At 42.8% G+C, this 267744-nt stretch overlaps 18 protein-coding genes, 1 long non-coding RNA gene and 1 pseudogene across 36 annotated transcripts in view; 6 read left to right on the top strand and 14 right to left on the bottom strand.

The window, feature by feature from the left end:
* The window catches only part of LOC118302204, a 196669-nt gene extending 186050 nt beyond the window's left edge, over positions 1 to 10619 (top strand). The window contains exon 7 of the long non-coding RNA XR_004790475.2: positions 10463 to 10619. This is a non-coding gene — a long non-coding RNA (uncharacterized LOC118302204). The remainder of the gene's footprint in view (positions 1 to 10462) is intronic.
* Positions 10620 to 28239: 17620 nt separating this feature from the next.
* On the bottom strand, positions 28240 to 48002 carry LOC118301865 (protein mono-ADP-ribosyltransferase PARP6). 6 transcript variants are annotated; one of them, XM_035627504.2, is made up of 23 exons: positions 47695 to 48002; positions 46285 to 46442; positions 45685 to 45762; positions 42783 to 42877; positions 42489 to 42549; positions 42148 to 42238; positions 41909 to 41975; positions 41405 to 41554; positions 39692 to 39842; positions 39196 to 39327; positions 38672 to 38767; positions 38469 to 38561; positions 37409 to 37534; positions 37062 to 37127; positions 36712 to 36779; positions 36240 to 36288; positions 36007 to 36119; positions 34495 to 34567; positions 32586 to 32655; positions 31495 to 31574; positions 31095 to 31158; positions 30462 to 30546; positions 28240 to 29718 (listed from the first exon to the last, which is right to left on the bottom strand). In XM_035627504.2, the coding sequence occupies exons 2-23, from the start codon at positions 46285 to 46287 to the stop codon at positions 29616 to 29618; spliced, it is 1914 nt and encodes a 637-aa protein (XP_035483397.1). In that variant the 5' UTR covers positions 46288 to 46442; positions 47695 to 48002; the 3' UTR covers positions 28240 to 29615. The 6 variants fall into 6 exon arrangements, 5 of the variants coding, with proteins under 5 accessions (XP_035483397.1, XP_047187346.1, XP_035483398.2 ...); XM_047331390.1 differs by lacking the exons at positions 46285 to 46442; positions 47695 to 48002 and having other exon boundaries at positions 45685 to 45792; XM_035627505.2 differs by lacking the exons at positions 46285 to 46442; positions 47695 to 48002 and having other exon boundaries at positions 37062 to 37124; positions 45685 to 45792.
* Positions 44687 to 66140, top strand: pkma (pyruvate kinase M1/2a). Of its 5 annotated transcripts, none has more exons than XM_047331394.1 (11): positions 44687 to 44824; positions 56585 to 56769; positions 57181 to 57272; positions 59591 to 59722; positions 59856 to 60042; positions 60147 to 60417; positions 60643 to 60793; positions 60984 to 61136; positions 63160 to 63326; positions 64465 to 64646; positions 64859 to 66140. In XM_047331394.1, exons 2-11 carry the CDS (start codon positions 56613 to 56615, stop codon positions 64963 to 64965), a joined length of 1599 nt encoding a protein of 532 aa, XP_047187350.1. In that variant the 5' UTR covers positions 44687 to 44824; positions 56585 to 56612; the 3' UTR covers positions 64966 to 66140. The 5 variants fall into 5 exon arrangements, with proteins under 5 accessions (XP_047187350.1, XP_047187349.1, XP_047187348.1 ...); XM_047331393.1 differs by lacking the exon at positions 44687 to 44824 and adding an exon at positions 50535 to 50688; XM_047331392.1 differs by lacking the exons at positions 44687 to 44824; positions 63160 to 63326 and adding exons at positions 52871 to 53022; positions 63762 to 63928.
* A 47-nt stretch (positions 66141 to 66187) lies between these two features.
* dhdh.2 (dihydrodiol dehydrogenase, tandem duplicate 2) lies at positions 66188 to 70344 on the bottom strand. The gene is made up of 7 exons (XM_035627509.2): positions 70187 to 70344; positions 69260 to 69371; positions 68843 to 69006; positions 67954 to 68206; positions 67193 to 67317; positions 66800 to 66950; positions 66188 to 66599 (listed from the first exon to the last, which is right to left on the bottom strand). Exons 1-7 carry the CDS (start codon positions 70274 to 70276, stop codon positions 66490 to 66492), a joined length of 1005 nt encoding a protein of 334 aa, XP_035483402.1. The 5' UTR covers positions 70277 to 70344; the 3' UTR covers positions 66188 to 66489.
* A 484-nt stretch (positions 70345 to 70828) lies between these two features.
* On the bottom strand, positions 70829 to 75067 carry dhdh.1 (dihydrodiol dehydrogenase, tandem duplicate 1). The gene is made up of 7 exons (XM_035627510.2): positions 74713 to 75067; positions 74470 to 74581; positions 74218 to 74381; positions 73431 to 73683; positions 72762 to 72886; positions 72406 to 72556; positions 70829 to 72022 (listed from the first exon to the last, which is right to left on the bottom strand). The coding sequence occupies exons 1-7, from the start codon at positions 74800 to 74802 to the stop codon at positions 71913 to 71915; spliced, it is 1005 nt and encodes a 334-aa protein (XP_035483403.1). The 5' UTR covers positions 74803 to 75067; the 3' UTR covers positions 70829 to 71912.
* A 20037-nt stretch (positions 75068 to 95104) lies between these two features.
* On the bottom strand, positions 95105 to 157349 carry hcn4 (hyperpolarization activated cyclic nucleotide-gated potassium channel 4). The gene is made up of 9 exons (XM_047331684.1): positions 157279 to 157349; positions 156393 to 157064; positions 138944 to 139367; positions 125456 to 125617; positions 122165 to 122383; positions 109972 to 110118; positions 109365 to 109605; positions 100723 to 100887; positions 95105 to 98814 (listed from the first exon to the last, which is right to left on the bottom strand). The coding sequence occupies exons 1-9, from the start codon at positions 157347 to 157349 to the stop codon at positions 96545 to 96547; spliced, it is 4371 nt and encodes a 1456-aa protein (XP_047187640.1). The 3' UTR covers positions 95105 to 96544.
* A 2831-nt stretch (positions 157350 to 160180) lies between these two features.
* Positions 160181 to 167633, top strand: rec114 (REC114 meiotic recombination protein). The gene is made up of 6 exons (XM_035627503.2): positions 160181 to 160427; positions 163024 to 163113; positions 165493 to 165576; positions 165914 to 166087; positions 166995 to 167060; positions 167305 to 167633. Exons 1-6 carry the CDS (start codon positions 160341 to 160343, stop codon positions 167467 to 167469), a joined length of 666 nt encoding a protein of 221 aa, XP_035483396.1. The 5' UTR covers positions 160181 to 160340; the 3' UTR covers positions 167470 to 167633.
* Positions 167634 to 167688: 55 nt separating this feature from the next.
* On the bottom strand, positions 167689 to 196904 carry nptnb (neuroplastin b). Of its 4 annotated transcripts, none has more exons than XM_035627498.2 (10): positions 196628 to 196904; positions 196369 to 196516; positions 183339 to 183686; positions 178614 to 178785; positions 177284 to 177378; positions 174220 to 174353; positions 173846 to 174119; positions 169053 to 169074; positions 168889 to 168962; positions 167689 to 168796 (listed from the first exon to the last, which is right to left on the bottom strand). In XM_035627498.2, exons 2-9 carry the CDS (start codon positions 196442 to 196444, stop codon positions 168902 to 168904), a joined length of 1182 nt encoding a protein of 393 aa, XP_035483391.1. In that variant the 5' UTR covers positions 196445 to 196516; positions 196628 to 196904; the 3' UTR covers positions 167689 to 168796; positions 168889 to 168901. The 4 variants fall into 4 exon arrangements, with proteins under 4 accessions (XP_035483391.1, XP_035483394.1, XP_035483393.1 ...); XM_035627501.2 differs by having other exon boundaries at positions 169053 to 169062; XM_035627500.2 differs by having other exon boundaries at positions 196640 to 196904.
* Positions 196905 to 196946: 42 nt separating this feature from the next.
* Positions 196947 to 200622, top strand: LOC118301861 (calcium homeostasis modulator protein 6). Its single transcript, XM_035627495.2, has 2 exons — positions 196947 to 198830; positions 199046 to 200622. The coding sequence occupies exons 1-2, from the start codon at positions 198366 to 198368 to the stop codon at positions 199196 to 199198; spliced, it is 618 nt and encodes a 205-aa protein (XP_035483388.1). The 5' UTR covers positions 196947 to 198365; the 3' UTR covers positions 199199 to 200622.
* A 1761-nt stretch (positions 200623 to 202383) lies between these two features.
* On the bottom strand, positions 202384 to 206948 carry LOC118301857 (UDP-glucuronosyltransferase 2A1). Of its 2 annotated transcripts, none has more exons than XM_035627487.1 (2): positions 206817 to 206948; positions 202384 to 204160 (listed from the first exon to the last, which is right to left on the bottom strand). In XM_035627487.1, exon 2 carries the CDS (start codon positions 204151 to 204153, stop codon positions 202576 to 202578), a length of 1578 nt encoding a protein of 525 aa, XP_035483380.1. In that variant the 5' UTR covers positions 204154 to 204160; positions 206817 to 206948; the 3' UTR covers positions 202384 to 202575. The 2 variants fall into 2 exon arrangements, with proteins under 2 accessions (XP_035483380.1, XP_035483379.1); XM_035627486.2 differs by lacking the exon at positions 206817 to 206948 and adding an exon at positions 204585 to 205357.
* LOC118301859 (UDP-glucuronosyltransferase 2A1) lies at positions 205104 to 207558 on the bottom strand. The gene is made up of 2 exons (XM_035627489.2): positions 207431 to 207558; positions 205104 to 206998 (listed from the first exon to the last, which is right to left on the bottom strand). The coding sequence occupies exon 2, from the start codon at positions 206970 to 206972 to the stop codon at positions 205395 to 205397; it is 1578 nt and encodes a 525-aa protein (XP_035483382.2). The 5' UTR covers positions 206973 to 206998; positions 207431 to 207558; the 3' UTR covers positions 205104 to 205394.
* LOC118301855 (UDP-glucuronosyltransferase 2C1-like) lies at positions 206909 to 211837 on the bottom strand. Of its 2 annotated transcripts, XM_047331579.1 has the most exons (4): positions 211583 to 211837; positions 207431 to 210573; positions 207092 to 207228; positions 206909 to 206998 (listed from the first exon to the last, which is right to left on the bottom strand). In XM_047331579.1, exon 2 carries the CDS (start codon positions 210571 to 210573, stop codon positions 208993 to 208995), a length of 1581 nt encoding a protein of 526 aa, XP_047187535.1. In that variant the 5' UTR covers positions 211583 to 211837; the 3' UTR covers positions 206909 to 206998; positions 207092 to 207228; positions 207431 to 208992. The 2 variants fall into 2 exon arrangements, with proteins under 2 accessions (XP_047187535.1, XP_035483377.2); XM_035627484.2 differs by having other exon boundaries at positions 206909 to 207228.
* chrna5 (cholinergic receptor, nicotinic, alpha 5) lies at positions 211160 to 239405 on the top strand. 2 transcript variants are annotated; one of them, XM_035627492.2, is made up of 8 exons: positions 211160 to 211346; positions 232360 to 232500; positions 235566 to 235717; positions 235864 to 235908; positions 236678 to 236787; positions 237094 to 237271; positions 237360 to 238055; positions 238171 to 239405. In XM_035627492.2, exons 2-8 carry the CDS (start codon positions 232410 to 232412, stop codon positions 238327 to 238329), a joined length of 1431 nt encoding a protein of 476 aa, XP_035483385.2. In that variant the 5' UTR covers positions 211160 to 211346; positions 232360 to 232409; the 3' UTR covers positions 238330 to 239405. The 2 variants fall into 2 exon arrangements, with proteins under 2 accessions (XP_035483385.2, XP_035483384.2); XM_035627491.2 differs by lacking the exon at positions 211160 to 211346 and adding an exon at positions 231845 to 232180.
* Positions 213120 to 215043, bottom strand: LOC118301858 (annotated as a pseudogene).
* LOC118302646 (UDP-glucuronosyltransferase 2C1-like) lies at positions 215799 to 220831 on the bottom strand. Of its 2 annotated transcripts, none has more exons than XM_047331581.1 (2): positions 220680 to 220831; positions 215799 to 217385 (listed from the first exon to the last, which is right to left on the bottom strand). In XM_047331581.1, the coding sequence occupies exon 2, from the start codon at positions 217383 to 217385 to the stop codon at positions 215805 to 215807; it is 1581 nt and encodes a 526-aa protein (XP_047187537.1). In that variant the 5' UTR covers positions 220680 to 220831; the 3' UTR covers positions 215799 to 215804. The 2 variants fall into 2 exon arrangements, with proteins under 2 accessions (XP_047187537.1, XP_047187536.1); XM_047331580.1 differs by lacking the exon at positions 220680 to 220831 and adding an exon at positions 217852 to 220653.
* LOC118301856 (UDP-glucuronosyltransferase 2C1-like) lies at positions 225166 to 228043 on the bottom strand. Its single transcript, XM_035627485.2, has 2 exons — positions 227752 to 228043; positions 225166 to 227285 (listed from the first exon to the last, which is right to left on the bottom strand). Exon 2 carries the CDS (start codon positions 227283 to 227285, stop codon positions 225705 to 225707), a length of 1581 nt encoding a protein of 526 aa, XP_035483378.1. The 5' UTR covers positions 227752 to 228043; the 3' UTR covers positions 225166 to 225704.
* Positions 239406 to 240089: 684 nt separating the features above from the next.
* Positions 240090 to 243590, top strand: LOC118301854 (UDP-glucuronosyltransferase 2B13-like). Its single transcript, XM_035627483.2, has 2 exons — positions 240090 to 240217; positions 240339 to 243590. The coding sequence occupies exon 2, from the start codon at positions 240346 to 240348 to the stop codon at positions 241936 to 241938; it is 1593 nt and encodes a 530-aa protein (XP_035483376.2). The 5' UTR covers positions 240090 to 240217; positions 240339 to 240345; the 3' UTR covers positions 241939 to 243590.
* LOC124849918 lies at positions 243581 to 246768 on the bottom strand. 2 transcript variants are annotated; one of them, XM_047331583.1, is made up of 10 exons: positions 246672 to 246768; positions 246520 to 246555; positions 246106 to 246405; positions 245706 to 246026; positions 245446 to 245541; positions 245250 to 245274; positions 245011 to 245093; positions 244599 to 244629; positions 244308 to 244384; positions 243581 to 243777 (listed from the first exon to the last, which is right to left on the bottom strand). In XM_047331583.1, the coding sequence occupies exons 1-10, from the start codon at positions 246700 to 246702 to the stop codon at positions 243686 to 243688; spliced, it is 1092 nt and encodes a 363-aa protein (XP_047187539.1). In that variant the 5' UTR covers positions 246703 to 246768; the 3' UTR covers positions 243581 to 243685. The 2 variants fall into 2 exon arrangements, with proteins under 2 accessions (XP_047187539.1, XP_047187540.1); XM_047331584.1 differs by having other exon boundaries at positions 245458 to 245541.
* A 141-nt stretch (positions 246769 to 246909) lies between these two features.
* Positions 246910 to 254179, bottom strand: LOC118302888 (neuronal acetylcholine receptor subunit alpha-3). The gene is made up of 6 exons (XM_035629401.2): positions 254030 to 254179; positions 253430 to 253569; positions 251837 to 251881; positions 250111 to 250220; positions 248761 to 249961; positions 246910 to 248656 (listed from the first exon to the last, which is right to left on the bottom strand). The coding sequence occupies exons 1-6, from the start codon at positions 254097 to 254099 to the stop codon at positions 248528 to 248530; spliced, it is 1695 nt and encodes a 564-aa protein (XP_035485294.1). The 5' UTR covers positions 254100 to 254179; the 3' UTR covers positions 246910 to 248527.
* Positions 254180 to 256204: 2025 nt separating this feature from the next.
* LOC118302045 (neuronal acetylcholine receptor subunit beta-4) lies at positions 256205 to 264970 on the bottom strand. Its single transcript, XM_035627831.2, is given in 7 exon segments — positions 256205 to 257895; positions 259094 to 260147; positions 260573 to 260682; positions 260904 to 260948; positions 262060 to 262205; positions 264688 to 264769; positions 264772 to 264970. Coding segments are annotated over 7 exon segments (1653 nt in total). The 5' UTR covers positions 264823 to 264970; the 3' UTR covers positions 256205 to 257730.
* Between the last annotated feature and the right edge of the window lie 2774 nt (positions 264971 to 267744).

Raw genomic sequence — 267744 nt, 5'->3', positions numbered from 1 at the left:
GGGTGCACTGTTCCCCCACACGGGCACCGCAAGATAAAGAACCGATCATTCACAAGCCATCATTTTCTCTTAAAACACAATTTCTTGCCAGTTCATTTGCCTCTGTGCTGTAGGGGGGGAACATGCAAGAATGATTGTTGGCGTGGCCCGAACAATGTTTTTGATGAATTCAATTTAGCTCATTTTTATTTTGAAGGGGTGGATTACATCTCTATTTCCCCTTTATGGGTGGTGTTTTCGTCTGTACTGCTGTTGGTGTTCCGCAGAATGACAAGCAGGCATCTTGCTGCATGTATAAGTTCTCCAGCGACGCAAGGTTGGGAATAAATGAGAGAAAAACAAATAAGAGGTCAGGGAGACCACAATGAGTCATCTGCTTTCTAGCAGCTAATGAATCTCAGAATACTGTGCAGGCCTCCTGTGGGTACAGTCGCACCAAAGGTTTTTCCTTCCATCGCTATCCCGTGTAATTGCAGGATTGTGCTTTTCCTTCGGTACTGACCGTGAATCAGTACATCGTCATGTTTATTCTGTGTGGGCAGTGGATCTCTCATATCGTCTCCTAACAGAACTGCTGAAAACAAGTTTGGCCAATGGTAAACTTGAGGTCAGAAAGGTTGTGTTATGAACTCAAGGGGAAACGTTTTCTATATCCCACGTTGTTGCTCAAAGAGTGCAGTGCTGCAAGTTGTTGCTCAGATTGCCAATTATTGCTCGTGTGCCCACTTGCAAAAACGGCAATCCTAGTTTGCAGGTCAGTGGTTTTAATATACTGCATGTGTTGTGTGTGAGTGTGTGGTGTTCATGGGTACATGCATGTACACATGCACTCACCTCCCCACTTCCATCCCCGTGGGCTGTTGTTGCAAAACCTATGTCACTTTTCTGTCAAGCTAGATTCCTCTGATATGGATTAAAATGTGCCCACGGCTGTTTGAGCACATAATCTGTTACAGTAGCTCAGACAACCTTTTTTTAAACTATTATAATATGCATAAAGTTACTGTGTTTTATCATGGCATTCAAATAAAAAGCGTTCTTTTTTTCCCCATTTATCTCTAAAATAAAGATAGTCATTTATAACTTTGGTGGAAGTTGCAATAATGTGTCAGGGGTTTATTATATCATTGCAGTATTTCCTTTTGATGTAAAATGTATCAAAGCCACTTAGAACTCGTATTGTTTCATGGCCTCACTTTGATAAGTTGACCCAGTTATTTTATCTTGCAAATGTTTTAAAAAGTTTTTACATAATAAACTATAATGCACACACACACACACACACACACATGCACTTATCTGCACACAGAAAAGTGCTTGCGTGCACAGAAAGTCGAAGCACACAAGCTCCAGTACTAGAGAGGCAGTTGCAGGACAATTACATTGCAGCTAACTAACAAAGACTATGCCTCAGCAGAATGCAGCTTGAAGCTTTAGTGCAATATGAACATTGAGAGAAGCCGACTGGAGAGAGGAGGGGATGAGGTCAGAGGGGGGCGAATGGAGAGCACGATGATAAGATCACTTCCACTGTCATCCTTGTATGGAAAATATGAAAGTGGTGACAGTAGCAATTACTAAAGCAATATATATTTTTTTTGTATCGGTACAGAAACCAAAGTACACAAATGCCATAGCGGCTAGTTACTGTGCCTACTCTTCTCATCTACCATAAATCTCAGCAAGAAAAGGGAATAAAATAATTTTTTTAAATTGTCAACCTTTTCCTTTCAGCTTTTCTAAGCAGACCATCAATTTTAAGTGGGATTTAGTGACATTTAGTGGTGAGGTTGCAGATCACAACCAACTGAATGCCCCTCCCCTCACCGCTCCCCTCTCCAAGCGCGTACGAGGAACTACGGTGGATTTAAAAACGCAAAAGGCGCTGTGTGTGTGTGTGTGTGTGTGTGTGTGTGTGTGTGTGTGTGTGTGTGTGTGCGTGCGTGTGTGTGTGAAGGCACTACAGGGTTGTGTACTTGCAGCACGTTTTGGAGTATTTTCAATAATGTCATTCTTACTTGTGTGTTTTTTTAACCCTGGTATTTTAGTTTGCTACATTTAAAGTCAAAATCATTACAGAGTTAAAACAAAAGTCTCATGGTGAAGTTACGATTAAGTGTTTGAGAACGCAAACAAATGAAACTGTCCAAATCAGCAGCTGCTTCAGAGAAAAGTGTCCCAAACCAAACACGTATGCTGGGTTCGGCTTTACGCTACAATCAGTGAGGTGTCCGCCACCTTTCTGCTGGGTTTGAAAATCCCCATTGGGACGGCAGAGCTCCGAGACATTGGATTCAGATTGTGGAGAACCTTGCAGAGCATGAGACTCGCAGAGGGGCGTGCAACAAATGGCCGACTAGTTTAAGACAACAATTGAATTGCCCAGCGACGTAGCATTCGGTCTGTGTTTGTCTGCCGTTGCCGCTGTGGAGTTTATGTTGCTTACACGTCTCCGCATTTTCTGCTGCTTTATTATGTTGTTAATTCTATAAGAAGTGACAAGCTATTTGATTTATGCAGCTTAATATTGCTACATAAAGTAGCAAAGTGCCTGACTAGAATTTATTGGTTTGCTTTCAGTGCTGTTCTCACCTGGAACGGCGTCTATGCATAAAACGGCCGTTAGCCTAAAGATGTTCTTTAATTTGAGAGTTTTATCATATGTCATTATTATTAGCACATAACCGTTTTACCCATCCCCTTCCACCTTTTTAAGATGTTACGTGGTAACATTTAGTCAGATTAAATTTAAACTGACTTTGTGCATAAATCATTTTACTGCTATATATTTATTTTAAGTAACTAATGAAAAAGTCATAAATGTTCCAGTTCTCCGGGCAACTGTAGATACATGGCAGGCTCCATGGAAGAGGACCCGCTCCATATGTAGATATGAAGGGCTCAATCTAAGGTAACAGAGAAACAGCAAAGATTAATGAAAGAATCATTTTGAATATTTTGAGATATTTCTGCAAATAGATGTCACTAAATTCTACACACTGTTTCTTTTGCCTGTTGCATACAGAATTGTTCCAAAGGGTTAAAGGATAACATCAGTCCCAGACTGTGTTTTTTCCAAAATAAACCTTAAAGCATCATATACTAAAATGGCAAACAATAGTATTATATAATACGTATTTATTCGTGATTTGGAAAACCTGATATTTCCTTGTACATATAAATACATTACTGTGGATCAGACACAAATCAGTGTGGGTGATTTGTGCAGGTTTCAGGAAACTAAAAAGTTCTTTACATATTACGACAGAGGATGAGTCCCATTTTTTTTTACATGTACAGGATCCGATCAGCAATCACACAAAAAACTGATAAGCTGTATATAAAACACATGCCTGACAATGGATAAAACAATATAACTATAAATGTAATGACAAGTGATACCTGTAACTGGCTGTGAATGCCATTCAATGGCAACGACTACAGACTATAAATGTTATTGGCATTTCAACAGCTTGCAAAGAGAAGACTTTTCCAAGCGCCTGTAAAATATGCACATTACATTCATTACATTACACGCACCCCTCTGAGCTTCACTTTACAAACAGTAACATCAGCGCAATGTCATCAGCATCTGAAAACGTCAGAATGAAATCGCTGCTTCAATTTGCAGTCGTCTGCTTTGACAGATGTTTTTTGTACAAATGAAATTAGAGCAGACTGAGAAGTAGATGTGCCGCAGTGTCCTTGGTTTTCAAATCAACATTTAATATTTCGCTAAGGAAAGCCCCTGGAAGCATGGGAACCATTAACGTTATGGAAATTAGTGTCAGTTATCTCTTCATAATCATCACGACGCAATAAAAAAATCTATTTGTTCGGTTTCAGGATTGAATGATTAGCTTAGTAAAATGCCAATAAAGAGTCTGCCCTCGTGCTTTAATGGTAAAAGAAAAAAGCAACGTCCTCGCCAGCAGCAGCATTTTCATCTAGACTTGCACTCGACGTAGGCTGCGAAAAAATGCACGGGGATTTGTCTCGGTGACATTGGTGCAGAGACAGTGACAACTTACGGAGATTCACGGTGCATACTGAGACGACAATTGCACAAGGACAAATGGACTTAACACACTGTGGCGCGCTAAAGAACATGAAATAGGCTACGGAGTAGAATACAACTTTCTCAGCATAGATTACCCGTAAAGTATAGAATATCAGGCGTCAAACATTGAAAAGTGTAGTTTTGACTTTGGTATTTGCTGGTCCAAAAAAAAACAACAACAACATCTGCAGGGGTCAGATTGGTTCATTGTTAAAACTTCGAATGACTGAGCGATGCGAAAAGTTCCCATGGGTGTTTTTTAGACGGTCCCAGTACGAAATGCAAATTTAGAAACTTTTGAATGAGCCAGACTGGGGCACAGACTCGACTAGCTATCAAGAAGCAGCTGCTATTTCTAACTCCAAATGGCCTACATCCATGGACAAATTATGAATCAACGAGCCCCTGGTCACTCATATGTAAAAGCCCCCCCCCCCCCAACCCCTCCTCTCCTGTAAGACACCCAGACTTGTGTTTGTGTTTTCTCTGTAGGCGTTTCGCCCTGGTTTTGCAGCCGTTTCGTGTCTCTTTGCAGCCATTTGACATCGCTTTTGTATTTGTGCTTGTCTCGCGCGTCTTTACAGACATGTTGCATCCCCCTTGTGGTTATTTTGTGTATCTTTATGGTTGTTTCGCACCCCTTTGTAGTCGTTCTGTATCCCCCATTGTAATTATGTTTCTATGTCTGTGATCATATAGCGTATCTTTGTGGTAGCGTTGCGTCTCCTGCCGCCGTATTTCATCTCATTGTGCTTTGTGTCTGCTTCTTTTGCTTTTCTTCGCGGTAATTTTTTGCCTCGGCGTTGTCGTTTGATCATTTTACAAAAAAAACCCGTCAACAGCCACATTATGGCCACGTTTTGGCCCTGGGGCCATGCCACCCCTGGCCCCTCCATTGACTCGCCCCTGTCAGAATCCCTGTAACCCCGCCCGCCGCCCGATCCGCCACTACATGCCCCGATGCCCTTTAATTCCCACAAAGACGCGCCCACGCGCACACACACACACACACACATATGCACATAACTCCAAGTTCGCCATATATATATATTTTTAAATCAGATGAGGACATGGTGGAAGTTGTGCAGCCTGACAGAAAGAGCACAGTGAAGCTTACACAGCACTCGGCTATTGTCAGGCCCGGTGCCATGCCCAGCACCAACAGCTTGCGTTCTGCTTCCATCAGATGTAACACACAGTCTGGCACTGCAGCCAGTCAAACCTTGTTAGTTGCTTAAGCCTATGTTTGCAAAGACTGGGCATTTTGTCATCTCGGATTTTGTTTATCCTATATGTGGTTGGGATTGTTTGATCAAGGAGGTTTTGGGTTGTTGTTTTTTTTTGTTTTTTTGCCGAAGGCAGCTTTGACAGCTTGAGGTGGGCCGATCCGGAGCTCTCGTCGGCAGCACCAGAAACGCTCGTTGCTAATGGGCATCTTTATGGCACCGCAGAATTTGTCATCACAGTCTATTTTTACTTTGGTGGAGGGCCCGGCAGGCTCAGCGGTGTGGCATTTGAAGCTCTCGCCGTTGACTCACAAACGGCGCCGCTTCACAGAGCCTACACAACTAGTTCGCAAGCTGTTCTGTCGCACATGCCGCCTCTCTGTCAAGCCGCTTTGGAGCGACTGAAAGAAAGTAACGCGCTCCCCGCTAAATCTATTTTTCGTTAGCTTTTAGCGGTGCGATGTGCAAGCTGTTTGATTTCAGCCGCGACGCCTTTACGGCTTTGGCTCAACACATCAAAACTCCGACATCTCCTTACGGCTCCCAAAACCTTTGGAGGCTCCTTTCTTGTATTTGAGTCCGTAAATAGAAAACACTGAGAAGACGCAGGCAACGCGGGCAATTTGTGAAAGCACGTGCATTTGCTCAAGTTCAGAGTAAAAAATAGATTCAAACCACTGTTATTGGTTTTCATAAAATACTAACATACAACAATACAATTGTATCAATAAGAAGGAAAGGAAGAAAGAGACAAAGGCGAATAAAACTCTTTTCACCTTCACTGCACCTGGAACTGTCCCCACTCGTTTACTTGCGCTGAATCTTTTTCACTTTAGCCACAAGGGTATGTTGAAGGTACAGTGTGCATCTGTGTGTGTGTGTGTGTGTGTGTGTGTGCGTGTGCTCTGTAGTGTCTGAGTGTGTGGCAGAATCGAAGCCCACCTCTCTTAAGATGTCTGAGGACCTCGGGGGCTCAATATAATATTGTTGTTTTCTACTTATTTTCTAAGAATGTTCCATTCCCAGTTGTGTGCTTCCATCCAATATAATGCTGTTTATTGTGCTGGAAGGACGGGGTAGGTTTGTTTTGCAGTCTAAAGGATGTGGTTTGTGTCTGCGAGCACTCAAGGTTGTTCACTGAATACCGTATAACTGCGCTGGCGCCGAGTACAAATAAAGTACAACAGCTAGATGTTTCAGTCCATAAACTTTTTATATATTTTACTCTTTATGAAACATTTTCTTTTCTTTTTTTTTATACGCTGTAACCCCGATGAACACTGCAGAGCAGAATCATATCGGTTTATTATTTAACTCCATTTGTCATCCAAGTGTTCTTGCATTATTTTGTTGCGGAATCCTCACGCAGGCACCTTGCTAGATTAGCAAATTAGAGACAGATTGTTCCATTGAGCGTTTCATAAATTAATTAGCTCATGGTGACCTTTGGCTAAAACTACATTAGAAATAACATTCAGTTTCTTTAGAAGTTCTTTGAGTGGGTACAGTTCACATTGTTATTAAGTTAAGCGTGCTATCTGTAAAATGCAAGCTGCGTTGTATTCTGTCAGATAAACTGTAAGTGCATTTAATTAGGTGTTGCATGAATTTGACCTGTTGCCCGCCTTCTTACATGTTTTTTTTCCTCTTTTCTACCCATATTTGTGAGGATAATCCAATACAGGATGTCAATTATTGACAGCTCACAAACAAAAACAAAAGAATAGGCAAATATGTGGGTTTAGGAGGACATTATTCACAGGATGGTGAAAAAGTTCCACATTTTAACATGAGAATTACCTCGTGCTGAAGGGAGACCGAGAAGTTTTGGCGGCAGAGGTATGACTGATGACTCCACTAACTAACTTTTAAAGTAAATTCCAAAGATAAATCCCACATGTAACTCTGTAAATTCCTTTTTCTATCTAGTCGCGTATTTAGCGAGTGGATTCAAAGGCGTTCAAACCGTCAGCCGGTGAACTGGACCGCATGCATCGTTCTCCTCTGATGGATCATTTGCAACAATCCAGAGATAAATCTGCTTTCTATTTTTGGACTCTGTCAGCCTGTACCTGTATCCAGCCGCCTGCTAGCCCCCACCCAGACAGTGACTGGCCTAATGTCTGGTCGCAGTGGCTTCCTTGAAGCGCTCCTGCAAGTTAATAAATTCTGGGCCATCTGTTTTCATACAGCCCCTTTCCATTACCAGGTGCCCCCCCCCCCCCCCCCCCCCCCTCCATGGACCTCTATCTAATTTACTTTCCTCTCTCTGCCTTTCTTCGTGCCCACATTCAAACTGGGGAAAGACAGGTAAAGGGAGAGAGGGAGGGAGAGAGAGAGAGAGAGAGAGAGGACAAAGAAAGTGAAAGAGGGGAAAGGTGAATTTGTTTCACCTGATGTTTTGAGGCAAAGTGAACCTCGTGGTAACCTAGTTAGCTGCATTGTTTTTTTGGCACGCTTTGGCGATGAGGTTATTAATAACCATGTGAGTCTGAAGGGTACTTAACAATGCAATAAAGAGATGGGGTATCGAGTGCCACTGCTCTGCCGTCGCTTTGGAGAGGAACTCTAATTGCTAGTCAGGGAATCTAATGAAAACCCTCCACACAAATAACAAAGCAGACGGTGAACAGCGTATGAAGTAGAACAAAGGGGGGAGCGCAATGCAAAGGAGAGACTATATGGAATCATTATAACGATAAAAACAGTGTTAGTTATTAAAGGCAGTTAAGGCTTCACAGACAGCGGACCAATAGTAATTCAAAGTCACAAGGAGAAACAATGAAATGTCAGCCACGAACTGAAGTACTCGTAGGTAAGAAGAAAGGTACTGTAGGTAGAAACAACGCCTGATTCTGTGAAACATGTTTCAGGAAAATAATGAAAAGCTGACCCAAAAGGACTTTTTGTAGAATGGATAGGAGCCACGTGTTCGGCTCTCACAGATTTTGTGCCGTTTCTTTGGATGATGCTGCTGTTGAAGACAGAAATGGCCGAGGGGAAAGACAAACAGCTCACTGACACTGCAGACGAGCGGCGTCCACAGCATATGACGCTTTTTTTTACTCCCTTTTGCTCTCACAGTCAAATTCAAAGTATGAACCATCAGAGCTGCTGTGGTGCCAGAGGGGCCCTGTGTTTTTTTGCCATCAGCCCGTAATATATTGGCGATGACGCGCCACAACAGCACTACAGTATCAACATACATGCACTGAGGAACGGTGTGACACATAAGTAGCACAGGCAACTCTCCACACAAGGTTAGGGTTCCCCATTGTGGAGGAAATGTTGGTTATGTGTCTACATTAGGCTGTAATGTTCTCGCAGAGGATGATGACACTTTTTTTTACGACGAGCCTGTTGACTATTCATGAAAATCACGAAGGAGGCTGCAGGAGATTAGATTCCTGCTGTTGCAAGAAACCCCTTGTAAGTCGCGAGCAGCAATTTCCACGTTTCAACCTGAGCCGAAGGTTTATGTGGTTCTTTGTAGGAAGTGCCAGCTGTGTGACCCCAAGGCCCACGGGATTTATTCATAAACTACATTAAGGATCATGGTTGTCAGCATGACAATAAGGCTGCTCTTCAAAGATACAACCCGGCGATATTTCTCACACATTCAAGGCCTTTATTTACATGGATCCTATGCATATCGCGTCGCCCGACCTGTTGGCTACCTCGGGGGATCCTCATCATTGGTTTGCATGCAATAATACTAAGTTATTGCTGCCTGTCATGTGCCAGCCTGCTTCTACTATAATTTATGTGAGGAGGACCATTGTCTTCCAGCCCAGGGGGCATTTTGTGAGCTTTCCGATTCCGGCTTTATGACGCGACGAGCGGAGGGCCTCCACCAATGCCAAGTGAACCGCCGCCTGGCACATGTCGACAAACTCCCCTGCAAATGAATGTTGCACTTCTCCCCCCTATCTGTGTGATGCAGAGGGGAGCGCGTGGCCTTCCTGTTGACAGAGTCAGAGAGCGCTATACAGTATGTATGAATGAGAAGGAAGGAGTTTACACCTCGGAGGAGCTCATCCAGGAAGGGCATGTCCATCATTACAGCTGTTTGGAGAGAGAGGTCTCGTTCTGCTGGCACAAAACTCCACTGCATCCTCAACCTGCGGCAGGTCAGGGAGGGAGGGAGGGAGACGACTCTGACGTGACCTCGAGTGAAGTGAACATGTCGGGAACCGCTGGAGATTGGGGGAGGAACCAATGCCGAAGAGGGAGAAACACATGCCTTGCAATCAGCCATGAAATGCAACCTGGCACCGATTGGACCGGGCCCGCAGGGAGCCTCGACAGACGTGAGCCCGCAGAAACCACAGGGAGGGGAGCGGAGTAGAGTGTGAGGGATGCGGGGGGTGTGGAGATGGTTGTGGGGTGCGAGGTCATTCTACCTCACAGGGTGTTTTATTAATGTAATTAAACACGGGCGAGCTCTCTGGCTCTGCATCATAGCTGACCTCCACAGCAGAGGGAGCGGGGCAAGGGAGGGGAGGGCGAGGCAGGATTGGGAGGAGGATGGGTGGTGGTGCAGGGGAAAGAGGTAGGCATAACGAGGACAGGAGATTGGCAGGATAAGGCAACACGGAACAACGGAGGACAAAGCGAGGCAAAATGGAATGGATGCAGGATGATGCGCGAGTGGGAGGCACAGATGTGAAATTAGTCGGCGAATTAGTGCACGGGACAAGGCGACTGAGCCATGGCGGAGTCAAGGCCAGGGCGTTTGAGGAGAGGGAGGTCAACATCAGGGCAAACAAGGGCCTCTGGGCCCGGTGCAGAATGTGAGGAATGTCATGTAATCATATTAGACACAGTCCACTGCTCTGTCTAAACACAGGGCTGTGCTCGCCCTCACTCGGCATTATGATAATGTGCACTATCTTTCGCCCCACACTAAGACCATTTCTTACAAAATATACTGTACACATATGGACTTTGAAAAGTTGGTGTCAAATCTTCTCCATGATATACTCATACTCATGGCCAAATATGCAGCAATCTTAGAAAAAAGAATATTCCCCGATATTATTTATTAAGAGTAAGCGTTAATAATTCAGCTGATCTGCCTCATCAGGACTGTGTGGGTGTGTTTTGATCATGTCTTATTAACAGTAGTCTGGCCATAATACGCAAGCAACCTCCCAACTGTCTTTGTTCATCACAGAGTCCCGGCCACGTCGAAACCAGTGAAAAAGGAACGACAGCGACGCAGATACGGAACTCTTTCATGCGATATAACAACAACTGTTCTGACAGTGGCAGACAGTTTTGTGTACCACGTCACTCATCCCTTGAAGCCAGCTGAGATGTTTTGATTTAGTTTTTCAGGACCTTTTAAGCTAAACAACGTCGCTTAGAAAGAGATTATCAAGTCATTCACGTTTTCATCAAAATAGCTGACCAGATGACCACTTTTCATTTGGTGGCAATGGTAGTCTTGTGTGTTGTTCTCGTGTGGAAAAGTTGCTAGCTGAAAATATTAAAGTAAAGGAATTCTGAGAAGAAATGAGAGAATGAACGCCCCCCCCCCCCATTTGCTGCACCAGTTTGTATTTTGTTCTTTTTAAATTTTCCTTCCTGTGCAATGCCGAGGCGACATCACACACACACACACACACACACACACACACACACACAACAATCTTATCGAGGAGGGCAAATCTATTATTTAATTTAAGGTACTGCTTATTGCAAAGTCACAAACCTGCTTTAAAGTCTAGGACCTGTTATCAGGGGAAAAAAACAAAGTTCAAATAAGTCTTTCATGCCTTTTCTTATCCAGAGTTGGCTCGGAAACATAACGGCCACAACTTTCAAACCACAATGTTCTGCCTTTTGTTTTGTTTTGTTTTGTCTGGGTGCTCTTTGATTCCCAACTTCCACACTGCAAGAGTCATGTAGTTTTAACCAAACCTCGGCCGTACTTCAGCAACATAATGATTGTGTTCCTCGCTTGTGCAGGTTCTATGTGAGATATTGAAGGGAAATGATAATGCCAGTGCCGTAACGGTGCGTTCCTCCCCCACAAACATAAACTATGATGATCCTCATTTCTGCCTCCATCTCCACTGTTACTGCATCGCGGACGAACTCCGTCACACGGAGGCAGACAGAGAGACGTATGCTTCACAGGCACTACAGAAAGACGGAGCTCGGTAATAGGTCAGTGGCGCTATAAAGCAGGGTCGGTGAGAACTCACCACCGTACGTGACAGCTTGAAGCACACCCCGTCACAATCCATTTCTCATCTCCGCGGCCCGCATTAGGCGCCTTGTCACAATAATTACATTTCTCTGTATTAATTGATGACTTATAATGGAAATACGAGCTGTCGGGAAATGTATCAAACTACAGCAACAATAATAGCAAAGGCAATAACCAAACAAATATCAAATGGACAAATGAGGGAGACTATTAGACGTGATTGATGAGGGGAGCGGGCCCAACCACACACACACTGCGTATGTGCTGTGGGACTTCTGCTGCTGTACATTTGACAGGCATGTTTGACTGGGGGTGTGTATGTAAATATATTAAACAGAGAATGTAAGAGTTGGGTGTATTTTATTCATGTGTTTGTGTGTGTGTGTGTGTTTGTGTCTTGTTGCATTCATCTAGTATTCACACGCTAGAAACTTGCTTGGAGGGGAATTATAATAACTAATAGAGGAATGAGGAATTTGTAATCTGTGTCTGAATCGAATTACTTTCCAATAACGCTTTTTTCAATACACAAAAAGCCATAATCCCATTCATCTGTAAGCTTTGCTGTTGTCACCAGCGTTTACACGGCGGAATATCAATGCAGAAACACACAGTCATTACATTATTGATATGAAAGCTCATTTGTCCTTTGCCCTCCAAGTTCAGCATGGCTTAATGAGGTATATCTGTTTGGATTTTTTCTTTCAGGTATAAATATTTACAACAGCTGCATAACGGTTATGCACAAAGTGTCATTAGATTGAATGCTTTCCTCAAGTGTAATGAACTGAAAAACCGTCCGCACACAGTTAACGATGCAAGCAAAGTGTGTCCATGTAAACACTTACACGTTTCATTTATGAAAGCTGAACCTTGAACTTCACATCCGCCCCAGACCAGGCTCCCATATCCACCACCTTCACTTTTCATGCTACAACAGAGATTGGAACAGCAAGTCTCAGGGAAAGGGACATGGCACGTGGTAGAATATGGAATATTACAGATTACATACATCTCAAGGTCACTGCATAAACTGTTCAGTGTTCAGCATTGACACGTCTTCGTCCAGTGTTGAACATGACATTCACAATGGTGTCATTTACAGTCACGCGGCGACTCCGTGCTTCTAAGTGCCGTAGCTGGAACGGATGAACATCTTTACAAAATGACCGTCCCTAAAATTGGACGGATGACCAGCATGAAATGATGTTCTCAATCGAATCAAGAAGTATTTTTGATTTTAACCTTGACTTTTGGAACAGTGCAAAGACTCAAGCCGCCTTTGAGGCCACACAGAAACACACTGATATAATCTGTAGGATTTTCACTTCACATATACGTAGTTTATAAATTACTGATAATTTTGAGAGCCACAACTGAGGCGCTGTTATGGCTACAATACAGACAGAATTATTTTCATTTGGATATACTGTACGGGGATGATGTGGACATTTAAGGTTCATATAGCTACACTTAATATGATATGTAATGTAAGTAATATGATGAGCGTCTTACAAGTTTGCTCAAGCGAGTGAGCGACAGTTTTTCTTTCTTTATACTCTGAGAAATGAAAGTCCTGGAGAGAGATCTCCAAACTAGCAACCTACACGCTGACAATGTGAAGTTGCGATGAATATTTGGATAATGTATTCAAACAGTCAACATAGATCCTTCACAGTTTTTTTTTTGTGGCATTTTCTTTGTGGGGAATTACCTATTTTAATGACGCCGCTTGCCTCATGCATGTGCAAAATGTTCTTCCAGAACAATAGCGCTCCCCAGCAGCGCTATTTTGCAGCGGCACCGCTGCAGCATCCTGGGCTTACCACTGGCCCGAGACAAATGGGGTTGGATTAAAGACAATACAAACAAACTAGAGCATTTCCACCCCTATAGCAGAATGATAATGTGTGCAGACAGACCATTCCCCAGCGATGGCACACAGCACTGAGATAGGTCTGGCCGCATGCAACACTAAAGTGTGCCTCACTGTGAGGACGGTGTGTGTATAGCACTAAGTATGTTCAGTGGATGCCAAACATAGTTTTGACATCTTGGGGAGCTCAAACCTATCACCAGGCTGTTAACATATTTAAACTTGATAATGGGTAATTTGTCAGTGCTAATTTGTTATGCAAATTTCCTCATCAAGCTTCCTAACAAGATTATCTTGGTGAAAGCCAAGTACAATGCAAACCACGAGGAGTTCGTCTCCTGCTCCTTTTTTTCTGTTCTCTCTTGAGCAGAGAGCTGGGAACTCTCCTTGATGGTACATATGCTTTTATTTACTCACTTTTCTTTTTCCGTGTGTGTGATTAAGTGCTGCTGCCAGCGTTTGTGAAACATAAGTCAGACCTTTTAATGTGCCCGATCAACAACGCATGCAACCCCCACTCTTGTCCTTGCAGGCGGTGAGCCCCATAATAATAAAATGTAGATTTTATAATGCATATTGCTGATTTTTAATAGTGTTCCCTGCCTTTACCACCACACGTCATTTTCCAAAAGGGATACTTCGTACAGGGCAGCTTATCGTCAAGGCTGCTTGACTGCGTCACTGTAGCTGTTTGAGTTTCCAAGATTCCACATGCAAGGGTCTTTAACGGCTTTTGACAAACCAACAACCCTTTATTACTAAATTTGTTATTAAAGGGTGGTACCTTTTTTCCCCCCACTCTCGTTAAGCTATCAAGCCTAAAGTCGTGTCTTTGTTTAGCAGTGTTTCAGTAGTTTATTTGTAGAAGAAGTTATAGGGGAGTCAAACCATCCAGGGAAGATCCTTTGTGATGACTTGAAAACCGACTCCAAACATTTTCTTGGCAGAGAATATAAACTGCAATTTAAATGTGGGTTCACAACTGGGTAACCCCAAGTTATATTATTTTATTAATACTTTTTTAAAAAGCTTGACACAAGCATAAATTAATTATTTATCAACCATCAAAGAGGTTGTGTTGAATACATTTGACGCACTGCTGCATTATTCACAACTCAATTCTCCGTTTACAGTAGGAGATGCATGATGATCAAATGTCTTTGGCTTTGGCACAGTTTCACATTTTGCAGATATTGAGATTGCAGGTCTTCGGGTTACCGGCATGAAAATTTAAGCGGCACAGAATCCCACTATACAATTGTATGACTGTTAGAATCAATATTTATATCAGGAAAATCAATTCAAAAAGATACCAAGAATTTTGCAGGGGATACATAAAACCTTTTAGTTGGCTAAAATAACAGCACATCAAGTTTGACATGATAGAAAAAAGATGTCTCGGACAGACATGAAACTATACATTGTCTAACTCTGGTTCTGTCTTCTGTCTTCCCAGTTGCATATGTACACTTGAATGGTGTAATTTAAACTACTTATCACTAAACAGAACATGAGTTCAAAAATATGTTTAGAAAATAACACATTTGAATGGGGTGCATAAATCTCCTCTGGAGACTGTAGGCCGGTATGCCATATTAAAAGGGGAGATGACAAGTTATTGAACATCTGGAAGGAGAAAGGCAACAAGGAGACAAGTTAGGAGTTATAAGGGCGTCTGTTCCGTCTTGCAGCCTCACTTGGAGCAGGATCTCTCCTTCTTCCTTTTCTGGCATCTTTATCCGAGAAAGACAGATGGATTTGCTTCTCCCTGGATACGCCCTCAATCTGACACACACACACACACACACACACACACAAAACTATCTCTGTCTCTCTCTCCCTCTCTCTCTCCCTCTCCCCCTCACCCCCATTCCCATGCATGCATGCATACACACACATATAGAGTAGCACACAACCAAAGGCACGAATAACTTACAGAACCCAGGCATAGTGACTTTGACAAACAAATAGACTCCAGCGGGTGCAAACTCATACACTCAGCGCTTGGAAGATGGACAGCTGCGCAAACACACCCGGCCCTCATTCGGGGGATCTGAATGGCGCTCTAACCACAGCAGCAAATATTTCCCCTGCTGTCATCTTCTCAATTTTCCCTCCTTTACTCATCGGAAGCGTGCCCAGGAACAGGCAGGAGCGGTTCGGCAGCTTCGCGGTGCAGCCAGGATCCAACGCATTCCTCTTTTCCCCCCATTTCCCTCCCCTCCCCTCCAGGAGCCAGATGCTGATGTGGGAGGGAGGTGGAGTGGTGGCGAGGTGGGACCCTACCTGTCCCCCGGGGAAGATGAAATGTAAATTTTGCGACGTGGGCTCATTTGCTGCAGTCTGGAGCTGTCTGATAGGACCTGACTGGAGGCTTATTTGATTAGCTTAATTCCATCCTCGTGTGGACCACCACGCCAATGTCCCTGGAACATTTGTTAGAGCATTAGACCCACAGTAAATGAACAATTTGTTCCGTTGAGCAACGAACCACACGAGCAACAGCGAGTTGTCTGTGCACTCATTGAGAAGGGGTTGCACAGTTGCGACACCTGCCCAGGGAATTTGATCGGAGAACTTGTGATTGTAAAAAGAGCAGTGCAGCCTTGTTAATTTTTCTGTGCTCAGATGATGGAAAAATCAGCCTTAGTCATTACTCTATGCTTGGTTGATGCCTTAATGTGCTGGCTCGTGCAGGGCTTGTATCATCCCAGGGCCCTGTACTGTGATCGGTGTTCACTTGTGAATGCATTACATCTTGTCCTCTGCTGTGCACTCAAATTTCCTCTCGGGACAATATACAGTGTTTTATCTCACTGTATGCGTTGCATATGAACGGGTTTTGGCGCAAGGCTGGGGCCTAAAGAGCTTCTCAGCACGAGCTCAGACATCGCTCGTGATAAAGTCATTCCACTCTCACCTAACATGGTGCATCTTTCACACCCTCTCCATATGTTACAGGTCAGCATACATCTCCATGTGGAGCAGAGCATGAGTCACGACACTGTATGAACAGCAGCAGGAGCAGCTAAACACGACTGAGGGCACAGTACTTCACAATCCCACACACATTACAAAGCATTAAAGTAAAATTGACAAAAATTCATATAAATAATAGACAGTATATATGTGTATGCACAGCAGTTGTGAATGAGATAGTTAAGACAGACACACACACACACACACAGAAAAATAATCTGATGGTTTCCAATGTGGTGGTTGATCGCTGTGTATATTATGATGTGTACAGTTTTATGACACCTAAAGGTCACCGGGAGTCTGCCTCGGTGGGAATCCTGTGGTGGGGCATCAAGCAGTTCCAGTTCCCAATTGAAGTTGGTTTTCGATCAATAGGTAAAGTTCGATGACCATTTTCTTCAATCACAACATGTTTCCTATTTTTTAATTACAGCACGTTTTCTTCATGAATCAAACATGCACAAAAGAATCCGGTGAGGGGACCAATGGCTTAAATGGAAATTACTGTAATATGGTAACAGATTTTGCAGGGAAATTACAGTGTCAAGATTGTATGACAATGTCAGTTGCTGCCCAAGTCCATATAAAGTTTTTGTCATATCTAGACAACCTAAACCTTTTTGTTTTTAAATCAACTTTTAGTCGACTAAACTCATTTCAGTCAACTTTAGCCAACTGCTTTCAAATAAGATTTCATCCAACTGATCTTTATAATTACATTTGCATCTTAAATCCAGTGCAATCGAACTCTTGCAACGAGTCAATCAGAAAGTAACCAGACAAAACAAATCCCGTGTACAACCGCCCTGAAATACATCAGATGTGGCACTGTAGTAGATTGTGCTATACAGTTAGAGTTTATAATAGGTTGTACGCTGTATAGCCGTGAGTAAGGTTGTAAAGAAAATAGTTGGAACCAAGCATTAAACTTCTACATTAGGTACAGCGGATTATTTTAATAACCAGTAGACATGACAGACCACATTTAACTGTCACAGACAAGTTCACTATCAACAAGACCTGAAATCTGTACAGCAGTGAAGTTGTTTGTGCTTCAAGTAAATACCTCCCAACCTCATTGACTGAGCAACTGACTTCCAGTGAGGGCTGCATATGTGGTGTGGTGGTCGGCATCACAGCGAGAAGGTTCCCGGTTCGAATACAGGTTCGAACAAGAAAACCATCCGGGGCCTCTCTGCGTGGAGTTTGCATGTTCTCCCCATGTACGCATCAAGGTCAAGAGTCTTTATTGTCATTGTATAAAAACAACGATCACAGCGGAGCATTTCTCAAAGCCAGGTGGAGCAACTAGAGTGATCAATAACTGAGATGAAGATTAATCGATAGAATAAAATAAGGCGTGGGTCCTCTCTGGGTACTTTGGAGTCCCCCCACAGGCCAGAGACATGCAGATGGGCATTGGGTTAATTGGGAGATTCTAAATTGACCATAGGTGTGAGTTGTCTCTCTGTGCCCTGTAATGAGCTGGCAACCTGTCCAGGGTGGACCCACCTCACGCCCAATGTCAGCTGGGATTGGCTCCAGCCCCCCTCTCAACCCTTAAAAGATAAAGTGGTATATAATGGATGGATGGATGAATGTAGCGCGCTGTTACGCCACTGTCTTTACTAATTGAATTAATGTGACTGTAAAAAATAATGTCATTTAATACCCTCACACGTTATCTCAGTTTCTGTGTGGTGCATCTTCAGCTTGGTTGTTTTCTTCCCAGTGATTGTGTGTCGCCCCCCCCCCCCCCCCCCCCCCCGGATAAAACTACTCCCTCACTGTTTCTCTCGGCTCTGTTATATTTGAAGTGGGTCCAAATGTCAAGCCGTTTTGTTGCCATCATGTTCTTTTTCCCTTCACAGCATGTTTTCTGAAATCCTGCAACCAGGGTGTTTAAGTGCGCAGCTCGGTCCAGTCTGGCACCGTGGTCAGCGCCTTCAGGATTGCGCTGCCATTGAGCAAAAAAAAAAATAGATGATTCGAGAAATGTGCTGTGCAGCCATTCAAAGTACGTTCATGTTATAACATAAAAAAAACAGTTTGTGTTTGAAGACGCCGCTGCTGTCTCGTCTTCGTCAGCGACACAGAGGTTGTGGACGAACATACTTCGTCATAGTATTCGTTATTGAAATTAACTCTAGCTTGATAACAGAATAAATTCAGTCGTGTTTATCCATCTTGCCATATCATGTCCCCTCTATGCCTTTCTCTCTTTTTCTCTCTACTGTCTCTGCGACTCCACCCATGTTATCCCTGAGCATGCTTGTCGTGCTCTCTCTCTCTCTCTCTCTCTCTCCCTCCCTCCCTCTCTCTCTCTCTCTCTCCCTCCCTCCCTCTCTCTCTCTCTCTGCCCTTCCTCCTCTGGCCTGCCACGCTCTCATTTGTCACATTTACAATGAAAACATCCAAATTTACAGATGCTATCAATTAATCACCTCCGCTCTAATTACAATCCAATTAACCTCTGTTTCCACGCGCCATGCTGCAGGACAGCCAGCACCCTCCCTACTCAATCACGCTGCTCAGAGAGAGACGGGCCGAGAGGCGGAGAGGGAGCGAGAGTGGAAAGCAGAGTGAGATTTAATGGAAGGAAAACCGAGTCAGACGTAGAGAGAGATGCCGTAGATGGATAGAGAGATAGATATATTATGTGGCCAAGGGTGCACAACTTGGACCATATGCTGAAGGTCTGGGGTGTTTTTTAATCCTTGGTTGGATGAAGGCCCATTGCTCTCAAGTAACGTTGAAACATGCAGTGATATTTTAGAGAATGTATGTGGTCTCCCAACTTGGTGGCACCTGTTTATGCAAGCCCATTTTCAATTCAACTGGACAAAGCACACAAAACGAGATCCATGGAAGAAAAAAAAATGGAAGAACTTGACCTGCCCCACACAGAGCTCTGACCTCAACACCAACACCCATTGTTAGGACGAACTGGAGCACCAGCTGTGAGCCCATGACGCGTACTGTATGAATTCATGCATGCATACACGCGTGCTTACACGTGTCCACTGATGGAGAAGAGGAGGCAGACTGTCACGGACAAAAGGATCAGAGGAGAAGAAAAAAACATTAGGCTCAGCTCAAGAGCTGATATCTCGGCGGAGGATCACAGGTGTGACTTGTGCGGAGACAAAGAAAGGGGGGAAAGCGAGAGGTAGGGTAGAGAGGCGAGGGAGAGAGGGAGGGAGGGAAGGATGAAGAGCCGTTGTCGCTGTTGTCAGGAGGATTGAAGAAAGAGGAAGGATGTGTCCATTACAGACGAGACTGTTCTGCTGCTCCGGTGGGAGACCAGGCTGTCACCATGAACCACCTGTGTAGTGTCTATATGCACGTACACACACACGCACACCACAATATGCCAATGTATCCACTCAAACATGCACACGCATTCATGTGCTTTCACAAACAGGTAGCAGACATCCATACAAAAACAGCACATGCACCAAGGAATAAACACAAAAACGTCTCACGTGTGCAAACACGAGCACCTATTTAGATGCACGCACACGTACCAGTGGAGCATTAACATTGTGTACGTGTGCGCACATGAAATGGAACGGGGAGACATGGAACATGGAACATGGACACACACACCACACCACACCCACACACACACACACTCAAATCCAGCTCTAACACAGATGGATATACACTACCACTATTAGCAGCTCTGGATTTACAGTGGCCCGTCAGTCTTCAGCTTTTAATGCCATGTGGGGCCTGATTTACAGCTCTGCCCCAGGGCCCCAATCGGCTTTCAATTAGCAGGTGAGCTGCAGCCCTGTTCCCAATCAATAGCCCAGTACAGGCAGGCTGCAGGCGCCCATGGGCCCCCAGCTTGGAAGGAGGAGGGGGGTCTGGCGAAAGGCTGAGGTGGTATCATGCCATGCTGCTGGGCGCCGAGGGCTGTTTGAATGAGCTACACCTGTCACTTCCTCTCTTTACACGAACACACACAAGCACAGAACTGGATCAAGGCACAAAAGGGTTTGCAAATTCAGGCCTCAAAACTTCCCTTTTTTCCCCCTTTTTTTTAAACAAGGAGAACCGGGCTAATAAAATCGACACACTAAGTGAAGAGTATTAATGCACTGTTGGCAACCTTGGAGGAGGAAGCTGCCCTCCAGTCCAGCTTAGGAAATGAAAGCTGTGTTTATCGGTGACCGAGGAAGAGGAATTAGAAGAAAGAAAAACTTGCGACGTACAAGTTCAATTTCACAACTTGGATAGCATAAATTGTACAAATACGAACGTTTGTAATTCCATTCACGTTTAAAATCTGCAGTTCAGTCGGACAAAAGCATGCATATTTGAATATGAGTGTTGCTTGTAACAATCTCTCCATGCAGACATAGTTTCACATGTTTCTTCCCCAGTTTTCCCTGGTTGAAGAGTTTTCCTCAAAACAAGAGACAGCGTCTTCAAAGTGGGCGATTACTCTGCTTTCTTTTCCAAGAAGGCACTTGAAAGTGACTCGGATGAAGTGAATTTGTCTCACAAAAGCTCGACTGCTTTTAAGTCTGTTAAGACGACCGATTCAAAGAGAGATAACAAGATGAAATAATACAAGATGGACATTTTTGGCAGCAGATCTTTAAGTAGATCTCTCATGCATCTTTCCGGGGAAATCAATGAAATCAACATACTGTAACACTCAAACTTGGCCATTAAAACTGCCTGACAAGAGCGCCACCGTTTCTACACTTCGTGGGCAGGACATTTTAATGCTCTTGCAAATTTCTCTCACAGCGCACACACACACACACACACACACACACACACATGCAAACACACACAAACATGCATCCAGCTGTCAAATCTGCACCCTCATCAACGCTCGGCTCAGTCCAAGTCCACAGAGAGGGGGCACCAAGCGAAACAAAATTAAGTGTTTCAATTCTGATCCACCTCTCTGAGACACCAACGCTCGGCAAAATAGCCAAGTCATTTTAATTAGACCCACAGAGCTCCATGTGCTTTGGTCCCTTCCTTACAAAGCATGAAAAAAGAAAAAACTCATTCCCCTTAGTGACAACAGAGAGCGGGGGGGGGGGGGTTCTGTGCCAAAGGCAACCAGCTTTGGCACAGAACCGGCATTCGCAGAATAACAGAGCAGATCGCCATTTTTTTTTACATCGATTGTCAGAAGAGCAAAACTACATCAAGCAATTTCCTGTCCCCATTCATTTATTTATTTATATTTTTCTCTCTCTCTCTCTCTCGTGTTTTCGAAAAAACATTGTGAGACGCTGGTGACAAACGGGATTGTGGCGCACTGAGGAGAGGTTAGAGAAGATTGGAAGAAGAAGAGGAGCAGTGGGAGGAGAGGAGCTACAGGGTCACTGGAGTGACACGGGCGTCTTTGAAGGCACCTCAGTAGGAGGGGTTGGCAAGGTGGAGGGGGTTGGGTTTATAGGGGAGAGCTGGGAGAGATAACCGGGTCCCCTCCAACACCCTGCGCCACTGCCTCTCTCCCTGCACCAGTTTTATCAGAGGGGGGCAATGAGGGTCTTTGAAGGCATCTCAGTAGGAGGTGTGTGTGCGTGTGCGTGCTCGTGTGTGTGGTTGTGTTTCAGAATCGTGTGCATATCTGTACAGATGTACGTGTATGGGGGAGGATTAATGTGTGCGCGCACAAGCAATGAAGCAAATGAGGTCGAGGAAATGATTTCAGGTGTCTGTACATAGGTACACGCGCAATTCTGTTCACGGACATGTGTGCACGTGTTGGGTGGTTTTTTTGCGGGTGTGCCTGCATGTGTGATGGGAGAGCAGCCCGCTCCAGTACATCTTACTCTGAGTGGCGGCGAGGCAGCGCTTGCTATAGAGCCGCTGGAAGGCAGAGAGACAGGCAGCTCTTCCCGCCACACATCTCTGTTCAAAGGCGCCATCAAAGCCTGGCAGAAATGTCAGTCCTGCAGGCAGGGGACCGGCCTCTGAATGTCAGTCCTTCTCAGGTCAACACCGTGAGCCAGCCTGCCTCGCACAGACAGAAAGGGGGTGGGGCTGGGGGGGGATGCTAGATGAAGATAAAAAGAGAAAACACAGGGACGGCGATTAGGGTGACATGACAAAATGATGGAGAAAGAGAGCGGGATGGGATTTTTGGAAGGAAGAGAGTGATGAGAGCATGAGAGGGAGATTGCAGGGCAAAATAATAACAGAGCAGTTAAGAGACCAAAATGCTGGGTTTATGGCCAGTTTCTTTCATTCCATCAGTGTGTGTTTCTGCGAGTGCGGCAGGATGTCAAGTGACTTCAGGCCAGGGGAGACTTTGAGCGAGAGAAGTAATAAGGAGATAAACATAAAAGTAAAGCAAAGCAACACAATGGAGAAAAAAAGTGTCCTCGCATCTGAAACACAGATACACTCTCACACACACCGATATAATAACAGGCAGACACACACAGACTTGACAGTAAGAGAGAGACGTGCACTTATGCAGCAGACACACACACACACACACACACACACACACACACACACACAGGTGATTGTCCCAGTGCAGGCCATGAGGAGCCTGTCAGATTACAGGAGGGTAATTGAATGGTAAGGGAGCAGACAACACATCTAGCACAGCCGGACTCCAGAGGCAGCTTCCACCATACCAGAGCTCAGGGGAAATTCAGGGCCCACTTAATAGTGAATTGGAGATGGGACATTGCGCGCACGCGTGTGTGTGTGTGTGTGTGTGTGTGTGTGTGTGTGTGTGTGTGTGTGCACTTGGTAGGTGTGGGACAAAGGAGAGCGGCCATGGCAGCAGTGAAAATGTTTACTAAAAATCCAAAAAGAGAAATGAAGAAAGAAAGAAAGAAGTAGACGAACCGAAAAGCATGGGGGGGAGGTGCAAAGTGGAAAAGGATAGGGCTTAAGAGAAGTGACCAGAAGAAGAGGAAGAGTGAAATGCAGAGGCAAAATAAATTATAAAGAGGACAGATGGAGGGCAGGGGAAAGAGAGGGAAAAATGACGAAGAAGCAAGAAGCATAGACGAAAGAGCGCTGCTATACGTTGAGCACGAGTGTCCACCTGCCAACGCACGTGTCCAGTGGCAGAGGAGATTGACAAGCGAGCAGTGTAAAGGTGTCAAAGAGACGTGCAGTGCGCCGCTTCGAGAAGAACGGAAGAAAAGTGATGAATGGAATGTAGATTTTTCTCCAGCTGCACTTTAATGACAAAGAATGGTCCATGTAATTTAACTCCCATGTGAACGGGGACAGACGAGCTGAGGTGACATGGACAGTACACACACACACACACACACACACAGACATTATGACAATGACTGAGAGAGGTCGGAAGCGTGTGTGTGTGTGTGTGGGAAAGGGAGGGAGGGAGAGAGAGAGAGACGGGAGCCCAGCAGCTGCGTAGAAACTAACAAGTCCGTTGGTGAGAAGGAGTGTGAGGGCGAGAAAATTAAAAGAGGGAGGGAGCGAGTTAGAAAGAAGGAGGGAGACAAGGAAGGAGAGGAGAAAACTAGAGGGTCTGCTGGGTGTAAAGTTTCCCCTGGATATGATATGTGGATGTGGGGATGTCATCAAGCCTGTGAAGTGGAAATAATAAAGAATTAGGATTGTCTCTGAAGACAGGGGAATTAATCCAAAATGAATTAGGAAGGGGGGAGCGGGAGGAGAGGAGGAAAGAAAAAATCAACATCAGCTATTTCCTTTTCCTCTGCTTCAAGGCAGACAGGGGGCGGTTTGTGCGAGTGCTGTGAACCCCATAAAAATAAATTAATAACAAAGGGAAAACACACACACACACACACATGAATAAAAGTGGAAAATTAGTAGGACGGGGGTGGAGGGAGATAGTCATACAGAGAGCAAGGGTACAGATGCAAAAAAACAAAACGAGGAGAGAGATTTGAGGGAACGGAGGGTGGGCACTGTTGCTACCAGATTGCACTGCTCTTTTGTTCCCCCCTCGTCTTGCTGGAAAGAGCTGCCAGTGTTAAAGAGGAGTTGCCGCGGAGGCCATTGTAATAAATGCCACTTGTAAATTGCGGAGTGGAATTATACAGCGCGCAGATGGATCCATACGCCCGGGCAAAACGTGGCCAAAAAAACCAGGAGCGATAATTAAGACTTAGGGGGTGAATGACAGAGCCATTTGTGACGACGGAATATGGCGTCTCCTGGCTCTCTGGGAAACAGAAGGGCTCAGAGAGGCTCGGTGTCACAAAACATTACCCACACAGCTGTTGGCTTTATGAGCAGCAATGGTGTACTCTGTTTCTCCCTCCCTCTCCCGCTCATCCTCTTCTATCTTTTTCAACCATCTTCTTCTCGACCCCCCCCCAACCCACAAACACACACACACACACACACACCCTTCTCCCCTTGGTCACCGCACATTGGTGCTATTCGTTCCCACTTTGTGCCATTTTAAAACAACCCCCCCCCCACCACCACCATCCGCTCTTCCATCCATCGCCACCCCCTTCACCTTCTTCACCTCGCACACCGCCATCCTTTCCATCTCTGAGGGACCAGACAAGGACTTGTACTCCATCATTCATATCCAGGGTGGGAGGAGGAGGAGGAGGAGGAGGAGGAGGAGGAAGGGGCACTCCGCATGCACACAAATATAGAGTAACACCCGGGCTGAAAATCCAATAAAAGGCACTGACACTGACAGCGCCTGCTACTGTTTTGAATGGGAGTTTGGGCTTACTGGGGCTCTGGGATGACTGTAAAGTAGGAGAATCGAGTTCGGTTGTTTTTCTTCTATCTCGCTTTGCCGGGGGAAAAAAACACATTGTTGTATGCCATCCCTGCACTCCCAATGTCCACATGAGTCCTTGTGTGTAAAGTTCAGGAATCATGTCCACGCTTTGCTCGCTTCGTTTCTAAAATCATCAGACACTGATTTCGTTCCACTGCTGGGAATCCGCCACCGCACCCGCTCCACAAGTGCAGCCACGCCGCCATGTACCCGAATGCCTCTTTTGTTTTTTTTGCGTCGCCGCATAAAAGTGTGGGCTGCATCTCTGCACAGACGCCACCGCAGAGAACCCCCTTGCACATTCATCCCACTCGGCTTCTGATTCTGATGTGTCCGCCAAACTCTGCCCTCTAGCCTCCGTCTCTCTGCTGAGTCCATCTATCTCTCTGCCTGGCTGGCCAGCCTGTCTTCTGGTCTCGTCTACCCCTTTGTCTCTGTCCCGCGGGGCCTCCGCAGCGTGCAGAGTGTAGTCTGCGAAGTCTTAACTCAAACGAGACCTGTTCGCGCCCCGTTAAACCACCGACCTTCTCTGTCACTCCGGTCGCCCGCTGCTGCCGACGACGGGGGCCTGAGCTGCAAGCTAAGAGACCCCGAGCTCAATAAAAGTGTGGGTGATTAAACAACTCCCTGTAATTGCTCCTTTTGTGCAGGAATCAAACGGTCACTCTTATTATGGGGGTGAGAGAGAGAGGGAGGCTGAGAGCAGTCACTTCCGCCGAGGGGCCAGACACCCTCAGTGACCCTCTGCCCTCCCGTCACTACTCCCTTATCTGACCAAACAACCACTCTGCAGTGTGTGTGTGTGTGTGTGTGTGTTTACCTGCATGTGTGTGTATGTCCTGGTGCCCTGTGCGTGTGTGCCAGAGTGTGTATTAAGTATGCAAAGGAAGTCAATGAGACAAAGCAGGGCGGGATGACACTAGAGCTCCCCTCAGTGTTCGAGGGCTGAATTACAGAGTAGAGATGCCATGGTTGGATCTAAGCAACATGCAGTTGTGTGCCACCAGCCAGCTGGCTTCGGTAATGGGGGACAAAGCCAAACCAGGGGACCATGTCCAACATGAGGGCTGGGTTTCGGAGATCATTGTAACACATGAACCATACACATCATCTGCTAGTCACACTCAGGCGCGCGCGCACACACAAATATCAGCACAAGGGCTCTGCCACAAGCCCTGTCAAATGGGTCAGCTTATAAAAGGGAGGGGTCCAATTACCGTAGCCACAAATACACACACAAAGTGCCTTTTAAGGGTCCATGAGTGCTTCAGCTTCCCCGTGATTATGCCCACTCTCCACACGCCCAGCAGTCGCTGTGTACATACAGGGCCCCCCGTGCCAAAACAGCCATCAGCCTGGACGCTCGCTGAGGAGCAGCAGCCATGAGATGTGTTCGGCTGGTTCCAGAGCGGAGAGCTTTCTGTGGTCAGAGCCGACACTGAGGGGGGAGGACAGAGTGAGCATTACAGGTCGCTCAACAGCCGCCACCCCCCCCCCCCCCCCCCCATAGCTGCTCTGCCATATTTAAACATGGACGGATTAGATTTGGAGGAATCAATGTGAACTCGAATCAATTTGTGATGCAATAAACTGAAAACACTGAGATGTACTGTAGTTTTTGCCTAAACTATCTGCAGTATTATGCCAGTGTATCGGGCCGTCCTGCACCATTTCCTCCACAAGTAAATCAATTACTTTCTGTACAATTCCCATTTGGACAGTAAGTGTAGACAACGTGTAGCAGCCGGGCAGAGTCATTTTTGTATACTTGGTGTGTGTGTGTGTGTGTGTGTGTGTGGGGCGGGGCGCACCCTTGGTGCTGTCTTGTGTGTTTTGGGTCCAATATGTTGATACACTACTGCATGTCAAAGTGAAATGTTGATTGTCTGATCTTAAAGTCAATTTTTGTGCTGACAAAAATGTATTATTGCCTAATTTGATTTTTTTTTTCCTTTCTTTCTTTTTTCCTTCCTCCCTCCCTCGCAGGGTAGCAACAAAGTATCTTATTTTCATATTTAAAAAATCAATGAAGGGCTATTTTTGCTTGAAACACAAGATAGTCTACACTAAATCACGCAGCAATCATGTGTCGATCAAACAGAGGACAAAATTGATCTATGTGCTGATGAATTAATTGACGTCCATTAATTCACATGGAAAGGGTAAACAAAGACTGTACCTCACATATTGCTGTATCCATTCATTTTTTATTCATATATTTTTTGAATTAGAAAAATGAATTAGAAACTTGTTAATGCAGAGGGGGAAAAGTCTGGTTGTGATCTGGAGTCTAGCCTCGACAAATAGAGCACAGGACTCACAGGACGTGTGGAATGCATTGGTGGAGTAACGCTGCCCCCCTCTGCCTGGGAAGGAGACAACGCCTCAGCCACAAAAACACTATCCCACATTTAATGGTCATGCAATTTTTCCGCAGAGACATAAAAAGGGAGGCCGTGTGTAAAACTGTGCAAAATCAGGCTTTATTCTTTTTTTTTCTCCTGCATTGTCGCCTTTCATCGTAATCATGATCACCGCCATTGTCGTCAACATCATCTTTGAAAACATCACTCACCAGAGACAGGCAGCGAGAGAACAGATTCTCAAAGAGACTCAAACCTCTTGGCAAATACAGGCGTCGGTTTTAAGCGCAGCCCTCGCAACTCAGAGAGTCAACTGTACACGTCCATCTCTCTCTTTGCAAAACATTTCAACCACTTCTCCATTGTCCTCATTTACAGTTCATTCTCGTTTGCAGTGCCTCAAAGTCCATTCAGTAGTCAGAATTTTTTTGTTCCAGTGAACTCTGAAAGCCCATATTAGTACAGACATAATGAAAATGTTGGATAATATAGTTTTCCAGATTAGGTAAGTATTTTTACCCCCTTTTTCCTCCGCTGCCCGTCCACTGCAGGTCCCAGGACAGTCCATTTCTCCAGCTTAGGCAAACGTTGAATAAGTGCAATGTCTAGTATAATGTCAAGAAAATACAAATCCACACATACATACATACATACATACGTACAGTACATGACTAACTGATGAACTTGATTAGCTATACAAGGTTCTCCAAGGTGAAACCAAAGAGCTGCACACGTCAATGCCCCTCTGTAGCATCCAGTGTCCACTAGGTCGGGGGGGGGGGGAGGGGGGGGGGGGGGGGGGGGGGGGGTGAGCTCACCTGGACTGGATACTGTCAGTCGATAGTTTGGTCAAATTGTCCATGTTTTTTTTCTGTACAGTGAATTTTTGAAAGTTGTGAATCCAATGAGTGTAGTTCATACACAAAGAGATTTATTCCAAAGTAAAGTATCCAGAGGAAAAGATGTGTCCTCTAAAGTTAACTGATTTTTGATCCCGTCTTGGTCAAAATAACAAGACGGGGGCATATTTTCAGTGCATGATTATGCAAAATGAATGGCGGAGTGACATCTAGTGGAACACAGGCAACCCTCGGCAAAACAAAACAAAGAACAAAGACATCAAAATATCGGCAAAACAGTGGGTGTTCATTTTTTCTGTGGAATGAACCCTTTTTACATTATAGGCTCTAATCCCATTCATGATTATAACAAATATATAACTAAATGAAGACATAACTACATTTCATGACCCATATTCTTATTCAACCTGTCATGTGACAGGTCTGTCCAGTCAGACAGAAGCTGCGTTTTTTGTTTTTTTTGAACATGCATCATTGTTCAGAACGGTCTGAATCCTGTCATGAAAAATCACAAAACGGTTAGTTGTTGGGTTTTTACATTGGATAATCAAAGTGCCTGTAGCATATGTGACGTCCAGACACAGCTCGCTTACTCGATTCTGGCAGCTTCATCCAGAGGACAAGGACAAAATGACAGAGCAAAGCCTGCCCCGCCAGATAAACCACGTCACAGACCTTAATTCAAGTCATTAGTCGAAAGAAAATTTAATAAACTAATCAGAGATAATGCCTTCGCAAACACAGTGAGATAACACACTTCTATGTGCATGTAAATCCATCCAACCACAAAGGGATTTAATTATTGTTTCAAATGATTTTTTTCTTTTTTCACTAGATATATTCACAAAGAGAAAGAATGAGAGAATTAGTCCAAAGGATCAGTATAAGTGCGACAAGAAAGGACAAAGCCCAGCGGACCCAAGATCTCAGAGTGGGCGTGTGCACTGTATGTGTGGAGCGCGACACCAGTGACCACCATGCGTTTGTCTCCACCAGACTGTTACAGTTTTGTCGTTAATGTCATGAACCGAGAAAAAGTGGACCGACTTTGACCCGGCTACACCGGACGAAGGATGGAATAATCTATTTGGAGAGGAGGAACAAAGAGATGTGAGGAGCAGCGAAAATAAAAAAATAAAAAAAGACTCTAGAAATAATGTGCCCAAGAGCTTCCTCGGCCTTCAGTATGAGGCCTGAGGTCAGCTCGCCCGAACATTCGCTCTATCTGTCTGCCTGCCTGTGTGCCTCCTCCAGAGAGACAAATCCAGCCGTGAACGTCGCCGGTGAACCTCTATTAGCTGGAGTAGATCTGGGTCCCAATCACGCGCATGATCTCCTTCTGAACCTTAGGCTCCTGGGTGTTGATGTTGGCATCTCCTACTTGGCCATCCTCATACCTGTATATATACACACAAAAAAAGAGTTTGCATATGTTATTAATCATCCAGTATATTGTATGACTGTGTGAAAGAATTAAAGTTTTTTTCTGTACTACTCGGTGGTATAAAGAGATAAATTGCCAGATAAATGAAGTATATTATTATCTCATCTTATCAAAAAAAAGGCACAATACTGTCAATACAAACTTATCTTTCAGCTTTCAACACCCGAGTCTGACAAATCATCTTGTTTTTATTCCACGCACGTCAACCATTTCCTCAGGCTGGGAAAATACAATTCCACGTCGAGCAAAAGTTCAGAAGCAAATTACATTTGGCTGTGATTTAAATTTGATTGCGGTTCATCTCAAAGCTGGGACTCGGAGCCCCTGCATCAGCAGCCAGCGTAGATGCCGCGTTTTACCTGTCGGGCTCCGAACACAGCTTTAAAGCGCCACATTGAAAGTCTCTGACCTGAGAGGAACTCAGTTTACTGGAGTGGCGGCGCCACTCAACCATGAGCACAATTTATTCACGACCAGTTTAAAATGATGATGAGTGGTGAGGGACAACAGCAGCCTGTGCCATAACTCTTCATTAAATCGCCATCATGTGCAGCTTAGCAGGTGAAACTATGCAATGTAATGAAGGGTGCATTTTAAGGGTGATGGTGATTTTAATTTTGCCTGCTGCCTGGTTGCTATGCCAACTCATTTCTGTGGAAATAATCAAGCGGTTAGAAAGGGTTGGAAAATACTTACACAAAAAAGAAGCGAGTACAGACGTGGTCGGATACTGGACACACCCAGATGTTTCCATGTTTCTGCAGATCTTTAGACGTGATTACTGTTGAAAAGAGAGAAGCATTTTTCACATACATACTTTCTTATTATTCTATTATTACTCCTTTTATCGGTTGTGGTATTATTGTTGCTTTTGTATTAAGATGCACTATCCCTTAAGGGCTAAAGCTATGTTATTATCCTAAGTGATGTGCTCTATTTCCACGGTTTATTTTAGATTGTTTTCTGCTACTATGATCATAATATTGTAATTTTGAAAAGTTAAAAAAATATATATATATAATTAATACATTGAAACATTAGGGACATCACTCACTTTTACTTAGATTTCAATTATCAAACTTAGCAGCATTTTCTTCCTCTTCTGCAATTCTTTTGTAAGTGGTTTTCAAATTGGATAAAGCTTGCATTCACTGAAAATGTCGGTAAACTAATTATTATTAGTAGTAGTAAAAAGAAAATTACATTTTATGTTTTTATTTAAATGTGTACACAGACAGACCGACACCACAATATATAAATCAAATGATACATTTGAAAAATATATTTTCATTTTCAACTTCAACACGTTATACTTGTGCATGTTATTACCTTCACACAGAGCGATGCAGTTCAGGTTTCGACTCTGAAGAAACCTTGATTGTATTGGTCGGCTCTATTGAAAAACAAAACAAAACAAAATAACAGTAAGGAGAAGGTACGTTTTACCAACCAAGCCCCTGCAGTAAAAATACCATGATCCAACTGAGCCTCTAACACTGAAACTGTACAGAATGTAGTAGTCAGAACCAGGGGGACATATTGATACAGCAATAGTTATACGCATTTTAAAAACATCCTGCCCTTTGAGCAACAGTTACTCATCTGGCACTCAGTGTCCCGTGTCTCTGCCCCTTTATTTACATATCTTCTGCGGTTGGGCATCTGGAATCGTATGTTAATATATAAATTCGACATACATGTGAGGATGTAGTATGTCATGCTCTTTCACCTGTGGTATGGTGTTCATGCGGTTGTAACGCTGCACCAGTTCATCTTTGGTGGGCATGCGGTGCTGTCCTTTCCCCATTCCTGCAAGAAGTGGCACGGGGAGAGTGAACAAGCCTCAGTCAGAACGACCTTACCCCGAGTCATTCATGCTGTGAAAAACCTTCCTCTACTGGTCCCGAACGCCTTGTAAAGATGAATTATTACCCATGGTGCTAACCTTCATAGGAAGGTTACTGGTCCAAAATGCTACGGAGCATTTTTTTACATAAAAAAAAAACCCCAAAACAACTCCAAAATGAATTTCAGGATCATAAACGAATGGGATGCAGAAAGTACAGCTGTTGTCATATTTTTTTTCATTAAGACACAGATTAAATACAATAATCTTTATTAATAAATGTGTTATTAATAAAATATTAAAAAAGTAATATAAGTACGACTGTGAGTTATTGTATCTGTGAAGAAAAATAACTGTATTTGATCTGTCAGGGACGGTTAAAACTAGGCGTAGTTAATGCCACAACTGTGGTAGTTCTTTAGATTCAAGAAATCCATACCCATGGTTAAAGTTGGTAAACCAAGGGGCAGATGAGCCATACAAGCAACCTGCAGACCTGCTGCCCACATAACCAGCCTCAGACTACCATTGCAGGAAGTGAAATACAGCCTCTTTATTTGTGTCTCAGCAGAAATGCACAAGAAGTAAGGTACTTCATGTTTATATAGTTGTACAACCCCACGCAACGCAAAGAGAACAATAGCAAAAAAGCCAACAGAGTACAAAGCAACACGCACAAATCCACTGAAAGCCTCATTTCTCACGGCGACAACATGAAGTTTGGTATGGAAGGTGGCACACAAGTTCAAGAGGCCCAAGGCCAAGCACCCAAAAATGGACACACGACACAGTGCAAGCACAACAAGACAGCATGAGAAAGTTCCCAAATGTGAAAATGAAATTTTCCGGGATGATAATCAGGCCATGTCACACACAGAGTCATGTTAACCAACATGGTGGAAAAAGGAGAGAGAGGGGTGGGGGGGGGGGCGGGGGGGTTGGTTCTGAGTGGCGAGGAATGATCCGTTACCTACCTGAGTATCCAAAAGATATGCTGGAGATGGGGCTCAGATAGATGCCCTTTCCATATGCTGCACCATGCAGCTTGGGTTTGAAAAGAGCAGGAAGGAAGGATTGGGTCACTGAGCAGTTGCACAGGACAAGCTCACATACACGCACACACGCACAACTTATTGTCGTTAAATCATAGGGTCGTCTGTGTAAGGCTGATATGCATATATATATATATAAAAATGCATCTTTCTGTAACAGTTTACCTGGCAAACCCAAAGCATACTAACATACACACACACACACACACACACACACACACACAAATCCAAAAATGGTGGACAGGCACAAGCCAAAATTAAGAAAAAATAAGTTTCATTTAATTCAAGTGATCTGAAACATTTCCTCTTAAACGCACAGTCACACCTTTTGACCGTGAACATATTTCCTCCTTACAACACAACCACAGTCCAGTGGAGATCATTTCATGCTCTTGAATATATGCGAGTGATATTTGTGTGAAAAAAACAAAAGTACAGGTATTCAAGGAATGCTGAAGTCCGAAATGAGACCACGAATGCCGGTTTGAAGATGAAACATGAAGGATGACTGATAATGACCATGAGCCTCCACACAAGGACGGCCGAAAAATAAGGAAAACAGCAGGAGAAGGTGTGACATGAACAAGTGTTGATAAGAGACAGTGAAACTAGAGGAGGAGGAACAAAGAGCAGCTTGATAGTTTGGGTACAAAGCGGCAGGGAGATGGAGGTCAGGACGTGGCAAATCTGGGAGAAATCAAAAGGAACAATAGACAGGGGGCTTTTTTTGTGTGATGGCTGGCGCCGCAGGCAAACGCCACCGCCCTCCTCCCCCTCCTCCGCCTGTGAAACACAATGACCTGGGGGGAGCGAGGAGGTGGCGGGGGGGGGGGGGGGGGGCGGGTGTCAATGCTCAAGGTGAAACGGAGAGGTGACAGAGGAGGCGGACGAGCGACGAGGCGAGATCAAAGATGGAGAGTTCAAAAAAGTTGGGAGAACAAAAGAAGGAATGAATGAAACACATCAGCATGATACAGCAATCCCAGTCGACGTGGACGTTTCAAAGATCCTTCAGATTTCAGATTTAATTGTGTTTAATCTATTCTCAGGACGAGGCGGTGCGGCTCCAAGCAGTAATCATCCGCTGTACTGTGCTCTCGAGCACTCACTTCCATCTTTTTCTTATTGTCTTAAATGTTTTAACTTGTACAGACCTGGGTCACAAAGTGCAACCTTGGAAAAAACATAAATATGCAGATGGATGAAGACCTGAGTAGAACGGGGACACGCTGCAGAGAAAAGTTGACTTTTTTTTAGCTTGTGCCTTGAAATTTTCTTCATGGTACTCATTTGCACCCATCTGGCGTCAAATACTTTCATATGAACTCTATGATGATTTGAGGCACCCGTCTGACCGAGGTCTGAATAGATAATGAGTGGAGCCAGTTACTGACCTTACATGGAAGCCTTCCACATTCACCCACAGGAAGCTACATACTCACTATCACGCAGCTCGTCCCCCTGCATCCTTCAGCTTCCGACCTAGCCTACTCAATGCTCTAGGTGGTTGACCCCTACAGGGCACACAGGGCAGCCTCCTGACATTACAGCTGACACCACAGTCCCCTCTTGTTTGTCCCACAACAGGAAAAGATGTGCTGTCCGCTACTGGCGGCGAGAGAGACAGAAAGCGGCCGACATTGGCCAGGAAAAGTCTCCCAGTGTGCCCTGCTCGCCACTATGCCAATTGCAAAGCTGATGAAAGGGAAGCTGGCATCCATTAACTGCAAAAATGAATCAGCCGGACAACGAGCCTGCTCTATCAGAGAGCAGGTTTACTGTCCGAGAGGAGATGCATCGTAAATTCCAGCCGACTGCCAGGGTTACGTACCTGCAGTTTGGTATAAGAGGCATTGACTAGTCCATTTCTCAGAACAGAGTGCCAGTTCTCTATATGGGAACCACTAGAGCAAGTGTAGAGAGAGGGAGAGATAAAGAGAGAAGAGGTAAAACCAAGTGTTGTGTGCCGTGTGGCCCTCTCTTGATTGTGTACTCGGCCAGATCCATGCTGTCCACCATTGGAATACAATGACACAGTTGCATTTGACCTCTGAGTCACTGTAGAGTCTTTCAGCCAACATCTTAAACTGGATAAACACATCTTTATAAAGGAGAATCAACAGTGATTAGCTAATGGTCATCTACTAGAATTATTTCACTGGAGTATTTGTTTTCACTGTCGACAAAATGTCATGAATTATCATTTAAAGGATCTACAATGATTAACTTTACAGCTTTACAGCTTTATTATTACAAATGTATTTTACTAAAACTTACTGCTTGAAATACATGAGGGGGTTCAAAGGTTCAGACCCTTCTACTGCACTACATTCAAACAACTGCCAACCACAGAGGAACTGTTGCAGCCATATGATATAAACATTCGTACAAGGACATTTTGGAACACCCTGTTACATAACCACAGTCCTCCAAGTTTATATAATTGAATACTTTGAATTAAGTTTTTTGTCCCTCTGTCCAAAATGGGCTTTTTGAATACACCTCCCAGTGCAGGAATCTGAACTGCCTTGAAAGAAAATACAACAACGGTCACAAGAGTGCTCTGCTGATATTGTTTAAGTAGTTTTTAAAGCACTACAAGGTTCTTCTTCCCACAGTCATGATAAAGAAAAACAGGCGGAAGTTCTTTGGACTCCATTGCGAACCTCTCACTCTCATCAACCTGACATGCATTTATATTTCTAGCATCTTTCTATTTACATCAATAGAAAATGAAAGCGGCCAAGCTGACTCACATTTGTTGGGGCGTTTTCTGTTGAGAACGAACTAGTTTGTAGCGTTAATCAGCAGAAAGAGAGAGCGTCGACACTGCTCATGAGTGAGCTGTGCCCTGCAAGTGCCCAGATGGGCTCAGTGTATCTAAAATATTCAGCAGAGCCCCATCTGCTCGGGTACAAATGTCTGTCGCACAGACACTGCTGGCTCCGCATGCTGGCTCAGCAAGTCGGTGTCTCCGTCCAAGAGAACGGCCACTGCTCGGTGCTGTTGTTTGTTATGGTTCCATAAAAATCTGCTCGAATGGGCCCTCCATCCACAACATAATGAGCGGGTGTTGGGCTGAGACCGGCTCCTGCGTGTACCGCTGTAGTGCTTAAATTATGCATGCATTTTAGTTAAGCATTGATACGAGATTAATTATTTACAGTATGTGATTTGCTCCACAGCCACAAGCTGAACAATATAAGAACTGCGCGTTCATTTGTCACGTCTTGTATGTCTGAGTGATTTTACTTTTTAAAAGTTGAAATGGCCATACGGGGGACAGGAGTATTGAATTGTATGGGATCTGGAAGAGCCATTGGTGGGGGCAAAGCGGACTCACTGAAAGGCGAAGGTGCTGCCGTAGAGCTTCTTGGCAGTGCGAAAACGAGCCTCCTTGGCCGGGGGACTGCTGAGCAGCAGGAACTGGTGGGAGGTGTGCATGAATTTCAGTTGCTGCCACAAGGAGAACACAGGGGACGAGAGAGACACAGAAAGTGAGCATTGACCCTTAAATTATACCATGACGCAGCAAACAACTCATTTATTAAAGGAGCTGTCATGCATGTGTCCTACCCTACTGAGAGGCAGCTTGACGATGTGAGACCTGTTACTGGAAATAATCCTGCACAAAGACAGAGAGACGATCAACACAGCAAATAACGATGTGTGGCAGAATTTAAAATACCAGCCATTTGCTCCAACACTAGCATGAAGAGCCAGAGTTGACCTTTGTTCACAGCAGACAGTGCGTTTTCTGTTCATGCGTCCCAGTGACAGAGAGGCTGTAGTTACAAAAAGACGCTGAACCTCAAACAGCCAAATGGAATTCAGTCACCCTTTATCCATGCCACTGTTTTATGGCTGTGGCATATCGAAAATGTCTTTAGCGTTATAGTGTTGCCCATGATCATATAACTAAAGTGGCAAGTTTGACATGCCCTCTTGTAAAGTGTGGTGCTCTAGATTAGTTTCCGAAACTAAGTCAAAGTCTTTTAACATGCGGAGCAGAGTAAATCCATTTGTGGGACAGATCCTGTCTACTCACCACTGTAGCAGCGGATGAGCCAAAGGGTCCAGTTTGTCCATCTGCTTCTTGATCTCCAGATATGAGCCCTGGGAAAGCCACACAAAGCACATGTTGTTTTCAGTGGGTAAACAAGCAGAGGGGGGGCGCAAAGTAACACAAACAAGATAAACTAATCAGCAATAACTATGATGGAAAAAGCCTGAACCCATGCAGCTCAACATCCCCGGTGGAAACCCTGAAATACAGGACTGTGTAACCAAGATACGAGATCTATCATATAAACTGAAAACTATAGTTATATCTATGCATTATACATCAAGCTTAACAGTGGCCCTCTCCATTCTTTGCCTCCCTTCCTCTCCTTGTACCTGGGTCATTTCCCGGATGGACATGACGCTGTCCAGAGCTTTCTGCAGTCTCTCATAATTCTTCTTCTGTGTTCATTGGTTGAGCCAAACATCCATTGTATGCAATGAGAGAGGGAACAACATACAGAGATCTTAAATCACTTGTAGAGGTTTCTAAAATGTTGTTGGCTAAAAAAGGTTACTAAGTCCTTTTTCTCAAGTTTTACTGATATTCAATCACATGAATATCACACATCTTGTGAGTAGTAGTTTTAATAGGCGTGTTTTCCAAAAGTAAAATCATCTTACAATTGAAATAGTGTATTGATATTATCATTGATCATGATTCAAGCAGTGACAGTGCTGACCTTTGGGTTGAAGGCCAGAGTCTTGGGGTCATTGGGGTCAACGACTGATGGGTAGGGCTCAAAGATGATGCTCTTACGGGGAGACTCTAGAGCAGCTCGACACATAGCCACAAGTAGGTCCACCACCTGGGGAGACATTTATACATTTCACGCCTGTAGCTCAGTGATCCACATCTTATTTTTTCCAAGTTAGCCACCACAAAAATGAAATCCTCTCCATCCTCAAATATCTGCCTAATTTGTTATCACACAACATGGAACTCCCCCCTCGGCACCCTCTCCTCAGTCACCCTCCCACTAGCTGCGGCTGTGAAGGAGCTTTGGACTCGTCTCTGACTTGGACCAGCAGAAGTAGAGTGTACTCTACTCTCTTTCACTAAATGTTTCCACAGGTCGCTCATGTTACCGCCTTTATTAAGCAAAACTTTTGCTGCACTTGTGACAACGAGCGTCGTCTCCATTGATTTTAGTGAAGTACAGTCAGATTTTCGAGCAGCTCACTCTCTGCTATCGCAGTTCTGATGGCCCGGGCAGCGAGAGACGAAGGCCCGCCCCTTCTCTGCCTCTGATTGGCTCAGACTGTGGTTTTCTTCTTCACATTTTTAGTCGCACTCCGCAGATTTTTGGTCACACGTGAGACCTGGTTCTGTATTCACTATCTTATATTCACATGGAAAGCATGAGGGTCACTGCACTAGTTGACTTGCGCTGATGCTGCGTTCAATTACATCTCGGAACTCGGAAGTCTCTCTAGGCTTTGTGTACTGGCTGCGGTGGATGTCATGCAGGGCGCCAATTAAAGCTTTGGGTAACACTGCTATAGCTGATGCTGTCATTGACTCTTCTTGATGACTTTATCGACTCAAGTGTGACAAATACTACTAACTACAAATAATCAACGATGAACATCACATCTTGAGTGTCAGTGTTTGACACTCGTTTTTAAGGCTTCAAGCTTTTATTCTCTAATCTAAAACAACAAAGGGAAGTTTGAGGAGACAGGAGTGTAATATTGCAGGAAAGGACTTATATAATTTGCTATATGTTGTGTTGCTGTCACCTCTGCTCCAGTCGCCACTTCCTCTGCAGCTCCGGACATCACACCCAGAGTGTAAAAGGAGAACACACACAGCTCCCTGGTGCACACTGCGGGCTACATTAAGAGAGGCAGGCAAAGAATTATGAATAACACCCTTTTGAATGTGTCCTACATACACTTAAAAAATGTCCTATGTCTATGTTTCTCCTTCTCATCTGTGTTACCTTCAGCATGGATCCGTTCTGAAAGACGTGCTGTTCATCACAGACCACGCAGTACTCGTTGAGCGTGGGGATCCTCTGCTCTGAGTACTTCATTATCTGTTAGGAGAGAAGCACAGTGGTGTTCCCACCTCCAGCACTGCCACGCAAAGGAATGAAGACTAGTTTGGCAGAAGAGTTGTCACCAATTACAGTTTTGCACTGCAGTTACAACTCATAAGGCGGTCCCTGCATAAGTCCGCCACCATTACTCACTTCTGGCTATCAGCAGATACAAATTCCACAGGTTCAAACAGCCAATAAAAATAGGGCTCCAAGGAAGGAAGGCCCTAATTGTTGATTACATACCGCACGTACAGGAACATAACATTAACACTGTCTTGTGGATATTCTTAAAAAAATTCTCACCAGATACTGCATACACCATTCTCATGTACTCTACCATATTTTGTTGCTACATAAACACTAATCAAACTTCATCACAAAGATGCCTCTTCAAGTGAACTCTTATCTCCTTAAGTTCTAACCTGCACTAAGAAGCCGTACTCCAAGGTGGGGATGTTCTTGCAGTGGCCGCCCGCCTGGGATGAGAAAAACAATTCAATCAGCTGCCTCGTGGTAATCTGCGCTGGGGCCCTGGCCGCCGGGACAGCCACAGTCTGATGAGTCAAGTGAAGACAAAGCATTATGGGAAACGGTGCAGCAGCCATGTAACGGGCAAGGGCAGGGAAAGACTCAGGCAGGGAAGAGTGCAGGTGGCAGGTGACTGAGGAGAGGCTCAGAGTGGGTCACAGTGGATTAAGACAGAACAACATCTACACAAGTCTGTGTTTTTTTTTTTTCCAGGATGGTTATGATCCCGTAATGTTGCAAAAACGAATGAAAGTAGTGCTGTGTTTACAGTTTATGTGATGTGACATCAACCCTGTGACCAAAACATGACATTTGAGTGAGACACACTAAAGGCAAGAAACTTATTGTGACTACTTATATAGCTGCTCGTTTGTCCCGACTGGCACTGACCTGGCTGTTTGGGGGGTAGCTGAACAGCTCCCCTTTAGGGTTCTTCATGGTGCAGGAGATGGAGCGGTTCATCAGGCGGGTCACTCTCAGCTCAGGGACACTCAACTTCCCTTTTAAAACTGTGTCTTGGATCAGAGGAAAACTTGGAGACCTGGTAGACAGCAAGACACCAAAAACATGTGCGTCACGTTATCATCCACCTTTCCAAGACAAGGACATGCTTATATTTTTCTTATCTATATCTTTGTATAAAAATTATTAGCATACATACAGGGAGCCTGTTGGCTGGGTTTTTTGTAATTATTCAAACTTGTGCTGACTTTGTTCTTCCACCACTTGATGTGAATAGAACTTGAGAACTTAAGGGATCTATTGTTGTGATCCTACTACCGTGTTCATACTGAACAAAGCTTATTAAGATTGCAATTAATCTACAATAACTTCCTTAGTTACGAACAATAACCAGTGATTAGGTGGTTACTGTTGGTCTAGTGTTTGTAGAATATGGTCGTGCAGAATACAACTTTAAGGGGTGCTTTACAATGACTAATGATGCTAATAAGCAACTAATGGCAAATAAGCTACAATTGACCTAAAAATAAAGTGTTACCTTGAAAATGAAACAGTAGCATGTTTCACTGCAAAGTGGAAAGGGTTTGGCTAAATCAGAAATGTAGCTTTTTTATCGTAATATTCTTAGAATTGTCACATCATTTGAAACATGTCCTCAGCTGTAGTAATGTATGGTAGGACTGTCTAGTGTTAACATGATCAAGATCAGTTCTCAGCAAACTCTACACCAGTCACTTGCTCTGTACAATATTATACCAGTTCAGAAAAGCGAAAGCTGTTTAGACAGTAGCTCAAGTCAATAATTGTTCAAAATACATGGACCAGTGTTCACTTCCACCATCAGTCTCAGGATATTATCCATGTACCCTCTTGACATGAGACTCCCACAATTCCGGCAAGTCGTAAGGATGTCAAGACAGGCTAGTAGTTAGTGAGGCTGACGTCCATCGAGTGGGCTGGGGTTCAGTCCCTGGGCACCCATAACTGTCAAAGCATCCTGAAGAAAGACAGAGGCCAGGAAGAGAACCACTCTCTCGGGCGAAATTGGTTGAGTGTGTCAGATTTTGAATTTAAGTCAATCTACATTGTGCTCCGTCGAAGTGTCCTTTTCCTCTGCCCGTCGTCTTTGCTGCATTTCACCTTCCGCAGACAGATCTTCATGAAGTGTTTTCTCTTTACAGTTTACAGCTTGTTGACCAGATGGACACAACATTTTATCCTGATCCCTTCAGAAATCTTCAGTCTTGGAAAAAAGACCTTGCTTGAGAGTGAGTGAAACCTATATAGCATCTGGCAGATCTGATGCTGTGGTTGTAGTTCATTCTGGAGACTAAACGGGAAGTCTGAGGATTTTGCGATGAAAAGAAAGGAAAAAAATGCTTTGGTTTTTGCCAAAATGGCCTCTATGAGTTATCAAATAGCCAAAACTGTTCATATCTTGCGTCCTTACAACCATCTCATAACAATACAGCACAGAGCATACGCACATTTTTCCTTTTGAAAGTGTAACGATGTACAGCACACATTTATACATTTATTGTAGTTTAAAGTTTGCTGTAAGAGTCTAAACTGCTGCATACAACATAAGCACGTTGGGGTGGATGCCCTTCAAAGTGACACGAGTGCGAGAGATAGACCTACTTGGGTATGGGGGAGAAGATGCTGAGCCCAGCACGGAACTTCTTGATGGTCCCCCCGGCTTTGAACCAGCTGTGCCTCTTCTCCTGCTGGGCCTTGAGGAACTCATTACTGAGGTGCTTCCACTGCTGCGAGGTGAACGTGCTCAGGATCCTGCCATGTGACGAGACAGTCAAGCAGGCAGAAATGTGAGTGAACCTGGCAGAGGGTGAACTTCCCTTTGAATCAGCTTCTCTTTGTCACTGGGGCACAATGATATTCTGTGCGCGTGGAATGGCCGACTGAAAGATAACCAGGACTAAAAATGACCATTAAATGTTTATGCCTCAAGCGTCTATTTAGAAAGTCTATTGATGATTTAAACTATTAAAAATATTACTTACACTGTGATTTCTATCTCTGATGCAACATATTTGATTTGATTTGAGATTCAATCATGAAATCTACAATGTACAAGTATACTATAAAACATTATGGGTGTTAAATAAAACAGATCACATAACTCACTTTTTGAGCTGCAGGCCCAGGCTGAAGCCTTCTTTATTGGAGGGCTGGAACACTTCAACCGATGGCTCTGTATAAAGATGACTAACATCATTACACACTGCACAGACTCACACATGCTCTTTCTTTCACTCTCCCTCTCGTGTAGCACATACTGTACTCACCTCCCACGCTCAGTGAGTAGCACATATACACAAAGTCCCTCCCAGAAAACCAACATCCACACTGACATCTTTACTCACCAGGTCCATCGAGGTACTGAGAAAGAGAAAAGCGCAGTCTCAGAATAATGGGCTCTGTTCTGATAACTTTCCAAGCTGTCGCAACCTCCTCCTGAGTCAGACACACACATACAGTACACACACACATACACACACACACATATACAGAGTTAGCACCCTAATTAAGGTAATTTCTCATCACATAAATAAATTATGAGCACACGCTGCATTATAAATAATGTGTTATTTTGCAAAATGTCATTGTTGGAATAGTAATGGGCAAAGATGGAGGGTGTGTGTGCGTGTGTGTGTGTGTGTGTGTGTGTGTGTGTGTACAGGGAGAAAAAAAAATGCTGACTCACATCTAAGAAACCGATGTTAATGTGAAGATCGATGTCCACGTCGTCAATGGTTCCATACTCTCTGTTCAAAGAGACAACAAGATATACTGTTAAGATATCATAAATTATGGGACGCAAAATTACACTTGACCGTTCAATTTATTATCCCTTACAGGAGACAAATAAGAGTTATCTTTTCGTGTTTTTCTTCGTCTTTAAATTAGTGTGTAATCTCTTTGAATTGTGCCATTATATACTGCGTAACAAATTAAGCCAGTAAACTCTATTATGTGTGTCTGTATTTCTGTGCCGTACCTGACAGAGACGGCACTGTCAGTGTAGATGTCTTTTACTGCCTCGATGTCTGCGTCCAGTTGAGGGTGACGGTACAGGTCAGCAGCACAGCTCCCCTGCAACAAGCCGTACATCAGCACAGAGTTTTCCACGGATGTGGCCTTGATGTTCCGAATGTGTTCATTGGAATTTTAAAATTATTTATTTATGTTATTTCACACAATTAGTTATGCAAAAATGGTTATCATTACAAAAGGGACTGTCATTTTTTCAGCGGGTATGAAAAAAATTAAATAATAATAGTTCAAGTAAAAGGTAAAAAAGGAATATTAAGAAACAAGTTGAGTAGCAAAATTGCTAAAAGAGCTTTTCTTTCTGGCATTCACAACAGCCTGACTAAAGCAGTCCGGCGCAGGATCTCCTGCGATTTGAACATCATGATAAAAGATCCAGTTATAATTCATCAGAATTTTTCTTTAAAGAATTAGGGTGCCCAGTCCAGCATGGCTTGTAATTTATTTGATTTAGACACATCTTACATTAGCAATATAATCAGACAGTCACATATTTTACCGTTTGATAAGAAGAATAAGATAAGAAAAGAAAAAAAGAAACGTGTTCAGGAGATCTTTGTAAATCGACTGCAGGCAATAAGAGTCTCTTTGAATGAAATTACTTTGTATAAATAGGATTTGAAACAGTGGATACTTCTAAAATAGAAAAATTAAATCATATTGATCGTTTTTCATTCTGACATTTAATCTGTTCTGTGGTTACCTCACTTGGTATATACAGTAGTTCATTGTCGAGGATGGAGAGAAATAATAATGATAATAGTTGACCCAAGTCTGTCACACTTATTCCTGGTGTCTAGTCTTGAAGTCAGACTCTCATCTCCTCAGCTCTGAGCTCAGCTCTCTCAGTGTGTAGAACAGATCACACACTTTCATCCTTATCTCCACAACGCTGCTTTCATGTTCTCTGGGTGCATAGAAATGAGCTTTAAGTCCCACACTGGATTTCAATTTCAATCACAGCACTTGGAAGATAACAGTAAAAAAAAAGGATGGCTGACAGATTAAGATTTTATGTGGAAGTGAGGAACTGAGCTGAACTTAACGAGATGAGATGATACAAGAAATTGTGGCCATGTTAATGAATTTGACAACATTGCTCATGATTGATACATAAGGTGGCACCGGGTGATAGCACTAAAAAAACAGTGACACCTGATTTTGAGAGAAAATACTAAATTTTCTCCAGAAACTGTTATGCACATCAATTTTAAATATCATATTTGTTGTTTGGCTGCTTGAGAGAGTTCAGACATTAAACTCTTTAAGTCATTACATGCTCCCCCCCCCCCACCCCCAACATATTACATTAGAACTTGCTTGCAAAACACATCAGAAATGTAAAAAAAGATCATAATAAACACATAAAGTATATGTCAATATGTGTATAGAGTAGCCCATACACAACGTGTGTGAAGGGTATGCATCACCCCTCCAATTCTTTTCATTTATCATGGTATTGTTTTGAAATTTAAAGGACAATAACAAAAACATGGTAACACTGACTGGTATCAGTGATACATACAAACATAATGTTGGTGCTCTGACAACACCAGATTCCACATAAGAGATTTCAGAATGGGAACAGATGTGAATGCTGAGTGCTGAAGGGCTGATGCTAAACCGGATTGCTACCTTGAATTTGGATGAAAGAATTTGAAGAGTAGGAAAAGTGGGAAATGGGTAGTTAATAAGTAATAACTGAAGTTACAGGTTGAAAATGTGGAAGGAGGAGAAAAACAGGCTGAATTTTGATGCAACGTGAAGTCATCCCCATTGCAACGATCAAAGGATCAGAGACACACACACACTGCTGTGATCTGGGATCTCATCGCACATGACAAGTAGTGGATCCTCTCTCAGAATCCCATTAGAATTATAGGAGACACAGAGGTGGGACACCGAGTTACTAGACCACATTTGAAAATACAAAACCAGACGATCACTACTCTTCGAACCTATCGAATCGGGGATCAGCTGCAGCTGAAGGTGAGGGAGAATTTTACCAACTTTCCAGGAGATGTCAGAGAAAACAGATTAGACTTTCCTGTACAGTGAAATTGCACCGCACCTTTATTCAAGGAAAGGGACTTAAATAATTAAGTTTATGGTAGAAAGACAGTTAAATATAGATCACCTGGCATAATCCTGGTTTAGTCAGACACAAACACTGGAGGAATTGAATTATGATAAAGGCCTTTAAAACGTAATGTTATTATGAGTGTTGTGTGAAAGAGCACAAAAAACTTTACGTTTTGATGTAAAAAACTACGTATGAAGAGTGAAAATTGAGGGGAGTGAGAGCAAGTTGAAGAATTTTTTTTTTTAAATCAGTTTCCAGCGCCTCTCAACTCTAACTTTTACAGTATCCCCTCCACTCGAGTTCTGAACATTCCACCACATACACACTAATGTTAGAGGGAATGAAATTGTGTACTTGAAACAAAAGTGAATATCTTGAACTGTTTTAATGGCATTTGAAAGTTGAATTATACCTTGAATGTTTGAAAGATGTGGAAGATTTTAAGGATTGAATAGTTTGTAGCTGAACGTATGAAGGAGTAGATAAGAATTGAAAATGCGTGAAAATGTGTACATTTTGGATATTCTGTCCATTCATTTAAATGGAGCAAAAAATCATGGAAAACCTTGAATATTTTGGAAAATGTGGAAGTTTTGAAAAAAGCTTTATACAAGCCGGAAGGTCCTAAATGAGCTGAACGTTTTGATGTTTGAATTAAGTATCTAGGTTTAAAAATGTGGAAGGAGAAGAGGGCCAAAAAGAAAGGCTGAAACAAATAAATAATAATAATAATAGAATAACATCACACCGATAAGATCTTCTTTACCTGAATGCCATACAGGAACTGCTCCGACTCATTCTCTCCGTCCGACTCCTCGTCTGTCCAACACTGGCCTTTGATGTCCTGTGGGTCCACACATTGTGAAAAGGCCATTACAGTCGAGCGGAAATAAAATGCAACCTCTTTCTATCATCCCTTCATCTCAAATCCTTTTGTCACATGTCCATATTTAGCCTCCTGTTCAAGGGCATCAAAACAATGCTTAATATAGCATCTCAAAGGGAGAGACAAAGAGGCATGATTTAAATCCAAAAGACAGAATATTCCCTGAATCCAACCTTCAAAGGAGTACTAAACTCACAATTGAGTTCTTAAAAATACATTTTCTAAAATATAAATGAACATGTCTCTTGTGATATCCAGCAAAGCCGACTGTTGCATAAACCCATTGTACTTATTTAATACAAATTAAATTAGGCTTATACAATATTTAATTGTATATGGGCAATCTACACTTCTGTTAGTGGCCAGATGAATATAGAGTTAAATAATCTGAGTACTTCTTGATCCTAAACAAAACCATACACGGATGACTCAGCTTATTCAGAGGCAGTGATTACAGCATTCCACTCGTAGCTGTCTTACCATTGGGTCTTGTGTTCATAGGGCTCACTCAGACAGGTTTAGGCCTGTGAACGCTGCCAACCATTTCAGCCTGTTCCGGGTGGAAGGAACGAGAAACAGAAAACCGGGCAGCTTTGACCGACCTCCTCTCTTTCTTGCACTCTATAGGACCGCACAACCTTGTAGAAATAGAAATTGAGAATCAATAAAGGTAGAACACGGAACAAAGAGGCCACAGTGATGCCATGCTTTGTAAATGGTGCACCCCCCCCCCCCCCCCCCCCTCCCTTTAAAACGTCTGCACTTCACCTTGCCATGTATCCTAGCAACAGCCATCTCTGCCTCCTTTCAGAGTGGCATTAATCACTGTGTTGAGAATGTGTGGGAGATATGTGCGGTGCGTTTAGGGCGCAGGATGCGTCCATTTCATTGTTTTGTATTTTTTTTATTTCCGTTGAACTTCATCTCTTAATATTGTTGGCATACCAATATAGCTTTGCAACAAATACAGCACATGAGCTAATGTCAGTGCATTGTTGGACTGATGTTTTGTGTGGCAAATAAATACAAGAAAATCTATAAAAGGCCTAATTTCCTTGGTTAGCATAAGGAGAGTCCATTGTTGTCACATTATGTTAAAGACTTTGAAATATATAATTAGAAAAATTGCAAGAGTTTAAACCATTACTGACATAACAAAGGCAACTACAGTACTTTCAGTATTTTATTGCAGCCCATGACGAATTGTGTCGGACATTTTTTAACAACATTTGAAGCTGCAGATGAAAAGATGATGATTCCACCCTGCACAATCAAAATGCACATTTCAGTCAACACATTTTAGTGCCCATCAAGCCAGAATAATATCTATCAGGACTGGATACTGAAACTTGAACAAACAAAGACTGGACGACTGAGCATCGCCGTCACACATGAAGGCATCTATGTTATATATATAGGTCATAATGATTCAAAGAACCCAAGTTATTCATTTTCACTAGTGTATGCAGAAAAATGATCAAATCCTTATTATGGGAATGTGTCATGTTTTGTGTCAGGGGGACAGGCTCCTTTCATTTCCACAACACCCTCTCGGACATCAACAGCACCCAATTAGACATGGCTCCCTTGTCGCTGCCACATCTTCCACTTTCGCTGATCTCTTTTTCTCCACTGTATATATGCCGGCTGCACTGCCATGTCCTCAACCCTGCTAGCATCTACAGCCCGCCACCCCCCACTCCTCGCCATTCCCATAGCCTCTGTCGTCTCACATACCAATAGTCTCCAACAACCCCCCCCCCCCCGACCAAATCCACCACCGTCCCCATTCCGCCCTCTGATAACTATTTAACACAAACACAGATGCAGTCAGGCGGATTACCCCATCCCCCCACGCTCTGCACCCCCACCCCATCCATCCGCACTTACCTCCACAGAGGATGGAGACTCGGATGCTGCCCTTGCCTCAGCTGCTCCCCCTCTTAAAGGGCACACCTGCCTCTCTCCCTCGGCGGCTGTTTTCCACTGAAACGATAGATGACAATACGCCCATTAAAATAAGATATTAAAGAAGCCAGAGGCACAATCCTCCAGTTCTATGGCGCCTGCCTCCCAGTGCTCGTGGTTGTGTGTCTGCGAGCAATCCAGCTGGTGTGTGTGAGTGTGTGTTTATCTATTGCAGATCTCGGCTCCTACTGCTGCTGTTATATTTTGCCTGACAACACTGCAGGGTCTGAGCATGCTCACTGAGACCAGCCAAGCCAGTCATGTGACCTGCAGCTGACTGCACTGCTGCTGAGAAATACGAGGGAAAATGGCTCTGCTCCTGCATATGCCTCTGTTTCTGTTTGTGTCTGTGTGTGTGAGAGAGAGAGAGAGGGAGTCTGGTTACATAAATCAGTGTCTATTAATGTGCAATCATGCTCTGAGGGCAGTTTCTGGTTGATATTTACAGTAAGTGCTTTCAAATGCTTTGTCTAAATTCTTTCCAAAAGAATGGCAGAGAAGGCACAAATATGCTGTGCACTCCATTTTGCTTTCATTTCATCTGCAGCGCATGGTGTATAAATGCAGCTAAGCACTCGACATTCAAAAAATAATAATATAAACAATTGATATAGTTATGTCTCAGTGGGATGTTTATAAACTACTCTAATAGAAGAAAAAAATCCTACCTACCTGCATCTATGATACACCATGTCATTGTGCGCATGCATGAAACAAGGGTCATTGGAAGATGAAGAAAACTATCCGTGGTTTTAAATATCACTAGAGGTTTCTGTTTTTCTTTTGTATGGTATGATCATAATCTAATCATTTAATCATCTTGTATTGTTTCAGCTCTTCTAAATATGTCTTTATAGAGTTAATGCTTGTTTCTCTACTTCTCCCCTCCTATATTCTTTTGGTCCTTATTAAGATATCATTGGTCGCAGTAGCTGGACTAGTGCAGTAATAACACATTCAGAAGAATTAGGGCGTCCTGTCGCCTCCTCTCTGAGATTTATCTGGAGGATATTGCCACAGTGTCTTACTGCACCTCGTGGCCCAGGGGTTAGCAGCCATTAATGCTGACTGACAGTCAGGGGCTTGGCATGTGAACAGTGCGACTGGACGGTAGATCTGTCCCTCATCTGAGCAGGTGTGTCCAGTGGCCTCAGGTATACTGTCGTGGAATAAATCCAGACAGAGGCTGGGCCAGTGAGACAGCAATATGGGCAATGGGAACAGCAGTGCTAATACCAACACGACTAACAGGTGAGAGCGACATGGGACTCTGCGTGGGGGGGTTGTGGACTTATTGTAGATAGGGACCTTGCTGTAGGCACCAGTGAGTCCACAAAACAAAATCGAGATTAACATTAGTGCATAGTTATATTACCCCAAGGAGTGTCTTTGCCAGATTAATTTGTCTAACCTCTACTGCTGAATCTGAATATTTAGATTTGAATGTCACTATGGTTGAGCGATGGTGGGTATTTGTGTATGTGTCAAGGGCTTCACCATTCTCCTTGGCAGAGCTGATTATCACAACAACAGAATTAATCATCCTGAGGAACATTGAAGCAGAGCTTTCCTGTGTCTACACTGGACAAACAGACGTTATACCGGTTGTCATTAATACAGCGCCCATCAAGAATGAATAGCAACAAATTTCCTCTACTAGCACAGTACTGCTAATGGTAGCTGTATTTGTAATTTGTGTAATGACGAGGTATTGATGTATCAATATTAGCAGTGTGCTTAAAAGGTCATTTTGTAATATGTCATTTTATCAGACTGCACCACGCCGCAGCACCCACACACACCCCACAAAACTCGCATTCCAAATCTCAAATGCACAATCACTTGTTAGAACAGCTGTAATGCATGTTCTTGTATAAAGGATTTGTTATTTCAGTGTTCTAATTTACCGTAGATTTTGTTTTTCTATTATTATTTTATTTATTTTATTACATTCTCCCCGCGTGCTGCTTCACTGCTGTCACATTTAAATGTACCCTATGGGCATCACTTAAGATAGATCTTAATTAAATAGGTCAAACTTACATATGGAATGCATGTTGAAAGAATATCCTTTCCCCCAAACTCCTTATACTTGAACAAAGTACATATGCACATCTGTGAAAAGCATCTGAAGGCTGCGAGATCTTTTTGTAATCACTAGATGGAAGTGTTGCTTCAAACACCGCAGTAGACAAGGTACCGGCAGCACGAGGAGGAGAAGGCTGGTGACTAAAGATTCATCGGTGAAGCTTCCATTGACCTGCTGCCAGCTGCTTATGAAACCAAACGGTGTTTGTGTGTAGTCGTTTCCAATTTTCAAGATTCAAGCAGACAGGCGAACAATGTTTATGGCAGACTACGTGACAGTTACCGTGAACCGCAACACGCCTGATGCTGCTGCCCCCCCAGTGGTTTGTTCAAGCTTGAGGATAATGGAGGCGACCGAACACTGTCAACATGGCAGACTAGTGATTCTGAACGCTTCGGGACATGTGACAACGACCAAACCTGAGTTTCTTTCAGGAAGCCACCGCACGACTTCCACGGTCACATGTCTGACTCCACTGATGCTCTCGAGCGCTCCTATTGGCTCCTCGACTTTGACCGAGCACGTCCAGCTGGTTTCCGCGTATCCTTCCGCGTCGTTTTCAGCTTTTTCCCCATTTCCCAAACTTTCCTCAAACGCAATACTGAAACACGTCATACTGTTTTAATAGTCAGCGCTTAGTACGATTAATATAAACGCCCCGAGGCGGTGTATTCTTTTCTCGTAAATCTATTTTGTGTGCCTCGGATGGATATGCCTCAGCATCACTAGAAAGTAGTTCCGCGGAGCGAGGGACTAGGAAGATCACCTTGAGCTGGTCCAACAGCCGGCGCACACATCGTTCCACTCGAGTGACACATCGAGCTCAGGTGAGTACAGTCACCGGGCGCTGCAGCAGCAGCTTTCAGCGTTTTATCTAACACGTGTGGGGCACTCGGGTTGTCACTTTACCGCCTCACATTACTTTTTGTAGCTACATCCTGCGAGTCGGTGAGTCGGAAACAGCGACTTGTTTCCACTCTTTACCTCTCAACTTTAATAGAGAGTATGTATATATATGTAAAAAAAAATTGCCGGAATACTTGGACGTCTGTCGTTTTTTTCAGTTTGAATCCTGTCTGTGCCGGCTGAGTGAGTGAGTGTGTGTTCAACAACGCTACGATGTGAAAATTCGTTTAAGTGATGGGTTAGACCCGGGGGAATGTGTCCGCTGAGTAACTTTCCTCTGACATTCACAGCCAGGACACGTCGGGTTTTTTTTAAAATGCAAAACACGGTTATTAACAGCGCGGATGTACGTGATGCACGAAGCGTTGTCTGTCGCGCAGTCGCTTCCTGTTGAGGGTGTGGAGACTCCGTGTCCTCGGCCTCCCATTGGTCAGTCACCGTGATGCCGCCCGGATCAGGAAAATGTGACGCAGGATGCGAACGTGATCTTTCGCGCATCGCCTGCGGTGTATTGATCATCACAGCCGTGTAAATATATCATAATGAAACACCGGTGCCATTAATCTAGCCGAAGTGTAAGTTTGGTTCTTTGTGAAACGGTGCGTTTTATCGTTATATGAATCATCATGATGCCAGTCTGAGTCATGGGATAAAGTCATCACGTTCCCTCCTCGATCGTCCTTGTGATATTTCCTCACATTCATTTCAAATAAACCCCAACCTCGTTCTTTGTGTTGTATGAAATGATCTTTTGATCCATTTGAAAAGTGCTGCTTTGCCCTGGCAGCTTCACTGCAGTGGCGTGCTGCAGTGGCACCACAGATGATATAGGCCTGGTTGACACTGGATATTCAAAAGACTCTGCCTGTCTAGGTCCTTCATTGCTATGGGCGTCAGTTGTCTTATGATCCTATTGTTATGTTCCTGTTCCTATGACAACTTAAAAGAAGATGTCAGGGTTTTTTGCATGTCAAATTTCAAACAAATTTACTGTGACATGGGTATATATGCACAGGACCTGCACCTTGTGAGAAATAAGTGTTTTGCGCATAACAAGATTCTGCAGAAAAACGCTGTCAATGCTGTGTCCTTCCTCTCTGTAAGCCGTGTTGACAAAATGGAGTCTTTCTCACAGGAGACCAGTCAGGTCTCAGTGTCAAGTGACCAGGAATTGGAGCAATGAGCTTAACGAAGGGAAGTGCTCAGTGTCTGCCCATTACAGGGCATTGACCAGGAGCAGAAACATTCAGAGGTTTTCTTCTTGTTGTTTACCTCAATTACCCGCTATATCCCAGTGAAATCCCGATTTGTTAACAAATTCCATTGCACCCATGAGTCTGTAAACTGCAAGTCCGGACTCTTGTGGAACTGGACTCTGCTGGTGAAATAACACCATAATACAGCCATTTGCAAGGATGACAGGGATTTCCATCAGCTGTTTAATTTAATTGATGACTAAACTGTATTTCTGTACTTCCGTTTTTGCTGAAAGTGCCCTTCACCTGTTGTAGTTGTTGTCAAGCTAGTTTCAGTGTAGTCAAGCCAGTGGTTAGTGCAACCGATTATGCATTTTGCAGCTGGCACTGCTCCCATGCAGTCTCTTCCCAGTGTGGCTGCTTTTTTGATGACTAATGCTACGTAGGGCAATTGGTTGGAACCCCACCACCGCAGACACACATGACTGAAGTGACCTAACTCCCTGCACTCAATGCGATGCAAAGAGATGAAGTAAAGATGCATCCTGCACCATTAATGAATTTAACCCCATTCAGTATGCAATCTAAGGTTTGTATTGGAGTCTACAGGCCTTGTTTACAGGCCTGCATAGTGCCTGTAGTACCACCGTGCGCTCTTGAGTATTAGATTTCCACAAACAGACTCTGCATGCTGCTGTGTGTTATTATTAGTCAAGACTCTGTTTTTAGGCTTGGAGCATTGTATGCCCTTGGCTGGTTGTAACATACGTGTGAGACTGCACTGGTGCGTGGTGGTGGAAGGCTCATGTATGTCCGTTGTATCAGGTCATGGCGAGTGTCTGCACACAGCAGGCAACCTCCCATTTCTTTATCCTCGTTGAAGGGATTTACTCTCGAGCTCCTGGAAGTGTCGAATGTGCGCATGCGCACTGCCGCGGCTGGTTCTGCTTGGACTGCTGTTGCAGGGAGTAGTGCGAGTTACAACACACTGGGGTTGTTGTGGAGGTCATTGGTGATAACGTGCCTGTTTGTCCCCAGAAGGAAAAGGAAGATCTACTGGTATGTAATGCAACCTGGAATTGATGCCTTGGTTGAGTGAGTGTGGCTGGTAAAAGCCCCCTGTCTCTGTGAGCCTTGGATAAGCCCAGTGTTATGTCACATCTATTGCTGATGATAATAAATGTAATGCCACCCTGACAATGCTACTGTTGCTGCGTATGATTGCACAGGCATGATGTTTCATAGAGATAGTGACTGGTAGTGTGTTCAAATAAGAGAGTAAGTTACAAAGGTAGAAGTGTTGGAAAGGGATTGGAGGGGATTATTAGCTCTAAAGTTAGCCCTTTATCTGCATCTGTGTCAGGGTTACTATGGCTGCTGTTGCTCCTGTGACGGCTGCTCACTGGCTGTCTGGGGGTCAGACACGCGATCCGTGTCTGTCAGTGAGCTGTTCTGGTCAATGATGATATTTTGTCTTTCCATAACAACCCAGGAGTTGGCAGAATGGATCAGAGAGGCCAAGACTTTATTGCACTTAGTAAAGGATAGTCTGCCTGATTGTCTGATGTTTCTTTAGCCTGTGATGTTCCATCTAATAGCTCCAAAATTATCCCCTCACTTGAGGTTTGAAGCAGTATTTGAGTTAGAAAAAATTACATTGCAAATAAATTGTTAAAAAATACAATCGATTACTTAATATTTGGTGAATGATCATCTTAAAAACAGGATGGCACATGACAGGTAGTAATCACTCAGTAAGCCTGACTGGAAATGCATGGGACATTATGATTCAAATTGAAAAGGGGTTAAAAAGAAAAAAATTGGTTTAGCAGAGGGTTGGTGTGTGTGGACGATATTGGACATTAAACGTAAGAACCTTAGGTTGCGTCCTCTTCCTCATCACTCGTAACCATTTTGTAGCAATTGCAATCAAAGGCAGCCAGGTTAAGTGGCTGCATTTTTTTGGGGGGGGGGGGCGCATAACTGATCTGTTGTCCATGTGTGTGCTCTAGGGGAAAAATTACTTGTAAAGAAAGCTGCCGGAAACCTAATCGTTGCCATTCTCTCGAGGCAAACGTGCATCCCCTTTCAGTTTTGCAATTGCAACTGTCACTATTGCAAAGTCTTCAGCATTACATCAAACTGTAAAATTTGTAATATCCATATCGTACTCCAATAGAAGACCAGTTCTTTTTTCTAAATGCCAACGTTTTACATGCCTAGATATTTCTTTATATATATTTTACTGTTAAATTAATGTAACCCCCCTCAGTGTGATAGATCTTGTAATGGTCCACTCTAGTCTTCTTATATTTATATGAATATTTTGGGAATAAATGCTAATGCAGTATGGCCTTTTTAAATTGAATTCCGTTTCTTTAAAGAATGCCCTTATAATCATGAAAAATAACAAAAATGGAATTTACGTGCACGAACACACACACAATGCTACAGTAACTGGCATTATTTCCAGTCCCCCCCCCTTTGCTGTCTAACCCTGTGGTTCAGCCCACAGCCTCTAGCCTTCTCACGGTTGTGTGTTGCATTGATGGGGATGTGACCGTGCTCACGTACAGCACTGGCCTGGCAGTGGTCTGCCCTATTGACTCGTGTTATGTCATCAGTCTGTGGCTGCCGTCGGAGGAGCCTGCTGGCCTAGCTGTGCCTGGAATCTCCCCACCACTTGTAATTGGGATGTGATGAGGAAGAGGGTGCAACAGATTTTCCTTAAAGTGACTAAATGTGGTTGGCCCCTATAAATGTGTCCTCAGTTGCAGTTGCCCCACCCACAGTTTCAGCAATCACACATTTGCCAACCCTTTTCAGCCTTTGCAGTCTGTTCTGCTCTGGAGGAAGTATCTACTTTGTAATAGTAATACGGAACCATCTTTTGTTCCGTCAGTGGCTGGCATGGAGGAAACCTTTCGCAAATAGTTACTAATTTATGGCAACTTGTATTATATGTCCAATACTCAGCATTTATAAGCATTGTTTTCACTAGGACCTCTGGGATTTGAAAGGAAAGGGGGGTTGTTGTCTCATAGAGACATGTTGCTCCTTCAAAGAAGGAACCAGGGGGAGTGTTTTTTTTATTCAAGTCCACTTCAATGTACAATTTAAACAGAGGAAACCGTTTCTCTCCACTGGCTGGTTTGGACTGAGTTTTCTATAAACTACATGTACATCTCTTGTACTTAGCCTTTATCTTGTTTTGCTTTATGTTATGGATGTAATCTGTGTTTATCTTGCTTCGTGTAACCTCATTATTCTGACTTTATCAGTGGTTTTCTGTTACAAACCACTTTCTCATCATGTTTAGAATACTGTAATTTACTATACTCTGCGTACCATTCTTATACCATTGCCTTTTAGGAAAGAAAATTCTAAATTATGGATTGTGTGCACAGCCAACCCCGCATGGGTACGGTTGTGTGATCAGTGTATTTCAATAAAAACGAATGTAGCTGCATACCTGCTTTTCTTGCTCCCAGTTTCAGTCAAGATTTTAAATTGTGGCTCTCATTTTTTTCCTTGACAATCCTACAAATCTGTTGGCTGTTCATTTGAGCATATCCATCTCAGTCTGTGATGTAGTTATGTAACCACCAGAGCCGTAGCAGAAGCTGCATTCCTCATCGTGCTTCACCCTTCTTAAATACTCTATTGGTTTGTTGAAACATGCCTTGATGACATGCCCATACATTGCCTCTGATAATTATTTCATTGTTAGACCGATGGAGAATAGGAAGTGTCTCAGACAAGTCATACATCCATGCACTGTGTGCACATGACAGCACTGAGCCATTTATTAGTGCAGATGATGCTGCCATGTTCTGTACCTGTATTGTATTGTATTATAATAATATATTATAATATTTATTTATTTATTTATTTTCTGACTAGATTGAAGTCATTATAAACTTGTGGCAATTGTAGCCCTGTAGACAAGCTTTGAGATGTGTTGCCATGGGTGACTCAGTGAGCATTGGGTGGGGGGAACATAATGTACAATATAGTGTAGCAGGTCAATATGGTATAGACTCTGCTCAGTAGAGAGTATGCCATGCTCAAGTATTAGCCTAAGCTAGTTACTATGTGTAACTGAATGTCTGACAGCAACCTGAGAGTGTTTTTGTCATTTGTCTAAAGGTGTTTGTCGTCACAGCTGGACTTTTTTAGTCCAGTTACAATCGCACCCTGCTTCATTTCCCCCATAAGCAGAGTAAATGTTCTTACATGGTTTGTACTAATGCATTTGGTGAACCAAGGTGAACACCCGCCAAGTATACAAACTCATCAACTGATTTGGACCAATGGACCAATGTCTCTCTAACCCTCACTCGTTCTGCCCTAGTAAGTTATTCATAATGCAAAGTTTAATCCGCCTTGTGGCCAAAGGCAATTCAGTTCTAACAGGTGTAATCTAACCATCACCTGATGCACATAACTTGCTATTGTCCAAAGGTCCCATTTTATTTAAAAAATCACTTTCAGTTTATAAGCTTGTAAAGTGGCTGTTAAATTTTGAAAAGAGTTGAGCTCACAGAAGGAAGCCATCAGTTGCCTTTTTACTGGGTCCTCTAAACTAACTTTATTTTTCTCCTTTTTGTTGTTGTTGCAGGACTTCTCCAGTTGCACCAGGGATCAATATGCCTCAGTCAAAGTCTTTAGACATGGGCTCCGCCTTCATCCAGACACAGCAGCTCAACGCTGCCACGGCCGACACCTTCCTGGAACACTTGTGCCTGCTGGACATCGACTCTGAGCCCACAACCGCACGCAACACGGGCATCATCTGCACCATTGGTTGGTCTACATTGTTGGTCCTCACCCTTGAAACATGCCGTCCATTGTGTGGTAACATTGCATTTCTCAGGAGACCACATTAATTTAAACGGTTTATTTAAATTCATACGTGTGAAGAAAAAAAAATATTTTTGACCTTTTTCTTCCCCATTTGAGACGGGTTATCATTAACCTGATTTTATAAACATAGAAATACAAACAACTTAATTCACATGAACATACAAGTGAGACTGCAATGTGACAAGCATGGAACTGAATAAAGAGTATCTCTGCACAGAAAATGAAACGCGATGCACTTCATGTAGATGATTTTCATTTTGGGGTTATAGCACAAGAAAATGTTCAGTTCTATTACCAGAAGAATTGAATAACACAAAGTTGACATCCTTTCCTTTCAATGACTGCCTGCAGGGCCAGCTTCTCGTTCTGTGGATACGCTGAAGGAGATGATCAAGTCTGGGATGAACATTGCTCGCATGAACTTCTCGCATGGCACACATGAGGTGGGTCTTTCCACAGCTCTCTTTATTGTGCGTCTGTGTTGGGCAGGTACAGTCAAACATCCAGACTGAGAAAAGTCACGGTTTAACTGTGCTGATAATTTGCATTTTACATGGTTCCGTGCTTTATCACAGAATTCCATTGGCTGATCTTTGTAGATGTGGCAATCTTTGCCTCGTCTTGTATACCTATTTTTTTTTTTTAAGATTTTCACACAGGCATGTTTTACTCTTTGCTCAACATTATTGTGGGCAAAGCAGACGATCAACAAAGCTGACAGTGAACAGGCACGTTATTCATTGTGAACTGCAATCAGCTTGGTCTGCCATCATGAATGGGAGAAAAATAGTCGTGATAACTTATTTAAGATTAGAGTTTGGGCCAGTTAACCAACATCTAATCACAAGTGATGCAGCCCAATCAAGTCTGTGTCACACAATATCACATGTCCTGTTTCATCTTAAAATAGAATCATACATTTTGTCCTCTTTCAGTACAAGACATCTGGAAGCCAGATATGTCCTAATATCTCTTCCGTACTCTTCTTTATAACTGAGTTCACTGATCAGACGAAACCTAATAATGCATGGCATTGACATTTTTAAAACTGATCCAATCACTGAGGTTGAACTGTCAAGGAATGTGATTAATTCTGTTTGAAATAGATAAACCCTAACCCTCAGTGAGAAGTTATCCATGGTTTGTTTGGGTGCAGGTGTTTGATCAAGGTCAAAGGTTATTCTAGTTTCAGAAAGGCACAAAAGAAACCAGAGCTGTGATGGCTTTGGGCACTATAAATATGTCACCTGTCACTTCCTGCCCTGCCTTTATCTCCACAGCATGCAGCATGCCTGGATTCTGGAAGTGTTTGTGAGTGTACACAGACAAACCCACTCCAAGGTCACTCCACAGTCAGCCAAAGTGGGAAGTGAAAAGTAGATTATGTTGCAAATCCAGGAAGTCCTATTTCTTAAACGAGTGTCAATAGTGATTGCAAGGAGAACTGAATCCATGTAACTGAACAGTAACAAGAGTTTCAGTTCATGTAGGGGATTAATTATAAACTCATGGGCATGAATAGAAAAAAATAAACAGCCACCTGCTCTAAATTTGTGGACATAAACATCTATCTTGCCTCCCTCCAATAAAAAATGCAGACATTTCAACTTTCTGAAGCTGGGTTTTCAAAATATAGTTTTTATATATCTTGTATCTTAGTGCTGGACAGTGTGGGACTTTTTCTTAATAGCAGCCTGTGCCAAGTGTTAGTTTATTTTCTTGGTGCAGATAATGAGACCATCCAGGTTTGTTTTTTTCCTCGTCTTAGCGAAGTAAGTGTCGAGTGGTTCAGGGCGTTGCCAACGCGAAAGGCAGCCAACATGATTACCTGCCACTTAAGTTATTACTGAAAGCTCTGGTTACCCCAGGTGGGCATCGTGAGCCATGTGCAGCAGACGGCTGTCTTCAAAGTCACAAACACTTCACTGTGTCCATTAGCCTGCACTAAAGGACAAAAATGGCTACATCATTATCATGATGGTACCAAATTTCTCTTAAGTGTCTTCCAACAAATCTCACTGCTTTTTAAAAAATGTTTAAGTTGTGGCCAAGTTTTCTCTTGACAACAGCATTTCCAGGGCAAAAGAGCACCGGTCTTCATTGTCTATATGATCTTTTATGTTTGTCTGACACTTTATATGCTATAAGCTACGTCAGACCATGAGGATGTTATATCATCATTATATACACTTGATGCAATAAACATTACAGTTCTTGCAGGTGGTGATTCAGGTCCATCTGAAGGATTCTAGGACAAGCCCAAGTATATTTTCCACGACATTCTGTACCAACACATTTAAACTCCTCATGATACTGAATGATATGGAATCCCTTAGGTCTTACTTGAGGACATTTCCAATGTCACTTAATTTGCAAGTCATTTTAACTTAAAGGCAGTGACCCTTAACATGTCAGTCAGGGCGATGGGAAGGAAGACATGACTCCTTGTGGTGCTGAAAGTATGACTCATGTTTATGACTGTGTGAGATGTCAGACACACCTTACGGTATATTCTGCTGAGTGAAATCTAGAAATTACTGGTTTAACTCTTACATCAGTTCTACTGGAACATGTCAGTTTCTTTTCATTCCCACTTCTGTGCGAGCAGTAAAAAGATTGCATAGAAACCAAGTTTACATGAAGGGGTCACAGGTTTTAACAAAGTCTGTGCCCGTGAGCAGGTAGTAAATCAATTTCTTGCTTAGTCTTTTTACACTGGAGATTTTTTTTAAATCCGTTATGATGCTCCATCTTTCTGCAGTACCACGCAGAGACCATCAAGAACGTGCGTGAGGCATGTGAGAGCTTCGAGCCTGGCAGCATCCAGTACAGGCCCATTGGCATCGCACTGGACACCAAGGGCCCAGAGATCAGGACTGGCCTCATCAAAGGAGTGAGTTTAGAATCACATGTTCACACTCTTAACACCGAGCCAGTACTCTTTGCAATGATTCAGCTATCTCACCATTTCTTTTCGACAATCAACCAGTAAGATAGTAAAACTATGTCTATTTGATGTGGAACAGAGTGGAACAGCTGAGGTGGAGCTGAAGAAGGGCAACATGATCAAGATTACTTTGGACGATGCCTTTCAAGAAAACTGCAGTGATGAGATCCTCTGGCTTGACTACAAGAATATTCCCAATGTGGTGGAAATTGGCAGCAAGATCTACATTGACGACGGACTCATGTCGCTGCAGGTTAAGGAGATTGGTGAGAGACACGCACAGTTAATAAGTTTAGGCCTCCTATAGAATCTCTCATGACCCTAAATGAAGGTCCTGAGCTCACCAATATGTCTTTATTTTCTCCTCCAGGCTCTGACTTCCTCATATGCGAGATTGAGAACGGTGGAACCCTGGGCAGTAAGAAGGGAGTGAACCTCCCGGGTGCTGCCGTCGACCTGCCTGCGGTTTCGGAGAAGGATGTCCAGGACCTGCAGTTCGGTGTGGAGCAGGGAGTCGACATGGTGTTTGCCTCCTTCATCCGCAAAGCAGCAGACGTGCACGCCGTCAGGGCTGTGCTCGGAGAGAAAGGAAAAGACATTAAGATCATAAGCAAGCTTGAGAACCACGAGGGTGTACGCAGGTGTGTATGTGGATGAAACGTTTTTGTTTTTTTTCCCCATGCGTGTGGTCCAGTAATTAAAATCTTTTGTGTTTGTCATATAATATTTGTGCTTTCAATTGCAGTTTTTTATCTTATTCTACTTCCATTTGTGAAAAATCGTGTAAATGCCCTTATAACTCTTAACGTTCCCACGATAAGCGACCGTTGTACTTAACCGGCTGTAATGTCATATCCGTTTTGCAGATTTGACGAGATCATGGAGGCCAGTGATGGCATCATGGTTGCCCGTGGTGACCTGGGTATTGAGATCCCCACAGAAAAGGTCTTCCTAGCCCAAAAGATGATGATCGGCCGCTGCAACAGAGCCGGCAAACCGATCACATGTGCCACTCAGGTCAGAAAAACGGCAAAGGACATCCTACATTTCTTAGGTTACATATTTAAAGTGAAGAAGAAGGGCTCAGTGTAATCTTGACAAAACACACTGTTGAGCATTTCTTCCTTTAGGACGACTCAAAGGGACGACTTAAAGGTTGTTGAGTTTTTTTTGTTATCTTCTGAAACCTCTCATGAACACCGTACAGATGTTGGAGAGCATGATCAAGAAACCCCGACCAACTCGTGCTGAGGGCAGCGACGTAGCCAACGCTGTGCTGGACGGAGCCGACTGCATCATGCTGAGCGGAGAGACCGCCAAGGGAGACTACCCCCTGGAGGCAGTGCGCACACAGCATATGGTGAGTTAATGTATATTGAATTTAACACTGAGGGGAAAAAAGAAACAGTGATGTGATTTTAATAAGAAAAATCTACTGATTGGAGAAATGATCCAAGTTTTCATTCCATTGCATTCATTTTTGAAATATTTAGGTCTTATAAATTTGATTTACAGGGGGGGGGGGAACTAGCATTTATAAGGACATGCTACCCTTTTCCTGGTTTATTTTATTTAAATTTTTTGGGGTTCTTCTGAACACATCTATTCCCTTTCAGTTGCCCAATGACGCAGCATCTTTTTTCCAATTGGACTGTCAGCCAGCTGATTAAAAGAAATCTGATCTGATCTCCAAGATAATTATATTAACACTGCCCAAAGTTGGTTCCACCCTCATTCATATGATCTTGGTTCCAGCTGTGTAGATGTGTACATCACTGGTCACCAGTCACCAAATTCCAAACCATAGATCAGTAAAAAGCATAACTTACCTTAATGGCATTATAGTCCAGCTGATCTGAAGTAAATGCCCGTCGCCTTCACCTTAACATTTCTTTGCTAACATTTCTTAACTTGCTTTATTATCCCCTCAGACGCATAACACATAACACAAGTCACCCTGACTACATACATCCACTTGTATTCTTGAGTAACAGTAAGACTGGGGAACAGGACCAGCAATCAGGGACAGAGAAGTAAAACACTTACTGAAGAGCAAAGAGCATCAACATTCTTGATGAATGTTTGCAGCATGAATTGCTAAATTATTATAGATTGGTGACGCAGCTAATGCTGCATGTCTTTCATCGTTCCGACCTTTCCTGGCTTTCCTGCACTGTCCTCGCCTGCCGTCTGCTGGTTGCACTGCTTTGCAGATGCAGGAATGACTCAGCAGCTTCTGCCTATGAGCTCGTCGCATGTGTTGCTTCACAACTCACAGGCACAGTCTCCTCTGACCAAAAGCCAAACGCTTATTGAGATGATGTGTATTTGAGTACAAAAGAATAGAAAGGAATCACTTGGCATTTTTTTTTCTTCAATCAAGCTTCGTCTTTTTTTAGTCATTTGCTTTTTCTAATGTCGTTCTAATACTTGTTAATTCCTCCTGCCTGTTTTTAACCCTCTCTTTACCCTTGCAGTGTGGCACTGGCATCCCAGCTCCCAGCTTGTCTTTAAACTTTCAGGGTTCTCACCTTAAGTATTTAATGAAACTCAAATCTGTGACATACAGCCCTCAGCTGGTAGGCGAACCGGCCATCGCTGTGCATCGGGTTGCATGATAGTATACCGCGTAGATATTTCTTTCATGAATGATGCAAGATCCTTTTTAAAAGGCTATTTCAGATGTACAGTTACCTCACCTCCACGTTGTAATTTTAATGTGGTGGTAAAACTTGTGCTGAGTCTCAAATGTTATACTCCAGTCAATAAACACATGAACGATGATCCAAATGTGACCATGATTGTCTGGAGCCATAATATCCACCGGCTACTTAAAATTTATATTACATATATTTAATTTTTTGCTGTCTTGTCTGTAGCCCATGTCATGCCACTTGGGAATAACATCGCCACCGGCGCAGACTACATGTCTTCTGACTTTTTTGTTTTTTTTTTACAAGTGTGAAAAAACTCACCCTTTGGTACTTCGCCAAGATGGCGACAGTTGAGGGTAAGAGGCGACCATCGCAAACGTAGTGTGAGGGCACCCTCCAGATACTCGCAGTGCGTGTTGCTATACACTTCTATGGACTCAAAATGGCAAGTGTGAGTTATGGAGTATGGGATCTGAGAGACAGCATTTGACTGGATATGTTTTAATGTTGATGTGTAACCCCCCCCCCCCCACAAACTAACTGCACAACTATTCTCTTCTGTTCCCTGTCCATCCTGTCCTTTTCTTCTGTCCCTTCTAATCACTCTCTCTCTAACATCGTCTTTCTCTGTGTTTCATGTCCCTGTCCATGTTCCTCACTATGCACCTTCGTGTGTATAATGGCGTGGGAATGCCTTTGCCCGATGCATTTTGCCCCGACGTGTGCCAGATCGCTCGTGAAGCAGAGGCAGCGATGTTCCACCGGCAGGTGTTCGAGGACCTGCGTAGGTCCACGCCGCACTGCAAAGACCCCGCCGAGGCGATTGCAATCGGCGCCGTCGAGGCCTCCTTTAAGAGCTTGGCCTCTGCGATGATTGTGCTCACGGGCTCTGGAAGGTAGGCAGGTCGTCTGATACTGGCAGGTCAGGGAGGACAACTGTTGTCAGTTTTCAAGGAGTCTGAGTGAGGGAGAGTAGGGCCAGACAGGGACTGACTGAGGTAGTACCTGGGTGAGCCTGGCAAATACCTGGGGCAGATAGAATGCTGGGAACAAATTTGAGCAAAATGCTGGGGTTAAAAGGTAAAACATACAAACATGAACCCAGTGATGTCACCATTACCTCCATGACTGTGGTTTTTGGGTCTCTCTCCTTTCGCTTCAGTGCGTTAAGGTACCAGTAGCCTATTGATTTGCCCAATTAAATCTAGCTCAGCATTTGCCAGCCACTCCCAGTGGTGTGAATGACTCAGCATGCTGCAGTGTTGGTGCGTGTGACAGAGTAACCCCCCTCCCCGCCACCCCCCCAAACCCTTCCTCCCTTCGGGCCTCAGATAGCACGAGAGGCAGAGGCAGCCACCTTCCACAGACAGCTGTTCGAGGAGCTGAGGAGACACTCCCAACTGACCAGAGACCCTTCAGAGGCTGTGGCTGTCGGAGCGGTCGAGTCTTCCATCAAGTGCTGCGCTAGTGCCATCATAGTTCTCACCAAGACTGGGAGGTAAGGAAGCGAAGGGGGAGAGGTGAAACGATTCTGGTGCCGAAGGTAAGATTCTGCTACACACATGCCAGTCTGTCCAGCATAGCTCCTGACTCTTCCTCAGGCACCTAATGTGCGCTTTCACTTCCCCTCTCTTTCAATTGTCTGTGTGTCTGTTGTGTGTCTGTTAAATAGAGTGGCTGGAAATAGTAACAGATTTCAAGAGTTAGTGGGGATTTGTCATTAGCCCAATCCTAATGTGTTTCTCTTAATGGCACATGATGTGGCTCTTTGAAATCATTTGAGTTCAGGAGGGTGCAAACGCTCAAAATGCTTCAAGAACGATGGGACACATGGAGTTAATTCACATGCATCAGGCAGTAAGGCTAAAAGGTTTTATCATACCTCAGGTTGATTTTCCAATTCTGTACATCTACAACTCTGAAAACCAAGACTAAACAGTTTTTGTCCACACCTGACGTAAGAATTCCAGCAAAATATCCTGAATGTGAATATGAATCTTTTGTGCTCAACTTTATGTATCTGTGCGCGTGCAGGTCCGCCCACCTGATCTCCAGGTACAGGCCTCGTGCCCCCATCCTTGCCGTGACCCGTAATGCCCAGACAGCCCGCCAAGCTCACCTGTACCGCGGCATCTTCCCTGTGCTCTACACCAAGCCTGCCCACGACGTGTGGGCAGAGGACGTGGACATGCGCGTCAACTTTGCCATGGATATGGGTAAGACTTGGTATCTTACATTTAAAAGTACGTCAAACAGTCGTTTCACATTGAAGAGGAGTAAGCTGGCTTGTAGTTATGCAGGGCCCAACTTATTACAATCCTGACATGAACAACAGCATGATCAGTGTTTCTGTGAACATCTGAAGCAAATGACGTGGCGTTAAACAGAATTTAATGTTTGGTTAAATGTGTTGTGTTTCATTTTATAGGTAAAGTCCGTGGCTTCTTCAAAGAGGGAGATGTTGTCATCGTCCTGACTGGCTGGCGTCCTGGCTCCGGTTACACCAACACCATGCGTGTGGTTCTGGTTCCCTGAACAGCCAAACCGGGCTGCTCCGCTTTCTCCCTTCACCTTCATCCATCTTTCATAGCTCCCCACAAGCTCACAGCCTTTCACATCCAACATCCAGGATCACAGATTCCACCCCTGGACAATGTAACATTTAGGCAATAATGGAAAAAAAATGAAAAAAACTAAAGTAGTGTATAGCCCTTCTGTATAATTCCACCTTATTTCCATTCCTTTCACACCGATTTTCTCTCAGTCCCACCAGTCTTCAGGGCCTCAGACGAATACACCCTAACAAGAAACTGCTGTATTTATTCATTGAAAACTCTTGTATTGTTTAAAGTAAAACCAGTCAGCGAGTTAATTCATCCTGGTTCGTGTCCATGCGCTTACTGGCTCATGTTTAGGTGGGGTAGTGGTGGGGCAGACTGATATTAACAGAGCGCCTTGATAATTCTAAACAGTTATTAATTACACTCCGCTTCCGCCTATACGAACAAACTTGTGGCTATCAAAAATAAAAGGGCTCCTCCTGCAGCGCAGCCTCAGCTCCACAGCCCCGCCCAAACGGATCCTTCTGTAGTGCCGTCTGTATGAAGTGTCCTCTCTTAAATGCCAGCTCTCTCTGTATTTAAGTGTCTGTGTAAGTGTTGCACTCCTGATCTACTCCAGACAATGTTACAATCTTTATATTATACTTGACTTTTGTGAATGGTGGTTTTTTGTTGTTGTGGGACATCCGATACTACGCATATTTTGTCTGACTTTAGAGAAATGTTAGTTTTGGATGTCCCGTACTGAGGCGTGTGAGCTAGTTACTGTATTTGTGTTATTAGCTGTATCATAAAGTCTTTACATTTTTCTTCACATCTGGATCATATTTAAGTTGGCACTTAAGAATCATATGGGTCATCAAAGTTGACTGAAATAAATGAGCACTTTTAGGGTTGTTTCACAGGAGACCGATGTAGGGATGAAGCCCGTCCCTCAGTCCCAGCGAGTGATGAGTAGAGTCCCCTTAGCTAGTCTTACCCCTTCTACATCAGTGACCTAGCCAACTTCATGTGTCTGACTCTGCTTTTGATTGTAATGCTAAAATTGTGAGAACTAACATAAACGTAAGGGGTATTATAATGTTAAGCTTGGGTACTGAGCTGTCCGACAAGACTGGAGTTCCATCAATAAAAAGAGATGATCACCTATCTTCACAGTCGTGCGAATGTTTTCTTTGACAATGAATTATCACAAATTGAGGTTTACGTAGAGACTCTTTATTTTAGAAATTATCAAAGCTTTGTAGTGTTTCAGTGAGGCCTGGATGGGTTCATGATTGACTTTGAGAGCTTACAAATATATTGAGGATCTTTATCAGAGCACATTACTGAAGCTAACCAAGGTCAATCGTATGAGAAAATACTTTTTTCATCCGCAGAAAATCATGTAAATTGGCAGTAGTGTATGAATGTAAAGTTCACTTTGAACCGTAGGGGGCGAAATTATTGTCTATTTATACTTATATAACATTATATGGTCTTTGTGTATGTAGAACATTTACTGGCAGTCCTGGCTGTACGCCACCCCCACCTGCCTTCGAATCTCATCCTCCAGCTCGGCCAGCAAAAGAGAGTCGGCGTGAGAAACAACTGCGCTCTGCTTCAGCCCTGCGTGGAAAAATAACAGCATAAGACCATGCACCAAAGCCAGTTCAGTGTTTCTGATGCCACCATGTGTTGAAAGTGTGTATAACAAGTATATGCCTGAACATTTCTGAAATCTATTCAAAAATGTGCTTATTTAAAAAAAAAAAAAGGAAATACATCAATTTGTTTATCAATTAAAATGTGTACAATATCACCGGTACCTTTAAGCAAACACTGCCGAACCTCCTCCGCTTCATAACGCATCCCCGTGCTGTTGATGAAGTTCAGAGGCAAATAGGGTTCTGGCACTGGATACTCCGTCTCCTTCCCATTCACCACTAATGACGTGGGGCACCACATGTGGTCAGGGACCTGAACACATGCAACAGCAAAGTCAACGACTGCAAATATATAATCACAGCAGAATACACACGGGTGCAGTAGATTTACTTCTTTAACATTTTTTTTCCACAACACACGTCCCTCGTTTCCTTCCTAGATTAATTCACAGTTGACCTCGGTTCACTTACCAAATTGTAAACTTCGGAATGTGCAAACTGCTATTGCTTTTCAGACTTTGTGTTTTATTGGCTCATGCGGCTGTGATGACCTACCCTGATTGTGCCCTTCGTGCCCACAATAATGGCATCGTTGGACAGCTTTATATTTGAAGAGCAGGTGAACACAGCCAGTCTGTTCTTGGAGAACTTCAGAGTGACGGCCACAGTCTCATCCACTCCTGTGACGACGGACAAAAAAGAATACCAGATGAACATTTGATGAGATAATACACCAAAATACATGATAATAGTGAAAAGCATCATCAAATTCTTCACTTTGGAACCAAAGAGGAGTGAGAGGTGAAACCTCAAGCTTGTCCGGTCATTCGAATAGCACATAGAAAACACCGTGACCTGGATGACTGGGAATCTTTACACACTTTTTGTGCCAGTTAACATATAAAGTTGGTGACAAAGATAAGAAGTGAAATCTTATTGCACATGCACACTAACCCTTGTTTAGAAATTCTCGATTCAGAACCCAATTAAACCCTAATCCCATCTGTTATCAGATAAGGAGCTGCAACGACTGAGGCCGACGGACGTCCACCTCGTGTGTGGTGTGTCGAAAGAAAAGAGAAAGCAGGAGTGAGGAGGACGACTCTGTGATTACAACAGGCTTCTACGTCTTTACCCCTGGGAGTGTTGGTGAAATGCTTTTTTTTTTTGCCAAACATGAACTAGCTTTGTTCACCACAGCCGGTGGGCCAGATCATCAGTTACAGGGCACCATGTTATTAAGTGCAACACGTCCCCGATTGAGTTCAAAATGATACCTGTGCTTTGGGAACTACGTGTGGCCTGTTTGTGCTCACCTGTCTCCAGGCAGACCCCCGTGGCCTTTATGCACTCTGGCTTCTCTCCGTTACACACCATGCATATGAACTGCAGGCAGTAGATGCCCAGATCTAGCGTCGCCCCTCCACCCAGCTCCTTCTGCACCGATCTTGGCACGTGCATCAGCGGGAAGCCGAACTCCAACCTGATCATCCTCACATCTCCCACCTCGCCCTGGGCCAGAAGCCTTCTGATCTCCACAGAGGCCGGGAAGAAGCGGGTCCAGACAGCCTGGAGCAGCGGACAGGGCAGGAGGCACTTCATATACGGTTACATTTTTTTTGTAAGTACATTTACTGTACAAGTCCCACAGAAAATAGCTTAAATTATTAATGAGGGTTTGAATGCTCATTCCGTAATGTTCAAAGAAGGATTTTCATTTTTCTGCTGCAACACAGTCAAGATGGGAAGTGTTTAGATGTGTCTGATACATCAACACGCGGACCGCTGCTCAGTCTGACCCGGGTCAGGTGTCCCACTCGGCCAGTCAAGACGATTCCATCTCCATCGCTGACGAGCGATGAGGCGGACGCCTCCAGGATGTAGGCGTCCGCCTACATCCTGGAGAAGTGTTCTGGACTTTTTTCCCCTAAGGATTTTCTGCTCATTAACGAGACTCGTCATCCTCCACTGACCGGCTCATTTGCCATTTTCTGGTTTTCCTGTGTGCACCTGCGTCTTTGAGACTGCACCCAACTGCTGATGATTTTGGCAGTTTGTCTTGAACCTTTTCATGTTTTACTTCAAATTGAACGTGCTGACGCCCGGAGCCTGACGAGCAAAACAATGTGGAACTGTGGGAAGAAATTAAAGATGCGAAGGGTATATAGATCTTTGGTTGGTTTTTCTGGTCCGCTCCACCCATACCTCCATGAGAAAGACGTCGTTCCTCTCGGCGGAGGCCAGGATCTCCTTCACCTGCTTGGTGTTCATTGCCAGCGGCTTCTCACACAGCACGTTCTTCTTGGCGTTCGTGAAGAGCAGACATGTGCTCAGATGGTAGGGGTGGATGACTCCAACGTACACCACATCTGTGTACACACACACACACACACACACACACACACACACACACACACACACACACACACACACACACACACACACACACACACACACACACACACACACACACACACACACACACACACACACACACACCAGAGTTTGGACTGTAGGAAGACACTGCAACTGAATCGAAAAATTACATTTCTGAAACAGTAAAAGTGTCTCAGAGAATTTTAATACCAACACCAATTTGACCCTGGACTGACGTAAACTGACCAACGTCTGGATCTTTGGCGAGCTCCTCGTAGCTGCCGTACGCTCGGGAGATGCTGTGCTTTCTGGCGAACCCCTGTGCGTCCTCCAGCCTGCGCGCTGCCACAGCCACGACCTGTGAGTACAGTTATTCAGAGTGTCATCGGTTGCGACCAGTTGCTCTGCTCTTGCTCTACTGATAAGACCCGCCACGAGCTATGGTGCCTGCAGATCTTACTCCGAGGCTCATACGAAAAGCTTAAGCCCGATGATGTTCAAAGTATAATGAGCCATCATAACAGTTACCTGTGGAGCTCAATGAAAACATCTCACCTAATATCAGTGAAGAAACTCTGACCGTGGGCAAATATATATTTTTTCTTCCTTTTTTGTATCCACATCTTGAAATAAATGTAGCTATTTAGCTCTTGCTTACCAGTCAAATTCATTCCGGAGATTGGGAGTCTATAGATCAAATTCAGCCTTGGTTTAATTTTGCTGATAATTACTCAAAGAAATGCAAAATGACAATAAAAAAGATAAGGAATTATACAAAAAAATAGTAATATAAGTGAAATAAATATATATACAGACATATATATTTGTTTAAAATACATTATGTACAAAATACTGTCATTACTGGATTTTGGAGTGCAGACATCTGAAGTGCCCCTTTATTGCCTGTTTTACGGTAGTGAGGTCGGTGGAAATACGAGACTGCATCACGTGTGGTTGACTCTTGCTCGTTAAACACCGCACTCGTACAACCACAAAAGCCGAGAAAATGATGCAAAGACAGATTCATTCATCCGTTGTTGTTGTCGTTGACAGAATGATACAACGTGCGGAGACACTCGCCGAGTGCTCGCGGTGGAACCACGCGGGAGTGAACGGTGTCTCTAACTAACACTACACCGACGACGACGACGACGATGAAGATGAAAATGATACCTGGTGGTCTTCAGCAGGGAGAGATTTCAGGGCCACGGTGAAATCATGACTGATCTTCCCCGCGCTGCAGATCCCCCACCTGGTTGCCATGTCGGACGCGGGACGGTGTCGGACGAGGAAGTGAGACACGCAGGATCCGATTCATTTGAACTGCAGTGGCTGATTTCTGCCACAAGGTGGAGACACAGTGCTAATTTTTGACTCTGACGCTGCACAAAAACAACCCGATGGTGATGATGGTGATGATGATGATGGTGATGATGATGATGATGATGATGATGGTGATGATGATGATGATGATGATGTGTGTTCACGCAACAAACCTCCCGATGGTGATCTTAACACCAGAATAAATGATCTTATCCCTTCCCCATCCTCCAAGAGAGCCCTCTCCCATTGTTTTACTTATGACTGTTATATTGACTTTTAGTCCATATGTAAATCTGACTTCGTATTTTAACCTCCACCGTGAATTCATCTGATTTGACATTTGATCATCTGTACAATTTATATTTTATAGACGTCTGCTAAATGTTTTAATCCCTATGTTTGAATTGTACTACTTTAAAGGTGTATTTTCATTACATTATCAGTTAGCATCATGTGACTGCAGCTTCATCTGTGGATTGATTAATACATCTCTTGTTTTTTATTATCTTTTTATTTTGTAATCACCAAGAGTGGTTTAAGGTCACAAGGTCATCGACAAAATAGCCCCTTTGCTGCTGTTAAGAACTGAATGTGCACGTTGCCGTTTTATCAGGGCTGATATTTCCATGGCTGAACAATGCACGATGCATGTATCTAACTACATACCGTGAATATAATCAGTTGTGGCTCAGAAAAAAAGCAAGATATGTACAGAAATAAATGAGTATGTTAATGTTTATAACAATTTTTGGAGGTACTTTGTATTCAGGTGCATAAATGAGACAGCCTCCAGGTTTATAGAAGCTCAGTGAGCCCCAAAAGGTTGAGAACAAGTATCAAATGAGCCGTGCTCTCTGCTGACTCATAGAGGCCTTCCTCCGTCCCAACTTTGAGGAGCAGACAGTGCAGCCTATTTTCGGACTACACACGTGAATCTATTTGTGCACCGCTGCAAGGGTCGGACACGACGGGACACTTTGATTCAAATGTGCCACTCGACGTCTCTTCGTCTCCTCTCCGGCGGATCATGTAAGGGATGAAACAGGGCTCTCACAATCAGGCCTTTATTGGATTCATCAATCACACCTCGCGGTGACAGCTGGGTTTGTCTTTTAAGGGACTTGATTACAGGATGTCGACACACAGCGTGGTCGCATAGGTTCTGTGTACACCGTGATTTGTTTGGTTTTCAACCGGATTATTAGAAACCCGTGTAATCAGTGTAAGAGAAAACTCCACGTGAAGTATTTTTTTTAGGCATCTAAGAGGTGTCTACGTTGTGCCTCTGAGGGGTCAAATGGTGTGTCTAGGTGCCAACATGAATATATGGAGGACAAACTCTCTATACAGCGGTGAATGCATTCAACATGTACATGTGACAGAAAATTTACTAGTTGTGTCTTTAATATTCGGTGACATCTGAAAGTGTCAGCGTCAGTGACACATGCGTGCGCTGCCGGCGGTGTCACGCGGTGCCGTGTGGGATCTGCCTGTGCCAAAGATCCGACGCCCCGCCCCCAGCAGCTCCCCCTGTTCCACCTGAGTCGAACAGGGGAAGCATGGCTTCGGAGCGATGTCACTGGCTGTCCTGGCCGAAGACGACTCCCACCTGCTTCCGGATTTCATCCATGATCTCCGTCAGTAAGACCGACTCAGCCAGGGGCATCCGAGGGCTCTCCAGAAGGCCTGTAGGATGGAAGAGGAGTTTCACGGGGGAATCAGACTGACGGAAAAAGACACATCTGTTCGACAGCCCAGTGAAAATTATGCACATGTTCACAATGAAGCATTAATTAAGTCAAAGCGGGGATGTAAAGATTATGTAAATGAACATGGGAAGCAGAACCGGTAGGAGTGTAATACTATATAAGCTGATAACAGTCTGATGAGTGCATTGGCGTACGACTGTTCATCTAAATGCCGGTGACAAGCTACAGGGATGCAACGGTTTACTGAACTGTCTCTACGTCAGACTCACATTACCCTTGAAACAGTGGCTCAGGCCTTTCAAACAATAATGTCATCCACTTGAAGTCGAGATGCACAACTTCCCTTTGACCGTGACCTACCCTGAAGCAGGCACTGCCTCACTTCGTCTGCCTCATAGCGAAGCCCGGTGCTGTTGGTGAAATTCAGCGGGAGGCTGGGCTCGGGCAGAGGGTACTCCGTCTGCCTGTCGTTCACAACCAGTGTGGTCGGGCAGTGCATGGGGCCGAGAACCTGGCGGGCAAAAAAAAAGAAGAAGAAGGGAAACGGCCTGTTTGTGTTAATCCGAACACTCCACTCGTAAATCATGGAGATGCGGCCGGTGTGGATCTTGGAAATACTTCAGTTTAATCAAATGTGAAAGTAATTAGGGGCCATCTTAGGCTCAATCATCTCTTAATCAAGTAAAATGTTCCTGTACAGGAGCAGCGTAGCATACGGTGATGGAGCCCTTGGTGCCGCTGATGACAGCGTCGTTCGGGAGTCGGGCGGCGATTGAGAAGGAGCAGAGGGCCATCCTCTTCCTGGAGAACTTCATCACCACCACCACCGATTCATCCACTCCTGCCAAATATACATGTATACATATAATTTTAAGTGAATGAATTCTAACACTACTGCTGGTGATACCCTTTAAAATCCTTTTTTCTAATTTCAGTCAGTCAGTGCACCTGACTGAATGAAAGTTCAGTTCAGCTTTAGGGCTTCTTCTTATTGTATGTACAGTGGGATGGTCTTACAGTGAAGGATAAATGCAGTTACAGCCTCCCCAACACCCCCCCCCCCCCCCCTGTCAGTTTTATTACTGCATTCTCCGGGGAGGATTTGGATTAGTCTGACGTTTTAGAGATAAGTGTGGGATTTTCTGCGTGAAGAATTCTTCCCTGAGGTGTTTACATTTTGGACAGTTCATTTAAAGATGGGATTTTCTGTCTAATTTTCACGTTTCACACAAAGGATTCTTCTTTTCCGCCGTTTATTTGTCTATTCTTCAACGTTCAGCCGCGCAAGTGTCCAGTTTGTGACCACTGATTCACGCTGTGTGGTCAACGGTACTAATCTCCGTCCCACCTCTGCTGTGCTGCGTGACCCATTTGCTGAATCATACCTGAGTCGAGCAGCACCCCCGTGGCTTGGATGGACTCTGGCCTCTCTCCGCCAAACACCATCAGGACGAACTGCAGGCAGTACACTCCGATGTCGAGCAGCGCCCCTCCGCCCAGCTCTTTCTCCACCGAGCGGGGGATGTGCAGCTGGGGGGAGCCGAAGCAGGCCCTCACCAGCTTCACCTCCCCTACTGCCTCCTCCGCCAGCAGCCTGCGCACCTCAGCGTGCACGGGAAAACAGCGGGACCAGATGGCCTGGGAGGGACAGGGGTGACAATACAGCACCGCTGCACCAGTAAACAGTTCATAAGAGAGTATGACGTGTGTGCAGCAGCACCGTTCTTCACGTCATATACTTTTATGTGTACCGGGGGGCAGATGTGCAGGTCAAACATGACAAGATGCTGTACCGTACCATGAGCCGTAAGCACACTGACTTCTGGTCTAACTCCAAGCAATGAAGTGAAAATGAGTATTTTCCAAAATGTCAACCTACTGCTCAAAGGATAAGCATGACTATGTGTGAGTGAGTGCAGGTGAAGAGGGTAAGTCATCTCTTTTCACTCCTCAGATAAATCAACAGCAAAAAAAACTATATATTTGATATACTTGCATGGATTTTCACAGAATACTAAAAAAAAAGAAGATTAACAGGTGTTACCTTCCCGTTTTTCATATAAACCCAAATTCTTCCTTCTTTGTTCTACGGTCGTCATACCTGAACCTACAGCAGCCCTGATGGTGCAGCAAGTGGCCGTTGAGCAAATGACAACATCACTCAAACCGTACCTCCATCAGGAAGACCTCGTTCTTCTTGGCGGCGGCGGCGAGCTCTTTCACCTGTCTGGAGTTCATGGCGAAAGGTTTCTCACACAGCACGTTCTTTCCCGCGTTGAGGAACAGCAGTCCAACTCGCCAGTGCTCCGTGTGCAACACTCCCAGGTACACAACGTCTGCAAGGCCACAGATGTTCCAACCAGTAACACCAAGACGCCATTATCTCTGCCTGTGCAAGGGGGCTGTCCCGTGCAGTAAACTCACCGACATCTGGGTCGCTGGCCAGCTCCTCATAGCCGCCGTAAGCCTTGGGAATACCGTGCTTCCCGGCAAACTCTTTGGCACGCTCCAAGCTCCTTGACGCAATGACTGCAATCTGCACACAAGGGAGGATGGCACGCGTGTTCATCACATAGCGTTGCCCCGTCAGCAGGTCTGTCCACTGCACGGGAGACATCTCGTGTGACAGTGAAGATGTAGTGAGCGTGTTCGGACAGAGCACTGTACCTGGTGATCCCCGGGAGGCAGAGTCCTCATGGCCACGCTGAAGTCATGGCTGATCTTCCCGGCGCCACAGAGTCCCCATCGGGTCGCCATGTCCAGTCGGAGTGGTAAGCGACAGATGAGCGGAGCGGTGCTTTAGTAAAGATCTGATGCTGCTGGAGAGCTGTGACCTTGGGAGAGGTTGAACATGCGGGGGAAGAAATGGACCAAACTGTCATGCCTTAGTGCCGGCAGCACTTCAGGCGAGAAGGCTCCTGCATTTATATGCTGGGGAGGCAGGATGTGTCACCTTCCCTCTGCTCCCACCCTGAGGTGCAGAGCCTAACACATACACACACAACACACACACACACACACACACACACACACACACACACTGTTGTGTTGGCGTGCTGTTGCTGATACAGCCCTTTTAATCCAGGCTGAAGTGGTCTGGACCAGTTGTCGCTAACAATCTGTAACAGGACTATCATTGGCATTGGGGCCTTTCCCCATTATTAACCTGCAGACGGGGCAGATGGTGTACAGTTTAATGTGTACAGGCCGGGTCGAGGGTTCACCTTCGCCTCACGCATCAGCACCCTCCCACAGTTGTAAGGGTCAAGTATTGGAATCAGGGGCAGAGGGAGGCACTGATTAGCATGTGATGGTTGGACGGACGCCGAAGCCAATGAATAAACCGGAGTCTCGTGGTGGGATGAATAGATACGAAGGGTTACGGGGAAGCTCATGCAGCCCACAGCGAGACAATTTTAACTGGCCAGTAAGCTGAGCCAGGATGACTATGGAAAAGCATCAGCTCAGTTGCCCTTGAGCTAAACATTATCTGTTCAGCCAGACAGACGGTTGGGTAAACTCCCTGCCGTCTGCTGCCAGCAGAGGACACTGTGTCGTCAGCGGTGTTCACTTTCCCTCTCAAGCTCTCAGGTTTTGGCACGGCTCATTGTCAGGAATTATATAAAAGGTTTGCAAAATCGGCCGAACCACGACGGAGGCAGATCGAGGCAGTTTGGAGGGTATCTGCCACAGGTAATTAGGACTTTATGGATCAGTTTGCGATGAAAGAAAGAAAACAAGATTTTCATGCCAGGATCATTACACAGCATGACTATAATGCACCAAGTCTTTGCAATGTTCTGCCGTATATTTAGTTTTGCATGTGACCTACATTCACTCATTATATTGTCAAAAGTATTATTGTTTTTTACATTTCCTGCAGGTGCTGTATGGAGACAGGAGTTGCACGAGTAAACATTGTCAGCAACAACGTCTTCACTATAAAAGAAAAGGAATTTAATACATTTGAGGTTCTCCTCACCGGCTGCTTTCTTTTTGTATTTCACTTCCAAATGAATTCTGGGAGCTGTGTGCCGTTGTCATAACAACAAGGTACCAGCTGGGCAATTTGTATGCAAATGGCATTGGGCTTGGCCTGATATCCTTGCCTATATACCACAGGACCTGGTTGCCATGGGAATGCCCAACTCCCAAGTGTTTTCTTTTTCTTTTTATACTTTTTTTTTTTTTGGAAGAGAGAGGACGCGGCAGCTCCAGCGTGAGCGACACAGTGACATCCGTACAGGTGTTAAGAAAAGACTTAAGTGTGAGGGATGAGGTGCAACAGGGCAAGTGCATTTTGAATTGGTGTGAAGCAATGAATTGCTTCTGTGCCGCCTGACTCACCTGGAAGCACGGGATCGCACTATTCTCTGCCCGAACTGCGCCTGTGCCAGGAATGTCTACTCCTCATTGAACACTGAATGGTCAAAAAGGCCAAACATCCTCGGCGTGGGCTCAAGGTCACGAGTAGAAGAAGCCCGTTCAGTGTTGATAAGGAGTGGATAAAGAGTGGCCAGCGTGTAGTATAGGGTGGAGCGTGGGCCCCTGGGTTTCTGGGGCTGCCGAGCCTGGCCCTGGGATAGAGGCGGACAGAAAAAAAACGGCTTCGCAAAGTGAACGCCGATGAGCCGAGTCATTCTGAATCCTGGCATGCGGAAGGAGGCCGGCGCCTCATTAATTCAGCATGGCCAGGACGATTGCCTTCCACTCCTATCACTGTCTTTATTTGATTAAGAATTCATGCATCATCTCTTGTCCCCATCACTATTCCACCAGGACGGTGAAAAGTGGCATCCAGCGGGTCACGTGGGCGGTCACAACAGTTTCCTCGGCGGGTGTGGAGTCGTCGTGCCTGTGGAGGTGGTTGATCACAGCAGACAGTTTTGTTTCACACACTGTCACGTCATTATCTTGCTGTCAGAAAGACTCTGCCGCCCTTTGTCATTGACAATGGCAACCCACCAGTGTTACAGTAAAGCCTCTAAACTGAAATTATGTTAATGATCTTGCCATTATTTGAACTTCCCTAATTATTTGCAAAAAGAATGATGATGTTTAACTCTTTTTCGATTTAACATAATTACTGGGGAGGATAGAAGCTGCAACGCAGCTCTTCAACCCCGGGTTTCCATGTAACAGCTCTGATTTCATCAGCAACGTTAAGTTAATGGGAAATAAAAGAGGACCATAGAGAGGCAGCCTAATCCTATTTTGATTGATGTGGATGTGCGGAGGGTCCCCCCCCCCGCTCCCTCCTCCAGCTGTCAGTGTAAGCGAGAGACATTTTGCTGTGGTGTATTTTTGGGTAGGGGGGGGAGACGAACTGTATCGCAGCAGTTGTGGGAGCAGCATCACTCCTCCATCTCCGTCTCAAGGTCACTGCAGAGGAAGGGCGACAGGCTAGACAAATGCCAGTAGGTGCCGGCCATTTTGAGGGGAGGTTGGTAGCTTGACGGATCCAGGGAGGGGGAGGAAAGTGTGCTGCAAAGAGCTAGAAGTCATTTTGTCAATGCTACAGCATGGTCTGATGTGTGGGACCAGTCTTTTTTTTTTTTTTTCCATTAGAAAAAGTGTGATAGAGGGAGACTGAGAAGAGCAAGCAAAGGGGGGAGCCTTTGAGCCGCCCAGCATTGTGCAGGCCCTTTGAGAGTCCTATCTTTGTCTGCAGCACACGCACACGCACACTGGGAGGCTGAGCTGCGGAGCAAAAGCAGGCTGGACCGGAGCTGACTTAGCAGCCCTTCTTCTGGCTGTTAGCGCTGATGGGGAGGGGAGCGGCATGTAGAGTACAGCCGCACGTTATGTGAAGTTGCCATTCTTCATTTCAACCCACGGTCCATGTACTGTCAGCCAAATCCACATTTGCCAGGGTGAGGTGTGTTCTCTCCATGTGCCTCCATGTGGCTGAAGACACATTCGGCAAAGTGTCAGCAGGGCTGGGCATCATGTGGTTGATTTTAATTCCAGCCAGTGCTGTGCATTTGTGTCCCTGATGCTGGGTGGCATGTTGAATGGTCCAAAGTTGGCACCTTTCGTGTCTTAATACCGAATAAGCTAGCCACCAGCGGTGCCAACTGTGCATGTTGCTGAGCGATGTGGCTAAATCCACAGTTTGCTCAAACTTGCATTCTCTCCATGATCTAACACATGATCAAATATAATAATGAAAATAATGGACTTTATGCGTGCAGCACCTCCCATCACATGGAATGGAATTTTTTATTCCAAAAAATGTAGTTAAAACCAACAGAAGCTTAAAAAACAGAACATATTAAGACAACAAGGATGATAACAAAATACAACCTCAAATGGCAAAACAATAAAAGAAAGGACATTTTCAATCATTTTAGACCATAATAATAAGTTTTGGGAAGTTTTTTGTAAGCGTGTGGAAAAGAGGATGCATGTCTAATATGCATGTGGGAGTTTGTTCCAAAGAGTTTGGCGCATGATAACAGGAAGCTGCCTTTTTTTGTAGTTTGTGTGTCTGGGAGCGCACACACAGCAGGTTCAGCGAATATACCACATTTTAAGCTAAATTAACTTGCACTGTGACACTGTCAACGTCTCACTGTGTTGTAATCTTCATCTATATAAATAAGCAATACCATTCATCGCTCTGGACCAAAGTTGCAGGCCGACATACAAGGAGAATGGGTTTACCAAGGTGAATATTTATCATTACAAATGCGCTGAAATATGTCTCCTCTTTTCTGTGATGTTTACCTCTAATAGAACTCAACCAACCAACAGATAAAAGCTATTGAGAAGAGGCTCTGTTCCTGTAGTGAATGTTTATTTCTTGTTTGAATGCTAAACAATGTGTCAGCTCTATCAGTGCCGCCGGTCCCCGACTATCTGTCTCCATTAACGGCAGCATGAAAGCATGTCTGAGAAACATCTTTCTCTGTTTTCTCACTCTGTCTCTCTCTCTCTCTCTCTCTCTCTCTCAAATACACAGAACCGAAAAAGAAGCCGGGTCCAAAGTCCACGGTGGTGCCGCGTCGTCTGGGCTGTCTGCGATCTGGAGTCCGCGACAGAGCCCCAGCTGAGGTGAGAGAGGAAGACGGGACAGGAGCCACGACGCAGGACAAGATACCACCCGGCTGATAATGTTCATTTGGGTCTGAGTCGTGTCCATTAGGGCGAATCACCCCCACAATGTTCTGCATGCAGTGAGGTGAACGTCCCTGTGATCTGAGACCACACAGGTTCTCCTCAACGTGAAGCCATGTTTGGTAAAGGTAATGAAACAAAGTGTGACTAATGAAGGGTCATTCAGGAACATCAGAGCAGGGTCTTGGGTATAGAGCAGGGTCTCTTTAAAGATGTTCTTTTACCCTCAAGAAAGTATTTTGTAGATCACAATCAACAGCAGGTTGATATGAATCTCCTTCGTGTTTTCTGCTGTTGTGGCGTTGCTCTCTTTATGTCTCTATTTATCATTGCTGTGTAGTCTTGTTCACCGCAGTCGAAAGAAAGGCAAACAAAAGTCTGCAGTCAACCTTTTAGTTCTTAGATAAAAGTTCCAGATACTTTTGTTCAAAACGTGGCTCTAGTCAGAGCTGGTGGTGACTGAGTGGTTTGCTCAAGAGCACTTAGGCGGGGGAGATGCTCCATTTCCCAAGCTCGTAGCAATTTTGCCAACCGATATATCGTTAATGACTTGAGTCATAATACTGAAAGGTGATACATGCATTCTTTGCAGAATTGTAATTAACCGAGAAGCTAAAAAGAAGAAGACATTATCATTACAAACATTTGAGGCATTGGAAAAATGATTGATTCATTATCATTAATAAACCCATCAGTTAAATTCTGTGCCCCCAAAAAAGCTAACATTTTTGATGATGAACAGTTTTTTTCACAAACGCAATGTTTTCCTCTGGCTTATTAGTGATAAAGAAAAAGGAACTGCTATATGAGAAATGAACAATCAATAACCCCAGAATTTATAAACTAAAACTCCACCAAGGCCGAACAATCCTACACATGATTTGTTAGCCCTTAAAGTAGAAATGTGAAAGCAAAAAAAGGAAGAGGTCTGATGACTTAAATGATTTATTTGTCATAAACTACAATAAAAGAGAGTGGAGAAAATAGATCAGCACTAAAATGGGTTCCTTCAAGCCCCAGGCCCCATCCCGCAAGATCTGTTTAGTAGTTTTTGCATAATCCTGCTAGCAATTAAACCAAAAAACAGACACAAATGAACACATAACCTCCTCGGTGGAGGTAGTTATGACTCATTAGAAAGTCCGACCACACAAGCTATTACAAAACCTGTCTTTCCACGGCAACTTTCCCACAGTACGCGCCGGAATCCTCCCTGAGCTCCCTCCTGCTTCCATGTGACGGAGAAACTGTTCACCGAGACCGAGGCAACTGCTTGGTCCTACCGTTTGATTTCCCACTCCATCAGTGGTCTGTGTCCCCCCTGTTGGCCAGTCACACTGGCGCCGCTTCTGCGGGAACGCCGAAACCATTTAGCAGCCAGCACACTCCACTGCGTCTCCCTGTTTAATTGCCTGATAGCGCCTGTGATATTTTTATCAGCCGTCCTGTGGCGGATGGCTGCCGTGGAGCTGTGTCTGCGCGTGTGTCTGTGTGTGTGTGTGTGTGTGTGTGTGTGTGTGTGTGTGTGTGTGTGTGTGTGTCATCACGTGTCACGCCTCGGTGCACCTTTGACAAGAGAGCTTCCTGTTTGCTGCAGGAAACTCTGCACTTCTGTGCACCTGCATATCAAAACTGTGCGGCCAAGCCCCTCAGCTGTGACACGGCGGAGAACATCCACACCTCAATACGTCTCCGGCTTCGACGCCTCACCGTCGTCGCCGGGCGTCACGGTAATGGATCGTTGGATCTTAGTTAAATACGAACGCTCAGAAATATTTTCCCACATGTATGCTCAGTAAACGGCTGTTCCACCACTGCCACGATGCAAGGAGGTTTTGATATGTGAGGTTTGAAGGTGGCTCTAAATATGGAGGGGGGGGGGGGGGGTTGGATTTATGGCTCCAGACTGCTATCAGTATCAGATACAGTGCTTTTTCCCTGCCTAGAGACTTTATATGGATACACAGGTTCCTCTGGCTGTCACACACACACACACACACACACACACACACAGATACAACTTCCCTGCCGGCTGTAAGGTTTATTAACTCTATGCTTGTCCACAGTCAGAGTGATTTAGGGGCTTTGGAGGGAGGTGGTGGGAGGAAAAAAACAGGCAGTGGGGGAGCCACAGAGAGACAGAGACGGAGACGGCATCGAGGCCTATTTGGAGCTTCAGAGTCAACTAACTACCAGGCAACATAAAACCAATTCTCTCTTTTTTTTCCCGCTGAGTTTTTGGCAGGGGATTAGGGAGTGGATTTCACCTCCATGGGATCGCTCTTTGAGCGCAAGCTCTGTCTCATGTGGGAATTATTGAATTCGCTCAGCAACTCTCCCCTCTTCGTGGTTTAAGACATTTCACCGAGGTCATTCCGAACACTAATTTGATGCACCTAGTCAGTCACACTATCTCACAGAGCAGGCGCCATTTCCTCTAAAACAGGGTAAATGTGAACCCTGGAAAAAAGAGAATACATGAAAGCAACTGGAATGCATTTCATGTTTGATTGTTCCTTCCAGCGAAATCCGAATCTACTGCTCTTGCAAAGATAATTTCTTTTGATAGGCATAAACACGAATCGACTGCTTGCTAAGCTCCTTAGTCACTGCCGTTAAGCCTGTCGAGCTTTCTCTCCTTTGCACGGCAAATATGCAGTTGACGGTGATCACTGATTGACCTTTTGAAATTCAGAGTCATTTTTTTAACGAGTCAAGCTTGATTTTCGACAGAGGTAAACAATGCTTCACATTACTCTACGGCTACTGTGAAATGTTGCCGGCTCCAATGACAACAGTCCGTGGCATATTACAGCAGGAAAGCCTGCTAAGTCCCGAGCGGGGAAATCGGGTTGTTTTCGTCGTTGTTGTCGTTACGTAGAGGGCACCAGCATGATGCACTCCCGTCGTCAAGCGTTAAAGCAACACATACCTGCAAGCGTTGCGTTACACTTTTGCTCAAGGTCAAAAAGAGGAGATACAAACTGTCAGATGGACAATGGGTGTTTGGGGGAGGGGGTTAGCAAACGATCAGCTGGGTGAACAGAAAGCATGAGGGTGTGCGGGGGGGGGGGGGGGGGGGGGGAGGTAGGGCAGGTGACTAAAGGTCAACACGGACAAGAGCAAACACTGCTGACTCTGCCGATCATCCCAGAGGAAAGAGGCACGTTAATAAAATTGATCAAATTCTTTGAAGCTGACAAAAAAAAATAATCATGGAACGTTCAGAGTTTAACTGCCTCCTTTAATCCCGAGGGCTCTGACAGGATTAGAAAGGATGCTGAAATGGCTCTTCACAAAACACCACCTTTTTTTTCTCTTTCTCTTTTTATTTGTCTCTTCAGAAACACACACACACACACACACACACACACAGATCACCCATCACCTCACAGGTCTTTTCTCTCCCCCCTTAACAACCCCCCCCACACACACACACACACACACACACACACAGGCACACACGCGTCCCCTTTATCATATACTGTACACACAACACACACACTTGCGCATACTGTCATACTTGCAGCTTCTGCATCTACAGCCGCAGCAAAAGGGGGCAAAGTCACACGTATAAGCGCACACACACACACACACACACGCACACACACACAATACAGTTTTCCCGACTCCTCCCTCTTGTTGTATTTTCTGTGTTTTGCTCTCGGGAAATGCGTACTGCTGCGTACTGTAACTGTCGTTGATTCCACTACTGTGAGCTATGTGGTTTTACAAACACACACACATACACATACACACGCATACACACACAATCTTGCACATTTTGCAAATACAAGTGATTCCCAGTGAAACACCTGAGGAGGAAACTTCAAAGGTACAATAGAAGGATCCACTTCAGCTAATGAAAGTGAGTCATCCCTCACACAAATTAGCATCTGCTTCCTTTGTGTTACGTAAGGATCATATAGCCTCCATGAAGCCTGCTTCACAGATGACTGTTGGAACTGAGAGGGACAAATAGAGTGAAGTATTGTCGTAGACACCTGACTCTCAATCGAGTCACTTTCTTTAAGGAAATAACTGGCGTTTCTCCTTCAAATACTCAGCATCACGTCGTTTCAGCAAATACCCCTCTCCATTGCATGTATTTACATTCAGGTGACGGCGCTCCACCGCTGGATTTATAACTCTCGTCAGTTGGGGGCAAAGGAGGAACTAATGTGATATTGTTGTGCGGCCATAAAGTCAGTGGAGGGAGGAAGGAGGTCGTGGTGCAGTGCATAAACAAAAGGAGTCCACGCTGTTCGTTCGTTTAATGGCGACAGCCGCCTACGGTTTCTTTCAGCCATGACGACAATCATCCCCTAACCATAACCACGTGGTTACCACTTGACGCCGGTGATGGAGCTGTAACCTTAAAGGAAAACTTCAGCGGCTTCATGCACCAAAGTCTATTTACAGGTCTTGGGGGGTACAGTTGTGTATGTGTATATATATATATATATAAATATATATATATATATAAATGTGTGTCCGTGTGTGTTTGTGACTTGAGGCAACATCTGTTGGGGTTGAAGATTAGAAAGAAATCTGGGTATGTGGAGTTATAAAGAAGTGATATTTCCAGACCTCTTTAGTGCACATCTCATCTCTGCTTGGAGCTGACAGGTCGAGGAGAACATCAGCAGAGCGTAGCAAACAGATATCTGAGCGAATCGGTCATTTTTAGCAATCTTTTATAGAGCAGGGGCTACTATCACAGGCATCTTAGTCGTCGCACAGATCGTCTACCGTCTGCACGGTGAAGCCATTGTTTTAATCCAATCTTTTATGTGGCCAGAAATGCAATGTTTCTCCATAACTGCTGGGTGTGTAAAATGCATCTTAAAATGTGATACGGTCACAACTTGTCTCCCTGGTGCTCCCAAGTGGCCGGAAAAATCCGTTATTGCATATGCTTGTCTTAACCATAAACCATGGTCTGTCCCTTTCTCTAACCAAGTCCCTTCGTGTCCCTCAACCTAACCAAACCTTAACCTCGACTGGAGATGGTTATAGACATAATTGACAACTACATTTTTAAATGAACAAAATCTGTATTGTATGTTCCTTAGCCAGTTCCGACATACAGTATGCAGCTCTCTGCGAAGTCAACAGACTTGGCATGAACATCTTTGCAGTTCTGACAGGCAGAAGGAGGAAGTGGCAGCATCAGAAAATCCCTGAATGATCTGCACATCTCCCCGAGTCGTGTAGTGACTTGATTCTTTCTGAAGTCAAAAGTGCAGAAATCATTTCAAAGTGCCCTTTTCAGTAGCAGCCAAAGAGGATCGGACTTGGTCAATAAGGTACGATGGTCAACACACAGGTATTTCATAATTTAGACCGTGTAGCCATTGTGTTAGACTAAATTCATTTTGCTCAGGGTCTCCCTCCTGAGCCCACCTCTCATTCTTCTGTCTCCCCTGCCCTCTCCCCACGCGGCGCCTCTCTCCTTTGTGAATGTGCAGCTGATTGTTCAGCGGCCCTTCAAGCATTTCGGTAAGAGCCATTTCGGACTCCGAAGCGCGCCAGAGGTAGTCGGCGACAGTGAATTTTTATGTTCCATGAGAAGAATAAAAAAATCATTTAGTGAAAGGCCTTTCAGGCTGCCATTGTACTGAGAACTTACCAATTTCACTCAGTGCCGGTAAATGTAACAGCTCTCCTGAGCAAAATGACATAATATCACTGGCCACTTGACATAAGGAGGATGATTGAAATGTTGGCAATGACTCTCTCTCTCTCTCCCTCTATGGCTGTTCCTCCTGTTATGTGGATGACAAGAAAACATTTTGTTTATAAATGTGGGGCATGAGACAGAATATAAGATGGCCCAGGCAGGAATGTCTGGTCGTTTGTTTTCACGTGGTTGAGGACTTACTTGGGTGCCTCTCACCCCGGAGGGTTATCTCAATGAGGTTTTAGGATTCTCTCCAATCACACTTGGTTTGAGCTTGGAATCCATTGCATGAATGGGCTACATTTTGCCCCCCCCCCCCCCCCGACCAGTAGCGAAGACATTCATTTGCAGTTGAGACGAAGCATGGAGGTCAGCAGGGCCAGCATGACATTCAGAGCTTTGGCAGGCTGACTCGAAAATTGCTCCTCTTCTCCGTTTCCCCTCCAAGTGTGACTCTGCTCAACAGACTGGCCCTTCTGCAAAATTGTAATTATGGGAGTCAGTAATGACACTTCAAACTATCTTAATTATTCTGAACAATGGCCAGTCCTGCGCTGGTGTAATTAAGCCTTTGTAGATGCATATGGCGGGGGGTAATTTGATCCTGGCTCCCTCCACCTCCCTCATGGCTGACTCTCACATCCACACGATTTTTATCTCATAATATATTGTGCTGCTAATATTTATTTGGTTTCCAGAGCCAAAGAGAAAATGATAAAGGACTGTGTTTTTCTTTTTTCTTTTTCTGATCTCTCTCTGAGGGCCGGAAGCGGCACCATGGCAGGAACACAAGCCCAACAAGACAGCCAATCAAGATGCTCCACTGTGGAGCCTGGCGATGGTTTAGTACAATGACATTAAGTGTCAAAATCTAAACCCACATGATTTATGGTATGGCTGCCCCGGTCTGCTTTCTCTCCTTAGTTCAAAGGATGAGTCTGGCTGCAAAATGCTCAAGGGCACGGGCTAATATGATAAACAGGGAACAGAGGCTGCAGGCTGAGGGGGCTTGGGGTGGAGGGGTGGGGGGAGGAGCGGGCCTCCTGCTCTTTCTACAGTTTACCCTCACTCTGTGAAAAAAGGGCGCGTGGTCGGTGTATGGTGAGACATGTCGCGTCTCCAGAGTCGAGAGGCATATGAGGAAGGGAGATCTCTTTCTCCATCAGCTCTCACCGGGGAAGGAGGAAGAGGAGGAGGAGGAGGAGGAGGAGGAGGGGGAGGAGGAGGAAGAGGAGGAGGAAGAGGAGGAGGAGGAAGAGGAGGAGGAGGGGGAGGAGGAGGAGGAGGAGGAAGAGGAGGAGGAGGAGGAGGAGGGGGAGGAGGAGGAGGGGGAGGAGGAGGAGGAGGAGGGGGAGGAGGAGGAAGGTATTGCAGGGATCACCAGTCATGGAGGATTATATTGCTAAAAATAAGAAAATGGTATTTTCCTCTCTTTCAAATGAGTTCCTCTGGGTTTCTTTTTTCTCTTGTTAATATTTTTAGTGCGGGAAAAAAGTGCAGGATTCATCCCCTGAACTATGCAGCATGCTAATATATTGGAATATATCTGGGTCGGAGCTGAGAGAAAACCTTGTCAGCTTACTGTTCAGCAATTTCGAAAAACCAACACTAAACATCACTCATTCAAATTAAAACCAGGGAATATCCGCTGGAATATTTGACTCTCCTGAGCAGAGCATGGGGTCATATTTTGGAAACAGCAGATATCGCATTTTTGGAATGAAGCTCTGCAATTCAATCGCAAGGGGCCAATTCAATAAATAGTATCTGAAACATTGTATGAGCATTGCAGGGTGGATTTAAGGCTTCCTAGTCAGGAGTAGGTAGCTAACTGTATCAGGCTCCGGGGGTTTGTCTGGAGGGGGAATCGGCTTTGCTTAGAAACCGACATTTAGGACAGACTGTTAGCAGATGGCAGGGTGACAACTTGAGCTGCTGGTTCTTGTGCTGACACACACAGCGGGGTCACAGCTCAAGGCAGCGCATCATCACATTAAAGTCTGTCTCTCTCAGTTCAGATTAACACTCCCCGCTGAACTGGAAACAACAAGAAAAGGTAAAAAAAAAGAAAAAAGAGAGTGATATACACTGCAAAATATTAATATAGCAGTGATGGGAGGAGTATTGGGATAATTTATTATTTTGCCGTTGGGAGGTATTAAAGTATTACAACCAATACCAGTGTAAAAATATAAATTCCTTTGCATAATCAGCAGATTCTACAGAATCAAAATAACTCATTCTGCTGTCAAATATCAGCCGTCACTAAAATATTATTAGATAGTGGTTTATACAATTTTTAAATATTGTAAATGCTGATGCATCAATGTTTACATTAGGTAGCATCCTACTGTTGTAGCTGGTCGAAGTGGAGCAAGTTTTAACAACTAATGTTTGTAGTCCAGTGGTTCCCAATCTAGGGATTGGCCCCCACCAAAGGGTCCCAATATAAATATGTGGAAACATTTACACAATTTTTACAGAACAAGACACTGGCGTTGGGACAAATTTGGCTTTTCAGCATCTTGCACTATATAAAACTGGCATGTGACTCTTTGGACTCTGTAATTTAGATGAAACCATGTGAAATGTTTGTAGGTGAAATGTCTCTTTGACTCCATTTACACATGGCATTAAAATCTGTCTTGTGTCCATAGTATTTACATATATATTGTCTTCATAACGACAGGACTGTGAAGAGAACTGCGTCATGTGTTAATGGCTTATGGCTACCTCACCTTATTGGTACTGTCACCAGTGTGAAATGTAATTTACACTTGTGGTCACAGTGTGTCACCGAGCTCCTCCAGAAGTGGTTTGGCTGATCGGCTCACAATTTGTCTCTAACGCATTTTACGGGTGCATTTACACCTGTAGGCTACCATGTGGTCAAGCACTGTATCTGATTGCGTTCTGTTCACCTGAAACACATTTCACTGCCAGTTGTGTAACTTTTAACAATTCACTTGCACGGCTGGTTTCATTTTTAATTCATACTTCAACGATGTATTGTATTTTAAAGGTTCATCATGTGTTTGATTCAAAATCCTAGTAACTCAACTTGTTAAATGAATGTAGAGCCAAAAGTACAACATTTGCAACAGAAATTTTCCTCTATCTCTAAGTAGGGCACATATGGCCCATTTCTGACCATCGTGACTTTGCAGGGGAAAGGGAGTGGGAAAGCAGAGGGTTGAATATTTTTTTTCAGGGTGGGTGGTGGGGGTGGCAGAGCAGAGGCGGAGAGGGGACATCAGGTTGCCAACCTGTGGCCATCTTTCTGATGTTATCCATGCGTATGCTTTCATGAACTTAATCCCAGGAGGCACATACAAATTTGCAGAGTCACCCACGTGCATGGACGACCACATACACGCCGACACAAAAAAGAGAAACTTTCAGCCATGCACATCAAAAGCCGGAGCATTGCAAAGTTGGCATTTGGACAGTATTTGTGAACACACTGGCAGATGTCAAAAGGCTTTGATGGCAGGGTTTTAGAGGGAAAAAAGCACTAATACGGAAAAAAACGGATGTGCTGTAGTTACTGTGTTTTTGAGTGCTCTCAGCCCCATGCTGCCAAAAAAATACAGGCCAGGCCTCCATGTTATGGGTGTGAGGAGATCTGAAAAGTTGTTTTTCCTTGACAAATAACAGGTCTTGAAGATAGGGGGGGAAAGAAAAAAAGTGGATGTTTGAACCAGTTACTTGAACGTTTTAATGTATTGAATATAACAACTCAACTTTGACTTGCTCTGTACATATCTTAGACTTTCTGAACACTCATGTTTCATCCTCTGGTTGACTGAAATCCCTGCAAATCCCCACGTCCCTCTGAAAGGTCCCTGTTGAAACACTTGCATTTAAGACAAAAATGGGGCATATGCTTTCTCCCACTTGCACTCGGTAGTCAAGTCGATGTGTCAAGCTATCTGGAAGATGAGGCGAAACTTGAGACACATGCTTATACAATGCTTTGACTGCGAGTCCTGCAGGGGTAATGGTGGGATTAATTACTGTCGAGTTTGACCCAAGGAGAACTAGAGCAGATTATCCCAGATGCTGCAGAGGAAGGCATTAGTGCTGGTTGTCCCTCCATGGCAGCGGAGAGACAGCCACCTTAATCGTGCGAGGATGTCACCATGACCCACCATGAACCGTTTACACCACACTCCCCACATGCCTTTTTTTTTTTGTTGTTTCTGTTTTGGCGGCCGTAAGCCAGCTCCTCTTCTCTCGGCAAGCATGCATCAGAGGAGGAGAATAATGTGTAATTACAATAGACAATCTAAAACAAAGCCCTTCACTTTCAATGAGTTTTCTCTCGGAGAAGGGGAAGGTTACCTCAAGGGGGAATTCTAATGAAGCAGATGGCTGTGTGCCCACAGGGGCAGACGCAGAGAGTCCTCCCTTTTTACAGTCTGCCAACATTTCCAGCATTCTGAGGAGCCTCACCTGTCTCTTGACCCCTCTTTGTTTGCATCCGTGAGTCAATGTGTGTTGCGAGCGAGAAAAAAGGCTTTTGTTTTGTGACACATCTCACAAGATGGGGGGGTGGGGGGTGGGGGGTGGGGGGAAGAATTATGAGAGCAAACTCGAAAATTCCATTCAAAAACCCTTTTCCCTGTAGCCAGCCGCACACCTGTAAGCACAGGTAGAAAAAACAAACAATAAGGAAAAGGCTCAGAGGGGCGATGCAAACCCTGCCTGTACATGCTGTATACTTCAATCAGGGAATACTAACTTCTTTACAGTAGAATGGAACAATTTCTAAATCTTTTATTGGACTAGGAAGATCTCATTGAGGAACAACATGGCTTCAGCCAGGGAGTCCTGGTCCAGATGGGCATCAATTAAAAAGGAAAGAAAATCATGTATAAATACAAGCAGGTACAGACTAAACAAAACACATACTCCAATACAGCAAACAGGAATTAATGGCAAATATTAATTATGGAAAAAATTAAAGGAACATGTTAAAAGCAATGCAATTGTGACATCTTTCTATGACTACTTATGATGTCAAGTATCATGTGGTCTCATATGATGGGATCATATTTTTGCTGCCGTTGGCCTTGGACCACTCAACCCCAAATAATAATCTGGAGATACCCTTCCAAGTAATATTCCCACCAATTGGAGACACACACACACACACGCACAGAAAAAAAACACTTCAGGTAGATGTACCTTATATTTTATTATATACCGATTTATTTCATCCAGTATGTGTGCTTAACGACAATGCAGTTTTTTCCTCACTCCTTTCGCCACCACACAAATTATGAGCCATGGCTACTGTGTGTGTGAGTGTGTGTGACTGTGTGTGTGTGTGTGTGTGTGTGTGTGTGGTTGTCCTGTGGGTCAGCGCAATGTCCCGTAGGTACACATCCAGTCACACCATACCTGTACAGTTCCCTTATTGCTTTTTCCCATAGTTGTTTGAATGCAGAAAAAATAGATATCCGTTGATCGATAGCAACGCGGTCAAAATACTGTCCTGCGTGTCCTTGTAAGAAGTGTTGAACCAGTCGTTGCCTTCATGAAACAAAAAGGTTGAACCATTGGGGTATAAAGTCTTGGTCGGTAGCATCATGTAACAAAAATGTCCCACTCCTGCGCCGCACCAAAGTAGAGAGATTATACAATGAAAATGACGTGTTTCCTTACAAATCATGGACATGAACTCTGTACATATACACAACTTAGTGAACATTGCTTAGTATTATCTGTTATGGTGATGACATCACTTATTATGAGAGTCTAAAATAAATATAGAAATATAAATAGGTCCTATGGAAATATATAAATCTGTATAAGTAAGTATCTTGTTGACATTACGTTCCCATCCACAGATTAGGTGGGATTATAGTACACACTTCCACAAATGAAAGACAACCTTCAGTTAGCAGTTTTTTTTTAAGTAAACCATCATCTCTCCAAATAAAATATAGTATGAATGTGCCCTTTTCGCCACCCCAACCCCCAGCCCATCATTAATCCAGTGAAGGACAGCCTCACATCAAGCTTCGATACAGGATTTTCCCATCAACTGCAATCAATGGATACACAACTTTACCGAGCGTTTTCAGACCCAAATCTAGGCGTCCAATTTTGTTTATTTGTTAGATGACTGAACCAGGTCACACGGACAAGTTGTAAAGTAGAATGAATGAGTGACTTTGTATTGACAGCTACAAAGAGAAACACCTGCCAGTGAGCTGCACAGCGCCGTTACACTACAAGATCTCTCGGCGATACGGTACATGCACCCCACCGCCGCACGGCGTCCTCAAACTGGGTCACATCCAGGCTACACTGGTCAACAGCCCACTTTGTGGTCAGAGTAGCATTAGTGTCATGTTATACCGTCTCACTGGAGCTGCAGCAAAGGAGGTCAGTTGTATTAGGCGCTATGGTAAACAGAACCTTTCGCTACATAGAGCAATCTTCATATCATATCCAGTCACTCTGAGGTACACCGTTATACAGAACACCTGACTCTGGTGCTCGTGAACAAAATGTATGGAGGGTAGAGGGAGTTTGTGGTCATGAATGAGTAGCGAAGGCTTCGGGGGGGAAAAAAAACACACGTGCCTTTGCCTCCCTGGAGAAATTGCAGGTTTGATTTCGCTGCTGCTACATCTAATCCTCAATCACAGCAAATGGTTTCATTAGTGTGCATCGCTGATTCACCAACATATTCATGGGCGAGTAGGGCAGCACAAAAGGAGAGGCCGGCTAAGATTAGGCGGCAAAATTGGAAGTGCACCAAACAGTATCTGAGAATGCCGCGTTACAGAAACAAGCACAAATTGGATATGGTACAGAGGTGCCTCGTGGAGCCCCATCAGAGCTCTGTGATGGGAGAGTTGCACTGAAGCAACTTACAAACACATTTGGCTAAGACAAACTACAAGGCCACAGCCAGGTATGGTCTCAGGCAGAGAAAAAATATTGATAACTTCTGCCAGACATTATGACTTTACATGAATTTTCCATTTGAGTTTCAATTTCTATGGGAAGCCCTGACTGAAATCAATTCAATTAAAACAGAGCAACTATTTCATACAAATGTATGATGTTAAACTGAAACAATACATCAGTGGTGCTTTCAGGTGCTTTCCCACCGTTTCCTCTGAACTGATTTTTCAGGATAGCCTCGTTTGGAGTGTTTCAACAGAATGTTGGCAGATTTTGTGACACTGCCCTCCATTGCCATTTCCTCTGTTGCTCCCAAAGAAGCTGTTTTCATGCGATGTTTATGTGGGTGACACAGGGAGACACAATGGAAATACTTCCCTGTGCGAGCAAGTGAGTCACAGTCGTTCTCCTTTATTCGCCTCTTTGAAACGACACAAAGTTTCAAAGCCTCCTTATCTGATTCCCAGCAGATTCCACCAAAAACAAAAGAAACAAAAAACAGTCCCTGTACTTTACTACGCTCCAGATGCAACTGCAGCAAATAGTTTGGAAGGAAGGAAATAGAAAATCCCCTTGAAGAATAAACATCGTTGAAAGGTGAATTTCATAACCCAAAGGATTTTGATATACCTTTTTTATTTCAAAGCTGCATGGTCATCAATGAATACAGCTTTTTCTTAATTCAATGTAATTGGTCAGTTTTCTTGCATAAAAAGTCCAAAACAGGAGATTTTCCAAAGATGGGCATCATGCAGATTGTGTCAGCTCTCTAACTGACAGACTCAACCCACATCCCTAATGTAATGGTAAAGGACCAGACTAAATTCAGAAAAATTAATCAATCCCTATCTCTCCGGGAGCTGTGACCTGTGCCTCCCCGTCCAAACCCTCCTCAGACGGCGCCCAGCCCCAGTGATCGACCCCTGCCAGGCCGCACGGAAAAGGTCACACACACACACACACACACACACACACACACACACACACACACACACACACACACACACACACACACACACACACACACACACACACACACACACACACACACACACACACACACACACAAAAAGGAGCTGCCAGTAAAATAGCACTGCCCAAAGCTTTCCCTCATATTCTTCCAATCAATACCGCAGTGACAAGCATCCACTAGCACTCAGGAACAATCATAAACAAGGGGACGACAAGAGTCCAACCAGGAACATGTACCCCATCAGCATCAGAACCCCATGGGGTGGCATGTCTGCCTGTCGTCCCCGTGTCTGACCACATCATTCCCTCGGTGCATCGATGTCCACACCTATGTCTTAGAACTGTTCTCCAACTCTACACCTTTATAAGGTCATATTGTGAGGAAAAAACAGGGTACATTTCCTGATGTGTGAGTAGTCTGCTTTAGTGCAGTGCAAGGCTGGCAGGTACAGGAGGACCAAGGTTTAAACGCATACAATGTGTGCAGTCAATCAGTATTTCAGAGGTGCAACAGTTCCCTCTTCTCACCTTCTGTCGCAAGAGCTCTGTCACTCCCACCCCTCTGCCCCCCCCCCCTTCCTCTGGACCGTGGTCTACAGAGTCCCGGGGCTTCCCACTATGAGGCTCTAGGCCAACTTAAATATTTCAGAGCCTTTCAGACAGCTGTTCACCGCCAATATAGGCAAGGTGTTAGATGGTGGGAGAGATGAACAAAACACTGCTCTAGACATTAGTAACACATGCTCCGTCTGTGTAGAGGTCCATGAAAAGGTCATGTGTAGCCAGATAAAAGCTTTGATCCATTATTGATGTCAGCTAATCTCATACAAGAATAATCGTTACATGATAAGTCAAATAATCCAAACTCTTGCTCTGTCCACTTCTCAATTTACCTCTTCAAAATCTGTCAGTTATTGATATTCTTTGGGTGGTAACGCAAATCATGCCTTGGTGTTTGCTTTCAGCTGTTGGCTTTGCCTGTACTTGCAAATGAAAATGAGGTTTGTTGTTTGTGTTGCATTGCACCATAGATGCAATTCTGATAGAAGCCATGTTTTTATTGTTGTAATTCATTGTTGTCCTTTTTTGTATAATTTTTTACTTTTGGAGAGTTGTTTTTTGTTAAATGTAAAATGTCACCAACAGTTCTTAAATCACAGTTGGAAATGTATGAAAAATAATATAACATTTAAAGGTTATATTTGTATCCAAAGTCTGCCTAATGTTGCAATTCATGTCTTCAAAAAAAAAAGTTAAAGGGGCAGTAAGCAAATTTGGAGTAAGCTTCTCTCCCTCTTTGTTGTTGTTTATTTTCATAAGCATTGAGTGTTTACATTTTGACTGAAGTTTTTTTTTACATTGCACTTAAAATTGAATGCCAATGTTATTAGGTGATACTATTGTGAAGTAGCTAGCTAGTTGGAAAAAGACGTATGGACATTTTGCTTGCACTGATAAAAACATTTTTTAGCGCACAGAGAATCGACAGCTATTGGACTGTGAGTAAATAGATTAGTTTACAAAATGTGTATTGGTTTAAAATAGCTTACTGCCCCTTTAAATCCTGAATAATAAAATTGGTAAGAACTACTGGCCAAATCAACTGGTCTGGCCGGCGTGAATGCAATTAGAATGTGGAACATCAATCAGTCATAGATTTGCTTACTGAATATTCATATAAAGATATTATTTTCAGAAACACAAAATGCTTTGGAAAAAAAAAGGGGGGGGGTGGGGGTGGTTGTGCCCGGAGCAGTCATCGTGTGCTCTTGTGGTTGTCTGCATGTCTGCAAATGTGTATGCCATGTCATGTGTATTGCTATACCTTATTATGGGGACTTCTGGGAACGGCAATGAGGGGAGAGCATGGTCACTGTGCACCTCTTCATGTGAGTCCGTGATAGCCTGTTAGGGTCAAGGGATTACAGAAATGTCTTGTTAAATCCGGCTGCTGTAGCTGAGTGCTGTGACTGAGTTAGGGACTCAGCTGTCGGAGAGGAGCCTGGGTCCGTGTTGGTGATGAGCTACAGACAAGCATAGTAGAAGCATATCACTACTCCTCTCCTTTGGGAGTTAAGTGATACCCTGTTTTACTCTGAGCGCTATTTTCTTGACAGTGTCACCAGAATTTAGATGAATACACATACATAAACACTAGGGCATTTTCTCCTCTCATCTTTCATCATTGACTGCAAACCGAGCCAAATGCCATCTGTCATATATTTGCACCTTGTATGTTGTGTACACGGGGTTAGGTTAATTGAAGACTCTAAATTGACCGTAGGTGTGAATGTGAGAGTGAATGGTTGTTTGTCTCTGTATGTGGCCCTGCGATAGGCTGGCGACCTGTCCAGGGTGTACCCCGCCTCTCGCCCAATGTTAGCTGGGATTGGCTCCAGCCCCCCCATGACCCTTAAATGGATAAAGCGGTAGACGATGGATGGATGGATGGATGGATGGATGTTGTGTACACTATATGAATGCAGAAATAACTGCAGCAATGAAATCTAAACAGAAGTCTGTTTTTGAATAATGCAGGGTTTACTTTAGGATTACAGCAGCAGAATAGTTGTAGTTGTTGTAGGCAACCTATTGATTCATATATCAGAAGTGCTTCACAACAGTTTATCCGGTGGTGGTTTGTGTCAATATTAAGTGGCAGATTTCTGTTTCTAGAATTTTTTTGTTATTTGTGTACTGTATTTGCTCAAAGGTTAGTTTTGGGGCTTTAATATATTTCACTAGGTTTTGAACTGTCTGAGTGCTACAGAATGCAACAAAAAAGCTGTGGTATGGAAGTCCTATGTATGTGTGAAAAAGGCAAACGTCTTTTTGATCAGTCCAGGGAAAAGTCTTGCCTTGCATCCGACTGTCCCACTGATTCTCCCACTTTTTCTCACCAACACTCACACATTAACAGTTGCACAGTCAGGAAGTAAAACACAAATGCTTTCCACACGCATTAGTGGTATGAGCTTGGAAGACAAAGTGAGCTTGCTAGTCGAGGATTTCTGCAGAAAGCCAGTTGCTCACAAGCTGTTATGTCTCAATATTAAGATGAAGGGTATATCACTTAACCCCTCTCGCCCTGCTTCAAAAAACAGTATCATTATGATAAAGTGGTATAAAATAAGGATCGATGGGCCAAGAAGAGGTGAATTATTACCCCACAGGAAAAGTCTTTTTGGTTTCCTAACATCTCTTCTCCATCTCCCAAGAGTTTGAAAATTTTACACAGAGGATAAATAAGTACAATCTAATAGATACATTTAAGGATCAACAATATGTGATCCTAAATGAGATGGTACAAGAGCATGTTGATTTAGCTAAAAATGTATAGAATTTTTTTGAAACACACAAAAAGCTTTTATACATGCAGGTATTAGTGCATAGGTTCCTGCAGAAAAAGAGTACTGTAATGTCGTCCATTGAAATTATCTTTCCAAAAATCACCAGATGAATTTGGCATAGTTGTAGAAATAAAGAAAATTACTTTCCTACTAAATGGAGATGATCTTTCACACCCATCCAGTCTCTTGATTAACTTATCATTTAAATATATCTCTGTATATATACAGTGTGTATGAATTAAAAAAGAGGACAAAGGATACAACAAATATAGACGATTCTAGAGCTCCAAGTTACCCAGTAAAGTGTCTTTTAAATCACTGTAAATTCAAGATCTTGATAAAATGAGAGGTGCAACACAGTGAAGTCTAAAGACACAAAGAAAAGAGAGCCACATATTGAAATTGTTTGTGTGTTTCAGTTTGGAGGAGCACTGGAGGGTGTGATCAATTCTCACAAATTGGAAGGGAGTTTAGAGCGTACAGTTTGAGGTTCTAGATCTGATGAGTAGGCAGCAGAGGCCCTCCGTAGAAGCAAATCCGAAGAGGCCTCTTGGGACTGGTCTGGTGGTCTGGGAGTCTGGTGAGGGTGGCCTGGAGTCGTCTTGATTGGAGGAGTCATGCGCCCTGGTACTGAGCTACAGGGTTTGGGCACTAGAGTGGGTGAGGAAAAGGGTGAGGGGTAATATCCAGTTTCCAGAGGGGAGTGAGGAGTTTGGTGGCCAAAGGCCTGGGCCATCTCCTGGGGCAGAGATGGATGAGAGCTAGATAAAAGCTTTAGGTCCTCAGAAAAGCGACCCAGTGGAGAATCTCTCCCTGTTGTGTGTGGCTGATTGGGAAGCTGTGAAGGGAGAGAAGACTGAGGCATCAGTAGAGAACTGTGGGATCCTGTGGTACTGGAGGGGTCGCTGTAATGGAAAGTCCTGCCTGCCAGTGGGCTTTGACTAGTAGGACTTGGTGCCACCGGGGTAAGGCAGGGGGAGGCATTTGCTGAACCATACTGGGCCAATGAGGCCAGAGCAGACCTCTCAAGGGATATCTGGTGAGGAAGGAAGCCAGACTGGAGGCCTGATAGGGTAAAATGGCTGAGGGAAGATGGGGAGCCCTCAGCAGGCTGCTGACTGTGCTGTCCTCTGCTGGAGGATGGAGATCCTTGTGGGGGGGAATGAAAGAGGTTTAAGCCGCTGGTAGTCCTGCCTCCCCCAGCAAACTGCTGCAGAGGAGCCACCTGAGGAGGCTTAGGGGGTGGCTGGCTATGGAGAAGCTGGCCAGGCATAGGACTGGATGAGCCAGTAGATATAGGACTCTGACAACGGGGGGAACTAATCAGTCCAGCTGTAATTCCACCAGAACCTGGTCCCACAGGACAAGCTGTAGACCCTCCTATATGGCTGCCCACTGCCCCTCCTGCTGCTCTGCTAGTAAGTCCTCCTGTCCCTCCTACCCCTGGCCCACTTGAACTTCCTCCTATATGGCTAGTTGTTGTAGTTTTTGATCCACCAGAAGCCCTTCCCAACGATCCACTAGGATTCCCCGCCACTCCCATTGATCCACCCGAGGTTCTAACGAACGGTCCTCCAGTGGTCTTCAATACAAGTGATTCTCCAATGGCCCCTGCCAATGATCCCCCCGAAGCCCTTCCAATTGATCCTCTGGAAATCCCTCCCACTGATCTCCTGGCTGCATCTCCTATTGGCCGACAAGTAACACCACCCACTGACTCACCTGATGCCCCTCCTACTAACCTGCCGCAAGTTGCACCCACTGATTCTTCAGATATCCCTCCCATTGATTCCCCTGGGATCCCTCCTACTGATCCACCAATAGCTCCTCCCAAACCAAAATGTCTCTCAGGAGTCGCTTCTGTTGTTCCGGTTGTAAAGTCCTCTCCAGCCCAAGTAATGTCTCCTCCAGTGGCCTCCTCCACTGAACCTCCTTCTGCTCCACCTGATGACCACCCTGTGGCACCACCACAGGCTCCGACAGCTCCTCCAGTTATTCCTGACCCCATGCTTCCACCTGTAGATCCTTGATTGAAGAGGTTGGAGAGAGGCGGGGTGCTGGAGCGAAAGGGCTGTTGACGCTGTGGTTGTGGGTGCAGCTGGGCCATACTAGATGAGGGTGAACCAGAGGATGAGTATGGTCCAAAAGGGGGGGCAGACACCCCTCCTCCACTGGAACCAGACCCACTCCTACTAGGTCCTTGCTGGCCTCTGCTACCTGAAACCTGTTGGCTAGAGCCAGTTGCACCTGAAACTGACTTTACGTGCTGGGCCCGAAAGGAGGTCAGCAATGGCATGTCCACCCCAGTGAGTAGTTTAGAGGGTGTGCTAGAGGGAGAGTCCCGAGCAGAGCCAGTGGCTGTGGATGAAGGAACAAATGTTTGGAACTTCTTAAGCCGACTGGGAGGGTCCTTTAGCGACCCCAGTACAGAAACTGGAGGCCTGAAGAGTGATGATGGGAGGTGGGGATGGTGCGTAAGCGCAATGGCTACTGAGGTGGTGGTGGCTGCTGCTTGGAGAGGAGCCTGGATGAGGGGGGCCCAGATGACAGGGGTAGGCGAGGGAGGCGTCTGGAGTGGAGCGTTCTGCAGAAGGTGTGCGCAGTGGGCCATGTCTCTGTCATGCTGCACAATCTGCTGGATGATCTCATTCTCCTGGTAGTTGAGTACACCAGAGCTGAGATCGTGTTGTACCTTATGTTGCAGGATGGAGTTTTTCTTGCCTTCGAAAGCACATGCACAGACAAACAAACAAAAAACACACACATAGAGAGAGTTAAAGGTTAAAGGATAAAGAGAGATAAAATGAGAATGAGCATAAATCTTCCAGGTAGTTAGAACAAGGTTGACATTTTCGTGTACTCAAATAAGCACCCCATTTTCCAGCAACACTTTATAGTCGAGCAACCTAACACAGAATAAGCTATGAAGGGAGAAAATAAAGAAAAATACGTATATAAAAATCAGAAGTGGGAAAGGGAGGAAAAGAGATTTCAGAAAGAGACAGGAGGACGGAGCAGAATGGCAAAGACAAAGCATAAAAGAGCACAGAATAAGAGAAACCACAAAAGACAGGCGGGGGATACAGTAACTACCCTGAGACAGACGTTCAGAATGCATGACAGCCTAAGGTGTAGGCAATGTTTGTTTAAATAGCTCTTACTGAGATTCCCTAGGTTACACAGAAAAACATAAAGCAAACACTGTACAACAAGGTGCAGGTTCAGCCTGGAAAAAAGCATAAGATATGCTGAGGAAATGAATCAAGTCTGCAAATATATATTGATGTCATATTTTCTCTCCTGTTTTTGGTTGTTAATATCAAAAAGGAAACGTCTTCAAAATCACGGCTCAACCTGAAACCACATAACTCAGTAAAATTTCCTCAGAATAAATCATCTCAGGAGTCAGACAAAATAAATCAAAAATTTTGATATTTATTTTTACAATTTAATGTTGTAGAGTCGCCATGACCGAGGTCAAAGAGTCAAGTTAGTTTTACATCACTATGACAGGCATACTCAGTGACGATCCAACCTCTCAGAGAAATATGTCCAACTCCGACCACAAAGTCCATTAGTCATTGTTGAATGGTCACACAAGTAGTGACGGGGTTAATTCACAGTACTGCCATTTTCAATTAAGGCTGTGAAACCCGAAAATATTGTAAATGCAATTAGGCCTAGATCAATCTCTCAATTTTCTGTCATGACTGCTGGCAGATTATTGGAGGCATTGCTATGAGCTATTGTATGTATTCTGTATATCCAGGTTGACCCTGGCACCACCTGACCCTTTATCACCTGCACTCCTCCAATCAGATTGTGCACAGTCTATCAAGACGGTAATTAATTTTAGTGCTTTGTGAGTGACTTTATATGGGAAGGAGGGTGTACATGAGCATCAAGCCTAGCAGCGTGGACACACGCTGGAGACCATCTCACAGAAACATCCCTATCTGCCCACCACATCTTTTCAAAGCAGCCATTTTCTACAAAGAGACTCCCTTAAGCAATTCCTCTATCTTCCATTCTAAACATAGCTGAGGATAAAACAGAGCATGCAGTGATGGCTGAGTGATGATACAGGCGTGCCTTTCATTGTGAATTTTTCATCTGCCTGGGCCGAGCCTGGGAACAGTGATGGATATGGAGAGAATGCCAATTGTATGTGTAGGAGATGTCACGCAGGGATTTCAAAACCGCAGCTCTATCTGCATGTTTATATGAAGATGACTTTGAAAGTAATTTCAGTCAATGAGTATCAGAGTCAACATTTTTTACAACCCTAACATTTTGTCTGCGAGCTGTGACTCTGGTTTAAAATATATTTTTCCAATTTAACCCAACCATGTCAGAGTGCCGTGTGGAACATACACACCCAGAAAGTAAACCAGAGATATTTGAATCCAATTGGTAATCCCCACTTAATTTACTTAGTAATATACTGACCATGTGAAATTACACTTATAATAAGTTTTTGTTATTATATAAATATTTAAACAATGCCATCTTATGCTTCAATGTTTCGATTATAGCTTATTTTCTGCCACTAACTGCAGACTTTTGATCCTGATCAACGTTTGTGAAATACGGTTGGTGGGCTATTTAAGTTTTATATAATTTTCTTACCAATACGGTCCAGTCTGTCCAGTGCAACAGTTTCAAAGGCCCTCCTCATCATAGGATACTCCTCCAGCACCTCATTGAAGTTGTCGACAGACAGCGAGTACAGGCGACAGTATGTGTCTGCTCGGACACTGGCTGTCCTTCTACCCCGCGTCAGCAAACAAATCTCTGCAAAACACAACGGAGAAAAAAAAAATATTATGTAGTGTGGTTAAATCCTGAGACCAACTTGTATTTTAATTTAAAACAGTTTCACACATGATACATCATGATTGCTCTCATACAACAGCTCTATCATCAACAGATGAAAACATCAATAAAGAATTTCTTAGGCACAGTCACAGATTTGAGAGGAGCAGCCTACAATCACTACAAATCTCTAGAATGTATGTCCTGGTTTTAAATATCCCTCCACACAAAACAATGATTCAAAAGGATTTTGTTTTTAATTATTTTTCACACACACAACACATAAAATACATACAATAAATAATCTTAGTAACACGATGGTTTGCCTGAGGACAAATGCATAAAAACAAAAGTATTCCCCATTCTTATACAATATATACAGTCAAGGTATTGCTACTGGTAAACTATCCTAGTTCTTTGCTGTGTTGGACAAAATATTTCAACCCTGGTACGTAACACGGTAACATGTCGAAGACCAACCATTTCCCCATAGTTAATAACAACACCATGATTTAACTTTAGCTTTTTCAACATGACGTAAAGCGTATGGTTATATTCATCTCAGCAAAACAACACACTATAAAAACTTTCTCAGCCAAGTGGGAAATCTAGAGTTGTTTCATTTATTTTAGCATTAAAAACTAAAACTTTTCTGTAATCCACCACTGCAGCACTTAGTGCCTTTTTTAGAGCTTAGAGGTCTGCCAGGCCTCATCTGCCATGTCTGCTCAGGAAAATACTGCTCCATTAAACAAGCTGCACTGTTGTAGAGCTCTGGCAAAGAGACAGTGTGTGTGTATGTGTGTGTGTGTGTGTGTGTGTGCGTGCATGCGTACGTGTGTGCGTGCGTGCATGTGCAGGTCCAATGTCTGTACTGCATACAGATGACGCATGTGCCAGCATTCACAACTAGGCACAAGTAGGATGGGTCTATACGAGAGCCTGTGTCTGCATATGGAGTGAGTGAGTGTGTGTGAGTGTGTGTGTGTGTGTGTGTGTGTGTGTGTGTGTGTGTGTGTGTACACAAATGGATGTAAACATACTATACTGTATATGCGCATGCCATTTAATTTATTCATGAGACCAAGGCAGTATGGGAGAGGTGGTAGTGAAAATACAAGCTATATCTTCTATATGTACACATTATATCTAATGTATATGAATAAACTTATATGAAGGTGTGTGTGTGTGTGTGTGTGTGTGTATATATATATATATATATATACACACACACATATATATATATATATATATGTATAATCCTATAAAGTGTATGCATGTGTATTTATATAGACAGGAATTAGGTTACATTGACGCAGGTATTTGTCGGTGTGCCATGTTTTCATACACATTCCCTTGGTGTCTTTTCTCTTTGGATTTCCGCCCTGTTCAACCCTCACTTCCCGTCTTCGCTACCCCTCTTTCTCAGAAACCATTTCAGCTCAGCCACACAAACACACAGACACATGTGCACTCACTTCTCTCACATGTTTTGTCTTTCAAGACACTGGCCGTCAATGAAAGGTTGTTGCATGCAGGTTTTGTTTTTGTCTTTAACTAACGTGTAGCCACACATACAGCTGAGCCACCTTGTAATGAATGCGGAAATGCCCACTTTAATCAATAACATGCGTAGTCCTGTATGTAGTGTTTGTTTTTGTATGTGTGTATGATGACAGTGAGCTTTGTGGGTGTGCATATAAAAAATGTCATAATGAGACTGGATGTGTTTCAGGGGCTGGTAACATCATGTCAACTCCTCCCACCCCCTTAAAAGCAGTGCTTCTATTGACATTTAACAAAACCACGATTCCCAGTCTTCTGAAGATACAGTACATCCCTACACAAGATGCATGCAACATTTTCACAATGTCAACCTACGGTACGTAGCATTCACGGCACATTAACTGCATTGGATTGCAATAGATTGTACAGGACTTTGTATTCTTCTGGTCACTGAGTGTGAAACGGTTATGATTGTACGCAATGGTTTGAAAATTGAGATAGGGTAACAGATAAAGGGAGAGGGAATGCATGATGTGACAGGACAGTGAACGAGGAATATGCAGTGCATATGAAGCATAAGAACAACATCGTATGTAGTGTGCTGCTGTTTGTGTGTGCATGGGCGTGAGAGAGAGCATGGGTGAGTGGATGATGGCCGGGTTATCCCATAGAGCTGTGTGAATGTGAAAGATAAAATACCATGCTCTTCTGTGTGTGCACAATGTGTGTTTGCACATGTGATTGTGAGTGTGTACTCTCAGTGTGTGCTGGCGGGGCAGCCCTGGTCGTAGCTGTGCCGGGGGTCCATTTCCCGCAGCACTGCTCCAGTAATCCCCTCTGGAGAGGAGCACCGTGGCTCTGTATTAAATCCTCTTGTCCCGTGGCTTTCTGGATGAAGCCAATACTGCCAAGATGAGGCGTTGAGCTGCTGTGAGCCCTCTGGCCTCATATAACTGTCTTTGCAGCAGGCAAGTGAAGCCCAGACACTTAGCGGTGCCATGGCAGGGTATGGTGCAACCCGCCTCGGGCTACACAATAAGAGATTAGCGGACATCTCTGCTGAGGGGCTATATGCAGGCGGCTGCTCTGAAGATCAGCGCTGTCCTGAATATCTGAAAATGTAACATTGTGAGCCAAGAGAAATGTGGCGTCCAAATTAAACAAGGGTTGTATTTGGTGATAGTGGATTCAATATGGCTGAATGATGTGCAAAGACTATGTGATTATGTTGACCGGTATTCTGCAATATGGGGCAAGATTTCAGTGGGAATGTTTGTCATTTTTTTGCATTTGATTTTCACTGAAAATAATATAAATATGATGATGGTGAGATTTTTGCCCGGGACTCTCACCTTGTCAAAATTTTAAGCTCCTGCGATTTGGATGTTGCACTCGACCATACTGTGTTTTTGGTTCGATCAATTGTTCAGCTCTACTTTCATGTAAATAGAAAATATGTATGATGGGCTTCATACATGTATTTTGGAGAAAAACGGTTAAAAAATGAAAATGGTTTGTTCAGTAGACGGTTTCATAGACAGCAACCAAAACATTTGCTCCCTACTTAGACTTAGTCCCGTATATCATTATTTATCCTATATTTATTTGGATGTTTATTATGTATTCATTCCATGTTTATTTGTGTAATAATTGTGTGTGAAATGTGAACTTCTGCATGCTGCACTGTTAAACCCGAGACGACTTTTGAGGACGGTTTGTGGGTAACATTCAGTTTATTTGTGAATGCTCTACTCCCACTGCTTACTCACATCTCCTGTGACTCACTGCATGAAATCACAGAATGGGCTTTGTTGGTGTAGCTCTGCCTGTACTCTGTAAGTGTGTTTTCTCCTCAACCTGACGATCAGCTTCCACAGACATTCATTCCTGTGTGGTCCTCACTGACAAAGAGATGACTCATAATCAATCTAAAATTGGGGACTTTGTTGGCTCAAATTAGCAAAGCTATAACACCGCCAAGATGCAAGATAACCAATATATGCTGCTTTGAGGTTTATCTGGCCCAGCAGCGATATCTGTTCCTGAATCTGTGTTCAGGAAACCACTGACATAGTTTCCAGAATAAAAACTCCACTAGGAGATTTTATTTAAACATAACGCTGATGTGTTTAATTTTCACACTTCGGCGACAATGCATTCATCAAAAAATGAATGAGAGCAATTCAAATTGATGCTCTGAGTAGGGGGGAGTAAGACGTCATGTGATGTGACCTTGATGAGAAAAAACACATGATGCAGCCTTTTTGTCCCGGGCTCTTATTAGAAAGACGCTGCGCCCAGAATCCCTTGCACCAGCTTTCAAAGTGGGGAGCAGACTGCGAGCCACGCGGGACGTCAGTGTACAGAAACGTGTTTGTGCACGTGCGACTGAGCAAGCAGGGGCGAAAAAAACGGAATATAAGGCAGCCTGTGTACAGTGCGCTGCTGTCTTCACATGCTCGTGTGCATTTCTGCTTGTACACTGTGACACAAGGGGGACAGTGAAATTTGTTGTCTTTCTTTGTTAGTGGTATATGTGAAGGAACACTTGAAACCCTTTCTATGAGATTACATTTAACTCAATAGGAATTTAAAGTTTGGGCGATCAAAGCTTTTCTCTCTCAGTATAACTTTTCCAACTACAGCTGCATTAAAATCTACATTATTGACTATGAGCAGGTACAGCACAACATGCAGGTATTGTATGTATGCATGTGCAAATGCTGGCCTTTCAAAAATGCTCTTAAATAACTTCAACTCGTGTGTGTGCCTCAATCTTTATATGACTCCATGTGTGTGTGTGTGTGTGTGTGTGTGTGGTTGTACCTGCCTCCCTCCCTGCTCATAAGTGTGCATGGACGTGAGTTAATGAGTATGAGCAGGGCTGCTTGGTCTGTGATGAAGTATCTGTGTCCTGCAGCCCGGTTTGGCAAAGCTCACCTGGATTCTGAGTCCCGCTGTCAGCTCCCATCTCCCTCCCCGACACTGCCCACAGCCCGCGGAGTGTACGCTCTCTAACCTTTGAAGGATCGGCAGCGGGCTGCCTGATTCCCCGTGACATGCCATGCTCACTCGCTCACAGCATTAGCATAGCTGCTGCGCGAACACCTTCCGTTTCGGCTAGCATTGCCTAGGCAGGTAGAGGAGATCTGGTGTTTTTCAGCACCGCAGCTGAAGCTGGGGGTCCTGTCGCATCTTATTGAGTCTCTTCATAACCCCCTGAACGGGGGCTGGGTGACGTTTATGTTGGTGAGGAACAAAAGACCCAGTAAAAAAAAACAATTCAAGGACCAGATGTTTGTTTGGACAGTATGAACTAGGGATGTCCCGATCCGATATTCAGTATCAGTATTGGGGCAATATTGGCCAAAATGATTGGATATCAGAAGAAACAAGAAGTAATATCTGATTCGATACGTTACAGTAAACATACCAAATAAAGGCCTATTTACGTATCTACTAAGCCTTGAATGACATTCTGGCATCATATTTAACAGTTTACAGTTCAATTAGTCTTTTGCTTGTCTGAATGGTTATGTGAGAAATAAAACAGCAGTATTCCATAACTCAGTCATGTTGCTGGCTATGTGTGTCTGCCTTTAGGGGAGTTGATCATTTGTTCATTGTTGAGTATGAGGTTTTAGATGCCTATGTTAAGCAAAGTGCATCCTGAACAATGCATTATTCATATTTTATTTTACGAGTGGGGAAAAGATTGTGTCAGATTAGTATCGGATCGGTATCGGCAGATACTCAAGGTTGCAGGATCGGACACGAAAAAGTGGTATCGTCCCATCCCTAGTATAGCAAATGCAATATTCAGCCCATGTTTGGTTTAATAGGTCTTAATGGCATTTATTCTGTTCTATTTTTGCGATGTTGTGATGCTGTTGGCATGATGGCAATGTCACCTCTGTCCACCACATTGTCCATTATCCATGTCCCCCAGAAGATGAAGATCAATGACATTGGTGATCTCCCCACCTTACCTTGAGAGGTTCACATTTGTGGTTTTGAGTGGAATCACTTTTAGATGGACTGTGGTGAAATTTGGTGCAGGCATCCATGTCCCCCTTCCGATCGTTTGAAATAACTTTGGTCATTCCATCACTTTACATCCAGTCCAATCATGACGTCTCGATTCACTTTTTTTCTCATCAACAATTATGACTGAATATTAACATTGGCCAGTGCAATAAGAGACCTTGCAGTAGAGAGTAAGTTAGAGAGAGTAATAACCTTGAGTGTATAAAAAAAAAGGAAAAGAAGAGATCAGAAAAAGCATGAACCACAAGCATTGGGCCCATACTTATACAAAAGACGACACTCCCCTCACTCACAACAACAACAAGCCCAACGTCTCACAGCGCCTCGTGTCATATCTCAACACACTGCATCAAAACACCGCATTGTATCGTTCATCATCTAACAAGCCTGTCATGTTATATGAGAGCACTCTATATATTATCATATTCTTCATTCTGTCACTCAGCAGCTGCCGTGCCTCAGCCCTCCAGGTGAAGCTGCTTCAGAACAAGAGGTGCAGAGGTGTTAACTGGGTTAAGGACGGGGAGGATTACCTGGGCCTTTGCTGCTGCCAGCCTCTCTCTCTGACTCACTCAGTCAGGGTGGTCATTTGGCAGCTTGATAGACCAGTCATTCTGGGCTCAGGGGGGGGGGGGAGGGGTAAAAAAACAATAGGGGAAGAGAGGCGAGATGGCAGGAGTATTAGTTCTCTAACCCAGGCCTTTACAAGACTACGGATGTAAAGACCATATTTACAGGGAACCAATCAGAGGCTGGCCACAAAAGATGACACAGGAGATTGCAAACTGTGCAGTCAACTTTCTCCCCTCTTCCACCACCTCCAATTCTTTCTTTTTCGCCTGGCCACTCACAGGGCTGCGTCGCAAACCCACTCACTCGGAGGACAAGTGAACCATCGTAGTGGTGCAATCAGAGGCAGCTTTTGAGAAGCGCCATTGACTGGCATGCAGGGCCACCGCAAGGTCACTGAGCCCCACTCCAACCAAGAGAGAGCCGCAGTCGGCACCGGCAACACATCAATTACTGGAGGCAACAAAGGATTAACTATAGCAACAAAATAACCTGCTCCGTCCGGGCAGCGGAGATGCTGCCTCGATAAGTGTTTCGATACTGAACTACAAGGAGAGAAGGAGGCAAGCGATGGAGCGGGAAGGAGGGGTGCGTGTTTTCTTTCTGAGCCCAGAGCAGCATCCAGAGAACGGGCTTGGCAGCGATCCATGTGTCCCTTGGCGTTAGTACTGAAGTCACATCACATTTCCCCTATCCACTGGATCGCTGTGTGCCCAGCCGACGCTCCCGTCCAGGACATGTCGTGTCCACTTTAGACTTTAGGCTCTCCGGCTCGAGATAATCCAACAGCTAACAAACTGGAGCAGACTGCTAAGTATATAATTGTGTAAATAATTCAGGTTGTCTATGAATGAATGAGCTATGGTATACGAGCTTGCCGCCATGCTGACGGCCACACGCGATCTGCTGTACCGTAAACCGTGGCCTGCAAACACTGAGTGTGCTTGACAAATGACGAATGCTCTTCTGCAACTGGCCAACTTCCGCTGCTCATCCTCATGATCACAAGCACACCCCGTCAAACGCGCAAGGATCAAAACACTGCAGATGTCAGCGTTCCTGCACATAATAAAAGTAAACAAACGGGGGAATAAAAAAATACTCATTGCTTTTGACCTCCTGCTCGCTGATACTGACAGCCACACCGAGATCCACACGTGCCACACACTCCCTGTGCTGATCCTGCACCAATTAATTTCATGAATGACTAACTCGTGTTTGGTAACAAACTCCCAGTGGCTCTGGGCTTACCTCACCAGCCCCCCGCCCACACACCCCCAGCGGAGTGCCGCTGCCAGGAATAATCACAGGATAATGGAGTCAAAAACATTGTGCCAATGTGCAAGAAGAGAAAATAATTACACATCCAAGGCTTAAGATTAAAGCCCAGCCAGTTTCTGTTCTGAAACCGTAGAGCCTAGTGCGTACACTACCCTTTATTACGTAAGAAAAAAGTCAGAAGTGGATGCATTCATGCTAATGCATTAAGATGAGATTAGGCCTGTAATATTTGGCTAGCATGACTTATAAAAAGGTTATTATAAAAAAAAAAGACAATAATTGCTTAAAACCATTCAAAAATCTATTTTTGTGCATTATGTCTATGATATGGCAAACCAGTACAGGGGGAGACATAACTTCTTATCCACTTCCACAGTTTGGTCCACACCTCTTTTTTAAATAATAACAATATTAGTTTAATTACTGATATGTTTATAGTGTTACTTGTGTAATGAAAAATGTATGTTGTGTCCTTGGTAAAGTAATAAGTGCTCAACAGGCTGCAACACCAGGAGCCTTGGCGGCAGCCCGGGGTCAGAACACAAGGGAGGGAACATTTTGGTCGACATGGCCCCTAGAGAGAGGTGGGGTCACGTTGTCAAAGATGTTGATTCTTTTTTGCATGTGAAGTGATAGATTGCCTGCCATCTTTCCATCATTTCTGTGGAACCCTTCCTGACACATTTCTTCATTTGCACCACAGCAAGTGCTGCGTTCTTAATTTGGGTTTGTCCCACATTTAAAAGACAGCGCTGTGAATTAAAGGAAAGGTCCTGCATAAACCATGAGGCAGAATTTTAAGTGAGGTGACAAGCTCGGCACAACATAACACTGCAATCTCACAACGATATCAGAGCCGGAATAGCATTATCTGAATGCTGTTGCCTCACAAATTAAAATTTCAGGCCATCCTCTTGAGGTACTAAATGAAATTTAGGCATTATTAATATCAAAACGGTGCAGATTTAAGCTCCACAGCAAGATGTGTGTGTGTGTGTGTGTGTGTGTGTCCTTTGAGTTTGTGTTTCAGGTGCAGCTCTAGCTCGTCTTACCTCCAAAGTAGGAGCCGTCCGACAACTTGGTCTCTTTATTGCCTTTGGTTAGTACACTGACAACTCCGTGTTGGATGAAATACATTTTCTTGCCGATGGTGCCCTCTCTGATGATGTAATCCCCAGGCTGGAACACCTCGAATTTCAGCTTGGTGAGCATGGAGGTGACAAAGTTGGGGTCGGCGTTGGCAAACAGAGGCATGGATGCCACCAGCTTTCGACAGTTGAAGTTGATAATTTCCTGTTTGAGCACGCAGAGAGAAGAAGAAAAAAGGAGAAAAAAACAACAACTTGTTAGTAAGAACAGCAGAAAAGAACGGGCGCTTTACAAAATGCATTGACCTGTCACATTTTCAGACAAGCGGCATAATAGAGTCAACAGGCAACAGGAACATTGTTTTATTTTTGAGCTCCTCTCAGTTTGACTCTTTTTTGGATTGGGCCCTGAGAGAAAACATCTTTTTTCCCTCCCACTGCTTGTGTAAGGGTAAAATGTCAGTGGATGTGAACTGAACTGAGGGGAATGTCAAGCAGCACGCAGGCTTCCGAATGCGTCACAGCCACGTGTGCAGCGGATTTCAAACTCAGACAAGAACACTCATCGCACCTCTCGGAGAGGCTCGTTCAGCTCTCCCAGGATGCTCTCCTCGTCGAACATCTTGCCCTGGTAGCGATGCTCGTAGTAGTCGTGGATTCTCTGCCTCATATCTGCCGGCAGTTTGTGGAAGGACATGTACTGCTCCACCTGTTTGTACTGCGGGGACACAGAGACACACAGCAATCAGGTCACTCAAAGGCTTTAGGTCAGAAACACAAGGACATGGAGTAAAGATACAGGCCATTGGGGCTCTCGCGGGTTATGTCCAACAAAACAACACTCAGGCTTCCATCAATCTTTTTACTCTCCATCAGTCTCTCTTAAAAGACATGCAGCAGTTGGGAAGAGTTCGGTCATGTCGTCAATTCATGGGGAGTTCAGGTATAGGTGAGAGCTGATCCTACTTTACTGTTCTTACATGTAGTGTGGACAGAATTGTCATTTGCAATGAAGAATCAGTCAGCATGTGAGTGTATGTGTGTGTGTGTGTGTGTGTGTGTGTGTACAAAACTACAAAATGATTGTTGGTGTGACAAGCATTCCGACACCAGGCAATGAGAAGAGTTGAACCTGTATTGACATTAATTTATGGCACTTAAATAATTTACATCAACTGACTACATCAATTCACACACTTGCCTGCATGTTTTTAGATATTAGGACGAAAAAAGTGTGAGAAAAAAAAGTGTGTGACGTGATCACAAATCCAGAAAAAGGTGCTAGAAGAGTATGTGTGTGCGTGTGTGTGTGTGACTACATGCATCTATGTACGTGTTACGTCTATGTGTGTTATTATATGTTTTTGTGTGTGTGTGTCTTCATGCATCAGGTTAAACATCATAAATGAAAACAAATAGTAAAATTGATAAAATTACACTACGTTTTAAATCATAGTTTTGCTTGCATACAAAGAAAAAGAGTGTAGGAAATGACAAACAGAAGATGCAAACCGGGTGTTACGAACAAACAGGATTACTGTATACATTTTTCATTACACAAGTAACACTGTAAAAAATAAATAACTAAACTAATATTGAGATTATTATTTAAATTTACACCACAAATTTAGCCAAAGATAAAATCATAAACATTTGCACACAATAATTGAAAAATCTCAATCCATATAATATCCACGCCGTGTCCTGCTTAATTCACACGCTGCGTGAATGTGTCCTGCTGATAACGCCTATTTATATACACGCAGTGTAGAGTTGCAATTAATAACAAAGAAAGCCCCGTGGCTCCTCAAACACCATGTTCACCAAACCGTGTTTGTGTTTGTATCCTGCACTCTTCGTGTTCGTTTGTTTTGAAGTAAAAGTATTGAAATGTCTGTCGGTCGGCCTTTTACAGATTCTGCGGCACTAGGAGCGGAGATGCAGATCAAAGCGAACTGAGAGCACCTCGGGAATAATAACAGGTAGAATCCTTGACCGTCAGAGGAGGAAAGAAAAAGGAAGAAATGAACCATTCATCGGGCGACGCTGGAGGTGCTCTTTGATCACCGTTTTCTACGCCGCCAACAGGCTCACCACTCGGTGACACGGCTGACCTCAGATGTCTCCTTTGTTATCCGACTCCGCTAACCTAGTCACCGGCAATCTTGGGGGAAATCATCAAAAGGCATAGCTTGTGGAAATGTAGCACAGTAGATAAGGACAAGTGCCTCGTGCATTGTCAGACTGTCGTGTGTGTGTGTGTGTGTGTGTGTGGGAGAGCAGGAAAGCTCTCAGGCTTCCTGAGAATCAGGGGGCGTTTGTGGAGCTGGAGAGAAACGCATACTATAGGGTCAGAAACCTGTGCTATGAGACATGCAGAGGTGAGGACTGAGGTGAGGTCTGGCCAAGGTTCTGCTGGCACTGACCCACTGACACACACAAACACGCCCCCTGCTGTCTTTGTAATCCTCCTTTATGTAACCCAGACCTTGAACCCTCCACGGTGTTCAGCTCTCATTTTTCTCCTGCCCCCTCTTTAGATGGGTTTAAGTTAGTCGGTGTTTGACCGGAGCCTCGCGAGTCCCTCCGTGCATGCTGATGATTCAGCTCCCTTGATTACGTCCAGCTTAACTTCAAACTGTTGCATGCCCCTGCTGGCAATCGCAATGTTTAATGCATCGTAAGCGGGGGGAAAAAAACACTACAACACAACAATGCATGTACGTTGCTGTAAGTGAAAGATGTGCAAATACATTCTATTACAAGAAATGAAGCAAATAAGGCCAGGTCATATACGTATACTATATGTATATCATACTATACATCCAACACCAGGAAATTACTCAATTAGTCAAAATATGAGATCACTTCTTAGGAATGTCAAGAGAAGTATTTGACAATTTATCAAGATGTGGAAAGCGGCTTTTAGATATCCAGTGGGTTGAGGGCTTCAGTCTTTATCTCCCACAATCCATTTGGCATAAAAGTGAGCATTTACTGATCTGATGATGAAATAGAATCCTTCCACAGAGAATAACTTTTGCTCCTCTAATCCAGGAGACGGAGAGCTTGAGAAAACAAATGCAGACACCTCCCGCTGCAGTCCCATTGGCTGCCGAGTGTTCCAGTGAAGATGGCGTGTCTGTGTGATTGTGTGTGTGATACCAGGGTGAAGATGACAGGTGTAACCCACATTCTGCATCTTGTCTAATGTCTGTATGTCTCCTGCATTCGATATGCCACGGCAATGGCGCACTGTTTCAAAGGCGTGGATTATCATCTCCGTCAGAGCATCTCCAAATCAGGTTTTTTTTTTTCTTTTTCTTTTTCTTCTTTTTACATTCATGAAAAAAGAAAAATAATGTTGTCAACATCTAATACATCCATTCATCTCCAGCTTTGCGGCGTGTTACAATTTGATTCTCCAGGCATGAACGGGCATTTGTCAAATGAACAAACGCAGCATCGTTTTCCTGCTTTTATATTGCGATGAGTACAACGGCACTACATACAGCAGCTCAGCGTCTCTCGCTTGATGGTGTTTCGTGTTTACTAATCACTGATGAGTCTCATAGGAGGTGGCTGACAGGGATGTAAAGACTACGACCGTACGGGGGCCAGGTGCTCTCCTGATGCTATGATGAGCTGATAACACCCACTGTCACAGGAAATTATCTTATTGCGGCACCGCCACTGTCACACAGCCACCAGGAAGATCCCTGCTCTCCCGCTCCACTTGGCTAAATCAAATCATAGTGAGCGCTAAGGAGGTAATCATTCCACCATCAACCTCCCTCAGTGCTCTCAGAAAACGAGGGCTGCGGGGCGAGGGGGGGGGGGGTGTTCAAAATTTAAGAGAAGCCGAGCAGAACCATTGAATTCTTGCTTTGGCTTCACATTTTGGGAACTATACTAATTTGTAAGATGCAAACATTAATTCTATTTTCACATCTGTATGGTAATGGCGAGCAGCCAGCTTTCTTATTTTAGCATGGGAGGAAACGAGGTGCCAAGCCCCGCTTAGTCCAAAAGTTAAACAAATCACATCAACAAACACATCAGACAACTGCTGCAAAACGCCAACGTGTCATTTTTTTACACAAACAACATAACCAATTGCTAGTTAAGTGAGCTAGCTGATATGCAGCTTTTGCCACCTTTGGATCATAGGCTGTATATAAAATTGGACGCAGGCACCGCGTCCGGAAAATGAAGCTGAGGAAGTGCCTGAAGCTTGTATTGTCTGGAATGACCAGCAGAGGGCGACTCACCGGTTGCAAGTCTATGAGAAAATGACCCCTCATTTATTACAACAGTAACAATTTTACTGAGGGGATTATGGTCCCCATCACTAGTTTCAAGTCTTCTTCAATAGGGCATGATGTTAATTTAGTAAATTATGATCTCATTTAGAGGAAAATAGAGGATAAAGAACCGTATACATTGGAGCGTGGATACAGCGTGATTGACACCTGTCCGTCAGACCGGTGCACGGTTGTAGGTGTAGGTGGGCGCGCAGCGGACACATCATCAAACTCTTATCTAAGTGAATACAGCCGCTTTCTGATATGCACTGCAGTCTGGACATTTTCCTGAACTTTTCCGGTGGGAGGGGCTGTACAGTATGTGAGAACGCAAATGTCTGCAAATGCCGCTCCATACATTATCCGTAAATTTCATCAGTGCATCTGACTCAGACTTGCTGCTTTTGTCATATGTGAAAGGCAAACTCAGATTGTGCAGCTTGTGTGAAATGAAAGAATTTGACAAACACATGGTTTTGACTCTGCATGGTTTACTTGTTGTTACTGAATTCGGATGCTTAAAATAATCAATTTTGGGGTATTTCAATTTCACAGGGTCCTCACTATCTGAGCATGTAAAAGCTGGTGACCTCTCAAGGGTATTCCCTACTGTAAGAACCTTGCCTTAACTTACTGTCCTTTAAGTATATAACATTAGAGAGTCAACATTTTGTGTATGTACTTGAGCCTTTAAGCTTCCAGCCTTGGCCACATCACAGTAGCAGCAGACTCTGCCCACTGAGCTCTATGAACTACATTTTCATGCTATATAATATAACAAATCCTGTCCCTCTCTTCTCAGTTTTGATCCTTCTCCACGTGTCCATTCTTTGGTCTGATTCCTATTCATACTCTTCCCCTCTCTTTCATCACATCCCCCCCCCCCCCCAACCCCCCAACCCCCCATTCCATTCTCTCTCCTGCAGTTCTCAAAGCAGATGCAAATTTTGACCAGATAAAACATGAATAATTCATTTCCCAAAAGAGATGTCAGCCACTTAATTATACTTTCTAAATATTTATTTTTCTCCACTGTTCTCTGTCTCCTTGTCCCCAACCTTGCAGTGCGTGGACAAAAGGTAGGGGTCATATAATGAGGCCAGCTAAAGTCTTAAACACCTGAACCCACAAATATAAGAATGAAAATGGGAAACAGCTAAAACTTGGGAAAACGGTCAAAACAACACTTAACTCAGGACTGGCTGTACTGGCCGTTCCCTTTATATACTGGAATTATTATGCCAACGTTGTGATACAGGTGATTTTATAAATATTCCACTAGTCAATAGCTGAGTTCAACTAATTACAAACCACAGCAGAGTTTTTAGCCATGCGACTCCAGGGAGGACAATGTTAGTCAGTCAGTCACTATTACATGGACTGTCAATACATTTGGTGGCTTCCATGTTCCACTTAGGATAAGTTGTAATGGCTTTGCTAATCCTGATTTTTGATCTAAGCCCATCAAGAAGTCAAAATTTGATGTCGCACAATTTGCTTTGTGACTAATGGGTCTGTAAAACTAATGACGTTCTTATCAATTGTATTTAAGGGCTAATAACAAAATGTGTTCAAGCGGAAATTAAATTGTGAACAAAATGTTAGCATTTGTACAAGCTAAATTAAATTGTGAACATTATACCTGCAAGATCCAACGGGTGGATCCTTCCCAGGCCAACCTATCCCAGGATTCATCTTCGAACCATGGGCAACTGCAAGTTTGTTGCTAGGCGACAGCAGTAAGGGTGGAACACGCTGCTGAAGCCAAATAGGAAATCTGCCGTAGACCAGACTGTCTCATTTTGGTTCGGCCCTCCCTGTTTACGCGCCCCACGAAGGTGAGTGGCCCCTGAAGCGGGACATCTCTTCTTTGTCTTGTTTTCTTTCAATAAAGCCTTTAGGCAATAAAGGTTCTTCAACATTGGCATACGTGCACTGTACATTTACTTGTCTACCTTATAACTTACAATTTTAAATAATTTCGATGATCATAAGTATGAAATATTAATTATAATTATAATATACTTTGCTGCTAAGGGTAGTGTGCATGCATCATCACTCGACCATTTAGAAATGAATTCTTTAGTGATGTAATTAACGAGGCCATAGGTAGATAAGAAGGTGTGAATGGTTAAAGGTCACTATGAGAGCCTAGCCTGTATGGAGATTTCCTTGCTCTCTACAAACACCATGTTACACCTAAAAAAAATGCTCTACATCTGTATGAAAGACTTGAGGTGAACACTAGCAAATGCAGCAAGTATACCATTTCATGTGACATTAAATACACAGTTTATTGACCTTGGGTTGCACTTTTGACTTGGTTTTGGTGGTGCATTCAAAGAGTGTGTAGAGTACCCTGGGGGGGCATGTCAACAGTCCTTGACTAAGCAGTAAAAGTTGTGAGGCGGACGGAGAGGAAAAGAGAATGTAACAGGGTTTAGATTAATGCCATCAGTCAGGTCCCAAACTAATGAGAACGGCTGTTACTGTAAGGCAGACCCCGACTTAAGCTGCTCAACTTGTTGACAGCTCTGTCCTTGGGTTCATATCACAGGGAATTCATGACTTAACCCCCAGAAGGCACTCGCAAGTTGTGGCTGTTGTTGAGAGAGACCTACATCTTTTACATCGTGGGGTTTTAAGGCCTTTAAAATCAGTCACAGAGATGACTAAATAAATATATAGCCTAAATAGGGAAAACCCTAACCCAAGGTTTTCTACTTTCCTGACGGCACTAATACATTTCAGTTCCTCTTAGAGGGAAAGGGACAAGTCTATTAATTGCAAACATAGTCTCCCTCTGAGGACTATTTACTGTATTTACAAAGGTCTTGATTGGCGAATTGAAGTGGGAGAACAAAAGATCTCTAGAGCCTCTTCACCCTCAAATAATCAGCTTTGGGCCTCTTATTAACTATTCCCTAAAGAGCCATGTTTAATTGCCAAGTGTTAATTGGAGATTTAAAGGGGAGGGGCTGCAGAGCCCCAATGCCATTTCCTTGTACAGCCATTAGGGATTGGCGTGCCACAACACGCTACTCATACACAGGTCCCTCTTGGGCAACTCTGATTTCATCACCGCCTACTAACAACCAAACAGAACATCGCTCGGTTATCCCACTCTGGATAATATTAAGAGCACACAGTTAAAAAACAAGAGAGGAGAATTGCTTGAAAGGATCATCGAGTTTCCGCAGAGTACGTAACGCAACATGGATCACACGACACACACAAATGAACGAGATTATCTCTTTTGTTTGGTGTCCCCATCCCCATCTCTGTGTGCTGTATGAATTTCCACAGCAGTGGGCCATAGTGACAGATAAGCAGCGGCTTACAGAGAGCCGGAGTGGCAGGCGTATAGCCTGTATGCACAGTCACATGCGCAGCCATCTTGTGGCCCCAATCTGGGGCGATGTAATTCTCCTCCTGTGATAATGGTCCTTAACATGCCTGAGACAAGAGAGGGGTGGGGGGTGGGGACACTTTGGGGAATTTGAAAGATGTTTAACCCATTCTAGTTCACAGTGTGTAAGCGAGTGGTGTAAGAGAAGTGCTCGCTGGGAAATGCTGGGGTTCAATGTTGAGATGAGAGACTCCAGCAGATTAGTTGAATATTACCATTAATGCGGTGTGGGAGTCTTTCCTACAGTAACATATAGAAATATTATGTAGAGTGTTAAAGAGGGAAACATTATGCTGCTGTGTAGATGTTTACAGTATTTAACATTTATGATGGTACAGAAAATAATAATGTAAAATTTAAAAAAAGAAAAGAAAGAAATTTACTCTGGCACCCATCAGCTTGAGAGATCCAGCCAATCTTCTATAATATCCGACAAACAGATATTGAATGCTGAAACTATTTCAGTTACCAAAAAGTTAAACTGACATACGTCAATATCATTTAAGTCACTCATCAAGCAACACAATGCCAAACAATAAATGGCTTCAGATTTTCAAATGGTAGTTCTCTGTGGGTTGTGAATTTGATATTTGGAGCAAATACAATAAATGTTAACAGTTCATTTTGGGATCTAGGGGCATTCAAATCCAATGATTTGGAGCACTCAGTAACTATAGCACTACTGCACCTCTAGCGCACGGAGTCAGAACAGGAGAGGTAGCGCCGAGGCAAGCCGAGCTTTACAGTAATCTTTTTCCAATCTGATATGGACCCGGCCTAATCTATGCAATCGGATACACCTGCAACAAAATTGAGTTGCAAACAGGCAGAAAATGCACACGCATTATTATTCTGCATCAGCGAGCTCCGTTTACACACAGCAAGAGATTGGCGACAAGCATTTATTTTTAGCCGAGCGAAAATGAAACTAATATAGCCATTTTTCATCTCAGTGGAGGCCACGCATCAATCCCTCGCATTTAATGTGATTGCCGGGCTCTCTACTTTGTGTAACAGCTAACAGGCTGCCTGATTCCTATTAAAGAGAGCATTTAAGACTGCTTGCTAGCTTCTGACAGCCCGGGCGTTTATCACATGGTTCCACATTGTAATAGAATTCTATTCAGAAAAAGATTATACCCGCGCTTTTCTGATGATAATTTCACCATCTTTGAGAGCAGAGCTTTTTTTATTCTCCCCTCCTTTGCTCTATCCCGACTGTACACTTCTGAGATCCCCTCACAGGACTGGTCCGCTTCATCATAGTCCCTCGGAGGGGTTTCACTCATTTGTTTCACATCTAAATTTAAGCGTCACCTGGACGTCACCGCTGCATGCCAGCTGGACAGATGGCCTCTCAAGTTGGCAACGCAGCCATGTGTGCGAGGATTCCATGTTCTACTTCCTACAGCTCGTTTACAGTGGATGAATGTGTCACGCAGTCAATAGTGGCATTGTTGATGCTTTAACTTCTTTCTCTGGCTAAACAGTGGTCCAAATCCAAATCCTCTCCCTGGCCCACAGTGAGAAGTGGGTGGTAATTTGTGTTGTCATGGATTCGGTGTTTAGCGACTAACGGTCCAATGTCATACACAACACAACCGTAATACAATAACCTGGATATTGCATTATCTATCCAGCTCCACGCCAAAGTAACTCGTGTTAATTTTCATATAAACTCCCATCCACATTTGAATTTCAGTATAATTGTGTGATAGGCAAGATTGTCAAAACATATATCAGCGATTTGTGGAGCTAAACAGATGAGTGCATCACCATTCATGCCACTTTGCAGACTGCTGCTATATGCTAATGATGCAATTTTGTAGTCTTGCCGACAGCATCTCTGGAATATCAACATGGGCATATTTGGCTTCCGAATACAAAAAGTCAGCACTGCAAACTACAGCAATCCATAGCAACTTGCCAACTGGCAACAGAAAAAAAGGGGGTGGCATTTGCTAATGAGTATATGTCTAATTTTTTCATATTTCACGGTCTGTAAACTGCAACATCAGATATGCATGTGTTGACTCAGCACACCAGATGATGTATTAAAAGACTATCCCTGGACCAAGGCAGTGACTAACTCTGGCAGAGCAGCTCAAAGAGACTGATCTTTAAATGGAGAACTATATCTCATTAATGTTGGAAGATACTGTAAAATATTGGTTATTGGTTACATGATGAGTTCAACTGGTTTTTAGTTTAGGTTCTAGTCAGCTCAGACACACACAAAATATTCCCACTATTATTCTTTAAATATTTTTGTGATAAACTTCATAATTATGTATTAAAAAAATTACATATTTTGTGTGTTGTATACAAAATGAATGAAATACAAATGCTAAATGAATTTAGTGAATTAGCATTGCATAAACAATTATATGTTTATGTATATGTGTTTTAATTGAACATTAAAAAATTATTAGATTAGATTTGTCAGAACTTCAATTTTTCCCTTGATGTTAAAAAAGTACAATATATTTTCCATAAGCTTTCCAAGAATTCAGCCCCCCCCTTTTTTTCCCTCTCATTGTACTCGACACACTAAAAACACTGTGACAAATAGACTCCACACTCCTTTTGATGAGAATGAAAGCTTTTCCGTGTCCTTGTACTCTGAGTACCCACACTAAGTTCAATAACGCTCATTAAAGTGCCCTGACAGGAGAGCACAGACAACATATAATATGCAAATATCTAAAGCGAGACAGAGTCTAAGATAAAATATTAAGTGATTCTATTTGATATTTCAAAGCTGCGTTCTCAACCCCCCCCCCCCTTTTTTATGCAGTGTGCCTGCTCTTTTTTTTTATGATTCAAAATCTTTTTTGCAAGGGAGACAAACCGCATACGACACAAACCATATTGTATTTACACTGGTTATAAGCTGCTGTGGGTCAGAATCACGGTTTCATCAGGTGTTCTGTATTTTGTTTTTGTCATATCACCATCCTCATATTGCGGATTATTTATATATATATATATATATATATATATATATATATATATATATATATATATATATATATATATATATATATATATTAAAAGAAAACTTGCAGAATGACGGTGGGCTGGACAAAGGCTGCTGTGATGGTTGTGTCACAGTTAGCAGATTTTCCTCCAGGCTGCATTCCCGCAAACAGGAACAGCTGCCTCTGTCATGACTCTCTGAGAACAGCCGCCCGTCTCCTCAAAGCTCCAGAGACTGACCAGTGGATTGTCCACTTCTGGAGGGTAGGCAGAGTGAAATATCCAGGAGGTAGATCCCATTGTCACACAACTGATGCAAAGGCAAAGACGAAGTTCAGGACTTGGAAGGAACTAACCCTGATTACATTCTTTTTTTTAAGTAACGGAGAGGGTAAAGTACGGTGCAGTAGAAATGACTAGTGTCTCGCTACCACAGCCAGATGAGCACAGAGCGGAACAGCTAGAGAGCGTCTCATCGCTGAGGCTTGTAGCAAGACAAATGAGGGAATCCGCACTCTTAAAAAGGAATTGCAATCTGCAGTAATAACCTTTCCGCAGGCAGTCACCGCGGGCAGCAGTGGGAGCACAGGGGAGCCTCTTTTAGCCGGCTGGGGGATTCTCGAGGCGCCTTAGGGGGTGATCCCAGAAAAACAGCAGGAAATGGCTTTGGTCGCACATGCTGACTGGTGCTGAGACAGGCCAGCTGTTCGGTCTACACACTTGGCAGCAAGACACCTCTAAAGCAGAGCGGCAGACGAACGGAGAGTGTCTGGGCCGGGAGTTCACCCGCCCCTCAATTAACGGCCACTCGGATCACTTGCATGAGTCGGGTACCTACCTGCATTTTCTTTACTTCTTGGATTTTGTTGCTCACCACAAGGTGTTGATTTATCCAGTGGCCTTTTTGCTCCTTTTGAAGATGTGGCTGCAAACAGCCATTACATCAGCTAGTCTGTTCCCTCTCCCCATCTGCCTGTTTCCCCTTCTCTCTGTCCTCTTAACTCCCACTCTCCCTTTTTTCGTTGGGGTGGGGTCTCACGAGCCTCTGGCTCCTTTCCCTGGAGGCCATCCTCTCCCGTCTCCCCCCTCGTTGCTGACGGTGGACAGTGCGGCCGCCTTGCAGCTCAGCTCATTATCGCCCACGCCGGACCCACAGAGGGCACGGCACTATGGCACATGTTTCAGCCGTCGTGGCCGGGCATCGGGGGTTTCCTGTCCCTGAACTGGGGATGCTGTGCATCTCGTCTGTGTGCTTACGATTTCACAGCAAAAGATGCCGATCCAGGTTAAGAAAGAAGAAGGTGTGGACGCCTAGCCGTCCTATTGTTATCCAAACAAACCTGAGAACAGTGCTGCTTTTGATAGCTCATGAAAAGTAAGCATTTTGGAGATGCACAGCATTCACAGTCACATGTCACTCAAACCTCCCATAGTTGCTGGCCAGAATTTGACAATTTCCTGGTATTAGTTGCCTGAACAAAAAAGAAGATGAATATGTCTGCTTAGAGCACTGCTGAAAATTGTCATGTCATTTGACTCTTTAATATCTGTGAGGATTTGCATCAAAATAATTCATACTCCTTCTTGAAGTCACAACTCAAATCTGAGCACACACGCAATTCACATATTTTTAGAGTGATTTCTGATTGTTATCGCCATAAACGTATATTAATAAGATTCCCGGGAGGGACGCGTGGGATTTCCCCCCTTCCTGGTGTATATATCCCTGCCTCTCCCGAATTGTTTCTATCCCTGTTGGGGACAAAATTGATTGTGCCTGTTTAACGGTGGTCAGCCAGTCGAGTGCTGTGCAGCGCCGGGTGTGTAAACCTCACTCGCCGACACCTAAAGAGACGTGCCGGAGTCCTGGACTTTTTTTTTTTTTACACCCTGGAGCTCCAATACGTACAAGTCAGAGTCGGTTTAGTGGCTGTACAAACACATATTTTGTGCTGAAATGCCAAATTTAACAGCAAGGCGAAACCGGGCTTTAGGCTGAGGTCCCACCTCTGCCCCCTCTCACACATGAATCCAGACCAAACAGCCATCAGCAGCGCGTCAGCTTGACTCACCTTCTCCTGGTACTGCCGTCGAGATGAGTCGAGTGATTGGATTAGCGCGGTCGCGTGGCCCACGAACATGGCGTAGCAGGTAGCGCCCACAATCATGCTGAGGATGGTCAGCCACACGTCTGTCATGCCCACCGGGGGGTACATGCCATATCCGATACACAGCATGTGGCTCATAGCCTTGAAAAGTGCGTAGGAGTACTGCTGTCCCCACGTGTCATTCTGGATGAAACAGAGGAGTTAGTGAGGGTGAGTACATTGGAACACTTTACTTTTCTATCATGCACTCTCTCTCTCATGAGGGTGAGAATGGCACATTAAAAGAGGTCAATGGGCAAACTGACAGCTCACACAAACACGCTCACACACATCCCGTTACTTAAGACAAAACTGATGGCACATGTCCTCCTCAAACTTCTGTCAATGCGGATCAGATGGCAGTGTAAGATGGACTGTTCAATATGCAAACACGTGCAGGAAAGCCGACATTTGGGCAGGAGCCTAAAACAGAGCCCTGAGAATGGGCGGATGGTACGTGAGACCCACAAGAGGCTTGCATGACAGAAAGTAGGTCAGCTATTTAGAAAAATATGATTTCTCCGTGAGTTTTCTCATTTGTAGATAAATTGCCCCTCTTTCTCCTTTAGATCCCGGTGGCAGTTCATGGCAAATCAATATCAACTCTCTCCTGGGGTGACATGTCCAAATTGCTTTCAAACTCATTTCCACAGCGGAGAAGCAAGGAGAGATAGCAATTGTATTAGTGCCCTCCTGAAAAGGTAAGGAGCGATTGACCCAGTGAGATAATGGGACAGCTACTGTAAAAGAAGACAAAAAAAAATGTCTTCCTAATGATTCTAATCAGGGGCAGACCAACTGTGACTGAGTCTATCAATACTAACAACCTCTTTGTCTGCCAGGTACTGCGGGCGAAAACACACAGAGCTTTCCATCGGAGAGGTGCCTGCCCCCGAGGCTCGAATTAATTCAGATAGATATATTTGTTATTCTGTCACACTGAGAGCCATTCTTGTATGTAATGCAATTAATTAGACAGTGTTTACTGTGTGAAACAAAACAAACTCCATTTTGATGTTAATGAAAGGCAACATCCCTCACATGGGATTTTAAACTAAGTACATTAAGATCGTTCCTCCTCACATCTCAGGGCCCCGACATGCAAAAGGTTGTTTTTAGTGCTGCGGTCCACAGCCAGTGTCAATTATGGAAACATGACTCAACACGCGATGTAGAAGAAGAAATGAAGGACAAATATAATCTCTTCAGAACTGCATTAAATCATTTTATGAGAAAGTATTTGCCATGTGAGCCGGGAGTTACTGACATGTCTCATGTTCCTCTGCAGGACTATTTTCAATCTGCCTCTGCTTGTTGTCATTTGCGTGCAGTGTTTTTTTCTCTGTGTACGTAAGGTACAGATAGGGGTTTTCTCAGAATAAAAAGTAATCTATCCAAGAGAAATCATCAAAATCCTAGCTTAATCCATGCATACTGTGCTGTAACTTAATGATCAACCCCAGTTTACGTTATGTGGCCTGACAAATCTGCTTTATGTCATTTGAGATAATCCTCTTGCAGCTTGGCTCAATGTATAAAGTAGTCAAAGGGGAACAGAGACATACAACTGGAAGAGGAGAAGATTTGGACTCAACCATGCAACATAGAGATATAACATAGAGGATATAAATCAAAATTTGGCATCTTAGTCTATATTTAACTACATAAAGACAGGAAGTGGAATAAACAGGAGAGTTGGTCAAAGAAGCTGTGGAGTACCATAGTTGATTTTAATTTTTTTTTTTTGATCCCAAAGTTCTGACACTGTCCCTCAGCAGGACCACCTCGCCTGAGTGTGTATGCACATCTCTGCACAGACAAGTATGGAAAACGGAAAGCGGAAATTAGCTCAAGTGTGAAACATCTCAAGAGACAGCGATTTGCAACATCTGCCAATTCGTATGATTAAATATAAGCGAGGCAGATTCTGTGAAACAAGTGAGCATGTCAGGCAGGCAGTGAGGCACGATGAACCAAATACATCATACCTTGAGCTATCTAACTACTCATGTGACATCTGTTCTGGCACGGAGAGCTGAACAATCAACTGACTATAGGAGGCGGTTTGAGTAGAGCTCAAACGTGGCCTCTCTATATGCATTTTTTTTTTTTGTCCTCACAGTTTAAGATAAAACGTTTATTCTGGCCTCCAAATCTGTTATGTTTCTCTTTGTTGTATTTGTGAATGTGACTTGAATTATCAAAGACAAGGAATTTGGCTCCGTATTGTAAGTAATCAATTCTAATCAGAACAGTGTCGTGTATTTACCTACAAAGAGAACTGTGACAGAGAACAGCTGTGATCAATATACGGATACTATAAAAGAACTGATTGCATTAAATTGACCCAGGAAAACCTGCCTGGCCGAAACATCGCCGATAAACCTATTAAGTCTACGAAGCGTTTACTGCCCCACGTGGACACCTTTCAATGTGTCACAGGGATGAGTTGCAGACCACACAACAGCCCTAAACCAACGCCCTATTGACACACACATTGACTCGTATATTGATGAGCCATCAGTACGGGGCGACGATTCCTTCGGGGTTAAACGGTGCAATATGTTGATTTACTGGTATCCCAGATCGAGGAGAGGAGCGTTCACTAATGTTAGATCAGGCCCCCTGCACAAAACCTGGCGATAGCGGAGTTTCCTTTGGGGCTACGCTCCCGTGTAACACGTTAAGTTGACACGAGGCCATCAATCAGCTGCGGGTGATGCAGTCGCACATCAGGAGTGGCACAGTCGGCTTCCATAAACAAACCAAAAAAAGAGAGAGAGCTCCGTTGTGAGTCGAGCTTAAACTGAAGCTCCGGTGCCTGCAGCTGTTAACAATACAGCGAAATTAAGGCACAGCGTGAGTGCTCACTGGAGATCTGTCAATACGCAGCCAATATTGGATAGAGGACGTCTGTCTTGTTCAAGAAATCAATGCTCCGTGCACAGGCCGCGCTTTCTCTCTTCCCCTCACAGCGGGGACACATGTCAAAGGCCCAAAATAAATAAAAACAATCAGCAAATTGAATAACGGTGGGCAAATGCAGCGGATGAATGTATTTGATTCAGGGTTTAACATGACAGATACGCGAGGCAATCCTTCGCAGGACGTTAAAGGGTTTTAGTACAGTAATTACCGAAGCTGACAGATGAGATAAGACCGGGCGTAATCTAATTCGAAACAGGCAGGAGGACTCGGCGCAGGAGCGGCACTTACCACCATCTTATTTTTGGACACCCAGCAGTCGGGGGGGAAGTCCTGCAGCATGGGCACCAGAAACTGCAGGCAGCCGTCCCAGTGACACAGCAGCAGCATCATACCGATAAGGTTGACTATCCTCACCATGGCGCTGGCCAGGTCATAGGTCATGTGGAAGATCTGGGGGGGGGGGGGGGGGGGGGGGGGGGGAGGGAAGCAGAAAATGGTTACGGGTAGAATGACTCAACACGCCAGGGGTCTCCAGATGTCAAAGCATACAAAAGCACACCCTCACGCGCATATATATATATGCACAAACTCAAGTGAGATTTTTCTTCAATGACTTCTGGGTCTATTCTATGATCGCGTCATGCACCTGGTTTGTGGTTCGGGAACACAGAACGACAATGTACCGTCTGCCTGTGTTAACCACCAGCTTTTTACATCACACACAGATTGGCAGGTGGATGCAGATGTTGCCTGTTCTGAGAACAGTCCACTGGGGGCGGCCGGCGGACTGGGACCGGAGCTTTAGGTTCTCCCGCTGCCGAATCGCTCTTATCATCAGCCACTCGGCAAAACACAATAATGGTACAAGGGTAGAGGTGGCTGTGCTCCTGGGGTGAGAGTGTTCACAGGCTGCGTTTGTTAATCCTAATGATAAATATACTCATAAGGCGCTCCAAGACTTCTGGGCCGGTGTAGATTTTAATGGCCTCAACCATTCAAAGCCTCTTAATCCCAATGAAGACCAGAGTGTGCGCCGCTAATCGCTCCACTCCTTATTAAAAACCACTCTGTGCCTTTTAAGAGGGCACATTTCATCCTCACTTTGTTGTTCAGTGGGTGATGATGAGGGGGTAGATAAAGACATCATCATATTTGTCACCCAACGTTTAATCTTCAGTCCTTGTTCCTTAAGCACTGGGCTTGTTTGTGTTTCGTGTTCATGTGTGTTTGTGTGTGTGTGTGTATGTCTTCTTTGTGCGTGTTAAGAAAGAGGCTGGCAGGGACCAGTGTCATGTTTGCCTGGGACAGTTAGGGTGCTGCTGCACCATCAAATCACATCAATTTAGCTCCGTCACCGGGCGGGCATGAAGCCAGAGGTGTACTCAGGAAAACGTGCCCGGGCGAGGAGCGGAGCCAGGCTCATCTCAAGAGTGGATGGAGACGTCCCCGCTCGTGCACCCTCTGTCTTTCTGTCCGTCCACACAAAGACACACAGTGTATGTGTCTCTCGCCTACTGTGTCTCTTTCCTCCAGGCTCTGGGCTCTTGCTCAACACGTTTAACCTTGGGCACTTTCACATCACCAAAGCTGAATCGTGCGCCGAGCTGCAGTCTTATTCTCGCTCAAACCACCAACGGCCCTCAGTTTATACTCCTCCTTGTTTATTTTTTAGAAGCCAGCCTTTAAAGCCTAAACACCGGGTTAAATAAGTTATGCTATCTAATATGCAGTGTTGTGTGATGTCAAATTTCCTGGTGGAGACTTATAATGGCGTTCCGGAATATTTAAGTGTTAAATTCGCTCTGTGGCAAATTAATAAATCATGAGGTATTCCCCTTCCATCTCCCACACTGAGCCTGATATATTTTTCATTTGTGAAATCGCATTTGCAGACAGGAGAGGGAAGCTTTATAAGACCAGGCTGCTCTCAAATATAAATACAGTTTCCTGCGTAATGTATGTATATTTCAAAGACAACAATTCCCAGGACATTAAGGACCGACAGACATCTAAAGCACACAAGCACACAGTGTATTGTTTGTATTTTGAATCGTTTTTTTAAATTTATGACATAATTCTCATTCCAACATTACATTTACCCTCAGGCTATCTGCACAAGGAATCTGCATATTTTGTCGCATGAGAAGAATCAAGCTGTGTACCTCACTGTCTACATAATGCTCAACGATAGGAGCAGATATTAAGGTTCAAATGTTGGTGAGGGAAGATTTATTTGTAACATTTTTTGAATGATTTTCATTTTATTTTCATCTTGTTCTGATAAAATGACGAAACTGAAGAGGCATTCCACCGCTTTCAAAGATCAAAATCTACTTGTGATTGGGAGCAGGAGCAGGAGAAAAAATGAAATATCTATTCTGGCGTGAATGGTGGGATGAACCACAATCCTCATGCTCTATGATTCTAAAGATTTGATTCACAAATCCCCCAAATATATTTCTGTAATGACATTCGTTAATAATGTTATGTTGGCAGAAGTGAAAAGTCAGAGGTCAACTGTGAGAACACAGTGCAGCATCAGGAGGGTGTACAATGCAAATATGAAGTTACCTTGTTCATCATGTGGGCATATTTGGGGTAAACTTAATTAAAAAGCTTAATAATTAAGACAAGGGGAATGATTTTGTTTAATTTTGTTAATTCTTTGTCCTCAGAGACAGACCCAACTCCATCAGGAATAAATGGGACTGGTCTACAGTCAGAACATCAGCCTCCTCCGGTGGGGTGAAGTAAGGAACTTAAATTAAGCTGAATGTTGAAAAATGCAGACAATTATGAGAAAAAAACAATGTACTCCTCAGGTGCGAAAACATAATTAATTTATTCTCCAAGCACATACTGTAGGCACAGACAATCAGACTGTGGGCTTCATCAGGGTCCATCTGTTCAATTTCAAAATCCCTGCACAGCATTTCAGATGCATACAACTTTTTGGCCTGAATTGCCCTGATCCTAATGTTGCAACAGAGACGCCGTTCTCCACTACTGGAAACATTATGTAAAGTTACTGTCAACACAGTGGAGCTCATTGCCTCTTGTTTGCCCCCCCCCCCCCCAATCCACAACACATGCACCGACACATGACCTGTTATATAAAGAAAAAAACAACACATATAGTTGACCAGTGGTGTTCATCAGTAAATTACACTGTCATAGCAACAGGCTGTAACATGGTCCATAGCTGGAAACTAAGACCATCAACAATTGGTTTTGAACCAGATCATTACACTACAAATCCACATAGTCTGTCACATAATGACTCCTGAACCCTTATGTTGTCATGGTGATATCATCAGTGTCCTTTCACCTCCTGCTTGGAGATGCTTTCAGACATGCACTGAAGTCCCGACATGTTCCTGAACTTCACTTCTGGAGGGGCTGTGTGTGAGAATGCAAATCTTATCTCCAGTGTTGTCTCCCCTGCTGTGTTTCCTGGTCCTGTTTCGATCCCCAGTGATTTGTCCTTGTTGATTATTGTTGTTGGATTGTTTTTTATTTCTTCCTCCGTGGCTGTTTGATTTTGAATTATTAAAATACGTATTTTTGCACTCTGCATTTGGGTCCTGCTTCTTCACCTCCAAATCTGAGCAAAGCACTCGCTAACATTTGGGCATAGAGTTTAATATGAAAAATGAAATGCCCTACTGTCTTGTGTCTTTTCATACTGCGTGGGTCGTCATTGAACGTGTCAATATACTGAAAACTATCTACACTTTCAGTCTATTGCTGAAGCAGAATAATTATTTCCAGTATCTTGTAGCGCAGCCTGAAGGACTCATTACGGTTCAACAATAATTCCCGCTCCATTCCTACTGTGGAAGTCCCCTCAAAAGACCTCTGCGTGGAGAATAAAGCCTGTGAGAGCTGCCACGGGTAATGCCATGCAAATCTCCAGTTTGCAACCCAAACAGTCGTGTCACTGGCGGAAGGTGATTCCCATATCTCCCCTCACAGCTGTAATCAATTCAAATACACCCATGCCAAGCAGGAACAGACTTTCCAGTTAGGAGAAATTGTTCCCGAGATTGGTTCTGTTAGAAGGCTGTTAAAGGATCATTATTCTGAGGCAGAGGGAACGATGTCTCTGTATCTCCTCTCCATCTCTTTTTATTTTCTGTCATCTCTGAAATATGAAAAGAAAAGGCTGCCAACAGCAGGACTTCTGTGTTATATTGCAACAAAAAAAGTACTGTAAACGTGCACACATACAGGATTTAAAACACAGACAGAAAGGCGCCATTTTGCAAACACACAGCCTTCCACAACGTGGCGTTGTTTAATGGAGGATGATGGATTGCTGACCACTTTCTTTTAATTGATAGGGGCACAGAGTGAGCCTGACGGTATTAGCATCAGAACAAACAAGAGGGCTTTGATTGATGAGGGCACAGAGATGCAACACAACCGTTGTTTACGGAGGCTTGTTGTTACTCCAACTACCCTCATTAGGCCTCTCCGTATGAGAGGCCATGTGTGTGTCTGCTTACCTTGTCTTGTTTTTGTTTTTTTCTTTTTCAAATCAGCAACCAAGGGCCAGATCACATCACCAGTAAGTCAACGCCCTGATAGGGGTTTCATAGGGGAAACTATAATGAAGCAGCAATTACACGGTTGCATGGGGAAATGAGCTGGGGGCTGCACATACAAAGGTGAAAAGTTAAAAATGAGGAAATTGTAAAACTACTTCCATAGGTAAATTGCTACTACGATTGTAAACAATAGCACTACTGCCACTAGTACGGCCTGGTATAGACACAAACTGACTCACACAGTTGTTGCTATTCCAATATGGTTTCTACCAGAAGAGATCCATTTTATTCAACATGCTGACAAAATAAAAACTAATGAATAGACGTATATGCATGACAAGGGGTCAAAAACGTGCTTAGGTCGTAAACTAATCTGTATCCCTGTGCAGCGCGGACAGTCGGGGAGTGGACGTGGGCAGCTGCCGCATCATCTCAGACAGATGGTGTGAGAAGAGTGGGATCGCGGTGAGGGAATGGATGTATATGTCCCACGGTGCTGATGGTAGCTGCCCAGACACCAGTAGACGTCGCACCGCGCTGAGGCATCTGGTGTTTGCTGTTAGCACTGCTAATGATGATCAATGTCTGGCATGAGGGCGTCGCAACACACGGGAGGAAAAACAAAATCCTTCGCACATATTGTTTTTCTGATGCTATTTCGACACGTGTCAGGCCCGCCCGCACACCTTCACTCCTAACCCTTCCCGTTGTTTTTGGAATTCCACTGCTGTGCTGCTGAGTGATATGCTTGATCGGGAATATCGTTTCATATACTTTAATTGGTTGTGGATAATTCTTCTAAAGGTTATAAAAGCTACACTTCAACAGCAGTTATTTCATTGTTTACACAGTTGAAATTTCATTGTAAATCAAGCTTGGTCGCCATGGTACATCTACTCTCCAATTGAATTATTTATTGCTGTATTCAATTAACTAATAAACCCTAATAAATCATTTCATTTGAGGGAAGTCTGGTTTTGAGGAGTCAACACCAATACACAATGGATATCAGTGTTGTGTTTTCTTCAACAAAGAAGAGGTTTTAAGTATACACATGAGGCTATACTGATGGATCTTACTGATGAGTTTAAAATGCATGTGACACATATAATTACTTGATTTGGACAGTTGTTGCCGAGTTCTGTTTTACGTTCAGTGCATTTAAAGTGTTAAATGGCACATGATGCGGCTCCCTGTGCTTGAGCGAGATATGATTTACGTAATGCCATTACGTAAATCAACTTAATCAATCTATGCACGCCTCAGTGTTATTTTTAATCATCCAACACGATGGCAGATTCCAGGAACGGGCTGTGGGCAGGGGTTAGATTTCTCACTATGAATGCCTCGACCAAAATGTCATGCTCATGCACGCTGTCATTGTGGGCGAGGCACATGTGGAGAATGAGAAATAGGCCTGTGAGTAGACCACAGGGAACACCCTTCCATCATCCGTCTAAAAAGGCCTAGAGGGGTCGGATCACAAAAAACACTCTCACCCTGCTCCCTACCGAGTTGCACCATTGGGTTTGTGCAGGATTACACATTTCTGTGTAATAGTTTTTTAAGCAAATCCACAGTGGGTTTTCATATCGCACAAGGCTCATTCAGTGTGTTGAGGACCTGTCACTGTTACTGGCAAGCCTCATTGTGCACTTAATAATAGCCCATTAAATCTATTCTTCCTGCTTTTCTTATCTCTGAAAGACCATACCTTTGCAAAGGCAACGGGTCAGCGAGGGGGGGGGGGATTAGTTGATTTACCTTATTTGAATATAATTGTGTAGATTTACTCGGTGGAAATAAAAGGCACCTTGCTCACAGGGCAGCCACATGGCTGACTTCTATCAAAGCACCTGAGCATTTAACTGACATATCATTTGTTTCTTTCCGAGTGCGGCGCACAGCCAGTTGGGCGGGCAGAGCCATGGAAGCAACGTTTACTGGGTCGGCCCTGACAGTTGTGTTGTAGGCATCAGGCATGATGAGAGGAAGCCCCTCAGAGCTTAGTCATTAGTGCACTGTCTTGAATCTGATTTAACAGGATGACTAATCTCATCCAAGTCGCTGGTTCGTCAACAGCAGACAACTCCAATGAGTAGAATATCCGTCCACAGTCTTATTTTTATCCCAATGAATAGTGACAAGAGGAAACTATGCATGACAGCGATATCAGTGAGGTATAGCCATCGCCGCCGGCAAAACTTCCCCTATCATTGGTGGGGCAGTGCGAATTGACAGTATTTATTGTAAAATGATGGAAAAGGAGCTATCGTTTCATATATACCTCACTATTGTTTGCTATTTAAACGGCACTTAACGCTCTTCCACACAACGCGGGTGACGGCCGGGAGAGTAGCAGGAAGGCTACACAAACAAACAAACATGGAGGAGAGTGGAACTGACACAGAATGGGGTCATTCCAAACATGAATGGGACAAAACAGGGGCTTCTTCTGGCACAATTGTTTGGGACTGAAAAGTCTGACACAGACCAAAATACACTACTTTGCCACAGACACAACAGACTGGAAACACACCGCTTAGCTCTTTCATCGCCGTTGCAAGAACCGTGTCAAATAGTACAGCGGGGGCCTCAAAAGCGGTCGAGGGCTTGGACCTCATACTCCGATTTTGCAAGAGGCTTTTTACCCAAATTATGCCAAAGAATCACAAAGAAGGAAGGACATCAGTTGAAGAACAGAAGAATTTACTGCTCAACATCAACAAAAACTTGGCCCTAATGTGCATGAGCGACAGTATGCTTCGTTATACAAACATGATATGACCTCTATGGGGGTAGGAGACTTAGGTCATATCACACAGCAACAACAACCCTAAATCTGAAGTATTTGGAGAAGAAATGGAAGCAATCCGAGTGAATTTATTATAGCTGGGGATAAAAAGGACAAGCACGGAGGAGATTTTGTGAGCTGGTGGGGGGATCAGGGCATTGCTTTAGTTATGCAAAAGGATACTGATGGCGTTAGTAGGGTTTAAACCCAGGACTCTGAGGAGGCGAAGGTGATTTTATTGCATCTGCAGATGTCATTTTACTTGCTAAAACTTCCTGGGATCAATTTGTGCTTTGTAATTTTAGTTTATCTTCTTAATCCTCTCAAATTGTGAGCAGGTCACTAGTGGTGAACACATGATCAGCTTTTAAACAGAAGTATGATATACTGCCTTTCTAAAATGGCAAGCTTTGCTTGTTTACCTTGAACCAAACGAAGTCAACGTAACAAAACTAAAGTGTGTGACTTAAGCACGTCAGTATTTCGGAATCAAAAGCGTGATTTTTTACAAAAACAGTATCAGCTTCTAAAGTGTGACACGTGAATTTGACTTCCTCCACTGCCAACTTAGCTGCTGTCCAACAATGATCACCATTCCATGATCGTACCTTTTCACATTAAAAGGCGAAGCAGCATAACGGTGCCACATTCCCACCTTGAACACGCTGTAAAAAAAAAAAAAAGGGAAAGGGATTATACTGAACTACACTCAAAGATGGATCATGTACTATAGGTCTCCTCTTTGGAGACCTTTATGATGCTGCCTTGAAATTTCAGAGATGATGTTTCATCAGAACAAGGTCAAGCAGCCTGAACCTGAAAGTAAGAGGAGGATGGATGGGGCACAAGCCATCAAACAAACTCCAGCATGCTTGAAATGTTTTGCAGCAGGAATCAAAGTCACCCGAGAGTAATGTGAAAGACTGGTGGGAGCATTCCAAGACGCATGACGTTCATCACTGGAAATCAGGGTTATTCCACAGAATGTCGATTCCAAGTGTTGTGCTGTTTCAAAATGAACACAAACTTGTTTTCTTTGCATTTTTCGAGGCCTGAATGCATTTTTTTCAGTAATTTCCTGCAAAGAAATACTCTGAATTTGCGTTTAACATAGAAGGTGTGTATAAAATAAAGAATACAATAATATTTTAAAAAGTTTATTTCATTCAAACACATCCCTATAAATAGTACCACCAGAGAAAATGGTTACTTTTGCAGTATTTTCAAGAAAGCCACCATGTGTATTATGTACTCAGGCAGTAGCAGTATGTAAATCAGATATGAGCTTGTCAACCCCCTTTAGATATTGTTCGATGTGAGGATGGAATTTTATACTCTTGGGTGTTTGTCTGTAAAATAATGTCCTATTGTGATCCTACATAAAAGTATCAAACAACTGCCATTAGATTATTTGGCACTTTAATGGTACAATTTAATAATACTTATCACTGCAGCGCTGACAGTTTTGTCATCAAAACAGTATTCCATGGAGCTGCTGTGTTTAGTGTTTGGCGACAGTTCATAAAATAATGCGGCTCCTCTTTGACCCACAAGCTCCTCTGTCGTCTCCTGGGAAGCCCCTTCGGAGCAATTTAGGGGTCAAGCGTGAAGCTCAAGGACACTTCAACAATTTGTGGTTATGTGCCAACATGTCTGGGCTTCAGGCTACTAGCACAGTATGCTCTGCTAAGGACACGCAATTACAGTCCATGTCAACAAAGCCGGCAGAAGCAGGCAGGAATACGCAAGTGACGCAGGGATACAGCAAAAAAAATGGTCGTAAATATTAATCGCAATGCGCTCAACAATTAATTATTTGCCAATACATGTATGTGCATATGTGTACCTTCCAGATTACAATCTACTTCCTTGACCGGTCCCATCATTTCATCAAACCAAAATGTAACAGAGCTTTACCTTCGAGGAGGCATCAGTACATTCAGCCCCTTCGCACGTCTCAGACACGTTGTTATTTCATTTAAAAAATATTGGCGTTGTGAAACTGATTTATGACTTTCTGATCCAGCCCGTTTAATTTTTGAGTGAGGATGTGAAGCAGCAAATAATTGGTGTCGTCACCTTTTGGAGGGAGAAAAAAAAACAAGTTCCTGTACAGAATTTGTCCAGAAGTAATCTAAGTCTGCTACAGTGATTTTATGAATCTGTTTTCGACAGCTTCGACCCAGCCATGGGGCACTTCACCTTGTAATACATTTGAGATCGTTTTTGTCTCCGCTTTTGTTATGAATGGCTTTTCCATCTCCGTGGTACATTTGATACTGTTTCTATTCCTTTGTCTTGTCCTGAATTCCTAAAAAGCTTTTCTTTTCTTCCCTGCTGTGAGTACATGAGAGAAGATTGTTATTTTATTTTAAAATTTGTTCCCAAAAGTATCACTCTACGAGGCATTAAACCATGCAGCAGTGCACTGAGCTGTATTCAACATCCACCTCCCGGAAGAAGTGTCCTTTGTGTGACTTCTTACCAAGGAGGAAATGAAACTCAAACAATAACAAACCAAATGGATTTATGGGGGACTATTTATAGATTCCAGATACTTGTGAAATATGAGTACAATTTTTGGAGGACATAGGGACATAACATGTCGGAAGCTTCTGTCATGTCAGAGAGGTGCACCTCATCGCGGAACTGTATTTAGAGTGGCAAGCAACACTGAATGGCATTCAGTGATGTTACAGGGGATGCAAATTAAACAGTGTCATGGATCACAAGGATAATGCCTCAGTCGTGTGAAAGCCAGGAAACTGTAATTATACATATTCATTCGCGGAAAAGTAGGAACCAAGTAAAACAACGGTAGGACAGTGAGGTATAAAAGTGTAAATGTCGGCTGCAGAATTACTGTCTAGTTCTGATTTCTCTCCAAAGCTCAAAGTGTGGGCAATTAGATCAAAGCAACGTTAGTGTGAAGTGTTACCAAAGTATTGAAATGGTGATAAGATGCGTACACGCTGTCTGAAGTGTGGCTGCCAATAGGAAAAGTCAATGAGTCGGTCAGGTGGTGAGATCTGGGCGACAAGTTATTCTGCAGTGACAGATGACATTTCCGTGAGGTTGCATCTGGAGTGCTCGCTGGCGCTGAGGCAAAGTTGGCCTTTCACTCTGTCTGCCTATGTAGCATTCATCAGCAAACTCTAATACACACACACACACACACACACACACACACACACACACACACACACACACACACACACACACACACACACACACACACACACACACACACACACACACACACACACACACACACACACACACACACACACACACACACACACACACACACACACACACACACACGGAAACATGTAAATGGCAGCTGGCTCAGTGAGTCTAATGTCCTCCGTCTCTATCGTTTGTTTCAGCGTTTTTTTTTCTTCAGATTGTGCAGTCATTGCTGTCCTCAAAATTCCTTGCAATTTTATTCACGATGTGAATATGAATTTATGTTTTTGGTTTTCCCCTTCCAACAGTTCTCGTTCTCTTACTAGATCTAGTCTGAGGTGGTGGTCGATTACAACCAAACAACAGCCCGTGGCTATAGGCTGGTTCGGCAGGCACTTTTGCTTTTTTCTAGTTTTTATTTATCTTATCCGTGTCTCCTTCCCCTTTCCCGTCCATCACTGCCTCCTCTCCTTTATTTGTTCCCTTATTGCAGGCTGAACATGTGACAGCTTCCTGTCAAGTGTGTCCACTCAATTCAAATGCAGGTCGGCCTAAACGACATGTATCCCTGCCTGAATTGTGAGCTCAGAAAAAACAGCAGAAGGCATGCATGGAGGCACAGGGCGGCGAAGAGAGATTCTCCCCCAGTGATTCATCTGAACTTTTCCTCTCTTTGAAATGGCATCACAGAGGCCCTGCATGATTAATGTCACCACACTTATATACACTGTTCTACCCAGAGTGCCAGCTGAATATTTGAAAAGCCGAAACTTTTTCTGAATGCTGTGGGCAGGTCCGGGGATACTGTGGTTTGATTGGCAGTCAGCTTGCTAGTCAACCTGTCCAATTATCAGTGTCATGTCATGCACTCAGGTGAACACACCCACCAACTAACTGAGGGGCGCCGCATTTTGACAACATTGTGCAAATGGGCTAATGAACGTATATCAATACTGTGTCGTAAGCATGTATGCTTGTGGCTCTAATGTCAATTCAATGTGAAATTAGGGAGGGAAAAACTCCACAGTAACTGAAAATACTAAGTGTCTCTAATTTTAAGCACTGCTGAACCAAGGGCCAATTTACTGTTCGTTTAATTAATTGTTCCATAATATGGTCATTTTAAACGTTCCCTTTATTTGCATTTGTATGTTAGAACAAAAACCTATGTGCACTTGAATGCCTTTTTAATGAATACAATAAAATAATTCAAAAATAGCACAAAGAGAGATGCATATCAAGGGACCCAAATTAAGCTCTTTTGGGTGAAATTACAGCAACACAGACAAATAATATATTTTTCTATTTGTTGCTCTGGAATAGGTTTTGGCTTTGAATTACACTTTTATGTAAACTGAAATGCAAATTTCCATTTTTCTATAATGTTTCTATACCGTTTTTCTATATTTTCTATAATATGGGTAAGTTATGATCCAATTGGGAAAAAATGACACTTTGTGTTTCAAAAAACATATCAATTTAAAAGGTAATTTCTGGGTAATGAATAAAAAATTGAATACTGTGAGGACCTGAGATATTCCAGTGTGTCAATTAAGTGCAAGGCCATCTGTTAAATGGTTTCTGCGTCTGGAGGTAAACAATCTGACTCGTAACTGAAAATATTGCATTAATCCCTGACACCATAACAGCGTGTACTGGAATGATGCAGGGCTGCAGCTATAATTATATCTGTATTATGACCATGCACACTGACTCTGCCAAAGTACTCTTCATCGAGACACTAAACCCTGAACTAAAGCCTCAACCCTGCGCTGCATTGCTTCAGGGGAATACAAGCATGTAAGGGGGGCTTTAGTTATTTTTAGGGGGAGGATATCTGTGGAATGACAAACCGCAGTTTGTGATGAAGCCTCCAAGAGGCAGTTCTCCGTGTGGATTGCATTTACTAAATTATCCAGTGTTTTCCCGTTTTTCGTGGCTGGACAACGTTCATAACGAAACTCTTGCTCGATCCTCACCACAAATCTGGTAGCTCCCCTCAGCCCGGAAAACATTACGTCGTATAACCTCACAACCAACCAGAGTTCCTCTGACTGACCCATAGTATTCTCTCATGGGTGCCTCGCGTTTTGGCGCCACGCTGAGTCTCTGATGCTTCACTTTGTACATTTTACTTCGGAGACCAAACATCAAGATCCTTCCAGTGAGGGCAACGGGAACTTTTGTAATCATTCCCGCAATCACAATCATGCTTGTGCTGCAGCTAAGTCCCTCTGGGCTCTGTGGGCCCACTGCTAGCTGGAAGGGCACATGGAGAGAAAATGGTAATCAAAATCCAGGCTTCATCAACTTATTGGAGACTGGAGTACAGCAAAGAGCCTCTTCTCTCCTTTCAAGGGTGGATGTAATCAGAAGCAGCATCTATCCATATTTCCTCCTCAGGGGAGAGGGGCAGGTACTGAGCTCTGCAAACATTCTCAGCAGTAGTTCCCCAGGAACGGACTACCATTTGGATTGTAATTAGATTTAGGGAGTGAAGCCCTATGTGTTTGACTAGCTTCATCAAACAGTATCCTTGTACATCTGTCAATCATTACCATTTTCTTGGTATTGTCTCTGTATCCATCTCTTTTTCTCTTTGTGTGAATTCACTTGTTACCATCTTTTTCCACAGTATGGAAAAAATTCCCACTGGGCAACCAAACTCTTGTGGTGCACTAAAGGTAGGTGTGTGTGTGTGTGTGTGTGTGTGTGTGTGTGTGAATGTGCATAGATTACAAGAGTTACGTCCAGATACCTCTAACTTTTACTGACAAAGTTTGCATATTACCTCATTATGTCATCAGGCTCTATTTTGGAATTCAGGCTAAAGAAAAAAAATTAAATAGGTGCTTTTATTTTGCGCTTTGACACCAAATGCCCTCCCTTGTTCAGTCAACTCTCCCCTCAGCACGTGATAAGACTCCGCTACTCTATGATGTGCCCCTGCTCTGCTGCACTTAAGCAATTGCAGTGTCGGACAGATTATTAAAAACTAGTATTGTCAGAGTTGGACTTTTATTAGCTGATATGCAAAGAAAAGAACCAAATGTTTTTTGTGTCTGGGATGTATGTAATTGAGATGTGCCTGATCACAGTGTTACACTGGTCACACCAACTACCGCAGCACGCCTAATCCAGGGAATATAGCTTGTTATGTAAAAGTGGGCAGGATTCCGCACAACTTTAAATTTTTACATATACCTATTCATAAACAGCAAACACTGAGGTGTACTTTCCTACCTCTTCCCACTGGTGAATGTAGCGAATGAGTCTCGAGAGGCGCAGGAGTCGTAGCAGGCTGAGGATCTTGGTGAAGCGGACAATCCGCAAGGCTCGCGCCGTCTTGTAGAAATCGGAGTCGATGCGCGTCTCCACAATGAGGAAGATGTAGTCCACGGGAATGGAGGAGATGAAGTCCACCACAAACCAGCTGCGCAAGTACTTAATCTTGATCTGCTGCGGATCCAGGATGATCTCAGTGTTGTCCTCCTTGACAATACCAGTCCTGAAGTTGAGGACCAGGTCCATGAGGAAGAAAGTGTCAGAGACCACGTTGAACACGATCCAGGGGGGCGTGTGCTCATCCTTGAAGAACGTTATGCCCACGGGGATGATGATGAGGTTGCCCACCATCAGCAACAGCATGGTCAAGTCCCAGTAAAACCTTGATGGAGAGAGAAAAAGAGAAGGGTAGCAATGGGATGATCAAAGAGAGAATACTAAAGTCATATGAGAGTACAATTCCCAAACTAACTAAGTACTAGCAACCACTTGCATAGTTACAGGGTGACAATTGTTGTTCAACACACTTAAAGAACTCAGTGCACGATGAATGATATACACACAATATCTTATATTTGCTGAATTTTTCCCCAAACTTGATCCCAAAAGAAGCCTGTTGCCGTCTTCCCCAAGGCCTTGCAACTAAGGTGCTAAAAACGGCACAATCCACTTTGTTCAAAGCATAGAGGCGATGTCTATCGTAGTCATCTAACAAATTGAAGTAAATGGAATCACATTTGCTATAAATACCACTACTTGTCATACAAAAAGATATTAAAAGGTCAACAGAATTCATTTGTAAATATCAATAAAGCAAGGTCTTTTTACTGTAGCAGTATGAGTCACACTTTTGTGAACTGTGGTGGGGGATGAAGCAAACTGCTTTTAAGTTGGTTGTTGAGTTGGTGTGGTGGGAGAAAACTCATGCACACACGGTGCAATAACCGCGTGATAGCCTATATACATACGTAGCCTCCCCGCCGCACAAGCAGAAAGCGCAACATTCAAGCCATTTGTGTTTTAACCGTAAATCACAACTCAAAGTTCAGTGAGGGTTAACTGTTAATTACAACCTGTACTGTGACCTCGTCCATCTTCCAAGCCTGAGAGTTTGGATATAAATTGCACTCTCTGCTGGCTTGGTAATTGAATCCAGATTGGGTCCTTTGTGTTAAGGGTGATACATCCTGGATATTCCATTGAATGCACCATAGAGGGGTTTCTGCTTTGTGCACCGGCCCGATGGTGAGCGTCCGATGATTTATCCAGCCTCAGTTAACTGGGCCATAACGGCCCGTCTCTAAGCAAAACCAATTTTAAGAGCAGGGCCATAAGAAATAAAGAAGAAATTATCCTACATACATGACATGGGTAGGAGAAACATTCTTACTGGAAGCTGGCTGGACCACTGCGGGTAATAACCGCCGTTTCACCTCCTTATTGCAGCTGATGTCTATTGATTTCATACTTCATTCACGGTGTGCTGAAGTAATAACTCCTGGGTTTACAGGGGACTGCTGCTCTAAAGCATTACATGACCTGATCCAAAAAGATCTATAGCAAGTCAAATCAGGCTGAGTAACAAAATCTGTTATTTTTTGAAGTAGTTTGGTTCATAATGTCAATCTTTTCCATATGATAGTGTATCATGAAGAATCTTTTTTTTTCTTTGCTTCCTTGCGTTTTCTTTGCTGAATGATGCACAGTTTATCATTTAATTGATGATCAGTTTGATCTAAAATTTCATTTCTTCTCTGAAGTCCTGTTCGCAAAAGACTTGTGATGTGCGACGTATCAGCTTGAACTCAAAGTACTTCATCCATAGACCTTAATATTCCTGTAGATGCTGCTGAAACCGCTGATGTCCATATTGCTATTAAGGAAACATGATAATTCTGTGTGCAGACTTGGTCACAGCTACAAGTAGGATTTTTTTGGCTCGTTTCTTTTTCTTTTTTCTCCGAGCATACTCCAATAGACCTGCATTTGCCATGTTATTGTTTGCCACGGTTGCCTCTGGGGATGAGCATCTATGGACAGAATTTACATCACTTTGAGTAAAAAAGAAAAAGAAAAAAAGAATTATGCTATGTTGCAGATGCTTGGGTTGTAATGTGCTTCGATTACAGTTTAACAAGAGCATCTCACGCCAACACACGCTATTGCATACATAAATATAGAGTGTACACCAACACATATCTTGGTTTCATGTCTATTTCTCACACGCACGCACGCGCGCACGCACACACTGAGGAAACTGTGACAGTAATTGGAATTCTTCAAAGTAAAAGGGTGTCTACTGTTCAAGCTTGTTGTCAAGAGGAGTTATATTTAGACAGACCTTGCCAACTCTGTTTGCTCATGTTAAGGCTGAGAGCCCAAGAGGACAAGAAAAGGACTTCAAAGGAAGAAATGCAAACACAGGTAATGGCATTTGTTCTTCATATTGACATGCTCTCTGATATTACAAATGCTGGATAGCCTGTGCAGATCTAAGAGCCACACATTCTACTAATAGGAGTGCTCCCAGCACTTGACAGGACCCACCAACAATGGACAAAGACAATCATTTTTGTGTGCCCACAACAACTGTTACAGCTGCGAAACCCTACGTATTACTCAGACACACATTAAAACCTATTTACACTATTAACAGGATTGTGGTAGTGTCTTTGCATTGCAGCTTCTGTACGACGAATTACAAAATACTTACAAAAATGGTTTTGTTTTTCCCTCTTTCAAATTACAGAGGTTTTTCATTAATTTCACTGTAGTAAAATCAGATTAAAGAGACTTGACTCCGGAAATCATCGCAATGGACATAAACTCTGCATTCATTGCTGTTAATGTTACACATTATCATTGTGTGGCAATGTAATTGTACGTGAAAACCTTAGTACCAAACACAATTAAAAAAATATATATATTATTGTAATGCAACAAAATATGGAATTCATTGTAAAATTGATTGATGATTTATAGCAAATGGGGTAACTTGTGAAAAAAGGAGTCAATCCCAGGTGACATTAGACGAGAGGTGGGGTATATTATGGACAGGTAGCCAGCCGACTAGGCCAATGTATAGCGACAAACTACCAGTCACGCTCACATTTACACCTACAGGCAATTTAGAGTCTCCCAATAATTAAAAGAACCTGCATGTCTTTGGAGGAAGCAAGAAAAAAACCCACGCAGTAACAAGAACATGCAAACCCCACACAGAAAGGACACACAGAGGGTGTTAACCCCTGCACCAACATGCTGCCCATTGAAAATAACAATGGCATTGTCTTTTAAAATAGTATTCAAAAAGTGCAATACTCCATGGAAGCGTCAAATTAATTCAATAAACGAGAAGAAGCAGAAGAGAAGCAAAAATTTGCCGTAGTCCAGCATGTGTGGAGGAGGACACAAAATATCGAATTGCAATTTTGAGCAGGATTGCTTCCAGTCCTCGCCTGCAATGAGGACGTTACTTCGGCGTGTCAAGTACTGCGCCTGAAGGTGTTGATGCTGGTAGCAATAAAAACTTTACAGCAACATTCAGCCAGCAGTTATCTCGATGATACCCTGTGAATGACAGCACGAGGAAACGGACTGAAAGAGAGGAAAAAAGATGAGGAGAGTTTCCTCAGCATCGTCAGAGACAGAATAACAAGACAGAATGCTGTTTAAGACCTCTGAATGTCACGCTGGCATAACGGAGCCACAGCTGCCACCTGTTTGAGCAAGCCTCACTTGTTATAGGAGTGGGGGGATTGGTGAGATTAACAGAAGCGGCTGTACGCCCATTGTACAAAAGGCATTTTGCCAAATGCAAAGGGAAAGTCATGAAATTAATTCAAACACAAAACGAGGAGAAAAACAAGAAAGATCACAGTCATGTTTCATGTTACTATTGGATATTTTTTCCCCCCAATTTAATCAATCTACCAGTTGAAGTCTGAAGACATCCTTAAAACAAATATCATTGTGACTGACCTCCAACAGTATTTTGGGATAAGGATGCAGCTCAGGATGCAGAATGTCAAACGGCTGTTTAGCATTCATTATTGCTTATTCTGTGTGTTTTCTTGCGTGTATGTAATCCGTGATTTCACATGCACATGTCAAATCGTTGTTGTTGCGTGTATGTATGTGTGCATGCATGCATGTGTAGAGTAAATGCTCATGATTTCTCCTTTTCACTTTTGCAGTTGCCTGCTAATGGAGGTCAGTTCACCAACATAGCAGGGATCCGTTCACTGTGTTTTATTATGCACTGGGACCCTGACATGGAAGAACATTGTTCTTTAAATACAGTGCGGCATATTAGGCTTACATTTCAAAAGGTATTAAACAATTCCATATCTCTGCGTCAGCCCAAATCACAGACTCGACTTATGTGGTAGTGAACCACCTAAAATCAAAATACAGCCACCTAACAGTGGTGATGTGAAGGTGATACTCTCAAATGTAGCAGGAGAAACAAGTTATTTTAAAAAGTAGAATTATTCTTATTGATTTAATGTTGGTTTCATTGCTGTTGAATAAGCAACCCTAGTAAATAATAATAAATAATAAATTACAAATTAGTTGAAATCCATATTTAAGTTTCAGGATTAAGTTTGTTTAAGTCATAGAAATAAAATACTCATGTCATTATGACATATTACATAAAAAATGCAAACTGTCAATACCACAATTCTATACTCATTTCTCTATTAATCATGGTATGAAAAGAAACGTAAAGAAAGGAAAAGAAATCAGACACTAAAAAATCCCCCTCTACCGGAGAACATCAGGGCCGAGTGTAAGTAAAACAGGAAAATGAATACAATAAACTGAGTTAAAGATTAAACGGAGCTAAAGAGGAAGTAAAGGCGGACACAGGTACGTCATTTAAAATTGAGACCAGGTAAGCGGAGACATTGGCGAAAAGGAGCAGCAGAGAAGCTCACACCTAACCTGTTGTGGTGCTGAGGGTTCACTGTACTGATGAAGGGAGCCCTGACATTTTGCGGTCTGGAGGGACAGTGAGACAGCCCACTCTGCTCTCCGGTGGGGTGACCTGGGACAGCGGGATCATGTTGTCACCATCAGAGTGCATCTGACTACATGATAACCCTCTCTCATTCTCCTCACCCTGCCGGCCTGGCTACCTGACGAGGACTGTGAGAGCCACCACACACCAGAGATGGACACACGCTTACCTTTCAGAGTAACCTATATGTTTAAATTGAGGAGGCAGGCAGAAGGCATGTAACGTAATTGTTATAGAGTCCTGCATATACAGGGAATATACAGGGGGTGTATGTTTGCATTAGTGCATACATACGTACACGGCCCCCTTGTAGAAATGTCTATCTGTTGGCTGCCATGCTGAGAGAGTGATGGCGTCGCATGCAAGCAGATGTCATGTCAGGTAAAAGTGGCAGACAGCATTTAACAGTGCCTCCTTTTATTCTGCACCACACTGACTGAATGGGAACAGCAGACGTGTGTGTGTGTGTGTGTGTGTGTGTGTGTGTGTGTGTGTGTGTGTGTCTTTTCCCCCTTCTCTCTCAGAAGCTTTGGTTGTGTTATTCAGGGGTCCTGCTCAGACTCACTCACTATGTGCCCGTTAATTAAATATCAGCCAAACCACAAACCTCCTGTTTCATTCTGATCACCACATGCTGACACACAGCTCCCATGAACCCCTTCTTCTAATAATAATAATAATAATAATAATAATACATTTTATTTTATTAAGGTAATCAAAGATAAATTGTGTGCATCAGTCACATTTGGCTGATGCTGATCCTGTTCGGTCGAGTGCATCTGACTGGTGCATCACTATGAACGGAACTGCCCATTGTCAGTCTGTCTGTGTACAGTACGTATGTGTACTGTATGTGTGTGTTGTATTTCACAGGAGCTGTTTCTCTGTTGTTAGCTTAGCAGGTTAAACCAGCCAGTCCTCATAGATCAACAAAAGAATTAGGCAGAATCAACACACTGTTCAGTCAAACAACATCTTTGTGCACATCGTAATAACTTGATTTCCACAAAGCAGACACTTTTCAACAGGTGTACAGAGAAAATAGATTGTAAAAATGGCTTTTAACAGGGCTCTAAACCTAGAGCATAGTTTAATTGAGGTTTAAGGGCACATGATATGAATTTGTGTATGTGTAAAAGTGTCTACTGGTGAGGTAATTTTAATCAAATCATAAAGAATTTATGTTTCCCCTTGTAAAAAAACTCCTAAATTACCTTAATGACTTGAGATGAATCTATTACATTATTGTATTACTTTATTTTATTACTGCGTTATCAAGATTGATTAATGCTCAAAGCCAAATACGTGTAAAAACAACAAGAACAACAAAAGTCAAAGGACATGTTTGGGGAATTTGGTTTGGCTTCAAAACACCTGCTTGCTGCAACCTTCCATCTGAGCTAAATGATTAGTTGTTGTAGCACCAGTTTAACAGAACTAAAGGAAGCAGCAGCCAAATCAAGTTCAATGCTATTTTTGAATGAATAAATGAAGTGGACCAAATGGAAATTAATGCTTAATGCTCTTGTGAGATAAAAAACAAAACATTTCATATAACATAAGCTCGACCTAGCCTAAGGCAGAGGCGAGCTATGATACAGTCACACTTGACGGTAGAACAACATCTATAACACCATCAACACATATGTCTGTCTATCGTCCATAAAAGAGCCACCTATTGTCTAATCAACAAGCCAATTGGCAGACACAGCAAGATATAAGTATCAAAGAAAGAGAAAAAGAAATCAGGTTCAGAGGGTTAATCCTATTTTTGTTGTCACTCGCTCCAGTGAACTGTCATAACGGCGCTGTCTTTGCCAAGCACAGCCGGCAGGCACACTGCAAGCACATCACTGACACTGCGACAGTGCAGTCGCGGGGGGCTATATTTAGGTGAGACGCACTGTTTTATCAAACCCAGGCTTAGAAGATTTCATCAGAGGTAGAGGCAAATCTCCCCAACCCTAGGCTAAGAGAAAACAAGGGGATTTACCAAATACCTGCAGAGGGGAGAGCAGAAGCGAAATCAACTGAAAGGAGTCAACCTTATAGCCACCACCGCTAAAAGAGATCCGTGAATAAGATTACAAGTGGTTCTACCGTTAGGACATCAAGGTAAGGGCACAGCGTATGATTTTTTCGTTCACCTCTAAAGCGTTGTCTGGGACTATTCTTCAACATAGCCAAAAGAAAGACGATGCTAAGGCCAATGTCACGTCCACTGAAGTGGAACATATTTCTCTAACAGATAGAGGTACGACCCCTTGACAGTTCAAACACAAGAGTGGAATCACAAGAGTGCTGTAACTCTGACATTGATCAAAGCACTGACTAATACTAAAAGGAACAACTACATCTAAGCTTTTAGATACGTCGTGTATGTAAACACCTCTGTATGTCATAGTAGTGTGTCTGTATAGTTGGCCTTGGATTCAACTGACCTAAACAATACAGCACATCTCTTCTGATGACCAGAAGGTGTATTCCTCTCATGAGTCTCTGTTAATGTTTTAAAAGATATTAAAACCCTTCAGTAAAGTAATAATCCCTGGATCTGAATTGAATGGTTTCTTTTCATTTCCACTTCATTCAAATTAGGGGAGATGAAAGCAGCAAACTCAGAAGTCAATAGGCAGACGGGCCATCTTAGGGAACCATGCACTGGTCCCAGACACAAGAGTGTGCCCCAGATCCACTCGTTGAAATAAGTCCAGCCCAAACTTGCTCTGATGTTTGGAGAGCTAAGGAGCGTGTAAGAGCTCTGACTAAATCCCGAAATCACCACAGGCAATTTGCAAAATGACCACCAGTAATCGGGGAGTCCACAGGGAAGAATGCTCGGAAGTGGCCAAGTCTGTGTTTCCTGTCCCCTTTTCATCCCAGTGGGACGGGGGACGGGGGCTGTTTCTGGAGAGGCTCTGCCTGGCGCCGCGAGAGGCTACTCAGTGTCCCTGTTCTCACCTCTGCTCCCCTGCAGAGTCCTTCACGACTTCCCAGAGCACAACTTGCTGACAATCTGCTCTGAGTAACGAAAAACTGTACGCTGGGTAGTGTGCAGTCGGAAAATAAATGGGCCCGCTGCGCTTAGGGGGGGGAAATGAAATAAAAGTAGTGAGACGGTGAGTGGCAGGCTTGTAAAAAGAAACAGAGAGGAAGGAGCGCGCCCTCGCTGGGGACATCAGCATTTACTTATCCCACTAGCGTGTGCCGGTATCTGCACTCCAGCTTTGTTGGACTGTCATCCCGCCACTAATTGCATCAATGTTTTATCACGATGCCTTGTTATCTCCCGCAAGGTCCTGGGGGTCATGTCAAAAGGGGCTCCCCTGTCAGCCATTGTGACAGGAAACATTGGCCAGAGCCTCCCAACTGCTGAACACAACAAAGCTCCACCACCACCAGCCCACACTCCCGTGTTGGACAGCAGAAAGAGCGTGACGGTGCAATGGGCTTTCTCTTAACGTAGATAAAGTGCTAAGATAATGTGCTGTCTGTAATGCCAGGCGGTGGTCATGTTGCAGACCATCACCTCGTGCCCTTGCTCTGGGCTCCACCGGTGCTGGGGCCATTATCTTCACCACTTTAGGTGCTGCAATCAGCAGATGGAGCAGCCACAACGAAAAGCCTGTTCTATTCGTGTCCAAAAATGGTGATCTCAAAGGTCAAAGGGTCAGAGGAAGACAAGGGGCTGAAAAGAAGGGGGGGGGGGGGATAAATGAGGAATCAGTGATAGAAAATGAGATTCTGTACTACAGAAGAGAACAGACAGTGTAAGAGGAGAGATAACATGGGGATAATCTCCTCTTGATCCACGTAGTAGCTTTGAAAACAACACATTTTTTCTGGAATCATCATCTATTGAAAAATGGAAGGGAAGAATGTATGAGGTGTATTCATACTAAAACTAACGGAGTTTAAAGGCTCATGGAAAACCCTCACTACGACGATAGAAGATGTCCGATTTTTTGTCTGCTTGAGTAAGAAAAAGCAGAGGCAGGATTTATCATTTTGTTAGCTCCATGCGTTAGCACCTTTTTTGTTGTAGATGCTAAATGGTGTCAGAAATATGATCTATACACACTGCTTTCTCCGTATTCAGTCAAACACTTGGTACAACCAATGCGGGTGTGGGGTAAAAGACGACATGTGAACACACACACAATCGCACGCACGCACGCACGCACGCACGCACGCACGCACACACACACACACACACAGCAGGAGTGGAAACAATCTACCGCTCACCACTGCATGTCTCATAATCCAGCCATTTGTCTGAGTCTTCTAGACACACAGCGTGTGGCAGGGCCAGGCCTGACACATTGATCCGGGGAAGCATTCCTGTGAATCTCGCCAGCCACACACAGAGTTCTTTATTCAGCGCACTGGACTCTGGTCCTCTCTGAGTGGAAACCCCGCTGTTTCCGAAGCGCTCCAGCCTTCTATACATTCTCACGGAGTGAACTGTGTGGAGGTCCTCTATGGAAATGCCATGTCTGCTGCGCACAGACGCCCGAGAGAGAAATATTATCAGCGGACTAATGGCAGCCACAGGTGAACTACAAGAAACTAGAGTGAACGATCATTATTTGAACTCGCGTGATGATATATAAACCTCTTGCTTTTCCTATGTTGAATTACTGCGGTTCCTTAGCTCCATTACAAACCTTTAAAGGTTTGTATAATTTTATAAACACACATATTTCATATTTATCACCTACAAGTTGAGATGATTATCTTTTCTGGCACTTTTTTCTTATTGGCACTGAACTTAATAGAAATTGCCCATTAAGCTGACTTTGTAACAGTGTGTTTCAAAGAACTTTTCAATATTGCATTTCTAATATGTTGTCCACCCCCCTAGAGCAACATACAGTGTCAGGGCCAGTTTCACATCTTGGACATTTCCTATCTAGGCTGATAGGGAGAAAGAGCAATCCAATATCAGAGACACACGGGGTGTGAGAATCCACCTGGGACACGGTCAGGGCTGAAAAGGTCAACCTGTATGTACTAGATATGGCAGAGTGTGTGTGTGGAGGATAGAGCGGGCTGCAGGCTGCAGCATGCATGCAGAGGTCAACTCATGGGAAGCTGTGATTTGGTTAGTGAAATAAACTATACATAAAAACATTTGATTCAGCTCCAGCTGAAGGACAACTCAGGGTCAAAATACAGTTTGCAATTGGGATTTCTTTAACCTGCGGGAGGTGCAAAAGGATGTTTTTCATAGATTGGGCCAGTTTGTGTGTCAGGTCACACAAAGCGGTGTATTGCGCTGCCAAATAATGTGACTGTTTGTGCTTTGGACCCTCATAGCATTGATAAATTAGCAAATCCCAGCCATCTGGCTCCTAACTGGGCAATGATAAACCAAGAATAGTACATGCAAACAGCATTTTCTCTCCACTGTCGCTAAGTGCTTGCTCATCACGGGGACGGTTGGGTTTCTCTCGTGGAATTGTATGCTCTCAACCTGTAAAGTGCCTTGAGATAATGTGTGTTGTGATTTGGCACAGTACAAATAAAACTGAATCTAATTGAATATTTCATCCAGATTTGAGTGTGAACAGCGTGCCTGGATGCAGACATCAGAGCGAAGCGATAGAGTACAGGAGGTATTTTAACCCAAGCAATCTTAACTATTAATTCCAAACATGCTGACAATTCCCATTCCCCAATTCCCAAAATAAAGCGTGCTGTGTTGATCGCTGGCAACCAAGTGATTTCTTGGTTTCAAAGGTCCCCTTTTTTCTTAATATTGAATAAATTCATTAAAGAAGGGTTAGTGAAAGCAATAATATTAGAGAGAATATTTGTTAGTCTGGTAAATAATTTAGGTGTGGATGTAGAAGGCTGAATCACTGGAGTGCCCGTAATCAAAGTAAAGAATGCCCTCTTGGGTATCATTGGAAGATTACACCTATATAATATGTGTTATTTTGATTGCATTCCCACAGCACTGATTACATGTCGAAGGTCGGTGTTAAATGAAAAATAAACCTAAAAGTGAGATTTACAAGCTGGTTCCGGGGGGTGGGGCGGTAGGGGTTTGTTATACAGTAGGTATCACCATCACATTCAGTCCATCAGTATTTACCTCCACAGTCCTAACAGTGAGGTGCAGCCGCACGCAGCTCCTCCTCTGAGCCATATATATATGAAATAAAGCCATATATAAAGGTCTGATGGCAAAGTGGTCTCAGGACTGTATCGTGTAACATTTTAATGCAGCCTGCAGAATCACTGACAAAATTCAGAAAGGTCTACGGAGGTCACTTGGCCGTGCTTATGTTACACCCACGGAACTTAAAATGTGACTTTACTATGGGGTGGGGAAAACAGGAACGCATTTTTCTCCATCGGCCATCCTGAAATGTTGAGATAAGTGAAACGGACATATTTACTTCTGATCAGTGGGTCAGGGGAATGTCCAGTGGAAAGAGGAAAAAAAAATTGTGATGCTCAAATGTGTTAAGAGAGGATCTTGCCTAGTGTTGTTTATCCACCTGGAGAGATTATAAATTGATGTGGCAAGTGCACAGGATGGTGAAGCGGGAAGGACACATAACATTACACTTGTCAGGTGACCACAATACATCACGCAGACCAGCTGGGTGACATGCGGGCCCTAGACAAAGCTTCCAGCAGGCTTTCCCATTTTCAAAATGTATATGTTGTCCAATCAATCAATATAATCTCACCTCGAGATTTCCCAAGGTTAAACCCAGCTCTTAAATTATGTTTCCAGAGGGGGGACATGCACAAATAACAACAACAAAAAATGGCCAGTTTTTTTTCTTTTTTTTACAGTTGTCTTCATGTTTCCTGATTTCACACTCCCTCACAAGTGTGCCAGGCGAGGTCACATGGTGCCGCTCCATCATTCTGCCACTATGACGGGCAACCTTCCACCCACTGGCCACTCACACCCTCCCTGGGATCCCTCCATTAAATAAATTGTGCTGTAATAATCTCTTGGCTCCTAATATTCGTGGTTGAGCACAGCACCACCTACTTTGATTACCCCACTTTCAGGCCCAGCCAGAACCATCTGTAATCCCCATGTTTTACCCTCACTAAATTGAAAGAGGAATTATTCAATGCCTGCTGATAAATAAGAAGAGAGTGACATTCATCCGTCAGTGTGTAATCTCACGCAGCCCGGTTCCTCCACCTTCTCCTGCAGAGCGGAACTATACATCACCAGATCACTCTACAGGCTGGACTCAGTTCATCTTTTATTTTAAAAGATTTTACCATCATCATCATCCTCACTGAGAATTACTTCACTGAAAAGCAGTTTGAATGGGCTGCAGATGTCCAGCCTTTACGTCCCACACCCGCTGCATCTCCAGGACCCCGTCTTGACCTATGTGTAACTCTCACTCAGACTCCTGCGATCGCCACAGGGAGGGGGAATCACCCTCTGCCGCGGCTGTGTATGTTTCTCCATCTCATTTTTCAATGAATCTACCGCTGGCAAGCTGGAGGCCCCGCGAGACCCAAACAAATCAATAGCAATACGTAGTCTCCAATCAACCGTAAGCAACCTGACTGCAAAAGAGAACGTTAAATAAAGCTGATCCCATACACTAACAAGCATTATACATACAGATGCACATACGTGGGTTACGGGAGTACCTGAAATATATGTTCAAGACAAAAGCCTGGAGCTGTTCGTGGCTGCTCATGCTTGATAAGGATTGCAAACCTAAGCTGCACACTGTGTGCAGTATTTAAAATATATATCTCTGAATTCATCAAAGGAATAAAAACCTTAGAAATGATTTTAGTTCACCTACCATTCTCTCTATAATTGTGAGCCTTTTTACTTTCCCATTTTCGTCTTTTGAAGATTGAGATATGCAAATGTTAGCTATGCTAATACTGGGAGAAGTTTTCCAAACAAACATCTTACTATTGGGTTAATGGAGGACATTCAAAATGCTTTGACTCATTTAAGCAAGAAGAAGAAAACTGGTTAAATTAACAGGTACAATTTGCCTTTTGAACACACTGCACACTCTCATTTAGTCAACACTTTGACACAGTATACAATGATGACATTTGCTCCACTTTTCCTTACTCTATTATCTCCAGAAAATTAAAAAAGAAATATAAAAGAAGCAAAATCACAAGATGTCTTTTCAGAGGATTTACTCTTGCCACTGTTCTAGGTAAGTGTCCTCTGGGAAACAGGGCTGGACGTGCAGGAGGAATAAAGTGCTGTTGAGAAGTGGACTTTGCAGAGTGGGTGGAAGGATTCGCATGGCTTTTGCAAAGGGATTTAACTGATTGACAGAAAGGACAGCCGACCCCCCTCTCTGATAGCACTGGCAGCGCGGCTCTGGAGGAAAAAAAGGGCGGGGGGGGGGGGGGGGGGGGGGGGGGGGGGGTCTTAATAGAGCCTTCAGTGCAGGAAAAAAAAGAAGTTCTAATGTGCCACCTCTCTCCTCTATCTCTCCAGGGAAATGTGGAAGACTTTCCAACAGATGTGTCCTCTGGGCTCTGAATCGCAAGATAATTAAAAGGCACTCGGAGATCAGAGGGATGCATTCTAATATTGCACCTCGTCATTTGTCAAGAGATCTGCACAATGCTGTTGCATTGATAAAATCACTCAATGGGGTCTATGCATACAGGTAAGAAATAAAAATCAGCACCTGGTTTTCATCACGCAAAGACGGAGCATCCATTCTGTGAGAGGGGAATCATTTTGCCAATCAAGCACCGAATATTCCTTTCATTGCTCTCTTTAAAACCAAGGACATGCAACCTCCAAAGGTCTCAGCACAGCTTATAAAGTACATCAGCTTCCAAATGACAATCACAAATTCAAATTTTCACAATAGAGATAGAAAGCAGAGCAGACATCCAACAGAAGCGTCCAGCGAGGAGCGGAGAGGTAGAAAAGAGGGTGCAATGATCTCAGCACCAATCATATGTATTGCTCGACAATCCTATCAGACCTGCACAGATATTGTATGGTCAGATTCTGTCTGCGGACAGTCATAATCATCCTTATTTCTGATTCTGTAAAATCAGTCATTTTGTGGGAAAGCTTGTCACCTCTTTTTTTTGGGGGGGGGGGGGGGGGGGGGGGTGGGGGGGGGGGGGGTGGTGTTGTAGATGTCACCCTGCGGTTAAGTGACAACATCTGCTTACTGGGAGAAGCTTGTTCAGAATGGAAGGAGGCTGTTCAGTTTTGGATCTGGAAATGAGGCTGTAGATTGGATTATGATGCCATTTTTAATCCGTCTTTTCCCCTTGCAAGATATTGCTCCACCCCTGCTTCTTAGCATTATACAATACTTGACAAGAGGAGACTTTGCTGAATTCCGGCACATTGATGACTATGTGATTCCTTGTGACACTCTAATTTGAGCTTATGGTGCCAAAGCTTTGATGCAGACATGGGAATAAAACTTTTAGTCACAGAGACCCTTCTCCTCTCCGGGCCCATTAAAAGGTCCCAACTCATCTCCTTGTGAACTTTAATTACAGTCATCTTGTCTGGTGACTGATCCTCATTTTGGGGAAGTATCGTGTTTCTTCTTCAGTTCATTAAAAATAAAGTACACGCTGTAACTCTTCTCAACATGCTGCGCTAACTGACGTGAAGCACTCATTCTCCCGCTAACACGGAGATGGGTTTCAAATATTATTTGAAGCATTTTAATACTGAGAGATACGATTCATAAGATATTTAGGTAAATTATAATAGTATTATATTATATATTATAGTATTATATAATATATATTATTATATAGTATTAAAGAATATATTTATGTATGTAAGCCAACTGTACGAGAATCTTTTGCCATACACCAAGGTAGAGCCTCGATTCTTTTGTCTTGTGATTGAGTGCCACATGTGTGGTTTTAATTGTAGACTTGAGTGATTGTGTAATCATAGTGTTGAGTGTTTGAACCACATGCAAACTGTGCTCATATCGCCAAAATGTTTAATTATGGCAATATACAGTGTCTACCCATCAGACCCCAAACAAGTGGGAAGCTAACCTCAATTTTCTTTCTCTGCATTTTTATTTACCTATTTATTTTGGTACATCTCCCCGAGAGAGTCACACACATCTCTTTCACTGAGCGCAGCGTGAAATTGATTCCCCACTGCAGCGTCTTGCTCAAAGACACATCGAAAACTGACTGCTGGTGCCAAATCGCTGACCTTTCCGAATCAGGACAGCCTCTCCGAGCCCAAAATCACCCTTCCTAGTGACATTTAGCACAGTGACTAAGAGAGCAGAGGGGGTCAGAGGAAACACAACCTCCTGAGAGGGCCATAACAAAAAATGGCAAACTGTCTAATACATATCTCACTTCTTTATGAGGACCTGTCGAGGGTGGATTTGGAAATAGGAGTCCCTTAACCAATATGCTGTCTATGAGCATAATACCAATATGCTTGAGATGCCAGGTACAGCCAGTTAAACTTTAAGGTTTTGATGGAGCAGACAGACAAAACACTACATGGAGACAAACAGCATCTAAATGCAGAATCAAACAATTCCAGAATTGGAAACGGTAAAACAACAGCCTGATATGTGATGTTACGATTTTCTTTTAATTCCCAATAAATCCTTTATTTATTTTTCGCATATCTCTCTTTGCTTTCAGTCTTTCTACCACTCACACATGCACACACACACAACATAACTTTTCATGACACCTTAAGACAGGAGTCCGTCCTAAATTCTAAATTTCTCAGAAAACAGCCACTGGTGTCCTTCAACACATCGTATTTGTCCCTTCTCTCAAGACGAACAGGCAGATCAATGTGTCTGTTTTCTATTCTAGGAAGAGTCTTATTTAGCCTTTGCCTCTGACACCTCAGGCCTGTGAGCAACTCTCACTTCAACTTATGTGTCTCTCAAAGTCAGACATCTTGTTCTTGGGGGAGAAAAAAACCCAACCCTGTTGTGGTAAGGGATAGTTTCTATATCTCATGCCATTAAACCATCATAGCCAATCAAACACCAGGCAGCCAAGATGGCATTCAATGTCACCGACAAGGAGAAATGTTACAGTATGTGTAACAGTGATGATACAGCTCGGAATCCCTTTACAGCATCGCTAATGTCTCCACATGATTTACATGATAGGTGCATTGGTGAGCTAAATGCCATGGCTGACAGAGCTTGTAATGAAATAGTTTTGCCTGAATTATTAAACTATAGGAAAATGTCTTCAATTAAAAAAGGTAAGGGTTCATTACCTACATATACAATACAAGCTATGAGGATGTCGGAGTGGATGTATTTTGTCAAATTTGTGTTTGGCTGAAGGAAGTAAATTATGTGAGCAGTTTTCAATCAAAGGCATTTCACATATGGGGCCCATCTAATAATATCAAGTTCATATTCACAACTGCTTATATTATAGCGCTTATCAGGCCATGCATTACTGGTTTAGGCAAAAACAACAAGTGAGTTATGGGAGACGCAATAAAAGCCATATAGTATGCACAGGTATGTTTGCATGCATTCGAGTTAAACAGTTGAAATTCATCCGGTTTTCTAACAATCGTGATAACAATCCGAAAACTTAAAAGTAAAGATGAAGCCCTTGATTCAGTCTCACTTAGCAGTTAGGGGCCTTCATGTGGCCATGAATCAGATGCACATGGCCAATAACATACTCAAGCACAATAACAAGGAAATGCATGACAACAGGAGGTGCTCGTGGACTTTCTCTGTTCAGTTGTGCTGCTGTCAACAGACAACACGGTTAAATATTGCCATGAATGTATTGATCCATTAGAAGTTGCTCTATAACTTAAATTATTAATCACATATAATTCAAATGCAATGATTTGTGACTGTTGATTTTAAAACATACTGTGTTTCAAAGAATAAGTAAGACTTTATTAACCTAAAGTAAGTCACCTGAGCACGGGTTTCCTCAAATGAAGGAGAGGAAACCACTAATGGGATTCAATTATTTATCCATTTGGATAGCATCTGCCCAAGATAGGTAAACTGGCCTAATTAGTAAAGGTTGTGTTGTGCTTGATAACACATCAAAGTGTGTCTACAGGCCCCCATGACTTATATAACCCTTTAAAATGTATCATTATTTTAGCCTATAAGCAAAAAGGGTGAGTTGTAATATTTTTATAAAGCACTAAAGCAAATTACTAGTAACAGTTATGACTTTGGTGAAGTGCAATCGTTCAGCATGAAGGAGCCATTTAAGTGATGATGGTGATATAAAGCTGGATAAAACGACGACCGAGCTCCTCTCCAGGTGCCATACCAAATGGGAAACAGCCTGGCCTGTGCAAGTCACCCACGTTAAGGTGATGCTTCCTTCTAAAACCACTGTTGTTTTGGAGAGCATGCGTTCAATGTGCCTAAATACCTGAAATCGCTGTAAGGGTGAATTATCCAAAATCCGGCGGATTTAACCCGCTCTTGTTCCCGTTCCACCGCCTTCTCACTCCCAAACATCCTCAGGGAGAACTTGTTGACCCCCGGCTGAAGCATTGCCCCGAACTGTCTGTGCATGAACCCGGCTTGATATAATCGCTCGTCGTCCGGCAGAATTTGATCGATGCCGTCCAACTTTATAAAACCTGACTGCTGGCCAGGGGAATCGTCCTGGGCACCGCCGCCACCGCTGGCTCCCTGCGCGCCCTGATCCGACGGCCCATCGCCGATGGCTCCGGGGGGGCTCTCCTCGCTCGGGGTGACATCCCCGTCGGTGATGAGGCGCCTCTCCTCCGCCGAGTCCGAGTCGTGCACATGCCGACTTGTGACGGACGAGAGGCTGCCTCGGAACCTCCGGCAGTCTCCGTTTGAGCTGGTCTTCATCGGTCTCCCTATGTCCGTCTCCATGATCACGGACTCCCCACTTTTGGTCTCCACGATGCCTTTGCAGCTTCCCCCAGAGGTCGGCGACGGCAGAGGTTTCATCCTGATGCTCTTCCTCCGGGTGTCCTTGTCCGCGTCGTCTCCCTCGCCCATTATAGATGCTTTCTGTCCAATGTGCGGTGGCAAACTGTAGAGCCTTTTACGCATGGAGGAGTGTAACCTGTCCATTATGACATTGAGACACAGTGGCGAAAATGAAATAAAGCCAGACTGTTAGGCTGTGTTGAAACGGTTGTCGCCACCAGCCCCGCGCTGTTTGTGAGAGCGATCAGTCTGGAGCTAATCTGAATCCCTGAAATCCTGCTACACATGACATGGACCGCCGTGGCTCTGCTGAGACAGATGAGAGATACTCTTTTTCATAATAACACTACCTGACAGCCTGCATATTGTCCTCACGCACAGTCTGGACGGTCCGCCTGGCCACTGCGTCCCCGATGTTCATCTTTGTGCCGTTTCGACATTGCGCGCAAAAGTGGAAAAAACTGCTTGAAAGTCACCTTAGCGTGACATGTGAGGGATGTGCCGACGGCCGGCGATACGGAGACGAGGAAAAGGTCATGCAAGACGAAGGTTGCTCTGTTCACCTGTCCCGTCTTGCAAGCTGCCATCAAACAACGCGACACGACCGTGCACAAATACAGGAGAGCATTCCAGGCACCGCTGACATCACTGGTCCATAGTCGGGGTGCGTTTCGGCGAACTGTGAATATTCATGATGCTGATCTATTGGGTTGCCATAGGAGCGAGAGCTGCAAATAAGCTCAGCCCACCTTGTTTAAAGGGGAATGCTCTTCCCCAGTCAGTAAAACTCTTTCCTCTTCGGGCAACTTAAGGCTACAGGTAGACGACGCAAACCCATTGTTCCGCACTGCAAGGCTCCGGGCTTCAGGTGCAAAAACCGAGTTGCCCGTTTGCCATGATCCTCACGATCAGACTGATCCGCTGCGTAATTTGCGCCCCACAAAAAAAAAAAACAGTCGGAAGATAGAGGCTCGTGTTTCCAAAAGGTGTTTTATCACACATGCTCTCAGAACCTAAAATTGTATACAAATAACTTATCAATGGGGATTCATACACATTTTTAAATCAATGGAATTGCAAATGTATTATTCGCAATAGGCTAACATTTTACAGAAGTTGCCAGATTCATCCATCCATCTAGGCTGATACAAAAAAACTGTCACATGAGTAAACTCTTTCTACAAACAATGACACCCTTTTTACTTATTTTCCTTGTCATTTGTTGACCTATGGCTCAAACTCTGTAATATCGCCAGCAATGATGTGTTATGGGCAGCAGCTTCCTCATCATGTCCGCCCCTAATGATTAAACAGCGACAGGGAGGTTGAATTGAGAATTCTGAAGTACCAGCACCACAGATTGAGAATATTAGGATCATTTTCTTCCTGAAATAAATGTCAATATGGTCATGACAGGAATTCGTCCTACTAATTCTAAAATATGGTAATATAATATAAGCTCCCAGGCAGAACCAAAGTATTTGTTTACATGATCAAATTGTCAATAGCAAGGTTTCTGATAATTGTCAATGATAAATATTTCAGGAACATGGGAATAAGGGAAAACATTCCAGGGTCTGTGCAATCAAATTAAACCAATATCATTTTTGATTATTTTTGCTTCACATCAAAAATGATGCATACAAATCACTCACAATGAGACACAGGTTAACCTATCAGAGAGTTTATAATTAGAAAAAAAGAGTAAAATCCACATAAGAGATTTTTACCAATTCATTCACACAGGTCAGATATTTTAATTGAGTGTGTTTCATTTTTGTGTAGAGGAAGACATACTGTTGTTAAACAGGGGTGACACTGGAGGATGGTAGACATGATGCTCTTCATGTCAATCAAATTTTTTTTTCAAATCAAATGGTTAATCAAATATTATATTCTCTCTCTCTCTCTCTCTCTTAATAAACATTGTTATTTAAAAATCAAAAAAACTCTCTCTCTCTCTACTAAATTAATCGTCAACTATTTTGATAATCGATCAATTATCAAAATAGCCGCTGATTGTCTCTTTTCCAAAGTATTTCCACTTTTACAATCTGTTGGTTTGACAGATGAGTTAATGGCGTTACGACATCAAAGGCAGGTCAATGTAATGCTGCAGCAAACAACAGTACGGGGCGACAGGGTCCAGGTGTGTTGCCAAAAAGTTATCGTCAGCCAGAAACTGATTTTATCTAGATCAAACTCTCATAACGGGCACAAATACACAACCTTATGTCTGAAGCAATATCAAAGATATGTCTTTGTGAAACTTTAACGTTACTTGTAACAGAATAATCACAATTGTGGCCAAAGTGTTTCTCACGAATAGCGTAATCAGGCATGGTTTACTCACAGGAAATCGGGTCCTATTGTTTTTAAGGTTTGTATGTCTAATATTTCTACACTTCAATTAACATGATGATATATGGTAATGGGTTGTGTTGTAAAATATAGAAATTATTGCAATTATCCTTATAACTGCATTACTTTACCTGCTATGTGGTAGATTTCCAGCCCATGCAGATTTTCGGCTGTTGAATTACCTTTAAATGGGCCATACAGCCCATAAAACACAGTATATTACCTACCAAAAAGGACGGAAATCAGTTTCTGGTGGACGATCACTTTTAGGCACCATCCAGACCAGAGCCGTCTCTGGTCCAGACCAGCGCTGTTAAATGAGAGTCGTGACAACCGAAGTCCAAAATGTTTGCACGTCACGTGACTCACGTAGACTTCAGATAGTTCCCGGAAGTTCTTGGCGCGCAATTCGAATCCATTATTCAGAGCGACAGAAATACGATTTTTTTGGGGGGGTAATTAGTAGTCAATAAATGTATCGATTTGCAATAAATCACACCGACATGCCTATGCAGTTACTCTATGTCGTTAGTCAATACGTTTTCTTAAATCATTAAATAAATCATAAATAATCGTAAATCTTAATCCACGAACGTGCTTTGATGCGCATTTAGATTCGATTCAGATTTGCTGATAATATACAATCTGATTAATTTAAACGTCTTACCCTTCATAAGTGCAACACAGACGATCCATTGACTCCGTTCTGCTGCTACTTTAATGCGCTGCTGCTCACTTCCGGGAACTATCGAGAGGCTTCATTTTTCACCATTGCCGGGAGTGAAAAAACGTCTCCGTCGTAGTGAACGGAGTTGTCGCTACTCTCTCTCTCAGGGGCTCTGGTCAAGACCAGCTGCGATCAGCTCAGGTGAGGCCCTAATAGGTTGCGAGGCTAAGTCCCGCCTTCCCGGAAAAGGCCGAGAGCCTTTTTCTATAACTATTCAACGTGTCTATCAAATTCATTGTCACTGGTGAAACGAGTGTGATAACGCAGTCAGAGAAGTCGGTTTGCCACAGACATTTCACCGAGAGCTCCTCGGCTGGAAAAAAAATGGCCCCCAGACAGCGATGGAAGTTAAAGCGCTACGGGCGCGTCGTCCCCGGTTCCAGGGAGGAGGGAGGGATGCAGCCTTGGGAGGTAACTGCCCCCTACGTCACAGTTGTTGAACGGCACCGTGCTAGCAGGTAGCCCGCTCAGATTAGCTTCGCCACTCAGTTAGCTAGCCTCGGTTGTAGTGAGTGAAGCTAAGTCATTAGCTGCCCCCGAGCCATCACTGCAGGTGTGTTGGCACGTGTCATTACTGTGAACAGACACGTGTATTAATATTCACTTCATGTAATGTGAGTGGGGTCTAACTTTGGACCCTGTAGCAGCCAGCTGGGACACTCACCTGGTCTGTGTCCCCCAGACTTGGTCGGGACAGTGCAGTCATGGAGCTAGCTTGTTTTTCTTGAAGATAGATAGATAGATAAATACTTTATTCATCCCAAGCCGGGAAATTGTGGTGTAGCAGCAGCACGTTTCACACAGCACACATTAAAAAATATATACAATATTTACACAATAAATTTAAAAGATACGAATTTTCGAAAAAAATAGAAATTAAGAATAATAAATTCACAGAATTTACATGAAGTAATTTAAAACAATTTTATTTTCGAACTCTAAAGGCTTAATCCTGATACTCTGAAGCTATATCTTTACATATACACACATATACATGTACTCTGAGCTGCACAATAAAAAAGGATATTATCTTCCCCATTTTTTAATTATTTTTTGATTGTCGCCCCAAAATTACATGTTTTCTTGTAATTTATGATTGCATTTACCTCTGAGTAAAAAACAACAACAACAACAACAACATTTTTTCATTATTGTCTTTCCTTGTATATATACTTCCCAAACAGTATTTGAAAAACTTTGGACATACACGTACGTCTGTTGATACCGATCCATTTTATCAATAGAGATCAAGATCAATACATTTACTGTTGATACATCATGAAACGGGTTGCTGGTTTGCTTACCCTCCAATAATCTCTGGAGGCATGGCCTATGAAAGTAAAAGTGAGTAAAGATATTAGGTTTTTATTTCGATGCAGTCTTTTTCTGCATTTCTTGAGCAATTAATTAATTAAGTACATGAATTTTATCACGTAAAAGTTCAAATTGATAACCTGGCGATGCCGTCTTTGTCTGATGTGAAAATGAGAAAAAGGTGGTTTTTTTTATTGCCCACAGCATATATTTTGGGAATCTTTAAATAGGAATTTAGAGCTGTTCCCTTTCCAGTTAATGTTTAGAGAGAATTCATGTTGACTGAGGAGACCTTCGTTTGAAGATCCGCTCACAAGTAAAACCATTCTACAGAGATTCCCAGGCCTGTTTTAAATTCAGTTTTGATTCTCGCGTGCACTTCTAGATACATCATCAGATCTCCAGAAATAGATTGGAAATCCAACGGTAAACCTAATCAGAATAATGTGGAATGGAAAATTGTCTGTTAAAGACGACAAATACCGTTGTTCAAGTTGTTGTATTCCAGACAGAGGTCCACGAATTGCAATACCTCCTCATTACTCCTAATTCATTGTTACTATTAATTCAGCTATACTTATTTATTCATCAAATAAAAATGTATTATATGAACACATAAATAGATACAATGTCACAATAAACAAAATTATTCTAAATTAGTAACCACAGGCTAAATGTCCTTTGACTTTTTACTTTTAAAGTTATTCATTTTCTACCAGTGTTGTGTTTTGAAATGTCACTAGTGAGTTGAGAAGAAAGGGAAGCTTTAAGGAATGTGACCTTGTCTTTCATTAACTGCACCAAACTCTAGATGGCAAGCTGGAGCTGTGTGTTTCTAGTGAAGACGGGGATGAATGGCAGTGTATTGAAATCTACTGTACCTACAATGCACAGCATAATGCATTACCCGGGGTCCTCCTCGACGCTCACTCTTAACTTTGATAAACAGGTTTGCAGTGGTGCGGCTGGCAGATGTTTTCAGCTAAGAACCAAAGCTAAATTCAAGTCATGTTCACAAAAAAAAAGGACCTGGAAATCTGTGCTTTTATCTCCTCCCGCTAGATTACTGTGACTCTCTGAACATCACATTTAAAGTCCTACCTTTTTAATCTCGCTTTTAATTCAGCCTGATTCTGCCTCTGTAAATGGCAAAATGTTACCTTTAATTCTCTTATGTCACCTTGTGTCATTTACTGAATATTCCTTCTTGCTTTGTTTTCATCCATACTTTTTTTTTTGCCATGATTGCAAAGCAATGTGTTATTTAATGTGTTATTTAAATAATTCTGACTTGACTTGACCTGACAACTCAGAGCAGAATTACATTAAATGGCATAAAATGCAAAGTACTCATTGAAATGGAGTTTAGGTACATTTACACTCCACCCATGTACAGTAATACATAGTTCAAGGCAATATGTGAGCATGGAAATACAAGATATTATGTGATGATTAAACAATAGAAAAACAGATCTACGTTGAGCAAACCGGTTCTCAAAGTCTAGAATAGAATAGAGAACCGATAATGCAGTGCTTATGATCTGCCTTATTTGAAAAGCTCATCTTCATCACTATGTAACCTAAACCCCATCCACAATGTGTAAGTATAGAGCAGTTCTGAGATCATCAGGAAAACCAATCACTCAGTAATGCAATGACTTTGCTCCGGTTGACATTCTGTTCTCTTCAACAGGTATTTGAGGCAAATGGCGGTAAACCTGAAATTGTCCTAACCATTGTGGAACCTGGATACATGCTGGTACTGCAAGGACAGGAAAGCTTGGTAAGAAGAGTATATGACTAGATAGTAGATGTTTTTTTGTTTTCTTCCCTTACAGGAAAAAGTACAAAAAGATTTTTCATATGGCGTGTACAAAGATTATTCAAATTCTGACAAAAATTTAAATTTACTTTGCCTTCAGACTTCACTCTCAGAATACATAAAATATCATCAGTTTAATTTGGGGGGAGCAGTTCTGCAAGGTACATCAATTAATTCTAATGTTCACATGCAGACTTTCAGTTCCAAAGGTATTATGATATACTCTCTCTATATATACACTCTAGACTGTAGCAGATGTCAGTGCATAAAACACTGTGTTGCAGGGGTGTTGCAGTATACCTCAACTTGAAGCTCTGCAATTCAGAAAATAAATTGAAGCTATATGGGTATTGCTAGATATAATTTAACGCTGCAGCGGGGAATTTCATGCTCTGACACTGGCAATTTGTTGTACATCACAGTTGTTATTATTGGTTGTCCTCCACCATATGGAGGGGACATTGACTATAGATTCCATTAATTATTAGTAATGCTGGTCCAAAATGGCCTTCCTGGATGACACATGGCTGCTCTGCCTCTCTCTTTGAGCAGTGTACAAGTATCACGCATCAGTGAATTGATTGTAGCGTTTGGCTTTAGTTCTATGGTTTACTATTTACCAAGGATTATCACTTAATCTAAAGAAATTATCAATAATCTCTGTTCACGTAATGACAGTATGATTTCTATGCTGTAGCATTTTCAATAACACCTTTTAAAGAATGGCGAAAGGGAAAAGTGCACCGTTGTCTCAGCATATTTTCTGAGAAATCATCTCTCCAGATGAAAAACTTTGATGAAGGCCACATTAAATATTCTGCTGAAGAGCTTGACATTTCTGCCCAAATCTTCAGGGACTTGACTGGATTGTTGTAGTTGGGTCAGGCCAAATGTCCCGCGGTTTTGGGTACACGTTCAAAATCAGTACTATTATTGCGAAAAATATGGGTTCGGGCTCACAAAAAGGCAAACGCCAAGTCAGCATTGGTTCAGATTTTGATCTGGACAATCAGGGCTATAAACTACTCAAGTGTTAACCCATCCTTTTCTTCAGGGATCCCTTATCTACAACCTAACTATCGGTGTGATACAGTGTAGAAGTCTGGTTACGCATGTAAATTAGTAAGGGCAGAATATATATATATATTTAAACTAATTATTGTGGCCTTTAGACATTTAAAGTTGGCTTCCTGCCCTGCAGAATTTGAGGGACTGCTCAATGTCTCATTAATGGAGTTCTGGCAGGAGACACAGTTATCTTACTTTGCCAGGGTGTCAAGCCAGACAGGTATTCAGGTCAGACCGCAGTGAGCTTTCACTGAGGATGATCGACTGGTCTATTAGAGCTTGGTGCATTGAATGCTCAAGAACTTTCAATACCGAGGGCTCAGGCCCGTAGGCTGCACGACGAGGTCAGATAAAACTAAACTTAGCTTTTTTTAGAGAAAATCAAGGGGTGACTGAGGAGTTTCATTGCTCTCCTTGGAATACGGATACTCCTGACTTTAATAGGCATCACCAGAACAAAAGTTCTTGTTAAATGCTGAAAATTCCATGCATTAATTTTTTGCGTAATGGTGTCAAATTTATCAGATGAGCCTCGAGAACGGCTTCAGTGCTCCTTTACACAGATTATGGGAAATTCCTGAAGTGTTTTGCACTGCTTATATTTTCCGAACATTTCTTCTTTTTCTTCTTTTATTTGTTTTCCGTTTTTATATTCTAGAAAACAGTACAGGTGGTCAAACAGAAATCAAATTTCAGTTGAAGGTTTCATCCAAGACCATGTTTACCTAAGTTGTACATTCTAACGGATTTGATCTTCCTGTCCAGAAATGTTACAAGTCTGTCGTGATTATACATAAACTTCATGATTATGTCCAAAATTAGAGTCCTCCTTGAATTATGAACTTTATTACAGCAGTTTCAAAAATATATGGTAACACCGGATGTTAATTTTAAAGTCAAAGACATTTAATGTATACAGATATAAAGTATATGTAACAAAGTATTAGGATGTGACATTTTAGTACTGCTTGTTTAAATGTGTAGGTGAAAGAGCTCTAAGCCCAAACTTGTGCTTCAGAGGTGGGGTAGGTAAATAGAGACCCCTGCAGGCGGATTTACGTAACTACTTTTTTATTTTAATAAAGTAAAAAAAATTCTCATGTCCTTGAAATTCATCCACTAGTTTGTTTTTTTATAAGTGAATGAGTGGAAATACAAGAGGATACTTTTTACATTTATTGTTCTTTAATGTTCTCCATCAGCTAGAGTGGCCTGTGGATAAAACATTTCCATGCCCTGGTTGCTAGGCCGTTTATTGTCTTGTCTTCACAGGACACAATCCCGTTGCTCTGTGGTTCAGACTTTCTCAAAGTACACCAGAAATCTGATAACCTGATGTTTCGAGTTACTGTGGAGGTGAGTCATAGGATGCATTTAATGTGTTTCTCAGGGTCCTCATACTTTAATTCCCTTGCCCTCATATTTATTATACTACAACAAATTACACATAAGTAAAACTAATATCACCATTGATTTGGATTATCATTATTATATTTTTTTTTACAGTTCATTTAGATGCTGTACTGCTACTACAGCCTCCCCATAGTGTAATTAACTTTATGTTCAGGCATGACTTACCTCCTTGTATACCAAGACCATCTCTCTTTCTTTTCACAAAAGCAACACACAAACCACAGCATTTGCTTCCATTTGATTGACACATGCAGTTCAAATGTATTGTGGATTTCTGCAGGGGGAGAGCCGCATGATAAGGATGCAGTTCGAAGGAAGTTGCAGAGCAGAGGCTGTCAAGGAGTGTTCAAGTGCTGTGGATAAACTGACGGAGTACATGCCTGTCACCACTCAGGATCAAGCCCCACCATCCCACAATCAGCCCCCTGCTGATGTGTCTGCACCAGGGACGCAGGTCGCCCACTTAACAATTCAGTACAAAAAATTACTATATTGTAAACAGCACTGACTTTTAAATCAAATATATTCATTTTACCATTAGATTATTAGCCTACGACATTGCTGCTCTTTGTCTCCTTGCCTTGGTCCTCTTTTCTAATGATAATCGGACATTGTTCTGCATGTAGCCATGTACCTTACAGTATTTTGTAAATTAAAAAAATATGTATGTAAATGGACCTAGTTGAAGTTACCAGTCAGTCATTACTCGCTGCCTATTGTCACAATGCTTTGGTTAGGTTCAACAACAGAGGCCACGTCCTCCTCACTAGATGGTGCTGTTACAATGCTGTTTTATTCTTAGAGGCGACTCCAATCTGCAGTAGGTGTAGTGAGATGGACTATCTGCTCCACATGTCTCCAAATTAGTCTATCACATTGCAATATGGTGTAGAATACAGTATGTCCAACCCCAAACACATAGGACAATAATACAATTAGTGCATACATAGAACCGTCAAAGTGGCCGTACCTTGAAGCCACCGCCAGAAATAGTTCTTATATTGCCAAATGAATTAATATTCATTGTACAAACAAAATATTTTGTCCAAAAGCTAAAAACAACAACAACAATGAAGCATGTTATCAAAGCATTTATCCCGCTCTTCTGGGCTTCACAACATTTAACTGGAAGGACTCAGAATAGAGTGGACTCTGCTGTGGGGCCGAATTTGACCTTTAACCAACGGACTCACTGAAGGAGTTCACAGTAAGGATGAAAGGCCTTTGAGAGATGGATAGCCTTCAATTAGTAATGAAGCCATTGATTGGCCTCTAAACCCTGTGGTGTCATAGCGTGTTCTTCAAATCTTTTTTTATTTCTCTTTCTTTGTGTGTCATATCTGTGTCTGTAAACTTTGCAGGGAACGGAAGTGGGAGTTGAACCTGAGGTTGTCCAAGGATCGTTGTCCATCAAGCGTCTGATAGAGGTATTGATTGTTTAAAGTCAGAGGAAGTGAACAGTATATTATTGAGAGCTAACAACTACTAAAATAAAGCCACTGCTGACACATTAATTGTAAATGTGTGTGATGTTTAATTGAGTAGCAAAATGTTTGTATAGATTCTTACTAAGGTTCAGGCTGCTTAGTTAATTTACTTTCTTACTTTGACTGACAAATTAACAGTTTCTTCTTTTCTGACTCACTGTAATATACTTTGGACCTTCCACAGCACTTTCTGGGAGAAACTGCTATGACCCTGCCTCAAGTATATCACCACTGTCCTTTGGCACAAGGTGACATGGAGCCCATCCTCCGTGTTTGTTTGCTGGATCCCAGCTTTCACCTATTTGTGGAGAATGTGGAGTGTGAGCTGAGGAAACTGCATCAAGAGTGAATAATCTCGACAACAGCTGAAGGCAGAAAGGTCAAGTTAGTGCAATGTTTTTCTTATACAGTTTGTGTAGGCAGCACCTGGTGATGGTGGTGGAGTGTTTCATGCTGTACTGCCAAGGTTTTTTGAAATGTTACATATTAGTTGTTGTACTATATTGCTCTGAATTTAGCGAGTTAGGCACGAAGAGGAACTTGCAAAACAACAAAAAAAAAATCTGGATACATTTTTCAACTTTTTATTCAGAAAAAAAATATTGGTCTCACTCATGTTTGATCGTGGCTATATTCTCTGGTCCCGCTGACCCTACCTTAGTTCAGGTCCATTCCCACTGCCACAGACATGGATACATTGTATTGAAACAGGAGTCATGCAGCTACAGCAGTGAATTTTGCTATGCCAGCTTCCAAGTGATCCCACAATATTAAAGCATCACTGAGTAAAACAAATCGCCCTCCATATATCTATTTAAGAATACATATTGCATAGGATTATAGCCATGCTATACAGTTTAAGAGAAAACAATAAAAATAAAAGAAAAATCAATTCATGAAATTGGGGAATATATAAAAAAAAATTCTTTACAGATTTCCTATTATTTGAACACTCATACTTCAACGTATACAAGACACCTAAGTTACTCTGGAAAGAAAATGAAAAATAATACACATTATCATTTTATTTTAGATCGTTAAACACATAGTAGTCATTTTCTGTAATCACTCTCAATTAAATTTAAATACTGCCAGTCAATGAAGCCCTTGCTTCACAATAAAAGCTCTTTTAAAAGTGGACTCATAGTCACAAAATCAAACATAGTTAAATGGCCATGATATGCTGTACAAATCTTCAAGAATAAAACAATATGTATATATATATATATATATCATTTTAATAAGGATGACTCCGTAAAAAACATAGGTCATTTTGGATGCAAAAAAAGCCACACGAGGGATAACAACAGAAACTGTCTATTCTGAGTATCCTATTGCGTAATTACCTTGCATGCATTGTACATGATATGTAATACAAAAGGGATCACCTCATTTGAGGACATGTTGAAATTAATAAAAGAGACATCCACAGCACATTAAAAATCAGTACACCTTTGTGGTGGCTTTAGTCATTATTCGTCATCCCCGAAATCTCCACGTAGACTGAATAAGGCATGCTTAAGACAGCCGTTTTGTTCTTTTTGTTGCCAGTGTTATGCTGATATTGTTTCTCAAAAATGAGACAAGATATGCTTTTTTTCCCAAAACTGCCTGGAGATCTTTCCATCGCTGACACACTTCATGTTGTCAAAATAATGCAGTTTTAGACATCTCACCTGTGAAGAGAAAATCAAGAGAAATGTTAGCTATGGCTCATTCTCCCAGTGAGGTCCATATTTAGCCCCAGTCCTTGATAACGGTGTCTTACTTGAATAAATTGCTTATTTTGTATTCCTCTGGCGAATGTTTTTGTCCTTGTGGTTGTTTGTTGAATTTGTTTTTCTAGGAAAGAAGCAGTTATGATTTAGTTACCTAAATGTCATAGCAATTCAAATTACAGTGTGAAGTATGGCATTAAAAATATTTACTTACATTGGTCCAACTGGTTCATCATCTATTGCATGAGGATAGAGTCAGACAGAAACAGAACACAAAAGTCACATTTGAGATGAAGAAAATATCGAAATACTTTTCGACTGCAAATAATATGAACTTTCCAATGGTAACAGTTTACATTTTTCCCTTTTTCCCAGGCAGCTATTTGTTCACTGTAATTTCAACTCTCAGAAACCTGGAATTTGTTAGAGATAATGCAGCTGGAAGCTCAGGAATACTGCAAATCTGGTGTTGCAGAGTCATTCACTGGAAGCTCTGACATCAGAGACATGGGACTCAGCTGCTGAACATCTTTGTATGCACAAAGATTTGTGTCTGACAAACAGACTCGGCAGGAAAATGCAAAGCAAACACACGAGTCTGAATTTGGTAGCTTCTTGCATTAGACAAGGTTTCTGGAAACTACAGGCTGCTCGGAAGATAGTAGAAAGTCATGCTTGAGAAAAAGGTCAGCAGTGATATATTTGTAGTAGAAGGGCTTCAATGTGGGAAAATAAATGGTGATGATCTTGTAAACGACCACAGCTTTATTGCCAAGCATTGTTTACGTAACCTCACATGCCATTTGAATCTTGTTGGGTTCCAGTTCATTTAAGACTGAGCATATGTAAAGGAGCATTAAAGATGGTTAACTTAAAACCATCTTTTAATTTACACTAAGCAATTTCATTGTGATTTTTGAAAGACCCAGTATATAATTGTGACATTATGCTTGAGCAGCATCTCGACATCTAGAGGTCGTATCAATTCCCTCCATTGGACAGTGGTTAATATCTCTATTCACTGCAAATGTCATTCAGATCATCGACACAGTACTGAAAAAACAAATTTTCAAGAAATAATTTTCTTTCTTTCTCACCGTACAACAGTGCAACAAATAACATACAGCACACTGCCACAGTAATAAGGGCTGCAGGGGGAGGAAGTGGTGAATAATAGTGAGTATTGTTGCTCTGAGTCACAGAGATATTTTCCATGCAGTTATAAGTCAGATAAAAGCAGCATTGACAGCATTCCATGGCATTAATATGGAGCAGATTATGGCAGTTATAATTTTAGACAAAAACATGGTTTTGTGATCATTTGGAGGAGGAACATCTCTCAGCGTATCCCCAGCGTTTTCACACCTCATGCATAAATACCACAAATGCTTTTTTTCATTGTAAAGGCTTTGCTTTTTTTTTAATGTAACGTCAATAATACAGTATGTGGGTGCAACTTTTTAAGCTTCTATCTATCTTCTTACACTGAGTGAGCTGTTATTTAGCAAATCGTCACATGGTAGAATCTGTAATTTTAGCAACAGTTTTTTGAAACACAGGATTGAAATGTCAGCCTCTGCCTCAGAGCCCTTTGGCTGCGGAGCATAAAAGTGTTCAAACATAGCTAAGCCATCCAGAGACCACAATTCATAATGCGCACAGACAGGGGGCCAAAACCTCCGGGAGTACGGGATGCTAAAAGGAGATTTTAGAGAAGCTGTGCATCACGAGCAGGGAGTCCTCATTCCTGATTTGAATGGCATAAACATGGAAAATATAATCCACCTTAATCGCTTCATTTTTCCGGTAGATGAAACCAAACTAGAGGCCATGCAAAGAGCTTACTCAAGCTGTGTGGTTTGTCTGTGTGAGCCTGAATTTTGAGCAAGCAATGTTTTTAGCAAAGCATTTTTTATTTGTATTTTGTTATTATCAATATTAGGTCTCAAACAAATAATGTTGCATATTATACAGGACATATTATATATTATGTAGATTTAGAATTGTTATGTGCCATCAAAGATAATGTATATAGATGAGAGACTATGTTATAGATGTGGTAAAGCCCATAAATAAATTCAACATTAAGTAAAGTGTCCAGTAATATTGTAAAGAAATGTGTTCTGGTTGCTATTATAAATTGATATCTACAGTTTTTAATAAAAAATAAAATCAATAATTGGAAGCATTACTTAATATGTTTACACTGTGTAGTGGCAACTGATGTTTATACTCAATTATAATCAAAAGCTTAATAATGGGATTGTGATGTATCGGTTTACACAATTTTGGACCCCATTAATAGCTTGATACATGTTAAGCCTGTCATCCGAACCCTTACTGATTACTTGAAGTTCAACTCAAGTTTTTATGCAGAGTAAAGGGGCCGGACATGAGGAAAAGAGGAAAAGAAATGGCATCACATCTGAAGCTGTATGTTGCCTAAAGCTTTATTTGTTTAGTCTGTATTAGAGTTTGGCGTACAACTGTTGCCCAGCTGATTCACATTAATTGGGTGACTTTTGTGGTTTTTACCTTTATCATTTATTTCGTGTGCCCATGTTTCATTCCAAAAAGAAAAGAAGGCAAAGCCACATGAGTAGAGGTCACACTGAACCTTTGGTGACTGGAAATGCCTTTGGGCTTTCCAGACATTTTCATCTTGTCACATTCAAGTCATGTGATTGTGTCTGAAGTGCAGGCCACTTTGTTAGATGGAAAAACTGAACTTGGATAAAGATTAATAGATTTGACAAAACTAAAACTGATTAAATATTAAAATAAAACCCTTGACAAATGAATGGTTAAGTAATCACAGATTTTTTACACAAATAATTTCTCTGTTTTACATGTATTTCCCGTGTTTACTTTTCTATGTCTTTGTCCACATTAGATGTGGTTTTGATATTAAGGCATAATGTTCAGTCCCTGGCTACGGATGCTTGTGTGTAACCTTAATCGTCCACAAGAGTGAGGGCCCTTGAAGGTTTTAGTAGCTTTGTAATATGATAACTGTATTGGCTGGAATAGAGTGCATTGTTATTCTGTACATTAGAATTTAAAAATGAGGGCCGCCCTATAGGACATACATTTTAGTAGACGTTCTTAGGTCTGTTAGTATAAAAACAGTTACGGGTTGTTTTAAAGCTTTAATAATAATAATAAGAATAATCATAATAATAAATTTCATTTATAGAGCACTATATATATATATATATACTTATATATAATATAGCTTGGCTCTTTGAGTCTACCCATCCATGTACAGTGTGTATGCTTAAGTTAGTCTGACCAAAGAGGGAACAGTAACCTTGGTTTGTTGAGGCACTAACATTGAGTGCTTGGTTTTTATTTTATACTTTTTGTTTGTTTGTGTCCAGGCCAATGCTGGCAGCACAGCAACCTATTTCATCCACAGTACCATGGCCATGTTGGTGATCATAAAAAGAACATGGCACCATTGTGTTTTTACAGGACTATGCACAAATATAATAAGTCACATCTCCTCAGTATCGCAGAGATGAAGAGAAACAAACAATAACGTGCTAAGAAATAATAATTTAAGGAAACAGTATTTGTATTTCTATTATTTTATAATTTATTTATTGATTCCACTCAACACTTAAGTTAGAATCTCACGTGTAATTTGAGGGTGCTAACATTTTTTATTACATTATATATCAGTAAAAGGGCCACAGTTACCAATATAATTGTGAACCTGAATCAAAGCATGATGGTGGTTTTTGATTTGAAAATATGTTAAAGAACAGGTAAATATTTGGGAAGTTTCATCAGTATATATTTTCTAACATTTTTAGTTACCGTCCAACTGTTGGACCTGTTTTGACCATTTCTTTTTATTATTTTTTTTTTATCTATCTATTTCACTAACAGCATTAATTTGGGTATAATTCAAATTTAAAATCAATCTTTTAAAAAATGTATACCACTGAATATTATGGCTAATCTACCCCGTTCAATCCAACACCCATCAAACATTCAATGAAAATGGGAATGAATGGAGACATGTTTTCATTTTGTAAGAATAAGTGTAAGATTAACATTGAATATACTGTGTTCAAATCTCAACACTATTTCAGCAAAGATTGTAATGTTTTTGGATGGACTGTAAGCTCATTAAAAAACAGATTTACAGAATAAAAATGAAAAAAATCTCTGAAACCATGCAGGATCTCTCACTTACCACCCATTTAGATTATGTTGCCATTTGGAAAGAAAGGGAAGGGAAATTGAGTTAGATATTGGGTCTAATATGTTTCATAGCTACAGGCTGATAACCCCACATTATTAGGAACAGTTCTTCTCCAATCAACATGGATCAACATGGCGGTTTCCATTGCCAATAGAACAGCAGAGAAACAGCCACCTCTTGTCAAGGTTAGCTCTGGACCCACTGTTGTTTACCTTTTATGCATCTATGAATGTCATATTTGCATCTAAATATATGGTATATACACTGTATATGAGGTAGTCCTTCATTTATCCTTTCAACACACCAGTCTAGAGGGGAAGAGTCCTTTGATCGTCACTGTCGTGGAATTTTGTCTTTCCTCCCCTGAGAAACAGTTTCTCAGGGGAGAAACTCCATCAATTATTCCTTTTCAGTCACCACACATCTCCTGTGAGAGCTGATGCAACCTGATTAGAACAGCTGTAAGATTGAATACTCATGTCTGTAGATGACTTTGACCTCACAGCCAATGGACTTTTGGGAAGCGAGTTACTGGGTAAATTCTGTGCTTGCCAAATTTCTTACCTGACACTTGAAATCAACCCTTTACCAATTTATCAGCATTAAAACGTTAGCTCTTAATACAAGTGTCAGGGCCATACGTCCAGTACATAGGCAATTTATATTTACATTTTTACAGCAATCTGACAAACACTGGCTCAAGGTTTTCGAATTGTTGTAATTGGAACAATGTGATAGCTTCTTTCATAGTTTATTATTAAGAGTCTACATCTTGTAATGGAAGTTTTTCTTACCTTCAATAATGTCATCTGGCTGCTTGCGTTTCTCGTAGACGACGATGATGACTACTAAGATTATAATCTCCGCGAGCACACCCAGGAAAGGCCAAAGCGGTGCAAGATGGCTGCGCACACGTAGTATAGTGGTCTCAGCTGTGTTTCCAATCACGTTGGTGGCATTGCATTCATATACTCCAGGATCTGTGTTTATATCCAGGTTTAATATGTTGAGCTCTGTGTAGTTGTCTCTGTTAGTGATGAAGAAGCGTCCAGTAGAGTTGTCAATGTCCTGGAACAAAATTACCATTTCTCAAAGTTAATGATCTCTCTATATACATATAATGTATATAAAACACATATTTAAAATTTGTGTATATGTATACATATACCGTATAGGATGTTCCGTCCACTTTACGCCATGTCCAGGTAGGATGTGGGTAACCAACCGACTTGCAGTACAGCATTGCATTTTCCCCTTCGTTTTTATTTTCACTTCTCTTATGGCCTGTGATGGCAGGTTTTGCTGTAAAGGTTATATAAATAAATAAAACTGATAATTAGCTGAGTTGGCAGAAGTAAACCATTCAAAGGAACGTTTTAACTCCTACCAGATGGCATGATTAAGGGAAGCATGATAGGCTGTTCTGGCGATGGTAATAATTGGTGTTATTCAGATGTCTATGTAAGAGAGAGGAGTGTAATTAAGAGTCTCTATAGCAGGGTGGATTCACTGGAGCAGCTCAGTGTCAGAACTTCAAGCTTTTGCAGTGGAGAAGAAGCTTAGTGGGCCCTTTTCAAAGATTTTTGTAAATCATATACAAAGCATTTTATCATTTGCTTTTAAGCCATGTCATTGTATCGTTCAGTATCTCACATAGAGGCTACTGAATTTGTGTTACAATTTTCCTACATTTCCCAGCTGTCCTCTCTTCCACATGATTACACAATTTGCCTCCATATGCATCTTGTATTCTGAGGTACATGGCTGTCTACTGCTGTACTTCCTTTTGTAGTTTAGTCATAGTAACATGTAGCACCAATTATTTTGTTATATTTTTGACAAAGGCTTGCTGTCAAAACCTTGTGAAGTCTTGAATGCTTGCAAAATGACCTTGTTATGACTTTGAAAAAATAAAGGTGTTTTCAGTTTTCCTTTTTCTTTAGTGGTAGATTCTAGAAATTTCTAGGATATCTACCCAACAATTGCAATGAGGAACAACAAGCTGGACTAGATGGAGGGATTTCTATACAATATGTAATGAGGCCATGGAAGAAAGGGATCAGTATGATACTGGAGCCTCCAGATGTTCCCATTCAAATTAATTCCGCAGTGAATTCCACAAAAGAGATTCTGAGCCAAAGACAATTGGTGTAAACTGGATCTCGGTAGTGAATGAAGCGATGATAAAAATGCAACACAAAGTTAAGGAAATGAATAAATTCAGGCATATGTCATTAAGCACCGCAGCAGATGCCAAGTCAAACAGAGTCTCAGTCAAACGGTGAGACAGAGACTCCATTTAACAATGCACAGCATCGGGAAGATAACTGTTCCTGCTTTTCTACTAATCCTGAAAATTACAATAATTCCTTCCATGCAATTAAGCAGGATAAGGGAGAGGCCTGGAGTGAGCATTTTTCAGTTGCGCGTTGATAATGGAGCAGGAGGGGTCTGAACTCTTTGGTGACATTACCCCACTCTAATTATGGTGCACACATGCTCCCTGAGCAGGGGAGTGGCCAAGCTCATTTGTGCCTTATCCTCAGTGTATTATGTCAGTGACTGACAGCACGAGGTCCGCCCTCGGAGTGTCTCCAACACAGACAGGAACCTGTATTTCACACTCCTGACTGATCACAGGAATTATTAATCTGTGTAGTCTGCTAGGCAGTGGTAACGTGAAATGTAAACGTGAGGGATGTGACGTCAGAAAGAGCAGAACGTAGTATTTGAGTAAGTTGACATGTTAGAGACATTCAATCAAATCCTTAGTTTAATCTTATTCCTTAGTTAATTAGTTGCTTTCCACATTTTATGTTTAAGTAACTACATGTGACTTTTTTTGTTGTGAATTTTTTGGAAAATTCTATTAACTAGGAGAGTCCAATTTATTTCTCTAGGATAATGTGAAGTTATTAGTGAGCACTTTTAAACATATTTTCACAGTAATGTGCTAAACATTTAATTGAATTTGACAAATATCAGGTACCAAATATGTATCTGTGGCGAGCTTAGTATCACAGACAAAAAATTCCTCTCCCGCCACCGAGATGGCTGGGACAGGATTCAGAGCCTTAATCCTACAACATCACAGAACCCTCCATCTGTTGCCTCTGAGCTGAGTCCTGCAAGGATGAGTGTGCCAAGGACACTGTAGGCGAGGGATCTCAGTGAACTGCTGCCAGAAGCGTAGTGCAAAGCTGGCTAGCATAACAGTGGTCTTGCTACCTGGGTTACAAAAGATCCCGCATTCCTCTAGAAAATCACAAGAGCATTTAGTGTGAATAAAATTCTTTGTTTATATCATCCAATGGCTCCTGCTCTTCACTTCAAGCCATTCTGTTGTTTGACAAAATGTTTAGACGTAGAACGCACAGCTATTTTAAGGACAGAATCATGCATCATCAGTTCAGTTAAAATGCTGACTTTTTCTTCAGGGGACAGACGGCAAGCCTCAACAATCACTGGCTTGCCGTCAAGTGATGGGTAGGACACTTCAGTTTGAATGGCAATGAGAGCCGTCATCTCACAGTCCAGTAAAAGCAGAACACACACGGTCATCACCCATGTTATGCAATCAGGCAGCGCTTTAAGACAGCAACAAAGTAAGAGGCAGGACATGCTCAGTATGCACCATAGCCATGCCACAGCAAATTGGCTTAAGCACTACACGCAGCCAAGCTTCTCTTGAACGGGGATTCACTTGCTCTTTCTCAGAGAAGATTCCTTATTCAAGTTGATGGCTTCGCTGTCAGCTTGAATGAAACCAACGCAGTATTTTTTTTTGTTAGCTTTTCTAACTATCTTTATGAAATTTAAAAAAGGTTTTTAAAGGAGTAGGAAGTACTTTGAAGGAGGCCTCCTTGCATGTTTTTGGAGAGCATGAGCAGTGCCTGTACATTTTACTAGTCTGTCCTCTCAGTGAAAGCTCAGAGTGACAACAGCCTCAGGATTGCTCCCTGTCATCACCACTGCATTGGACAAATACAAACGTCTTCGTCAACATCTCCCTCCACACAGCTTGACGTGGTAAACTTTTCTAGGACACCTTTATATTTCCACCTCTCAGCAGAAAACCACAGACAACATTATCGTGTCATCAAGTGGTGAGCTAAAATTAAAGCCATTTTTTTTTATAATTTTTTTTCTTTTCCCAGAATTTTAGCACATCATGGAGGAAAATATTTTTTCATTCATGTCACAGAGGTTTAGATTTCACAGAGGAATCTTACCTTTCACTTCAATCGTCGCGTTTGCATTTGGTGCCATGTCAAATGTGTAAACACACATGTATTCCCCAGAATCATCGGCCCGTGGTTTAATGATTCTGCAAGAAAATTCAACACACCAGCTTACATAATTACAATTTACCAGTCACTTACTTTGCAAGTTATCACGTAAAAAGAGTCAATAAATTTCAGTTTGATGCCAGTAATTACTATTACAGTGAACGCTTTAGGGGTTAAGTCCATTGGAGACAAAATGTTGCCATTATGCTGTTAAATCACATAACAGCAGCTCTGGATTTTGCAGTGAAGGCACGAGGCATTTAGGCTGTAATCTTCAGCATGTCACAGATATAATGTGACAAGGAAGTGACCAATTGGTCTTATCTCGTGGCTAGGGGAGAGTCTGTGGTAAGTCTACTGGGGCGACAGTACATTTTTGCTTCAGTGGTTATACTGTGTGACAGCGGGAACTAACAACTAGCTGGTACTTTAGGAGGTAACAGTGTTTCTCTTTTTAGATGCATTAGGTATAGCTCAATATTGGGGTTAAGACCGTTTTGAAAACCACAAACTGCATTAATGTTAATCAGTGGGAGTCTGGAGATATTTAAAACCAACAGGGTGCCATATTTGACAGGGTTGTTAACAGCTCTCAACTATTCTTTTGATTATTTCAATATATTGCATATTATTAAGCCAAAAAGCTGTCTGAATTACAATGTACTGATATTTTGCAGTAGTTTACAAGTTAACCTAGCAGCATAATGCAATTGAATCATTTGTATAATTTAAGATGTCAAATTTCACCCAATGACATTTGTAAAGGCATCAATAACAGCGTCAGTCACAAGATCAAGGTGCTATGAGTATTTGCAATCAACATGTTTTCGTGATAAGAACATAACTCTTTAACAAAGTATTTTCTATTCGAATGTATTCAAATTTGTGTTTGTGAATTGACTTAGTAACAGCTTGAAGCAAATTGTACAAACAATCTAGCATTTAATGAGTTGTTGTCTCCCCCTTGTCTGGAAAATGCACAAAACTCGGACTGGTTATTTTAGAGCAGAAAATGTATGCAACAGTAAGTAACAAGTAACAGGAGTTAGTTAGCCAAGCAGAAACAAACAAACAAACCCGAGTTACTATTTCTGAGAATGTAAGCAACACTCCCATTTCAAACTTGGAAACAATCAGTGTACTTCCTCAGCAAGTCCAGCTCTCCGACATTTTCTCAGCGTCACTTTCCATCGCTGGGGGCACTTTGTACCCAAATTGTCCTCTCCCAACATTTGTCTTTCTAACTACATAGAGTGGCGAAGCTGTTTGTCACCTGTATGCTGTGTTCCTCTCCTCTGTCCGTGTTTTGGGGATCTCCTGTCCATTTTTCATCCAGAAGCTTTCCTTGTGAGGGGTGTGGGCAGTCGTGAGGTTACACTGCAGGATAACTTTACTTGAGGTGTCCGCTGGTATGATGGTTTGATCAGAGGCGTTGATCTTTGGTTCTGGAAGACAGAGAGAGTCAAACCTTATCACAGAACTGGGGCTCAACGCTGTTTTGATGCTTCCTCCCATGCTGTAATAGCTGTAGGCTGTGTGCTGTTTTTATACAATCTGTGTAGGAGAGGGTCTATGGGGAGAAGACAAAAGTGCACAAAACAAATAAACAGAAGACATAATAAGTATATGAAATGGCTGGAATGCCTCGTCAACCCTTTATCTTTAGAGTGAAAAAGTAGTAATTAAGTATTATTTATTGATTGAAACTGAGCCTGTGGAAGCTCTAATGACCTACAATAATACATATGAATGATACATCAACATTTATGGCATAAAATCTGATATTTAGACAAACAAAGAAGATAGATCAAAAATTCATTCGATTGATTATACCTATCCCACATCTAACGGTTGTTCAGAACACTGCATTTATAAATTAAATGTCTGAGTCTCTATATGTACTGTACAGTCACACAGACTCCAGGAGGAAATCTGGCAGATAGAAGATGTACTCTGTAGCTGATAACTGAAGTAATTTTTATTTTTTAATTGTAATGGAGGAAACTGGATGGGTCCTTAAACATTCCTAGCCCCGAGCTTGAATGTACAGTAAATGTCATCTGAACATAGTGTAGAGATAACATCATCCATGTGCTTAGACACTGAACAGTCCTTTGACATTTTACATTCGTGCTGAATGGCCGCTTTAAGTACGTAAGCCTCTAAATTGCTAAGCACACTGGTTACTGAACAATACCAGGGTCCATCTTTCAAGGGCATTCAGGGAAACGGGAGGTGTCATCTGAGAGCGAGTCGCCCTTTGCTCTGCCTTGAGCAGTGAGCAGGAAGCCTCCTCTGCCCTGCCCCTCCTCCTCCTCCTCCACCTCCTCCTCTTCCAGGGCTGGCCAACCATGGCAACGACGGAGCCCCCGAGGGGAGGAGCAGAGAAGAGAGGCACCATAATCCTACAACTGGCCACTAGCAAGGCAAAAAGGAGGAGAGGGGAAAGAGGGACTACCGAGACTGTCCAGTGACTTATATTAGCATTCATGCCACCTTCTTCCTGCTACTCTGTATACGCAATAGCTAAGGGAATATCTCTCCCCTTCCCCCTACATCTCTCACCCCCACCAAGCAGAACCACATGTACTATTTATAGTATCTTTGAGCCATGCATACACACACAACATGAATTACATATATTAACATTTAGCAAACAAGGCACAGTGGTCCAGAGGCAATTTAACCTGAAGGTTGTTTGTAGGACACCTGGTCACATCTTAAAATGTGGTAGCTGCTGGATAATGTGATACCATATCAGATGTAACAGAATATGAAAAACTGCTCTAAATGAGTCGATATGTAGTGAAACTTTATTTCCCCTTTCCTCTTTGCTCGACCATCTAATAAAGCTCTTCATGAGGGGTATTACCTTTTAAAATTACTGCGTTATCAGTACAGATGTTTTCTTCTTTACCTCATCTGGTAGTTAATCAATGTACCATTTTTTGTCATGTCAAGTAGAACTTTGTTCTGTTACACCTTGCCATGATGTATGAATTCAACTAAATAGTTGAGACAGTTATCAACATGGCAAGGCTTATATTTATCTAACATTTTTTCATTGTAAAAGGCAATTTTTAGCACATTACAATACAAGGTGCAATCCCGACAGAGGTGCCAGTAACTGAGCGGGCACAGAGAGAATAGTGGGCTTCCTGAGCACGTGATTGAGCTGAAAGGTTAGAACATTTGTTCTTAATGAGGGTATACAATTTTCAATACATTTTTATGTCTGAATTGGAACAACACACACTTGTCATTTTGCAATACAGACACTGGAACACCTTGCATATCAATATGACTGCTGTAAAAAGCAAAGTCTCACAAACGTGCTTACTTTAAAATGGATAATCTATTTGGCCTATAAGTGTGTGTCATGGATTTTGAGTCTGTATTCAAAAATGTACTTAGTTAAAGTGATACAAAATCTATGTATTCGAGTATGGAACACATTTTTCACAGAGAAACCAGCTATGTTTAGCTTGAATGCGAGTCATGATAACTTCCAATGGTGAAAAGTTATTTTGTTTTTTAAATGGAGAAACATCCACAGAAACCGCTCAAACCACTCCTGCACAATAACCCATTTATAATGAATTCCTCTTTCCATTTGTATGTTGTTACATTCTTCACCTTTTGGTTTCTTACGGCTTAATAGACTATATCCGTGGAAATGAGTTTCAAAAAAGTGTAAAAAAGGAGGTACGGCACAGAATTAATACATTTAACAGGGGAATGTGTAAGAGTCGATTTAATACTCCAAACAAATAGGGGACAGCTAATTACCAGACAGTTGGGGTGTGCACAGCTATCACAAAAAAACAAGGAAATGCACTCTTTGTTGCACTCAGGTTTACCTTGTTGTCTGATTATGTAATTATGTAGGTTGTCTTCTTTGGTTATCGTTAGACTGACAGTGACGATTTCATACCCAGTCTACCCCGTCAGAGAGACAGGATAGATGTAGTGGTAGCAGGAGTGAGGGCGAGCCCTGAGAGGTTGAGTAACGCTAAGAAACAAGAGCACCTAGAGCCCAGCATTTTTCTAAGAGGGGATGGCTTCAGCACCGGTTTATAACCCATTCTTCATACTTTCATGTTGGACTAAGGACAGTCTGGACGCTATGGTGACTCACTATCACCTCTTGAGGTACAATGTAATATTAAAAGACCGGATGAGCCAGGGCTAGCTGGTTAGCGTAATAACCTTATTAGATATCTCTGCAACAGTGCATTTTTAAACTCAAATACTTACACATCAACCCATTAATCTTATTTTGGTGTAGCAATCGACAATGATGGAGGAGCGGCTTGAAGTCTCTACAAACATTGATACTGGTCTGAAAACTTTTCAACTTTGGAACCTGCTGAGTGCCAAATTTTGGGAAATATACTTTTTTGTTTTCTTGCACAGAGTTAAATTTTAGAATAAATAAAATATCAATAAAATATGAGTTTCATACTCAAAAGATTTGGGATGTAGTATCATTTTAAGTACATGTAGAAAGTATATGTTGAAAAGATGTTCCTCAGTAGACTTTGTCCATGCATGCATGTATGTTTTATTTAATAATTTTGGAAATTTAACATGCCAAATAGAATAGTGATTAAAAAGCTTTGTAATGGGAATCAAATACTGCATAGTTTTGTACTGTACTGATAGGGATTTCTTTGATTTAGAGTGATTCACATTCAAAAGCTAATTTAGCAAAACTAGTGCCAAAACATAACAATTTGTCCATGTAAATGGGCTATTATGTATAGCCTGTTATATACATGGAATATTTTGGATATTACATGTATATGCAAAGTACACATACTCCTCAGTAATGACAGAATATACGTAGTGAACAATTGCTATCCATTGCACTTCTTATGGAAGTTTAAATTGGTCCAACCATATCAAATATTGCTCACCATAAGTCAGAATTTGCCAGGGCCTGCAGTGATCAGACTCCTCTAAGCTTCTCAGATAGCTTCACTATGACTAATAACATTCCACATCTCCCTGTGCTCCAGTGGGCAGAGCACCGAAGCATGTTCAGATTAGAAGGGTCCAGTTGAAATTCAGTTTGTTTGAATGTTTGTGTGCATAGAGCAGAGAGTTAAAGGATATAATGTCATTACTGATTCATAATCACACACTTAATGGCTGAGAAGGCACAAGGTAACACATTGCACAGGCACATGTAGAGGTGTCTGAACGAGAAATTAGACACTCAAGGCCCCTCGCGTGGTTTTATCCTGTTTTGGATTACCACACAGAAATTTTTAAAAAAAGATCGTTGACAGCAGGAATCACTCTTTAACACCTTAACGGATCCCTCCTTGTGACTTCTTACAGTCCAATTTACACTGTGCCAAATAAAAAGCACCATTACTTCAAAGCACCACCTGCATTTAGCAGGCAGAGCTTTGAAGTAAATAAAACAATCAATGCAATGTAAAAGACACAACATAATGTTAGGAAATAAGTGTAAATCTACAAATAGGAAATTGGTTAAATTAGGATACAGAGAAAAAGATAATGATCTGATTGTAGCAAAAGGACACATGAGACAGTAAGAACAAAGGTTTTGTGTGGGAGGAAAGAGGAAATGTAGAAAGAGACTGGGTAAAGCTCCTGGGTTTGTGGTCATTTACAACAAGATGCTGAAGGGATTTTGGGAGAGACGGGGAGTTTACAGAGTTCAGGAGTAGGGAACATAAATATTTTCCTAACCAAATTAAGTAACAAATTGTATAATTAATTAAAAGGAAAACATAAAAGGCAACTACTGGTAAGGGATTTAGACAATTTCAATATTTTTTTCTTCTGTTTTACTACTATAAAAATGAATATGAATAGTTATGTGGTCCGTGTTTGTTTTATTTTTGCCTGGCCAGTGACCGCTGTAGAGAGGGATGGCTCTTGACAGGTTTACGGTTGGAGAGGTTGGGACAGAGGATTGGTAGTTTGTTCACTACCTATGTACTACGGGACATAGACCACTCACTCTGTAGCACCGAAATGGTGGCCTGGGCGCGGATCCAGGTGATGGCAGGGTTTTGTCGGAGGTCATTGCGCCTGGGGTCGTTGCTGGCCCGGCACTCGTACGTCCCAGAGTCCTCCAGTGTGAGGCGCGTGATGCCAAGCACACTGACCCCATTGGTGCCGTAAGCTGTGTTGATAGATACCCGACGCTTGCGGGCCCCATCCCACAGCTGCTTGAAGGAGTCGGCTCGGTTGATTTCAGCATACCACCACTGGATCTCTGGAGTGGGGTTACCAACCACGTCGCAGTACAGCTCAAAGGTGTCCCCCGTAAGCTTAGTTTCAGACATGGGCGACTTCACAAACCCAGCTGTAGAGATGCAGAAGGTTTAGGGATGAAGAAGGAAATTAAATAAGATCAGAGTAAATGCAAACAAAAGAGAGAATGATTAAAGCCAAATGAAAAAAAAACCTTAAATCATTGATAGGTGGAAAAGGAAAAGGTTTGTCTAAATCTAGTCCAGTCCATCAAGGTTCCGTGGCCCACTAAGGCCATGAACCTGAAAAAGTCATAGTCAACCAGTCCCAGGTACATACCAGCAAATTTTACTGGTATACTCTGTATTTTCTCTTTCTTTTTTCACTTTTTCACATGTAATCTTATAAAGGTACATGTGACAGGATTATTAGGGTACCTTTCATGTGCTAATAACAGTTCTTCAAATGCAGTGCATGTAAATCCTGAGATTTAACAAAACACTTGGTTTATATTGAGGGTGAAGGGAAGACCTTTATAAACGTCATCACCAATTTGAATCCGTGTCATTTGGGCGCGTAGAACAATCACTCAACCCTTCCCTATCTTAACTGTTTTGCAAAAGTCAGTGGCACTGGCACCACTCCTACTTGACCCCATTTAAAATGAAAATGTCTCACAAGTATGCCACAAGTTTGTCAGTGTTGAAAAAGAGTGATGCATATACAATCATGCGTTTCATCAAAATCAGTAGCTTAGAACTTTTTCCCTTGAGCTTAAAGGAAGATTAGGTGATTTCGAAAATCGCCGCAAAATCTGACTCGCTTCCTTCAGACCTCCATCCCAAGCCCTTCCCCCCTCAACACATGAACGCGCACCGCTGCCTTAGTCGGGGTCTGACAGCATCGGAGGAGGAAGACACGAGCAGAGCAAAACATGCCAACTGACGGTTCGTGGCTCATTCACAAGTAAGAAAACACCGGACATTATCTTAATAAAAACGTAAACAATGAACATGGCTATTGTTGGTGGGCACATTTGTCAAGCTAACATGTTAGTGTTGGGAAATATCATTGAAAATAGAGTTTATGATGCAGTAACTTGTTGCTGCCTACTTAGCAACAGACTGCCACAGGCTAAGCAAAAACATAAACACGGTTAGCAGTTCTACACGGACAACATTTGTTTTGAGTTTATATTTTTAAACTTAAACTTTTATTTCAGCACATTTCAGCCATATTGTGACAATGAGACAGCTGCAGCACCTTCGGAGCTTTATGACCTTTTTTTTCTGTTACTGTCTGTGACACAATGGAGGTGGATGTTGTACAGGACTCATCACGTGTTGCTTAGCACGTCAGAGCTTCCACGATGAGTGTTGTTAGCTCAGACTGAGTTTAGTCCAGACTCTGTTCAATGTATCGAATCATAGATCGAATCGTTTATCATATAACTGATATAACTGATCTAATCATGTGTTACTGTACAGGTCAGAACTCGAAGACTGAGCTTGGAGCAGTGACGTGACAAGAGCCTGCTGCTTCACTTACACCTCACATCAGCAGATGCTGCTCCACCAGGCCGTCCCATTGCAGGTCAACCTACTTGTGTCTGCCAGAACTGCCCTTAGACGTGGAAAGAAAGTGCTGTGGGCGACTTCATGACTCCCGTGTCCAGGCTGCCACATATGGAGGTTTACATTTTGCACACAGTATTTTGTGCAATACCAATGTTTATTTATGTTCTGCATAACCTACTCTACATTGTTGGAATAAAAATCTTTTAAATGTTCAAGGCCTTTTCCTTATACTCTCAGCATAAACAATCCAACCATTACATTTACCTCTTTACAAGCTGCACAAATAATTAGAACACAATGTGCCATGACAACTGTTTATTTTTTTGGAACATCATACAATATACCAAATATATATTATAATATTAGCATAAACAACATATGTACAACAATGAAGATACTGTCTGCACAGGGTTTCGTAGTTCTAGTGTCAAAGCAGGTCTGTCAGCTGACGGGTCAGGCTGTGCTGTCGTCGACTCTTAGGCAGTGGTCCTGTAGAAAGAATATCACAATCAACATTACTGTAAAAGACTGACAACACTACAGCAGCATTATCTGCAGTGACAAACACAGTTCTCTGTGTCACCTTTTGTGGGAGTCAAGTATAATTGTTACCAGCCACTCTTTCATATATATTTGTGTTATGATTGTTTAGATAAATATTGAAGATCATAACAAGTAGTTCTGAGGTTCAGAAAATGTAAAAAAAAAATTAAAAAAAAATTAAACAACCCACCTGGTATAAATGTTTACACTTTGGAATTTTTTACAACATTGCCATATGGATTTTAAACTCACCTGGTCCTCTGCTGACCTGCTTCTCTAGCTGTTGACGGGGATCGTCTGGTCTCAGTGCTCTGGTCCGTGGCAGACAACCTCCAGGTCCTGGACTTCATGTGCAACTTGCTGTACCTGGTATAAGAGGAAGGAGGTCAACTTAGTGAAATATTCATATTACCTTACATTGAACAGTACATTTCATCTCATTTCCTGCCCGTCGTCCGGCCGGTAGTCTGGGAGCAGGGAGACGGTTTGTCTAGGGCCGAAGCTCTGCATCGCTCCGGGACCTGCCCCTCGGGACCTGCTCCTCATGCCCGGCGTAGCGGCATTTATTATACAGACTGCAACATGCACATCAACTGCTACTACAAGCCAACACACACACACACACGCGTAACGCTACGTCCCGTTCAGAGTGGATTAACAATCAAACGTCATTTGCTCATAACGACAGTGACGACACCCGGCGAACACACCGGCAGCTTTAGCTGTAGATACACACAAGCTAAAGTAGCGTTAGCTAACTTAGCTAGTGCCCTCCAGCGAAGCTAACTGTCCACTGCCTGATACACACACAAGCTTCCCAACAGTTCTGTTGGTTACACAGTTCGAGAACATAAACCGCCTTCACCCAAATGAAGTAGAAAATTACCTTTCACCCTCTTCTCCTCCCGCAGTTGACACCAGCGGTGAGGAGCCACACGATGTTGCCTCTGTTCACTCCTCCTGTCGTCTCCAACCTCTTTGAGTCCGTAGCCGTCTCCACTGCTCTGTTTGTGGCGACCGGAAGCTGTTGTATACACTTTCTCTGCCGTTCTGCAACTCTTTTCTTCTTTAGTTCAGTGCAGCAACTCGTCTGCTACCGGTCGGCGGCGGCGGCAGCTCCGGTTGTTTGCCGACGCCGCGCAGGAGAGTGGTCACGCGCCCGACTGTGTGGTGAACGAGCGGAGTGCGCGCAGGCAGGAGAAAGCCGGATCATCCAATCAATCTCTCCGGTCAGAACTTTCCGATTGGTTGTGTTTTTTACAGTCCTGCCGTGGCCACTGATGGGGGATTGTTTTTGTTTCAGTGTCGGATCATTCAATGTATTCATCGCAATCGGTTTGTTACGAGGGTTTCAAGTAATATGACAGAAAGTGCTTCTCATGAAAAACGCCTACCCTACCTTTAAGTGTCACTTGCACCTCTCTGTCAGAGAAATGAATGTCACTGAAATGTCACTTAAATGTGCTGAAATTAAAAGGTGCAATAATGCGTCCTGGCTTCAGTGAGGATCCTCAGGCATCTAAGTAATGTCCACCAGTGATGTTGGTATCTGCGGTCAGGCAACAAGATGTTTTTGCCCAGTGATAGTTTCCCAACCCACCCGACACCCTACATCTTATGGGTCAGGCTTTAAATGGGCTGATATCTTGTAGTTTGACCCAGGAATTTATTTGTTCATTTAAGAATATCTTGTCAATACAAGAACACTCAGATAGCACAGACCTCCACTAAGGCTGTGCAATCCCCCTTGCAATGTTGAAGGATCCTTCAAAAATTCCTAAATTCCTTGCAAAATTGAATCACCTGTTACTATGGCCGAGACATAACTTTTTAAGTAATACTTCCAATAAACAAACAAAATGAAGAGATACAATTTTTGAAACTTGACGCAAAGAAAAAGTAATTTGATTTTGGTTCTGACATTTTCAAAATGTGTCAATGTATCAAATCAAAACTTTATTTACGAAAAAAAATTTCACCTGCCCTATACCAATTTCACCAAATTTATTAAATGATATACTGCTTATAAACTGGTATAAGTTTCAATCAATCTTTTTTTTTAAATGTTCTACTACAGTTTTCTGTCATCCAATCCATTTTCTACACCCACTTACGCTGTTTAGAATCATGGGGTGTTGTAGTCTATCCTAGCACACATACGGTAAGAAGTAGGGTACACCCTGGATGTGTCACCAGTCTGTCACAGCGCTGATGGACAAATACACTCACATTCACACCTACAGGCAATTTCGTGTGACCAGTCGACAAACTCAGTTTTTTTCTTCCCAAAAGCCCGGATTGCCAATTGGAAGCAATTCATAGAAAACATCAAAAATGGACACAATATAGTAAATATGTATGTATAAAACCTAATCTTGTTTCATCCATACCAGCTCTTGCTGGCAACACCTAAAATTAGGTCAACCAGCTTTTATTTTGGATAAGATGGACTTTTCAGAGCACGGACTGATATCTTGAAATCACACAGTTGATTTGGGCTTTAAAAGCAAGATTACCTTCATATAAGTAAAATGCGAAACCTAAACAAGCACCGATATCCCCAGTACATCACAACACTTGCATTGATCTTAGGAAGTCGGACAAACAGCCCCCATTTTTTTCTGACATTAGTGGACTGAAAAAAAATATTTAAAATCTGAATGGAATTCATAATGCAATATGATCCATATTACCATGACCCTGTTCCACATCAGTAGGTAGCCTAACAATACACTGCCGGCCTTAATGAACCTCATCTAATGACAAATCACCTGGACCACAGATAGTGTTCTCTGCCACCCCTGCAGCCTGTCAGCTCTGCAACCACATGTGCTTAAATAAATCAGAAAAAAAAACCTGCCTTAACTCTTGCCCTGAATTGTTGTAGATGAAATTAGAACAATGAGCCTGTGGTCTCTTGGGTGGTAGGCTGTGTTCTGTGTCTAAGTACAACAGCTTACAGGCCCTCCCAGATCTGTCTGCCCTGCTTAGAGTACTGTATCATAAGCACATGAACAGATAAGCCTAAGGAAGGGTGTAAACAACTAGTGTCTAGCTCATTCCCAAAATGAACAATGAAACCAACTATGTATTGTTTAAATTATTTTATCAAAGGTTTAATTGCCAGGAGAAAATATTAGAAAATAGAAAAATATTATTTACAAAGTTTACATGGTTTATTTTGTCATTTTGCACACTTGCAGAGCTAGAGAACATTATTCACTTTGCACTGGTCTCAAACAGGCTGTCAGAGTACAGCCAACATTTTTCACATACTTAACAATACATGAATTCCAAGTAGTGCCATGGTAACAAGTCTGTTTCCCAACACCAATTTGTGACTCAGTCATATGAAAATAAATTGGAAGACAGGGAAGAGAGATTATGAAGAGAATTTCTGTTTTGGAGATGTGTCGGCGGATATGGGCAGCTTACAACTTGTATTTCTTTGTGTGATGCCCAGAGAGATATGCAGAGTAATTAGCATTTGTTTCTTTTCTCTGGAAACATCTGGGCCCATCAAGCTCACCACATAATCCCAGAGGGTGAATCCGAGCCTATCCGCCTACACTTTAAAGGAGTAGTATTTAATTTGACATAATGTTTATTATGTGATTCTCTACTATTATTATTAGTATAACAGTGAATTGACTTTGCACATGGCACACATAAGGATCGTCTGCCATGCATAAGAGGTCATAACCACGGTGTAATATTTGCTTTAAAAAGGGATGAAGGTCCTCCAAGGTGATGGCAAATTAAATCCAAAACGGTAGAGACGACTTCATTCAAAATCAGGCTCTGAGAATAAATACGCACAAAACAAACTTTGGCCAATGAACTAGTCAATTTTCATGTCTCTCAAACAAGGAGTTTACACTGGCAGCCAAAACTAAACACAAACCTAAATATAAAATAAACGCATTGTATTCTGCATTTTGCAGAGTTTTACAATTACTACAACTCTGTGGTTTGTGTATTTCTCAGAAATCACAGTAGTCAGAGGGGAGACTGCGAGACACAGGGTGAACTTGCAGCACGGCAAAGTCACTGTCGATCTAGCAAACAGTTGATGTCAATATGTATGTGCAACTATAACAGGAAAGGAAAAGCTCTTCTACTCAATGGTTACCAACAGGCATAAAAAAACACCACAATACAGTCAAACAATAAGTAGACTGGTGTGTTTGTACACACTGAATATGTACAGCCGGAGGAATTCCTCACAAGGACATGTAAACTACAAGCTTAAGTTTTAAAGTAAGTGAAACGATCCCTTTAAAGCTCTGTAGAGCCTGCAGAAATGTATATCAGGCTTACTCCCTCTTTTTCTCCACCTAAAATCAATCTTTTAGGATCAAATACAGGGTGGATCTGAAACGTGAGTTGCTTGCTCCTTCACAGTAATAATAACTTCCCTCATCCCCTGGACTTTTCGGGGACATAACAGCACATATATGGCCAGCAGTGTATTGCATTTGTTTAGCCGCTAAAGGTGGCATATTGCTAATGCCTGTAGAGCTAATGTGGAAATTATCTTTTTTTAACTAAGCCTTCCCAGTGACTATTGGTTGGTCTATTGTAATGTAACAAGAAATATTTCTAAGACCAGCATAATGCCGACTTAAATAATAGCTAAGAAGATAATGCTGTGGTAGGTTCTCCTGCTGAAAGTAAACATATTATTGTAAGATAGTTGGAACGAATGAGAGATTCACTGCAAAAAGAGACTTGGCATTTCTCTCTGTTTGAACTGACCTTGAATTTTAAATGTTTATATTAGTTGATGTTTGAACAGAAATGATACAAAACTGAATTATTAGGTCCTTCAATGTGCCATGTCTGTGTTCGCTCGCTTTACTCCCTTGTGACGTGTACAAAAGTATCACAAAATGACCAGTAGTTTTCTGTGACAAACTCTGTCGATGGCTGTATGGAAGTCACAGTCATTACAGCCTACATACTCCACTGATGTAGGTAGAGAAAAGAGCTCCCCTTGGGACTGACAGCTCGCCACAAACCACCACCACCAGCATGCCGCCTGAGTGTGCCTCAGTTTTTCATGCCTACAACCAGGTTGCCTGTCCACAGTCGCAAAACACAGACAGAAAAAGCAGAAAGTAGGAAATCCCCTCGGGCCTCTGAATTTGTAATGTGCTTGTGTGTGTGTGTGTGTGTAAGTGTGTGTAAGTGTGTGTGCTTTTGCATGCGTAAGCAAGGTTGTGGGTGTGTTTGTTTCACCTGCATGATATTGTGATAGATGTCTCTGCCTTTGCAGGTCATTTGTATGACCCAGCTTTATCCTTCACTCACTGTAGCCTATACATTGCTATATTGCCTACGGTATTGTAACCCACCTGATGGTTATTTACCACTGAGTGGAGCTTTTTTGAATTTCTCAAACAAAATCAAGCCCCCAAGAATCTAACTTAGCGCTGGACTCTGGTGAAATCTAAATCAACCGTATCCACATACGGTGTTTTTCAGTTGTCCTGGCAGATTTAGACTTTGTTGTTTTGTTTTGAGGTTTGGGAGTACTATCCTGGGGTGTGTCAAGGTCACATACTACCTAGATAGAATCATAACAGTGGAACTTGCCCTGCTCTGACAGGTGCCACAGATCATATAAGTCGATTTTGTCAGTTGTCAGTCAAGCATACTAACACACCGTCACATTCCTGTAAAAAAGACAGATTAGGCACAACTGACAACACCTTTGTACGTGTGGTATTGCTGTCTCAATCAGCCATGAGATTTTTAGGGTAGCAAACATGTTTTGACACTGCCAAAAGTTATATTCTTTACATTAAAGGCAATTGCACCATTTTCAAGGTTTGCTAAGTTTTAAAGGGATAGTTAAGTGATTTTGAAGTGGGATTGTATGAGTTACTTATGCATAGTTAATATGTTACCTTATGGAGATGGTGATCAGCAATGTCATTTATCGGAGTTTGGAGGAGAAGTGGAAGTAGCGTAAGTCACCATCCCAATGTTGCAGAGGGGACCACCGAAAACGTACGCTTAAGGATTTTTTTTTTTTCACTGCTTCAGTTTTTCGCCAGACAGACGTTTAAGTTTCTTTTTTTTTAGCGTACTTCGGCCATGTATTACTGCACTCACCTGCCGCGGTAGCTTTGAGTTGAGAACAGCTGATACTGAACATTCAGTTGTTTCTATATACCAGTCAACAAGTTTGACAATGGGAATAACATAATCTGTATCGGCTAATCCATGCAGAAGATGGCTGTTTTTACATTTTTGCTTTCTTGCATATACAAAATAGATGGTTGGTTGCTGGCTTTTTCAAGCTTTGTTGCTGCCAAAATCCAACCCAGGAGCCAAATGACACATTTGGATTGTAGGCTTGGTCATTACTAAAAATAAATGGTTACTGTTTGGCTGCTGAAACCACCAAAACCACTTCCACACAATTAAATAAATTGATAGCTAAATTCTAAAAAGTAAGGCCTCAACATTACTATGTAAAGTGTCTTGCGCAGTTGCGCTAAATAATTTTTTATTGAAATTAGAATGGAACTGAATTATTTTTTAACAATATGTTTAATTTGATGCATCAAAGTTTGATATTCATACACTGTAAAGGAGCTAACTGTTAAATGGTCAGTAGTAGCATCAGGTCAATACAGTACATGCTATACCAGGTCATTTTCTGCCTCTACGAGTAATAGTAAAAAAAAAAAAGTATGAAATACAAAGTGTACAACTCAATTCAGATTTAAACTAGATCTGCTCGGTTAATAATGGTAAACAACTTGTTTGCTGAAAAACACTGACAACTGGATCAAGCATTCATATAAGAAATTCAAATGCACTTAGAGGATACTGACGGTGTGATCTGTATAATGTGTCAGAGAGGCTATGATGAAGACAAATCACTGATGGACCTTATTTGATTTGACTTTGGCGGAACAATTTGACAAAATATTGCTGTTATTTGCGAATCTCAATCTCCAGAAGAAAGGTGATGTTTTGGCCGACCATTTTCATTTTACTGGTAATAGGAGAGGCAACAGTTTAATGAGATTTAAATCCCAATAACCCCTGTGCTGGGTAGAAATTATCTAATCCCATCCCCTAATCACAACCGGAGAACACTTCCTTGTTCACTTTCAGAGGTCAAAATGGGGGAATTCAAATGATTTGATGTAAAACCCGAGAAGCACGGAGATAGACGCATCATGGGACACTGATTTCCATCAAAATAACCAGATAATTCTAAAAAAAAATAGGAAAAACCACACCTCCACGATAGGTTCTTTTAAAATGAATTGTTTTTTTCATGGGTGAAAAATGATTTTGCCCAATCCCCTATAGATATTTAAGAGAAATGATTATTTGTCAGTCTAAATGACTGTAATGCTGAACATCAGCTGGTGACTCCATGGGTAAAAGTAAAAAAATTGTGCTACATCAGTTGGTGGGAAACATTGGACTAAGTTTAAATGAAAGTAAGTTCTTTTTGTCTCTGAGCTGCCCTTTTGCAGAACACTGCCTGTAGTACATTGCAGTAAATTGGGGAACTTCCATACGTGAATGTGCTGCAGCAGGTTCCTGAAATAAAAATAAATTTAAAAAAAGCTAAAACCTTTTCTTGACAAATCCCTATTTTTTTTAAAAAATGGTCACCTTACAGCTGTGCGGTATATACCTGCAGTGTGTTTTAAAGCCTACTAGAGTGATGCTGCTCCTAATCAGGGCAGGCCATATCAGATTTCACAGTGGCCAAGCATGACTCAGAGTAAGAGCTGGCTTGAGTCCGACAGCATATTTTCCACACTCACGAATGTAACTTTGTCCACAGCCTGGACAGTAACATGATAATGGACAAGCTGCTGCATCATGTGGGTCTATTGATCAAATGGTACATACATAATCGTAAAATGCAGTGTGGGCCTGCAGTACATATTGCAACACATGGGCGTAGCTTCCTCTTCACCATATCTTCATTGAGTAAGACCTAATCTTTGCAGTTTTTTGTTGTCTTGAGCAACTGCTAATTTAGCTGCTGCAACCAGTTGGTTGACAGAAAACAAAACACGAGCGGCTCACTTTTTAACATGGAAGAAATAATATCAGCTCGTGACTCTGGAGGTTATCTTGACATGATCTTCATGTCTCGAAACACGGGCTACAGCGGGGGAAAGGCTACATGCTTTGGGTTGTAAAATTATGTAAGAAACAGGAGCACTTCTTCAGGTCATTCTCAGCCACCTTCTCAACAGCCTTTATTTCTCATGCATAAAGATCGCATCATCTCAGCTTAAATAGTTCACAGCCACCTAGCGAGTCTTTAGATGGCTGTGCAGCTGTGCACAAGGAGGACGTCCATTAAGAGTTAATGGATTCACTTTCACAAAAGGACCTTAAAGCCACAGTTCTCAGTGCTGTGTCTCGGTGGTAAAAATAGAAACCGGGCAGAATGGATGGATGCTATTTACAGTCCTCCAAATATCTGTCGCAGGAAACCTATAGTGGTCCTTCTTTTCCCTAAATATGAGGAAATAATGAAACACATTCCCTCTGCTTCACGGATATAGTGATTACATCTCACGCGCTTATAATTATTAGTCTCCCATGCGTCACTCCCTGAACTCTGCATTATCACAGGAAAATCTAGGATAAGACGGCGTGCACCGACTACCCTTGAAATGAACTGTGAGAGAGAGAGAAGTGAAATGGCTTTGGGTGCACGGGATATGAGCGGATATCAGAATGGTACCTTTCGTATTCAACACATACCGTAGCCGGTAGGTTTACTGGAAATGAAATGCATCTGTTTTTTGCTATAAATTTAGAAACCTCTACATAAGACGGATAAAGCACTGTCACATTTAGAGACTGGTTGGCACCAGCATGTCTCCCACTGAACCCTAGTGTGTGTGTGTGCTTTCATATGCACGTGTGTGTATGTGGAATGCCTTTGCTTGAACTTAATCAAACAAAAGAGGGCTTATTGGGTAGTTTGATTTTCCAGGTAGCAAGATCAGAGAATGCCTCATAGTAATAGAAATTAACATAGAAGAAAGAAAGGAATTCAAGGGATAATACTTTGTTATATAACTGTTGTGGTATTTTAGTTGTGTTTTTTTTGTCTCCTCACGGACTGAAGATGTAGGCAAATTTCTGGGATTTTTTTGCAAATTGATCTACATCTCAGTGTTTCGTTCATTTCTGCATAGTCCGTAATGTGTTACAAAAAAAATTGTGAAATTGGACGGAAATTGTTTACACCCAAATATGCTGAGAATTCTCCATTTCAGCTGCCTGCTAAATTAAATCCTCAGAAGGGGATGGTGGTGGAGTGAGGTTTTTCACAACCTACTCATCCTGTCATCAAAATACATCTGGTTTAAGTCTTGCATAGTGGGTGTGCGATTATCCCACAGCAAAGACAGGTGGACGTCAAGCATTAAAATTATAAGTAGGCAGAGAATTACTCTGCCTACTCCGAAAGGGGATTAGACCACATCAGTGACACTGATTTGTCAACATGGCCTGTGACATGTGGGCATGGCAGCTTCTCAAAAGAAACACAATTACTATTAGGTTAACGAAAAATGCAACCGATGAACCATTTTCATACTAAAGGACTATGTCGCTCAAGGAATCGATCAATCTCTTTTTTTTTTCTTTTTTTTTAAAGAATAAAAATACATAAAATACACTTTCATTTCATAAACGTCGGCTGAGTCTTGTTCCCCTCTGGGTGGTGTGATTCAACAGAATTTGACAACAGGACATTCCTGTGTCAGAGGAGGACGGCCTGCAACACCCAACAGCATGTTGCTGACATTTGTTTAAAACCAAGTGGTCGTATTTTGATGAATTCACGGTTAACTTTTGGAATCAAATTCACAATTGAACACCCTTTGCAACTACGAATCAAAGACGAAACAATTGGTGCTCAAACGGTGCTAATCGTTTATACCGTGGGGAAATAAGGATCAATCGGGTAATACAAGTGTTGTATTACCCGAAGACGAAACCAGTCAGGGCAAGGAACAAAAGTCAGCCGGAGATGGCGTTGCAGAAAATGTGTCTTAAAAATGAAGTATAGGTAGATCCAACACCAGTGACACACAAGGGGCCTGATATTTCCAGTATTTAAATCACACTCAGCATCTTCAACCTGTCTTTGGTGTTGACTAGATACTTGATCGGCACCCAGAGCAGGTTGGTCTCGCCCGGCACTCTCTGCTACACTAAACAAACTGCACACTGACAGCCTACTGTATGCAGCCTATGAATATGAAGAACTGATTCCATGAAAGGTACCAACCTCCGCTTTGTGCCCCCTGCAGCAACAATGGCTGTTTTTTTTTTTGTTGTTGTTTTTTTTTTCTGTTTCAGAACAAATGTGACAGCTCATTCAGACCCATCAGCACCATCAGGCTGTAGTAGCTGCCCAGCCGGCCCTGAATGAAACGATCCCTGCAGTTGTCTGAGTCTGGAGGCTGCATCGTGTGCTCAGCGACTGGATCTAACTCTGGCCTTGTTGTCCAGATGTGCGTCGAACTACGGTACAGTGGCGGGGCTGCATCGCAGTCCTTCTCGAAAGAGAGAAACGTCTCACGTCCTCGTACAAGTCAAGTCACTTTCCCTCGACGCGATGTTTACAAATCATGCCGTGGGCACAGCCACTTGAGTTCCTACCGTTTTGCGCCGAGGTGAGTAGCACCGCCGAGTTCCCCAGAAGGACCAGCGCCAGCATCACTGCGTTGGGATGCATCGTCGGGGCTCGACGACAGCACCAGGGTCTCGGACGAATGCGGGAGGAGAGCTCGTGTACCGATCACAAGATCTAGAGAGACGGGCCCAGCATGTCACCGGGCTCTTTACGGATGAGATCAACCCAACAACAACAAGAACAAAAAAAAAAAAAAAACTGTGGGAAGAAGAAAAAACGTCTCACTGATGCAAAGACCTTCAGAGGACAGCGATGGGCGACGGCTCTGGGACGAGGCCAGCGGCTCAGGGATGCCGATGTGCAGCCATGGGCGATGGAGAAGCCTCGTCGGATTTCGGAAGAGAGGTCTCTGGGTGTCGCGGAGATAGTCCACGGCGTAGTTCCGAAGAGTCAAAGATGCGCAGAGCGATGCGCATTTGCGCTCCCGCGCGGTCACGGTTCGGCGATTAGAAAGGAAAGAGGCGCACACATTATTCTCGACGGCAAGTGATGTAGCCGAGACATTAGTCTGTTTCCAACACCGGTCTATTTTTAATACCCACTCCCCCCCCCCCACCCCCCCAAAAAAGGAACAGATGCTGGTAGGACACCGACGGCAGCAACGACAACCTGCGCGTGCCCTATGCGCCCAAGACCGTGGATGAGGGATAAAACACACGCACAGAGAAAGACACGCGCGCGCACACATACACGCATACAACACGTATGTAATTATTGTTGTTTGTGAACTCGGGCAGTTATTGTGTCGCTCCTCGGCCGTCATCTCCTTGTCGTGGAATCTTTATGGGATGACAGGGCGCACATCTCCGTCATCTGCCATTTGGAGGAAGAAGGTGTTCCTCAAACAGCATTGACTGAACTGTCGGCAACTGCACTACTAATAACCTCTATTATTTCTGAACTCTATCTTGCAATATTGATGCTTCAGAAAGTGTCAGATGATTTAAATGAAGTATTCAAGGCAGATGTGCCAAATCTGTAGAGCTGGGGACCAATCTTAAAGCGAGATTTGAGGCCATTTATAAATTTATATATATAAACAAATTGGAGTGGTTATATAGATGAACGGCACTGCTGCAGTTGGCAGCACCCTGCATCCCCCATGCATGTTTCACAGTGCCTGAATACTCGCTCTCGTTCGGTTTCAATGTGAGGACATTATGGCGATGCTCTTGAGCTCACCGAGGTCATTTTTTAAATTATGTCATCACATCAGCGGCCTGGGTGTTCTCGGGCTGCATGTACCACAGCCCCTTGGAAGATCAACATGGCCTCCTGTGTAAGCCGCTCGTATCGTTAGTCTGCGCTGCTGCACGGGCGACCTCATGTGGCCAGTCAAGGTAAACTGAAAAAGGGTCTGCATGCCTCTCATTTCTATTTTAAAACTGCAGATTATTTGAAAAAGGAAGAAAAAAAACATACGTGTGCACTGGATACATTTATAACCACGTTTGTTGGTTCAATAGGTAAACTATGCGTCCTTTATGTAGTTTCATGTCTTATTAACTATAGAAATGGCTGTATTTGTTTAGTTTTTTATGTAATTTTGGGCCAGTCCCTTGATACTTCAACGTAAAGCCGCACGCTTTGGTACATGCTTACACCTCCACGCATGTGTTTTCTGCGGGACTGTTGCAGAGGGTCAGTTTGTGCTCAACTGCAGAACAATCTTCCCTCCACTTTACAGCCCTCCCTCCAGTTTGTCTGTGGTAGACCACATTTAAAATGTAACCCCACCTGAAAACTTGCACAGACCAATCGGCTGGAGAAATGTCAGAGCAGACGGCACTCCCTCCTTTGTCCAAAACCAATCAGAGTGGAAGTGTGGCATTTTGCCCGAGGGGAAATCTTACCCCTGGATGCGTTAATTACGCATCACTTAGCTGTTGCCAATGTGTTCACAACGGTGGACCCTCTTTTGGGCTTTTTACAACGACTGTTTTCATTTTTCGGTCAATCTAGTATGGAAAGTAGACAACAATGGCTTACCAGGCTGAAAAATGAACTTAGCAACAGTCCTCTGGTGTCAAATGTGGCGTTTGGCTTTATCCTCATGGGACTAGAGAAGCTGGTGGAGCTGGAGTTTGAGTGTCCTTGCAACCCTACATGGAACGGAGTGTTTTCATCAGCATTCTTCATCATTCCTGCTGTCATGGCCTTCACCTTGATGCTGATCATTCAAGGATGCAGATGTGATACGTGGTGCCGGAAAACTGTTTCCCTCTCCAGTTTTGTTCCCGCAATCGTGTGGCTGATTTTGTTGTTCCTCGATGGCCAATATTTCGCTTGTGCTATGACGGACTGGGAGGGTAGATTTGTAATAGTTGACAAGGCAGCTCCGCAGAAGTGGTGTGAGCCAATTAGTGAGGGAGATGTCACCCCACAAGAACTAATGCTCCGCTCGCAGCAGCTTTTTGTTTTTTCTCAGGTGAGTTGAATATTTTCTTATTTGCAGAAGGTTATTGGAATAAGTGGAGTGAAAACACCTTCCTCTCGGAGCAGTATTAGTATATTCATAATGTAAAGCTATCACCCTTTGTAAAATAATAATATAGCTCAGTTATCAGGGTGTGTTAAGCAAAAATACACCTTTTCTGTCGGTTCCTACTAAACAAAGCGTTGCTTCACTCTTTTGTGCCCCAGGTTATAGGCATAGTCCTCCTCATTTTCATCTGTGTGGGTCTCGTAGTGTATGTAATCAGAGAAAGCTGCCAACAAGAGGTGGACATGCAGGATGCAGATGTAGCTGAGCTCACTGTGCTCAGGATGAGCTCTCTACGGACCAGGACGTCGTGAGAAGACTTACACTGCCCACCTCACCTACCCTGCCGGCACAGACATTTTGTAAATACCGTGAACGGACTTCATTATGATATTCACTGCGTGAATATCGATATAATTGAAAACAGTGATTATTTTGTTTTCTCTGTATTGCCAGCTAATGTGTACCAGTAGCTGTGCTGGTGCTCGTCTGATACACCAGGAGTTATTGGTTTGACCTGTCTGTGAAACAATAGTTACACTTAGTCGCTTTTTGCTGAGAACTAGATGATAAAGAATTGATGCCAATCTCATGTCCAGTAATTATGAAACCATACAGCCAGCAGTCGGTTAGCTTAGCATAGCCTGAAGACTGGAATTAGGGGGGATTCATCCAGTCTGAGTATTTCAAAAGGCAAATAAAATCCCCTTCCAGCACCTCTTAAAGGCAGTAACTCACCCCATTTGTTTGATCCACACCAAACCTATTTGATCATTCTGTTCTACGGGTGGTTATGTGCAGTCACAAGGCAACCGGCAGAGACTTCTAAAAGTTTCTGTGGCTGGCCAAGAAAAAAAGCTGCGTCTCACTTCCTTCAAAGGCTGCACTTGAAGATTGTCTACATCACAGTGTCACAGCAAGGCTCTCTCATCATTCCTGTGTTTTCTGCAACAAAGAATTATACAGCTGGGTCCTTACTTTGCACGCCAGTAATGAATCAATATGGAATCACTTTAAAGGCACAAGTATAACAACAGCTGAGAATAAATAGGAAATCCTCCGTAAACTAGAATGTTCGCCCATCACAGTCTATGATGGGAGAATGTCTTCCCAAAGATGCAACCCCTGAACTGGGACAGCTTTTTCCAGTCTTTATGTTAAGTTAAGCTAACTGACCGTGGATTCCAGCTTCATATTTGGTGTATAGATATAACAGTGGTATTGATCTCATCTCACAGGGCAAGAAAGACAATAAGTGCGTTACCCAAAATGTCTATCTATTACTTTAAAGTGATATTTCACTTTGTCACGTCAGGAGTTTTTAGACATGAATTGTCAGCCAGCAGCTCTGAGATACTCAGTCAGAACTGCTCTAAGTCTCTCTGTGCCTTTTATATTGGCTATATTAAGACGTGGAATCCAACAGGCAGCTTATATTGATTTGACTACTATTAGTTGACTTGAACTGTTGTTTGAGGTATGTGGGTTTCCAAAATGAAATTATCTCCAGACGTATGTAGTCATCAAGTCTAAACCTACCAACCAGTGATGTTTCTGACTGAACTGATACTCCTAATGACGTACCTGTCTGATCGCTACAGATGTAAAACCATGTGTATGATGTTTTCTATCATGGCTGCAACTAGCCGGAAGTAGGATGTAGACACAAAATCTGTACAAATGTTGTTTTTTTAATTATTGTTTTGTAATAAAATTATTTATTTATTGAAGTAAAAAACCCTCAGGGATTTTGTACAGTCACGTCTTCATAGCAAACCCCTCACAAACCTATAGTCCTGGGAATTTTAGTTTTTCTTAGTGAGATGAACTCACAAATAACTCACAAGCAAATATCACAAATTCAATTCCTTGACAAAGCTGAGACATGGGCCATTTGAAAAAAAGAAATCTGCAAATAATCAGAGTAGCACATGCTTCAAAAATAATCATGTCTGCACAGAAGAATAGAAAGACTTTCAGACACACAGGTTAGCAGCTCCTGTGTGTCTTATAACTTTCCTCTGTCCACAAGAGACTGGTTGATTTGACACCCCCCCCCCCCCCCCCCCCCCCCCGGCAGCCTGGAGATTCTCTATAGGTCGGTCAACGTTAGCTTGGTTGTGACTTGTATTACTTAGTATTTACAACATTGCTAAAGCCCCAGTTAAGCCCATTACGTGTAGAAAATTGGGGCAGACCGTGTATGTTCATCCTGTGGCGGGGCTTATTCAAGACTTGTTGTATGGCCCTTGGGGAGTTGCTGTCCTTATCCCCTTCACTCTCTGCACTTTTAGATACCGCAGGGTGTCGTATTCATATGCAAACATATGTAAACCCAAGCTAAAAGCTTTAGTACAAAGTTTGTTTTGTCACCTGAAAGTCCCAAGCCAGTTGTTCCTTTATTATGTAAAGGCAAATATTACTGCAATGTATTAAATGTATAGGTAATTGATGATAGACCCACAGCCCATAGTGGTTGAGTAAAGATCAGCTGGCTTTATGTCCTTTACACTATTTATTTAGTTGACTTAAAATGCATTCTAACTATACAGTACATTTTTGTGCCATGTTGTAGGTAATATCCCTTGTGGAAAAAACATTTTATTCACCCCTTCGCTCTGTGTTTTTCATGCATTGAATGCATAACAATAGCAACATTATTGTGTTGATAGTTAGAGCCAGGGGAAATAAGTAAACAAGTGAAATTGTTGCATTTCCTTTTCATAGCGCACATGCCATTCCAGATTAAAACTAGCAGAAATTATGAATGCTATATTAGTGGAAAGTGTTCAAAATTGATGCAACGTCTTCATCAAATTTTAGCATTTAGCGTCATCTAAAACACTAACAACAAATTATGTTGATCGAAACATTCTCATCAACAGTGAAATTAATGTAATTGAATATGTTGCAGGAAAAAAGCAAGATTAGGCTATCAAGATACAGCCCAAAATATACACATTGACACACACACAAAGCCCAGTGTTAACAACATGTATGGGGCCATTATAACACTGGCATGTCGCCTCAATCTTTGTGTGTGCAATTTGATGTTTAAATTCATACAAGCCAATACGTGGCTTGGACAATGTAAGAACATACATCCTCAAAACTGCTGCAACACTAAAGAAAGGATGTCACCATTTAAAAATGTAAAATTGAACTATATTGTGTTAGATTTGCATGAGAGTGAACTTAAAAAATCTTTACATATGCTGAGGTTCTATCCACTATGCTAATTAGAGAGGACGAGCAGTAAGCAGTTTGAAATAAATTTTTAAAGCAGATATCGAGGGCTCACATTGAATGTGCATTTGAGTATGTATATTTTTTGAGTAAAGTACTTGCCAACCTCACACAGCGGAGGTATGAAATGTTTGAATACCATGAGAACCTGAAATAACAATAATGTAAGAATATAGTGAGGCAAATATAATCATCCTTCATCATATGTGTTCATTATTGTGGATAAAATAAATAATTATAAAGCACAGAATTATTTAGATTTCCATTTTTTTAATAGAATCACACCAACACTAATTGCTACATATTGGAAATGTATTTATATTATCCCCATAAAATCACAGTCTAAGTAAGCCACCATTATCATGTTTCACATATTGCAAGGACATATATAACAAGACGTATTTGTTTAAATTTTAGTTTGAGTGCAACATAGATTTTTTTTGTTTTAATCACATTTACCCTTTGTTCTAAGACAGAGTTTACAGCACAAACACCTTATTAAGGCAGCAAAGGCGCCCAAAATAATCAGCACAACTCCAACTAAGAGCAGCATCACATCTACAGAGTGGTAGGAATACCAGGGCAGTCTGTAGGACTCTGTTCTCAGATGAGCTGCACCTTTGTGTCTCATGACAAACTCTATCCAGAAGAGGGCGCTGTCCAGTGGCTTCATTGGCTGATCTCTGTGCAGCCTGGAGAGTCTCTGCATGTTCATCCTGTAGGAGGGCTCATTCAGGACTTCCTGAATACCCTGATAGAAAATGTCTTCATTCAAAGTAAAAAAATTAACTATCTTTCCTGCTCCTCTGACTTCAATTCTGAATAGATTATCACGTTGATCAAAAATCAATGGAAGTCCCAGTATAGGAACTCCATGGTAGATTGCCTCTTGAACTCCATTGGTTCCTCCATGAGCCACAAACAGTTTAATCTTTGGATGTCCCAGGAGGTCATTCTGTGGCATCCAGTCCACTAGTAAAGTGTTGTTGCCCAGAGTGGCTGGTCTGTCACCTTTATGCCTCCAGATGACTTTCTGAGGTAATTTAGCAAAAGCTGCAGCGATCTCATCGGCTAAGTCAGGGGGGAGCTCTCCAATCAAAGTCCCCAGAGACATGATGACGACCCCGTGTTCTCCAGAACTCTGCACAAAATCCTCCAGGTGTTGAGGCAGAGGTTTTGCTGGTCTGCACTGGAACCCTCCCATATAGACAACATTCGGCATGGTGGGACGGGGGAACTCAAACACAAAGTCCACTCTCATCAGCCACAAGTCTGCTGCTTGAAACAGAGATAAAAAGTCGGCATCTGGACCTAGATATTTTTTAATCAAGGCATCATAACTTGGAAAGATGTACTGTGCAATTTGATATTCTGTGAAGCCAAAAATAGCAATGTTAAGAACTCTCTCGAGAAAGCTCATTTTATCTGATAGCTCGGTTCCTGTCATTGGCACATAAGATAAAGGAGAAGGTGCAATTGAAAAATGCCCTTCGCCTTGACTAGTCCATCTGACATTAAAAACAAGAGGTAACCTGAGGTAGTGGGCAAGTAAAACACCCCCTGGGATAGCAGGGTCTGTTAGGAAGAGGTCGTAATTTGCATCCTGTAGTGACTTTATCAGGTCTTTGTCTTCGAAAAGCTGTTCAAGCATTCTGCATGTTTTCTCGTGTATCTCACAGGCCTTTTTTGATTGTTCCATTTCCAGTTTAAAACGTGTCCAGGCAGACTTTCCTTCCCTCTGGATTTCCAGCAACTGGGTCACAAATGTGGTTATGAGGTCTTCATCAAATCCAGACTCGGTATTCAGTGTGACTGAAGTATAAAATGCGGAGGTTTCCTTGATGTACCAGCTGTTGAATGATCGCAGAACAGTAACCTGATGGCCTCTTGAGAATAGTTCCTCTATAATGACCTTCATGTTCACCCAGTGGCTCCCGTCCACTGGCAAAACAAGTACTTTCCCACCATAAACCATAGTTGAACAGGTCACACAGAAAGTGATCCACACCCAGGGACAATTCATTGTTGTTCTAAAGTTGGGAAAAAAACAGTGTACCTTAGATCATATCTAAACAAATGCATAATTTTCAATACAAGTAAGATTTTCATCAAAGCGGTAGATAATATCAAAGATATGTGTCAAAGCAACTCTGTCACATGCCTTATACAGTATTCGCTCTATCTATATCTTGTGTTCTTGCCTTTTATATTGTTGCAGTAGAATGTACACAGCGTGTGTGTGCGTGTGTGTGTGTGCGTGTGTGAGCGTGGTAGCCATTGCAACTATACCTGAGAGAATCAAAACCATTTGAACATGTATAAAATATATCATACAGTTAAAAATTAGCTATAGTACAGACAGTAATGAAATTAAATACATATAAATTCTAATCCCAGATTGGCTTCTGCATCAGTAATTCCTGTTGGCAAAAGATTTTAAAATGCTAACATTACCTTAACTGGCCGGCGGTGTAAAAAACAACAACTGTCTTGTCCTTTGCCAGAGAGCACAATGAATGCTAGTTCTTCCAGGGTCCGACCTGGAAGGACTTTGAGACATGCTACTGCAATTTAAAGTTCTTAAATACACAGGTGATAAGAAAGTGTGATATGGAGCAAAGGTTGTCCATGGAGTTAAACTGTTATGCAAGTAGCAGTAACAAAAATAAAAGACCACAAAACAAGAAATTTGAAAACTGCCGCATTAATTTTCCTGTCTTAAGTGTTAAGTTAGGTACATAAAAGGTTGAGGCTGTGACACTACAGTTTGCAATGCTTCCACATGTGTGTTGTCTTGTCTTCTGAAAAATGATTTATTTTTTATTTAATAGCTGCTATTTGACTTCAACAGCCTGGAACACTACTGTTAATGACTGAACAGCAAACACTGTTCTCGGTTAAGGTATCAACATTTAGATTAGTTTTTTCTTGAATGTAGTTTTTAATTTAGCATACACATTGAATATAGATAAGTTAAAAACTGTGGTAGTTTTTATTTTCTGAGTTTTCAGACTTTCTACTGGTTTGTCAAAAGTAAATGTTAAATTGATTCAACTTTAGTCAAAATAATCCAACAGATTTCATACAGCAAAGTTGGTTGTCAAAACTGATTTTTTTTAAAAATACATTTTAAGTCGGGAAAGTATCAGTAGACTCAAAGTAAAATCCAAAAGTAAAACATATACTCTCTCAGTTTTCCACTCGTCCTCCAAACTGACTGTAACATATTAGTCGGAATGAAAATTAATAATGAATCCTTCCTCGTTAGTCGGATTTCACTTTTCTTTTCAAACACAATCTGAAGCACGACCGTACCAACCCAACAAATAATAACAAAACAACCAGTGCAACTGTTAGCAAAAACAACACTACATCTACAGAGTGGTAGGAATACCAGGGCAGTCTGTAGGACTCTGTTCTCAGATGAGCTGCACCTTTGTGCCTCATGACAAACTCTATCCAGAAGAGGGCTTTATCCAGTGGTGTTGTTGGCTGATCTCTGTGCAGCCAGGAGAGTCTCTGCATGTTCATTCTGTACGAGGGCTCATTCAGGACTTCCTGTATGGCAGACTGAAATGTTTCCCTATCTAATTGAAAAATATCTATAACCTTTGCTGTTCCCTTTGCTCTCAGTCTGGAGAGGTTATCAGCTTGATCAAACACAATGGGAATGCCTACAATTGGAACCCCATGATATATAGCCTCATAAATTCCATTAGTTCCTCCATGTGCCACAAACAGTTTAATCTTTGGATGTCCCAGGAGGTCGTTCTGTGGCATCCAGTCCACTAGTAAAGTGTTATTGCCCAGAGTGGCTGGTCTGTCACCTTTATGCCTCCAGATGACTTTCTGAGGTAATTTAGCAAAAGCTGCAGCGATCTCATCGGCTAAGTCAGGGGGGAGCTCTCCAATCAAAGTCCCCAGAGACATGATGACGACTCCGTGTTCTCCAGAACTCTGCACAAAATCCTCCAGGTGTTGAGGCAGAGGTTTTGCTGGTCTGCACTGGAACCCTCCCATGTACACAACATTCGGCATGGTGGGACGGGGGAACTCAAACACAAAGTCCACTCTCATCAGCCACAAGTCTGCTGCTTGAAACAGGGAGAAGTAGTCTACATCTGGGCCAATGTAGCGGTTGGTCAATGCAGAATAATGTGGTCCAACTGTCTGTTTGTACAGATGCATCCTCATGGTGTAAAACAAAATGTTTTTGACCCTCTCAAAGAAAGTCATTTGATCTGTTAGTTCTGAAGGTGGAAGCGGGACATAGGAAAGCGGAGAAGGTGCAATAGCAAAGTGGGCCTCGCCATGAACCGTCCATCGAGCATTAAACACTAGTGGCAATCCAAGGTAGTGAGCAAGCATGACTCCTCCTCCTTGAGCAGGGTCAGTCAAAACAACATCATACTTGGCATCTTGGAAGGACTTCATTAATTCCTTATTTTCAAAAACATACTCAACCACCTCACACACTTTCTTGTGTAAGTCTGAAAACTTTTCTTTTAACTCCAGGTCTAGAGCTAATTGGGCCCAAACAGACCCCTTGCTTCGTTTAATTTTAATAACTTCTGAGACAAAGAGTTTAAAAAAATCCTCATTTGCACCACCAGCAATATCCACTGTGACGGTGTTGTAATGTGGAGACATTTCACTGATGTACCAACTGTCTGCGGCCCGCATTACCGTCACAGTGTGTCCCCTTGAATGCAGCTCCTCAACAAGTATCTTCATGTTCACCCAGTGGCTTCCGTCATTTGGAAACACCAGAATTTTCCCACCGTGGGCAGCAGGAATAATAACAGCCAAAAGAGACATGATGCGAGTCAGTGACCGAATCATCTTCAAATCTTCTAGAACGGTGACTCCTGAAATGTAAAAAAACAAACATGGATGACAGAGCAGCCTGTTCAGTGCGACAGCGATTTTTTTGTTTGTATGCAAAACCTCGTTCTGCCTACCCTCACAAGGACATGGCACAATGGGCGCCTCTTAGGAAATTAGAGTGCTGTTCACTGCCAAGATTTCTGCAGTCATTCCGTGTTAAACCCTCATCTCCCTGAGCCGAGGTGTTGTTATCACCATAAATGTGTTCAATCTGCATAAAGGAAATATTCAAGAGCTTTCCTCAATGAGCACGCACAATGTTTGCACATATAACAAATCCCATGCACCTCTTTTCTTGCTGTTAAAATGTCTAACTCCTACAGCAGCGATCATGATTAAATAAAATCTATAATTCCACCTGGTAAGATCAGCTAACAAAAGATAGAAACAAATGTCAAAAAAAGATCCCTTACCCTTTTCCCCGAAACCAAAGCAGTCTTTAAATTCCAAAGCTTGCAGTGAAAAAGTTTTTTCCACTAATGTCAACTCCCTCAAAACAGTCAAAGTGGTGATCCTATAAAACACTTCCTGGTTTCGTTTGTCCCACCCTCATGGCAGTTACATGAGATCCTTGTCAGAACTGCAATGTCATCAACAGGAAACTTATTGTATGTGGTTTGCTTTCGCGCAGTCCGTGCTCTATATTCTGTCAACTGCTGTGTGGCATTCTTTATCACAGCTACTAATAAGATAAAAAAAAGTTTAAAAAAAAAACAGGTTTCCGTTTATTCATACTGCAAGTTTAATTTCCTTTGAACAACATTAGATTTGCACCACAAACTATAATTTCAATAACACATGAACAAACCTTTTAGCAATCAAAAAGGACAACATGTTGTTATCTATGCGAAACTAAGAGTGACATTTGTGTGAATGTGGAGCTGGAAAATGACATTATTTTTAATTTTTGCTTCACTCCTGACAACAGTTCTGCTCAACTTATGACATTGAACACCCTTTCTCCTGAAAGTGTCTTTCAGGGACTTTTACTCTTTATGGTGCAATGGGGCAAAACTCATGAATTCATAGGAAAAGTGTTTACCATGCTCATACCTGCATTACACTTTATATTAGAATTGAAGTAATGGCAAAGTACAAAAGAGCATTAACAAGCAGCAAAGAATATTTAAAGACACTTGAGGTCATGACTCTACCTCTTAGAACATGTTGATCACACTCAGATGAGTCATGTTGAATGCAGGAATGCAGCCCCTATTATCTGCATTTGAAAAAAAACAGGCTGTGACATGTGTGCTACAGAAGAGGGTGTGGCACAACATCACAGGAGCACATACAAAAAACAACATACAATTATCTCACACACAGTCACACTCACAAAAAAAAAAATATATATATATATATATATATATATACATATGGCTCCAAAACCCACACATTTATATACAAAGCATGAATTTGTTTTGTTTTTTAGTAAATTTACATTCTTCCCTAATTTTTTATTTGTACTATCTTTGTCATGATCATAATAGTTATACAGCTAATTTACTGTGTGGTGGAAATCTTTGTTTTCCTTGAGAAATGAACAAATAATCATTCAAATATAACAAGTTTGAATACCCAGATCATACAGAAAAGACATCTTAAATAGATAGGCCAAGGCGGCTAGGTCACCAAGAATGTTGGCCTCATCATCTCCCTGAATCCTTCTTCCCTGCCCAAATGTCTTACTACCCCTAATAAAACCAGCTGTTCATTAACCCCTTCTAAACCACACTTCCCTCATCTGCTTTTCTACCCCAGGCTCAACTAATTATTACATCTCGTAAACAGTCTTTTCCACATACCAGAAACACAATTTAAACAGAGTATATGTTAATACATGATTATATGAGAAATTGAAACCACATACTTCAATATGAAACTAAGTGAAAAGGCATATTGCAAACTGCCTGTACAAATCCTACCCTTGTTTGGCTGTCAAAGTCATCATTTGCACTGATATCAGTCCCCTGAATTAGTCTCGTTTCACTTTAGATTTACACAGTGCCGCGTATAAACACCTCATCAAGATGAAAATAAATAAGAGCACAAGTAGCACTGCTCCAACCAGGAACAACACTACATCTACAGAGTGGTAGGAATACCAGGGCAGTCTGTAGGATTCTGTTCTCAGATGAGCTGCACCTTTGTGCCTCATGACGAACTCTATCCAGAAGAGGGCTTTATCCAGTGGTGTTGTTGGCTGATCTCTGTGCAGCCAGGAGAGTCTCTGCATGTTCATCCTGTAGGAGGGCTCATTCAGGACTTCTTGTACATTCTCCAGGAAGTTCTCTTCGTCCACTGTGGCTAATGTAAGAATTTTAGCCCCTCCTCTCTCTTTCAGGCGGAGCAGGTTGTCGTACTGGTCAAAGAACAAAGGTAGACCCACTACTGGGACTCCATGATAAATAGCTTCTTGGACTCCATTGGTTCCTCCATGAGCCACAAACAGTTTAATCTTTGGATGTCCCAGGAGGTCATTCTGTGGCATCCAGTCCACTAGTAAAGTGTTGTTGCCCAGAGTGGCTGGTCTGTCACCTTTATGCCTCCAGATGACTTTCTGAGGTAATTTGGCAAAAGCTGCAGCGATTTCGTTTGTCATGTCAGCAGGAAGTTGACTCACAAAAGTCCCCAGAGACATGATGATGACTCCATGGTCGCCAGAGCTCTGCACAAACTCCTCCAAGTGTTCAGGAAGTGGTTTTGCAGGTCTACAGTGGAACCCTCCCATGTACACAACATTAGGCATAGTTGGACGTGGATACTCAAACACAAAGTCAGTTCTCATCAACCAAATGTCTGCGTTCAGCACCAACTGGTGATATTCAATATCAGGCCCAAGATATTTGTCACATATCCTCTGGTAAGTTTGCTTAACCACCAAGTGGTATTGTGTTTGGGTTAAGAGATAGATGCCCATGTTTTTAACTCTTTGTAAAATGTTCATTTTATCAGTGTTGCCAGATCCTGTTATGGGAACATATGATATAGGTGAAGGAGCAATAGCAAGATGAGCTTCTCCAACTACCAGCCAGCGAACGTTGTAAACCAAAGGAAGATTCAAATATTTGGCCAAAATGACTCCACCTCCCCAGCAGGGGTCAGTGAGTAACAGGTCAAACTTGCTGTCTTTCAGGTTTCTCACCAACTCTTGGTCATCTATAGTTTTCGATACAAATTCACCCACTGTTTCGTGAAGTTCAATCATTTGGCCAAACAAAACTACATGCATGTGAAGAAAAGTTGGTAAGGAAATAGTCCCCCTCTCATATTCAATGCCCATAGATACGATATTTGTGATGAATTCCTGATCCAAGCTCTTCTCCGTTTGGACTGTGACAATGCTGTAATCAGAGGAGTTGTCTGGAATGTACCAGCTTCTGCTAGTACGCAGGATGGTTATATTGTGTCCTCTTGAGTGCAGAGCTTTAAGTAGAATATCCATGTTTAACCAGTGGCTGCCTTCCATGGGAACAACCAAGATGTTTCCAGCTTGACAAACTATGGGAATGAGAAGGAGCAGGAGCAAAGAACTGCAGCAGTAGATCAGCCTCATCTTAAATGATAACAATATAAAAATCAGTTAAACAAAGTTAAGAACATGTCACAACAATGGAAATTTCAACGAGACTCAACACAAACATTAATACTCATAAATCTTTTTTAAATGTATTTTTAGAATGTCATATCAGTTACTCTTGCTCTAGTAAAAGTCAATACTGTCTATGTAAAAGGGGTGTAGAGTTATATTTATGGACCAAAACATGATTGCATCATAAGTGACTTAACACATATGTGAATGCCAATAATAGAGCTGCAAGCTGCTCATGACCCATCATCAATGTTATTTCTTGCTTATGTTATGTATTCAAAATAGTTTGCAATTTTCCACCATTGCAACATTTTTTTTAATAAGTTCAAACTCTTATATCTGTATGTTGGAGAATTTCATATCACTTCTGCTGCAGCAAAACGGATGAAAAAAATTGAAATTGAAAAGCATTAACAGTGCATCATCATGATGAAGTGAGAGCAGGCATTACGAAGCCTACTAGTTTGAGTTGTGGGCTCCTCTATTTGGCTGGGAACAGCAACAGCTAAAAATCATTGTGCCTCTCAGATGTCCTTTTTAACACCAAGCACCCCTGTGTGGTCCAGAGGTGAAAAAGCTGTGTTATCGCCCTTTTCTTTTGTTTTTTGTTTGCATTTCCATGAATAGAATACAGGATTCACAAATCTGTGACGATCTAGTCCAGATCTGACGAGTCTAGTTCAAGTGTTTTTTTTATCTGGGCATCGCAAGAAACGGAGGACAGGTCGCTCAGCAGTGTGAGTTAAGTTCCCCTTAACTTTCCCCTTAACTTCCCAATCGGAAGCTGCAAATCGGAGGCTGATTTCAGCGTCGTCGGTTCTCGGCGTTTACTACAATCTTGATGTATTTGATTTTTAACGTTGTCGAACTGAATGATTCGCGTAAAAAACTATTGTTTGAATCGCGTCGAGCGCGTTGATTCGCTCAGAAATCACCGTTTGTTCTGTCAGAAAGTGTAAAAGTTCTTACTTACCGCAGTCCACCGTGTGTTGTCAGTATTCACAGTTGACCAGATGCAGCGGTAGACTCAGTCTGCAGCCCAGCCAGCCCCCGCGCTATTTTGAGTCTCGTGTTTACACTAGGCATTACGGTAACACCCATAAACTTGATTTCACAATAAAATAAACTTTCCTGAAATAAGAAGGGATTTCACAATAAAAGAAACGTCCATGAAATACATAGAAAATTCGGAGATTAAACAAGATCAATGGATATGAAATGTGACTCAGACAGCTTCAGGATGTTCTGATGTGGGACATCTAGAAAATTCCCTACATGAGCCATCATCGCCATTACATTCAGGGTAGAATTAAAAGGAAACTTCCGGTTTCCACAGACCACAGTCTATGCTTCAGACTGACAGAAGAACACCCCCAGTCACTCAGACCATTCCAGAATGTTCTGATGTGGAATTTGAAAATGAAAGCCCTTTTAAAACACCCCTTTAAAATGTCATATTTGGGCTGTGCTTCCTCTGATATTCAGATTGCCATTGAAAAGAAACTTAATGTCAAATATGACATTTTAGAGGGCTGTCATTTTAAAAGTCCACATCATGATGTCCTGATATTGTCTGAGTAACACTGTGGCGTGGTCAGTTATCAATCTGAAGTGGAACTGGTATGTGAAAACAAGAATTTTCCTTTTAATTTTAATCTTACTTTAATGGGGACAATGGCTGGAATCTGAAATTTTCAAGAGCTTTAATTTTGAAATCTCATATCAGAACATCCTGAGATTTTATTAGTTACACTGGGGGGTAGTCTACTCTCAGTCTGAAGTGGTACTGGTCTGTGGAAACAAGAAGTTTAGTTGTAATTCTAATCTGAATTCAAATGGCTAAATTATGACATTTTCAAGGGCTTTAATTTGGAATTCCACATCAGAACTGTGGAGGGGTCTGGTATCAGCCTGAAGTGGAACTGGTCTGTTGAAACAGGACGTTATTGTTTATCTCTGAATCTCTATGTTTCAGGAATGTTTTTTTGTGCAATCACTTATTTCGGCTGTTACCGTAATGCCTAGTATAAACACGTAGCTCAAAACAATGTTTGGGCTAGCTTGACAGTATTTTCCGAGGTGGTTGCTTGCTTGACTGCAGCCTGCGGAGGGGACATTCTAAAATGCTTAACGTGTAAAGGCTTAACGTCACTTAATGTGCCAAGGCAGAGATCAATTATCACCAAATTTCTTTCAGTTATGTTTTGCCATAAACACTTACACTTGTCAAAAAACTCAAAACAGAAGTCTGATTACCTCCTTCCCCACTGTACTTCTTCATCCTTCGAACTTCACACTGTTTCTGTAACCCAGCCGGTGATATTAAATTTCATTGTACTCTACCGCCCACCAGGCCCTCTTGGGTATTTCTTGGAGTAATTGGACGTCCTCCTCTTTAATATCCCAGAAGACGCAGTCTTTCTATCCTCCTACATGTGTGTGTGTGTGTGTGTGTGTCACACACCCCCCCACACACAAACACACTCAAAAAGCTGGTAACCTACTTGATCTTATATTCAGTCATCATTTTTAATGGAGATATAGAGAGATACAGATAAGCCTTTATTGCCATTGCACAGAGACCCATACAATGAAATTGTGAGTGACCACAAATTAAGTTGCATTAGAGATAAGAACAAGGAACATAATGACAAGGATAAAGGCTAAGTAGATAAGACGAGAATAAAATTAAGAGATTATACACTTAGGACGGGACAGGTGAAATATTGTTTTGCATAGGTTCTGTAGAGGCAAAAAGAGCTGGTGATGTCATCACAGGAGGGTAGGAGGCAGACGATTACTGATAGCTGATATTATTATTATTTTTTTAAAGAAATAAATATAAATCCCTTGAATGATTAGTCTCGTTTCACGTTAGATTTACACAGTGCCGCGTATAAACACCTCATCAAGATGAAAATAAATAAGAGCACAAGTAGCACTACTCCAACCAGGAACAACACTACATCTACAGAGTGGTAGGAATGCCAGGGCAGTCTGTAGGATTCTGTTCTCAGATGAGCTGCACCTCTGTGCCTCATGACGAACTCTATCCAGAAGAGGGCTTTATCCAGTGGTGTTGTTGGCTGATCTCTGTGCAGCCAGGAGAGTCTCTGCATGTTCATCCTGTAGGAGGGCTCATTCAGGACTTCTTGTACATTCTCCAGGAAATTCTCTTCGTCCACTGTGGCTAATGTAAGAATTTTAGCCCCTCCTCTCTCTTTCAGGTGGAGCAGGTTGTCGTACTGGTCAAAGAACAAAGGTAGACCCACTACTGGGACTCCATGATAAATAGCTTCTTGGACTCCATTTGTTCCCCCATGAGCCACAAACAGTTTAATCTTTGGATGTCCCAGGAGGTCATTCTGTGGCATCCAGTCCACTAGTAAAGTGTTGTTGCCCAGAGTGGCTGGTCTGTCACCTTTATACCTCCAGATGACTTTCTGAGGTAATTTGGCAAAAGCTGCAGCGATTTCGTTTGTCATGTCAGCAGGAAGTTGACTCACAAAAGTCCCCAGAGACATGATGACGACTCCATGTTCTCCAGAACTCTGCATAAAATCCTCCAGGTGTTGAGGCAGAGGTTTTGCTGGTCTGCACTGGAACCCTCCCATGTAGACGACATTCGGCATTGGTGGGACGGGGGAACTCAAACACAAAGTCCACTCTCATCAGCCAAAAGTCTGCTGCCTGAAACAGGGAGAAGTAGTCTACATCTGGGCCAATGTAGCGGTTGGTCAATGCAGAATAATGTGGTCCAACTGTCTGTTTGTACAGATGCATCCTCATGGTGTAAAACAAAATGTTTTTGACCCTCTCAAAGAAAGTCATTTGATCTGTTAGTTCTGAAGGTGGAAGCGGGACATAGGAAAGCGGACAAGGTGCAATAGCAAAGTGGGCCTCGCCATGAACCGTCCATCGAGCATTAAACACTAGTGGCAATCCAAGGTAGTGAGCAAGCATGACTCCTCCTCCTTGAGCAGGGTCAGTCAAAACAACATCATACTTGGCATCTTGGAAGGACTTCATTAATTCCTTATTTTCAAAAACATACTCAACCACCTCACACACTTTCTTGTGTAAGTCTGAAAACTTTTCTTTTAACTCCAGGTCTAAAGCTAATTTGGCCCAAACAGACCCCTTGCTTCGTTTACTTCTGAGACAAAGAGTTTAAAAAAATTCTCATTTGCACCGCCACCAATATCCACTGTGACGGTGTTGTAACGTGGAGACATTTCACTGATGTACCAACTGTCTGCGGCCCGCATTACCGTCACAGTGTGTCCCCTTGAATGCAGCTCCTCAACAAGTATCTTCATGTTCACCCAGTGGCTTCCGTCATTTGGAAACACCAGAATTTTCCCACCGTGGGCAGCAGGAATAATAACAGCCAAAAGAGACATGATGGGAGTCAGTGACCGAATCATCTTCAAATATTCTAGAACGGTGACTCCTGAAATGTAAAAAAACAAACATGGATGACAGAGCAGCCTGTTCAGTGCGACAGCGATTTTTTTGTTTGTTTCCAAAACCTCGTTCTGCCTACCCTCACAAGGACATGGCACAATGGGCGCCTCTTAGGAAATTAGAGTGCTGTTCACTGCCAAGATTTCTGCAGTCATTCCGTGTTAAACCCTCATCTCCCTGAGCCGAGAATTTACATTCTTCCCTAATTTTTTATTTGTACTATCTTTGTCATGATAATAATAGTTATACAGCTAATTTACTGTGTGGTGGAAATCTTTGTTTTCCTTGAGAAATGAACAAATAATCATTCAAATATAACAAGTTTGAATACCCAGATCATACAGAAAAGACATCTTAAATAGATAGGCCAAGGCGGCTAGGTCACCAAGAATGTTGGCCTCATCATCTCCCTGAATCCTTCTTCCCTGCCCAAATGTCTTACTACCCCTAATAAAACCAGCTGTTCATTAACCCCTTCTAAACCACACTTCCCTCATCTGCTTTTCTACCCCAGGCTCAACTAATTATTACATCTCGTAAACAGTCTTTTCCACATACCAGAAACACAATTTAAACAGAGTATATGTTAATACATGATTATATGAGAAATTGAAACCACATACTTCAATATGAAACTAAGTGAAAAGGCATATTGCAAACTGCCTGTACAAATCCTACCCTTGTTTGGCTGTCAAAGTCATCATTTGCACTGATATCAGTCCCCTGAATTAGTCTCGTTTCACTTTAGATTTACACAGTGCCGCGTATAAACACCTCATCAAGATGAAAATAAATAAGAGCACAAGTAGCACTGCTCCAACCAGGAACAACACTACATCTACAGAGTGGTAGGAATACCAGGGCAGTCTGTAGGATTCTGTTCTCAGATGAGCTGCACCTTTGTGCCTCATGACGAACTCTATCCAGAAGAGGGCTTTATCCAGTGGTGTTGTTGGCTGATCTCTGTGCAGCCAGGAGAGTCTCTGCATGTTCATCCTGTAGGAGGGCTCATTCAGGACTTCTTGTACATTCTCCAGGAAGTTCTCTGCGTCCACTGTGGCTAATGTAAGAATTTTAGCCCCTCCTCTCTCTTTCAGGCGGAGCAGGTTGTCGTACTGGTCAAAGAACAAAGGTAGACCCACTACTGGGACTCCATGATAAATAGCTTCTTGGACTCCATTGGTTCCTCCATGAGCCACAAACAGTTTAATCTTTGGATGTCCCAGGAGGTCATTCTGTGGCATCCAGTCCACTAGTAAAGTGTTGTTGCCCAGAGTGGCTGGTCTGTCACCTTTATGCCTCCAGATGACTTTCTGAGGTAATTTGGCAAAAGCTGCAGCGATTTCGTTTGTCATGTCAGCAGGAAGTTGACTCACAAAAGTCCCCAGAGACATGATGATGACTCCATGGTCGCCAGAGCTCTGCACAAACTCCTCCAAGTGTTCAGGAAGTGGTTTTGCAGGTCTACAGTGGAACCCTCCCATGTACACAACATTAGGCATAGTTGGACGTGGATACTCAAACACAAAGTCAGTTCTCATCAACCAAATGTCTGCGTTCAGCACCAACTGGTGATATTCAATATCAGGCCCAAGATATTTGTCACATATCCTCTGGTAAGTTTGCTTAACCACCAAGTGGTATTGTGTTTGGGTTAAGAGATAGATGCCCATGTTTTTAACTCTTTGTAAAATGTTCATTTTATCAGTGTTGCCAGATCCTGTCATGGGAACATATGATATAGGTGAAGGAGCAATAACAGCATGAGCTTCTGAACCTAGCATGAGCTGAACGTTGAAAACCAAAGGAAGGTTAAAATATTTGGCCAAAATGACTCCACCTCCCAAGCAGGGTTCAGTGAGTAACAGGTCAAACTTGCTGTCTTTCAGGTTTCTCACCAACTCTTGGTCATCTATAGTTTTCGATACAAATTCACCCACTGTTTCGTGAATTTTAATTGCTAGGCCAAACAATACTACCTTCATGTGAAGAAAAGTTGGTAAGGAAATAGTGCCCCTCTCATATTCAATGCACAGAGATACAGCATTTGTGATGAATTCCTGATCCAAGCTCTTCTCCGTTTGGACTGTGACAATGCTGTAATCAGAGGAGTTGTATGGAATGTACCAGCTTCTGCTAGTACGCAGGATGGTTATATTGTGTCCTCTTGAGTGCAGAGCTTTAAGTAGAATATCCATGTTTAACCAGTGGCTGCCTTCCACGGGAACAACCAAGATGTTTCCAGCTTGACAGACTCTTGGAATGAGAAGGAGCAGGACCAAAGTACCGCAGCAGTAGATCAGGCTCATCTTAAATGGAAACAATATACAATCAGTTAAACAAAGTTAAGAACATGTCACAACAATGGAAATTAACTCTTATCATTTAAAAGAGATTTAACACAAACATTAATGCTTATAATAAAGTTGCATCTGTCCAGCAGATGTAAACTTTTACATCAGTTTTTTTTTAATTTTATTTTCCTATCAGTTACTCTTGCTCTAGTAAAAGTCAATAGTGTGTAAAAGAGGTGTAGAGGTATATTTTTTGAACCAAAACATTACAGCATGAACAGTGAGGTCAGGAGAAAGAGTAAAGGGTTGCAGTCTTTCTGTTAACAAATGCTGCAGTGTCTCAAGGCAAAGGAGAAGTTTCTATTTTAACCACTTTAGAGGAGGTGAAAGGAGTTGGTCACCGGGGTGATTATTGAAATAAATTGTTTTGACTATAGTGGTCCTGAATGAACTACAGTCAAAAAGTCTTCAGTTTACTTACCGTATTCTGCTGGATATTGTTTGTCCACACAAGAACTTTTGCTGAATTAGATAACTCCTTTGTGCAGCACAAACCAATGAGAGGAGCTGAATCCTTTAGCTAGCTGACTATTAGGTGAGGAAAAAGTCTGTTAATCCTGGGTCGTCAGTTTTATCAGGAGCAACTGGACTTGGTTGTAGTTTCTTGAAGATGATTCATTTTCTCATTCAAGAGGCTTCTTCAGTTCCAACTAAGTTTTGGTTAATGCAGGTATTTAACCTCTGTGGAGTGCAGGAAGTGCTCCAGGCTGTTGGAACAACAGTTCTTGTACATTGTATAACAATAGTCAATACGAACATCTTGGAGTCCCCTGCAGTCATGTTTACACACTGTTGTTTTACATGAGGATAAATGTGAACGGCCGTTAAGTCTCCTGGGAAGAGGTGAAAGGACAGCACTGAAAGTGGCAGAAAGATGGTGTCTCAGGCCTCCTCCTCTGTTGAGGGGAGGTTTCTGTATTTTGATATGGATGCCTTCCTTCACTCTTTTCAAACCATCTGTCTTCCCTGTCCAAAATATGTACATTCGTCTTCAACGGAGTGTCCCTTGTCCTTTAGGTGTAGTTAGGGGATAGTTTGACTTTCTTGTCACAGACTGTGTCAGTTACTGATGTGTCAGTATTGATTTAGTTTCAACATCAGAACCTCAGGCAGCAGGTCCTCTGGTTGTTGATTTTTCCAAGCAGACCCTCCTAGAAAACATACCCCCTTGGCTATCTGACATAGCCCAAGGATTTAAGTTTTCCGATTATATAATGGATCATATTTATTCAAAATACTTAGTGTCGGTTACAAAGTCAATCATGTAAAACTCTAGTTTGAGTTTTCTTTGAGGCTATTTAAGGCAGGGATTAAAGCAAAAAAAAATTACGCTACGACGGAAATCCGTCAACCAGAAGTTCCCATCCTTTATAAGACTTCTGTGGTCAAAGTGATATTGCAGAGCATCAATCTGAACTAACAGGAAACTGTCCTGAAAGTTCAGCTCTGGAGAAAGCGAATACCGTAAAAACTGCGTTTATTCCTTACAACCAACAGATATTCATCTCTAATGGAGAAGTTTGAGCTTAATTACGGAATTAAACAGATCATTGCATTGTGGGTAGCATTTTATATTGCTAGGCTAGCAAGTGTTTTGAAGTCTGTCTGTAGCCGGGGTGGACAACGGCTATTTTTTTGCTACTGTGCGGCGCAGTGCTCCCTATGTGCTCACGTGAATAACAAACTGATCCCTCCGCTGTGTTGTTATTGCAAAAGAAACCTGCAGTAATTTAGCCACAGCGAGTAAAGACTGGCTGTGGGCTGAAGACTTGCAGGACTCAGTCATTAGAGCTGTGAAGCCGCTGCTGCTCAAAGAGCTGTTCACCTGTTTATTCAAAGTTCAGTGAAGCTCCACTCAGTACAGTGATCCCTGAACCATAGAATAAGCTGTTTTTGTCGTGATTGACATGTACTTTGTATATAGAGTACATGTCTGAACATTAACCTAATTTCTTTGAAGAACACAAAACATGTATGATAGTGGAAATTACATGAAAATCATAATACAGAGAGAATTATGGTCTAAAAAAACATGTGGGCAACTCATCTGATTAATTACAATATCCTCAGGAAATAATCTGCTCATATTTTTATACAAGTTACTACTTTTACTCAAAATTCCTACAGGCATCAAGTTCACTATTTATGTTCATTTTACAGTTAATTGTTCTGTGCTGTTATTGTTTTCTGCAAAGAATGATATTTTCATCTTTTTTGTAATGGTATGTGGGTGGGGTCGCCAGTGTCCATACAACTCACAGATTGTAAGGATATTAATGATGATCACCACCATTTATATCCTTACAATCTGTATGTTTATGGCTAAATTCTTTACTATAGCACACAATTGTTTACAAGAGCGTCAAGTTATTATAGATCTAACCTCCTAAATTGCTGTCGAAGTTCACCAGATTGATGGATGTACAAAATTTTCTTCCAGGGGAGGATGCCCCCAGAGCCCCCTAGAGGGGTCTGAAATCCACCCACCAAATCCTATTGGAAACACTAACTCTAAAAAGAAATCTATAAAAGGAGACTTATTGAAAGGAACATGCCTGTGTTTTGAAAACTGTGTTTTTTGTTTTTTTTTGGCTCCTTGTGCTGGACTGGTTGACCCCCTGGTCTAAAGCAAGTATTTCGCTGTTAATCAGCCTTTAACAGTTTGTTTGGTCCAGTTTAACCTGCAAGAGTCTGTGACGACAGCTGAAAAAAGGAAATAGTCTGTTGACGAGAAAAAATGAACTCTGAACATGTCTTTACTGTAGAAATCAACCAGGGAAAAGTAATCCACACTCTAGATTACTCAGGGGCACACTTAAAAGGTAGATCGGGAAAATGACTTAAGATTTCAAAAATCTAAATTTTTCAGTCAGAAGATTTTTTAAAAATAATTAGAGTTTTACATGATTAACTTTGTTACCGACAATAAGTATTTGGACTGAATAAATATGATCAATGATATAATCAGACATTAATCTGCAGTCATTCCATGTTAAACCCTCATCTCCCTGAGCAGAGGTGTTGTTATCACCATAAATGTGTTCAATCTGCATAAAGGAAATATTCAAGAGCTTTCCTCAATGAGCACGCACAATGTTTGCACATATAACAAATCCCATGCACCTCTTTTCTTGCTGTTAAAATGTCTAACTCCTACAGCAGCGATCATGATTAAATAAAATCTATAATTCCACCTGGTAAGATCAGCTAACAAGAGATAGAAACAAATGTCAAAAAAAGATCCCTTACTCTTTTCCCCGAAACCAAAGCAGTCTTTAAATTCCAAAGCTTGCAGTGAAAAAGTTTCTTCCACTAATGTCAACTCCCTAACACAGATCAAAACAGTCAAAGTGGTGATCCTATAAAACACTTCCTGGTTTCGTTTGTCCCACCCTCATGGCAGTTACATGAGATCCTTGTCAGAACTGCAATGTCATCAACAGGAAACTTATTGTATGTGGTTTGCTTTCGCGCAGTCCGTGCACTATATTCTGTCAACTGCTGTGTGGCATTCTTTATCACAGCTACTAATAAGATAAAAAAAAGTTTAAAAAAAAAACAGGTTTCCGTTTATTCATACTGCAAGTTTAATTTCCTTTGAACAACATTAGATTTGCACCACAAACTATAATTTCAATAACACATGAACAAACCTTTAAGCAATCAAAAAGGACAACATGTTGTTATCTATGCGAAACTAAGAGTGACATTTGTGTGAATGTGGAGCTGGAAAATGACATTATTTTTAATTTTTGCTTCACTCCTGACAACTGTTCTGCTCAACTTATGACATTGAAGACCCTTTCTCCTGAAAGTGTCTTTCAGCGACTTTTACTCTTTATGGTGCAATGGGGCAAAACTCATGAATTCATAGGAAAAGTGTTTACCATGCTCATACCTGCATTACACTTTATATTAGAATTGAAGTAATGGCAAAGTACAAAAGAGCATTACGGGAACCATCTCCGGGAACCATCACCTTACCGTGGTGGAGGGGTTTGTGTGTCCCTATGAACCTGAGGGCTGTGTTGTCTGGAGCCTAGTGCTCCTGGTAGGGTTTCCCATGGCAGAGTGGTCTCAGGCGAGGGGCCAGACTAAGTATGGTTCAACAAAGACACCATGGACAACAGAGGAAGAGGAAAAGAGACCCAGCCCGGAGGAAGCCCGGGGCCCCCGTCTGGAGCTAGGCCCAGGCGGCGGGCTCGTCGGCGAGCGCCTAGTGGCCGGGTTTGCCACGGAGCCCGGCCGGGCACAGCCCGAAAAAGCTACGTGGCACCTACCTCCTCTCCATCCTGTGGGCCCACCACTCATAGGAAGAACCGCTGGTGTCGGGTGCGCTGCCACACGGGTGGCAGTGGAGGTCGGGGACCTCGACGAACCGGACCTGGGCTGCAGAAGCTGGCTCTGGGGACGTGGAACGTCACATCTCTGTGGCGGAAGGAGCCGGAGCTTGTGCGGGAGGTGGAGCGCTACCAGTTGGATCTGGTGGGGCTTACCTCTACGCACAGTTTCGGTTCTGGAACTGTACTCCTGGATAGGGGTTGGACTCTTTTTTTCTCTGGAGTTGCCCAGGGGGAGAGGCGACGGGCGGGTGTGGGGATACTCACAAACCCCCGGCTGAGCGCCGCTGTGTTGGAGTTTACCCCGGTGGACAAAAGGGTCGCCTCCCTACGCCTTCGGGTGGTGGGGGGGAAAACTCTGACTGTTGTTTGTGCATATGCACCAAACAGGAGTTCAGAGTATTCGGCCTTTTTGGAGACCCTGAATGGAGTCCTGCAAAGGACCCCAGTAGGGGACTCCGTTGTTCTGCTGGGAGACTTCAACGCCCACGTGGGCAATGATGGAGACACCTGGAGAGGCGTGATTGGGAAGAACGGCCTCCCTGATCGGAACCCAAGTGGTTGTTTGTTATTAGACTTCTGTGCTAGCCATGGCTTGTCTATAATGAACACCATGTTCGAACATAAGGATGCTCATAAGTGTACATGGTACCAGAGCACCCTAGGCCAAAGGTCGATGATCGATTTTGTGATCGTTTCATCTGATCTGAGGCCGCATGTTTTGGACACTCGGGTGAAGAGAGGGGCGGAGCTGTCAACTGATCATCATCTGGTGGTGAGTTGGATCCGGGGGTGGGGGAAGACTCTGGATAGACCTGGTAAGCCCAAACGTGTAGTGCGGGTGAACTGGGAACGTCTGGAGGAGGCCCCCATCCAGGAGATTTTCAACTCACACCTCCGGCGGAGCTTTTCTGGCATTCCTGTGGAGGTTGGGGGCATTGAACCCAAGTGGGAAATGTTCAAAGCTTCCATTGCTGAAGCTGCGGCGGTGAGCTGTGGTCTCAAGGTCTTAGGTGCCTCAAGGGGCGGTAACCCTCGAACTCTGTGGTGGACACCGGTGGTCAGGGAAGCTGTCCAACTGAAGAAGGAGTCCTTTAGGGATATGTTATCCCAGAGGACTCCGGAAGCAGTTGCAAGGTACCGACGGGCCCGAAGGGCTGCAGCCTCTGCCGTGTCAGAGGCAAAACAGCGGATGTGGGAGAAGTTCGGAGAAGTCATGGAGAAGGACTTTAGGTCGGCACCAAGATGCTTCTGGAAAACCATTCGACATCTCAGGAGGGGGAAACGGGGAACCATCCAAGCTGTGTACAGTAAGGATGGGACACTGTTGACCTCAACTGAGGAGGTAATCGGGCGGTGGAAGGAGCATTTTGAGGAACTCCTGAATCCGACTAACACGCCCTCTATGGTAGAGGCAGAGCTGAAGGCTGATGGAGGATCATCGTCAATTTCCCTGGCGGAGGTCACTGTGGTAGTCAAACAACTTCACAGTGGCAAAGCCCCAGGGGTTGATGAGATCCGCCCAGAAATGTTGAAATCTTTGGGTGTGGAGGGGCTGTCTTGGTTGACACGTCTCTGCAACATTGCGTGGAGGTCGGGTACAGTGCCAAACGAGTGGCAGACCGGGGTGGTGGTTCCCCTGTTCAAAAAGGGGGACCAGAGAGTGTGTGCCAATTACAGGGGTATCACACTTCTCAGCCTCCCGGGTAAAGTCTACTCCAAGGTGCTGGAAAGGAGGGTTCGGCCAATAGTCGAACCTCAGATTGAAGAGGAACAATGTGGATTCCGTCCTGGACGTGGAACAACGGACCAGCTCTTTACCCTTGCAAGGATCCTGGAGGGGGCCTGGGAGTATGCCCATCCAGTCTACATGTGCTTTGTGGATTTGGAGAAGGCGTATGACCGGGTCCCCCGGGAGATACTGTGGGAGGTGCTGAGGGAGTATGGGGTGAGTGGGTCACTTCTTGGGGCCATCCAATCCCTGTATACTCAAAGCAATAGCTGTGTCCGGGTTCTCGGCAGTAAGTCGGATTCGTTCCCGGTGGGGGTTGGTCTCCGCCAGGGGTGCGCTTTGTCACCAATCCTGTTTGGGATATTCATGGACAGGATATCGAGGCGTAGTCGTGGTGGGGTGGGGTTGCAGCTCGGTGGCCTGGGGATCTCATCACTGCTTTTTGCAGATGATGTGGTCCTGATGGCACCATCGGTCTGTGATCTTCAGCACTCACTGGATCAGTTCGCAGCCGAGTGTGGAGCGGTTGGGATGAGAATCAGCACCTCAAAATCTGAGGCCATGGTTCTCAGCAGGAAACCGGTGGATTGTCTACTCTGGGTAGGGAATGAGCCCCTACCTCAAGTAAAGGAGTTTAAGTACCTCGGGGTCTTGTTTGCGAGTGAGGGGACAATGGAGCGTGAGATTGGCCGTAGAATTGGAGCAGCGGGGGCGGTATTGCACTCGCTTTGCCGCACCGTTGTGACAAAAAGGGAGCTGAGCCGGAAGGCAAAGCTCTCGATCTACCGGTCAATCTTTGTTCCTACCCTCACCTATGGTCATGAAGGATGGGTCGTGACCGAAAAAACGAGATCGCGAGTACAAGCGGCCGAAATGGGTTTCCTTAGAAAGGTGGCTGGGGTCTCCCTTAGAGATAGGGTGAGAAGCTCAGTCATCCGTGAGGAGCTCGGAGTAGAGCCGCTGCTCCTTTGCGTAGAAAGGAGCCAGTTAAGGTGGTTCGGGCATCTGGTAAGGATGCCCCCTGGGCGCCTCCCCTGGGAGGTGTTCCAGGCACGTCCAGCTGGGAAGAGGCCTCGGGGTAGACCCAGGACTAGGTGGAGAGATTATATCTCCACACTGGCCTGGGAACGCCTCGGGATCCCCCAGTCAGACCTGGTTAATGTGGCCCGGGAAAGGGAAGTTTGGGGCCCCCTACTGAAGCTGCTGCCCCCGCGACCCGACCACGGATAAGCGGTTGAAGATGAGATGAGATGAGATGAAAAGAGCATTAACAAGCAGCAAAGAATATTTAAAGACACTTGAGGTCATGACTCTACCTCTTAGAACATGTTGATCACACTCAGATGTGTCATGTTGAATGCAGGAATGCAGCCCCTATTATCTGCATTTGAAAAAAAACTGTAATTTCAACTGTTGCTGTGACATGTGTGCTACAGAAGAGGGTGTGGCACAACATCACAGGAGCGCATACAAAAAACAACATACAATTATCTCACACACAGTCACACTCACAAAATATATATATATATATATATATATATATATATATATATATATATATATATATATATATATATATATATATATATATATATATATACATATGGCTCCAAAACCCACACATTTATATACAAAGCATGAATTTGTTTTGTTTTTTAGTAAATTTAAATTCTTCCCTAATTTTTTATTTGTACCATCTTTGTCATGATAATAATAGTTATACAGCTAATTTACTGTGTGGTGGAAATCTTTGTTTTCCTTGAGAAATGAACAAATAATCATTCAAATATAACAAGTTTGAATACCCAGATCATACAGAAAAGACATCTTAAATAGATAGGCCAAGGCGGCTAGGTCACCAAGAATGTTGGCCTCATCATCTCCCTGAATCCTTCTTCCCTGCCCAAATGTCTTACTACCCCTAATAAAACCAGCTGTTCATTAACCCCTTCTAAACCACACTTCCCTCATCTGCTTTTCTACCCCAGGCTCAACTAATTATTACATCTCGTAAACAGTCTTTTCCACATACCAGAAACACAATTTAAACAGAGTATATGTTAATACATGATTATATGAGAAATTGAAACCACATACTTCAATATGAAACTAAGTGAAAAGGCATATTACAAACTGCCTGTACAAATCCTACCCTTGTTTGGCTGTCAAAGTCATCATTTGCACTGATATCAGTCCCCTGAATTAATCTCGTTTCACTTTAGATTTACACAGTGCCGCGTATAAACACCTCATCAAGATGAAAATAAATAAGAGGACAAGTAGCACTGCTCCAACCAGGAACAACACTACATCTACAGAGTGGTAGGAATACCAGGGCAGTCTGTAGGATTCTGTTCTCAGATGAGCTGCACCTTTGTGCCTCATGACGAACTCTATCCAGAAGAGGGCTTTATCCAGTGGTGTTGTTGGCTGATCTCTGTGCAGCCAGGAGAGTCTCTGCATGTTCATCCTGTAGGAGGGCTCATTCAGGACTTCTTGTACATTCTCCAGGAAGTTCTCTTCGTCCACTGTGGCTAATGTAAGAATTTTAGCCCCTCCTCTCTCTTTCAGGCGGAGCAGGTTGTCGTACTGGTCAAAGAACAAAGGTAGACCCACTACTGGGACTCCATGATAAATAGCTTCTTGGACTCCATTGGTTCCTCCATGAGCCACAAACAGTTTAATCTTTGGATGTCCCAGGAGGTCATTCTGTGGCATCCAGTCCACTAGTAAAGTGTTGTTGCCCAGAGTGGCTGGTCTGTCACCTTTATGCCTCCAGATGACTTTCTGAGGTAATTTGGCAAAAGCTGCAGCGATTTCGTTTGTCATGTCAGCAGGAAGTTGACTCACAAAAGTCCCCAGAGACATGATGATGACTCCATGGTCGCCAGAGCTCTGCACAAACTCCTCCAAGTGTTCAGGAAGTGGTTTTGCAGGTCTACAGTGGAACCCTCCCATGTACACAACATTAGGCATAGTTGGACGTGGATACTCAAACACAAAGTCAGTTCTCATCAACCAAATGTCTGCGTTCAGCACCAACTGGTGATATTCAATATCAGGCCCAAGATATTTGTCACATATCCTCTGGTAAGTTTGCTTAACCACCAAGTGGTATTGTGTTTGGGTTAAGAGATAGATGCCCATGTTTTTAACTCTTTGTAAAATGTTCATTTTATCAGTGTTGCCAGATCCTGTCATGGGAACATATGATATAGGTGAAGGAGCAATAACAGCATGAGCTTCTGAACCTAGCATGAGCTGAACGTTGAAAACCAAAGGAAGGTTAAAATATTTGGCCAAAATGACTCCACCTCCCAAGCAGGGTTCAGTGAGTAACAGGTCAAACTTGCTGTCTTTCAGGTTTCTCACCAACTCTTGGTCATCTATAGTTTTCGATACAAATTCACCCACTGTTTCGTGAATTTTAATTGCTAGGCCAAACAATACTACCTTCATGTGAAGAAAAGTTGGTAAGGAAATAGTGCCCCTCTCATATTCAATGCACAGAGATACAGCATTTGTGATGAATTCCTGATCCAAGCTCTTCTCCGTTTGGACTGTGACAATGTTGTAATCAGAGGAGTTGTATGGAATGTACCAGCTTCTGCTAGTACGCAGGATGGTTATATTGTGTCCTCTTGAGTGCAGAGCTTTAAGTAGAATATCCATGTTTAACCAGTGGCTGCCTTCCACGGGAACAACCAAGATGTTTCCAGCTTGACAGACTCTTGGAATGAGAAGGAGCAGGACCAAAGTACCGCAGCAGTAGATCAGGCTCATCTTAAATGGAAACAATATACAATCAGTTAAACAAAGTTAAGAACATGTCACAACAATGGAAATTAACTCTTATCATTTAAAAGAGATTTAACACAAACATTAATGCTTATAATAAAGTTGCATCTGTCCAGCAGATGTAAACTTTTACATCAGTTTTTTTTTAATTTTATTTTCCTATCAGTTACTCTTGCTCTAGTAAAAGTCAATAGTGTGTAAAAGAGGTGTAGAGGTATATTTTTTGAACCAAAACATTACAGCATGAACAGTGAGGTCAGGAGAAAGAGTAAAGGGTTGCAGTCTTTCTGTTAACAAATGCTGCAGTGTCTCAAGTCAAAGGAGAAGTTTCTATTTTAACCACTTTAGAGGAGGTGAAAGGAGTTGGTCACCGGGGTGATTATTGAAATAAATTGTTTTGACTATAGTGGTCCTGAATGAACTACAGTCAAAAAGTCTTCAGTTTACTTACCGTATTCTGCTGGATATTGTTTGTCCACACAAGAACTTTTGCTGAATTAGATAACTCCTTTGTGCAGCACAAACCAATGAGAGGAGCTGAATCCTTTAGCTAGCTGACTATTAGGTGAGGAAAAAGTCTGTTAATCCTGGGTCATCAGTTTTATCAGGAGCAACTGGACTTGGTTGTAGTTTCTTGAAGATGATTCATTTTCTCATTCAAGAGGCTTCTTCAGTTCCAACTAAGTTTTGGTTAATGCAGGTATTTAACCTCTGTGGAGTGCAGGAAGTGCTCCAGGCTGTTGGAACAACAGTTCTTGTACATTGTATAACAATAGTCAATACGGACATCTTGGAGTCCCCTGCAGTCATGTTTACACACTGTTGTTTTACATGAGGATAAATGTGAACGGCCGTTAAGTCTCCTGGGAAGAGGTGAAAGGACAGCACTGAAAGTGGCAGAAAGATGGTGTCTCAGGCCTCCTCCTCTGTTGAGGGGAGGTTTCTGTATTTTGATATGGATGCCTTCCTTCACTCTTTTCAAACCATCTGTCTTCCCTGTCCAAAATATGTACATTCGTCTTCAACGGAGTGTCCCTTGTCCTTTAGGTGTAGTTAGGGGATAGTTTGACTTTCTTGTCACAGACTGTGTCAGTTACTGATGTGTCAGTATTGATTTAGTTTCAACATCAGAACCTCAGGCAGCAGGTCCTCTGGTTGTTGATTTTTCCAAGCAGACCCTCCTAGAAAACATACCCCCTTGGCTATCTGACATAGCCCAAGGATTTAAGTTCTCCGATTATATAATGGATCATATTTATTCAAAATACTTAGTGTCGGTTACAAAGTCAATCATGTAAAACTCTAGTTTGAGTTTTCTTTGAGGCTATTTAAGGCAGGGATTAAAGCAAAAAAAAATTACCAGAAGTTCCCATCCTTTATAAGACTTCTGTGGTCAAAGTGATATTGCAGAGCATCAATCTGAACTAACAGGAAACTGTCCTGAAAGTTCAGCTCTGGAGAAAGCGAATACCGTAAAAACTGCGTTTATTCCTTACAACCAACAGATATTCATCTCTAATGGAGAAGTTTGAGCTTAATTACGGAATTAAACAGATCATTGCATTGTGGGTAGCATTTTATATTGCTAGGCTAGCAAGTGTTTTGAAGTCTGTCTGTAGCCGGGGTGGACAACGGCTATTTTTTTGCTACTGTGCGGCGCAGTGCTCCCTATGTGCTCACGTGAATAACAAACTGATCCCTCCGCTGTGTTGTTATTGCAAAAGAAACCTGCAGTAATTTAGCCACAGCGAGTAAAGACTGGCTGTGGGCTGAAGACTTGCAGGACTCAGTCATTAGAGCTGTGAAGCCGCTGCTGCTCAAAGAGCTGTTCACCTGTTTATTCAAAGTTCAGTGAAGCTCCACTCAGTACAGTGATCCCTGAACCTGAGAATCAGCTGTTTTTGTCGTGATTGACATGTACTTCGTATATAGAGTACATGTCTGAACATTAACCTAATTTCTTTGAAGAACACAAAACATGTATGATAGTGGAAATTACATGAAAATCATAATACAGAGAGAATTATGGTCTAAAAAAACATGTGGGCAACTCATCTGATTAATTACAATATCCTCAGGAAATAATCTGCTCATATTTTTATACAAGTTACTACTTTTACTCAAAATTCCTACAGGCATCAAGTTCACTATTTATGTTCATTTTACAGTTAATTGTTCTGTGCTGTTATTGTTTTCTGCAAAGAATGATATTTTTATCTTTTTTGTAATGGTATGTGGGTGGGGTCGCCAGTGTCCATACAACTCACAGATTGTAAGGATATTAATGATGATCACCACCATTTATATCCTTACAATCTGTATGTTTATGGCTAAATTCTTTACTATAGCACACAATTGTTTACAAGAGCGTCAAGTTATTATAGATCTAACCTCCTAAATTGCTGTCGAAGTTCACCAGATTGATGGATGTACAAAATTTTCTTCCAGGGGAGGATGCCCCCAGAGCCCCCTAGAGGGGTCTGAAATCCACCCACCAAATCCTATTGGAAACACTAACTCTAAAAAGAAATCTATAAAAGGAGACTTATTGAAAGGAACATGCCTGTGTTTTGAAAACTGTGTTTTTTGTTTTTTTTTGGCTCCTTGTGCTGGACTGGTTGACCCCCTGGTCTAAAGCAAGTATTTCGCTGTTAATCAGCCTTTAACAGTTTGTTTGGTCCAGTTTAACCTGCAAGAGTCTGTGACGACAGCTGAAAAAAGGAAATAGTCTGTTGACGAGAAAAAACGAACTCTGAACATGTCTTTACTGTAGAAATCAACCAGGGAAAAGTAATCCACACTCTAGATTACTCAGGGGCACACTTAAAAGGTAGATCGGGAAAATGACTTAAGATTTCAAAAATCTAAATTTTTCAGTCAGAAGATTTTTTAAAAATAATTAGAGTTTTACATGATTAACTTTGTTACCGACAATAAGTATTTGGACTGAATAAATATGATCAATGATATAATCAGACACGGTTCCTGAGGCTGGCTACACTAGTTAGGCTTCATCTCTGCCTTCCTTGGATATCTGTACCATCTGAGCAGGTATTTGCAATACGAGGTTTCACATTTGACAGACCACGCACAAGGCCCTACAGCATGTGGACAGCCTGCTGTTTCTTAACAAAATACAGTGGACAAGCTGTACTCTCCGCATGAGGACTGAGTTAGACCTGATTGTTTATGAGGGTCCAGGCGGTCAAACGATCAGTGTAGGTTTATGAACTAACCAGTTGAGTGACATTCTAATAAATTAGGCCATTAAGATTAGATAAAATAAGATAAGATATTCCTTTATTTGTCCCAAAAATGGGAAAATGTGGTCGTTACAGCAGCACAGTGGACAGTATATGGAAGAAATAGCAGAATAGAAAGAAATTGACAGGATTTTTTTTAAAAAGCAGTATGTACAAAATGCTCCAGCAGAACACTCCATAGAAATGGTTGATGCCACCACAGTGTCAAAGAAGGTCCTGAAGAGCGCCCCCTGCACTTCAAAGGACCTACGTTTCCTGAGCAGGTACAGTCTGCTCTGGCCCTTCTTGTACAGTGCCATGGTGTTGTCTGTCCAGTCCAGTTTATTGTTCAGGTGAACACCCAGGTACTAATAAGAGTCCACTCTCTCAATGTCCTTTTTCTGGATGTTCACCGGTGTCGTGGGGGGGTGACTGCACATGTGGAAATCGACCACCAGCTCCTTAGTTTTACCAGTGTTGATCTGGAGGCGGTTCCACTGGCACCAGTCCACAAAGTCCTTAGTCAGTTCTTTGAACTCCCTGTCATCGTAATCTGTGATGAGGCCGACGATGGCAGAGTCATCAGAGAACGTTCAATTTAAATATTATTGAGTGGATTGACAATTGTCAAATTATTTCAAGCTGCCTGTTCAAACCCCATATTTAACTGGAATAACCATTGTTTACTCAGAACACAGCTCAACTTTACTTTGACATGATGTCACTGTGAAAAAATACTGTCGAATGCTGTAATTATTTTGGTGATGCATTGCAATATAGAGTTAAACTTTGTAAAATTAAGTTGACATTTTACTGCGGAAACTACAGCGATGTGTTACAGTGGACTGACTCATTGTGTGCGAGTTGCTCTTATAGCTTCACATGTTAGAGATTTTAATAAATTATTCAATATTATTGTGAGGTCTGATTTTCAGTTAAGTGGAAAAAAGATGAAAAGCAAATCTGAATGTGTATTCAGACGAGCTGAATTTATATGTATTTTCCCCTTTATTCCATACAACATCACCAGGTCCCTCAAAATGCTGTCGCCATGGAAGCACACACATTCACACACACAGAGCCTGAGAGGAAAATGTGAAGCAGAATCTCAGCGGCACAGCTCCCCTTGTCGTTTCCCGGTGCTGCTGTCTAGATGCAGTGAGGTGGCTGCATGGAGGAAGGGCGACTATCCCTGTCTGTGATTAGTGAATACGAGAATGCTTAGAGAAGGGGAGGGAAAGGTGTTGGTGGTGGTGGTAGGGGGATATGGGGCGGGCTCTCTGAAGGAAGAGGAGGAGGACAAGGAGGATGTGTTGCTCGTGCACAACTGGAGGCAGCAGGGAGTGAAGCAGCATCTGTATGAGGCAAGAGGAAGCAACTGCACAGAATGGAGGAGAGCTAGAGCAGCACCGTCGCTGTCATCAGGATATCCGATGCCTCACCACCACTGCCGCTCGAAAACTGCATATTAATGAGAGACCCAGAGCAATTCTGTGTACAGCATTCGCATGCATTCCTCTGTGAAATGTGTTAATTACCTCGGAGAGGGTTTGATTAGCAACGTGAATACATTCTTGCCGTTTGTAGGATGCTGTTCTGTATATTAAAGGCATGTGATTGAGGCAGTTTGTTACTAAGGTTTGTTTGTTTCCTTTTATAGCTTATTTACTGAGATCCATGACTGTGATTGAATGTAGCTTTGCGCAGGGGAGGTTGTCTTGGGATTGAACCCTTTACCCAAGGCATGATTAAAGCCACACTTATAGACCTGATGAAATGTAAATAAAAAGCTGCTTTTTATAACTTCTATTTTCCAGCTCTGTAATGCCCGAAGGACCAGCTGAGTGGATCTGCTGCCACCTCTGATATGATGCTGAGAGCAGGAGGGACAACCACCTTTCTCGCACTGCTGCTGCTGCTGCCGTTGCTGTGCTGCTGCCACCTGTGCCACTCATTGCGTAAGTTTTCAGAGGACTTGCAGTTATCATGTATTATTATTTTGGGCATAGTATGACAGATGGCAAAGTGGAAGATACGTTGGACTCCAGTGGTCGTGTAAGTAAGTAACCTAGAAGAATATATAGATATAGAATTGCCAGATGGTCCATTAAGATTGACGATAGCTTGCTAAGTTAGAAACATTTTTTGTTTTTTATCCTTGTGAGGGTGACGGCTTACCTGATGTTCAGTGCCTTAGATTTCCTTTATTTTTTAAATGGTTTTGAATGCATGGAAGCAATGATAATGAAGTTTGCAAAGACTGTAGACACATTACTAATAGACAACAAGTCAAAGACAGCATCACATTTTAAATTGAAGGTATAATATGTAACTTTTCCACATTCAAATTTTCTTTTTTTTCCTCCAAACCATAACTTTAGTTAAGGTAACGACCCATGTTTTACGATTGCCTGTCAGTGGCATCAGATCCCCTTTGGGGCATTCTAGTTGTCTGCCAGAAGTGGTAAAAATACATTTTATTATACAGTTTGAAGCTACCAGATGAACAATTGTAATCATCGTACGTCTGGATCTTCAGTTATCAGAGAATTCTGCTCAAGAACATTAGCAGCAGCGTGGCTCGCGGCCGCTCCCAGATGTCCTGAGTGTCAGAGAATTGTATAGTTTTAATGTTAAACTGCCTTAGTAATTGCTTGTGCTGGATGTAACCAATGGGTCCCTTTGTTTTCGGGGAGGATGGACGAATCAGCTCCTGTACAATCAACACTGAAGGAATCCTATCAGGAAAAAGCTAACTATGACACCAGTGGTGGTGAAGCGAACAACTCCCATGACCCTATGCTTCTTCCCAATGTCAAACTGTGTCCATACTGTAAATATTGTCAGGTGATGTGCTGTTGCAGGTGCGTGTAAATATCTGTGTCCTTGAGTGAATCCAACATTTTTTGTCCCCTGCTATAGATTTGTTAGGTTTCTCTTTTTCTCTTCATGTAATTGAATGTTTTGCATATTTGGTTGGCAATAGCAAAAAGTCACATTGAGTTTCGAGCCTCAATGTCATCCTCATTAGCTGTATGGCATCCTCACATTACATATCCCATGTTTATTGTATATCACTGATGCACAATGAACATGCAGGTATTGACTGACGTTTCCTTTGAATAAAGGCATTGACTAAAGTATCTGTGAACATGCACAAATGAATTAATGGTAAATATGGATTTTGCTCAGCATTGAGTAGATATTTAAAATTGGATTTTTTAAAATATTACACCACATACATTATCTTTGTTTTGGTGTATTTTCTACCCTATGACTACATTTATCGTACTCTAGAGCGAATACATGTAGAATCCAGCAGATTTTGCAGCTTGCCTCTCAGCCAAGCAGGACGCTGGTGATAGTGGGGGAGGAGCTGGGGAAATGAGGAGTTTGTTGATTGCAGGGTCATTGATTGAGGGTGTTGCAGCCTTGTACTTATTGATCCGCACACACTAAAAAGGGTGACACCATACATTTGTGGTCAGTGATGTGGAACATTTCCAGCCACATTCTCCATCCATAAATTGAGTTTATAACCGCATTGGTGGATGATTTAAAGAACAGGATGATGGAAATTGTGTGTAATTCAAAATGCGATCAATATTTTCTGCTCTGGAGTGGATTTCTGCTTCAGCAAAAACAATGCAGTTTGACTGGGATTCGGGGTTAGGGTTAGGGTTGTGCAGTATCGCATGCTCTAAAAGAACCCCCCCCCAAACAAAATGATATTGATAATACAACGTGCATTTCATGAACATGTCATTTCTCACATTAGGTTACCTTCAGGTAGCTGGAACAATCAGGTGTGCTGGGACTGAATTCCCATCTCTGCCCTATCATAGCTTGACTAACAGTAGCAGTCAGCTGATGCCTGGAAAGGATTAGCCAATCAGACGCAGGGTAGAGGTTGGCCTACTTCTGACTTGATTGGACAGTTTGACTCTGTACGAATGGATGGTCATGGTCAATGTGCTGATTGGCCAGTTTGCTCGGATGCAAGTCAAAATTTATGTTTGTACTCGTAGCATGTAGCTTGTAATTTTAGTGTCACATACACAGGTTAGAAACTCATGTGTCTGTCTCCCAGACTTTGTGACTGTTTGACACATTATGCTTTTTTCAGTTTTTTTCCCTTTCCTCTGGTGTGCTATATTGGTTATTTTGAATATGAAGGAGGTCTGCAATGTTAAAAAGCACGAAGTCCGCTGTAAAGGGAGTTCCTCTCCCCGACAGAAAATACCGCTCCTGGAACGCGTCGTCAGTAGTCCAGCTGATACAGCCTAAAGATGGTGACGTCTTCTCCACCATCTTACGGACTTGCATAATGCATGTCTAGCACCCAGTCTGGCACGCCCCCAACAAAGCCGGGTAAAGGGAGAGTGAAAGAGTGCGCGCACTAGGGGTTGATCAGTCACAACAGAATAGTCCAACTGGCCAATCAGAGCAGACGGGGCTTTATCAGGAGGGGGGCATTCATGAGAGGAGCTAAAGCCAGTTGTAAACTGTATTGATACTGGACAGAGTTCAGCGCTAAAATAATGCAGAATCCTGTTCAAATGTGGCTCCAGTTTCTAGGTTTATTTATTCATTAGAATTATATATAAACATACAAACCACTTCACTTACGACTGCTACAGTCAATATTATCTTTTTTTCAGATAATATCTCCATTACAGAAAATGAACTGACAATTGTGGAACGGCTATCGCTGATCTCTCTTAGGAACCCTAACGCCACCCAAGTTTGTGTTTGGGTCGAAGCTTTGAAGTCTCTGTCTCTTGAAGCTTTACCACAGCGGTCATATCCAGAAACTCTACACATAAAACCTGCAGCAAGGTTAGAGAGGTGAATGCATCACTGTTTGAGATCAATGCTAGAAACAGAGCTGGAACTGGAGTAATTATTAACAGTGGAGTCTGAGACTAATGAATAAATCAAAGGTACTGATGCATTTGCAGAGTTAGCTACAAGTTGGTATGAACTTTCTCCATCTTAACGATCTTCTTATCACGGCTTTCAGGGGTACCAAAGCTCTCATCTTATGCAAAAGCAGAGGACAAGCTGTTCAAATACCTCTTTGGAAGCTACCAAAAATGGGTTCGTCCCGTGGAATACCTCAACCAGACGATCTGTGTGAAGTTTGGACTGGCCATCTCCCAGCTAGTCGATGTGGTGAGGATGGAAAAAACCCTGATCATCAATTTTGTTTATGAATATTTGTCATGGAGGTGTTAGATATGTGCAAGTAAAACAGAATAGGGCTGGACGACATAATGCTATTTAAATTATTGTTAAGTGTTAAGTTTTTTTAATTTTAGGATGAGAAAAACCAGCGGATGACAACCAATGTGTGGATGAAACAGGTAAGTTGCACTGTACATCCAATTGACTTTTGCAGCATTTCATTGTGCCATCATCAGTAAACGAGTGGGTTAAGTTGTTAGGCCATCACTGTTAGTAGGACTTTAAGGCCATTGAAATGCTCTGACAACATCTGGCTCATATGGATTTCCGAGGCAACCTGCAGTCAGCCCTCTCCTCCCCCTTTTTAATCTGGTCGGGTGCCATTTCACTGACACTTCTCATCCATATGAATCCTCTTAGTGCTGTGCCCACGCACCTGCCTCCACAGGCCACCTCCTCTCCACTATTGGCCTTATTCACGGTCTTGGCTGTCCTGTCTGTCATACATCTTATGAATTATCCCCATAGGCCAGGCTCTGCTGTTCAGGTCAGTCACTCCCTTTTCCCAGTGATGGATTATATCATGCAAAAAGGCTAATGGAAGGGCAGTGGCCATAGTGATAATGTCCATCCATCATAGATGTCATTGGAAACACGGTCCGATTGTTAGAACCTTCCTGAGTATTCAGTCACAAGGTACCTACCATTTATATCATATCTAAACATACATTTGCTGTTAGAGTAACGGATTGGTTTGTAATCCAAAAGCCAGTCTAGCCGTTTTTCCCCATTTACAGTCTTTATGTTAGCCTGTGGCTTATGGTAGCTTCAGTTTTGGCTTTCAATATTCAAGATCTTATTTGGTATCATTTATTATACAAGTGTAATTGTGTAAGCAAATAAGTGTCAACCGTAAAGTTTTCACTGAATTTCCCGTCGTGTGTGTAGGAGTGGTCTGACATGAAACTCAGATGGAACCCTGATGACTATCTGGGCATCACAACTATCCGAGTGCCCTCTAACCGGCTCTGGCTTCCTGACGTTGTACTGTACGATAAGTATGTGCCACTCTATAAGGAAAAGAAATGAAAGGGATGCAACACATTTTACTGTATATTTCCCATCATCTTTATCTTTAGTCTTGACCTTACTGATATACTGGCACTGTGTGTGTGACTTCAAAGTACCTGAAAATAAAATGTTACTGTGATATAAGTGATTTAAGTATTTTGCAGTAATGTATGTTTACCTTAAAGGAAACACGCATGAAATAGAATTTCAAAAAATGGCCAGAAAAAGAAGCTAACCTATCTGTTTTGCAAAATCATTTATCTTATAAATGAACAAATTATTTCTTTCAACAGCTCAGATGGGCGTTTCGAGGGGACAGTCACCAAAGCTGTTGTTAAGTATGATGGAAGGATATCGTGGACACCCCCAGCCAATTACAAGTCAGCCTGCACCATCGATGTAACCTTCTTCCCATTTGACCTCCAGAACTGTTCCATGAAGTTTGGCTCCTGGACGTACGATGGCTCCCAGGCGAGTCTCTCCTCCACAGTATGTGTACACTACATCAGTGCCATTAATGAGCAGGGATTGACACGACATTGCCGTCCTTACCCCACAGGTGGACATCATTCTGGAAGACTTCCACGTAGACAAGCAGGACTATTTTGACAATGGCGAATGGGAGATAGTCAAGGCCACAGGCAGCCGTGGTCTGAGGACAGATGGCAGCTCCTCCTACCCCACCATCACCTATTACTTCATCATCCGCAGGTTGCCTCTTTTCTACACCCTCTTCCTCATCATCCCCTGCATTGGCCTGTCCTTTCTCACCATCCTTGTTTTCTACCTGCCCTCCAACGGCGGCGAGAAGATCTCTCTCTGCACCTCAGTGCTGGTGTCGCTCACCGTTTTCCTCTTGGTCATCGAAGAGATCATCCCGTCCTCCTCGAAGGCTATCCCTCTTATCGGGGAGTACCTGGTGTTCACCATGATCTTTGTCACACTCTCCATCATCATCACCGTCTTTGCCATCAACATCCATCATCGCTCCTCCTCTACACATCACGGCATGGCACCATGGGTGAGGAAGATTTTCCTGCATCGACTACCTAAGCTGCTGTGCATGCGCAGCCATGTGGACCGTTACGCCGCAGCCAGAGTGGCCGGGACGGGAGGAGCAGTAGGACTGGGCATGATGGAGGATTCAGCACCTGAACTCACCCCCCTACTCTACACAAGACGTCACCTGCAAGCAGCGTTAAAGTCTATTCGCTACATAACCATGCATGTTGTGAAAGAAAATGAGGTCAGAGAGGTGAGTTTGTTGGATTTTGTGTATTTGTACATCCATAATTAGCTATTCAAATGGTTAATAGCAATATAAACAATCATGTTGCAGAGACTGACATCTTTTTTTCTTTTTGCCACAGGTGGTACAAGACTGGAAGTTTGTAGCCCAGGTTCTGGATCGAATGTTTCTGTGGGCCTTCCTCCTGGTGTCGATCCTGGGCTCTGCTCTTCTCTTTATCCCAGTTATTTACAAATGGGCCAGCATCATCGTCCCTGACCATGCTGGAAGTACCCTTTAAAAGAACCACACATTGGAGCACACTAACCAACAAATGGATTCAAAGCACATAAACAGCCCACTGTGGGTCTCTTTGAGGGACTGAGAGACTGGGATTAGCATTGGCATTCGGGCTTGCCCTGCATGGTCACTCTGTAAATTCAAGCTTCAGATTTAAGGACTCACTGCTTTCATCCATCTCACAAAAACATGTTGTTTTTTAAAACGAGATTTATCAAATTTTGTATTTAATTTAATTTAAAGATAATTGAAAATACTAATTTTAATGTAGTACTTATAACAACATTCCAAATTCATTCAGCCACATCCGCATTTTGTCAAAATTTCACGCATCAATTCATTTCAGCACATTCATTTTACCTACTGTACATGCTGGATCGCATAAGGGGAGATTAATCTTTGGGGCTGGAAAGGGTTCATACAGTAGATACTAAAATGGCAAGAATATTTCCTTGTGATAAATGTATCATTAACAGCCCTCATGATTCAGGACACAGTTAAGAATTCAATCCATTTCATTTCAAAACTTTTGTATCCCTGAAAAAAGGCAATTACAAGGTGGCTCTCTGCCCAGATCAATAGATACACACACAATAGAGAAAAGATGTTCATTCTCATTTGACATATTACTCTGTCTGCCTCTCCACTATCTACGCGGCTTTGAAAGATGACCACTCTGTCTATCGGGCATAATTCTAATAAAAGTGATGGTCCAGTTTTGCTCTTCTGGAGGCTATTTCTAATTCCATAAATCACACATTCTCCTTGCTTGTGTGAGAAAGAGTGCGGTCTGTCTTGCGTGGGCTTGAGTTTCCCAGCCAGCACTTCCTTTCAGCCTGAGGACGGATTCTGGCAGGAATGTTAGAGGATCCTTGGTAACAGCTCCATACAATGATACTGGTGTTCACAGTTTAGCCTACTGAAACCTAGGACAAATTTGACCCTCCTCCATCACGAGTGGACGAAAGATGGTTTAACATTTCCATATTTGTCCTGTTATTTGATGTTGCATACAGATGCCTCAGATAATGAGATTCAGGGCAATGTAATAAAGGGCCTCAGGCCAATTTACCACTGTTCACATCTCCAAGAACCAGGGAGACTCTTGTGTTTCTGCAGCCAAGCAGCTCTCACTTCCGGTTACTACTACACTGAACACAGGAACTTTGAATAAAAATGATAACCCAAAAAACAAGGACAAAGAAAAGAGGGCATTTTGTCTCTTTGTTGTGGCCAGGATGAAGACACAGATTAGGGAGTTGACCAGGAAGCTCCACTCCTAAACCGAGTGTTTTAGTTGGGCCTCCTTTATTTGTTTCTTTCAATTCCTTCATAGCAGCCCTATTGATTTCTTTCCTCCCTCTGGTCTCTGCCTGTCTCTTATGATTTATTCTTTTTCACTAAAAGGGACTTGGAGCTCAAACCGGCTGCAAGAAAAACCAAAATCTGCAATGCACACTTATAAATATATACATTCTATGCTGCTCAATTTATTAAAGAGAGGAGTTGAAAGTTATCGCACCACAAGATTGTCTTCTTTTTCTTCTCAAAACTCTACGCTAAGCATTAACAAACAAAAAGCACATCTTACATTTTCCCTGTGATTATGTATGAATGCTAGAGTGTACGTTCCATGAAATTAAATAAAATAATGCACTTGCAGCACACATAGGCAACTGGGACACAATTCTGCACACAGCTTCCACAAAGAGATCACATTGTTCCTTGTTCATGCAGAAAGGCCCAAAGAAAAGATTAATGATAAGCCACTCATGTTAAGCTTTTCCTGGAATTTGTGGTCGTGTATTCTCTGCGACCAAGGATATTTCACATCGACATCTAAGGAACAAAGCACACTGCGGGCCTCGGAGCGACTTCATGTAAAACAGGTACGTTATAAATCAATCCTGCACATAACTCAATATCACTGAATTCCGCTTTGTGAAAGGAGAACCTGAATGTGTACAGTCACCCTGAATGATGTTCTGAGTGTAATAATTCTCATTTCAGGTTTGAAATGGCCCCCCGTGGAAGCACAAAAACATTTCTTCTGCTTTTACCCGTTATGTTCGTGGCGGTGACGGTATGCAGCGGGGGCAGGATTTTGATTGTTCCTTTAGAGGGAAGCCACTGGGTGAACATGGATGTCATGATCAGAGCGCTCCACTCTCGAGGACACTCTGCTGATGTGCTCCGGACCAACAATAGCTGGTACATCAAGGATGACTCTCTCCACTACAAGGCAATCACCGTTTCTGTCACCGAAGCCTTTAATCACGACTTTATTAACCCGATCCTGGCAAAGATCATCGACATAGAAAGAGGGGAGAGCTCCGCCGTGAGCTTTGCAAGTTTGCAGCTTGAGATGTTCACTGCGATGTTTAACATGCATAGAATAATATGCAAAATGGCGACTATTATGTTCAAAGACAAAGACTTGATGAATAGTTTGAAGGAGAGAAAATATGACCTGGTCCTTACCGACCCAGCATGGGGTGCAGGTATAATGTTGGCGCATGCTCTTAAGCTGCCTCTGGTTTACAATGTGAGGTGGATTACTAGTGGAGAGGGACATTTGGCCATTGCACCTTCGCCATTATCTTATATCCCGATTACCGGCTCAGGGCTGTCAGACAAAATGAGTTTCATGCAGCGAGTCGAAAATCTAATTTTCTATGCCATTTTCCGAGCTCAGGATGGATTTTTAATTAACCGTCAGTATCAAGCTGTTTGTGATGAGTTCTTTGGCCCAGAAGTCAGATACAGTGACTTATTACAAGGGGCGGACCTGTGGCTGATGAGAGCCGACTTTGTGTTTGAGTTTCCTCGGCCCACAATGCCTAATGTCGTCTACATGGGAGGGTTCCAGTGTAAACCTTCTGAACCACTCCCTGAACACTTGGAGGAGTTTGTGCAGAGCTCTGGGGACCATGGAGTCATCCTCATGTCTCTGGGGACTTTTGTGAGTCAACTTCCTGCTGACATGACAAACAAGATCGCTGCAGCTTTTGCCAAATTACCTCAGAAAGTCATCTGGAGGCATAAAGGTGACAGACCAGCCACTCTGTGCAACAACACTTTACTAGTGGACTGGATGCCACAGAATGACCTCCTGGGACATCCAAAGATTAAACTGTTTGTGGCTCATGGAGGAACCAATGGAGTCCAAGAAGCTATTTATCATGGAGTCCCAGTAGTGGGTCTGCCTGTGTTCTTTGACCAGTACGACAACCTGCTCCGCCTGAAAGAGAGAGGAGGGGCTAAAATTCTTACATTAGCCACAGTGGACAAAAGCACCAACTTCATAGAAGCAATCGAGGAAGTCCTGAATGAGCCCTCCTACAGGATGAACATGCAGAGACTCTCCTGGCTGCACAGAGATCAGCCAACAACACCACTGGATAAAGCCCTCTTCTGGATAGAGTTCGTCATGAGGCACAGAGGTGCAGCTCATCTGAGAACAGAATCCTACAGACTGCCCTGGTATTCCTACCACTCTGTAGATGTTGCCCTGTCTCTTCTGGCTACTGTTGCAGTGGTTACTTTGTTTCCTCTGGTACTTTTCAGATATGTGCATCCTGAGAAAAGCAAAAAAAAGACAAACAAATGAAAAATATGGTAAGGTGGCGAAATTCTGTCCTGCTCTTTCTACTAAAAATACCATCACGTCGTTTAAGATTTTTAGCTCAATTTAATCGAATGCGGGGTAATTTAAATTGTTATCTCCCTTAGTTCTTTGAGGAAACTAACACTAGGTCAGAGTGCCTGTTGAGGTGCAGCACGGGTATTACAAATCCAGACCTTTGTTACATAACTGGAATCCATGCAGGGTAAAGTTTGGTTGTGTAACAAAGATAATGGACCAGTGAAGGGCAGGGTGAAACAAACAGTGTGATACAATCTAGATTAAGTTTTGGCAGGCACATCTACATTCACTATCTCATTCAAGATCAATGCATGCAGCAGACACACATTACAAGAAAGTTACTACAAATTCCAGCTGACTACCATGAAGTACAGAGAGTTTGTATCTAACACGATACATGCATGTTTAGAAAAAAAAAAATCACAGGGAATACACCCAACAGACTCAGTTAGAGCAGTTTAAGTGACCGTAAAATCCACTTTTTGCAGCGATATAATATGATATTTGAAGCTGTGGCTCCATCTGGTGGTAGTAATCTAAAAAAGACTGGTAGACTGAAATGCACACAGGCGCTGCCTTTGTCTGATAACAAAGTAGAGGCTTCTCCATTGCAGTAATGGCAGCGGGGAGGAGAGGAGCCCCGACTAACCCACTGGACGCTCCTCTTGATCTGTTCTGTCCCTCAGCCCGAAACTCTGACGTTGCGCGACGTCCTGTCACAGAGGGTCACCGAACTCCGGGGTTGACCTTTAACACGGGCAGACAACAAAGAGGGAGATGGGCGGTTTTTTAATGGTTCTCAAAAATCACATATTATGTCACATATTTGAAATGACCGGTGTGCAGCATCCAGACATTTGATGCACATTTAATAAAAGTGCATGAAAATATTTTGACTGCGCACACAGATTGGGGAGCTTTTGTCTCAGAGGACACTTGTATGCACAACGTTTGTCTCAATCAATATTCCCTCTGCCACCTTCTCTCTGTTAAAGTCTGTGTTGCGTGAGTCATTACTAAAACCCCTTTGGATCTAAAATAGAAAGACATCTTCAGAATCATAAAATACTTTTGTGATGCACAGGAATCTTGTCTTGCAGACACATTATTGATGAAGCTGAAGTCCCGTGTCCGAGAGGACAAATACATTACATTACAACAAAAGCCCACCCTGTATTCCGCTGGCTGGATGCTGTTAATATGAAGCAACTGCAGTAGGTGATGTTGAGTCGGCATGGCTAGCGACAGCTCCGGCTCGGCTGTTATCAGTGAGTTACAAAGAGTTCTGCTGGATTACACGCATGTATAATTTCCTGCGAATCCCTCGTGTGCATATTGGCAATTTGCACCCAGCCACTAACAATGAGAACACCAACATCGTTGTAATTACTGAATGCAGATGCATTTAATGGATACGGCATTAAATATGACGACTATCGATAGTATCAAAAACTGGGTTTGAGTTGAGTGAAAATCCTTATAATTCAAAAAAGCATAATTGTGTACGTGCTACACTGTATGTGTCTGGAAAGTGGACTCAACAAAAGAGACTGGAGAGCAAACCTTTGTATTCTACACTGTTTAATTCAGAATAAAATGAATCCACAGAATGATGACTCAAACACTTTCATTTTTCATGTATACAAACACACGGATGTATATCTTAATATTTCTGACACACTTGCGACACAAGCGGGTGCCAGTTCTGCTTTTAACCGACTGTAAAACCAGGCGGGCGGTTGATCATGTGTTTTTTCTTCTTGAAGGATGCAGCATACCAAGATGCTCGACTCGGTGAATCATCTGTGGTTATAAGGTTCACAGTTAAACGATGGGTGTCTTTTTAGAGACTCGTGCATTTGTTCGTCATCTCTTTTTTTCTGTTCAACATTTTGCGTGACAGAATTAGCTCAGAAGGCCAAAAGATGTTTTTTGTAATGCACACCTTGCTGCTCATAATGAAGATGTGGTTTTCCTGTAATATGCGCTGAGTATTGCGATAACAATGTGACAGGACAAGGCAACATCATACTGTTGGATGATTATTATTCTTATTTTTCTGTCCATGTTGCCGGGTTGGTAAGCAGCGTAAGAAAAAAACATACAAACAACAAGAATGCAAACTCTTTACTCTTATTGCGTTATATGATAACCATAAGTTGAAAAGAGCCTTGAGTCTGATGTATGCCAATTATGAAAAACATATCTTCAAACTCGGATCTGCAAGTAAAATTAAATTAAATAAATAGATAAATACACTAAAGTTATCTGTTTGATCTGAAAGAAACAAGAAAGACAGAAAACAATTGTGCAAAGTAGTTAAACAAAGTTACCTGGGACAGAGTACACTGCTTCTCCCTCTGTATCACAACCGTTGAAGAATTCATCAGCTTCAATTTCATTCTGATACCTGAAAAAATGTTTTCAAGTTGAATATTTTTCTTGATCATTTTGTCTTTATAACTGATATTTATAAATTTTAAACTGCATGATTTCACATTATCATACATATATATACATATGTACCAATATATGTACATCAAAATGAAGCAAATCATATTTGTTGTGTGCATAAAAGTAACAATGAAGTTTGAATCAATATTAAAATCAATTTATGTTCTTACTCTTCCTCCTCCTCCATGCGGAGAGATTCTCCTGATAATGGAAAGAAAAAACAATGCAGACCAATAACAGAGGGAAATAATGATTTAAATCATCATTAGCACTGTATATGTACTGTATAAGTCATGCAACAAATGCTTCTTTTTTTTTTGAGAAAGCGACAAAGGACTTTTACAATGGCCACATGCAAAATAACTAGATGCAAATAACTAGAACCTGCCAAACAGCAAAAAGGTTTTTAAGCTTTGAATGAAAAAAAAAAAAAGAAGAAATTAGTAGTTAACTAGGCAGGTGTCCCTCAGGGTTCTTTCATCCTGGGAGGGGACAGAACCCAGATGTTTTCTTTCAAAGTCATCATGGGTGAAACGTTATTATAAATTCACCAGAATGTCTATACTGTAATTCAATAAGTACCGTCTTCTGCTTCCAGATAGTCTCCCTCCGTCTGCTCCTGCTCTTCCTCCCACATGTCTGTGTCTGCCTGTTGACTCGTTGTGCTGGAAGAAAACACAAGTTAAGGCAAATGCAAGCAGTATAATCAACAAAATATTGTTTTGAAAAAAATATGAATACATTTTTTTATAAAATAAATAAAATGTGTGTGTGTGTGTGTGTGTGTGTGTAAGAAAGAGAGAGATTAGATCCAAACTCACCCTGGATTGTACGAAGAAAAATGGTCTGTTGGAAAACAAAAAAACAAACAACAACAACAACAAAATATATATTTTTAAGTTCATATTCACAATGTGGTTGGTGGGACAAGCCAGAGTCATGCGAAATAACATTTCCATCTTAATATTAACAATAAATGTTTGTTTTTTAATTTTGTCATTTGATGAAAGTTCCCACTTATCATCCAACCGTGTCTGTTTGCGATCCACAACAGACCCATCAACAACAGGGTTATCACGCCACAGCTGACAATCACTCGGAGAAGGACGCTCGCTGCGAAGAAAAAAAGACATCATCACTCAACAATTTTTTTGATTACCTTTTGAAACAAAAAAAAGACTTATAAAATACGTACTGAGAATTGGAGCACACACAACAACAAAAAACAGTGAATCTGTTAATGTTGCATTTTGTATTGACGACCTGTTTGACCTCACCCTTGACCTCGAGCAACACTGCATTACTTCCATTGAGAGTGTTTTCGTGCTCTCGGATGCATGCAGACGGCAGCACCACGCAAGTGTAGGGACCCGAATCCCTCGCGACGGCACGCTCGATGGTGAAAGTCGTCTCCATCCGTTTGACATGAAACGCTTGCACTTGGAGGATGGTCTCGTTCTTCCTCAGGTAAGACGGGATGAGTTGACATCCGCAGAGTGTTTGCAGGGTGTCAGGCACAGTGCATCTGAATTCGACAGCGTCGCCCTCGCTGACTGCGGACGGCCGCGCCAACGTGATGTGTGCTGGGAGAAAATTAGCTGCATGGCAGAAGGAGAGAATGAGCGGCAAGAAATAAGGCTGACAAAAAATTGTTTTGGTGGCGATAAAACTGCTTACCTATAACCAGAATCTGGATGATGTTGTGTCCTCGAGCTGCTACTTCGGAAGGAGCATACTCTTCGCTGGAGTAACAGCAGCTGTAGTTTCCACTGTCAGCAGGGCCGACTCCGCTCACGATGAAGGTGCTATCGATTTGATCTGCCTTCTGCACCATTTTTCGGATTCCGACGCCGTCCTTACACAAATAAACAAAAATCCAGGAGGGTTTCTTTAACCCGAATGTGCTGCAGGTCACATACAGATCGCTGTTCTCGCTCAGACGTGTCTGTTGGGAAAGGACCCTCGCAGGGGAAATATCTGTGAAAATGAATTTGTTGAAATGGAGACACACGTCACGTCCATGAGTGACACGATGCATCCAAAACCAACTGTGAATACAGGCACACTTGCGCCTCATGAACAAAGGCTCACCATTAGGTTGGCTGATGGCCTGACGTGCAAGGGCACCTTGAAGGATGGAGAAACAAAACAATAGAATGAATTGTGTTCCTTTAATTTGCTTGCAAATGTTCACTCAATTGTAAATACAAACAGGTTCAAAGTGTATAGTTGTCAATACTCACACAGGAGAAAGGTGATTGTGTTCACGGTCATGATGTGTCACCGACGGACCGTCTCCCCGGCGTATCTTTCTGGCTCTTGTCTACACCGACCGAAAGCTTAAACTGTACTGAACCACTTCCTGTGCGCGCTGCCGTGGATTGTGACATCGACAAATGCTTTGCTGACAGGAAGGTAAAGCTCATCAAATAGCATTCGTACATTGGCAGTTTTATTTTCTGTTGTGCAGTGCTGAACACGATCTCCCTTGAACGTACTTCTTCCCTTCCTTCCTCTTCTTCCTTGTTAGTTTTGACACGACGTAACCCTCGTTTCCTTCAGAAACTAATTTATTTGACCATCTATATTACACCTATCTGTTCCGTAGATCTCCTGCTGGTCCACCGCGACTTTTGAGTGGGCTTTAATTCAATTCATTAGCCACAGGTTTTTTTTCTTATCAGATGTGACGGAGCTCCAGGACAATATCCCACCGCTCTCGGCCAGCGTTGGATTTCCTCGTGATGACATAGCTTGCCACCTGCTCTGATTTCTAGTTGTTTAAAAGGAATCACACAGTGACATGCTGACTTTTTCACGCATCGAGTTTGACCTCGTGTCATGCGTCAGAGGCGTCAGTGCATCTGGTGACTGACCTGGAGGCTGTGAGATCCCTCTGTACGTGTCATTCAAGTGAAACAAAAATAAAATCACACCAGTGCCTCCTTGCGTTCATTTTTTTAAGCATGCGAAACTTTACATACATACATATATACGTACGTTCACATAGCTGTTATGGATGGATGCTGCACACCCTGTGCAGTAAGAAAAAATTGTACTTGAACGATTGTTCAGATGGAGACGGGAGAGGAAGCTGATGAAATCCTTCACTTGCTTTTCGTATTGATCGTGATCCAATTAGCTGAGTGAGCTCAGAGTGATGCACAAGAGCCTTGGTGACCTCGTCCCAGTTCCATCCACGATCCCACTGCGTTTGTTGTCCGGTCTCTGAAATATTTGCCGCCTCACATCAACCACAATTTAATATTCATCTGTCTATAACTATTTTCCATTCATTTACAGTGATGTGAGGAGCAAATTATTGACATTTGCTTAAAATTTCTCTTCAACACATCAAATGCTTTCAAGGAATATGTAAATATTCACAATTCACTCAATCCTGAATGAAATTCAGCACACTGTCCGGAAGGTATCTGGACAGAAGAAAACTCTCCCTCGTGTAGTTGAGCATTTAACATTTTACTTTTTAAAATGTCCATGAAATTTCCAGAATGTTACAAAAGAGGTTTTGATTAAATGGGAAACATGTCCCTTTAAAACAGCCATTGAGTTGTTTTCATCACTTGTAGTTCCTAAACATTTCCACATGATGTCACTTTTTGAACACAGTCAACACCCTCGCTTGCACGGAGCATAATGGGTGTGTGAGGGGATAATCAGTATGTTGATATTACATTCAAATGAATTACTGTACCAATGATGTACTTTTGTATTTAAAATACTAATATTTGATTCCGTAGATGTAGTTGTCATCTTGTGTCTTTGTTTAGGGCGTCAGCACCGTATTCCGTCCAATCTTTGAAGTGTTGCATGTCACACTGTTGCCTATCACGTTGCCATTTACTGCAAATTTTATTTTAACGCAGTTATTTAATGAGATGGCTCCATAGTTTCCATGGTTTGTTAGACATTTCCTCAGCATTCAATAGTCCTTAAACCGACACTGAACTCTCTGCAGACACTGAACACTTTGGTGTCGGGGAGTTTTTTCGCTCTCCGAGCCACAGCGTGAGAATCTTAAGAGTAACGAGTGCTGTGCACCTCAACAGGCTCGAGTGTTAAGTTTTCACAAGCAGATTCAAACGTCGTCCCCGAGTAATAGAGGCTGGAGGAAGAGGCCAGCAGTTCCCAGGATACACACGAGGACAAAAACCCACAGGAAGATCCTGTCGATCACCATGGCAACGTACTTCCAGTCGTCCTGAACCTGTAAATACATCACAGTGAAAACATGTCAAGTGTCACGACGACATGATTAATGCAATTTTAGATATAGTTTGAAGAGATATAGTTTGCTGCCGTCCTACTCACCTCCTTAGCTTCATTCTGTAGTCTCATGTTCTCTGCGATGTATTTGACACTCTCAATGGCCTCCCTGACCTCAGGGGAGAGCGGCAACAGGGACATTATTCCTCCATCCAGAGACTCAGAGCTGGAGCACTGACTACCCACTCCCAACCCGCCAACACTGCTCCCTGTCAGCACCCCCACGCACCCCAGGCCTCCGCTCCCGCCCCCAGAGTCTGCTGGCAGTTTACCGGATCTCTGGTGCCAGCAGCAGTTGCAACGGCCCTGGGAGCACAGCGGCCCAGGGCCTGCACCTTTGCCCGGGCCTGTGCTCAAGTTATTAAGGTTCGAGAGCTCTGTGTGGTTGAAAAGCCGCTGGCGTTTCGTCAGGCTGGACGCCACCGTGGAGGCCAGCGCCTGAGGTCTGTGCGGCTTCTGCAAAGTGCCCGACGAATGAACGCCGCAGGGTCCGGGATGCACCGCGTGAACACTGTCAGCCGCCGCCACCTTCTCGGGGTCCCTCTCTGGCCTGGTCATGAACATCACCCGGGGCAGCAGTCCCAGGAACACACTCCGCACCCAGCAGGGCATGGTGTGTGTCTTTGGTGTGCGGTAGTGGACGTTCAGCACAAAAACAGTGATGACAATAGAGAGGGTGACAAAGATCATGGTGAAGAGGAGGTACTCGCCAATCAGGGGGATGACTAGCGAGGTGGAGGGGATGGTCTCGGTTATCACCAGCAGGAAGACAGTTAGAGAAAGTAGGACGGAGATGCACAGAGTGATCTTCTCGCCACAATCGGACGGCAGGTAGAAGACGAGCACTGTGAGGAAGGAGATGAGCAGACAGGGGATGATCATGTTGACAGTGTAGAAGAGAGGCAGACGGCGGATGTACAAAGAGTAGGTGATGTCCGTGTAGATTTCTTCGCAGCAGTTGTACTTAATGTCGTGCTTGTAGCCAGGGGCGTCGATGATCACCCACTCGCCGGTCTCCCAGAAGTCCTTCAGGTTGATGGTGGAGCCGATCAGCACCAGGTCGATCTTCGCCTTGTCGTAGGTCCAGGAGCCGAATTTCATGGTGCAATTTTGGTAGTCGAAGGGGAAGTAGGTGACGTCAATCTTGCACGAGCTCTTGAATATGGCCGGAGGGATCCAGGTAACGTCACCGTTGTAACGGAGCAGGGCCTTTGTTTTGTCGTCAACCTGAAAGTCTCCGACTGCACTGTAGAGGGAGAGGGAGTGAGAGAACAGGAGGAAGACAAAGACAGATGCGTTACTGACGATTGAATCTGGGGGTAAAAGTAATTGACTATCTCCCTCTCCACACAATAAATGTTGAGCCAGATTGTTTTAATTTGTCGTAACGCTTACTTGTTGTACAGCACAATGTCCGGCTTCCATATCCTGTTGGATGGCACTCGGATAAACTCAACACCTCCGAAATCCATTGGATTCCATTTCAGTTTGTAGTCATTCCACACCTGGAAAAACACACAAGACTGATTATTGTAAAAAGTAAAAGAAACCTGAATGTCAGACAAAATTTGTTATCGTGAGTGCTTACAATTTTTAAGGAATGTCAATCTTGCTGAAACAAAAGACCTCAGTAAACGTGCTAAAATTGGTTTGGAATCTTTTTTTTTTTCTATAGAAATCTGAATTGACTTTTGGTCACAAATCGAGCTGATGAATAAAAAAACCTTCAAAAAAATTCAAACCCCAATGAAGGTGCTTTCTATTCAACCAAAACAGATATTTTAGTACAGACCAACTTTATCCAATGTTGATTCTTAAAAATTAAATAGAATATATATATATAAACTGCAAATACCTAAAGGATAAAAATGTATTGCACAAAATAAGTATGTCAAGTTTGAAGAGCTTTATAAAGCTACAAAATAGTGTAAGATAAAAGTAAGCCAATAGCAGTTGTTACCTCTCAGATTATCTTATGTCTGATCAGATCTTGTAAAATGTCCCTCATTAAAACCAAATGGAAAGCCCAACTAAGGCAAATTATGTGTGTGTGCGTGCGTGTGTGTGTGTGTGTGTGTGTGTGTGTGTGTGTGTGTGTGATTGTGTTTGAGAGAGAGAGAGGATAAAATGGACTTGTTTTATGGACTTTTTTGGCCACTGCTTTTGACCCTCTCTTCAGGACAACCGGTGAGCCTGGTCCGACTCATGACGTAACAATAGTAAAGAAAAACCTCTGAGAGCTGTAAAGACTTCACTCAACCGTGTCCAGAGTGCACTCTAAGAAAACAGCAGATGGCATTAAAATAAGTGAAACAGGGCTTCATCTCTCAGCACCAAAGAGCAATTACAGCTCAACCCTTTAGCTTGAGCATGGCGGCTCCAGTGCACATGTAGTTCTTGCTCAGCACTAGGAGTGTGCGACCCTGCAGGCCTGCCCTGCCTCGTTCGATTCCAAAAAACCAAAACCAGACTAAGTCAATGATAAAACCATCTAGCCTAACAGCAACTTCATTTTTGTTGGTAATGTTTTTTTTGATTCGGGCACAGCTGAGACTTCGGAAGCCACGGTGTCAAAATAGCACAACGAAATCTCAATGTATTTTTTATTTATAGGATTTTAACCAGACTGAGTAAAAAACCAAGGATATGGCTCGACCAAGAATGGTCATGGTTGAAAACTGTAGTGGAGCTGCTGTAAACAGCTCCTTTCAATGAAAAGTAGCTCCATCTGTTTCATCTGTTTATCTTTTCCAAAAGAGACATATTATGCTCATATTCAGCTTCATACTTTTAATTTGGGTTATTAATTGAAAATGTTTATATGCTCTAATGCTCAGTTAACACATGAGTTTCCTCATACTGTCCATTCGCGCAGCTCCTCCATTGCGAATGGCACCTGAGGAGTCAGTAAATCTGGTGACAGAGGCTCTAAGTTGGAGCCTAGAACAACAGCAGCTGCAGCTGGGATAGGACCAGATGGATCAATGTGTTTAAAAAGCTTCCTGTCATGAATAATTCAACCTGTCAGTCTATCCCTGAAGAGTCATGTATGACAGAAGGCCGGATCCATACTCGATGTCCTTGCTCGAGGTCAATTTGCAGTCATGCACCATAAACTTACATGTCTCAGCCACAGATTGGTCTCCATGATCTGGTTGATTTCATCCTGGCAATGGAACAGAATTGATGATATTTAAGCAAATGAATACAAATAAATGTTAACAATGTTGAAACAGGAAACGTCACAGGCAATCGTCCAGTTCCAGCGCTTACTGCGGGAGTCGGACCTCCGTGTGTTTCCAGACAAGAGGATTCAGAGAAGGCACACCTGAGTCCTCTATGCCTGGAGCATAACACACGTGGCAGCTGGCGCCAGGAAGACGTAGCACATACTTAACTTTGATTCTGACAACTCAGTGGTAAAGGTGGAGCAGAGGGACCGAAGAGGGGGATGGAGAAAAACCACGGAGGTCAGGTTTGTATGAGAAAATGGTGATTTCATAGCACTTTGATATTGATAAAATAGATATGACATGCCAGTGAGTTTAAGTGACGCTGGTGGGCAGATTTTGCTTCCCCGTTTCCAGTCTTTATGCTTAGCTAAACTAACCTTCCACATATTTAATGGGCAGACGTGTGAGTGCTATCAACCTCCTCACCTAACTCTAAGCAAGACAGCGCATGAACAGCATGTGCCATGATGTTAAACTATATCTTTTAAGAACACTTTTACTTATTTTACCAGCTCTGGCACTTTCAAGTAGAGCCAAGAGAGCCTGCGGTACAGTCCCTGATTGCGAGATGATGACGGAGGGCGCCTGGCCGACGAGCTATTGATAGTCTTAATGGGCTCGTACGGCCCGGCTGGAAGGCCGACCAATGCTAATTGCCTCTGGGATCGGAGCGCAAGGTGTACAGAGGGAATAATAGTCATCCATCAGCACCAGGAGCTCCACCGCCTGCTATATTAACCAAGTTAAGGAGAATGTGATAAATAATCCTTTATCTCTTTGTCTTCTACGAGACCTGGACACGTATTCACTACGTCTTTTGAGAATAATGAAAACAATATACGGAGCGTATACACAGGCAAAGGAAAGCAAATTTAGATAAGCTTCAAGGTGTCAGATCGCGCATTATCCAAAGAAACTACAATGAACAAAACATGGCTGTTGGCCATATATATATATATATATATATATGGCCAACATATTTATATATTTTTTTGCATGTACAAGGACTGCAGACAACAAGCTCCCGCAGAACCCTGTGGTTTCATGCAGAGGGGCTCACGTGAAGTGGCAGTGGTTGAGCGATAGCGGCTGCCTACACTGAGAGATGCTCAGACAGCTGACGTCTTGTCTGGGCCCGACAAACAGCCAGGCTGCCCCTCGTTCCAACCGGTGCGCCCCTCAGTGTTACAACCTATATATTAGGGTCTTTCATGTGCAACTCATCTCGTATGGCCTCCCAGTTAACCATTTGTCCAAAACTTTGTTGTCTGAAGTCCACAAATCCACGCACAACCTACTTCTTGAGAGATTTGATAGCGATGGATAAGTTCATTATGCTCAGATCCTCCACACTCAGACTTGTCGTGATGTTTCCTTCTTCTCTCAGGACTCCTCGTTGAGGAGGCGTACTAATCAGAGGTATGGTTTATTACGGACGTCATCAAAATTGAAAAAAGAAAAAACTTTTGTGGGCTACTTACCACTTTGACCAACTGTGACATGGACACCTCGAACTGAACAATGACCGGGTCCGTCACATTTTCCACCGGTCGTATGTACTGGTTGTAGCGGGAGAATATCACAGAGAAGAGCCTGTGCTCGGCTTCCGAACATGTGGCTCCTGAATCAGAGGAAGGTCATGTGTCCGTCAGCGCAGAGCGTTCACTGGGCTGAACATACTTCACTGCCAAATGATCATGTGTAATGGTTCCCAAAAATCCAGAGCAGTGCAGTTAGATTTCACCTATCTCCGTAATGGAAACTGAGAATAAATTGTTTCTATTTACATAATCGGATCGTGTTAATTTATCGTGCAGTGCTGATTACTGTGCTGTACTGTGTGTTTCAGATTCATTTATTCATGTTCAGTGTAAAGAAAAAATACATCCTATTCGTTCAACAGCCACTGATGCAAGACAATTGTTATTCTGTTGCTACTTGAAATCTATGATTGTCATGTTATGCATTATATGAATTACAAAACGTATATGAATAAATCATTTGGCAATATTTTGTAAACACGTTTGTGTGGAGCAACAAGTAAGGAAGGTGTGATGCTGTAAGAGCAGCAGATCACTCACCTGGCAACAACAGCAACAGAGACAGGAGGGAGGAACACGAGGGCACACAGAGGCACAAACTCGCTTTCATCCTTCAGCTGCAGTTGACAAAGATGCAGAATAAATCCCCTAGATCCCCTCGGATCAGATGCCAGATGAGAAAGTGAAGAGTGGAAGAGGTGAAAGCGCGTCTGCAGTATGCTGAGGAATAGAGAGAGAGAGAGAGAGAGAGAGAGAGAGAGAGAGAGAGAAAGAGGGGGGGGATAGAGAGAGAGAGGGAGAGGGAGGGAGAGAGAGAGAGTGAGAGAGAGAGGGAGAGGGAGGGAGAGAGAGAGAGAGAGAGAAAGAGGGGGGGGATAGAGAGAGAGATGGAGAGGGAGGGAGAGAGAGAGAGTGAGAGAGAGAGGGAGAGGGAGGGAGAGAGGGGGGGTAGAGAGAGAGGGAGGGAGAGAGAGAGAGAGAGAGAGAGAGAGAGAGAGGGAGAGAGAGAGAGGGAGAGAGAGAGAGGGAGGGAGAGAGGGGGGGGGGTAGAGAGAGAGGGAGGGAGAGATAGGGGGGGTAGAGAGAGAGGGAGGGAGAGAGAGAGAGAGAGAGAGAGAGAGAGAGAGAGAGAGAGGGAGAGAGAGAGAGGGAGGGAGAGAGGGGGGGGTAGAGAGAGAGGGGGGGAGAGAGAGAGAGAGAGAGAGAGATAGAGGGAGAGAGAGAGAGAGATAGAGGGGGGATAGAGAGAGAGAGGGAGAGGGAGAGGGAGAGAGAGAAAGAGGGGGGGGATAGAGAGAGAGAGGGAGAGGGAGGGAGAGAGAGGGGGGGTAGCGAGAGAGAGGGAGAGGGAGAGGGAGAGAGAGAAAGAGGGGGGGATAGAGAGAGAGAGGGAGAGGGAGGGAGAGAGAGGGGGGGTAGCGAGAGAGAGAGAGAGAGAGAGAGAGGGAGAGAGAGGGGAGGTAGAGAGAGAGAGAGAGAGAGAGAGAGAGGGAGAGAGAGAGAGAGGGGGATAGATTTTGATTTTAAAACACAATGTTTAGTAAGATTTACCAGAGAACATCACGGTCCTCTACAAATGAAATGAAAAAAACCCACACACAACAACAACCCAAAACAAAAAAATAACTGAAAAAACAGAATAAATCAGGTCATAAAAACAGAGTGAAAGATGAGCTCTGTTTAGAGAGGGAGAGAGAGAGAAAGGGGGTAGAGGGAGAGAGGGAGAGGGAGAGAGAGAGAGAGGGTGAGAGAGATAAAGCCACACACACACACACACACACACACACACAGTCACAGCAGACTTACCACTGCACCACAGTGTCTTGAACTAATGCTGAAAACTGGTCAATGGTGCAAATTCTAAGGTCACCAAAGGCACAATTAGATCGCTCTGTCACTAGTCTCCTGACCCCCCCCCCCAAAAAAACCCCAACAACAAATAATAATTTAAAAAATAATAATAAAAAAACTGAAATTTGGTTAAGCACTCTGGAACATATAATGACAATCATTCAAAAAGGTGAGATTAATTTGTGAGGGTTTGAGGTCACACTGTTTTGCAGAATTTCAGAGCAAAGAATAAACTAATTTTCTCTATCAACTTACAACTATTCTTGATGGGATCCTACATCATCATAAAAATAATAAGAATAATAATAACAATGAGAATAATCCTCATCATCATCATCATCATGGACTTGAACCGCCCCTTTCAAAACATAGTTTCCAAAGTGCTCCACGTGGTTGAAACATGATCAAAACATTACAGAACTGAGGCAAATAAGCTTGGGCCATAAAATAATGCAGTAAGGCCTTTTCTTTGGCCTGGAGTGTGGGCGGGCGGGCTGATTTGGGGAAGAAAAACAGGCCATATGTCATTTGTAAACACCAATCAGGATTTAGCAAGGTTTGAAAGAGAACCTGATTAATAATAGGTGGTGTGTTTAGTCACCGTCAATGAAATCTGATCGAACTCCACCCACAGTAAAAACAACATAATGTTTCAAGGGACAGCGCACGTGGACCCAGGTGGTGTTCACACAGTATTGACATCCATGTTAAATCACCAAATAGCCTCCCAACAAGATCCATAGAACAACACAATAGATTTTCTTTATTGGTTTCATTGATTTTTTAAAAATTGTTTATTTTCTGTTCTTTTTTTTTTCAATGAAGGATTATTTCACATATATATAAACAGAAACAAATGTCCATTTGAGCTTCAGGAATCTTTCTCACAACGGCACAAGACTTCATCACAAATGATGCTGCAAAGGTCATCTTGTAGATTTAAAAAGACATGGCGTGACAAAGGTTCATTTCGACTAAATCTGCACTTTCAAGATATCTATATTCGGGATAAAGCCTTGTCGGAAACAAATAAATGCTTGCGTGTGCGAGAGGCCTAGACTGCTTACAACACGGATGCTGGTTGCAGGTGTAGGTGGACGTGCAGTGGATGAGCTTTCAGTCAAGAGTCCCGGCTTCGAAGCGACTGCCACTTGGCGGCGAGGCAAGTCTCAGAACAACCCTCCAATACATCTCTTGTTAAGGACTAATGACACAAGGCTTGTGATTTATGGGACCTTCCACTGGGTGTTGAATGAGGACCCCACCACCACCACCTTTACTAGGATTTGCAACAGATGATGGATTACTGATGGATAAGCTGTGGCACTGCGTCGTCTCTCCTCACTAACAGGCAGGACATCAACAGGTGAGTGGAAAAATAAAACGCAATCTCTGTCTGAAAGCTGCAGACAGAGATTAAAGTCAAGCAAGCCTGGTCATTAACACTGATTGCTATCTCTTGATTTTAAACCAAGGTCTCACAAAAAGAACCGGCGGTCGGCAGAATCTCTAACGAGCCCACTCAGCACTGTTTATCGAGCGGTTAACTGCAGTGTGCCTTCACCGGCCCGCCTGTATACGAGTGATTATCGCTACAGCAAAAGGACACGGCCCTGAGACATCGCGGTAAAGATCGGCTCCAAGTCCAATGGTTTTGTTGTGTCAACATCATCTTTTGGCCTGGTCCCACGTTGTCACATTCAAAGTGAGCGGCTGTCTAATGTTTGTGATGAAAATGATCCAATTGGCACATCCGCGGCCAATGTTTTCCGGCTCCCAGGACAAATTATATCACTATAGCACTTTGGCAAGACCCTGACAATGTTCAGACTTTGTAGGGGATTTCATGCATTTTAATCAAACTGAAAGAGGACACTGATTTATTTCTGTTTATTCTTTAATTCTTTAATCACACGTCACATTTTAATGATATGGTAATATAAATGAACCCAAATAAGGGGTTAAACAACATTTGACAGGAGACAAATGTCATTCCTATCCTCTGTAACGTTGGTTATATTCCTGCAACAGTTCAACACGTATTATGTTTGCATACTTTGAGTGCCGTCCGGCTCTTGAGCAGTCCTTTGTAAATGTAGAAGGGGAATGCAACCTCAAAGCAATGATTCCGCAATCGGTCACTTGCCGATGAACGATTTCGATTTTGCCAATTCTTTATCTCACACCGGGAGCCTGTGTGATTCACTTCTGTAAAGAACAAGTGTTTCCATTTAAAAAAAAAAGAAAAGAAATTGGCCTGCAACCCACACATGGGGCCTCATTGGTGGGATTTGTTGCAGACGGGACAGATGTCAGTGCCCCTGCTCCCTGCCAACAAAGCACTAGGAGCTAAATTAAAGACACTAAAGTTGCTCCGTCTCTCCTTTTCATCAGATGCGAGGAGTCTCCGAGCTGTGCTGCTGGTTGGGAATACTGTGGCTCTGGAAGAGAGGCTGGAGGAACAGCCCCAGGGTGCCCACCACACACACGATCACAAAGATCCACAGGAACATACGGTCCACCACCATGGCCACATACTTCCAATCTTCGATGACCTGCAAAACACACAGAAATCAGGAGTTTGTGGATGGGATACAGTAGGTGTGTGTGTGTGTGTGTGTGTGTGTGTGTTGAACAGGTAAATGCTTTATTCTGTCATATACATTCATGTAAATACTATTGGTTAGAACAGGTAAGTTGTTTTTCAGGATGCTGGCTAAGTACTCGGAACATAGTCAAGTTATATCTCCATGTTGGTGAGACACACTCTGAAATAGCAACTGACCCTTTCACCCCATTTTCAATGCTGTCCTTTGAAATAAGAGATTTCTTCTTTCTGGCTCCCTCCCACATTTTATTGATTTGTTAGAGAAAGCAATTGATTACTCAAAGTCTGACTTCAATACTTAAGGTTAGTGGTATTCCATGCTACACCTCGGGGGTCACAGACTGTATATTAAATATTATCAAGTCAATACGAACACCTTTGGATTAATTCAATTTAGTTATAGTTGTTTATTTGGATCAGGATAGATGGAGGATGATAGGGCCCAAAGTGGACCCGGATGTTTTGTGAATAAAAGCGTCATGAGAAAATATATCAACTCTAAAAATTACCCAATGATTTAGTGGGTTACTCATAAACTTAAGATGACATGGTCGTGACATAAACACATGAAAATATGTGTCAAAGTTGTGGTATTGTCAGACGATCTGCTTTGTGGTGGGCGCAAAATGTATCCATGTATCATGTATATATATATATATATTACCATAATGTTACTGTTTATATTATTGATCCATCTTATTGCTCGTCTACATTTAGGCAGGACAAGTATAGGACCACTGTAGAGTGTGTAGGGATTCAGTGGAAAGATTTTTGTATGGATATGATCATGCTTGTACTCATGTTTTCATGTGTAAATCCATTACAGTTCCAACTCTTCACCTTTTGTCGTCCAAAAGGAAAAAGAACAACTTGGAATTGTTACAATAAAAAGGGAAAATCTCTAGCTGCAGAAAGAATAGTAGATCTGAGCAGAACAGAATGAAATGTTCCAGGTTTTTTTCTGACAGTGATAAGCTAGAAAGACGTGTAATAACTTCTGTGCATATTGTTTCATCTATTTAAATCTATAACATTAAAATAATACAGCTATTATTATATAATTACATACATTTCAAATATCAAATGATTTAGTGACATTAAACAATTTTTCAATAATTCTTTTGGCCTCGGTTCTTTATACATACACTCTGGTCATCATCATCTCCCATCATGTGCTCAGCCACAAAGCGAACTCCGTTCACCGCCTCCTGCACATCAGCAGCCCAATCCGAGGTGCTCCTCTGCTGGTGCTCCTTGTTGGAAGTGAAACCAGCGGGAAGGTGATCTTTGGAGCGCAACTCCTCCTTCCTGTTGAAGTGGCTGTAGCCCATTGAAGCAGCTACATTTTTGTGTCCCGGGGTGGAGAAGGTGGAGTCAGAGGACAGCAGGGCAGACGATGACGTGTTAATGCCCACTTTGGGTGCTACTGGGTAACCCAAACCCAAAATGGCTCTCCTCGCCCGCAGGCACCGCTGTTGGCGAAGTCGCTGGCCAGCGGAGTTATTGTGCGGGCGTCTCATGAAGAGTAAGGCGGGCAGTTTGATGAGAAAGATCAGCTTGACCCAGGAGGGCATGGTGTGGGTGCTGGGAGAGCGGTGGTGCACGTTGAGCACACACACGCTGGTGATGATGGAGAAGGTCACCAGCACCATGGTGAACATCAGGTACTTGCCGATAAGGGGCACGTCGAGCGAGGTCGGAGGAACAATCTTGGAGATCAAAAGCAGGAACACAGTGAGAGCCAAGAGGACGGAGATGCAGAGGGTCATCTTCTCTCCGCAGTCCGAAGGCAAGTAGAAGACCAGGATGGCCAGAGAGGTGATCAAAACACAGGGAATTATTAGGTTTATGGTATAGAAAAGGGGCTTTCTCTTGATGATGAAGTCGTACGTGAGATCCACATAGGTGGGATCCAGAGGGCTGACAGTCCGTCTGCCTGGAAGTGCCAGGATATCCCACTCCCCACTGGGAGTGAAATCGTCCATACTCGCTGCCCCGGTCTTCAAGATCAGGTCGATCTCGGTGTGGTCGTACGTCCAAGAGCGGAACTTGAGGGTGCAGTTCTGCTGGTCGAAGGGAAAATGCTTCACCTCGATCTTACAGGCGCTTTTGTAGATGGCTGGAGGAAGCCAGTTGATGCTGCCATTGAAAAGAACAATGGCATTCGTGAAGACCGTCACCTCATAGGTACCGTCAGCACTATTAGAAATGGAAGAAAGACAGAGAAAACTTCAGAGAGCCTGTGAATCCATCTGTGAGGATTGTGTTGTCAACACTTCTGTCATGGTGGAAAATGCTAATCGTATTGAAAAAAATATGATTTTTTTATACCTTAAATCCACAATCCTCAGAGAAAGAAAGCTAATCTTTGGAAACAAGCTTTAGAGGGTCACTTTGTCAAGATTGTTAGACTCAACACGAGAAGTCAGGAAACTGAGGATGGAGACATTACTGATCATGTCACTTTTATTCAGTGAGTTCTATTTCCTACGTTTCGGTCTTAATTTGCCAGATGGCTCAGCAATAAGAGGGAGTTCATGATCCTGTAACAAAAGATGGAAGAAATCCTTTGCTTGAATACAGAAAATGTGTCTGTGACGCCATGAAGCTCCAGTGGTGCTTACTTGTTGTAAAGAACGATATCGGGGAGCCAGATGTGCCTGGATGGAATACGCAGCTTGTCGATTCCTTCATACTTGGCAGGGTCCCACGATAACCTGTAGTCCACCCAGTGCTGTGGAGAGGCAGAGACACCAGGGGGTGAAGTCTGTCTGTCTCACTCTCTCTCAACACTGGCTCATTTCTACTTACATGCTTCATTATCGACGCATTATGTGTCGCCGCGCAATTACAGACGCAGAGGAAGAATTGATGTGGTTTAATTCAAGTTCAGGGGGAAGGACAATCAGCAAGACAAGGGGTTACGAGTACATGACTGGGTTTCATCACACTTACCTGAGTGAGCCAGACGTTTGTGGTCATAATCTGTTCTCTTTCATTCTGCAAATGCACAAGTGGGCGCAAAATTATTTTTCCACACAGCTTTTAGGCAAAAATACATTTGAATACAGAAATACAGAAATAAAAATGAAAGGGTTACGACATTTTCTTTACACTAATACTTGTTGGCTTAACGCTGAACACTGATTCACTAGTGCTGTTCAAAATGTTTAAATTATGACTAAATTAAAAGATTTATGAATATATACCGAATATATAGATATCCATTGTGAGAGGGAAGAAAATAAATAGCCAAAAGTAAAGCGGATTCAACACTTGAAATAATTCGCTAAAAGTTAGCAACAGGGATATTTAGCTGAATGAAAAGGGATGAAAAGGTTAACTCAATGTTGAAGATTTATCTTCAACATTGAATCTTAATCTCTGGATGTAAGGGAACGTGCTTTTTTGGTACAAACCAAAGGAAATAAATCTCTTATCTTTTTTTTTACGTGAAAATTAAACATAAAAATGACAATTCCCACTAAAACCATGACTCATTGCAATGTCAACATAGTTGCAATTAGGTTTCCCTGCTGAGGTCAGAAACATCTGTAGGGAAACGATCCTCTTTCCTCAAAGTGCTTGTTAGCATGTTTGCTGTTAGTGCTGCCGTGACACTGCCATGACATACAATTGCAATAAAGTGGTGCCAAATGCCAATTACCCCAACAGCTACGATGGAAACTCATAAACTGAGACTGTGAATGGGCCTCGCTTCCCTGGACTGCGGCTGGGAGGAGCCTCCTCTGTAAATCTGAGAGCAGCCTCTATCGCTGTGGGTAAAACAGCTTTATGGCCCCTTTTAATGCAATGTGCTGAAGTTTCAATCTGGACGTGACAGAGGCAGAGATCACAGCTGCCCAGATCCATCCCTGACTTCATCCATCGCCCTAGAGCTACGGCCTCTCCGCACGGGCTGCGGGGGGAATGAACTGCTCTCTCAGAGCTTCGTGGCTCTTGCTCAGTCTTTTTCTATCACCCTCTTTCTTTCACTCTGTCATTCTTTGTCCGACAAACACGCACACACACACACACACACACACACACACACACACACACACACGGACAAAGATAAGTAAGTGCACGCACACCCTCCAACTGAACTTACCACGCTGATGAGCTGTGCCAGAGACACTTGGAGCTTCACTGTGACTCTCTCGGTCCTGTTGACTGCCGGCCGGATGAGCAGATTGTAGCGCTCTTTTCCCAGCAACCAGTTCATGAGCCGCTCCTCGGAGTCGGCACCGCTGCTACCTGGTGATACAATTTGTGTTGGGTTTTTTTTTTTAAATATCCCCAGTTACATTCACCCCGAGTCGCAGTATCAAGACAAAAACCTTTAGAAACTTCAGACGAGACGCATGAAAACTCGAAAAAGGGTCGATCGCTGATGTGTGTTCACTGAAGTGATTACATGTACGGTTTGCATGAAATGAAGACATGTAATCCATACTACTCAGATCTGAATTTGAAAATGTGACTTTGGTTCCATTTTTATAAAGCCAACCTTTAACTGATGCCCCTGCACAGTGCATGAACTCACAGTCTACCACCGCATCTTTTCACCGGCTGTGTTTATCACCCTGCACAGCAACGTCCCGTTGACAAATGACAGGCATACACCCTCTGTGCCTGCCCCATGTGCTCCATCTGTCAAACAGATGATAAAATACTGGTTCTTCTCTGCATCATATTAACTGCATGTGCAGGAAACGGTAGCTGTCAATTAAGAAAGCCAGGGATGGCTCTGCTGAGGAAAGTATATATAAAAAAAAGGCCCTGATGTAATTTTCAACTAAGCTAGTATATTAATGATGAGGGGAAAGATATTTTCGCAGCATGTTAGACGTCTGTTTTTACCTAAAGCCAAACCACTGGAGGTGTCCTTCAAATGATTCCGAGCTATGAACTCCACCTCTTCCCCTCGTCCCTGATAAATGATGCCCACGTCAGGGGCAAAGACAAGCCTGATTGAAACTGATGATCGTCTCTTCCCATCAGGAGCAGGATGAATACTTGTAGAACTACCTCTCTTCCATTCCCTTTACATGCTGCCCATTATTAATGTCCCCACATGGTCTGGAGAAGCTGAGTCAGCTTACTCATGGGAAACACTGCAATGGGGTGAGACTCTTACTGATGGGCCCGCTGAAGAAGAATCGCTCCTGTTGTCAATATTCAGCAGAAAGATATTCATGGCTGCCACAGGAGTTTGGCCGTGCATGCTTTTTTTAAGCTATGTGGTGATGTGGCATATGAAAAAAGTTAAGAATTACATTAGACTTCCAGCTCCTCTTCCTGCAGGATCAAACTGTGCGTGTCATTATCGGCTCACTGACTCCTGCTGCTTTGCAGGGTGTGGCTCACCGCCCCCCTAGCCTCACGGGTCAGGACATGCTGCCATGACTGTGCCCTTGCCGGTCGTTTGGCTGAGGTCCCATCCGACCATCTGACACAGTCAGACCTCCGCAAAACACACTTGGGCAGATGGTGTGTTGTCAAAGCCCCCGGAGACCAGAGTCAAACGAGCCCTGCTTCCCCCCAGGGGTGAAGGCCACTTGCAAAGCAACCAAACTTGTAATCACCAACTGTGAAAAACTGTGGTGTGCGTGTGTGTGTGTGTGTGTGTGTGAGTGTGTGTGTGTGTGTGTGAGTGTGTGTGTGTGTGCCCACGCGTGCGTGTGCGTTTACTGTGCAAACCGAACTTGTGCGTGTAGCGCTGACATTGCGTTGATTGAGACTGAGGCCAGGCGTGTTATAGTGCAATGAAGTCGGCTGTTGTGGAGTTGATAAGGTCAGGATATACAACATACTGAAAAAACATTATTCGACAAAAAATGTAAAACACTCGGCAACATGAGAGCATAATGAAGGATCTGAATGAACCGCAACACTGAGCAAAAGGTTGAGTGAGGCGTTATAAACACTAGGGTTTTTTTTCTCTCTCTTCTGTATCCTACTTGTCAGTGATATGATAATCAGCATGAATGAAATATGGGATGGACGAGGGTGCACTTTTTTCATTCCATGAACTACACTTATCCTGACAATGTGCATGACTCCCGCTGATCTCACCCAGTATAACTCACCTAGGCCACGTGAACTAGTGACGTTAAAGACAATAAGAAAAGCATGACGTTAGTCAAAGTTGTTAGAGTGGTTTCATAGGTTCAGGAAGCTTTTTTCTGACGTTGTTTTTACACTCATCAATTGAATCTGTTGCTTTTAGTTTGTGATCAAAGCCTAAATATCAAATCCTATGAGTGCAGATGGCTGATTTGGTGAGTACACAGGCTACATTTGAAAGCAGGGCTGACTCATCAAATTTCAGTCATCAACTTACAAAAATGTGTTCCATGCTATCAGGATTTCTAATCCAGGCGTGTGTTTTTGTTAATAAATATTAGATACACGCGCTTATCGAATTTACATTAAAACATTTTTTTACATTAAAATAATTTCCCCTTATAACCAATTTTCTTATCAAAACATAGCCCAAAGCAATCGATCTGCAACTCCTTTGATACGCACGTGAGTGCACTGAAAACTTAACTGCACTTACAAATCAAAACCTGCGATGTCACCTTGGGACATGACCCAAACAAAAAAAAGACAAATCACTACTCGGGCACAGAAGCAGTTTCACCCACCGACGCAACTATTTGGAAGCACACGCCGGAACTGTCCAAAAAAAATGAAGACGTCCAGGCACAGATGGAAGGGAAGACACACTCACAGTGAACCAGGGAGAGGAGGTAAGCGAGGATGGAGAGAGCCCGCGTCATGTTTTCGGCACCATCCGGTCCGCAGGGGCGTTTTACGGGGATGAAGCCTCCGAGCTGCGGCGTCCAGCGCTCTCCCTCTGGGACATCACCGGACCTGCAGCTCAACAGACTGAGCGCTGCCGCATCACACTGTCGACCTGCTGTAGTGCGCCCGCGTGGACCTCCCCGGGCCGCCGCGCTCCGCCGCCCCCGCGCGCAGTGGCCAGCCCCTGGCGCGCTGCTCTCTCCGTCCCCCCCGCAAGTCTCGGCTCGGCTGCTGGTCTGCACGGTGGGTTCCCTATGCTGCCTGTGGCGCAGAGGATGCTATTTGCTGTAGTCTTCTAAAAGGAAAGAAACATGCTTGTTGGTTTCCCAACACACTTTTGGTAAAGGAGTAGAGGCTTTTTTGCTGAGAGGGAAAGAGGAGATAGGCTATAGAGTCGTCGTTAGGATGAGCCCATAGTGCTCTCCTATGACCACTATATGACCCCTCAGTTTCCTTGACTTAAACACACCCTAATAAATTATATATATATATATATATATATATATATATATATATATATATATATATATATATATATATATATAAATAATCCAGCATCATTTAACAGAAAGCAAATGGTGTAGTGACTGAAATATGTAATACTGGCTTGAAAATAATATACCGTATATATATTCCTTGAATTTCTACTAGTCTGAAAGTAGAGGTTTCTTCAGATTTCGTTGTCCTGAACCAGAAAAAAAGTCACGTGTCAGGACAAGACATGAGCCCCGACATCTCAGTGCAGATGTAGATATGAACAGCTAAGGAACATTTGCCTGCTTCTGTACGTGAGAAGCTTGGGGGACTTGCGATCAGATGCTGACTTCACGCCGCTCTCGGCCAGTGTGCTCATGCAGGAGAGGACAGTAAATTATTCTCTGGTCCTGCGTCCAGTCAGACCAGGAGCAGTGCAATCTAAGGGGGGGCAGATTTACAGTCGCCACCCTGCTTAAAGGCCCATTATAATGGCCAGTAAAGGAAGTGTATCAGGCACGAGGAGCAGCCCCAAGGACTCTCCTGGGGTCATAAATTTGAACTCCAAGGTTTCCATTCTGGATCATTGAGAGCAGATCAATAAGGGCTGATTAGGTCTGATCTTCACTTATTCTATCAGGTAGCTGGGGACAGGGCAATGAACCCACGGCTTGTTCACTTGTTTGCAAAATCCTATAAGTGTCGGACAAAAATGTTTTCGTGAAGAAAATCAACATTTGTTTTTGCATTTGGTCTCTGTCTTACGCATGACATGCACTATATTAACGTTACTCCAGATCAATTTATAGAGCACACAATCGTGCTTGTGACACCTCGTCCGAGATGGCAGGTCACTGACACGTTGCTATTATTAAACAGCATATTGTAGCCTTTATTATACTTATTCAGGTTTTTCTTGTCAACTACACTGGTACTCATCTTGTGACCCCTCAGCTTTTATTTTGCTCCGTGATGTTACAACATTTTTTTTTATGGTTTTTCCACGTCTCCAGTCTGAACAAAAGGACTGAACTGCAACACTGACTTCAAGACAGATACAAGTAAATGTGTCAAACAAAAAACTGTTCCCCGTGTGTTTTAAATAATCAAACCTAAGGCTGGTTTAAAGCAGAACATTATCTCGTACAAATGTTCCAGAGTACACTTAGTTACAAACATATTCCACCAAGATGCGCCACAGAGCGCCACAGGAAGTCACTCCTGCCTGTGTCCATCAGACTTTACAACTCCTCCCTCAGAGAGTCAGATGCTGAGACAACAGACTGATTTGGAACAGATTGAAAGCATCATTTTTAACGGTTTATCTGAAATAAACACTTCCATTCACTATAAATATAATGCAAAAATTATTACATATTTATATTTTATATTTATATTTATGTTTATTATAATTTGAGGTCTGTAAATGTTTTTATCCTTGGTTGGAGCAACTGTGACGAAACCCAATTTCCCCCCAGGGATAATTTATTTCTGATTCTGATATTCAACTATATTTTTATGGGAATCTGACGTCATCTGCAGTGTATTCTTTTCTTTTCTTTGTTGTGATCTTAGCTGTCAATATAAGGAAACCAAAACACTTTAACCTAGGAATACACGGTTGTGGTTAAATATTAAATCTGTGGAAACTGAGGCAAATGCTATATTGAGCCCATGCCACAACCCTGACCTCTGCATTCATATTTCACTCTGCTGTTTGAAACACAAATTGGCACTGGATGTTGTCTTTGAAATTCAAACTGCTACTGCAGAATGACAATTGGGTAATATGGGATCGCTAACCTACTAATACTAATAATACCCAAATGTGCAAGAATCGAGAGAGTACACAGATATTCATCAGATAGGTAAAAACAGCTTCAAGTGCTCATTTGAGATTTTTCAGTTTGGTCTGAATATGCAGTGAACTACAATGCGGCCATGAGTGGTGAGACATGACTGCTCGGGAAAGAACCATGTGCCAGTTCATTTCGTAAATGGCCATCTACTTCATCATATTACACAGTGTGATTTTTTTAATAATTCATTCTGTGAAATGCTCGATATCCACAGTATAATTTCTGAATGGAGAGGAGGAAGGTTCTTTGGATTTTGGATTAAAGCCAAGGATTCCATCACTAATAGGATCCAATGAATGTAATTTCTCAATGAATAGATGGATAAATACTCCAAATATGATGCCTTTCCAAAAGGCGGTTTGCAGAAGAACTGTTACAGAAATGTAATCGTTGTTTTAAAAATGTACTTCAGGTGTGATACTGCAAGCAACCAATGTTTGAATTTCCCAATCCCGTTCTGTTTTCCTCCCTCAGCGTCTACTAAATAGTTGTAGTGTATTTTCACACACATTATTTTTGGTAAGCAAATATCTGTTTGTTTTCACCCATACAAAATACCATAAAACGGAAAGTAAACATCTGAGACTTTGTGCAGGTGAAATTATGAATAGTAGATGTTTATACAAAACATCTCATCCTAAGATGAATGA

This window comes from Scophthalmus maximus, chromosome 4 (assembly GCF_022379125.1).
Source record: "Scophthalmus maximus strain ysfricsl-2021 chromosome 4, ASM2237912v1, whole genome shotgun sequence".
Classification (NCBI taxonomy): domain Eukaryota; kingdom Metazoa; phylum Chordata; class Actinopteri; order Pleuronectiformes; family Scophthalmidae; genus Scophthalmus; species Scophthalmus maximus.
The sequence above is the reverse complement of the archived record's forward strand: the minus strand, read 5'-3'. Positions and strand labels throughout refer to the sequence as shown.

Coding starts and splice junctions, on each gene's coding strand:
- LOC118301865 (XM_047331390.1), bottom strand. CDS start 45,792: ATGGCCTTTTCACAATGTGTGGACCCACAGGACATCAAAGGCCAGTGT. Junction 38,562..38,671: donor AGAACGGATCCATGCTGAAG/GTAACACAGATG, acceptor CTCTTAATGTAG/CCCGCAGTGTGCACCAGGGA. Junction 37,128..37,408: donor CTCTGGCCTTCAACCCAAAG/GTCAGCACTGTC, acceptor CAATGAACACAG/AAGAAGAATTATGAGAGACT.
- pkma (XM_047331392.1), top strand. CDS start 52,886: ATGCGCACTGCCGCGGCTGGTTCTGCTTGGACTGCTGTTGCAGGGAGT. Junction 61,137..63,761: donor CAGTGCGCACACAGCATATG/GTGAGTTAATGT, acceptor TTCGGGCCTCAG/ATAGCACGAGAGGCAGAGGC. Junction 63,929..64,464: donor GTTCTCACCAAGACTGGGAG/GTAAGGAAGCGA, acceptor GTGCGCGTGCAG/GTCCGCCCACCTGATCTCCA.
- dhdh.2 (XM_035627509.2), bottom strand. CDS start 70,276: ATGGCAACCAGGTGGGGGATCTGCAGCGCGGGGAAGATCAGTCATGAT. Junction 69,372..70,186: donor TCCCTGCTGAAGACCACCAG/GTATCATTTTCA, acceptor CTGTACTCACAG/GTCGTGGCTGTGGCAGCGCG. Junction 67,318..67,953: donor GGGGGTCTGCCTGGAGACAG/GTGAGCACAAAC, acceptor CCGTCGTCACAG/GAGTGGATGAGACTGTGGCC.
- dhdh.1 (XM_035627510.2), bottom strand. CDS start 74,802: ATGGCGACCCGATGGGGACTCTGTGGCGCCGGGAAGATCAGCCATGAC. Junction 74,582..74,712: donor TGCCTCCCGGGGATCACCAG/GTACAGTGCTCT, acceptor CCTTGTGTGCAG/ATTGCAGTCATTGCGTCAAG. Junction 72,023..72,405: donor GAGGCAGTGCCTGCTTCAGG/GTAGGTCACGGT, acceptor TCCATCCTACAG/GCCTTCTGGAGAGCCCTCGG.
- hcn4 (XM_047331684.1), bottom strand. CDS start 157,349: ATGAACATCGGGGACGCAGTGGCCAGGCGGACCGTCCAGACTGTGCGT. Junction 157,065..157,278: donor GACAATATGCAGGCTGTCAG/GTAGTGTTATTA, acceptor CATAATGGACAG/GTTACACTCCTCCATGCGTA. Junction 125,618..138,943: donor ACATTCACCAGTGGGAAGAG/GTAGGAAAGTAC, acceptor CCCCCCCCCCAG/ATCTTCCACATGACCTATGA.
- rec114 (XM_035627503.2), top strand. CDS start 160,341: ATGGCCCCCAGACAGCGATGGAAGTTAAAGCGCTACGGGCGCGTCGTC. Junction 163,114..165,492: donor TGCAAGGACAGGAAAGCTTG/GTAAGAAGAGTA, acceptor TTGTCTTCACAG/GACACAATCCCGTTGCTCTG. Junction 166,088..166,994: donor TGTCTGCACCAGGGACGCAG/GTCGCCCACTTA, acceptor TAAACTTTGCAG/GGAACGGAAGTGGGAGTTGA.
- nptnb (XM_035627498.2), bottom strand. CDS start 196,444: ATGCATCCCAACGCAGTGATGCTGGCGCTGGTCCTTCTGGGGAACTCG. Junction 183,687..196,368: donor ACTCACCTCGGCGCAAAACG/GTAGGAACTCAA, acceptor GCATCTCTACAG/CTGGGTTTGTGAAGTCGCCC. Junction 174,120..174,219: donor TGGACGGAACATCCTATACG/GTATATGTATAC, acceptor ATTTTGTTCCAG/GACATTGACAACTCTACTGG.
- LOC118301861 (XM_035627495.2), top strand. CDS start 198,366: ATGGAAAGTAGACAACAATGGCTTACCAGGCTGAAAAATGAACTTAGC. Junction 198,831..199,045: donor AGCTTTTTGTTTTTTCTCAG/GTGAGTTGAATA, acceptor TTTGTGCCCCAG/GTTATAGGCATAGTCCTCCT.
- LOC118301857 (XM_035627487.1), bottom strand. CDS start 204,153: ATGAATTGTCCCTGGGTGTGGATCACTTTCTGTGTGACCTGTTCAACT.
- LOC118301859 (XM_035627489.2), bottom strand. CDS start 206,972: ATGATTCGGTCACTGACTCGCATCATGTCTCTTTTGGCTGTTATTATT.
- LOC118301855 (XM_035627484.2), bottom strand. CDS start 210,573: ATGAGGCTGATCTACTGCTGCAGTTCTTTGCTCCTGCTCCTTCTCATT.
- LOC118302646 (XM_047331581.1), bottom strand. CDS start 217,385: ATGAGCCTGATCTACTGCTGCGGTACTTTGGTCCTGCTCCTTCTCATT.
- LOC118301856 (XM_035627485.2), bottom strand. CDS start 227,285: ATGAGCCTGATCTACTGCTGCGGTACTTTGGTCCTGCTCCTTCTCATT.
- chrna5 (XM_035627492.2), top strand. CDS start 232,410: ATGATGCTGAGAGCAGGAGGGACAACCACCTTTCTCGCACTGCTGCTG. Junction 236,788..237,093: donor GACGTTGTACTGTACGATAA/GTATGTGCCACT, acceptor TTCTTTCAACAG/CTCAGATGGGCGTTTCGAGG. Junction 237,272..237,359: donor GGACGTACGATGGCTCCCAG/GCGAGTCTCTCC, acceptor CTTACCCCACAG/GTGGACATCATTCTGGAAGA.
- LOC118301854 (XM_035627483.2), top strand. CDS start 240,346: ATGGCCCCCCGTGGAAGCACAAAAACATTTCTTCTGCTTTTACCCGTT.
- LOC124849918 (XM_047331583.1), bottom strand. CDS start 246,702: ATGACCGTGAACACAATCACCTTTCTCCTGT. Junction 244,630..245,010: donor CTATCTGGAAGCAGAAGACG/GTACTTATTGAA, acceptor TTCCATTATCAG/GAGAATCTCTCCGCATGGAG. Junction 243,778..244,307: donor AGCAGTGTACTCTGTCCCAG/GTAACTTTGTTT, acceptor TTATAACCACAG/ATGATTCACCGAGTCGAGCA.
- LOC118302888 (XM_035629401.2), bottom strand. CDS start 254,099: ATGAAAGCGAGTTTGTGCCTCTGTGTGCCCTCGTGTTCCTCCCTCCTG. Junction 251,882..253,429: donor TGTCACAGTTGGTCAAAGTG/GTAAGTAGCCCA, acceptor TTCCATTGCCAG/GATGAAATCAACCAGATCAT. Junction 250,221..251,836: donor CCAATCTGTGGCTGAGACAT/GTAAGTTTATGG, acceptor GTGTTTTTCCAG/GTGTGGAATGACTACAAACT.